Raw genomic sequence first — 275,978 nt, 5'->3', positions numbered from 1 at the left:
ACTGCGGTTTGAAAGATAGATTGTCATACTCACAGTTCCCAAGGGAAGGGGCCATGCCACACAAATGGCAGGAGGCAGAGCTACATGGGAAACACCGGGGTGAGTCAGGAGGCAGCGAAAGCAAGGGGGAAAAGTGGGCTAGAGCCTTTATTGTGGTTTCCACAAGAAGAAGGGAACAGGCAAGGGAGGGTAAGCAAGTTTAGGCCTGGCTAGTTTGAATAATTTCATCAGGCTCTGGGGCACAGGGGCTGTCCCTCGTTATCTGGTATCTGGCACTGGATGATTAGGGCAGATGCATAGCAACCCAGAATATGAGCCCCGCTGGAGGAGGTGGTTGCATGGGCTCTGGATTGGTCGTTTTGCATACGAAAGGCATGCTCACAGGCAAGTAGTTTGCTGTCTCTAAGAATCAGCCAAACCTAGAAGAGATTGTCTGTCCAAGGTCAGCAAGGTTTAAGGTGAAGATGTCAAAGTATCAGAAAATAAAAGGAATGGCTAACACAGCCTCACCCCCATAGACTGAGGTAGATACACCCTAAATACATTTCTATCACCAGATTTATTAAACTCCATTGTAAGAATTGTTTTATTGGTCTTTTGCCTGTTGGACTTAATTCTGCTGGATAGGGATTTTGTCTCCTTCATCTTTGTGCTCTCAGCTCAGGGTACGGTGTCTAGCCCGGAGCTTCTAAGCTCATGTATCATAGCACCCTGGTATGGCATAAACAGGTTACAGGTGTCCCGGGAGATGCTGATGATTGTAAATTTTTTATAGTGATACAGAATCTAAAATTGTGTTTTCATAGGCATTTAGATTTTTACTCCAGTTAAAATTATATTTAAACATTATTTGTGTGGCTCCTTCTGTATACTTCTTAAATTCAGTTCTTATTATCTTGGCAAAAGACTTTAGGCATAACACCCACCATCAGAGGGTGTTGTCTATGGGCTACACCAAAGAGCATGTGCCCTGGAAATACCAGGCAAAGAGTATCCTCCTGTGTGTCCCATGATGCAAAGGCTTGGGAGCTCTAGTCTAGCAGGATTCAAAAAAGGGATGTTAATTAAATCAAATAAGATTGCATAAATGATTGATGAGTGTAATCAAAGTACTTGCTTTGCCTCTTACATACTGCAAAACACTAGCCTCTCTAACCCTTGACTTTCAAGCTACAAAGAGAGAATAATGCTTATCTTATAGGACTATGAAGATAAATAAGGAAAGTTATAAGTGAAAATTTAGATAAAAAGCATTATGCAAATCTAATTATTACCACCTTTGGCATGAACCTACTGATAATTCTTCAGCTTCACCAGTCTGCCATATGTCCTGCTCTCATTAGCAAATTATTCTTCAAATTCTTTTCTCCCTCAAATCCCTCTTCAAATTAAAAAACCTTTGGCAGCCTCCCTTTGCCTACTCAGCCACAAGAACCTTCAACTACCTGGCTGCAACTTCCCTCTGTTCTCTATGACAGGTCCTGGGGAGAATCCAGAGCCAACCTGGCGGGTACACCAACCACAGGGGTGTAAAGTCCCAGGACCAAGCTGTATTAGGCAAAAGTTCACCCAGAAAAGTCGGAAGCAACAGCATAAAGCGGCAACAGATGAGGCAAGGAGCCAAACTGTAGAGCTATAGGAGCATCAATGTCAGGGTTAGAGGCAAAGTAAGGACATAAGCCATGTGTTTTCATCAAGATGGGCTCTGTGCGGCCGGGCGTGATGGCTCACGCCTGTTATCCTAGCACTTTGGGAGGCCGAGGCAAGTGGATCCCTGAGGTTGGGAGTTCGAGACCAGCCTGACCAATATGGAGAAACCCGTCTCATCTAAAAATACAAAATTAGCTGGGCATGGTGGCGCATGCCTGTAATCCTAGCTATTCAGGAGGCTGAGGCAGGAGAATCGCTTGAACCCAGGAGGCAGAGGTTGTGGTGAGGCAAGATTGCACCATTGCACTCCAGCCTGGGCAACAAGAGTGAAACTCAGTCTCAAAAAAAAAAAAAAAATGGGCTCTGTGATGCTGCCCTAGCCAATAACTTCAAAACTCCAGTGGCTTAACATAACAGAGGTTTATTGGTTGCTTATGCAAACTCTGCTGCAGGTCTGAGTGACTCCCAGGGTAACTATCTCCCATGGAGCAGCTCAGTAACTTTACCATCAAACCTTTTTGATTTCAGAAGGAAATAATAGATCCGGAAGATTGTGCAGGCTTTTTTTTTTTTTTTTTTTTGATTCAGCTTGGAAATGAAATATGTCACTTTTGCTCACAGCCCATTGTCCAAAACTAGTGAAAGTCCCCACCTAATTGCAAGAGGAATGGTAAATGTGGATGTAGTAGACAGAATCCAAAGATGTCACCCACAATCTCTCCCCTCCCTATACACACATAACACTCCTCCCTCCCATCAAGAAGAATCCTGGCCAGTGCCCTGGCTCACGTCTGTAATCCCAAGACTTTTGGAGGCTGAGGTGAAAGAATCGATTGAGGACAGGAGTTCAAGACCAACCTGAGCAACACAGTGAGACCCTGACTCTACAAAAAATAAAAATAAACATTAACTGGGCATGGTAGTGCATGCCTGTAGTTCCAGGTACTCAAGAAGCTAAGGCAGGAGGATTGCGTGAGCCCAGGTGGTTGAGGCTATAGCCTGAGTGACAGAGTGAGACCTTGTCTTTAAAAAAAAAAAAAAAAAAATTAAAGAAGTGGAGTCCATGCTGGGTGCAGTGGCTCACGCCTGTAATCCCAGAACTTTGGGAGTCCGAGGCGGGTGGATCACCTGAGGTCAGGAGTTCGAGACCAGCCTGGCCAACATGGCAAAATCCTGTCTCTATTAAAAATACAAAAATTAGCCAGGCGTGGTGACAGGCGCCTGTAATCCCAGCTATTTGGGAGGCTGGGGCAGGAGAATCGCTTGAACCCAGGAGGTGGAGGTTGCAGCGAGCTGCGATCCTGCCATCGCACTCCAGCCTGGGCAACAAGAGTGAGACTCTATCTCAAAAAGGAAAAGAAGTGGAGTCCTTTTCCCTCTCCCTAAATATGGGCTGACATTGTGACCTTCTTTGACCAATAGAATGTCATGGCAATAATGAAGGTACAGTTCAGCCCATAAGAAGTGGTACCTTCCGTTTGGCTTTCTCGGAACCCAGCCTCCATGCTGTAAGGAAGTCCAAGCTATATTGCTGAAAAAAGAGGGGCCATGTAATGAGGCCCTGGAGGATGAAACACCATATGGACAGAGGCATGTGGTGGAGAGCTGAGGAACCCCTGCCCAGTTTCCAGCTGAATGCAGCCACATGAGTGACCCCAGCTGAGAATGTGTGTTACTCAGTCAATATACAGAATCCGGAGAAATAACACACATGTACATCAACAGATACATAAAATACAGCAAATCTACATAATGGAATATTATTTGGAAATTAAGCACGGATACATGCTACAAAACAGACTAAACATTCATGTGAAAGTCCAGAATAGACAAATAGACAAATCATAGAGACAGAAAGTAAGAAGATTAGTAGTTGCCTAGGGCTATGGTGGAGAGAAGAGAAATGGAGCGTGAGAGCTAATGGGGAGGTGGTTTCTGTTTAGGGTGATGAAAATGTTCTAAAATTGATTGTGGTAATGGTCACACAACTCTGTAAATACACTTAAAAGCAATCAATTGTAATTTAAAATGGGTGCTTTATATGGTATGGGAATTATATCCCAATAGTATTTTTTTTTAAATCAAGGTAAATAATATACCCTCAGAACTCTTAGAAAAAATTATCCTAAACTTGGAAAAAAGGCAAAGGAATAAATGAATGTTGTTTCAATGTCACACAGAAGTGTGGTCCCAGAGACGCCCACGGATTATGGAATTCTCTAGTTCTACACTGTCTGATTCTGTAGCCACAAGCCACTTGTGATTATTGAGCACGTGAAATGTGGATAAGGCACCAAATATTTTATTTTAAGAACCAATACTCTGTTCAGTTATTGGAAAAGTTTTAAGTATGTTTTTACTTTTATTTGGAACAACTTTTTCAACTGTAAATTTTATGAAATCTAAATGCAGATCAATTATTGAAGCAGTCTCGTTCATCTGGGGTAATACCTGAAGATTGTTGCCTCATGCCAAGGAGATCAAGGACACGGACACGTGTGGAGTGAGGTTAAGAGTAGAGGTTTAATAGGCGGAAGAAAGAGAAAAGAGAATAGGTCTTGGGGTGCCTGGCTGGGTCTTCTGGTTTCCTTGAGAAATGCACAGGTTTTACAGACGAGCTTGAGGAGGAGGGCCCAAAGATTGGTTGGACCAGGTGTGATGTTTACATAGCCCCGGAAGAAGCTGGCCAAGCCACCCTAATCTTTTTTTTTTTTTTTTTTTGAGACGGAGTTGCCCTCTTGCTGCCCAGGCTGGAGCGCAATGGCGCAATCTTGGCTCACTGCAACCTCTGCCTCCAGAGTTCAAGCAATTCTCCTGCCTCACCCTCCCGAGTAGCTGGGATTACAGGCATGCACCACCACACCCAGCTAATTTTGTATTTTTAGTAGAGACTGGGTTTCTCCATGTTGGTCAGGCTGGTCTCGAACTCCTGACCTCAGGTGATCTGCCCACCTCAGCCTCCCAAAATGCTGGGATTACAGGCGTGAGCCACCGCGCCCAGCCTCACCCTAATCTTTTTATTATGCAAATGGATGTTCTACCTGGCAGGCACCATGTTGTCTGCTCCTTACTGTACACGTTGTTGACAAAGAAAAGGGAAGATGGAGCCTCCATGTTGAACAAGCCTGGCCCCCAGGTAGCCTTTTCTTATTGGCACAGCTACCGATATTCACCCGTGCAAGATTCCAGCTTGCTTATCTGTGTCTGCAGCTCGATTTTACAGGCAGCTCTTTGTTAGTAAAGAAATGATTTAAGGGCTGCTTTTCATTAAAAGGAACCCTTACCCAGGACTTCCTTACCTTCACTATCTGCCTAAATAATTTCTTTTCAACTCCTATATCACTATTTCTGATGGAAGTTTAGGATACAAATTTAGATGAGCTGTGAGTGTTAAATATACACTGGATTTTGAAGACTTAGTAAGAAAAAAATGAATGCTGTGATATAAACATAATATATGTTTATATGTATATTTAAGTATATATATATATATTTTTTTTTTTTTGAGACATGGTCTCGCTCTGTCACTCAGGCTACAGTGCAGCTCTGTCTCAGCTCACTGCAGCCTGGACCTCCCAGGCTCAAGCAATCCTCCCCTCAGCCTCCCAAGTAACTGGGATTACAGGTACTTACCACCACGCCTGGCTAATTTTTGTATTTTTAGTAGAGATGGTGTTTCAGCACGTCGCCCAGGCTGGTCTCAAACTCCTGACCTCAATCGATCCACCCGCCTCAGCCTCCCAAAGTGCTGGGATTACAGGCATGAGCCACCATGCCCAGCCTTAAGGTATATATTTTTTATTTGCTATTTATTATTAAATATGGCCCACACTCTGAAATTGCATATTAACTTGTAAATTTTAACCTAATACAAATACAAATAGTTGGGCCGAGTTTGGCGGCTCACACCTGTAACCCCAGCACTTTGGGAGGCCAAGGCAGGTGGATCGCTTCAGGTCAAGAGTTTGAGACCAGCCTGGGCAACATAGTGAAACCCATCTCTAATAAAAAATATATTAAAAAATAGTTGGGCATGGCAGTGTGTACCTGTGGTTCCAACTACTCGAGAGGCTGAGGTAGAAGAATCACTTCAGCCTGGGAGCAGAGGTTGCAGACAGCTGAGATCACACCACTATACTCTAGCCTGGTGACAGGGCGAGACTCTATCTGAAAAAAAAAAAAAAAAAAAAAAAGGCTGGGCGCAGTGGCTCATGCCTGTAATCCCAGCACTTTGGGAGGCTGAGGTGGGTAGATCACCGAGGTCAGGAGTTCGAGACCAGCCTGGCCAACATGGTGAAACCTCATCTCTACTAAAAATACAAAAATTAGCCAAGCATGGTGGCAGGTACCTGTAATCCCAGCTACTCAGGAGGCTGAGACAGGAGAATCGCTTGAACCCAGGAGGCGGAGGTTGCAGTGAGTGCAGTGAGCCAAGATCGCACCATTGCACTCCAACCTGGGGGACAAGAGGGAGACTTTGTCTCAAAAAAGAAAAAAAAAAAGTGTAAGTTTCCCGTTAAGTAAGAGAAATTTACATTTGAAAAGAAAATTTCCAGCCAGCTGTGGTGGCTCAAGCCTGTAATCCCAGCACTTTGGGAGGCCAAGGCAGGAGGATCGCTTAAGGCCAGGAGTTCAAGAACTAGACCCTGGGCAAGAAAAGAAATGTCCATTAATAAAAGTATCTGTATCAGGAAGAGAGCTAATCTGACACAACTTTAATCACCTGAGAGACTTCTATCTGCATAATCAAGCAACTTTTACTCACCATACATTTCCTCTCCTCACCCTCCTATAATTTGCCTCCACCACCCTATAGAAGCCCCAAGCCGGTATATCTTTCTGTAGCTCAGGGTGGCATGTAAACCTCAATCATCTGGCTAATTTGAATCTCTTTTTATTTATTTATTTTTTTTTTTTGAGAAGGAGCCTCGCTCTCTTGCCCAGGCTGGAGTGCAGTGGCAAGATCTTGGCTCACTGCAACCTCCACCTCCCAGGTTGAAGCAATTCTCCTGCCTCAGCCTCCAGAGTAGCGGGGACTACAGGCATGTGCTGCCATGCTCAGCTAATTTTTTTCTATTTTTAGTACAGACGGGGTTTCCCCATATTGGCCAGGCTGATCTCGAACTCCTGACCTCAAGTGATCCACCCGCCTCAGCCTCCCAAAATGCTGGGATTACACAGGTGTGAGCCACCGTGCCCAGCCTTTCATATTTTTGTCAGACTCCCACTTATATGTATGTAACTGAGAGAGAAGATTATTTTTCCTCCCCTAATATTGTTTTTTTAGGCTGGGTGCCATGGCTCACAGGCACATTTGTTCACACCTGTAATCTCGGCACTTTGGGAGGCTGAGGAGGGAGGATCACTTCAGCTCAGAAGTTCAAGGCCAGTCTGGGCAACATGCCAAAACTCCATCTCTACAAAAATACAAAACTTAGCCAGGCATGGTGGCACACACCTGTAGTCCCAGCTCCCTGGGAGGCTGAGGTGAGAGGATCACCTGAGCCCCGGGGGGGTGAGGCGGCAGTGAGCCGAGATCCCACCACTGCACTCCAGCCTAGGCAAAGAGAGAGATGCTGTCTCGAAAAAAAATAAATAAATAAGATTGTTTTTCTTCTGTTAATCTTATATCAGTTTAATTCTTAGACCAGCTACAGAATCTAGAGGGGTGAAGAAGGCATTTTTCCTTCCCTACACTTAGTAGACATTTGAGCATGCCATTTCTGACTATATAAACCTCTAGTCTTATGAGGAGATGAAAATCTCATGGAGGAGATGAAAACATGCCACCCCAAAATATGACTGTAGGACACCTGAGTATGCCACCCAAAACATGCCTTTTTGGCATAAGGATTATTTTGAGCTGATTATTTTGAGAACTGCAAACATACAAGTTACCCTTTTGTATGTGAAATCTATATCTCAATAAAGGAAATCTTCCTTTGTAAGAATGATTCCTAAAGCAGAACTGCTACATGACTCTCAACTGCATGAGACCAACCTAGTAGAAATGTGAGCTGCAGATTTTGACTTGGAAAAAAAGAACTTTAGGCCGGACAGTGGCTCATGCCTATGATTTCAGCACTTTGGGAGGCCGAGGTGGGAGGATTGCTTGAGCCGAAAAATTCGAGACCAGCCTAGGCAACATAGCTAGCGAGACTCCATCTCTACAAAGAACTAAAAAATTAGCCAGCTGTGGTGGCATGTGCCTGTACTACCAGCTACTCAGGAGGATGAGGTGGGAGGCATGATTGCACCACTGAACTGCAGCCTGGGTAACAAAGCAAGACCCTGTCTCTCAAAAAAAAAAAAAAAAAAAGAACTTTATAGTCCTTGAGAAAAGTACGACCCCAGGCTGGGTGTGGTGGCTCACACCTATAATCCCAACACTTTGGGAGGACGAGGCGGGTGAATTGCTTGAGCCCAGGAGTTCAAGACCAGCCTGGCCAACATGGTAAAACCCGGTCTCTACTGAAAATACAAAAAAAAAAAAAAAATTAGCCAGGCTTGGTGGTGGCCGCCTGTAGTCTCAGCTACTCAGGAGGCTGAGGCAGGAGAATCCCTTGAACCCAGGAGGCTGAGGTTGCAGTGAGCTGAGATAGCACCGCTGCACTCCAGCGTGGGCAACAGAGCGAGACTGTCTCAAAAAAATAAATAAAAGAGAAAAGAAAAGAATGAGACCCAGCAGGTTCTGACTCCAAGACAAGATTCAGAAATCCAAAGGGGCACAAGAGACTGTCAGTAAAGTAATACTGAGTTATGAGTAAAACTGTCAAGGATTAATGGAAATATGGAGTAATGCCTAGATTATATTTCCTATACAAATTAAAAGCATACTCAACCAGATTGGGCACCATGGCTCAGGCCTATAATCCCAGCACTTTGGGAGGCCAAGACAGGCAGATCACCTGAGGTCAGGAGTTCAAGATCAGCCTGGCCAACATAGTGAAAACCATCTCTACTGAAAATACAAAAATTAGGCTGGCATGGTGGCCCATGCCTGTAATCCCAGCTACTTGGGAGGCTGAGGCAGGAGAATCGCTTGAACCCAGGAGTCAGGGGTTGCAGTGAGCGGAGATGGTGCCACTGCACTCCCGCCTGGGAGACAGCAAAATTATGTTTCTAAATCAATTAATTAATTAAAATAAATAAAAGCATACTCAGCCAGGCAGTGGATCACTCCTGTAATCGCAGCACTTTGGGAGGCTGAGGCAGGAGGATTGTTTGAGCCCAGGAATTTGAGACTGGCCTGGACAACATAGTGAGACCCTGTCTCTATTTTTTTGAGAAATAAAAAAAAAAAAATTAAAAGTCTATTCAATATGCATCATCCTTAAGTACAGCTGTATCAATTTGTAACACAGCCACAGACTGAGTGGCTTAAATAACAGAAATTTATTGTCTCACAATTCTGGGGGCTAGAAATCCAAGATCAAGGTGTCAGCATGTTTGGTTTCTTCTGAGGCCTCTCTCCTTGACCTGCAGATAGCCATCCTCCTGCTATTCCTCATGCAGTCGACCCTTGGTCTGTATTAGTGTCTTAATCTCTTATAAGAACACCAGTCACACTGGATTCGAGCCCACCCTAATGACCTCATTTAACCTTAATTACCTCTTTAAAGGCCCCATGTCCAAATACAGTCACACTCTCAAAGGTACTGGAAGGGTAGAACTTGAACCTAAGGGTTTGAGGGGACAAAATTCAGCCCAAAACACCAGTGTTAGTGATAATATTTGTTACAATTTTTGACATTAAAGTGTAAAAGTCTCCTGGAGGGATCCTATTGGAAAAATCACGTTCCAAATAAGCACAAAATAATTAGAGGGGAAAAGCCCTCTTTACACTGCCTCCCAAAAGACATTGAAAGGGGATAAATCCTTAATCTCAGCAATACTTTTTTTTTTTTTTTTTTTTTTTGAGACGGAGTCTCACTCTGTCGCCCAGGCTGGCCGATCTCGGCTCACTGCAAACTCCGCCTCCCAGGTTCACGCCATTCTCCTGCCTCAGCCTCCCGAGTAGCTGGGACTACAGGCGCCCGCCACCTCGCCCGGCTAATTTTTTTGTATTTTTAGTAGAGACGGGGTTTCACTGTGTTAGCCAGGATGGTCTCGATCCCCTGACCTCGTGATCCACCCCGCCTCTGCCTCCCAAAGTGCTAGGATTACAGGCGTGAGCCACCGCGCCCAGCCAGTAATGCTTTTTATAATCCCCTTTCTCTTCTCCCTCATTTTCTCCAATCCCGCTCCCCTAACCCACAGAATCCAATTGCGTACCCTAGTCCCCAGGGCGGGTCCCCAGCCCCCGGCTCTTTGCAATGTAAATTAAGTCAGCTTCCCCGTAAATACCTTGCGCTGGCCTCTCCCAGCCTTTTCAGTTCTGCCCTTTCTATAATTCTGCATCACAAAAGTTCAGAACCGGTCTGGCCGGGATCTACTCTCCCAGAGATGGGAAGTGGGACGCAGTCGCGGCAAGGTATCAGAAATGGGGTCGGGAGCCGAGATAGGGCCACTGCACTCCAACCTGGGTGAAAAAGCGAGACTCCATCTCAAAAAAAAAAAGAAAAAGAAAAAAAAAGAAATGGGGTCGGGAAGGCTAGAGGAGGGGACGCGGCGGCGCCCCCGCACTCACCCACACCTCCAAACCCTGCGCAGGGAACATCCCCGCGCGTCCCCGCTGCCCCGCTTCAAGCCCAGCGCATGGCTCCTCCCGTTGCCTTGAAGATGCCACGGGGCTGAGCCTCCTCGCACAAAGATTTGGAACCCACACCTTCTTAGAATCAAGGCCTGGGGATTAAAGCCCCTCCAGGATTAGGTCTTCCGCCCCGAAGGGAGAGCAAGAAGACGAGCGGCCACTCGGTGTCCCCCTGAGCCGTATCCAGGGCCACGCCGGGCTCAGCCAGACCGCGAGGTCTTGGTGTTCGCTTCTCCCTAACTTGGCCGTGGGGCGGCACAGCAGGCTTCCTGGCCCCAGCGCTTCCCCTTAGGGCCAGATTGGCCTCCGACTGTAGCAGGACGAGCCACAGACAGAACTCCTCAGACACCGAGTTAAAGAAGGAAGGGGTTTATTCAGCGGGGGCTCTTGGCAAGACTCCTGTCTCAAGAGCCGAGCTCCCCAAGTGAGCAATTCCTGTCCTTTTTAAGGGCTCACAACTCTAAAGGGGTGCGTGTGAGAGGGTGGTGATTGATTGAGCAAGCAGGGGGTACGTGACCGGGGGCTGCATGCACCCATAATTAGATCAGAACAAAACAGGATAGGGATTTTCACAATGCATTTCTATACAATGTCTGTAATCTATAGATAACATAACCCATCAGGTCAGGGGTCGATCTTTAACTACCAGGCCCAGGGTGCGGCCTGGGCTGTCTGCCTGTGGATTTCATTTCTGCCTTTTTGTTTTTTATTCTTTTTTTTTGGAGGCAGAAATTGGGCATAAGACGATATGAGGGGTGGCCTCCTCCCTTAGGAGGAAGCGAATTAGCTGACCTAGTCTCCAGCCCGAGGCTCTGCTAGCTCCGTGAGAAGCGATCCCCAAGGGAATTTAAGAACGCCCTGGAGGCCGGGCGTGGTGGCACGCCCCTGTAATCCCAGCACTTTCCGAGGCCGAGGCGGGGGGATCACGAGGTCAGGAGATCGAGATCATCCTGGCTAACATGGTGAAACCCCGTCTCTACTAAAAATACAAAAAATTAGCCGGGCGCAGTGGCACGCCCCTGTAGTCCCAGCTAGGAGGCTGAGGCAAGAGAATGGCGTGAACCCGGGAGGCAGAGGTTTCAGTGAGCCAAGATCGCGCCTCTGCACTTCAGCCTGGGCAACAGAGCGAGACTCCGTCTCAAAATAATAAAGAACGCCCTCGAATGTACTCGCAGGGACCTCAGGTATGGAAGCTTCGTCTGTCTTTTGGCAATCCAGCCAGGTCAGGCCTGAGTCTCTCCCAGATCCCAAAGACACCCACAACCCTGGGGTACCGGGGACAGTCTCAAGCTGAAGTAGAAAAGAATCTGCATTTCAATGCATTCTCTACATCCTTCCGGGTTCCTTCTTTGAGGTACTGCATTTTAAGTCGTAGGTAATTGATAGTAAATTCTGTGACTTACCTAATTTGTATTACTTCCTTTCCCACGCCCCAACGAATTTTTGCCTCCATTTGCAATTCAACATTCTTTTACTCTCCGTATAAATTTGTGTTTTTTCTATTCTCCCTTGAATCGGTTATAACATTTACCTGGCTATCTCATACAAGTAAAATAAGGTCCTTCACCTGCGTTCATTTTTATATCGCTATATCATTTTTATTTATGATTTGACTTTTTTCTGAAAATTAATTTTTTAACAATGATTAGAGGCAGAATACGATTTTTTTCCCTTTTTTTTTTTTTAATGTAGAGTGTCTCGCTCTATCGCCCGGTGGTGCAGTGGCAAAGATCATAACCCACGGCAGGCTCGAACTCCTGGGCTCCAGCGGGTCTCCCACTTCGGCCTACCAAAGTGCTGGGATTACAGTGTGAACCACGGCTCCAGGGACAATAACTGCAATATCAAAGTAACTGAAGCTTCAGGCCCCCGTCCAAGGTCCTGTACCCAATTTTGTATTTTTTCTTAAAGAGATCCTCAATCGGTGCTGGGCTCAGTGACTCATGCCTGTAATCCCAGCACTTGGGGAGGCCGAGGTGAGCAGATCACTTGAGGTCAGGAGTTCGAGACCAGCCTGGCTAACATGATGAAACCCTGTCTCTACTAAAAATACAAAAATTAGCTGGGCGTGGTGGCGCGTGCCTGTAGTTCCAGCTACTCGAGAAGCTGAGACAGGAGAATCACTTGAACCTGGGAGGCAGTTTGCAGTGAGCGGAGATCACACCACTGCACTCCAGCCTGGGCAACACAGCTAGATGCTGTCTATATATATATTATATATTATTTATATATATATAATATATAAATATATAATATATAAAATATATAAAATATATATATTATATATGTAAAATATATATCTAATATATATAAATAAATCCTCAATCGAATGAACTTCAGGCCAGCCAAACCTATCTTCTGCCCTGCTGCTGACTGCTAGTTCTGACAGCTTCCATTAGGTAGTTGAAAGATAATTTAAGGTATATTATTCTCACCACAAAGAAATAATATCTGCTGTGATGTATATGTTAATTAGCTTGATTTGATCATTCCACAATGTATACAAGTATCAACATATCACTTGTACCTCATAAATATATGCAATTAGTATCTGTCAATTAAAAATAAAAGTCGTCTGGGTGCGGTGGCTCACGCCTGTAATCCCAGCACTTTGGGAGGCAGAGGCGGGTAGATCACTTGAGGTCAGGAGTTCAAGACCAGCCTGGCCAACATGGAGAAACCCCATCTCTACTAAAAATACAAAAATTAGCTGGACGTGGCGATGTGCGCCTGTAGTCCCAGCTACTCGGGAGGCTGAGGCAGGAGAATTGTTTGAACCCAGGAGGCAGAGGTTGCAGTGAGCCAAGATCGCACCATTGCACTCCAGCCTAGGCAACAAGAGACTCCATCTCAAACAAATAAAAAAATAAAAAATAAAAGTTTCGGCCAGGCATGGTGGCTCACGCCTGTAATCCAGCATTTTGAGAGGCCAAGGCGGGTGGATCACCTGAGGTCAGGAGTTCGAGACCAGCCTGGCTAACACGGTGAAACCCCGTTCTACTAAAAATACAAAAAATTAGCCAGGCGTGGTGGTGTGCACTTGTAATCCCAGGTACTTGGGAGGCTGATGCAGGAGAATTGCTTGAACCCAGGTGGCAGAGGTTGCAGCAAGCCAAGATCACGCCATTGCACTCCAGCTTGGGCAACAAGAGCAAAACTCTGTCTCTTTTTATTACTTTTTAATAATAATAAAAATAAAAGTGTTATGCGTGTCCATACAAGAGACCACCTGAACAGGCTTAGTGTAAGCAACATGGCTGTTTATTCACTTGGGTGCAAGTGGGCTGAGTCCGAGAAAGGGGTCAGCAAAGGGTGGTGGGATTATCATTGGTTCTTATAGGTTTGGGATAGGCGGTGGAGTCAGGAGCAATTTTTTACAGGCAGGGGATGGATATTACAAAGTACATTCTCAAGGGTGGGGAGGATGTTACAAAGTACATTCACAAGGGCAGGGAGGATGTATTCTCACAAGGGTGGGGAGGAATGTTACAAAGTACATTCACAAGGACAGGAATATCACAAAGTACATTATCACAAGGGTGGGGGAATGTCACCGTGGCTTGACCATAGTGCAGCCAGCTCAGAGGATCTTACAAAAAGTTTCATACTTGCACATGTTTTCTTGTGGCAAAAATATAAAACATTTAATTTCTGGGATTCCTTTTTTTTTTTTTTTTTTGAGATGTAATCTCACTCTGTTGCCCAGGCTGGAATGCAATGGCGTGGTCTCGGCTTACTGCAACCTCCACCTCCCAGATTCAAGCAATTCTCCTGCCTCACCCTCCAGAGTAGCTGGGATTATAGGCGCCCACCACCACGCCTGGCTAATTTTTGTAGTTTTAGTAGAGACAGGGTTTCACCATATTGGCCAGGCTGATCTCGAACTCCTGACCTTGTGATTTGCCTGTCTCAGCCTCCCAAAGTGCTGGAATTGCAGGGTGAGCCACCGCGCCTGGCTGGGATCATCTTTCTTTCTACAGAGAGAAAATCAATTGTATCTCTACCAGACAAACAATTTGCATTTGTATTAGTATGAACAGGGATCGTTTGTATCACTGTCAGGCTTCTACATATTTAACTTTTCTTTCTAGAGTTGCAAAACAGTACAAGACAAGGAAGGATACTGACCTGTAGAGAATCAGAAAACCCCCAGAAGCGTCCTCTCCTCTAGTCTAGACAAATCCTAGTAATCCACTGGAAGGATGCCTGTATTTGTCCATTTCAGAAACTGTCACAATTTTTTCTTAACTAACAGCAGGAATTTTGGTAGCCAAAAGTCATATTGTTTATTATCACTGTGGGAGCCAAGGCCTTTGGCTCCCTGAAGTTTGCTGAAAATCACTGACGCAAGGCAGATTAATAGGAAAAAAGGCATACAAATTTATTTAATATGTATACATAGAAGCCTTCAGAATGAAGACCCAACCTCCCAGCAAGGTGCAAAAGCTTATACGCCATCGTGAGGTTACAGAAAGAATGAGTTTGGATCCTGCAGGAGAAAAGGAATTCTGTTGATGGGCAATAAATGATTACTAAAGAGAATGATTGGATCAGGAAACAAATTAACTTGTAAATAGTTTTCTTTGGAATTTAGATGACCATGAGAAGCAGGCATTAACTCGTGAAAAGGTCTGTTCAGGTGTGGTTACATTTTTGGTCTTACAGGAGGAAAAGAAACCTACTGTTCTCCTTGGAGGGTCTGGCTTTGTTTAGCTTTGACACAGGCTTTATAAGCCCACAAGTAACTTTAGGGCAAAGCCTTATAAATTCATCCGAGGCACTGACATTGAAGAAATGTCTAACATTTCTGTGATATGCTTCAATCTCACTTCCAGCCTGTTCCAAACCTTCTTTTTAGTTTTCTACCTCCAGAGACTTTTTCCTTTGGTTAATCACCTTGTAATTCTTAGGTCTGATTCTCGAGCTAGCACATTTCAGCCCCTACAAATAAATGCCTTCTCCCAAAATGTGCAGCACCTGTGCCATGCTACTTTCTATTTGTCTTTCTAGTACTATTTTAATAAGCATCATAGCTCAAGCATGATCAACCCTCAGCTTCTTTATATGGTTATAGGAGTCTCTGACAAATCTTAGGACAAGCATGTTGTGCATATTTTTTCTTGTCAACTTTTTTTAATGTGCAAAACATTAACATGGTTCCAGAAGTCAAAACTAGACAAAATGGTAAACAAACTCAGAGAAGTAACACTCCATCATGTATCTAAAAAGTGCTGGGATTACAGGTGTGAGCCACCACGCCCACTGCCTCATTTGTTTTTCAAAGCAGACTTATAAAATGCAGATTACTTTGGTCGTGGTCTGTAACATCCCCAGGGAGAAAGGAACGCAGAAGGCAGAGTGGTTAGGAGCAGCCACAAAAGAATGAGGAATGAAGAAAAAGGGGTGAATGAGAAACCAATGAGAAGTGTTGGGAGATGCCATGTAACTGGTGGGGATACCCATACCCATTTTAGAACAACTTTTTTTTTGTTTTTGTTTTTGTTTTTGTTTTTGAGACAGGGTCTCACTCTCTTGCCCAGACTGGAGTGCAGTGGCCAGACCTCGGCTCATCACAACCTCTGCCTCCCAAGCTCAAGCGATTCTCCTGCCTTAACCTCCCGAGTAGCTGGGATTACAGGCACGTGCCACTACTGCCCGGCTAATTTTTGTAATTTTAGTACAGGGTTTCACCATGTTGGCCAGGCTGGTCTCGAACTCCTGGCCTCAGGTGATCCACCTGCCTTGGCCTCCTAAAGTGCTGGGATTACAGGCATGAGTCATTCAGGCCGGCCTTGAATTTTTGAAAGTTGCCACCACCAACACTTTGTTCTTGGTGTGTGGACAGTAGAGCAGGTTGAAGGGCCAAAAAACAAACAAGCAAGCAAACAAACAAACAAACCAACAAAACAGCCTCATTTCCTTGTCTCTGGTATGTTGAGAAAGTGGACCCTAGAGTTCAGCACCACTCCTCTTACCTTTGAGCCCAACTCATGATTTAAGATGTTGAAGTGCCCAATAAGGACCACATGGAAACCTCCCTCAAAGAGTGTGAAAAGGTACTTTTTCTGCAACTAGATATGCTACCACTAGGTGGAGCCAGACTCTCCTGACATGCAACTTTTTTTTTTTTTTTTTTGACACGGAGTCTCGCCCTTGTCGCCCAGGCTGGAGTGCTGTGGCACGATCTAGGCTCACTGCAACTTCCACCTCCCGAGTTCAAACAATTCTTTTGCCTCAGCCTCTCGAGTAGCTGGAATTACAGGCGCCCGCCACCACACCTGGCTAAATTTTTTCGTAGTTTTAGTAGAGACGGGGTTTCACCATGTTGGCCAGGCTGGTTTTGAATTCCTGACCTCAAGTGATCCGCCCGCCTCGGCCTTCCAAAGTGCTAGGATTACAGGCGTGAGCCACCACGCCCAGCCTGACATGGAACTTCTAAATAGTGATGCTAGGTAACAGGCCTGGTTCACTGGAGATAAATAAGAGGGGATAAAAATCGTTAACCTTACCTATCTGATTGGCAAAAATTCAGAAGCTTGATAGGGAGTCTATCTGAGCCTGGGCAGGTTCTGGAAGCTGCCCAATTTAAAAAAAACAATGGCGCCTGGTGCGGCGGCTCACGCCTGTAATCCCAGCACTTTGGGAGGCCGAGGCAGGTGGATCACGAGGTCAGGAGTTCAAGACCAGCCTGACCAACATGGTAAAACCCCGTTTCTACCAAAAATACAAAAATTAGCTGGGCGTGGTGGCGCGCGCCTGTAATCCCAGCTACTCAGGAGGCTGAGGCAGGAGAATCGCGTGAACCCAGGAGGCGGAGGTTTCAGTGAGCTGAGATCACACCACTGCACTCCAGCCTGGGCAACAGAGCAAGTCTCCATCTCAAAAAAAAAAAAAAGGAAAATAAAAGACAAGTGGCTCACACCTATAATCCAAGCACTTTGGAAGGCTGAGGTGGAAGGATTGCTTGGGGCCAAGAGTTTGAGACTAGCCTTGGCAATGAAGTAAGACCCTGTCTCTATGAGAAAATTAAAAAAAAAAAAAAAAAGGCCACCTTTTTTATAAGAAAGGAGGGGAAATAAGAAAGCATACTATATTTGCTTATTTTTGCAGAAACAAACACAGGAAGGAAAATAAACTAAATTAGTTATTTCAAGAGGTAGATAAGGTCTGGATGAAATAGATACATGATCGGCCGGGCGCGGTGGCTCACACCTGTAATCCCAGGACTTTGGGAGGCCAAGGCGGGCGGATCACGAGGTCAGGAGATCGAGACCATACTGGCTAACACGGTGAAACCCCGTCTCTACTGAAAATACAAAAAATTAGCCGGGCGTGGTGGTGGGCGCCTGTAGTCCCAGCAACTCGGGAGGCTGAGGCAGGAGAATGGGGTGAACCCAGACGGCGGAGCTTGCAGTGAGCCGAGATAGCGCCACTGCACTCCACTCCAGCCTGGGTAACAGAGTGAGACTCTGTCTCAAAAAAAAAAAGAAAAGAAAAGAAATAAAAACAAATGAGGCTAGCTACTTTTTTTTTTTTTTTTTTTTTTTTTTGAGAGAGTCAACACAGATTTTCAGGCTGGGCACAGTGGCTCACGCCTGTAATCCCAGCACTTTGGGAGGCTGAGGCGGGTGGATCACCTAAGGTCAGGAGTTCAAGACCAGCCTGACCACATGGAGAAACCCCATCTCTACTAAAAATACAAAACATTAGCTGGGCATTGTGGCGGGCACCTGTAGTCCCAGCTACTTGGGAGGCTGAGGCAGGAGAATGGTGTGAACCCAGGAGGCGGAGCTTGCAGTGAGCCGAGATTCTGTCACTGCACTCCAGCCTGGGCGAGAGCCAGACTCCATTAAAAAAAAAAAAAAAAAAAAAAGATTTTCAATCATGATTAATTGCCAATTACCAACCCATCACCTGTTTTTGCACAGCCTGATATATAAAAATCATTTTTACTTTTTTTTTTTTTGGACTGGAGTCTCACTCTGTCGCCCAGTGGTGCAATCTCGGTTCACTGCAACCTCCGCCTCTCAGGTTCAAGTGACTCCCCTATCTCAGCCTCCCAAGTGGCTGGGATTACAGGCACCTGCCACCGCACCTGGCTAATTTTTTGTATTTTTAGTAGAGACAGGGAGACAGGGTTTCACCATGTTGGCCAGGCTGGTCTTGAACTCCTGACCTCAGGTGATTCACCTGCCTTGGCCTCCCAGAGTGCTAGGATTACAAGCGTGAGCCACCACGCCCAGCTGTTTTTACATTTTTAAATGCTTGAAAAAGATTTCATAATTATGTCACAACACATGAAAATTATATAAAATTCACATTTTAGTGTCCAAAAAAGAAGGTTCATTGGAACACAGCCATGATCATTGTCTATGGATGCTTTCCCAATAGAACTGGAGTGGTATCATTGTATAGAGACCTGCAGAACCTGAAAAATTTATTCTCTAGCCCTTTACAGAAAGTATGCCAACCCTTGAGCCGGGCACAGTGGCTCACACCTGTAATCCCAGCACTTTGAGAGGCTGAGGCAGGTGGATCATGAGGTCAGGAGTTCGAGACCAGCCTGACCAACATAGTGAAACCCCGTCTCTACTAAAAATACAAAAATTAGGCGGGCGTGGTGCTGTGTGCCTGTAATCCCAGCTACTCGAGAGGCTGAGGCAGAATTGTTTGAACCCGGGAGGCGGAGGTTGCAGTGAGCCGAGATTGCGCCACTGCACTCTAGCCTAGGCAACAGAGTGAGACTCTGCCTCAAAAGAAAAGAAAAAGAAAGAAGGAAAGTATGCCAAACCTGACCTAGAATACCCAATTTAAAATCAACCATAGACAGCTCTTAGGTGAGGTGCTGCAAAGTTATTTACAGACCTTTTGCTACATTACGTTTCCAAACTTATGTAACAGGCAGAATACATATTACCACAATTTTTTAAGTGAGAAAACTAAGACTGACATAAAATTTTGCCAAGAGTCTGGAATTAAACAAGGTCTGCCTGACTTGAAAACTAGTACTTTTTCCAGTGCACAACACCCCCTCCTTAAATCTCTGAGGGATACTACATTCTGAATTAATACAAGCAGTATCCATCCACTGGCCCTAATTTTCTCCCTTCAGTCCATTAATACAGTATATCTAGACTATAATTTTGTTTTCCCTGAGTCTTTATTATCTGGGCTTAATGCTGATTCTTTTTTTTTTTTTTTTTAATGCTGATTCTTTCAGAAGTTTCTACATGACAAAATTTTAGGTCCCTTCACCCTCCAGATCACTCCTCTGAATATATTCATTTGCTGACAATGCCCTTAAAGTTTGGCACTTAAGACAGAACTTGATGCAGGGGTAGGGTGCCGTCAACAGAGTGCCTCCCTAGTTCTAAAAATTCTACATCTTTCCTACTTTATCTATGAAGAGTTGACTTTTTGAACCCAAAGGCAGAATCTGACTTATTACTATTGAATTTCAATTCAATAAAATTTAATAAGCTGGAGTTTACCATTCCTATTTGAATCCTCATTCTGCACACTGATGATGTTGCAATTCCTACTAACTCCTTGCCGTCCACAAATATCATATGCATGCCTTCTGTTTTTCATCCCGGTCACTGGCAAAATTGCATTAAGTTTTATCCTTTACTCCAGAAGGTGGCACTCTTAGGCCCTCCATTTCATAAAGAGCCTCATACTTAATATGCCTCACTCTGTCCAGAGTCTGTCTGTTGGGATAGCAGACTCAAGTGAGATTTTGTCACACTTTAGGGGAAACCCTAGGCCAAACATCATCACTTTTTTTTTTTTTTTTTGAGACCAAGTCTCACTGTCACCCAGGCTAGAGTGCAGTGGCACCATTTCGGCTCACTGTGATGTCTGCCTCTCAGGTTCAAGCAATTCTCGTGCCTCAGCCTCCTGAGTAGCTGGGATTATAGGCATGCACCACCATGCCCAGCTAATTTTTGTATTTTTAGTAGAGACAGGGTTTCTCCATGTTGGTCAGGCTGGTCTTGAACTCCCAACTTCAGGTGATCCACCCCCTTCGGCCTCCCAAAGTGCTGGGATTACAAGCGTGAGCCACCACACCTGGCAATTTTTGTATTTTGCATAGAGACAGGGTTTCACCATGTTGGCCAGGCTGGTCTTGAACTCCTGACCTCAAGTGATCTGCCTGCCTCAGACTCCCAAAGTGCTGGGATTATAGGTATGAGCCACCGCGCCTGGCCCCAGCATTACTTTTAATATTCTCTCTCCTCAAACCCAGATACCCACCTCTACAAAAAAAGTTAATTTCTGTTTCCAGCTCCTCCTCCTTCATTCTTTTCCATTCTGGGTCACCGAGCAGGATATAGGTTACCCAACCTCCCCTCCCCAGGATCTTAATCCCAGACCTACCATTTGCCTAGTACTGGTTGTGTGAACTTGGGCAAATTCCTTAGCATTTCTCTGCCTCTCTTCCCCATCTGAGAAACAGAGATAGTAATAGTACCTAGTAAATAAGTTAATGGATGATAGTAGTAAGAAAAAATGGGCTAGGCACGGTGGCTCACACCTGTAATCCCAGCACTTTGGGAGGCCAAGGTGGGTGGATCATGAGATCAGGAGTTTAAGACCAGCCTGGCCAAGCTGGTGAAACCCTTTCTCCACTAAAACTATAAAAAAAAATTATCCGGGTGCAGTGGCAGGCGCCTGTAATCCCAGCTGCTCGGGAGGCTGAGGCAGGAGAATCGCTTGAACTCAGAGGGCGAGGTTGCAGTGAGCTGAGATCGCTCCGCTGCACTCCAGCCTGGGCGACAGAGTAAGACTCAGTCTCAAAAAAAAAAAAAGAAAGAAAAGAAAAAATGTTCCATTTCATATCAGATTTTCATAGCTAGTACCAGAGAAGGGGTAATAAACTGGAAAAGCTAAAGAATTGGATACTTTTTAATGCAAATTGTTGTTTTTCTTCATTTGTCTACTTTATTAAGCTGTCCTCAGGCCCCAAGAAACATACTGTCCCCTCATTTAGAAACAGACTAACTCCATTTTCCTCCACTATCACCTCCCCTGCCCTTGATCTGCTAAGACAGGAAAAACAGTGTTGGTCAAAGGGTACACGCTTTCAGTTACAAGATGAACAAGTTCTGAATACCTAAGATAGAACATGAGGGTGATGTGGCCGGGTGCGGTGACTCATGCCTGCAATCCCAGCACTTTGGGAGGCCGAAGTGGGTGGATCATGATGTCAAGAGATCGAGATCATCCTGGCCAACATGGTGAAAACCCGTCTCTACTAAAAATACAAAAATTAGCTGGGCATGGTGGCACGCGCCTATAGTCCCAGCTACTCAGGAGGCTGAGGCAAGAGAACTGCTTGATCCTAGGAGGTGGAGGTTGCAGTGAGCCAAGGTTGTACCATTGCACTCCAGCCTGGCAACAGAGCAAGACTCCCTCACAAAAAAAAAAAAAAAAAAAAATGGTGATGTGTTAATTGACCATGGCAATCATTATACAAATGTATATGCATATCAAACCATGTTGTATACTTTGAAGAAAATCAAAAAATGACAGGAACAACAAACACATCCTTAAGACTCAATCATTTTATCCCAGATTATGCTGAGTTAATGTCTCAGGGGAAACACCAAAATCCATGGAACTGCTCTCATTTTTTATCCCCTAAATGTCACTTTAACATAGGAAATGTCCATTGTGGGGTTATTCGCATTTAAACACAGGCCAATGAAAAAAGCTAAATTAAAATGTAATTATCAAGGTAATGGAAAGATATCCTAATCTCTTAATTAACAAGACTATCAGGAATATTTTGAATGTCCAATCACTCTAGGAGTCCCAGTTCTCTTAAGGTAAGAACTTCAGGGTTTAAACAAACTCAATGTGAAAAATAAACATTTATTACAAAAATTAGTTTTGACATTTTAAAGTGAATGCAGACAAGGTGTTTTCCAGTTCAAAAGGTCCGTTGTAAGATACAGAAGTAAATTCCAAGGCTGGTAATAACTGACTCATATTCTTCACAAGTGGCCTAGACAATAAGGAACATTCACCTCAAATTCACAGAGTCATGAATCACCTCTGCTTCCCCATGACCTTTTCCATATCCCTCCTACTCTGTCTTCCAACCATGACACAGAACTGAAACATACTTTAAAAATCTCATCCTTGGCTAGGCACGGTGGCTCACACCTGTAATCCCATCACTTTGGGAGGCCAAGGTAGGCGGATCAAGAGGTCAGGAGTTTGAGACCAGCCCGACCAACATGGTAAAACCCTGTCTCTACTAAAAATACAAAAATTAGCCAGGCATGGTGGCACACACCTGTAATCCCAGCTACTCAGGAGACTGAGGCAGGAGAACGGCTTGAACCCGGGAGGCGGAGGTTGCAGTGAGCCAAGATCACACCACTGCACTCCAGCCTGGGTGACAGAGCGAGACTCCGTCTTTAAAAAAACAAAACCAAACCAAAAAAACAAACAACAACAAACTCATCCTTACTGAACCATTTCATAAGCTCTACTTTATTTGTCTAGTTGGATTTCATTTCTTCTGGAAAATTTATTGTTTATTGGCATGTGACCCTTGACTGATGGCTTCATTAGCATTTTGTTTTTCTTTTTGGATCCTTAATAGAAAACTCAATTCTGTTAGGGATTTCCAAATAGGATAGGGCAAAGTCGCACTTAGTATATCCTCCACAGAAAGAAAGAAGCAAAATCAAGCCAAAAGGGCCCTTTATTTGCCCTCTTGCTAAGTAATAAATAGACTGGCGGATGGTGGTAGATGGAGAAACAAAAACGTAAGGGCAGAGAAGGGTCCAAATGGGGAGGAGGAAAGCAATGACAGCCAGGCTGTCCAGCTCATTCTTGTTCATTCACATGCAGACCACCCATGATCTGGTCTTCAAATTTCTTCTGAATTCCACCCTACTAAATATAGTAGCAGTTACTACTTTAAACTACTACTAAAGCACTTGATCTCCAAATGACCTGAGAAATCCCCCTGCCTCAGCTCTGGGACAGTAGTTCCTACAGCTGTAGGGAGGTCTGTTAATGCACCTGGTTGGACAGCAGGTACAAGAGTAAGTACCTTCTCCTCTCACTTGGTGGAGCACGCCAAGGAGATCCCCCAAGTACAGCATCAGCTTCACCCTGTGTACCTTCCTCCAGCAAAGGAAGGCCTGGCCACAAGAGGGCTCTGGAATGAGGGCCTGAAATTCGGAAGCTCTGCCTTGAGATAAGAAGCAGGAAGGGGCAGGACCAGGCACTGGGAACCAGCCCCAGGTTGCTGGGAAGCAAGGCTTTGAGGCATTTTCCTGTTGTACAAAGGAGCCCAGGAACCCTCAAAGACCTTTTCCCCTACTTACTTCCCACAAAAAAGAGCCTTGACAAACCAAGGTTTTATTTCCAGCAACATTCAGCTGATACAAACACATAGAAATACAATCTCACCAAAGAGCTAAGAAGCCCTCCAACACACGCCCAATTTCAGTATACAGCTAAGACCACACAACACACACACAAGCTCAACAAAGAGTTAAGACCACTACACACATCTCCACAGCACCACAGGCACATCTCAAAAGGGTCTGTCCAGTAGTTCCAGCCAAGGGAAGGGTGATGGCCTGAGCCAGCTCCAGCTTTCTTTTCTTTTCTTTCTTTTTTTTTTTGAGATGGAGTTTTGCTCTTGTTGCCAGGCTCCTGAGCAGCTGGGATTACAGGCATGCACCACCATGCCTGGCTAATTTTGTATTTTTAGTAGGATTTCTCCATGTTGGTCAGGCTGATCTTGAACTCCTGACCTCAGGTGATCTGCCTGCCTCAACCTCTGGGATTATAGGCATGAGCCACTGCGCCCAGCCTCCAGTTTTCTTTTCTTTAGACCAGTGGTTTTAAACCTTTTTCGCTTCAAGTTCTCTGAAAATTTACTATGCTCTCCACAAGAGCTCCCATTTTCCACAGACACAGTCAATCTCAGTCAGCTTGTATTCAGGAGGACAGGGAAGAGGGATCCCAGTGGCACTTCCCATCGGAAGACAGAAGAGAGTGGGCCCCAGAGATGGAAGGACCCCAGTGTCATCACCAAACAACCATTTCAGCCGCTCTAGCCTCTAATCCCCGCTCTGAACAGCTGGCCCTGGTCGTCAGTACACAAGGAAAGAGCCCAGAACCAAGCTCAAGATCCCTATTCAAAGATCCCTGCCGGCCAGGTGGGCAGCTGAGTGCAGATTCCTGGGACCCCCGCCATTTTTGCTGTCTACTTAGAAGGGAAGTCAATGGCATACCCAGGATTCCTGCCTGATCCCTCAAAGAAATGGGGAATAAACACTTTAAACAAGTTCCAGGCCACTCAGCAGTGGTAAGAAAGGGAGGGAGGGCATGGAGGAGGATGGGGCACATAGCTGACATTATTAAAAACACATCCTAAGAAGTAGGGGGCCCTGTGGGGTGTAGAAGACAAATAAGGCATCCTGTGAAACTATAGACATCAGGGGCCAGAGTCCGGTAGCACCTGAGTAAGGCAAATGCAGATGACAGGCGGTGAGCCGACCAGGCTCACACCAGGAATGATGAGGTCTGTTTGAATTCTCCCTGCAGCAATAAAACATCCAGTCAACTCTCAATAGTCTTCTTTGGCTGATAATCCCCAAAACACATAAACATGGGCTAGAAATCTCCTCACTCCAGCCCCAGGTGGCCCACCCCTGCCCAGGGGAGGCATACTCACTTCACTTCGAGCACTAGGCTGGCTGTAAATCACCTTCTTACTGGAAGTCCTGTGAACAAGCCAGAAGACGCAGACACTCAGCCACCTAGGTGCTTATTAACCTCTCCTTGCCAACTTTAAAGGCCAGAACCGAGAATGCTACAGAAGCACAGAGTGTGCAGCAGAAAGGTAAAGGTGGGAGTAACAGGACAGGCCCAGGGCCAAGGCCACAGAGAAAGGGCTGGATATCCAAATGCCTTCCCTCCAAACTGGTTGCTTCTGCCTTCAACCCATTCCCCCAGGCCCACTTCAGCTTCAAACCACATGCATCCATGCTCTCAAACGTGGAGAACCTCAGGACAGCACCTCACTCACCCTTTCTTTGTTCCTGAAAGAGAAGAAATGGGATCATGAGTGTCAGCAGGACAGAAGACAGCATGGCTTGGGAAGATGGAGGGGCAGGCCCCCAGCTCTTGGTGTTAGATGGGTGATCAGTGTTCCCCAGGGGACGACACCCACACACATGAGCACAGTATCAGGGTCAGTACTCAGATGACACCCATGCCAGGCCCTGGGATGGGGGCAGTACAAAGGAGAGCCTCTGGGGGCAGATACTTACTGTCAAAGTGGCCTCGGCTATAGGCAAACCAGATGCCAAAAATCAAGATTCCCAGGAGAATCAGGGTTACAAGGACAGCTGCCACAATGACCCCCACATTCCGCTCCACTGCAAGACACAAATGACAAATCAGGCACGGGGATACTCACTCACAGTACCTACAGTATCACCAATGGCAGGATGAAAAGCAGACCCCAATCCCCACCCCAGGTCTGGGCTCAAGCCCTAACTCTCACCAGCTTCCATGCGCACAGCATTTGATGTCATGGGTGTCCCATACCCATTCCGTGCCTCACAGCTGTATTCTCCAGTATCAGAGGCTGACAGGGGATCAAAGACCTGAGGAAGGAAAACAAATTGGCTTCCCGCTTGATGAAGCAAAATAGACATTTTTTAATGTCTCTTGACCCCAGTTCCAAGTTCACCCTGTTGCCTGTTCTTCCTCCCACCTTTTGGGGTTCTATAACTGCATCCCCCACACATGTTTCACCACCACCCCATCCATACCAGCTCTCCTGTTGTGGGATTCAGGACATAGGAAGAGTTGCTGAAGGCACGGGTGCTTTTGGGATTCGTAGGCATCACTATCCCATCTTTGAACCAGGTGTATTCAGAAGGTGGGGAACCATCTCGTTCTGAGCATGTCAGCACTGCCCGGTTCCCAATGGTGGCAGAGGAGGGGATGCTAACTGTAGGCTTGGATGGAGGCACTGTGGAAGAGAAAGACAGAAGGTGCTGAGTATAGGGTGAGGGCTGCTTGAGTCTAAGTAACCAACTAGAATGGTACCCCCATCTACTTGGCTCGAGCCTCCTACACTCACCATGTCCCTGGTTGCCACCTAACCAGGGGCTCATCCCTTCTCCGGCAGCTCCTGGACTCTGAATAGCCCACATGTGGGTATTCTCACCATCAAAGAGCTCCAAAGCGCAGCAGAGCCTGCTATGAGAAGTAACTAACTCCAGGCCCACCCAGAAAACATGGGGCACGTACCAAGCACGATGAGCTTGACCTTGACCTCCCCATAGCTGTTGCCGCCTTCCTCAGAGACCATACAAGTGTATGTCCCGGTGTCTTCCCGTGTCACGGACTTGAAGGTGATACCACTTGGCAAGAAGGTCACCCGGTCCTCATAGGAAGCTACCACAAGAGGAGGCAAGGGCAAGGACAGAGTGAACTGGAGAGCTAAGGGAGGCTGATGAAGGGGGCATCCAAGGTACGCAAGTGCTCTCCTCTTCCCCCACAAAGGGGGGAAGAAGGCCATGAGGACTTGAGCCCCAGGGTGTGCCCTGGGATAAAGGCACAAAGTCTGGATCATAGAATCCAGGCATGATAATCCCTCCACAACCTAGGCAATCAGGAAGGAGGAGAAGCAACTCACCTGTGATCTTGTTATTATAGCAAACGAGTCTGGTGGTGTCTCCTTGGTCAAACTTCCACTCCACACGGGGAGAAGAAAAGCCCGAGTAGGCACAGGACAACTTCACAGCTGCAAAAAGGGTCAAAATGAGCCGAAGGAGGAAGCAGCAGCAAATACACGAGATGGGGAACAGCCCCAAACTGCAGGCTGGGCTGGGTGCTCTCTAGGTCCCCAGGCGGCCGGCAACTGCTCACCCTCACACCCTCCACGGCCCCTCCCAACTCACGATTATTCTCAGGAATTCTGACTTCAGGTTCAGAAGAGTGCACTGTAACACTGCCCAATGCCAGGGAGCCTGAGGAGAAAGAAAGAGGTGGGCCCCGTCAGGAGTGGACAGAGAAATGCCAGGAAGAGGGAGTTACAGACCCAGTGGACAGGGCTTCTCCATTCACAGACCCTAAGAGGAAGGGATTCCAGACTCATGCTCTCTCTGGCTCTCACACTTTGTCACCATGATCCTAAATGTCTTCTTTAAGTGCTTTTTGCTACAATTGCCGGCTAATACTTCTTTTATCAATGGGAATGCAGTTTCTTTTGCTCCTAATTTTTCTCTCTGTGACTCCCAATAATCTAATTAGATTTCTACTAGTCCAAGGGCAGCTTCCAGAATAACATTTCACCATTCAGAGAAAGGTTCTCAACAAATGATTGCAGCCACTTGTCAAGACAATCCTGGAAGGAAGCCAGCAGGGCTGGAGGAAAGGGATGGAAGGGAAGGGCAGAGCCATGATGAGAATAATAATAACACTCGACATTTGTGGAGCATGTGGTGCTTTTTAAAGTGTTTTCGGGTACATTATGACACACTGCATCATTTGACCCTGGAAACAAGCATGACAGATCGGCAAGACATGTATTATTATCCCGAGTTTACATGAGTAACTGAGAGTACAAGAAGTAAATGTGCCTAAGATCACACAGCTGGGGCCGGGTGCGGTGGCTCAGGCCTGTAAACCCAGCACTTTGGGAGGCCGAGGTGGAGAGGTCATGAGGTCAGGAGTTCGAGACCAGCCTGGCCAATATGGTGAAATCCCATCTCTACTAATAATACAAAAATTAGCCGGGCATGGTGGCACACCTGTAGTCCCACCTACTTAGGAGGCTGAGGCAGAAGAGTCGCTTGAACCCAGGAGGCAGAGGTTGCAGTGAGCCGAGATCGCGCCACTGCCCTCCAGCCTGGGCGACAGAGCAAGACTCAATCTCAAAAAAAAAAAAAAAAAAAAAAATCACACAACTGGTTCTGAGGTGAAACTTGCACTAGAAGTGGGTTCAGATCACCTTATTAGAATATTCTACTTGCCAAATAGAGAAAGAAAAGAAAAGGTAGTGTGTGCTGGGTGGAGGGAGGGAGAAGCAACAAGGCTAATTAAATAATATGGGGGAGGTGCATCAGGGTTCATAGGAGGGACCCACAAAGGTCAAATTAAGAACCAGTGACCAGGGATTCTGGGATCACATGATACAGCTACAAACCTGCACTTACACAATTATTCTCATTCATGTTTTCAAAGTCAAATTCATGAAATATCTTTTTATTTATAGCTTCAAGTCAGGACCCTGTCTTAGATAAATGTTTGTAGAATTCAAGCACATCTGTTAAATTCAAGTACATTTTTCCTTTACTTAATTATGCACATAACTGAATATGGTCTCTTGACCTCTGAGACTCCCCTTCCTTTCTGAAATATGAAATAGATGTGCTCTAAAGTCCTTTAGGTTTTTTTTTTTTAAATTTTGGCATTAATGTTTAGACAATATTTGTATATATGTATTTCAATCTGATATAATAACACTATGAATTAGTCCAGATAAGTATTCTCTCTCCCATTTTATAGACAAGAGACTAAAGATATAGGTTACTCCTATATCCCTTTTTTTCCGTTATTATACTTTCTTTTTTTTTTTTTGAGACGGAGTTTCACTCCTGTTGCCCAGGCTGGAGTACAATGGCGCTATCTCAGCTCACTGCAGCCTCTGCCTCCCAGGTTCAAGTGATTCTCTTCAGCCTCCCAAACAGCTGGGATTACAGGCGCTTGCCACCACGCTGGCTAATTTTTGTTTTTTTTTTTTTTTGAGACAGAGTTTCGCTCTTGTTGCCCAGGCTGGAGTGCAATGGTGCAATCTCGGCTCACCGCAACCTCCACCTTCCGGGTTCAAGGGATTCCCCTGCCTCAGCCTCCCAAGTAGCTGGGATTACAGGCATGTGCCACCCTTCCCGGCTAATTTTGTATTTTTAGTAGAGACAGGGTTTCTCCATGTTAATCAGGCTGGTCTCGAACTTTCAACTTCAGGTGATCCGCCCGCCTCAGCCTCCCAAAGTGCTGGGATTATAGGTGTGAGCCACGGTGCCCAGCCTAATTTTCTTTTTTTTTTTTTTTGAGACAGAGTCTCACTCTGTTGCCCTGGCTAGAGTGCAGTGGTGTGATCTCGGCTCACTGCAACCTCTGCCTCCCAGGTTCAAGAGATTCTCCTGCCCCAGCCTCCTGAGTAGCTGGGATTACAGGCGCCCGCCACTACGCCTAGCTAGTTCTAACTAGTTTTTTGTATTATTATTATTTTTTTTAAGGTGGAGTTTCGTTCTAGTTGCCCAGACTGGAGTGCAGTGGCACGATCTAGACTCACCACAACCTCCGCCTCCCAGGTTCAGGAGATTCTCCTGCCTCGGCCTCTCTAGTAGCTAGGATTACAGGCAGGCGCCACCACACCTGGCTAATTTCGTATTTTTAGTAGAGATGGGGTTTCTCCATGTTGGTCAGGCTGGTCTCAAACTCCTGATCTCAGGTGATCCACCTGCCCTGGCCTCCCAAAATGCTGGGATTACAAGCGTGAGCCACCGCGCCCGGCAATTTTTTGTATTTTTAGTAGACAAGGTTTCACCATGTTGTCCAGGCTGGAACTTTTTTTTTTTTTTTTAAGAGCTGGGGGTCTTGCTACATTGCCCAGGCTGGTCTAGAACTCCTGGCCTCAAGCAGTTCTCCTGCCTTGGCCTCCCAAAGTGCTGGGATTACAGATGTGAACCATCATGCCTGGTCATATAGCATGGTTTTCAAAAAAGAAGGGTATAGGCTGGGCACCGTAGGTCACACCTGTCACCCCAGCACTTTGGGAGGCCAAAGAGGGCGGATCACTTGAGGTCAAGAGTTTGAGACCAGCCTGGCCAGCATGGTGAAACCTTATCTCTACTAAAAATACAAAAATTAGCCAGGCGTGGTGGTGCGTGCTACCTGGAAGGCTGAGGAAGGAGAATCACTTGAACCCAGGAGGCAGAGGTTGCAGTGAGCTGAGATTGTGCCACTACATTCCAGCTTGGGCAAGAAAGTGAGACTGTCTCAAAAAAAAAAAAAATTAACCAGGCATGGTGACACATGCCTGTAGCCCAGTTACTTGGGAGACTGAGGCAAAAGGACTACTTAAGCCAAAGAGTGTGAGGTTACAGTGAGCTACAATCACACCAATGCATTCCAGCCTGGGTGCCTGGGTGACAGAGCAAGACCCTGTCTCTAAAAAACATAAGAAAAGAAAACCGAGCTGTTTCTTAGAAAAACCACCGATTTAATGAAAAAAAAACTAATAAAAATATTTCTAATATTATTTTATTTATATATTTGCCATTACATTTTTAATGTCAAATTTATGCTCAAATGTAATAATAGATATGGAGGCTGAGCACGGTAGCTCACACCTGTAATCCCAGCACTTTGGGAGGCCAAGGTGGGGAGATTGCTTGAGGCCAGGAGTTCGAGACCAGCTTGGCCAACGTGGTGAAATCTCGTCTCTAGTAAAAGTACAAAAACTAGCCGGGGGTGGTGGCATGTGCCTGTAATCCCAGCTATTCGGGAGGCTGAGGCAGGAGAATCACTTGAACCCAGGAGGCAGAGGTTGCAGTGAGCCGAGATTGCACCACTGCACTCCAGCCTGGGTGACAGAGCAAGACTCTGTCTCAAAAATAAAATAATAATAATAATAACAATAATAGATATGGAAATTAAACCAAATAGCTTTTATTAAATTGAAAGTTCTTCCTGAGGACACATAAGTCTCCTCCCTTCCTCCCTCCTTCCTCCTTCCCCTCCCTCTCCTATCTCCTCCCCCCTTTCTCACTCTGTTGCCCCGGCTAGAGTTCAGTGGCATCATTATGGCTTACTGCTTAGGACCCAGTGTTGGCCTGCTGGGCTCAAGTGACCCTTCCACCTCAGCCTCCTAAGTAGTTGGGACTACAGGCCTCTGTCTCCCAGGTTCCAGCAATTCTCCTGCCTCAGCCTCCTGAGTAGCTGGGATTACAAGCACGAGCCACCATGCCTGGCTAATTTTTTGTATTTTTAATAGAAACAAGGTTTCATCATGTTGGTCAGGCTGGTCTCGAACTCCTGACCTCAAGTGATCCACCCGCCTCGGCCTCCCAAAGTGCTGGGATTATAGGCCTGAGCCACTGCACCCGGCCTGCCCAGCTAACTTTTACAATTTTTTTGTAGAGACCAGGTCCCACTATGTTACCCAGGCTGGTCTCAAATTCCTAAGCTCAAGCAATTCTCCTGCCTTGGCCTCCCAAAGTGCTAGAATTACAGGCATGAGCCACCATGCCTGTGGAAGTCTCTTACTCAACTCTCATTAAGAATGCTAATAGGCTGGGCGTGGCAGCTCAACAGCCTGTAATTCCAGCACTTTGGGAGGCTGAGGCGGGCAGGTCACCTGAGGTCAGGAGTTTGAAACCAGCCTGGCCAATATGGCGAAACCCCATCTCTACTAAAATACAAAAATTAGCCGGGCATGGTGGCGGGCAACTGTAATCCCAACTACTTGGGAGGCTGAGGCAGGACAATCGCTTGAACCCGGAAGGCGGAGGTTGCCGTGAGCCAAGATCGCACCACTGCACTCCAGCCTGGGTAACACAGCGAGACTCCATCTCAAAAAAAAAAAAAGGGGGGCACTTCTGTTCTAAAGCTGTCTGTGGGATAGGCTGAGGCCTCACCGGGACTATAACGCAAACTTGGCCTCTCCCTCTGTCCAACCTTGCTTTCTTCCCCTCCTTTCCACGGGCGTGGATCCCAAGTGCACTCCCTAATAAATGTCTTGTATGATTGTTGACATCTCAGAGTCAGCTTCCCAAGAACCCAACCTATGGCACCACCCAAATAAACAGCAGCATCTAATTAGACTAAAAACTAGCCTTTGAAATAAACACATATGCACACAAATCACAACATACGAATTTGATGGTTGTTCCTCCACCACTTCTGGGTTTAGCTAAAGTTCTTTGCTGAGTCCTCTCAGATCATCACATTCACACCACATATATACAAACACATTGGGCTACAGGCATATTACCCTTTTCTTCATTAATCTGCACTGCCATCACCTGGTCTGGGCTTCTGTTCTTTTGTTTCAAATACATGAACCTCTGCCTTAGTGTCTTCCCACCCACCTCTGTTGCAGGATTAACTATGTCTGCCTGTGACCTGACTGTGCCAATACTCCCAAGGTCTACTGTGACTGCCTATCACATCATGAGTCAAGGCCAGCCTTATCACCATGCCCTTCCCATTCACCACAGGACACCTCAGCCATCCTGGTCCACATTCCCCTTCTCGTTCTTGAACAGGCCCCTGGAACCAGACTGCCTGCTAGGCTGGGTGCGGTGGCTCACGCTTGTAATCCCAGCACTTTAGGAGGCGAAGCAGGTGGATCACCTGAGACCAGGAGTTCGAGACCAGTCTGGCCAACGTGGCAAAAATCCGTCTCTACTAAAAAATATATATACAAAAATTAGCCGGGTGTGGTGGCACATGCCTGTAATCCCAGCTACTTGGGAGGCTGAGGCAGGAGAATCACTTGAACCCGGGAAGCAGAGGTTGCAGTGAGCTGAGATTGTGCCATTGCACTCCAGCCTGGGCAACAAGAAACTCTGTCTCAAAAAAAAAAAAAAAAAAAAAAAAAAGGCTGTGCGCAGTGGCTCATGCCTGTAATCCCAGCACTTTGGGAGGCCAAGGCGGGCGGATCACCTGAGGTGGGGAGTTCAAGACCAGCTTGACCAACATGGAGAAACCTCGTCTCTACTAAAAATACAAAATTAGCCAGGCGTCGTGGTGCACGCCTGTAATCCCAGCTACTCGGGAGGCTGAGGCAGGAGAATTGCTTGAACCCGGGAGCCAGAGGTTGCAGTGAGCCAAGATCACGCCATTGCACTCCAGCCTGGGCAACAAGGGAGAAACTCTGTCTCAGGAAAGAAAAAAAAAAAAAAAATTCCAGCTCTGTTACTTACTACTCAGATTTGGCCTCTTCAAATCTGAGTTTACCCATCTGTAAAATGGGGATAATAACAGTTTCTACATCAAAGGGCTGTTGTGAGGGCTAAACAAATACTGTACAAATAAAGTGCTTAGAGCAGTGTCTGAACAGGAAGCCCCAAATAAGTATTATATTTTATGATTATCATCATCTGTTAATAGGCCCTTCTGTACACGTACTTCTTTCTGACTTCAATGTTTTCTTCAACAAGACATATAAATAAAGCCTGAAAAGTGCCTACTCCAGCCTACCAAACCATATCTCCCCTGTCATTGCAGCTGCCTTGGAAAGGCGGCCCCTTCTCTAGAACCTTCACAGCTGTACCAGCAGAGCTAGGAGCTTGCTCTCACTGAAGCCAATCTACATCAGGACACTCACAGTTTCCCTGTCCATCCTCCTCATCTATTTTATATTTTCCCTTGCCTCTTCACAGCCCCCCTTTTGCACTTAACCTTGGGCCCATACATACCATACTGTACACACACATACAAATGTCCTACTGATGTACGTGGTAAACCAATAATAGAAGGAAATTCCATCCTTTCCATTGTCAAGTTTAATTTTCTCTAAGTTCACAACAAGAAAAGCCACAAAGTTAAAGGCATCAATAGATTTTTGGCCTGCTCAGGTTTTGGGCCCATGTATAGAAAGTCCATTCTCCGGCCAGGCGCAGGGACTCACGCCTGTAATCCCAGCACTTTGGGAGGCCGAGGCAGGCGGATCACGAGGTCAGGAGATCGAGATCATCTTGGCTAACACGGTGAAACCCCATCTCTACTAAAAATACAAAAAATTAGCCAGGCGTGGTGGCGGGCACCTGTAGTCCCAGCTACTCCGGAGGCTGAGGCAGGAGAATGGCGTGAACCCGGGAGGTGGAGCTTGCAGTAAGCTGAGATGGCACCACTGCACTTCAGCCTGGGCGACAGAGTGAGACCCCATCTCAAAAAAAAAAAAAAAAAAAGAAAGAAAGTCCATTCTCCATTCCACTACTGGATGAAGTGCTAGCATTTATTGAGCACATACTATATTTGAGGCACTGTTGTAAGCATATTATATGTAATATCATTTAATCCCTGCAACAGCCTTTAGAGTTGGGTGATTCTATCGTTATCACCCATATTTACATGGGGAAACTGAGGCCCAGAGTAGTTAAGTAACTTGGCTGAGGCCACACAGTGAGTGGTAGTGCAGATTCACACCAACGAAGTCCAACTGCAGAGACTATACAATGCTACTCTATACTATACAGCCTTCCTAAAAATGCAAATCTGACACCTCCTTTAAGCTTTTGATGATTCTACATTGCTTATATGATAAAATCCAAATTTTTCTGCAAGCTAAGAAAGTTCCAATAATCCCTATACTCTGCCAAACACCCACCTCCCTCTCTCCCCCCTGGAAGTGCTGGAAGAAAGTTCCAGCACTATCTGACCCCTTGATAAGGTTATCATCTTTATCACCCACCCTACTGTTGCAATTTACCCTCTAGCAATACAAAACTACTTAAAATTCCTAGCAAAGACTGGGCTGTTTCACAATCTCTGCCTTTGCTCATGCTATTTCTGCTATGTGGAACACCCTTTTCCCCTCTTTATCTGGGCAGCAGTATTCATCCACATTATTTTCTGGAAAACAACCTCCCATATGCCCAGTCCTCACCATAGCCTCACCTAAGCCTCTTTCCTAGGCTTTAATTATCCCATGCAAAACACTGTCAAAGCAATTCCTACATTATAATGACATCATCTGTGTACAAGCATGTCTCCCATGGTAAACCCCAAGTGAAAAGGGACCATGTGTTATTTAATATTCTGAGTATCCCACACTTAGCATAATAAAACTGGTATAAGTTGACATTCAATAAATGTTTTCTCAGCCTGGGCAACACAGTGAGACCCCCATCTGTACCAAAAAAAAAAAAAAAAAAATTAACCAGCTGCAGTCATGCACGCCCAGGAACGCCTGTAACACTGAGGATGTAATTCCTGGAAATTACTATGTACCTGAATAATAATAATGAAACAACTGTGGCAAATAGTGTTTTCCAAAACAGCCACATCTATCTATATATTTATCTCCTCCCCCGTGCTCTACTTACATTGTGACTGAGGTAGAGTCTAAGTTAAATTTCCTCCCCATGGGCCGGGTGTGGTGGCTCACGCCTATAATCCCAGCACTTTGGGAGGCCGATGTGGGTGGATTGCTTGAGGTCAGGAGTTTAAGACCAGCCGGGCCAACATGATAAAAATTACAAAAATTAGCCAGGCATGGTGCATACCTGTAGTCCCAGCTACTTGGGAGGCTGGAGAACCACTTGAGCCCAGGAGGTGGAGGCTGCAGTGAGCTGAGATCGTGCCACTGTACTCAGTCTGGATGACTGAGCAAGACTCGGTCTCAAAAAAAGTTTCCTCCCCATGAATCTGGCAGGGTCTTATGATTGCCAATGACATAATGGTAGAAGTGGCATATTATTAATGTTAGGCCTTATATGCATTTTCTCACTAAACTCTTAAAAAAAAAAAAAAAACCTATGAGACAAGTACCATTGAAGTACTATCGTTACCATTTCATTTTACAGATGAAAAAACTGAGGCTTAGAACAGTTGACCCAGGCCAGGCATAGTGGCTCACGCATGTAATCCCAGAACTTTGAGAGTCCGAGGCAAGCGGATCACGAGGTCAGGAGTTCGAGACCAGCCTGGCCAACGTGGTGAAACCCCGTCTCTATTAAAAATACGAAAATTAGCTGGGCATGGTGGCAGGCGCCTGTAATCCCAGCTGCTCGGGAGGCTAAGGCGGGAGAATCGCTTGAAGCCGAGAGGCGGAGGTTGCATTGAGCCGAGATTAAGCCACTGCACTCCAGCCTGGGTGACAGAGTGAGACTCTGTCTCAAAAAAAAAAAAAAAAACCACAAAACAGTTGATCCAAACCATATGGCTACAAATAGCAAGGTAGGAATCTTAACTCTGTCTGATTTTGAGGCTCTAAAACTATTATGCTATATGTAACTTTATTGGACAAGCAAGGAAATCCCATGTATCTTTCAAGACTCTGTTCAAATGTCTATTATCTGTTATACCTTTCCTCAGTCAAAATTAATCTCACCCCAATTTCTAGGAATATAGCCTAAGAAAACAATCAAAGGTAAGTTTAAAGATTTTGGCTGGGTGCAGTGGCTCACGCCTGTAATCCCAGCATTTTGGGAGGCTGAGGCAGACGGATCACTTGAGGCCAGGAGTTTGAGACCAACCTGACCAAAATGGTGAAACCCCATCTGTACCAAAAATACAAAAATTAGCTGGGCTTGGTGGCAGGCACCTGAATCCCAGCTACTTGGTAGGCTGAGGCAGGAGAATCGCTTGAACCTGGGAGGTGGAGGTTGCAGTGAGTTGAGATTACGCCACTGCACTCCAGTCTGGGCCACAGAGTGGGACTCCATCTTTAAAAAAAAAAAAAAAAAAAAAAAAAGATTCATGTACAAGAACAATTTAACGGTATTTAGGTTTCATTGTTCTTTTTTTTGGAAACTGAGTCTTGCTCCGTCGCCCAGGCTGGAGTGCAGTGGCGCGATTGCGGCTCACGGCAACTTCCACCTCCCAGGTTCAAGAGATTCTCCTGCCTCAGCCTCCCAAGTAGCTGGGATTACAGGCACACACCACCATGCCCAGCTAATTTTTGTACTTTTGATAGACACGGGGTTTCACTACATTGGCCAGGCTGGTCTCAAACTCCTGGCCTCAAGTGATCCGTCCGCCTCAGCCTCCCAAAGTGCTGGGATTACAGGCATGAACCACCATGCCCAGCCAATTTAATGTTATTTAGTATAGCAAAGAAAAAAAGAAATCTAAATGCCCAACAAAAGGTGAATAAGTAAATTATGATATAGCCATACTTTAGGAATAATATAGAAAGGACCTTAAAGTATATTTTGGGCCAGGCGCGGTGGCTCACACCTGTAATCCCAACACTTTGAGAGGCCGAGGCAGGTGGTCAGGAGTTCAGGACCAGCCTGGCCAAGATGGTGAAACCCCGTCTCTATTAAAAATACAAAAAAATTAGCCAGGCGTGGTGGTGGGCGCCTGTAATCCCAGCTACTTGGGAGGCTGAGGCAGAGAATTGCTGGAGCCCAGGAGGTGGAGGTTGCAGTGAGCCGAGATTGTGCCACTGCACTCCAACCTGGGTGATAGAGCGAGATTCCATCTCAAGAAAAAAAAAAAAAGTACATTTTGTAGGATATATAGAAATATCTCACACATTAATTCATAAAGACTAGAATGAAACAACAGTAATAAGTGTTTATCTCTAGATAATAGAATTACATGTGATTTTATTTTCTCCATAGTCCTTTGCATTTTCCTATTTTTCAATGTAGAAACGTTGAGCATGTATCACTTTTTTTTAATAAAACAAAAAACTTATCTTTTTAAAAAGTTACTCTCTTCTGCTCTATGCTCCTAAAACATTTTGTACTTTGTTGACAGCCCCTGGCACACGCTGCTCTGTACTCTACCTAGTCAATACATGTCTGCAGTTTCTTGAGTTCTGCTTGTATCCTTCCCCAGCTCCCAGCACTACACTTTGCACAGAGGAGGTGCTTGATGAACTGCACCAAAGCACTGCTGGGGTGAGAAGATGGTCACAGAAGGCAGAGGCCTCCAGACTCTTAACAGAACCCACCAACAACCATCCCTTGTACGTGAAGGGTCAGGTCAGACCCATAACAGAAAAGGACCTACTTCCCCCCACCACTTTACTAAGAACCTTTAGTTTTTTCTAGATATCCTGTTAATTATTAGAATTTTCTGGCCAGGTGCAGTGCAGCAGCTTATGCTTATAATCCCAGCATTTTGGAAGGCCATGATGGGAGAATCACTTGAGCCCAGGAGTTCAAGACCAGCCTGGGCAACATAGAAAGATCCCATCTCTATGCCTCAGGGATATCAATAACAAAAAAATAAAAGAAGAAATACAACATAAAAAAGAATATAAGAAATTTTAAAAAGAGAGAGGCTCTGATCTCTATAAAAATAAAAGCAAAAAAGAAATTTCCTTGAGTTGCTTTTGTGTCGAGTTGGAATTAATTAATTATATTTATTTATTTATTTATTTTGAGAGAGAGTTTTTGCTCTCGTCACCCAGGGTGGAAAGCAATGGCATGATCTCAGCTCACTGGAATCTCTGCCTTCTGGGTTCAAGCGATTCTCCTGCCTCAGCCTCCCAAGTAGCTAGAATTATAGGCACCCACCACCACACCCGGCTAATTTTTGTATTTTGGTAAAACGGGGTTTTACCGTGTTGGCCAGGCTGGTCTTGAACTCCTGACCTCAGGTGATCCGGCCGCCTCAGCCTCCCAAAGTGCTGGGATTATAGGAGTGAGCCACTGCACCCGGCCGATTTATTTAACTTTAATTTTAGGCTCAGGGGTACATGTGCAGGTTTGTTATAGATGAATTACATGTCATCGGGGTTTGGTGTAAAGATTATTTCATTACCCTGCTAATAAGCAAAGTACCCAAAAGGTAGTTTTTCTATCCTCACCCTCCTCCCATCCTCTAAACTCAAGTAGGCCCTGGTGTCTGTTGTTCATTTAGAAAAAAAAAAGAAGAAAGAGGAGGAAGGGGAAAAGGAGGGAAAACAGTCAACCAGTCTCTCTCTGGTTTTCTCTAAGAATTCATCCAAACTTCCCTCTGGGCATATGAGACTCACAAGACCCCCCAGTTGCCAGGGAGCTGGAGCCCTGCAATAGGAAGGATAAGTCAGGGCCTCCTCACCCCACCAGCTACAGCATACCCAGTTTAACTTCACGTTTTCCCCATAATCTCTAGCACAGTGCTCAGAACATAGTAAACACCAATGTTTGTTGGATTAACAAGTGAATTTCACATTGCAATATAATTAGAACCTGGACCTAGAGCTTCCACTCTGGTTTTCCCCTTCCTCCCCACCACTCACCCTGTAGAGACTGAAGTAACTCCCATAAGGGAGTTACCTCCCTTGATCCTCATAAAGATCAAGAGGCTCCACTGGGCCAGGGAAGTTCCACAGGGAAGGGCCTTTCCGGGGTTTGGGGTAGAACAGTTTAGAAATGTGTGGGCAAGAGAAAGGCTCTGTGAGGCCAACAACAGGCTGGGCTATGTCTAAATAGCCATCCTTGGCTGCACTTTCAGTGATGTCGATCAGCTGGCTCGGGCCCTCTGAGGATGGCAGAAAGTGGTAATGGCAGCGTAAGACAGGCGCGCTTTCACTCCCTGGCTCCCTCCCGACCTCTCTGCAGAATTTCCGGTTCTACCTGCTCAGCTCCCCCGCCACCCCATCTTCCCAGTGCAAGGGAAGGTCGAGCCTGCCTGCCCAGGACTTACTTCAGGGACCCAGCATCCACTTCCTGCCAGCCAGCTGCTTCCTCCTGTTCCGCCCCTACATTGTGAAACAAATGACACAGCCGGACTTTAGACAGAAACCCTGCTTATCAGGGAGTCCAGGCAGATGAACTCTGGGTTTTCAATGCCAGGAAAACCCTAGTGTGTGTCCACTCTCACAGTATGTGTTCACTCATACTGCTTTCCACAACCCTCACACAATAGTGAAACCTCATCCTCAATTATGTTGGACGAAAGGTCATCCAGGTCTTTCCTGAATCTCTGAAACAGGAACTGGTTTGAGTTTAGAGATCCCCAGGGTATCTAGTCAAACCTAACAGATGTGATAAACAAGTCTCATTATTCCTATCACATAAAATGTGCACGGCATTTAAATCTATTTTTGGGTGTGGTGGAAATGTGTGTTGCCCATTTATGTGTCCACAGAACAAGTGCAAATTGAACTCAGCTGACTTGGAGGGGGGTGGGATGTATCCTAACAGCCAAGGCCACAATCCCTAGAAACCAATATGGGCCAGGTGTAGTGACTCATGCCTGTCATTCAGCATTTTGAAAGGCCGAGGCAAAAGGACCCCTTGAAGCCAAGAATTCAAGACCAGCCTGTACAACAGATGAGACCCTGTCTATACTAAAAAAATTAAAAATTACCCAGGTATGGCTCACCACTCACACTTGCCTATAGCCTCAGCTATTCAGGAGGCTAAGACTGGAGGATTGCTTGAACCCAGGAGGTCAAGGCTGCAGTGAGGCTGGACACGGTGGCTCATGCCTGTAATCCCAGCACTTTGGGAGGCCAAGGCAGGCGGATCACTTGAAGTCAGGAATTCAAGACCAGCTTGGCCAACATGGTGAAACCCTGTCTCTACTAAAAATACAAAAATTAGCCGGGCACGGTGGCTCACGCCTGTAATCCCAGCACTTTGGGAGGCCGATGCAGGCAGATCACAAGGCCAGGAGATCGAGACCATCCTGGCTAACATGGTGAAACCCCATCTCTACTAAAAATACAAAAATAAAAATAAAAAAAATCAGCAGGGCATGGTGGCGGGCACCTGTAGTCCCAGCTACTTGGGAGGCTGAGGCAGGAGAATGGCATGAACCCGGGAGGCGGAGCTTGCCGTGAGCAAAGATCACGCCACTGCACTCCAGCCTGGGTAACAGAGCAAGACTCTGTCTCAAAAAAAAAAAAAAAAAAAAAAAAAAAATTAAAAAAATATATACAAAAGGCTGGGCGCAGTGGCTCACGCCTGTAATCCCAGCACTTTGGGAGGCCGAGGCGGGCGGATCATGAGGTCAGCAGATCGAGACCATCCTGGCGACAGAGCCAGACTCCATCTCAAAAAAAAAAAAAAAATATATATATATATACAAAAATTAGCCAGGAATGGTGGTGCACGCTTGTGTCCCAGCTACTCGGGAGGCTGAGGCAGGAGAATCACTTGAACCTGGGAGGCAGAGCCTGCAGTAAGACAAGATCACACCACTGGACTCCTCCCTGGGCAACACAGCAAGACTTTGTCTCAAAAAAAAAGAAAAAAAGGCTGCAGTGAGCTATGATCATGCCATTGTACTCCAGCCTGGGCAACAGAGTGAGACCCTGTTTCAAAAACAACAACAACAACAACAAAACAAAACTCCATGAGATATATATATATAAGCAAGATGTAGAATATATGTAGTATGCCTCTTTTTGTGTCAGAAAGGGGAGAAAAAACAAGTATTATTTATATATACTTGTATCTGTAAAATGAAACACTGAAGAGACATAAGAAACTATTGGGGTTTGGGGTGAACAGGAGCAACATGGGAATGAGATACCCCACCCCTTTGATATCATTTTAATTATAAAACCATGTCAATTAACCTATTCTAAATAAATATTTTTTAAAAAAATCACAGTAGCTCTATCTTGAATCAGAACTGGGCTGGAGACTCCACAAGCCATGATCACAAAGGAACTGAAGAGCAACATGGTGAGGTAAAAGTGGTCTGGAGTGGCCAGGTGCAGGGGTTCACGCCTGTAATCTCAGCACTTTGGAAGGCCTAGGCAAGAGGATTATTTGAAGTCAGGCGTTCGAGACCAGCCTGGCCAACATGGTGAAACCCCGTCTCTACTAAAAATACAAAAAATTAGGGGCCAGGCGCAGTGGCTCACGCCTGTAATCCCAGCACTTTGGGAGGCCGAGGCGGGCGGATCACGAGGTCAGGAGATCGAGATCATCCTGGCTAACACGGTGAAACCTCGTCTCAACTAAAAATAGAAAAAATTAGCCAGGCATGGTGGCGGGTGCCTGTAGTCCTAGCTACTTGGGAGGGTGAGGCAGGAGAATGGCATGAACCCAGGAGGTGGAGTTTGCAGTGAGCCGAGATCACGCCACTGTACTCCAGCCTGGGTGACAGAGCGAGACTCTGTCTCAAAAATAAATAAATAAATAAAAAATACAAAAAATTAGCCAGGCGTGGTGGCGCGTGCCTGTAGTCCCAGCTGCTGGGGAGGCTAAGGCAGGAGAATCGCTTGAAGCCGGGAGGTGGAGGTTGCAGTGAGCCAAGATCATGCTACAGCACTCCAGCCTGGGTAACAGAATGAGACTCTGTCTCAAAAAAAAAAAAAAAAAAAAAGTGATCTGGAGCCAGAAGGCAAAGACTAAAGGGCACTGGAATTCCACTGCCACTCGTTTCCTAGTTCCAGGTAGAACTAGGAAGTGCCAGTCACCAGTTTCTAGTTTGGAGGGAACAATTCACTCCTGGGAGTAGAGGGAGAGGAAAGGAGGAGTGACTCACCAGTCTACGGTTTTGAGGTATGCCTGCCCCTGAAAGGGCAAAGCTAGAAGGGCTTGAGTCAGAAACATCAGTAGGAAACAGTGGGACTCAGAGAATGACCCAGATGCAGGGCAGCAGTTCTGCCCTGCCCACCCGGAACTCTTCAGTGATGATACCACACTCAAGGAAGGGCAGGGGAGCAAATGCCAGCATTCCAACCCAGGTTTCCCTCTCTCCCCTGTAGTTACAGTGTAAGTTGACCTATCCACACTCACCTCCACTGTGTCTCTCCCTACCTGGTAGACAGCTGAACCTTTTCTAAGGGACAGGTTCCCTAGGGAAAGGGAGGCTAGTACTCTGGGTCATCAGTTTTACTTTTCCCAAGTCCAGCTCTCCCAGTGTCTACCCTCTGGATCTCTGCCCCGCAGGGTCAGGGTTTCCCCTCCATTAGGTTCCCCAAGCTGGGGCCAGGCCTTTGCCTGACTTGTCGGTCCTATCTTGCCTTTTCTACTTCCTCCCTGACAGCAGAGCCCACAATGAGGAACAGGGAGAACATATGGGCAACCTATCCACGCCTCTCAGGGACAGTGGACAAGCTAGACACCCAAGAAAAAGCTCCTGCTTTTTGATTTCTGACTTTGGCCATTTGGGATCTCCCTGCTTCCTTTTTTACCTACTCGGCTAGGGACAGCATTCTGGCATTCTTCCATCCTCACAAAAGCCATAGGGGATAATAGCTGCCCAAAAATAATCCCTTCATGTATATGTAATGTAACTATTATGCTGGTTGATCCTCATGACAAAGGTGGGACAAGTATTAGTCCTATTTTACAGATGAAAAGACTGAGCCTAAGATCACAAACAAGGCAGAGAGAAAGCCAAGCTAGAACGCAGGTGTGGTGGCCCAGCTCCCATTTCCATCCTCATTTGCACTAACCAAATCACTCCCCTCCCCCAACCCAACCCCAGATCTAGCCTGATTTAAAAGTTACAAGGTCAGTTCCTCCATCCCCTGGACATGTCACTTCCCAGGACCCACTGTCCTAACAGGCTAATGCGACATCATCTCAGGTTCCCTCTGCACTACTGTGACTTGGTTCCCTGAAGGAACCTCCAAGCTCAAAATGGTGTTATCATGACCCTTCCAGTGCCAGTATATGATTATTTTAGGATTATCATAAATAATATAGGAAATTAGAAGGAGAAAAAAGAAAGGAAGCAGTGGCAAAGGATAGGGAGGAAGCAGCTCCAGGAAGCTTTTAAGCCTGACAAATACTGTCACAGACAAACACTGTTACAAATACAGTCACTCACCCAGAAGAAACTTCTGGGCTTAGGGGAAAAATACTGGCACAGTACAAAGGTTGGAAAAACCTTTAGCACCAGAACCACATAACCAAAAATTGACTATGGGTGTCACTAGCAGTTCTAAAATACGGGCAGAAGTAAAATAGGCAAGGGGTAGAGAAAAAAGGGAGATTAAAGAAAAGGGAACTCGAAGAGTAGAATAAAAGGGAGACATAGCCAGGCGCAGTGGCTCACACCTGTAATCCCAGCACGTTAGGAGGCCGAGGCGGGTGGATCACCTGAGACCAGGAATTCAAGACCAGCCCGACCAACATGGTGAAACCCCGTCTCTACTAAACACAAAAAATTAGCCGGGCGTGATGGTGCATGCCTGTAATCCCAGCTACTCGGGAGGCTGAGGCAGGAGAATCGCTTAAACCCGGAAGGCGGAGGTTGTGGTGGGCCAAGATGGCGCCATTGCACTCCAGCCTGGGCAACAAGCGAAACTCTGTCTCAAAAAAAAAAAAAAAAAGAGGGAGACATGAATGAAGAAGCTAGTGGGAAAGTAAATTTAAAGGTAAGTAAGACAGTAGATTCTGAAGCAGTATCCCAAACAGTTCTTGTGCTATAGGGTCCCTGAGATGCTGGATCCAAGAATGGAAAAAGGCAAAGCAAGTCAAGAGGGTTTGGTTCCATTCCCAGGTTCCACCCCTAACTCTATTGTCATTGAAGTCATTTCCTCTCTTGGACCTGTTTCCTTATCAGTAAAAGAGAAAGAGGACGAGATATGCCTCTGGTCCAATCTCTCCCAAGGGTTTATGTTGTGATAAGGTAGAAATGAGAAGTCAATCCATCTAAGGGCAGGGAATCTACATACACCAAACTGATTGTAATCATTCATTTATTTAACACTTTCTAAAACAAGAACCTTGGGGGTGGGGGGAGACTCATGTAGAACACATACTGACACAACTACTCACACAACGACACGCACACTCAAGAATCAGACAGGTAAACACACAGGTGCTGCCACAGGTTGACTAACGCACAAACCAACCGACTAAACGCTCAGCCCCACACAAACACATCTAGAGACAGAGGCATGCCCTAGCAAGTGAGCCTCATTGTTCCTCAGGAAACATTGTTTACAAAGGAAACAAAAACTCTCATACACAGCCAGGGGGAGGGCAGAGCTCTGGCTCTGATGTGAATCCAGCCAACCAAAGATACACTCTGCCCCAGGGAACAGTCACTCAGTCAACAACACGTATTAAGTACTCCTGAGGTAGTTATTCCAGAAAGGAACTTCGCTGGGTCCTCTGCTGCGCTTAGAGAAATTTCAGGTTTCTATTGCATTTCCTCTTTAGACTGTGCACCCAGACATTTTCCCAGAGCAACCGCCGCAATTCAAAGACTCAGAGGAGCCAGAGACTCCTTCAGCAAAAGCTAGGGAAAGAGACTTCCACCCCAGACCACCTCCATTTGATTTTCTCCGAGGACCCTTAAAGGAGCCAAGGCTCCCGGCTGCGCAGCGGGGTTTGTGGATGCTGGGTGGGCGTTGGAGGGGCAGGCTGGCCCTTCCCAGGTGCGTGTGGAGCGCGCGCTGGGTAGATGAGTGTGGAAGGGTCCTTGGCCCGACGGCCCTCTCCAGTGAGGACGAGGAGTGTACCTCTGGTGTGTGCAGATGGGTCAGCTCCCTCCTGGTGGCCGTGAGGGGTGCGGTCACAACTCACCAGTGTGGGGGAGGAGAGCCAGCCACTCACCCAGCTGTGAGAGTGGTGAAAGACGGACCAGCCAGGGGTGGAAAAGAGAATTAGGAGAACGATGTAGGAAGGTTTCTGAGCTCCTCCCCTCCCGCGGGCTAGAGGCGTGGGGAGAGCCTTCCTCCAACCTCTGACCCGACCAGCCGATTCCTCCCGAAACTCTGGGAACTTACACAACAGGATCGCCAATATGAAGAGGCGCAACAGTTTCCTCTCGGCTTGCGCCTTTGTCCCCATCGCGATCAAGCTCCCGACACAACAGCCGCCGACGGGCTCTTGGGAACAGACACAGCTCCGCAGACTACAGCGCGGGGACCGAGAGCCAGCCGCCAGGTGGAACCCCGCCCGGCCCCGCCCTCCGCGCCTGATTGGCCAGCTCCCCACCCTTGCACGTTCCGATTGGTGTAAGGAACCGCTACTCTTCAGAATGAGTCACCTCGGCCAGGTGTTACCCCGCCGCCACTCCCCGCCTCGGCGCACTGGCGCCTTTCCCCACACAAGCTGCCTCTGATTGGCCCAGGAGACTGTCGCGTCAGGAGACGATTTCCGCACCTTCAGCAGGTGACGGCCCCCTGATTGGTTGGTGTTCCTGAAGTAGCGACTTCCTGACTGGCTGGGTTCTCAGTTGGAGCTGGAGGGCTGAGAAGTGCCTCTAAGGAGGAAGCAGGAAAGGCAGTCGTGGTGTGGGATTTACGGAGACCGGCTTGGCTTGGGGTTTTGTGTTTGTTTGAATGTAAGCTGCTTGGTGCAACTGCACCTGCAGTTTGGTGCTGCAGAAACTTTGGTCCTGTCTCTTGGCAAGTAAAAACCACATATTAATATGGGAGGGTAGGGGAGAAGACCTGGAGAGAAATGGAATGTTACTTTGACACCACCTCCAAACTGTTCCTCTGTCCACCCCACCGGCTTTGAGAGATTAGCTACGCTGGGAGGAAGAAAGGGGAAAAAAAAAAAAAAGGGAAAGGGAGCACTCAACTGGAAAATGGGAGCCTGGGCAGTATAGTCCCAGCTACTTGGGAGGCTGAGGTGGGAGGATGGCTTGAGCTCGGAGGCAGAGGTTGCAGTGAGCCTAGATCGTGCCACTGAATTACAGCCTGGGCGACAGAGCCAGACCCTGTCTCAAAAAACAAACAACACAAACAAAAAATGTAAAAACCCACCCACAACAACACAACTTGGGAAAAGCAGAATTACGTTATCTCAAGAAAAAAGTTAAACAGATGTACACAAAACACACCCAGATGATACAAACTGAGCTGAACATGCTCTAGAAACATCTCTGGGTGACTGTGGATATGTCCTTTACGCATATTTGATCTGTGAACAGGTCCCTACATTTCAGAATTGTTTGTTTTCTCACTGTGACTAATAGTTGTGTGCTAAGCCACCTTTTTTCTATAGACAATGTTGATACTCAAACTTTCTGTTAATATTTATATTGCTAAATCATTTTTAATTGAAATTCATGCTCAACACCCTTGCTAGTTGTAGTTTCTTTTTTACGATGATTTAATTTTAACTGTACTAAGCATATGCAGACTGTGGGAAAAAAACTTCCTTAGCATTACCTCATTGCAAGGGAAAAGACCACATTTTTATCCAAAAGAATGATATTGTTTGACATTTTGCCTTTTTCACCTTTGCTCTTATTCCTTTGTCCCCATCTCTTTGGCCAAAGTTCTGCTTCTGGTTCCATTCAATGTAAACCACCTACTGGGTGCTTAATAGTCTTGGCCGGGTGCGTGGCACACGCCTGTAATCCCAGCACTTTGGGAGGCCGAGGCTGGTGGATCACCTGAGGTCAGTCTGACTAACATGGTGAAACCCCGTCTCTACTAAATACAAAAAAATTAGCCGGGCGTGGTGGCACATGCCTGTAATCTGAGCTACTTGGGAGGCTGAGACAGGAAAATCGCTTGTACCTGGGAGGAGGTTGCAGTGAGCCGAAATCGCGCCATTGCACTCTAGCCTGCCGGGCATCAAGAGCGAAACTGTCTCTAACAAAAAAAAAAAAAAAAAGAAAAAGAAAGAAAAGAAAGAAATTTAAAGTCTTGGAGAAAGGTATATACACTGAACTGACAGCTGGGCTCTGTGACGTGTGCCTGTAATCCCAACTACTCAGGAGGCTGAGGCAGGAGGGGAGGATCACTTAAGGCCAGGAATTTGAAACCAACCAGGGCAACATAGGGAAAAGACTCTGTGTCTAAGAAATTTTATTTATTTATTTTTGAGACGGAGTCTTGCTCTGTCGCCCAGGCTGGAGTGCAGTGGCGCAATCTCTGCTCACTGCAAGCTCCGCCTCCCGGGTTCACGCCATTCTCCTGCCTCAGCCTCCCGAGTAGCTGGGACTACAGGAGCCCGCCACCATGCCCGGCTATTTTTTTGTTTTTTTTGTATTTTTAGTGAGACGGGATTTCACCGTGTTAGCCAGGATGGTCTCAATCTCCTGACCTCGTGATCCGCCCGCCTCGGCCTCCCAAAGTGCTGGGATTACAGGCATGAGCCACCGCGCCCGGCCTATTTATTTATTTTTATTTTTATTTATTTATTTATTTTTTTGAGACGGAGTTTCACTCTTGTTGCCCAGGCTGGAGTACAATGGCGCAATCTCGGCTCACCGCAACCTCTGCCTCCCGGGTTCAAGCGATTCTCCTGCCTCAGCCTCCTTAGTTGCTGGGATTACAGGCATGAGCCACCACGCCCGCTAATTTTGTATTTTTAGTAGAGACGGGATTTTTCCATATTGGTCAGGCTGGTCTCAAACTCCCGACCTCAGGTGATCCGCCCGCCTCGGCCTCCCAAAGTGCTGGGGTTACAGGCATGAGCCACCGTGCCCGGCCTTTATTTATTTATTTTTGAAACAGGGTCTTGCTCTGTTGCCCAGGCTAGAGTGCAGTGGTGCAATCATGGCTCACTGCAACCTCCACCTCCTGTGCTCAAGCAATCCTCCCACCTCAGTCTCCTGAGTAGATGGGACCACAGGCGTTGCCACATCCTGCTAATTTTTTCTTTCTTTTCCTTCCTTCCTTCCTTCCTTCCTCTCTCTCTCTCTTTTCTTTGTTTTTGTTGTTTTGTTCTGTATACACGATGTCTTGCTATGTAGCCCAGGCTAGTCTTGAACTCCTGAGCTCAAGTGATCCTCCCACCTCAGCCTTCCAAAGTGCTGGGATTATAGGCGTGAACCACCATGCCCCGCCAGAAAATTAAATTTAAATTTTTTAAAAAATAAAAAATTAGCTGGGTATGGTGGCGTAACTTGTAATCGTGTACTCCGGAGGCTGAGACAAGAGAATCACTTGTGCCCAGGAGTTCGAACCTGCAGTAAGCTATGATTGTACCACTGCACTCCTGCCTGGGCAAAGGAACAAGATCCTGCCTCTTAAAAATATAAAAATAAATAAAAATATAAAGCATGCATTCACAAATATAATAATAGCCATGTTACACTATTGAGTTATATTCAATTTACAGCATACTAAAATGGGTAAGCCCTTTATTTTCACTTGAACTACTATTCAGTTGGGTCTCCCACATCCTATACTTATGCATTTTTTTTTTCAGATGGAGTATTACTCTTGTTGCCCAGGCTGGAGTGCAATGGCACGATCTTGGCTCACTGCAACCTCCGCCTCCCAGGTTCAACCGATTCTCCTGCCTCAGCCTCCCAAGTAGCTGGGATTATAGGCCACCACGCCCGACTAATTTTGTATTTTTAGTAGGCGGGGTTTTTCCATGTTGGTCAGGCTGGTCTCGAACTCCCGACCTCAGGTGATCCGCCTGACTTGGCCTCCCAAAGTGTTGGGATTACAGGCGTAAGCAACCGCACCCAGTCACATTTCTTTCTTAACCAAAGTACATTTTGCATTTATCTCTATTCAATTTTATATTTTCTGTTTTGAAAATATTAATAATGGACAAGTATACATGAAATATTGTTAATAACTAAAATGAAAAAAGTAAACACAAATAGTGTGCACCTCAGTTATTACTATATAAAACATCTGCATATAGTTACAAAGCATGAAGGTATTTTAGAGCATGCAAGTAATTTGATGTTCATCAGATTCTTTCTCCCATAAAGTTGCTTAAATGTATAATAAATGTTAAAATTTCATTGTCATTGACATTTGTTTTCTATAGTCCTTCAAAAAAGCAGATTTGCAAACTACAGACTGATGAGTTTGTCTGTAAAGTAGAAAATTATAGAAGGAATTATTCAACAGCCCCACACACTCACAAAAAAATAGACTGTGACTGTAGACAGTTCAATAGAAATTCTGCAGAGAAGGCCAGCAGAGAAAAGGAGTAACAGCTGTAAGGGGTGTTGAATAAACGCAGAGTAGATATTTTGTTTAGACGGAAATACTTGTATGCTAATAGCAATGATCCAGTAAAGAGCAAGAAATTAATCATGTGTGGAAAAGAGAGGCCAGGCGCAGTGGCTCATGCCTACAATCCCAGCGCTTTGGGAGGCCAAAGAGGGAGTATCGCTTGAGCCCAGGAGTTCCAGACCAGCCTGGGGAACAGAGACCCCTGTCTCTACAAAAAAATAAAAATTAAAAAATTAGCCAGGCATGGCAGTGCCTGTGGTCCCAGCTACTCCAGAGGTTGAGGTGGGAGGATCCTTTGAGCCTGGGAGGTGGAGGCTGCAGTGAGCCATGCTCATGCCACTGCATTCCAGCCTGGGTGACAAAGCAAGACCTTCTCTCAAAAAGGGGGTGGGGGAAGAACAGTTGTGGTATCAAGTAATAGAGGAGAGAAGAGATGGCATCCTGAGCTCAAGTTGAGGGTTAAAAGAAAGCAGAGAAAACTAGCCACCACAACAAGAGAAGCATGTGGTACAGCTTGTAGATTTGTTGGTGAGAAGATAATGGCAATTTCTTTGATTTCTTCAGAGGTAAACTCATTAGCTGAGAGTGCAGAGGAAAAAGGAAGTTTAGGAAATCTAGAGAGTAGGGAGAAGTGGAGACTGAAAAGGTACACACTAGTGACTGGGCTCAGTGGCTCACACCTATAATCCCAGCACTTTGGGAGGCCAGGCCAGGCGGATCACTTGAATTCAAGACCAGCCTGACCAACAAGGCGAAACCCCATCTCTACTAAAAATATAAAAATTAGCTGGGCATGGTAGCTCATGCCTGTAATCTCAGCTACTTGGGAGGCTGAGGCACAAGAATCACTTGAACCCAGGAGACAGAGGTTACAGCAAGCAGAGATAGCACCACTACACTCCAGCCTGGGTTACAGAGTGACACTCTGTCTCAAAAAAAAAAGGATACACACTAGAGAAGTGTGTTAGAAGCTGGGCGTGGTGGCTCACATCTGTAATCCCAGCACTTTGGGAGGCCAAGGCAGGCGAATCATGTCAGGAGTTCGAGACCAGCCTGGCCAATATGGTGAAACCCCCGTCTCTACTAAAAATACAAAAATTAGCCAATTGTGGTGGTGGGCGCCTGTAGTCCCAGCTACTTGGGAGGCTGAGGCAGGAGAATCACTTGAACCCAGGAGGCGGAGGTTGCAGTGAGCCAAGATCGCGCCACTGCACTCCAGCCTGGGTGACAGAGGGAGACTCCGTCTCAAAATAAAAAACAGAAAAAAAAAAAAAAACCCAGAAAAAAAAAACAACAAAAAATTGCATATCTCTTATTACAAGTGACCTGAGCATCTCCCTGGATTAAGAGCCAGTTGTGTCCGGGTGCAGTGGCTCACGCCTATAATCCCAGCACTTTGGGAGGCCAAGGCAAGTGGATCACCTGAGGTCAGGAGTTCGAGACCAGCCTGGCCAACATATAGTAAAACCCTGTCTCTACTAAAAAATACAAAAATTAGCTGGGCATGATGGTGCATGCCTGTAGTCCCAGCTACTTGAGAAGCTGAGGCAGGAGAATCACTTGAACCCGGGAGGCGGAGGTTGCAGTGAGCCGAGATCATGCCACTGCACTCCAGCCTGGGTGAAAGAGCAAGACTGTCTCTCCAAAGAAAAAAAAGAGCCAGTGGTATTCTGTGAATTGTCGCTTCATATGCCTTGCTCATTTTTTAATTAGGATAGTTGTTTTTTCCTGATCCATTTGTACATGTTCTTTATATATCCAAGGAATTAGCTATTTGCATATGCTCTGAATTGATTTCCCCAGTTTGCTGTTTCTCTTTTGGCTTGACTTCTGCAGACGTGTGTGTTTCCCATGCAGAAGGCTTTGGCTTGTTTGTTTTGTTCTTTATCAGCCTTTTATGCCTTCTAAATTTTGAGTCATAGTTAGAAATATTTTCACCACTTTAAGGTAATGAAAGAGTTTGTACTAGTTTGTTCTCATGCCGCTAATAAAGACATATCTGAGACTGGGTAATTTATAAAGGAAAGAGATTTAATTGACTCACAGTTCCACATGGCTGGGGATGTCTCACAATCATGGCGGAAGGCAAATGAGGAGCAAAGTCACATCTTACATGGCAGCAGGCAACAGAGCTTGTGTAGGGGAACTCCCCTTTATAAAACCATCAGATCTTGTAAGATGTATTCACTATCATGAGAATAGCATAGGAAAGATCTGTCCCCATGATTCAATTATCTCCCACCGGGTCCGTCCTACAACATGTGGTAATTATGGGAGCTACAATTCAACATGAGATTTTGGTGGCGACATAGCCAAACCATACCAGAGGTCTTCTTAATAGTTTACATTTTTTGCTTGCTTTTTTTTTTTTTTTTTAAGATGGAGTCTCACTCTGTCGCCCAGGCTGGAGTGCAGTGGCGCGATCTCGGCTCACTGCAAGCTCCGCCTCCTGGGTTCATGCCATTCTCCTGCCTCAGCCTCCCAAGTAGCTGGGACTACAGGTGCCTGCCACCATGGCTGGCTAATTTTTTTTTTTTTTTTTTTTTTTTGAGACAGAGTCTCACTCTGTCACCCCGGCTGGAGTGCAGTAGTGGGATCTCGGCTCACTGCAACCTGCACCTCCCGGGTTCCAGCAATTCTCCTGCCTCAGGCTCCCAAGTAGCTAGGATTACAGGCGTGCACCACCACGCTCGGCTAATTTTTGTATTTTTAGTATAGATGGGGTTTCACCATGTTGTCCAGGATAGTCTCGATCTCCTGACCTCGTGATCCCCCTGCCTCAGCCTCCCAAAGTGCAGGGATTACAGGTGTGAGCCACTGCACCTGGCCTTTTTTTTTTTTTTTTTTGAGACGAAGTTTCACTCTTGTTGCCCAGGCTGGAGTGAAATGGCGCAATCTCAGCCCACCCTTCCACCTCCCGGGTTCAAGCAATTCTCCTGCTTCAACTTCCCAAGTAGATGGGATTATAGGCATGCGCCACCATGCCCAGCTAATTTTGTATTTTTTTAGTAGAGACAAAGTTTCTCCATGTTGGTCAGGCTGGTTTCGAACTCCCGACCTCAGGTGATCTGTCCGCCTCATCCTCCCAAAGTGCTGGGATTATAGGCGTGAGCCACCATGCCCAGCCGACATTTTTCACTTTTGATCTTTCACCCATTTGAAATTTATCTTAGTATAGAGTATGGGGTACAAAACCCATCTGTATATCCATTCACGTTGTTTTAATTACTAAGAATTTATTTCATTTCATTTCATTCATTTATTTATTTAGAGGCAGGGGTCTCACTATGTTGTCCAGGCTAGCCTCAAACTCCTGGTCCCAAGCAATCCTCCCACCTCAGCCTTCTGAGTAGCTGGGACTAGAGTTATGTACCACCAAGCCCAGCTAATGAATCATATATTCAGGGGAGTCAAATCTTTTGGCTTCCCTGGGCCACACTGGAAGAACTGTCTTGGGCTACACATAAAATACACTAACACTGGCTGGGTGCAGTGGCTCGCACCTGTAATCCCAGCATGCTGGGAGGCCAAGGCGGGTGGATTATTTGAGGTCAGGAGCTCGAGACCAGTCTGGCCAAAATGGGGAAACCGTGTCCCTACTAAAAATACAAAAATTAGGTGGGCATTGTGGCAAGTGCCTGGAGTCCCAGCTACTCAGGAGGCTGAAGCAGGAGAATCACTCGAACCCAGGAAGCAGAGGTTGCAGTGAGCCAAGATTGTGCCACTGCACTCCAGCCTCACACACACACACACACACACCTCTTATAATGTTTTAAGAAGGTTTATGAATTTGTGTTGGGCTGTATTCAAAGCTGTCCTGGGCCATGTGTGGCCCACAGGCCGTGGGTTGGACAAGCTTGATATATATGAATAGCTGGTGGGGCTTGCTGCCCCTCATTGATGTTCTTTTTCAAGCTTTTCTGGTTATTCTTGTTTTCAACTAAATATCACGATATATTTACAAAGTTAAGTCTTCCTATTCAAGAACCTTTTAAGTCTTTTTTTTTTTTTTTGAGACAGAGTCTCGCTCTGTTGCCCAGGCTGGAGTGTAGTGGCACGATCTCAGCTCACTGCAACCTCCACCTCCTGGGTTCAAGTGATTCTCTTGCCTCAGCCTCCCTAGTAGCTGGGATTACACGCACGCACCACTACGCCTGGCCAATTTTTGTATTTTCAGTAGAGACAGGGTTTCACCATGTTGGCCAGGCTGGTCTTGAACTCCTGACTTCAAGTGATCCACCCACCTCGGCCTCCCAGAGTGCTAGGATTACAGGCATGAGCCACCGCACCCAGCCAAGTCTTTTCATTTTTACAAGTCTAATTTTAGGTATTTTTATTGTATTTTTACCATTGTCTTCATACAGGTCTTGAACTTTCTTAATAAGTACATTCCTAGTTATGCAAAGGAATGATGACAATTACGAATCATGTATAGAATCTATACTCAATTAGGAGGAAAATATGGGCATGAGGAAAGTTGTAAAAATTTGGTAAGGTCAATTAATTGAAGGATTTGATAGGTTCAAGCATATGATTAGGAATGGAAATGCTAGTAGAATGAGCTGGAAGGATTTCTTATTGGGAAATACCATCAGGCCTAGTTTCTTAGGACTTTCCATTTTCTTGGCTTATCTTCACTTTAAAGTCTCTGGCCATGAGCTCAACATGTAGTTTCTTTGAATTTTAAAAATCTGTTTTCCTGTAGTCTACTTGTGTCTAACTGTGCTTAGTGTTTTTTTTTTCCTTTGGTTAATATGAATTTCAGGAGGCATGATCTATTATTTCTCATGTAGCTACTTACCAAAATCGAAGTGGTATAGTTGTACTAATAGCAGATAAAATGGATTTGAAGGTAGGAAGCATCCCCAGGGATAAAGAGGGACACAGTGAGAAAGGGATCAATCCAGGAGGGAAGCATAACAATTCTAAATTTGTATACATCAAATAACATAGCCTCCAAAATATATAAAGTAAAACTGACAGAACTAAAAACAAAAATGGACAAATCCAAATCATAGTGAGATATTTAAATACACCTCTGTAAGTAACTGGTAGAACAAGCAGAAAAAAACAATCAGTAGAGAGATAGATTTGGGCCAGGTGCAGTGGCTCATGCCTGTAATCTCAACACTTTGGGAGGCCGAGGTGGGAGGACTGCTTGAGCCCAGGAGTTCAAGACCAGCCTGGGCAACATAGCAGGACCTTGTCTCAAAAAAAAAAAAAAAAAAAAAAAAAAGAGAGAAAGAAAGAAAGAAAAAGGGAAGGAAAGGGAAGGGGAGGGGAGGGGAGGGAAGGGAGAAGGAAGGCCAAAAAAAGGAGAGATAGATTTGAACAACATCATTTAGTAAATTGGACCTAACTGACATATATAGAACACTGCACCCAAAAGCTGCAGAATACACCTTCTTTTCAAGTGTTCAGTGACCATTTACAAAAACTGGCCATAAAGCAAATCTCAACACATTTTAAATGATTCAAATCATACAGTATATATTTTCCTACTGAGTACCTTTCATATGCCAGGTTATAGTTTTACTGTTGGCCATACAATAATAAAATAAACAGTCCCTCCTCTTAGAGAGCTCAGGCTATTTTGCTACCCCTCGCCCCCACCCACTTCAATAAGCTGGTCTAGAAAGCTCAGTCTAAAGTGGGAAGAGCCATGCAATGTGATAAGTGCTACAATAGAGGTACATACTTTATCCATTTTTCCCATGTCATGTCCTTCATGGAATTCAGCTATATAATTTTATCTGGTTATTTTTCTCCCCTCTCCTTCAGTTTAAAAGCCATCTTGATGAGAACAACAAGTCTCATGCCAAAAGAATTCTGCTAATTCTTGTGAAATTCAGAGTGGTACAAAGGAGACTGGAAACTTCCCAAACAGGGAAAATGGCAAGTAAAGGCCAGGGTCAGGAAGGAGTAGGGCCCACTTAGGACACGAAGAAAACCAGCTTGTGGGGAGCAGCCACTGGAAGATAAATTTGGAAAGGCAAGGTGACACCAGATCTAGACTACAGATTGCTCAAAAGGCCAGGCTGAGACAAGTGCTTGAGCCACTAGACAACAAGGACCTATTATAAATTATCAATTCTGACTAAGATAAAAATGTTATTTTAAGATCAGGCAGGCAGTGATTCTTCAGAAAGGCTGAAATTAGAAGACTCTGAAGGTTGGAAGGTTAGTGAGGCTCAGCAGACACCTACTGAGAAGTCATGTTTGAGGCACTGGAGGTAAGAAAGTGAAAGCCAGTCCCTGCCTTTGAGAAACTCACAATCAATTAGGAGAGACAAACAAATGAACAACAACAATGTGGTGTAATAGAAATGATGACACAGGTTTGTGGTAAATATAAACCTGGGAGAGATACAGGATGAAAGGGCAGAGTTTAATTTAGTATGAAAAGTAAGGTGTAAGGCAAAAGAGGTGCATATAGCTGGTAAACTCCAGGACTTCAACCTCACCTGCTGAAATAGTTGTGAGAAAAGGGAAAGAGAATTTTAAAAGGCAAGGTAATGGCTTGGAACAGCCTACCGGGGTTATGAACCAAACAGCTAATGAAGGAGAAAGAGGAATGTTCTCTTAATGTTGATCAAGCCAGAGGGCATGGTTATGTAATGAGCCAGGTCCATTTACTTCCAGGATTCTCTAAACCTCATCAGTTATAAAACTGAAGAAAGCAGCTGGGCGCAGTGGCTCACGCCTGTAATCCCAGCACTTTGGGAGGCAGGCGGATCACAAGGTCAGGAGCTCGAGACCAGCCTGGCCAATATGGTGAAACCCCATCTCTACTAAAAATACAAAAATTAGCTAGGCATGGTGGCGGGTGCCTGTAGTCCCAGATACTCAGGAGGCTGAGGCAGGAGAATAACTTGAACCCGGGAGGTGGAGCTTGCAGTGAGCCAAGATTGCACCACTGCACTCCAGCCTGGGTGACAGAGCCAGACTCCGTCTCAAAAAAAAAGACAAAAATCCTGAAGAAAGCAAATGGTCTAAGTTGACAGGCCAAGAAGAGGGCTTGAGAGCTACTTTTTTTTTTTTTTTTTTTTTTTTGAGACAGGGTCTCACTCTGTCACACAAGCTGGAGTGCAGTGCATAATCATGGCTCACTGCAGTCTCAACCTCCTGGTCTCAAACAATCTTCCTGCCTCAGCCTCCTAAGTAGCTGGGACTACAGGCGTGCACCACCACATCCAGCTAATTTTTTGTAGAGATGAGGTCACACTATGTTGCCCAGGCTGGTCTTGAACAATTTGCCTCAGGCAATCCTCTTGCATCAGCCTCCCAAAGTGCTGGTATTATAGGCGTGAGCCACCACACCTGGCTAAAAACTACTTTATGGTGATAAAAGATAAAGTAGTTACCTAGAAAGGGCGTAGGGTGGGATTGACTAGAAAAGGCCACCTAGAGATATTCTAGGGATTTCGGTGTTCAAGATTGTGTTTAGGATGGTGGTTACAAGTGAGTATATTCAAAATTCAATGAATTGAATGATTAAGAATTGTGCATTTTGGCCGGGCACGGTGGCTCACGCCTGTAATCCCAGCACTTTGGGAGGCCAAGGCGGGCGGATCACCTGAGGTCGGGAGTTTGAGACCAGCCTGACCAACATGGAGAAAACCCGTCTCTATTAAAAATACAAAATTAGCCGGGCGTGGGGACGCATGCCTATAATCCCATCTACTCAGGAGGCTGAGGCAGGAGAATCACTTGAACCCGGGAGGCGGAGGTGGTGGTGAGCCAAGATCGTGCCCTTGCACTCCAGCCTGGGCAACAAGAGCGAAATTCTGTCTCATAAATTAATTAATTAATTAATTAAAGACTATTCCAGTCGAGTGCGGTGGCTCATGCCTGTAATCCCAGCACTTTGAGAGGCTGAGGTGGGCGGATTACCTGAAGTTGGGAGTTTGAGACAAGCCTGACCAACATGGAGAAATCCCATCTCTACTAAAAATACAAAATTAGCCAGGCATGGTGGCACGTCTGTAATCCCAGCTACTCGGGAGGCTGAGGCAGGAGAATCACTTGAACCCGGGAGGCAGAGGTTGCAGTGAACTGAGATCGCCCCATTGCACTCCAGCCTGTGCAACAAGAGCAAAACTGTGTCTCAAAAAAAAAAAAAAAGACTATTCCAACTGGCCCACTATCCTCAATGGATACCTCAATGGCGAGTTTGTGGGGGGCTGTGACATTCTTATGCATATGTACTAGAATGTATACCTGGTAGAAGAACTGAAAAAGCTGGGGATCTGTTCTGCCCTTTTAGATGAAAAGAAAGACCAAGACTCCAAGTGAGGGCACCTGGGCCTCACTGAACAGAGAGGAGGCCGTTCATGTCAGAGACTCCCTGCCAGAAAAGCCTTACCGATTTTGGTTTTCATTACTGAGACAACAACTGCTTGCACTGATCATTTCAGTTCATGAGCAGTCTAGTGATTTTAGTTTGTCTGGTGTTTGGGTTAGGAATATTTTATTGTGAACTTAATTACAACCACTGCACTGTAATAATTAATGCTATATTATGATATTGTTGCAAACAAAATTCATTCTTATATTGTCATTTATTCTTTGCCTGATTCAGGAGTTAAAGTAGGAGCTTTGAAATCATTATTATTCATGACCCCTCTTGCAGACTGTGTCAGTCTGCAAGGACAGTATCTTCCTCCAAATTTTGTGTAGCTTCTTTTGTTATGGAAAATGGACTAAAAAGAAACTGTGATAAATGGGGTGTTGTTTTCTTAAAATAAACTGCCAACCACAGGATAAAAAAAAAAAAAAAAAAAGAATTGTGCTTTTTTTTTTTTTTTTTTTTGAGACAGAGTCTCGCTCTGTCGCCCAGGCTGGAGTACAATCTCGTGACCTCGGCTCACTGCAACCTCTGCCTCCTGGGTTCAAGCAATTCTCATGCCTATGCCTTAGCCACCAGAGTAGCTGGGACTACAGGTGAGCACCACCAGGCCCAGCTAATTTTTGTATTTTTAGTAGAGACAGGGTTTCGCCATGTTGGCCAGGCTGGTCTTGAACTCCTGGCCTCAAGAGATCCGCCCGCCTCGGCTTCCCAAAGTGCTAGGATTACAGGCATGAACCACCATACTGGGCCAAGAATTGTGCATTTTATTGTTAAGTAAATTATGCCTCAATAATAATAAAATGCTATAACCAAATTATAATAAAGACCTGTGGAGGGGAAAACAGAAGACTAGAAGGGTTAAGACAAAACAAAGAAGGAAACAGGCCCCAGAAGAAACTTCCCAACCTTTCTGAAAACCAAAACGTTTTGGGTATTTGAGGAAAGGTAACTGACACTATTTGCCAGACTCTTGGTTAGACTCTTTCATGTATTTCAACTTTATCTCCAAATTCAACAATGTCTGGCTAAACTCAGACAGTAACGTGGTAAGATGAGCCCAGGGAGAAAGTGGGATAGCTCTGTGACAGGGAAGCTGGAGAGGCCAGAGGAATAGCAGATTTCATTGTGTATGGAGTGCATACTGTGAGATAAAAGATGTAGGAGGGGCCAGGTACGGTGGCTCACTCCTGTAATCTCAGTACTTTGGGAGGCAGAGGCAGGCGGATCACCTGAGGTCGGGAGTTCAAGACCAGCCTGACCAACATGGTGAAACCTCGTCTCTACTAAAAATACAAAATTAGCTGGGTATGGTGACGCATGTGTGTAATCCCAGCTACTCGGGAGGCTGAGGCAGGAGAATTGCTTGAACCCTCGGGAGGCAGAGGCTGCGGTGAGCCGAGATTGCACAATTGCACTCCAGCCTGGGCAACAAGAGCAAAACTCCGTCTCAAAAATAAATAAATGAATGAATGAATGAACGAATGTAGGAGGGCTGGGTGTAGTAGAGAAGGCAGAAGGGAAGAAAAGGAGGTGAGAGACAGGCAAGGAATGCAGGAAATGCCTGAAAGAAGTTCTTCAGAGGCATGAAAAATCAGAAAACCGGATTCATTTCTGACTCAATCTTCTCTTCCACAGATTAAGGCATACATTTTCCAAAAATCAAACTTAAGAAGTGAAAACTCTGCCACGAAAATATTTAAAATGTGTTATGCATCAAACTATACACTATACTAGAGGGAAGTCATATACCTACTGTGTAGTGCTGAATTTTGTTTCAGTAAGCATGTGTAATTTCATCTTTTTAACCAATTAAATTTTGGTTTTTTTGAGACTGAGTCTCTCTCTGTCACCCAGGCTGGAGTGCAGTGGCACGATCTCAGCTCACTGCAACATCTGAGTTCATCTCCTGGGTTCAGGCAATTTTCCTGCCTCAGCCTCCCAAGTAGCTGGGACTACAGGTGTGCACCACCACACCTGGCTAATTTTTTTATTTTTGGTAAAGATAGGGTTTCACCATGCTGGGCAGGCTGGTCTCAAACTCCTGGCCTCAGGTGATCCGCCGCCTCGGCCTCCTAAAGTGCTGGGATTACAGGCGTGAGCCACGGTGCCTGGCCAACCAATTAAATTTGTTAAATCCAGTATAAGAGCTCAGTGTTGATAAACACCGAAACCTGAGGCCGGGCGCAGTGGCTCACGCCTGTAATCCCAGCACTTTGGGAGGCCGAGGCGGGCGGATCACGAGGTCAGGAGATCGAGACCATCCTGGCTAACACAGTGAAACCCCGTCTCTACTAAAAAAAATACAAAAAATTAGCCGGGCGTGGTGGCGGGCGCCTGTAGTCCCAGCTACTCAGGAGCCTGAGGCAGGAGAATGGCGTGAACCCAGGAGACTGAGCTTGCAGTGAGCCAAGATCGTGCCACTGCACTCCAGCCTGGGCAACAGAGCAAGACTCTGTCTCAAAAAAAAAAAAAAAAAAAAAACCGAAACCTGGTTTTGGTGGCACAGGAAAGGCTCCTCACACCTGTAATCTGTGCATGACACATCAGTAGGGATGAAGGGTTCCATCCATTCCCTCACCCAAAGGTCTGGGATTGCCCTTTCACCTCCTCAATCCATGGACAAAGCAGCCATAGACAATAACCAAAGTTCACAGCAGCACAGCCAGTTGGGGCCATAGTTTGCTGACCTCTGGTCTACAGCAGTGGTACCTGCTTCTGGCTGTATATGAGAATCACCCCAGGGGCCCATAAAGCCACTAATGCTCAGGCTCCACCCTCCATATTCTGAATTAAAAAATAAAACAAACAAACAAAAAAACCTACTAGGTGATTCTGATGTGCATTCTGGGCTGAAAACAGCTATTCTAGAAGAACTGTACATTGTAGCCTCTCAGGAAACTACTAGAATGTTGCATGTGGGGAGTGCTAGGGGGAAGCTGATGAATGCTGCGAAATGATGATCCAGGGCTGAATTGAGGTCTAAAGATTAGAACTGTTTTCAGTCCACCTGACACATTAAGCGCTTCCAATACTTTGATCAAATGTTCTTTATTTGATGCTTTTGTGTGCACAACACTATAAGGAGTTGCCCAATTCACCAAGTCAGCCCTTTCACACCCTTAGTTAAGGTGGCCATTAAGGGGCCGGGGGTGGCAATCAGTAAGCTGCCTCCTGCCTAACCCTCTTTCTCCAACCATTCTCTATAGGCCCCAGCGTAGTTGCGAGCCCTGTGGAGACAAAGAAGCGTGAGACAGGAATGACAGGCAGTCCCCAACACCTCCCAGCTAGCAGCCACACCTCCCCGTACCCAGTGTATCCAAGACTCCGGGCCAGCTGCGTGGCCTGCAGGCCCCGCTTGCCCATCTGACAGAAGAAAACGAGATGCTCATCTTCCAGCTTTGGCTTCTCAGCAGAGTATAAAGCCTGGAAGGCAGCTGGCTCCATCTGCAGAGCACTCTCCAACTCGAACACTGGAGGAGTGGAGAGGGTAGAAGGGAAAGCCAGCAATTTGGCACTCGGGTTCGGAAGCTGGGCCTGGAAAGGCTGGGTCCTGGGGGCCCCCAAACAACATATGATAACCATCCCCTACCCCCACCCCAATTTCAAGGACAAGAAACCGACAACTTTTGAATGCAAGCCACTCCCCAAGCTGTGAGGAGGCGGGGCGGGATGCCCCCTCAGGTGTCCAGACCTGGGGAGGTGAAGAGAAGCTGGTCTGCCCCTCTCCTCTCCGCCTGCTGTCTTCTCAAACTGGATGGGCCAGTTCCGATGCCAAGATCCGCCCCCCATCAGTCCTTCCTACGGAAGCTGAGAGCTGGCTTCCGGGAATGCAGGGCCCTCATAATCAGTGCCTTCCCCATTCCACCCTAAATGAGGTCCCATTGGCAAAGAACCTCCTGAACGGTCTCTATTCCACCACCTGGGCGTCCCCTCTCCACCCTATACCCGGGATGTTGAGCGCCCCTGGGATGGTCCCAGCTGCCGCCTCCTCGCGAGAGCGCACGTCGAAGAGCCGGGCCCGGCCAGAGGCTAGGAGTGAACGGAGTTCAGGGAGCGAGACCGTGGGCGCTGAGGAAGGGGCGCGACAGCCTTCAGGAGAGGGGGCCTAGGAGTCACGGCCGCCATGGCATCCCCTCACCTGGCAGCGCCCCTCCCCGCTAGGGTGTGCACAAAGACCCCTCAGCCACGCCCCTTCGCTCCTCCACCCCACTCCCTGCCACGCCTCAACCCAGGGGACCAAGAGGACCGCGGACCCAGGAACCCCCGCAGGTACCTCCAGCCATGGTGCGCGTAGCAACCGCGAGTCTCCGAAATGCGACCCTGGCCCGCCCTCTCGGCGCCTGCAGCATCTCCCGCTCCCTCGCAGAGCTCAGACCGGATCCGGAAGCAAGGGCACCGCCTCCCGCGCCGCCCCCGCAGCACCTGTTCGCGGCGCCTCTAGCACCAACCCACCGCAGAAGCCCTTAACAGTCTCTAGCGTGGGCCAAAAACGACACACCGGTCTGGCCCAGGAACCAGGACTCCGGGTAATAAATGCAGGAGCAGCACCCCACCCTTAACTTGGCACAGCCCTTACTGGTCAAAAAGCAATGTGCCCCTCCCTTCTAGCCCGTGGCCCACAAAAGGAAGAAAAACAGACAACTGTGGCTTTCAACAATTTTATCTTAAAAAAAAAAAAAAAAAAAGAAAGAAAAAAAACGACCCCCACAAGGGGGAAGGCCCCAAGTGGGCCCCTGCCTGTTGTTCTCTCTGGCTCCAGAGATGTCTGCATAGGCCTCAGCTTCTCGCTGGCCAATCTCCTCTTCATGGGCACCAGCCACTGCTAAACATCCTTCCCCCACTTCTTGTGTAAGCTTGCTCCCCTGAGCCGCAGGGTGCACATCTAAACCTCAGCTCCAGGGAAAGGAAGAACCAATGGAAGTGCCAGAGTCCTGGGGCAAGCCAGAGCATCACCTGTCAGCAGACCTCTGCTGGGCACTCTAAGCAAGCACAGGACAAGCCCCCCAGTTTAGTGTGTCCAGTATCCAGCACGGAGACAGCACATGCAGTGTGCAAGAGGAGCACAAGGGCCCAGGGGCTGCATGGTGGGGGTGGGCAAGGCTGTCAGTGCACGTCCACATTGTGTGTTTCACACCACTGCAGGCTGCCATATCACAGGGCCTCAGTTCAAGGACACACCTTCTGAACTTCCCCCTGTCCCATGCCAGAAGTGGGGCAGTGAAGGAAGGGGCACGGGATTAGGCTGTTGCTCCTGGGCTATCTGCAGTTCTTGGGCCCAAAGCCCCTGAATCCCCATAGTTAGTTGCTGTCATTCTTGATGACGACCTCTAATCCGTGGTGCCGCAACTGAGCTCGAAGCAGCAGATTCTTGTTTTTAAGATCTTCCACCTGACATGGGAAGGAGGCAGTAAAGGGAATGGGTAGTAAAGTTGGCACTTCCAAGCCCCTGAATGTATTCAGACATCCACTGGTGAGGGGGAAAAGATGAAGCCCTCTCCATGGAGAACAAAGTAGAGGGTGTCAAACTGGGTCAGTGGCTAGCAGAACTGAGAAGGGCTGCACTGGGGGTAGGAGTCTGACCTGTTGTCGAAGCACGTCATTGTCCAGCTGCAGCTGGTCAAGTCCCTGCAGTTCTTCAGACAAGCGGTGGTTACTCTGCCGAAGCTCCTGGATATAATCACAAGCTTTGGATAGAATCCCACCTTTACTCTGCAAGATAAGGTTAACAAAATGAGGACTAGGATTTCAGATACCCAGCTTGCTTTCCAAAAGTAGGTTCTCACTTTGGACCTCATTTTCCTCTAAGGAAGGTGGTATAATATCTCCCAGGGATACAGGAACCTCAGGGAGAGATAAAACTACTGTCATGTGCGCCCCTCTCTCTACCATTTCTGGAAAAATACCAGGAGACAGAATTCAGGCATCCTGCCCACTACCAGGGTCTTTCCATGACCTGGCCAGACTTGGTGCTCTCCATAGAGCAGTCTGGGATTATCTTGGAGAGCTGCACGATCCAGTTGTTGATCTTATCTCGGCGGCGGCGCTCCACTGTGGGGCAAAGTAGAGGACAAGGTGACTCAGTGAAAACTCGCCACAAGTCCCGGGGTAAAATTACCTAATCCCTCCTCCCGTCAGACATCACTGCTGAGATCACACCAGACAGCTTCTAGCTCCACCCGGATCATACCTACCTTCATTATGCTGAGCCCTGCGTTTCTCATCCCGAGTCGTCCGGGGAGCTTCTGACTTCCTGACAACAGAGCCCAGGGTGGCCAGAGTAAGAAGACAAAATACATGATTGAAGTTTGGGGTTAAGGAATTATACAAGATTTAGCAGGTATTAGGACCACTTATGGTAGCTGGGTGTGGTGTCTCACACCTGTAATCCCAGCACTTTGGGAGGCCGAGGCAGGTGGATCACTTGAGGTCAGGAGTTCGAGACCAGCCTAGCCAACATGGTGAAACCCTGTCTCTACTAAAGATACAAAAATTAGCTAGGGGTGGTGGTACATGTCTGTAGTTCCAGCTACTTGGGAGGCTGAGGCATGAGAAACGCTTGAACCCTGGAGGCAGAGGTTGCAGTGAGCTGAGATCATGCCACTGCACTCCAGCCTGGGTGACAGAGCAAGACTCTGTCTCTAAACAAACAACAAAAAAAAACCACTTACAGAATCTGAGAAGAAACAAGGGTCACTCACGGGGAATAAGGGTGAGTCCTAGGGGCAATTGAGCGCTGGCTTCCTCCCTGCAGTACTTCTTGTGGTGACATCATCACAAAGAATTGACCTGTGCAGATGCAGGGTAGGTTCTGTCAGGACATGGGTAGGAACCTCACCAAGCCCTGAGGTGAAGACCCTGGGCCCCTCCTCTAAAAAGAACATGCTAATAGAAGAGCAGCCCCGGACCCACTGCCTGTCCAGGTCTTAATGATCATTAAGAGTCATGAGTGAAGGCTCACTGCCTACCAGTCATGTCCCACAGCCTATTCTAGCCCTTTCAGCCAGCATCCTTATGCAATATCTCACCAGTGCCAGGAGGGGTCGCCTGCCCCAGCAGTGCCTCTGAGCCCTGGGTAGTAACAACAGCAGCTGTACTCCCTGATGTGGTACCCCCTGCCCCATCTCCCACTGCCGTGCTGGGGAAGTAAGTATAGTGCGTCTCAGCAGCTGTCCCCTCCGTGTCAACTGCATCATCACTGGTGAAAGCACCCTGGATCACCGCCTGGGAAGGGGAGCAAGAAAACTGATTCTGGTAACAGTCAAAAACTTCTTCCCACTACACCACTCTGCAGCTTCTATCCCTTGGGGTGGGAGGTAGGGTGGAGAGAGAGAGAGAGAGAAACATCCAGAAAAGGAGAGCCTAGTGCTTTGGGACAAGGCAGCCTTAGATGCCTCACTGTTCCTAGCTCCACCCCCATCCTACTGATTCCCTTCTTCATCTTACTTCTCAGAACTCTAGTCACCTCCCCAGCCCATATCCTGTACCTGGGTCATGGATTGAGTGGCAGGGTAGCCACTGATGGCGCCAGTTCCCTCAGTTTGGCCATCCAGCTGCCCCTCAGACACCTGGATCACCCTGTACATCACCTAGAAGTGTAGAGGAAGGCAGAGGGAGGGAAGAGAGAAGAAAAGATTAAGTGTTGGGAATCCTAGGGCCCCTCATAAAGCTTCCCTTGGATAAGGCCCCAAAACAAAGTCCTTCAGAGACATGGATTCAGCCATTCTCCCTTCTTTCCCCACACAGAGGTTTCAGCATACATCTAACCTCACACCAGTCTCTACTCCAGTATTAGCACCCCCCTCCCCGGCAACAGTCCACTCTTTCAACTCATCCTCCAAGCCAGGTCTCCCCAAGACATGTTCAATTACCTCCCTCAATCCCAACCCCAAATAACACCTGCAGCCACCTGGCCCCCTCCCTTACCTGGCCCCCATTCTCAGTTCGGAAGACGTACTTGACGTTGGGGTCAGGAAAGGTGGCAGCTGACTGGATGCTGGCAATAGCCACACTGGTTGGGTCTTCCCCAGTAGCCACTGCACCTGAATTAAAAGAACAAAGGAAAAGTCTGTGAGTTAACTGCCTTTCTCCCCCCATTCCATTTGCATGTCACGGAAGGAGGAGGATGCACAGGAGATGGTCTGGTGGGGAAGGAATGGAGGCCATGATGGGTTCTTAGTCTTGGTTCTGTTTCTAGCACTCACCTTCCTGAATCTGCACTGTCCCCTCTTCCGTTTCAGCTGTTTTCTGCTGCCTGTTTGTGGCGAAAGGACAAAAGGAAGAGTATGAGAAGAAGTCAGTGAGAAGCTCACTGACCTAGTAACATATGGCTGCAAACTCATTGGCATTCCCAACAGAAGCTGGGTCAGGTTAGAATAAACAACTAGTGTTTACTGTTTACTATGTAAACAGTAAACACTAAGCTAAGTACATCACATGTACTCTTATTTAATACTAAATAATACTAAAAACAGCACCACCAGATAGATAGCACTACTTCCATTTTACAGATGGAGAAACCAAATCACACAGTAAGTGATAGAGTAGAACCTGAATCCAGGTCTGCCTGACTCCAGAGGCAGTGCTGTTGGCCATTTTGCATTTTTCCAGGCCACCCATCTTTCATCCCAGACCCTACCTCTTCTTCACTCACCCCTTCATCTCTCTGTGAGGGGGCACATCCGAGGAACTGGTCCTTTTTTGGAGGTCTTTGTATCTCCTGATTCACAGGCCTGAGTGCTAAGTCCTGGTAGAAATCATGAAGTTTGCAGTGAGTCTAGGAAACGGAACAGTATCTCTGGTTCTAGAACTTAGGTTCCATGAACACATAGCCAGGAAAATAACCCAGTCATCTGCAGGGGACCATCAGCCTCCACCATACTGATGTTGAGGACTGGCCTACAGTGATTGAAAAAGCAATGCTACAAATAGTGCTCCTCATCCCTCCATTATCACTCCAACTCCTGGTGGAGAGTGGATAATTATACTGGAAGACAGAAACAACACTTTTTTTTTTTTGAGACAGAGTCTCACTCTGTCACCCAGGCTGGAGTGCAGTGGCACGATCTCAGCTCACTGCAACCTCTGCCTCCCGGGTTCAAGTGATTCTCCTGCCTCAGCCTCCAGAGTAGCTGGGATTACAGGTACACACCACCACGCCTGGCTAATTTTTGTATTTTTAGTAGAGATGGGGTTTCACCATGTTGGCCCGGCTGGTCTCGAACGCCTGACCTCGTGATCTGTCCACCTCGGCCTCCCAAAGTGCTGGGATTACAGGTGTGAGCCACCGCACCTGGCCGAAACAACACATTTCTTTTTTTTTTTTTTTTTTTTTTTGAGACAGAATCTTGCTCTGTCACCCAGGCTGGAGTGCAGTGGCACGATCTCGGCTTACAACCTCCATCTCCTGGGTTCAAGTGATTCTCCTGCCTCAGCCTCCTGAATAGCTGGGATTATAGGTGCCCACCACCACGCCCGGCTAATTTTTGTATTTTCAGTAGAGACGAGGTTTTACCATGTTGGCCAGGCTGGTCTGGAACTCCTGACCTCAGGTGATCTGCCTGCCTCTGCCTCCCAAAGTGTTGGGATTACAGGCATGAGCCACCGCACCCAGCCAACAACACATTTCTAAATGGATCATTAAAGCTATTATGACCTGCCATGACGGCAGCTTCATGGGAATCAGGAAGGGCCATGTATTGGCCCCACCATCAAAAAATACAGTGTCATGGACACTGATGCTTCTTCCAGTTTCTCAGCCACATATTGTCCACCAAGACATTTCTGTTTTCAAACCTAGGAAGAGGAAATCTGAAGCCCACTACCACTGGAAGAATGTCCCTGACCACAAAGACTAGACTTGGCATTTGGGCCTCATTCTACTGACAGGACTCTTGTTTTGGGGTATCCAGATTTATATAATCTGTTAGAAACCCTAAAGCCCAAGTGGATGCTCTTCAAGCACCCTCTATTTTATCCATCAAGCCTTCCTGTAGAACAACACTGTTGCTAAAATGTTGCTATGACAAGTCCAAATCAACTAAGCCTGAGCAAGAAGCGGTAAAAAAAAAAAAAACAGGGTTCTAAAGAAGAGACAAAGGGGAAGAATCCACCTACAAGCTCTGCCTTAGGACCCTGACACCCAGCCAGAGGGCACGAAAAACAAAGAGCTGGGCAGACATGCCTCCAGAAAGAAACAGCTACACAGTACAAAGCAGTAAGATAATCCCAACACAAAAGGGGCAAGATTTTTAAAAATTCTCTACCCATAAGGTCCTCCAAACCTTTCCTATCCATGGAAAATTTTCAGTGGATAAGCCTCAGAAAGACCGCGTCCGAGAAAAATATTGAAAAAGGAACTGAAAGTGAAACCGTCCAGAGGAAGTAACGCTGCAAGGAGATCCCAGTCGATAAGGGGAAGTAGCACTAGTGTTTTGGGACCACCTACATTTCCATCTTCAAACCTGAAGAGGAAATGCCCTGCGAAGCTTGCCGCGCTGACTGCAGGGGAAGGCAATGAACTAGAGGGCCCAGCACAGGAGGCATCTCTATTGGCCACAGCTGTCAGCCGGGGCAGTCTCTGAGGTCACCCAGCAACGGGGTCAGGGTACTTATTCAAATCTTAGTTGGACATCCGGAAGCATTTCCTAGGCATTAGGGATCGGTGACACGGAAACAGGGATGGGACGTTGTGGTGTGCACACTCAGGCCAGAAGGGCCCAATAAGAGCCCTTGCTAAGTCTGGACACAAAGGGAAAAAAAAATCAACTCCCGAAAGAAGTCAGGCGCCTAGACCTTGCCTTAGAATGAGGCGTCTCCCTGCAGGCTCACCAACCAGAAGGTGCTTACGGAGCTGAGCGCCCGCCAGGCGCGAGCCCGGGAGCCTGCGCCGTGACCCCGCAGCCCCGCAGTCTAGCCCCGCGCCCCAGCTGCTCCGCGGAGGAGGCAGGAAAGGGCCTCGGGGACTAGGGAGCTCAAGCGCCCGGTGCCGGCGGCTGCGGCGCGCAGCTGGACAGCGCAGGAGGGCTGGGACGCTCGCGCTCTGGGGAAGGGAGAGAGTTTGGCCCACAAAAGCAGGGTAGGAGATAAAGAACCAGCACAGCCCCCTCCCCCAAAACAAAGGCTTCCTCCCGAGCAGTGTTCTCTAACCTGAAAAACGGAAACAAAATCAAAGCTGCCCTGCCTTGCCAGTCCACCCAGTTTCCAGACTTCTGCCTGGTCCTACACTCACCGGCCAAGGCCGTCTCAGCTGCCGATTTTCTCCAACTGTGTTCTCCCTCTCCCGACCTAGGTATCCCCATAGACAGCTGCTCATGCGCACTTCCAGCCAGCGGCCATGTTGGTGAGGGGCGGAAGTGTCGCTCTCGCCCCGCCCATAAACTCAAACTCAGAGCTGCCCCACTTCCGCTCACCCCATCTTTATGAGAGTTGATGTTTGTGGGTTATCTGTGAAGCCGGAAAGAAGCCGTGTCCTGGAGAAGGTAGCTGAAGGCCTGGCCACTTTCGACAAGAACGGGAAAGAGACGACTAACTTGTACTAATATCTTAGTGCTTGGCAGGGCATTTTTTCATTCCAGGAAAAAAGAGAATCCAGCTGAGATCAAGGGAGGGACGTCCGACGGAGGCGCCATCTTTAACAAGGGCTATTTGGGAGGCCATCTTGGCTCAGGGCGTCTTTTTGAAAGGTTACCTGCTAGAGATTACGACCTATCAGGGCATGCATAGAATTGGATATGTTCCTTGTTATTCGTGTCAGCAGTCACTCACCCAAAGACCCCAAAGCTTCTAGTGTTCTAAAGGCTCACACCTTCTGTGACAGGAATCTTGATTCCCATTCTTCTCAATCAAGACCTACCCTGAATGGATTTGTAGTAGTGTGGTATAATGGGAAGAATTCAAGCGTGGGGGCCAGGCAGATCCAGGTTTCAAACCCATCTCTGCCACTTCTTACCTCTGAGACCTTTGGCAAACATTTTGACTTAATTGAGCCTTAGTTTCTTCATCTATGAACTAGAGATGCTAGCACCACCCTTCCAGAATTATGTGGATTAAATAAAATCAAGGACGTAGATTTTATGAGCACAGGATACTTAGTCCAGTTCCTGGCACATAATGAGCATTATGTAAATATAAGTTTCTCTTCCTTATTTCCTGACCACCATGAACCTAGCTCTAGTTTCTAGCCACTAGTCTCCATGACAACAACTGAGGAAGAGCACCCAAACAAGAAGAAAAAGAATGTTTTGCCAAATATGTGAAGATATAATACCTATCACCGAAGACTTTAATAAGAATAATGAGACTCCACACTATGTGTAAAAATACAGCTTTTATTCTGAGACATTGACCTTCACTAGAGTGGGACCTGTGGCCCCAGCCTGTCTGGAGAAGCAGTCCCAGGGCCTGAGTGACACCATTTCCCTTTCCTGAAATAGGAAGAAGTTATTCTAAAGGAAAAAGGAGAGCCCAGAGAGATCTATACAGGACCTCTCTTGCACATGGTGATTGGAGGCAGAGGGTGGGGAGCTGGAGAGGAGTCCAGTCCCTCCAACAAATACTGAGGGCTTCAAAGAGCTCTTCCTGGATGTTTCTCTTAATCTGGATTTAAAAGGGACAGGAGGTATCTAAGGGTCCAAGAACATAACAGGAATGGGCAACTCTAGAAGTGTTTGTATGTGGAAGGCCCTAACCTGGCCCTGTCCTCCCTGTCTCTACCTTTGGCTTTGATGAAGAGAGATTCACAGCTCAGAGGAAGGGAGGAATTCTCCAGTCTTCACTTTAACAAACTCTTTTAAGTTTTCTGCCTACCTTATGTTGCCTTTGGCCAATGACCCACTCCCTGGTAACAAGATCTTGTTGACTTTCTTGGGAATCTCCTAAGAGATAAGTGCTTTGTGTCTGAGACAAGTTCAGGTAAACCAACCAAGGCAGTGCCTCCCACAGTCAAACAGAGAAGCTGGAGAGCCAAAGCCTATAGAGTTGGGCACTACAGCTGCTCATGCTGCAGAAGAGACAGCTAGTCAGGAACCATGGAGATTCAAGACAACTTACTGGTCCCCTTTGCCCAGGGCTGTGGTCCTAATCACAGTCCCTCACCTTTCCCAGGGTTAGCCTGTGTTTCAAATGCATACGATCTGTGCTGAGAGGACAACAGGGGATCAGAAACCTGGGGTTCTCTGGGGGGCAGACTAAGACGACTCCGGGATCCAGACCCTTCTGCACCTTCAGATGGGAGCTCCAGGCAGCTAAGAGGCCGAGGAGAATGGGCAGAGATCATACTACAAGGGGAGGTTCTGGGGATGAGGCAGTAATCCCCACCCTCAGTACAGGTCTGGGTTCGCCGAACTCCTTGAGCCTCAGTCCTTTGGCGGTCCCGGGCTAGGGCCACAGCAGCATCAAAGGAAAGACTACCCCCATTCCTCCAAGAGGATCGAGAAGCTCGGGACCCCCAAGCCCTTTCTCCAGGAGTCCCATCAAGCCGGCCAGGCCTCGGGCTTGGATTTGCAGGTGCCACATGAATCTTGCTACACATTGCACTGGGCATCTTGGCAAACTGTGGCTTTGGGGGCACCACAGGTACAGAGCGGACCTGTTGGACCTGAACCAGAGTGGAAGCTAGACGCATGCCCACGCCACCCAAGCCAAGGGAACAGGGGCATAGACAGCCGTCTGGACTGGGCTGCCCCTCAGGCTCCATCTCCTCTGGCTGGGGTGGCTGTGGGGCTACCTCTTCCATCTCAGAAGAGTGAGGATTGCCCTCTTTGGCACAGTCAACCTCCAGGGACTCTACACCTGAACCTTCAGAGAGGGTGTCCTCTTCTAAATAGTCCCCTCCAGCCCTCTGGTCTCCCTCAGCCTCTCCATCCCCACTCTCCCGTTCCTGGCTGACCTCCCCTGCTCCTCCTTCAGTTGCTGCTTCTGGGCTTCTGCTGTCTTCACCATCTCCTTGGTCTTTTCTTGCATCATGGTACCCCTTCTCCCTCTGTCCTTTGTCCTCATCCTGGCTGACTCCCTCGGCCTCTTGTTTGTGTACAACTTCCCATTTCTCCTCAGCAACTTGATCTTCCTGGGCCCCTTGCTCTAGGTCCCTTCCAGCTACCTGGGCTTCCTCTCTTTGTTCAGCCTCTTCTCTCTCAATTTCTTTTTCCTTCTCGTCTGTATACTCCTCTCCTCCTGATTCCTCCACATCTTTAGCCTCCATACTGTCAGCCTTCTTCTGACCTTTGGACTTCTCTTCCTTGGCCTCTGTCTCTTCCCTACTCCCTTCTCTCAAACTGACTTTTGTCTCTTGGCTTCCCCCAGCCTCCCCTCTATCCTCACTGGCCTTTCCAGCCTCCACCTTGGTCTCCGGACTTCCCTCTCCCTCTTCCCTGATGTCTAGCCTGCCTCCAGGCTCAGCTTGCTTGTCCTCCCCAACTTCCCAGCATGCCTGCTCTTCCCCAGACTGTCCCAGAGCCTGCCTTCCACATCCTGCCGCCTCTCCCTCCAGACTCCCTGAACCCTCCCAGATTGGGGGTTTAGGTCCCAGAAGGGGACTTAGGTCATCATAGGCACTCAGGAAAACTTCCTCCCCATTTTCCTCCTCAACTTCAGGCCTGGGGCCAGCGGAGTCCAGGGAACAGCAGCTGGGGGCCAAGACAAACTGTGCCTCATCCAGAGACAGGTCATCCAGGGGTGGCTCCACAGAGAACTCCTCCACCTGTAGGCACAGCATTGTGACTCAGGACCAGGAGGCCCTGTCCACCCTTGACTCCATGCCACCCCCAAACCCAGCACGGCTCTCCTTACCTGAGGCCCAACTCCCAGGAGCTCTTCCAGGTAGCCCATCCCAGGGTCGTCCTCCCCAGGGGAGAAGGCTGCTCCTGCTGCTTCTGCCTGGGCCACCTCCCCATCCTCTGCCCCCACCCACTCAGGTTCTGAGCTGCTTGAGTCCTCTAGGAAGGAGAAGGAGTCCTGCACCTCCTGGGACAGGGAGTCCTCCAGGGCAGGAGCCAAGTCGTCTGGGCCTGAGTCTGCCAGGGGACTTGAGGCTGGACTTGCTTCCAACTTTTCATCTGTTGGGGGAGAAGTAGTCCCAGGAATACAAAGGTCAAGCCCTGACCCTTTTCAGTGTGAGTCCTCCTAGCATTGATATAGCAGGGGCCCAGGACTCCCAGCATTGCTACTCTGCATGACTGATCCTTTCAGACCAATGTCCCTAGTTATTGGCTTGCTACCTTAATTGAGACCCTACCAGGTGCCAAGCACTGTGCTATACATTTTACAATGCATTGTCATTTTTTCCTCCAAACTATTTTGTGGGGTATTGTCCTCATTTTACATATGAGGAAACTGAGGCTCAGAGAGATTAAGCAATTTGTCTAAGGTCATGTAACAAATAAGCAGTACAGCCAAAATTTGAACCCAAGTCTACTTAACTCTATAGCCCATGTTCTTACCCACTATCCTATCCTGCCTCAGGACTTCTCATGAGTGACACTTCAGGAACTGGAGTCAGAGCAAGGATCAGATCCTAGCTCTGCTACTTCTACCTAAATCAATTGCAAATTGATTAACCTAAGTCTCAGTTTCCACTGCTGTAACATAAGGCTAACAATACCTATGTCATAAGATTATGAGAAAATGAAACAAGCTAATTCCTGCAATCACAGCACTTAGACCTTTTTTTTTTTTTTTTTTTTTGAGACAGAGTCTTGCTATGTCTCCCAGGCTGGAGTGCAGTGGCGCAATCTCAGCTCACTGCAACCTCCACCTCCTGGGTTCAACCAATTCTCCTGCCTCAGCCTCCTGAGTCTCTGGGATTACAAGCATGCCTCACCAGGCACACCTGACTAATTTTTTTTGTATTTTTTTAGTAGAGACGGGGTTTCACCATGTTGACCAGGCTGGTCTGAAACTCCTGACCTCCAGTGATCCACCCTCCTCAGCCTCCCAAAGTGTTGGGATTACAGGTGTGAGCCACCGTGCCTGGCCTAGCACTTGGTACTTTATAAACTCTTTTTTTTTTTTTTAATTTGAGATAGAGTTTTGCTCTTGTCACCCAGGCTGGAGTGCAGTGGCGTGATCTCGGCTCACTACAGCCTCTGCCTCCTGAGTTCAAGCGATTCTCCTGCCTCAGCCTCCCAAGGAGCTGGGACCGCAGGCACCTGCCACCACACCTGGCCAATTTTTGGCATTTTTAGTAGAGATGGGGTTTCGCCATGTTGGGCAGGCTGGTCTTGAACTCCTGACCTCAGGTGATCCGCCCGCCTAGGCCTCCCAAAGTGCTGGGATTATAGGCATGAGCCACGGCACCTAGCCGGTACTTAATAAACTCTTGATAAATGTTAGCTGATAGTATTGATGTTACTATTATTGTTACCCATCCATCTATTATATATTCCCACATTTGTCCTTAGTAATCCCTGCTATATGTTTCTGACACAGGCCCCTATTCTTGGGTACATCAATGTTCTGAAGGCTGCTAGAGATCTCCTCTCCATAGATTTCACATAGCCTGATAATATTACTGGATTTCCCTAATCCTGAATCTAGGGAGGCAGCTGAAGGTAACCACCCCAAAGCCCAAGGGCTGAGGTCTCTGCCCTTCCTAGGGTGGATCTTCCAGCATCAGAGCTTCAGCCTGGAGTTCTAGTCCCTTTTCCCAGTCTTGGTCAATCAATGGGTCCTCACCTGGGGGGCCAGGGCCGAGGCCAGGGCCAGGGCCAGGGCCAGAGGCAGGGCTTGGCCGGTGCTGTAGAGCAGGGCACTCAAGGCCACGGGTGAGCCTGGCCAAGGAAACGTTAGAGATGATGTTCGGGGGCACATTGAGGATAGAGGTGATGTGTAGCGGGAGGTTGACATTGTAGGGGTCTGAGATGTGGACACCAGCACAGCGCTCTGCACGGCTGCTGCCCCCAGCCCGGATGGCTGACCGCCCAGCTCGTGGTGTGCCTGGTTCAGAGTTTGTGCCACCCAATGCTTCTGCCTCAGGCTCCTGTTCACCCTCTGCTGCCTCTATAGAATCGTTCTCCAAGCTCTCAGGCAGCAATGGGCTTGGCCGGGGGCTGCTGGGCCCCACCAGCCCCTCTGGCTCTGTGGAGGAAAAAGAGGGCCAGGTAGGCAATGGCCTAAGCTCCAAGGGGCCTAGACATCTCAAGAAGGCTCTGGAGAATGCTCTCTGCTTTCTCAGGCCTGAAAGCAACGATAGCCTGGAAGGCACCAGGCCCAGCTTCTTTTGATCACTACTGCAAACTTTTCACTCAGCCAGTAGGTCAAAGATCACCTCACCTTCACATACCTAGGGAACTCCCTTCCTTCCCTGCAGATACAGTCACTGGCCATTGTCACCATCACCACCACCACCACCACCACCACCATCACCACATACCCATGCTGTCCCTTCCCATACGAACACTCATCAACAAATTCATAGATTAGACAATGAACTCACCGTAGCATTCAGCTACACTTACAATGTGGCTGGTATATAATAGGCACTCATTAAATATTTTTTGAAATTATTGAACACAGTTGGCTGCACATACACACACACACACAAGCCCATGCTGGTCACATAGCACACACACATACACACAGAAATGCACCCCTATACTCACCATCACTGGCCCCAGCTGCAGCACTCAGTGAGTCCATGCTTTTGGCTGGCCGCAGTGTCCCCTTGTTGGATTTATCCTCTGTAAGAAGGGATGTGGGTAGAGCCAGGGCCTTGTGCACCCTCAGCAGAGCTCCCCCCATCTCCCCAGACTTACCCCTGTCTTCAGCCCCCCGTGGAAGTTTACGCTTAGTCTCATGGCCAGAGCGACCTAAATTGAAGATAGACCTCCACTTCCTGACCTTCAAAGACCCCTTCCGCCTACAAAGAATGGAGGGGCATAATTGGAGGCTGGAACATGATGGTCAGTGCAGGGGAGGAAGGCCCAGGAAGGAGGCCTTACTTGTGCTCGGCAATCTCAATGATAGTATGGTAGGGCCGCATCTGTGGGGGTCCATCGCCAGCCTGAAGTATGCTAGGCAGGTGATAAGGCAGTGGCCTGGGCATAAGGTCCTCGGGGCTGCCTGATGCCCGGGTCCCTGGAAGTGATCGCCATCCACTCTCCACCTCACCACCTGGGAAAAGAAAAGGAATTGGCCAGCCAGGAACAGAGCCAAGAGAGAGACCTCAGGCACCCAATCTTTCATCACCCGATGCCAACTACAAGGTTAGGGATACATTCAGAAGCCCCTGAAGACAGTGCCTCCATGTCCATCACCTCAAAAGAGTGCCCTCATGGACAAAGAGGGCTGGGAGATCCCACGACGCTGGCCTGGTGGGCTGGGGGTGGGTATGAGCCATCACTAGCCTTGGGAGCCAGGATGGTGACTCAGAGGTCAAGCCATGCCCTGGACTGACAGCAGAAGAGGTCTTCTGAAGTCATGACTGCACAATTATTTCCCCAGGGTTCTCTCCATGTGGCCACTACCAACATCCGTGTATGAGACTCAACTGAACTAGGTGATCTTCAAGGCTCTCTGTAACTAACTTGACTCCCCAAACAGTGGGATATGTGGAGGGCAGGAAGGACACTGACCAGAGAGGGCAGCACCCGCAAAGAGCTGGTCCACGTGTGTGAGGATGAACTCCACGACGATGGATTGTACCCGCACCTCCATGAAGGCCGCTGTCCCATTGAAGCCTGAGGCCTCTATGTCCTTAGACCTGTGGAGATGTGGAATTATTCTCCCCCTCAGCCCCACCAAACTTCCCAATCCAGATTCTCCCTGAAAATACCTTATTCTCTCTCTCTCTCTCTCTCGAATGACCTTAACCCCATCTCTACCTCTTAAATTGTATGCATAATTCTTCCAATTCTCAAATGCCACTTGAAGACTTCCAGGAAGGAAGCCTTCTTGGACACCCTCCTCAGGATTAATCTCTATTTCCTTTGCACACCAGGGTGTCTAGTTTATAATGAATTTTATAATGAATTACAGGACTTCTCATAGTCTGTCTTGGACCACAGTGAGTGATATGCACAGTGAGTGCAGCCAACAGACTGCAAGACGTTTTGCTCAACAAACATTTGGCATGAGGCCGGACACAGTGGCTCACACCTGTAATCCTAGCACTTGCACAGGGAGGAGGTGGGTGGATCACCTGAGGTCAAGAGTTCAAGATCAGCCTGACCAACATGGTGAAACCCCTTCTCTCTACTAAAAATACAAAAATTAGCCAGGCATGGTGGCTCATGCCTGTAATCCCAGCTACTCAGGAGGCCGAGGCACGAGAATCACTTGAACCCAGGAAGCGGAGTTTGCAGTGAGTTGAGATCGCGCCGCTGCTCTCCAGCCTGGGCAACAGAGCAAGACTCTGTCTCAAAAACAAACAAAAAAAATTGACATGGAACTATTATGTTCCAGTCCCTGAGCTCAGTGACACACTGTAGGAAAACACAAAAGTCCTGCCTTTTAGGGACTTTATTTGATTGCAGAGAAGGGACTAAAATGGATGGGGCCCATCCGACCCAACATGATGTTGAACCTTCTTTGCTCACTGGGCTTCGTGAGCGCCACACCCTTCTCCAGTGTACCCACACAGTCAAACCTCATCCTGGGAGCAGCCTCCCAGAGGCCAGTGTCTCACAGGATCCCCATACACTGCTCACACAGGCACCTACCTCAGCAGGTTGGGAGCCCACACGATGGCCAGGTTGCGAGCATGCATGTTGGTCTGGGCACTGAACGAGGCCATGTGCACCAGGTGCCTCATGAGGAACTCCAGGGTCCTGCAGAAAGCAGGGGCAGGGATCATGCAGGGAATGCCCGGGGCAGGCATTAGGGCTGGGACCTGGGATCCAATAGGACCCAGTTAAGGCTCCAGGCAGCGAGTGAATGAGTTGTCTCAGGTTGCTGGGCAGATATGGAGTGCCACATACCTGTAGTTTGGGACAGGGAGTTCTCGAAGCACCTCTAGGATCTTGACCAAGCGCTCAGGTTCCAATTGCACTGCTACAGCCTCCTGATTGAGAGGAGTGCAAGAAGCAGGAATCAGTGACCCAGCAATGCCCCTGCTTACTCCCCAGAGCTCCTAACCAAGTTCTCAGGAACAATGTGCACTGGACTCTGTGCTACCCCATCCTACATCGTCTGTGGTGCACTGACTTGGTAGAGAGAGCTCAGAATTTGGGGTCCATGAAGATGGCAGCTGAATTTTGGTTATGCCACTTAATAGCTTTTGTGAAGTTGGCAACTCGCTGTCTTACCATCCTCCATCTGTAGAGCTCTGGTACTGGGATACTTCAGTGGTGCCACCTTGTGGGTGCCCCAGGGACCACAGAATTATTTCAGTGTGTCCAGGAAAGCTGTCCCCCACCCCAACCTAGCCGGTGTGAACTGAGCAGGGTGCTGCTAGGATTTAGGGTCTCTCAGTGCTGTTGTGCTCAATAAAGTGCAACTTATTTTTAAAGTGTTACTCAATTCAAAATAGCATATTTTTCATGTGTTTTCGCGTTTAAAAGATGTTCAGGCTGGGCACAGTGGCTCACACCTGTAACCCTAGCACTTTGGGAGCTGAGTTGGGAGGATTTGTTAAGCTTAGGAGCTTGAGACCAGCCTGGGCAACACAGCAAGACCTTGTCTCTACTAAAAATTTTAAAAATCAGCCAGGCGTGGTGGTGCACGCCTGTAGTCCCATCTACTCAGGAGGCTGAGGTAGGAGGATCACTTGAGCCTGGGAGATTGAGATTGCAGTGAGCTGTGATCACACCACTGCACTCCAGCCTGGGTGACCGAAGGAGACCCTTTCTCAAAAAACAAAAAACAGGCTGGGCGCAGGGGCTCATGCCTGTAATCCCAACACTTTGGGAGGCTGAGGTGGGCGAATCACTTGAGGTCAGGGATTCAAGACCAGCCTGGCCAACATGGTGAAACCCTGTCTCTACCAAAAATACAAAAAATTAGCCAGGCATTGTGGCGGGCTCTCCAGCTACTGGGGAGGCTGAGGCAGGAGAATCACTTGAACCTGGGAGGCGGAGGTTGCAGTGAGCCGAGATTGCACCACTATACTTCAGCCTGGGCGACAGAGTGAGACTCCATCTTAAAATATAAAATAAAATAAAATACCAAAGATGTTCAACACATAATTAGAGTGAATGGAGAGGCATCCTTGAAAAAATTTTACTTCTAAAAAGTATTCTCATTCTCTTAAGTGTAGGGAAGCTCTGGTCTACGTGTGCTTTCCAAGGCCCTTCCAGCTACAACAATCTGACCTCTACCTCCCCAAGTCTCACCACTGTGCTGTGTGCAATCTGCAGGCCTTAGGAGAAAGAAGGACATAGCAGAGGGAGAGTGAAGAGAAAAGGGATGAGGGAGGACAAAGGTAGTAGGGGCTAGGAGATTTGGGGAGGAGGGGTCTTTTCCCCAGTAAGTTTTTCTGTGGTCTCTGTCATTCAGGATCGCTAGGACTCTGGCTGGTATGTGGCACACCTGGGATGTCAAAATCAGACTGTCCACCCCTGAGCCCTGTCTTCCACCCCTCCGCCTCTCAACTCACGGCAAACTTGTCATAGAGCCGGTAAGTGAGCAGGGGATCCGGCAGTTCTCTGAAATAGGCCTTGCACAGGGAGGAGACGCAGTGAATGTCTTGGAGGTAAACATCCCGACGCAGGTCTGGCTTCCGCTCTGACTCAAATTCCTGCCTGGGGAGGCGCAGTGTGGTCAGGAGTGGTAGGGGTTGGGGTGATGTGGGGAGAGGTTAGAGATGGGTCCCGGCATGGTCATGGGTCAACATGTGTGGGACTTGGAAGGAGAATGTTGGGACATGTACACATATAAGCCAGTAAGTATAAGGTATTGCATATGTTGACATGTAGATGTGAATGTGAGGATGGGTACAGGTACAGGTAAGTGGATCTATGCATGAACAGGGATATGTTAGGGATGTAGCTGTAGATATGTGTAGCAATACAAGGGTATGTAAGAGTCAATAGGGTATGGTCCTAAATCTGTGCCACTGGGTACATGTAAAAATGGATGGGTATAACTTTTAGAAAGAAAGGTAAGTGTAAATCTTTATGTTCTAGGATTAGGCAACAGTTTCTTAGATATGATACTAAAAGCACAAGCAAACAAAGAAATGGATACATTGAACATCAAAATTAAAAAGATTTGTAGCCAAAAGTCACCATTAAAAAAGTGAAGACAACCCACAAAATGGCAGTAATGTTTGCAAACAATATATCTGATTGAGGGTCTAGTATTCCAAACATATAAAGAACTCTTGTAATTCAATGACTAGAAAGACAAATAAGCTAATTTTTTTTTTTGAGACAGAGTCTCACTCTGTCGCCCAGACTGGCATGCAGTGGCACGATCTCTGCTCACTGCAGCCTCCGCCTCCCAGGTTCAAGCGATTCTCCTGCCTCAGCCTCCTGAGTAGCTGGGACTACAGGCACCCACCACCATGCCCGGCTAAACAAATAAGCCAAATTTTTAAACAGGCAAAGTCAGCACCATAGGAAAGAGGGAAAAAATGGGCAAAGCATTTGAATAAACATTGGTATTGCTCCAAAGAAGATATGCAAGTAGACAATAAGCACAGGAAAAGATGTTCAACATCATTACCTATTACAGAAATGCAAATATAGGCCAGGGGAGGTGGCTTATGCCTGTAATCCTCACTACTCAGAAGGCTGAGGTAGGAGGATCGCTTGAGCCTAGGAGGTAGAGGATGCAGTGAGCCATGACCATGCCACTGCACTCTAGCTTGGGTGACAGAGTGAGACCCAGTCTCAAAAAAAGAAAAGAAAAAGAACAAAAGTAACTCAAATATAAATCACATTGAAATATCAGTTTACATTTACAGGGATGGCTATAATAAAAAAGGTAGGCCGGGCACAGTGGCTCATGCCTGTAATCCCAACACGTTGGGAGGCTGAGCCAGGTGGATCACCTGAGGTCTGGAGTTCGAGACCAGCCTGACCAACATGGTGAAACCCTGTCTCCACTAAAAATACAAAACTGTGGGCTGGGCGTGGTGGCTCACACCTGTAATCCCAGCACTTCGGGAGGCCAAGGCAGGCAGATCACCTGAGGTCGAGAGTTCAAGACCAGCCTGACTAACATGGAGAAAGCCCATCTCTACTAAAAATACAAAATTAGCCAGGCATGGTGGCACTCGCCTGTAATCCCAGCTACTCAGGAGGCTGAGGCAGAAAAATCGCTTGAACCCGCAAGGTGGAGGTTGTGGTGAGCCAAGATTGTGCCATTGCACTCTAGCCTGGGCAACAAGAGTGAAACTCCATCTCAAAAAAAAAAAAAAATTAACCGGACGTGGTGACATGTGCCTGTAATCCCAGCTACTCTGGAGGCTGAGGCAGGAGAACTGCTTGAACCTAGGAGTCAGAGGCTGCAGTGAGCTGAGATCACGCCACTGCACTACAGCCTGGGCAGCAGAGCAAGACTCCATCCCAAAAAATAAATAAATAAATAAATAAATACACAGGCCAGGGTGCGGTGGCTCATGCCTGTAATCCCAACACTTTGAGAGACTAAGGCAGGCAGATCACTTGAGGTCAGGAGTTCAAGAGCAGCCTGGCTAACATAGTGAAACCCCGTCTCTACTAAAGATACAAAAATTAGCTGGGTGTGATGGTGCATGCCTGTAGTCCCAGCTACTCGGGAGGCTGAGGCAGGAGAATCACTTGAACACAGGAGGCAGAGAGGCTGCAGTCAGCCAAGATCACAACACTGCACTGCAGCCTGGGCAACAGAGGGAGACTCCATCTCAAAAAAAAAAAAAAAATTGAAAAAAAAATATTAAGACCAGCCTGGCCAACATAGTGAAACCCCACTTCTACTAAAAATACAAAAATTAGCCAGGCATGGTGGTGTGCATCTGTAGTCCCAGCTACTCAGGAGGCCGAGGCAGGAGAATCACTTGAACCCAGGAGGCAGAGGTTGCAATGAGCCAAGATTACACCACTGCACTCCAGCCTGGGCAACAGAGTGAGACTCTATCTCAAAAAAAAAAAAAAAAAAAAAAAAAAGAAATGTCCTGGAATTAGATCATGATGATTATTGTACTTCGTCACTATCTAAAGTAAATATACTATGTGAATAGTATGTGAATACACTAAAAACAATGGAATTATACATTTTTTAATGGTGAATTTTTTGACATGTAAATTATATCTAAGTTTTTTGTGTTTTGTTTTGAAACAGAGTCTCACTCTGTCACCCAGGCTGGAGTGCAGTGGCACAATCTTGGCTCACTGCAACCTCTGCCTCCTGAGTTGGAGCAATTCTCCTGCCTCAGCCTCCTAAGTAGCTGGGATTACAGGTGTGTGCCACCACACCCAGCTAATTTTTGTATTTTTATAGAGACGGGGTTTCACCACATTGGCCAGGCTGGTCTTGAACTCCTGACCTCAGGTGATCCACCCACTTCAGCCTCCCAGAGTGCTGAGATTACAGGCATGAGCCACCGCGCCTGGCCCAAGTTTTTTTTTTTTTTTAAGCCGGGTGTGTGTGTGGGAGTGGTGTATGTGAGAGTGGAGTTTGTGTGTGTGTGTGCTAAGTTGGGGGAGGGACCATGGTCTCCACCTTCCCTGAGGAGTTGTTAGAGCACCTCCCTAGGACCTTACCTAGTATCTGTGTTTCCTTCTCCCCACTGCCTCTCACTCTCCATCTCTGCTGTCCTCAGCAACTCTTACTATGACCTTCTGGCTCCCTGGCCTCCTGGTCACAGAGCCCTCCCACTCTGTTTGACTCACCGAAGCTTCTGGATGTTGGAGGAGACCCCTGAGAGGCGGTAGATCCCATCCACCACTCCATACTCCTCCACAAATTCTGCACAGCTCTTTAGCACCTGGGGCACTGGGGACACAGACGGGGCAGAGACACAGAAATCAGAGGATCTGGGTGGTCAGAGACTGCACTGGGTCTGAGAAATGGAATTTCTCAGAGAAGGGAATTTGGGGAGACCACGAGCAAAGCTCATGGAATAAAAACTTGTCAGAAAGATTCTTACAGATCATCTTCAGCTTCAACCTGCCAACCCCTCTACAGTATCTCTGCTTAGTGGGTCCTAAAGGTCCTGGGAGCTCACTGCCTCTCCAAACTACCCAATCAGCTCTTTGTTAGAAAGTTCTGCCTTTGTTAAAGTGAAATTTGTCAGGCTGGGTGCAGTGGCTCACCCCTGTAAGCCAGCGTCTTGGGAGGCCAAGGCGGGTGAATTGCTTGAGCCCAGGAGTTCAAGACCAGACTGAGTAACATGCTGAAACTCTGTCTCTACAAAAAATACAAACACAAATGGGGTGTGGTGGTGCATGCCTGTAGTTTCAGCTACTCAGGAGGCTGAGATGGGAGGATCACCTGAGCCCAGGAGGCAAGGGCTGCAGGAAGCCACACTCTGGCCTGCTAGGTGACAGAGTGAGACCCTGTCTCAAAAAAAAAAAAGAAAGAAAGAAAGAAATTTGTCTCTCTTGGGCCAGGTGCGGTGTCTCATGCCTGTAATCCCAACACTTTGGGAGGCTGAGGTGGGTGAATCCCCTGAGGTCAGGAGTTTGAGACCAGCCTGACCAACATGGTGAAACCCTATCTCTACTAAAAACTACAAAAACTACCTGGGCATGGTGGCAAATGCCTGTAATCCCAGCTACTTGGGAGGCTGAGGCAGGAAAATCACTTGAACCGAGAGGTGGAGGTTTCAGTGAGCTGAGATCACGCCACTGCACTCTAATCTGGGTAACAAGAGGGAAACTCCATCTCAAAAAAAAAAAAAGAAAGAAAGAAAAGAAAAGAAAAGAAAGAAACTTGAAACTTGTCTGAAATTACTAGTTATTTTTAAAGGGGCAACAATCTGGTTGTAGAGGAGGCAGAGTCAAGGACTTTTTTTTTTTTTTTTGAGACGGAGTCTCACTCTGTTGCCCAGGCTGGAGTGCAGTGGTGCAATCTTTGCTTACTGCAACCTCTGCCTCCCGGGGTTCAAGCGAGTCTCCTGCCTCAGCCTCTCGAGTAGCTGGAATTACAGACGCCCGCCACTAAGTCTACAGCTAATTTTTTTGTATTTTTAGTAGAGACGGAGTTTCACCATGTTGGCCAGGCTGGTCTTGAACTCCTGACCTCATATTTCGCCCGCCTCGGCCTCCCAAAGTGCTGGGATTACAGGCGTGAGCCACTGAGCCTGGCCAAGGACTTATCTTAAAAGTGCATTTACTTAACACTCTACATAAGGTGAAGGAACATTAGTTGTCCCAACCCAAATGGAACAGGACTGTTGGGGATTATTTTGAAGTACACCCTCTGGTAAGAAAGCTCATGGCTATTAGTTCTTTGTTGTTGTTGGGTTCTGTTTGTTTGTTTTTTTGTGATGGAGTCTCACTCTGTTTCCCAGACTGGAGTGCAGTGGCACAATCTTGGCTCACTGCAACCTCCACCTCCGGGGTTCAAGCAATTTTCCTGCCTCAGCCTCCCAAGTAGCTGGAATTACAGACACGCGCCACCACGCCCAGCTAATTTTTGTATTTTTAGTAGAGACGGGGTTTCACCATGTTGGCCAGGCTGGTCTCATACTCCTGACCTCAGGTGAGCCTCCCAAAGTGCTGGGATTACAGGTGTGAGCCACCGCGCCTGACCTGCTTTATATATGTTCTATCATTTAATCTTAAAAATTAGATATTCTGAATGACAGACCTTTGGCAATCAAATACAAGAATATCTGAAAAAAAACTTTAACAATGAGATATTCTAGTCCCCATTTTACAGATAAGAAAACTGAGGGTCAAAGAAGTACCGAGTGCCCAGCAGCACCCAGCTAGAGCCAGGACTCAAATCAAGAGTGCAAAAACCTGTACTATCTTTCCCAACCCTGGGCCCCCTCCTGTTACTAGACTGTAGCTTTTTAAGGACAAAATCTAAGTGTGATCCATCTTGGTATTCCTTATATTATCTGACATGGTGTCTCATACACGATAGATCCTCAAAAACGGCCAGGCGCGGTGGCTCACGCCTGTAATCCCAGCACTTTGGGAGGCCAAAGCAGGTGGATCATCTGAGGTCAGGAGTTTGAGACCAGCCTGGCCAACATGGTGAAACCCCGTCTCTACTAAAAATACAAAAATTAGCTGGGCGTGGCAGCGCATGCCTATAATTCCAGCTACTTGGGAGGCTGAGGCAGGAGAATTGCTTGAACCCGGGAGGTGGAGGTTGCAATGAGCCAAGATTGTGCCACTGTACTCCAGCTTTAATGACGGAGCAAGACTCAGTCTTTAAAAACAACAACAACAACAACAACAAAAAACCATGTATTGAAACACATCTCCACAAGGCCATGTAGCTATCTTTCCAAAGCACTTCCCTACTTTAGATCCTTTGCCTCGTATACACCCCACTCTGCCCCACGTTAATCCCCATTGCTTACCTTACAAATACAAAATAAAACATAAACTCCTCAACCTGGTATATAAGACCCTTCACAAACCAGGTCCAGACACCATTTCAGCCACAGCTCCAGAAAATTCTTTGATAAATCCTATGATGCAGCCCTTTGCTAGTCCATTAACAAGCCTTGGTACCATCACTCATATTATTCCCTTGCCTGGAATTACCCTCCCTCTGACTCTGCCTGGTGAACTTCTATGCATTCCTTAAAACACATCTTAGGCCAGGTGCGGTGGCTCATACCTGTAATCCCAGCACTTTGGTAGGCCGAGGTGGGCAGATTTAGAGTTTGAGACCAGCCTGGCCAACATGGCAAAACCCCGTCTCTACTAAAAATACAAAAATTAGTCTGGTGTGGTGGCATGTGTCTGTAGTCCCAGCTACTTGGGTGGCTGAGGCCAAGTAGGTTCAAGAATTGCTTGAACCTGGGAGGTAGTTGTTGCAGTGAGCTGAGATTGCACCACTGCACTCAAGCCTGGGGGACAGAATGAGACTCTATCTCAAAAAAAAAAAAAAAAAAAAAAAAAAAAAAAGCACATCTTAAATATAACCTCCAATTCCAAACCTTTTTCTTATATCTATATTATAATTCACCACAGTCTTTGTTCTTTTTTCTTTTTTCTTTTTTTTTTTTTTGAGATGGAGTTTCGCTCTTGTTGCCCAGGCTGGAGTGCAGTGGCACGATCTCGGCTCACCACAACCTCCGCCTCTCAGGTTCCAGCGATTCTCCTGCCTCAGCCTCCCTAGCAGCTGTGATTACAGGCATGTGCCACAATGCCTGGCTAATTTTGTATTTTTAGTAGAGACGGGGTTTCCCCACGTTGGTCAGGCTGTCTCGAAGTCCAGACCTCAGGTGATCTGCCCACCTCAGCCTCCCAAAGTGCTGGGATTACAGGCGTGAGCCACCGCACCCGGCCATTCATGTTTGTATTATACCACTTCTTGCAGTTTGTTGTGATTATTTTGTATTTATATCTCCTGACATATAATAACATCCTCCCAGCATCTGGCACAATGTTGAAACAGAGCAGGTGCTCAATGAATGTTTGTGAAATGACTCAGTGAATTAATCAATTATGAGAATCAATAACATCCCTTGGAGATTTAACAGAGAATATTGCCAATGACAGAACACTGGGTCCTATTAACTAGGACTCATCAGAGAAATTCGTCTCACATATCAGTGTCAGAAAAAGCTGTGTTTGGCATGGCAGCTCATGCCTGTAATCCCAACAGTTTGGGAGGTCAAGGCAGGTGGATCACTTGAGGTCAGGAGTTCAAGAACAGCCTGGGTAACATAGCAAGACCTCATCTCTACAAAAAATAAAAAATTAGCAGGGCGTGGTGGCTCACACTTCTAGTCCCAGCTAGTTAGGAGGCTAAAGCAGGAGATTGCTTGAGCCCAGGACTTTGAGGCTGCAGTGAGTGATGACGGCACCATTGCACACCAGCCTCAGCAACAGAGTAAGACAAGAAAGAAAGAAAGGAAAAGAAAGAAAGAAAGAAAGAAAGAAAGAAAGAAAGAAAGAAAGAAAGAAAGAAAGAAAGAAAGAAAGAGAAAGAAAGAAAGAAAGAGAAAGAAAGAAAGAAGGAGAGGAAGGAGAGAAAAGAGAAAAGAGAGAGGAAGGAAGGGAGGGAGGGAGGAGAGAGGGAGGGAAGGAAGAGAAAAGGAAAGGAAGGGAAGGGAAGAAGGGAAGGGAAGGGGGAAAAAGCTGTGGTTCTCCTAAACCATCTAACTTTTTTTCCTTATGGGCCCATGAGTCTTGCACTTGATTATGTTTATTTATTTATTTATTTTGAGTTGGGGTGCGTTCAAGCAGTTCTGGTGCCTCAGCCTCCTGAGTAGCCAGAACTACAGGTGCGCGCCACCATGCCCTGCTAATTTTTGTGTTTTTTAGTAGGGATGGGGTCTCACCATGTTGGCCAGGCTGGTCTCGAACTCCTGACCACAAGTGATCCGCCTGCCTCGGCCTCCCAAAGTGCTGGGATTACAGGCGTGAGCCACTGGGCCTGGCCTATGTTTACCTCTTTAACCACTAGGAAGCTCAGAGCCCACCTCTAAGAACCATATAGAACCATGTAATATGCATTTCTGGGTGCTGATCTTTCTCTTCCTCTTGTTTTTCCTTCAACCCAATTCCTTCAATCATTTATTCTAATTTTTTGTAAAGTTTTAGGTTTTGAAAGTCATTCCAAGCTCTTTGTTGAATAAAGTATGACAGAAATATGGAATGAAGAAAATAATCAATAAATTCATCAACCCCAATCTTTCCTTTTTCTTTTTTCTTTTTTGTTTCTTTTTCTTTTTTTTTTTTTTTTTTTTTTTTTTGAGACGGAGTTTCACTCTTGTTGCCCAGGCTGGAGAGTGCAATGGCGCGATCTCGGTTCACTGCAACCTCTGCCTCCCGGATTCAAGAGATTCTCCTGCCTGAGCCTCCCAAGTAGCTGGGATTACAGGCACCCACCACTCTCTCTGGCTAATTTTTATATTTCTAGTAGAGACAGAGTTTCTCCATGTTGGTCAGGCTGGTCTCAAACTCCCGACCTCAGGTGATCTGCCCACCTCGGCTTCCCAAAGTGTTGGGATTACAGGCGTGAGCCACTGCACCCGGCCCCTTATTTATTTATTTATTTATTTATCTGAGACAGAGTCTCACTTTGTTGCCCAGGCTGGAGTGCAGTGGTGCAGTCTTGGCTCACTGCAGCCTCAGCCTCCTGAGTAGCTGGGATTACAGGTGCACACCACCATGCCCAGCTAATTTTTGTATTTTTAGTAGAGATGGAATCTCACCATGTTGGACAGGCTGGCCTCGAACTCCTGACCTTAAGTGATCCACCCGCCTTGGCCTCCCAAAGTGCTGGGATTACAGGCGTGAACCACCATGCCCAGCCAACCACAATCTTTCAACTCTTCTCATACAACCTGGCTTCCAGACCCTTCATCCTCCTGCACACCACAGCCAGGAGTTGGGTGGGATTAGGGAAGCATCTAGTGTGCAAAATTTAAGGAAGCACTTATTCTCAGGGCCATGCAGATGCCAACCATGCCCATGCATGGTCTTGAGTACCTCCTTGAGAATGAGGCACCTAGGGGCCTGGCGTGGTGGCTCACACCTGTAATCCCAGCACTGTGGGAGGCCAAGGCGAGTGGATCACCTGAGCTCAGGAGTTCAAGACTAGCCTGGCCAACATGGCAAAACCCCGTCTCCACTAAAAAGTACAAAAATTAGCCAGGCGTGGTGGTGCGTGCTTGTAGTCCCAGCTACTCGGGAGGCTGAGGCAGGGAGAATTGCTTGAACCCTGAAGGTTGAGGTTGCAATGAGCCAAGATGGTTGTGCTGCACTCCAGCCTGGGTGACAGAGCAAGACTGCATCTCAAAAAAAAAAAAAAAAAAAAAAGGCACCTAGGGCAATTGTACAACACTGAAAGTGAGCGCTTCCTTAAATTTTGCACCCTAGTCATGTCTCTTGCCTCGTCTTAGTCTCAGTCCTACAGTTCACCATCCATCCTTTCAGTACCTACTCCCATTTTCTAGGATCCTACTGACCTCAGGTTCCCAGCATTGAATGCAGAGATAGGCCCCTCCTTGTTGGAGCTGCTGCTGTACTCTTGGGTGCCTAATGCTAAGCCAACTCTTTTGACTCATAAATAGTCTGCTGTCACCTAAACCACCAGGTTTTTGTCACATGAGCAGCATCCAAACCAGGTCTTCTCTATCCTATCCTTCTCTGCTGATTTAGAACCTCTAGAGTCCTTTAAAGAGGACACTCAAAAGCCTAAGGAGTCACAGCCATAGAAGAACTGGGTCAAGGAGATAGGGGAAGAGAAAACAGGGTCACAGAGATGGGGAGTTAGGGAGATAGAGATCAGAGAGATGAGGTCAGAGATAAAAGCTACAGACAGGATTGGAGGGACGAAGTCAAAGGGATGGAGACATCGAGGAAATGAGAGTAGGGTCAGGGAGGAAGACCCAAAGCTTAGGGACCTGAGAATTAGAAACCTGAACAATTGGCCAGGCGCAGTGGCTCACGCCTGTAATCCCAGCACTTTGGGAGGCCGAAGCGGGTGGATCATGAGGTCAGTGTTCGAGACCAGCCTGGCCAACATGGTGAAACCCTGTCTCTACTAAAAATACAAAAATTAGCTGGGTGTGGTGGTGCCTGCCTGTAATCCCAGCTACTCTGGAGGCTGAGGCAGGAGAACTGCTTGAACCTGGGAGGCAGAGGTTGCAGTGAGCCGAGATCACGCCACTACACTCCAGCCTAGGACAGAGCAAGACTCCATCTCAAAAAAAAAAAGAAAGAAAGAAAGAAGGAAATCTGAACAATCTATCAAAGATTAAGAAAAGAAAGAATTCAGTACATACAGGGCTTAGGGAAGGAAGAGACCCATGTGGGGGCAAAGAGCTGGAGACAGGGCTGAGATGGAGCAAGGTTGTGAGGTTGGGGGAGACCAACGTGATCAGGGAGGATAAATTAACCAAAAACACAGATCTCTCTGCTTTCATTTTTTTTGGTGGATGTTGGATTAAAGAGAGGAACCATCACCAGCCTCTCTCGGTCCTTCCTTCCACTTTCCACCTCTCTGTACCAGGAAGACCTGAGGGATAGGGAAGGAGCCACCACTGCTACTCTGGTGCCCAAGATCAACCCACCCTTGGGTTCAGGAGAGGTTTTGGTCTCCTGCTCTGGGATTCACCTAGGATCAGGATTCAGCAATCAGATGTCTGTCCCCTCTAGAGAGCGTGCCCCTTCCCTGCTAGGAATGCAGGAAGAGGCCGGGAGGGTTCTAGGAGCAGGGTCTGGGCTGGCTATGGGTTCAATGTTTCAAGATAGGGTTGGTTGGTTGACCACAGGAAAGGGCAGTACCAGGAAAGGCTGAACTGAGGGTTTGCATTGAGCTGGGAGGAGAACATCATCCCCAATTAAATCTCATGGTCATTGGCTAAGAATCATAGCTTTTGAGAGGAGTCCTTTAGAAAGGAGTAAGCCCTGCACTGATAGCTGTGCCACCTCCACTCTGCCCAGTGAGAAGAGGAAGGCTCAAATAAGCTCGCTTCAACTGTTTAACACTCTTCCTTGGGGTCTGGGCTTTCCCTTAACAAAGGGCAATGGAGATAGGGGTCGTCTCACTGGAGGAGAAAAGGGGAAGGAGGTGTCTGGGGATGCAGGGGCGGGGCTAAGAGCAGGAAATGATCTGGGAACCACCATCACCCTCCCTCCGCTGCAAGCACCACAGCCCAGAGCAGAGGAGGGGACAAAGAGGAAATGACAGATTGGGGTGGGGTGGAATGGGGTGGAGTGGGGAAAGAATTATGCCCTTCTCTAGGAGGAGCTTGAAGTGCCAAAAACAAGCTGGGCTGGGCAGCCAGGATACCTGGGTTCAATTTCAAATTGAATCAAGAAATTATTTTGAGTGGCTGCTCCATGCCAGGCCCTGTTGTGAACCAGATATTGTCCCTGGTCCTTCTGGCTTCAAAGCCCACTCTAAGGTAACCCAGGGAGGGAGCTGGGTGAGCTCCACAGACAGCTCCACACCCACCCTCCTTTGCACCCTCCACCTCCAGCTTCAAGCCAGGCCTCACACCCTCTCTTTCATTCTTCCCCATTTCAGCCACTTCTCCCCTTGCCCCCGACTTTGAACCTGTTTCTCTTTTGCACAGGGAGAACAAGAGAATCACAAAGACTGGGGGCAGAGGCTGTTTCCAGCCCCACATCCTCCCTTGCGGCCCAGCAAGGCTGCAGTGGGAACAGAGCCCATGACCTTGTCCTTGGGTGTTCTCCAGCCAGGAAACCACCCGCCTCAAGGGCCATCTTGAGACCCTTCTGGGGCCATTTCCCTGTCTCCTTTCATTCAGACCTAAGGATAATCATTTCCCCTTCAGCCACTCCTCTCCTGACCCTGTCGCCTCACCCTCCCTCTCCTGTTCCCAGTCACCTGCCCGCTGTTTCATCCACTCCTCCTCGGTTTCCAGTCTCTCCATCCTCCCCCTCACTGCTACCTGGGTACTCACATTCTCATCCCCTCAGCCACCCCATCCCCAGAAAGTTACACAAGGGAGCCGCCCTGCCTTCTTCACTGAGCCACATTTCCTGTCTTGCCCACTTACAGTTCTCTTGAATGGTGACCCCAGGCCACTGCCCCTTCCCCAGGAGCACTGGAAACTGCTTTTGCCCTTCAGGCTGGATCGGGCTGCAGATGCCCAGTGCCTCCCCACCCACCCCGCAGAAGCTGAGCCGGCCTCCTTACCCTCCTGGCCTGAGTGCTGCAGGTGCTCCTGCAAGTCGCACCCAAAAACCCGCTCCTTCGCACCGCCCTTCTTCTTTCCTTTCTGCCGAGACTTCATGGCCAGAGCCCCAGGGCACTGGCCCGGTCACCTCTGTCCCCCAAGACCTGTGCCCTACCAGTCCCCCATGGGATCCCAGCCAGCTGCTGGGCTTGGCCCGGCCCCAGGGGGGCAGGGCTCCCAATTGGGGGTGGAGGGTGGCCTGGGCAACGGGCAGCAGCTCCTGCCCCTGGGGCCCCGGCCACACGGAAGTGGCTGTTGAAGAGGAAGCTACCAGGACCCTGGCAAGAAATTGTGTCCTGTGTCTCGTGGCCCAGCCTGGCACTCGCCCTCCTCGCCCCGCGCAGCTTTAGGGGGCAGGAAGCAGTGCAGCTCCTTAACCCACTTCCTGTTAGAGCATCTTTGCAACCACAGGGCCTAGGGTGGGGGAGGTAGCTGACATTCACATCCTCACCCATTGCTTGGACTTCGTTCATTGGTCAGGGGAGGTGATGTCAGAGCCCTGGGGTGGGGTGATGGTGTCTGGGGTGTGAGCAGGTGACTGACTCCCTTAGAGACCAGAATTCTTGGGTCCAAGGTAGAGACCTGGGGCTTGCCTGGGAGCAAGTTGACACAGGGCTGTAAAAAGCACACTCACAAGGGAGGATGCCTGGGTTCTGCCTCTGATGGATCTAGCACCTCAGTCAAATCACATTACTTCACTGAGCCTCAGTTTCCACACCTAGGAAAATGAAGGGAGCAGACTAGAGGACCTTTAAATCCTCCCACCTCTAAGAGTCTGTAAAACTCATTTAACTTGAGTTTCAGTTTCTTTACCTGTAAAAAAGGGTACACTGCTGCCTATTTCACATAGCTGTTGAGTTTCCAGTACAATAAGGAATTCAGGCTGGGCGCAGTGGCTCACGCCTATAATCCCAGCACTTTGGGAGGCTGAGGCGGGTGAATCACCTGAGGTCAGGAGTTCGAGACCAGCTTGGCCAACATGGTGAAACCCTGTCTCTACTAAAAATACAAAAACTAACTGAGCATGGTGGCCGGTGCCTGTAATCCCAGCTACTTGGGAGGCTGAGGTGAGAGAATCGCTTGAACCTGGGAGTCAGAAGTTGCAGTGAGCCGAGATAGTGCCACTGCACTCCAGCCTGGGCGACAAAGCAAGACTTCATCTCAAAAAAAAAAAAAAAAAAAAAGGAATTTAAAACACTTTGCAAACTAAGGCATTGGCCATCCTCGAAAGGGTTCTTAGCTCCACTTTCCTACCAGGGGACTCTCAGAGATGGCCAAAGGCCTTGTGGAGGCCAATTCTTTCCCTTTCCCTCCCAGCTACAGGCATCCTAAGTCTTCCCCTACTTGGGACTACAGGAAGGATGGTACCGAGACAGAGAGTATGTGACTCAGAGTTTACACAGTTTAAGGGGCAAGACAGGAACCAGACAGAACAAGTTTTGTCTGTTTATTTAAAAACAGAGTATCATTTTATGTACAAATATGCACATATTTACATAAAATGTACATATTAGGATCTTAGATCTTCAGGCTCCACATTCAAAGTCCTCGGCTGGCTGGGGAACGAAGGATGGGAGCCTCTCCCTTAGGCCAGAAATCCAGCAGATTTCAGACTAAGAAGAGTTCGGGTACTAAATCTAGGTATTCTGGCTGAGTGTATCTGGGTGGGCCAGCTAAAAATAAACCTCATTGAACTCCAGCCCCAACCCAGAGAAACATCCAGAAGAGCCTTGAATTAGTGATCCAAAACCCAGGGGGAAAGGCGACATTCTCACCCCTAGCACCTCCTTCACCTCACCTGAACTCCTACTCTCTTGGTCTATAATCACTGCTCTCTCTCTCCCCAACACCACCATTGAACAGGAGCCCTTGTCACCAGGTCCAAGCAACTCCCCAAGGTATCACAAACAACGGTGGATGCAACTTTACCTTACCCAGTAACCACGAGGCTCACATCCCTAATTCCAGACTCCACCAGCTCTCAGGTGCCCTCCCAAGGGGCCGCTTGCTTGAAGATGCCTTGGAAGGAGCCCCTTTCACAATCACAGGAATTAACCCCCTGGTGTTGGAGGGGCCTCACTTTAAGTAATCCCAGTAGTAAACATTGGATAAATCTAAAGGCTTTCTTTAATTTTTTTTTCTCTTAGTAAAGGATTCAAAGCAGACACAGTGGTGTACACCTAAAGTCCCAGCTACTAGGGAGGCTGAGGCAGGAGGATTGCTTGAGCCCAGGAGTTCAAGGCCAGCCTGAGCAAAATAGTGAGACTCCATCTCTAAAAAAAATAAAAATAAAAATAAAAATAAATAAAAAATACAACTAATGGAAAGGGCAAGAAAAAAAAAGAAAAAAATTAAAAGTGATTTGGAGCAGTATTCCTGCAAGAAGCTCTCGGCGCATGTATATTTACAGAAAATATGTACATGCAGCAGGCCCAGAGGCCACCAGAGGGCAGAGGGCTTCTGTAACAGTTCGAGCCTCTGGCTGACCCGGGGCCTGGCTGCTTCACACTTGCCCCCACGGCTCCGACGTGGTAGGAGACAGGTTCCCTCACACCGGAGGCAGATTCCAGCTCCAGCTATGCCCGCACACCTGGGTCTGACCCACAGTCTCCACCTCTCACCTCCAACCTCTGCATCATTAATACTGCTCTGGGGTCTGAGAAAATACCTGCTTTTTCAGGCAGAGGTCACACACAGCCACATGACACACACGCCAAACCCTGACAGTGTTGCCCACGCAACCACTCAAATCCTGTGGCACATACCCCACAGTTCACTTGACTCTGATATGACAGCATAATACACACCACGGACACAGTCACCCCTCCAAGGACACAGTCACCCCTCCACACACACAGTCAGTCAACACTCACACAGGCACACATGCACACACACAGTGACCTGCATGCATGGTGGGAGAGACTCAATCGGTGGAGCCCTCCCGATGAACAGAAGGGTTGGAGGTAAAGGTCAAGCAGTCAGTGGGATGGGGAGCGTCTTCCGCAAGAAATGGGGGTGTTTAAGGAGGCCCCCAAGATGAGCTAAAATCTCCCATGTCAACAGAAGGAGCCAGGCCTAGGGAAGGGAGGCAGGCCTGGGTCAGACCAGGTGTCCCCGCCCATTGATATAGATGCCATTGCCTGTGGGCTTGGCCCGTAGGGTCCCATTCTCCTGAACAAAATGGTTCATGGCCTGTTTGATGCCTTCATCCTGATCCTCCTCCTCGGCCCGCCCAGAGCCTGGAGACAGCAGTTCAGTCTGCGTTTCTATCTCCCTCACCGTGGTCAGCGTGGAGTAACTGCGGCCCTCAGGCTCTTCACTCTGGAGACCAAGGGCAAAGGGCAAGTCAGGAACAAAGGCAGGGCAGCTGGACGTGGTGGGGCACGGCTGGGTCATGGTGGGATGAGAGGCCAGGCATAAGCAGGGGTAACGGTTGCCTCAGAAGCGTAGGGGCCCAGAGGTCGGGGACCAGGAACAAGTGTTAGGCATGGGGAGAGGGAGGCGGGAGAACAAAGATGTAGCAGAGATGCGGTGCTGGGCTGCATGAGCCAGGGCTAAGGCAAGAAGGACTGGTAAGGGGGCTGCTGACGCACCATATCTGGGACCAGGACAGGGGCCCGAGGAGAGTGGTGGGGACACCGGTGGGGCCGGGGGCCTCACCATCACAGAGCAGCTACTGTTGTCCTTGAGACTATCAGGGTGGCCCTCGGCTCTCAGCCCTACACTCTCCTCCGGCTGCAGGGCCCAGACACGGGGCAGTTAGAACAGGGCTCAGCCTCCTCCCCTCAGCCTCTTCCCCTCTTGTCCTCCACCAGCCTCCTCCCTACTTGCCTGTCCCCCAACCCAGCAGATCCATTCGCTCATGGAAACAAACATCCTCATTTCCCCACTGTGACCACAGACCCACCCTGGAAGCAGAACTGATGGTGGCTTCCCAGAGAAGGCCCTAGGCCAATGCTGAAGGGGGCCTTCTGGAGCAGCCCTAGCAGACCCAAAGCAGCTACACCCTCTCAACTCTACCCCGGCCAACCCCAGCTGTGAGTCAGTGGCTGACCCAGCAGAGAGCTGTGCTCCTGGTCTGCAGAGGGGCCCAGGCACAAGCAGACCCCAATGCGACCACACCCCTGCATGCATACACCCAACCTTGGCACACACCTGGCTCCTGGGGTCCGTGTGATGGGAATGCAGCCGCCGGATGGAGTTCTCCCTGGTCAGCGTCAGCTCCTCCTCACTGGGAAAGACACACCCTTGTCAGGAGCTGAGGGTAGTTGCAGCCTCCCAAGGTGAGCCTATCCTGGCTGAGCCTAGTGAGACAGGCCTGGAGGGTGTGGGTGCCGTGCTGGCCCTGCAAGTGTGAGTGTGTGGCTGCTGGTGGCAGTGCGGCTGGAGAGCGTGTGTGCTGTGTGCATGTGCATACTTGGCAACATCCAGGCACAGGGATCTGACCCTCACTAGGGTGGAAGGATTGAGTGCTCCATCTGTGCTCCAGACCCTTAGCTCCTCCTCAGCCCTAGAAAGACGCTGCCCACCTCTAGTCTGAAACTCCTCAGTTTTCAGCCCACCCAGCCTCCTCGGTCCCAGCCCACCTCCTGCTATCCTCTTCTTTGTTCTCAGCTTAGTTCTACCCACCCAGGAGTGCCCAGTACTCACTATTTCTGGGTCATCTGCTGGGCCTTGCGCCGATGGTATCGGGACATGAGCACCACCACCACCACCAGAAGGCAGAACAAGAGTGCGGCGATCACACCCACCACCACCACTGAGGCTGACACTAGGTCCACCTGCTTCCCAGAGTCTTCCTGGGGGTCTGCTGGAGACAGGCCACTGTCTGAGGTGGAAGCCTGCAGCCACAACCCACCCCAGACCTCACAGCTCCCCCGCAAAACATCTAAAACCACACCTCAGTTTGATTCTCTGCAAGACACACAGCGCAGCCCCCTCTGAATAAACACTTTCCCAATTCACTGTCTCTGTCTTGCTTCCTGCTGCCCCCACCAAGCCCTTGGCCCAGGTCCCTTGTCCCTTCTGCCCCAGTGCTTACCAAGAACATCCACAGTGACCTGAGAATCCCTCGAGGAGAACTCATTGCTGACATGGCAGACGTAGATGCCGCTGTGCTCAGTGGTCAGTGGGGGAAAGCCCAAAGTGTCCCCATCCACTTGTACCCCACTGGGCAGAGGCCCATCCAGCCTGGAAGACAGGGAAGCTGAAGGGTGCCAGCCAGGAAGGACTGAAGCCACCACCACCCAACGTGTCCAGACAGCTCTCCACCCTCCACCCCCATGACGTCACCCAGAGCCGCCGGCTGTTCCCACGGTGCCCCTCCCTCCACCAGGCAGGTCTAGGCAGAGGTCCTTTCTCCCTGCTGCCCAGCCTGACCTGGGCACTCCACACACACACCCGGGGAAGATCCAAACGTGTGCCATCCCACATGCTTCCACAGGCATCACGTCATCCAACACTGGGTACCAGGTACACATGTTATAAAGTCCACACAACAGGACAAATCCACTCCTAGCTGGGTGTAGAGATAATTGGAAGATGTGACTGCCTGCTCCAACACCCGTGATGTTGCATGGCAGGATACATGAACATAGCCCCAGGCACAAGACCACAGGCATCGCTCATATACTCACATGTGAGAACATGCCCGTCATGGGCTCACATACATGTGTACCCAACCTCTCCCTGACTCTCTAGATATTTCAGACCTTGGAAAAAGGCCAAGGATGCCTTGAAGGAACTGGAGGTAGTGGGTGTTTTTGAGGTGCTAGCAATATCGTGGTGGTTATAGGAGTGTTGGCTTAACAACAATTAGAAAAAGACACAGCTGTCTTGTGCATTTTATGCACTCACATAAATATATAAAATATTAATATCGAAATATTGTGTTATATTTCACAATTTAAAAGTCAGACAAGGCCAGGCACAGTGGCTCACACCTATAATTCCAGCACTTTGGGAGGCCAAGGCGGGCGGATCACCTGAGGTCAGCAGTTCGAGACCAGCGTGGTCAACATGGTGAAAGCCCATCGCTACTAAAAATACAAAAAACTAGCTGAGCATGCTGGCACACACCTGTCATCCCAGCTACTTGGGAGGCTGAGGCAGGAGAATCTCTTGAACCTGGCAGGTAGAGGTTGCAGTGAGCCAAGATCGCACCACTGTACTCCAGCCTGGGCAACAGAGTGAAACTCCATCTCAAAAAAATAAAAATAAAAGACAAGGGCCGGGCGTGGTGGCTCACACCTGTAATCCCAGAACTTTGGGAGGCCAAGGTGGGAAGATCACGAGGTCTAGAGATCAAGACCAGCCTGGCCAACATGGTGAAACCCTGTCTCTACTAAAAATACAAAAATTAGCTGGGGGTGGTGGCGCGCACCTATAATCCCAGCTACTCGGGAGGCTGACGCAGAAGAACTGCTTGAACCCAGGAGGCGGAGGTTTCAGTGAGCTGAGATCATGCCACTGCACTCCAGCCTGGCGACAGAGCAAGACTCTGTCTCAAAACTAAAATAAATAAAATAAAAGACAAAAAATTTAAGGGCTTATCAATTTATTCCCTATTAATGACCATGTATCTTAGATTCCCTGGGCAAGCCAATAATATTTGGTGACCATACATATTCTTGTATGATGAGTGTAATAATACAAGAGATCTGAACACATACCCCAATTTATTTGGGGGCTCAGAATATATTGTCCCATTCCATAGTGGTATATCCTGGCCCTGCGAGGGGAGGAACCTAGTCTCAAGTTAGGCCTTCCCCAGGCTCGGGCCCTTACCGTGTCCAGTTGTATGAGGGAGGGGGCTGCCCTTCACTCAGGCACTTGAGCATAGCTCCTTCTCTGCCAACGTGCCACAGATTTTGGTCTTCAAGGCCCCTCACAGAGGCCTCAGCAAGGACTGGAATGGGAAGTGGGAGGAGAAAGAATGGGAATGATGCCTTTGATCATGTGGTACCTCAAAGGGCCCTACCCCCACCCCACCCTGCCTGAAATACCCTCCCCTTGCCCTTCTCCATCCTACTCCTGCTGCCAAACCTAGCTCAGCCCCACCCTGCTGACAGCTCCTGGCCACACTGTTCCCTCCCGTCTCTAAGCTCAGAGAGTCTACATTGGTTTACCTGTACAATGAGACCATAACTCCCTCAAGGTAGTGATCCATCACACATTTTCTGGATGTCCTGTGTTGCCTAGCATAGTGCTAGTTATAGAACAGGTGCTGAATAAATGTTGCCTGATTCTTCAAAGGTGTAACAATCCTACTAGTTCATTCATTTCTTCAACAAACATTTGTTGAGGTCCTACTTTGAGCCAAATGCTGAAAACAGTCTTATCCCCTCCAGAGGCTTGAAATCTAACACTGGGAAAACAATATCTACCATTTACCAAGAGCCTTCAATGCGCTAAGCACTGTGTGAGTTGCTCTGTGTTCATAGTTTCTAATTCCCATCAAAACCCTCTAAAGTTGGTATGAGTTATAAATAATTATACCCATTTTGCTGATGAAGAAAATGAAGCCTAACAAGATTGAATAACAGCTGGTAAGTAGAACTAGGTCTTGTCTAAGTTTATCTATTTCCAAATCCTAAACTAATATTTTAGAAAGTGCTTTCAATTCCGTGTTTATAATTGATTCTCCCAACAACCCTGTGAAACAAGGCAATCTCTTTTGTAAAGATAAGAACACAGAAGCTCAGAGAGGTCTATCCTCTGGGATCGGGCTCCAGGTCTTCCACATTTGGACTAGTGCTCTGTCATACTATAGCCTCCAGGACCCAGGCTGGCCAGCCTGGCATGGCTTAGGGACCTATGGCATCTTACCAATCTGCTGAGAACCCCTTGGGCCTCCCTACCCAAGCATCCAAGCACTTACAGGACACGTGGAGGATGTGGGTGATCCTTTGGTCCTGGAGCAGGCCAGGATGAGACACCACACAAGTCAGTGGCTGGCCATTCATGCTGCGGCTAGGCACCAGGTGGAACTCTGAGGTGACAGCAGCAGAGCGGGAGTGCTTGAAGGAACGGCTGGACGTTGTGCCTTTGACCTCCGTGTCCCAGGTCACGCTGGGGGCTGGGCTGCCCTCAGCTGTGCAGGAGGCTGCCAGGGTCAGGCCCTGGCCCTCTTCTAGTGCTGGACCAGGATTCAGTGAGGGCAGGGGAGGCACTGCAAATGGGGAAAGGCAGGGGTCACAGGTCTGTACAATCCCTGTCAGGAGGCTCACACTCATCGCATTTCAGTCTTGCGCAAGTACAAACTTTCAGGCCTGCTTTCCTTCTCTTATTTCGTGGAGATGCAGATGAATGGTAGAAATTCAGGTGACTTTGTATCCTTCTCTACTGTGTGAATTTTTTACAATGAACATAAGTTATTTTAAAAAATAAAATAATGAAGTAATTAAAAAACTAACCAGATATCATCTACCTAATAATAATAACCACCATCTAGTAAGAATTTACTATGTGTCAACTATTATGCTAAATACCGTATAAATGTTATCTCAAATTCTGTCAACAAACAGGGAGTTAGGTATTATTACCTCTATTTTCCAGATGAGGAGACCAAAGCACAAGGAAGTTAAGTGACTGTTCCAAGTCATCAGCTATTAGGTGACAAAGCCTAGATTTACACTTGGGTTTTTATTTTTACTCCAGGGCTGATATTATTAACTTGTATGTGAGTAAAGGGAAACTATAAAAACCTTTATTTATTTATTTATTTATTTATTTACTTTTGAGACTGAGTCTCCCTCTATCACCCAGGCTGGAGTGCAGTGGCACAATCTTGGCTCACTGCAATCTCCGCCTCCTGGGTTCAAGCAATTCTCCTGCCTCAGCCTCCTGAGTAGCTGGGATTACAGGTGCGCACCACCACACCCAGCTGATTTTTGTATTTTTAGTAGAGATGGGGTTTCACCATGTTGGCCAGGCTGGTCTCAAACTCCTGACCTCAGGTGATCTGCCCACCTCAGCCTCCCAAAGTGCTGGGATTACAGGGTGTGAGCCACCTCACCCAGCCAAAAACCTTTATTTTTACCTTCAAAATATTAACACAGAATGGAAAAGACTTAACTTGACCATAAGTCCAGAGTTCACCACAAGTGCCCACAATATAAAGTGATGGTTTAAAAAGTGATTGTGGCTGGGCGCGGTGGCTCACGCCTGTAATCCCAGCACTTTGGGAGGCCAAGACGAGCGGATCACGGGGTCAGGAGATCGAGACCATCCTGGCTAACACGGTGAAACCTTGTCTCTACTAAAAATACAAAAAAATTAACTGGGCGTGGTGGTGGGCGCCTGTAGACCCAGCTACTCGGGATGCTGAGGCAGGAGGATGGCATGAACCGGGAGGCGGAGCTTGCAGTGAGCCCAGATCGCGCCACTGCACTCCAGCCTGGGCGACAGAGCGAGACTCTGCCTCAAAAAATAAAAAAAGCGATTGTGATCTCAGACCACATTCACTGAAGGTCCATATCAAGGAAGGTATTAGCTCCATTGATCGTGTATGGCCACACCATAGCTGGGCCTGTGTTCACATTCAGGACCCACATTGTAAAAAATACCACGGAGCACAGGATGGTGAGAGAGGCTTTGAAATTGTCCTTGGTGGAACTGTGTCAAGAACCAGTAAGTTTAGCTTGGAGAAGAGTAGATTTGGGTGGGGCATGACAAAGGGCCTCTGCTTTTGGAAAGGTTGTTGTGCAGAAAAGAGAATAAGCCAGTGCCACATTGCCACAGGGCAAAAGTAACTGAGGGAGTTTCATGTCGTCGGAAGGAAGAACTTCCCAATAAATGGATTCTTCCCCAGCTTTTGGGGTTACTTGGAGAGAATTTCTGGATTGGGTGCGAGGATAGCTAGCTGGATGAAGCTCCCTCACCTGAACATGACCCCACTTTTTATTCCTGTTCTACTTCTGCCCCATCCATCTCTGCAGTCCCCATCTCTGCTTCCCCCTGCATCCACAGCGGCTCAGACCATACCCAGAGATCCCCTCTTACCCAGCACTCGGAGCCGCAGCCGCGCCTGGAAGCTGCCGGCGGGGAAGGTGCTGACCCGGCACTCGTACTCGCCCTCGTCCGCCTGCACTGCGTTGCGCAGGAGCACTGAGCCGTCCAGGGGGTTGCGTGGGGGCGGCGGCTGCTCCACGCGGCCCTCGTAAGCCGGGCTCACATGAAGCCCGTATTTGGAGTGCAGTAGCGCTAGTTCCTGGGCGCCTTCGCCTGCGTCCACCCGAGCCCATGCCACTTGACCCACTTGCTCGCCGGAGTCCCCTCGGTAGAAGCAGGGCAGTTTTGCGTCCTGGCCCAGCACCACAGTTACCACGTCTGAGGTCTCCAACTCACCCGCGCGGCATCGGCCTGCAGGGGGCAGAGAGGGACAGCCACCATTAGGGGTGCTGCCAGAGCTGGGGGAGCACAGTCATAATGATAATGACAGCAAAGGTGGCGGGAACTCCTGGAGCATTTTGTGCTTGCAAAGCACATTCAGTTCATTACCTTATTAAATCTACAAAACATTCCCAAGAGGTAGGCGTTATTATCACCATTTAACAGATGAGGACACTGAGACCCAGAGAGAGGAAGTGGCTTGCCTAAGGCCACACAGACGATTTATGGAAGACTCACACCCTCTTGCAGCCTAGGATTGTATCCTGAGTAGTTGCAAGCTAGGAAGCTGTAACAGAACAGGAGACCCAGCCTCTGCACTCAGGGAGCTCACAGTCATCAGGGAAATGGAATTTATGCACAAAGAAACAGGGAAAGCCGTGAACAAACTTTCAGAGGAGGTTCAACCCACCAACCGGGAAAAAGTGGATAGTTTCAGAAAGTGTAGCCGGGAGCCACGGCAAGAATCCAAAACTGCTGGTATCTGGAATGGGGCACATAGGGTAGGAAGGGTCTATTCAGTAGGCCCTTTGGAACATTCTTTTCATGGCTTGAAGATGAGAGACCTGGATTCCCATAGCGCAGGAAGTGTTCCATGTGGGAGGAAAGGCATGAACCAAGGCTCAGAGGCAGGAATGAGCAAGCCACTAAAGACAGAAAGGGCCCAGGTCAGAGGCCCAGAGAGATGAGATCAGGGCAGACACACAACAACCGGGTCAGAATTGTAAGCCAGAATCGGAGGACAAGGGACAAAGGGCTAGTACAAAGGGCTAGTATTTAGCATATTAATGAAGCCCTCAGGGATTCTGGAATCAGAGCTATCCATCGTGTTACTTTATCTGCAAATAAGGATCCACTCCCTTCTCTCATGGGACTTGAGTTCTGCTCAGGAGCAAGAGATACATATGGAGACACATATGGAAACATGTGATGATGGTTTCTGATTTAGTACTCAGGGGTGTGTTACAGGCCAACTGCGGGATGGGGCAATCACTACGGGACTGAATCATTTGGGAGGGCCCCATGCATGAGTTGGGTAGGATTAGGAGGGAGAGAGAGGCCTAGAAAGGCATTCTAAGTCAGGGACCACGGTGAGCAAACACCAAGGAGATGGAGAAGGTGGCTTGTTTAGGAAGCAAAGAGGAGAGGACCCAGCCTAAGACAGGGTGTGTGCGTTGAGCAGGAGTGGAAAATATGGTTGGGGCAGGGTGGGGCCAAATCACCAGGGAACTTCCATACCAGCAACGGAATTCAGACTTGGTCAAGAGGAAATGGGGAGTCACTGAAGGTTCCTTAGCCAGGGAGTGCCATGAGCAAGTGGTGAGGGGCAGTCACTGAAGGCTGCAGCTGCAGCCTGGGTGCAGTAGTGCTAGGGTGGAGAGGAGGGGACAGTTCTGGGGGGAGATTTGACAGGGATTTAGTCACTGACCAGAAAGAGAGATGAAGGAGAGGAAAGACTCAAAGGCAGCTCCTACATTTCTAGGATGAGTAACTTATGAGGGAGACAGGGCCTGAGGATGTTCATTGCTGGGAATAAATAAATCTGGAGTCATGGAATCAAAAGTGAAATATGGGGATTGGGGCCTGGGGGCAGAGCAAAGGAACATGCTGGGATGGCAGGAGCTCCTTGCCTTGGAACGCGTGCCCCAGCAACCCCCAACAGTGTGTTGTCCGTGCCTCTGCCCAGCAAGCCACACACCTTGTTGTTCCTCACCTCTGCTCACACCGTACCCCCTGCCTGGAATGCCCTCCTCCCTATGTCTGGTAGCGCCTACTCATCATTTAAGACTCTGCTTAGACATCATTTCCAGCAGGAGTCCTCCCTCCTCCCACCCCCACCCCAGGCAGCATTAGGTGCCCTTCCTCTGTGCTCCCCAGCACCCTGCTTTCACTCCTGTCACAGCACTTTATCCCTGTTTTCTGGGCCTGACATCACATATGGAACCATTGTTTCTGATCTAGTGCTCAGTGGTATGTGGGTTCCGTCAACACTTATTGACCAAGTGAATGAATGAACCGGTGAATTAATAAATGAGAGAGACAGAAGGAAAGTGTAGAATGAGGAGGAACAGGCTGGGCACAGTGGCTCACACCCTAATCCCAGCACTTTGGGAAGCTGAGGCAGGCAGATCACCTGAGGTCAGGAGTTTGAGACCAGCCTGGCCAAAATGGTGAAACCCTGTCTCTACCAAAAATAAAAAAATTAGATGGGCTTGGTGGCGGGCGCCTGTAGTCCCAGCTACTCGGGAGGCTGAGGCAGGAGAACTGGTGAACCCAGGAGGTGGAGGCTGCAGTGAGCTAAGACCATGCCACTGATCTCCAGCTTGGGCAACAAAGCGAGACGCTGTCCCCAGCCAAAAAAAAAAAAAAAAAAAGGAGGAGGAACAAGCATTGGGCTGGCCAGGGAGGAACATTACATGGTAACCTTGGGGTGGAGGCAGGATAGGCTGGGCTAGCTAATTGGGTTCACTGCCAAAGGGAGCACCTCCAGACTGGACAGAGGAAAAAAATAGGGATGGAAGGAGGCAGGCATGGAGGGAGGAAATGAAGCCCCACGAGAATGGATCAGAGTTTTAGTGAGGCAGCACATAGAGCACAGGAAGGGGTTCCTGTGGCCCTGCTACCAGAAGGAGAGGGAAGAAGGATGCTGTTGGGTGCTGAGAGGGCCCAGATGGGACAGGATAGACCTGCAGGGCCAGATACCAGGGCCCTGACCTGCCTAAGCTAATGTTGGTCCCACCCAGCCCAGCCTGGGAGTCCAGCTAACCACCCGCACCCCTCCCAGGCTTCTTCTCCTCCTGGCACTGGAAAGAACAGGGCTGCCAAGGAAGGGCTGTGAGTGAGCTTGGGTAGGGGATCTCCAGCACAACATATCCTCTGCTTCAAACGCTGATGTCTGTGAAGGTCACAGGGATCCGAAGACCTGCCCCATTAGGACACTCAAACCTTTCTAAAGACTATTTCTGAGACAATATCAGATGGCATATTTTCCATCCCTATTCCTATACTAGCCAACCACCTGCTGCCTCCCCACCACTAATCACCTATATTTCCCTTGGAAAATACCTTCTTAGGGTACAGCAGGCATTAGATACCCAGCACATGCCTGAATCTCAATCCTCCGTGTTCTCACCTGTAAGTCCACGATCCCCACCCCTAGGGGACAAACTGAAGCTTCACAGACCGAGGAACCCAGTAAAACAGGAAATTCCCTTCTGGATATCTCCCACAGATCCTCATTGTTCTAAATCCACTATTTAGTAGGAACATCTCAGCCTGAGGCAACACCCTCCTCCAGCTGCGTACCCCCCTACCACCCTAGGGTACAAGAGAAGAGAAAATAGAATTTGGGCCCTAGAATCCCTGTCCTTGTCTAAACAGACCCAGAAGTCCAAGTTTCCAGGCCAGGGCAGGCCAGGACTGCCTCCTCCTTCTCTCCTCCACCCAGTGTCAGCCTGGCGTCAGCATGATGATGTCATCAGACCAAAGGAGACACATTGCCTGCCAGGTGAGGTCACCTTGAGGGCATGTGGTGGCCAGGCCAGGCCAAGCCCACGGACCCTTCTATTGCAAATTGTTTACTGAGGCTGGTGGACTCCGGCTGGTTGGACACTCCTCCCTCTGACCCTCCCACCCCTCCTCCCTGGAGCACCAGGACGCTGGTCAGGAGCCTTGGTGACTCAGAAGCTGCCTCACAGCAGCAAGCCTAGCCACAGCCACCACCACCTTGCGCAAGGGAGAGAACAGGCCCAACTGGCCAGACGGGATCCCTGCCCTTGGCCTCCCCCACCCTGGCTAGGCCCCCACGGGCCTCTTTGGAGCCCGGCCCTTTGTGTACCCCGCCCGCTCCCAGACAGGCCCTCCATTCCAGGTTTGGGCTGGCTGGCTGTTCCCCACCCTATGCCTGGGTCTCAACTTCCTTTCTATGTGAGCCTGGCCTCTGATCTCAGGAGGCGAAACTGAGGCTGTCACTTGCTGACACCCAGCCATCAAGAACATCTTTAAGGAAGTATCTTTTCTTTATGAGGGGCCTTTCTCCATCAGTATCCCCTGCTGGGACTTACAGGTGTGAATGGAGGGGATCCTAGAGGTGGGTCTGTGAGAAGGAGGAAGGGAGTAAGTATGAGTTTTTTGTGTATGGGGAGCTGCGGCTGAGGGCCTGGCCAATCTTAGTGCTGGTTCAAACGCATGTGAGGCTATCTCCTTGCATAAAATGGTGGGTGTTTGGCACATATATGTGTTCATGTCTTATCTTAGGGGCATATACGTACTTACTTGTCTGTGTCCAGAGGGAAGAGCTGTGTATCAGTATGTGTGAATGCGTGTGCACACTTGATTCCGTGTGCGTGTCACACCCTCTGTATGCATGGAGTGCATTCTTGTCTCGCGGAACTCTGCACACATAGTAAATATTTTGCTGTCAGTTTATCTTGGCTTCCACATGTCTCTCTGTCTCAGCTGCCCTTGGTCAGTGGTATGTGGCTGTGAGCCTTTGCCTCTGCATCCTGCCGGGAATGTCACCCCCAGCATCCTTCCCCACCTTACCCCAAGACTTGAGGACATATTCATCTCAGGCTCAAGGTGAAGTCACTGTCCCTCCAGGTGATGGGAACTTGCCATTAAGGACTCCCCAGAAGAACAAAACAAATGTTCCCTCTCCCCTTGCTCCTCAGGTTCCTACTAAAAGGACTCTCAACCTTCTCACCACTACCCCCAGCCACTCCCCTGGGCCCCTCAGCAGCTCTGGCCCCCCAAGGAGGCCTCTCCCTGGGAATCTCTGTCAGGGCTCTGCTGCTGCCACCACCAGAAAAACCAGCTCTGGCTCCAGGCCTGGGTAAGGGTTGTCTGGTGTGGGTTTGGGGGGGGTGAGGGGAATCCTGCCTGGGGCTAGGGGGAGGGGTCCAGGCTGTCTAGGGTCTCATGCTCCTTTGTTAACTCCTGCCTCCCCTTACCTGACAGCAACAATCTCCACCCGAGAGCTGGAGTATGCGGGTGAGTCTGGGGTGAGAAAGGACCTAGGAGGGACGCACTGAAGCTCCCCATCCAGGACAGGTGACACAAACAACCCAGCAAACCCCTTTCCATCCACTCTTTCCCCCGTAACCTTGGCCTTGGAGTGCTAAGGAACTTTAAAATCCAGAAGATTCCCTCTCCGCCTTCATCCACCTCCCTCACTTACCCCCCATTGTCCTAAGCCCCCCAGCTTAGTGAGAGCTTCCCAGCCTGGGCAAAACGCCCACCCACAGATTAGTGTCTGGGGAGGGGGGCCACACAATCACAAAGGGAGATGAGAACAATGGGGAGGACAGGCCTTGAGGCAGCCCCACTCTGGCCCAGACACAGCTCCCAGCACAGATAAGTCCCCTAAACCCCCCGGAGCCAGAGTCTGAGCCTGGCTGAGTCACCACAACAGCCACACTGTGGGTGGGAGAACCGGGATTCAGCTTCTCCCAAACTCCTGAGATCCTAACCCCTGCTCCACACTGCCTCTCCACCCACCATGGTCAGCTGTGCCCCATCCCAAATCACAGCCTCAACTCCAGCTCTCAAGACACACCAGATTTAGAGGGAAGGGGGTGGGGGTGGCCAGAAAACTATGAGAAAATCTCCTGAGGCCAGAGGCTGCCTGTTCCAGTGAAAGAGTGACCTCAGCCGCCTTCTCCACAGCCTTCCTTCAGGAGGCATGGCAGATGCCTCCCCAGTTCTGAACTTCACCTCCTCTTTTTTTTTTTTTTTTGACACAGAGTCTCACTCTGTCACCCAGGCTAGAGTGTAGTGGCGCGATCACGGCTCACTGCAACTTCAGTCTCCTTGGATTCAGGCAATCCTCCCAAGTAGCTGGGACCACAGGTATGCCACCATGCCTGGCTAACTTTTGTATTTTTTGTAGAGACGGGGTTTTGCCATGTTGCCCAGGCTGGTCTCAAACCCCTGGCCTCAAGGGATTCACCTGCCTTGGCCTCCCAAAACGCTGGGATTATAGGCATGAGCCACCATGCCTGGCCCCCTCCTCATTTAGATTCTCTTCCCAAATTAAGACCCTAGGCTTCTCTACTCCCTTCCCTTCTGACTTCGTTCCCCACATCACCTCCATCCCTTCTCTCTGCCTAGACTTCGGTCAGAGCAAGGGCAAGTTTTTGGAGGCTAGAACATCCAATCATTCTCTCCTCACTGGGCTTCTGCCCCAAAGTAGCTAATCCCCATTCACTTTGCCTAGAGGACCCCCAGATCCTGAGGCTGTGGTCCGGCTGATGGAATCATGAACTCTAACCTCCTCATCTCTGTAGCTAGGGTCTCCTTGGCCCGGCCTCCTTAAACACTAGGGTGGGAACAACGTCACTGGGGTCACAGGGCTTCCCTGGGATTCTCCCAGTTCTCACCACCTCCCTTGCTGGCTTCCCTGGGTTTGGGTAGGTCCTACAGGAAAGGGCCTGCCCCCCTCTGTAAACAGGAGTAGAAAAGTAAGGATGGGCCCCTCCCTTTTGAGGAAACTAACTTCAGACAGAAAGCTGATCCTAACCCCCAGAAGGCAGACCTCAGAATGCAGAGCACCACTTGCCCTCTGGTCCTGCAGGGCTCCTGAACCCGACAAAGAGCTAGGGACTAGGATCCTAAAGGGGGGAGGGGTGTCTTGTGGATTTGGGTCCCTCAGCCCCAGGGCAAGAGATGGGGGAGGGAGAAGGGAGGAGACCTCACCCGGAAACTCAACCCATTAAGGAGAGACAAAGAGCTGTGGTGCTGAGGCGCCTCCCAAGCCTGGGCTCCTTTCCCTGTCAGGGGTGGGGCAGGGCCCTGGGGCTCAGAGCTCTAATGGCCCAGGATTTGGGTGGGGGGTGAATTTGCAGTAGGGCCAGGAAGTCAGTATCCTGGGGAAAGGTACTCTGGTACCCTCTGAGAGATGGGACCAGAACCCTTTCCTCCTCCTATCTCCACAGCCAGACCCACTGATCCTTCCAACACCCCAGCACCCCACTTCAGCCAGCGCTGGACCATCACAGAGTCATTGTATTTCAGAGCTGGAAGGTCAATAGAGATCATCTGGTCCTAGCTCTCGGTCTACTGAAGTCTGGTTTCATCGCTGCCCAAGGTTACTAAATAGATTAATAGCAGAAACGGGATCTGGACCCAAGACTCCTGACTTCCCAGTCCAAGGATTTTTTCAGAGACATGAAACATTCCAGGTTCCTGGGAGCCATTAAGGAGAGTCTACACACAGAAGAGCCAGAATGCAGGTGGTAGTGGAGGTAGGACCATCTGATCCTCAGGCTAGGAGTCTCCAGCCCCCAGAGCAACCTCAGCTCTGTGCAGGTTGTAGCTGCAGCAGCGGCAGAGTGGCCTCCTACCAGGTGCCAGCTTCCTGGGGCAATCTGGAGCCAGGCTTCCTCCCTTACTGCCAGGCATTGCACGAGGTCTAACTAGAAGGGGGTCTCCTTTCCCCTTCCCTGGGCCTCTCTTAGTAAGAACAGTTTTGCCATCATGGAAAAGGAAGGCAAGAACCATGTGATGCAGTCACCATTGCATCCCCAGCATCTAGTATCCAGGTTGTACCCAGTGTGCACTCAAATGTACTATTCTTCAATGAACTTAGAGTGAGAACACCAAGACACTAACCCTGGTTATGCTCCTAACACTGAGCAGAGGTAATCAGGGATTCCAGACATAGTGACCTGGCCTGGGGGCTGGGAGGGAACATGAAAGGGAAGGGCTACACTGGCTCTTCTGAGGGTACTGCTGGAAGCTGGGGGTGGGAGAGAGAGATTGGCTCCTCAGTTCAGAGTCAAAGGAAAGAGATGTTTGTGTGTGTGCGTGTGTGTCTACTCCTAATATTGAGTAATCTTGCAGATCTCACTTGCTTATCTCTCTCAGTTTTTTCATCTGTAAAATGAGAGAGTTGGAGTAGTGATCTCTTTGATCTCTTCCAAGTCCTGAGATGGCATGACTCCACTCTTTAGGTGTGGGTAGATCCCACAGGAAAGTGACTGCTGCTTCCCCAACTCCAGCAACTAGGCTCCACCTTTTTGGCCTAAACAAGTGAGAAGGATTATCTGGAAGATGGGAATTAAAACACAGGTGGTAGGGGACTGTGAGGGGATGGCAGGGGTAGGAGCTCAGTATCCTATGACTGGAGGCTGGGCCCATGACCTATAATAAAATCAGAGTTGGAGCAGCCCATACCTCCACCAATCCACACATCTAGGCCTTATTCTCCTCCTCAAAGCTTTGGCTGGAGACAGAAGTAAGGGAATCACTGCCAGATCTTGCTGGGGAACAGAGGCTCCCTTGCTACTGCTCCTGGGCCTGAGAATCAAACTGTCCTGTCCAGATCAGGCCCTATCTTTTGAAGGAGAAATATTTCTGTTACTCATTACCCTAGGAACAGCCTATGGAATCCCACTGAGGTCTCACTGTGCACACACACGCACACACACTCTCCTCCACTCTGAAGATGATACATTCCTATAATTCATATTTGCTCTATATGCATTAGACAGATAGGAGGTAAGGAGTAATACAAGGCATCTAGTTAAGAAAATGGGGGAACAGGAGATGAACAAATGGGGACCACACCCTATCTAGAAGGTTCCCTTCCTTAGACCCCCACCCATCTAAACCCCCTTATTACCACCCTGGCACCTAATACTGTGCCCAGGGAAAGGGAGGGGTCAGAGTGACAGGCATTCTCAGCTCTCCTATAGTCCCCAACAGGTGCCCCAGTCCTGGTGCTCTAGAACGTCATGGAGAGATGAGAAGGAAATAAAAATCCCCCATCCACTCTCTGGGCATCAGGCTTCCTGCACTGTGATGACTGCAGAAACCAGCTGAGCCCTGAGTCAGCCCCAGTTCCAGGCAGCCGTTCCAGAGCCCAGGGGGTAGGCCAAGGCACCTCCAGGAAACCCTGGGGTGAACAGGATCCTCACAAGTCCCACCTGCCTGCCCACCTGCACTGGGTCACCATGTCTATTCCCCCAAGACAGCTCAGGCCTAGGCAAGGCTTTGGCAGAGGCATGAGGGATCCCAGACATAGTGACCTGGCCTGGGGGCTGGGAGGAAACAAGAAGGGGAAGGGCTATACTGGCTTTTCTGGGGGCACTGCTGGAAGCTGGGGGTAGGAGAGAGAGACTGTCTCCTCAGTTCAGAGTCAAAGAAAGGAGAATATGTGTGTGCGTGCGTGTGTGTCTATGTGTTTGTGCATGTGTGTCAGTGCCAGGTTGGTCTCAGAAGCAAGTGTCCTGATGGTTCAGGCAAGTCCTACCTGTAAATGATGCCAGCAGTAGCAGCAGCAGCAGCCAGGCCTCAGGCCCCCACATCTCGGCTCCCAGGGACAGGGGCATGGTTGAAAGGCAGACTGCCCAGCGTTTCTGAAGTTCCACAGAGATCTCCCTGGGAGCCGGCTGCAGACTTGAATAAGGAACTGACCCAGAAGGCAGGAAGCTTCAGAGTTCTTGCCTCTCGCACTTGGATCTCCACTAGGGGACCCAGCCCCGGCCCCGTTCTACCCACCCAGCCGTAGCTACCCCCAAGAAGCCGTGATCGGGAGCTCCGAGCTCCCCCAGAGCTGCTTCCCACGCTGTGGCCAACAACGACGGCAGAAACCTGGGAACCTGCTCAGCAGGTCAGAACAGGTGCGTCTCTGGGGGCTGGGCCTGGCACGGAGACTCAGCAGCCACCGCCCCCATGGCCTGGGCTAGCTAATGGGCGCCAGCGAGGGAGGGAAGGAGGGAAGGACCTGGGTGCGGGCGGTGGGGTCCCATCCTCAGCTCCAGGCTTTACCTGCGAGTATGTGGAAGGGGCTATGAAGGGAGAGGCAAGGGTGGGGGCTAAGGGAGGCCCAGGGCACCAGGCCAGGCCAGGATGAACAGGGGCAAGGCCCTTGTGGGTAGAAAGGAACCCAAGCGTCCCACACCCCAGCTAGCCTTGGTACCTCCTGGGGGCCTTGACAAGTTCCCAGATCTCCTGGAGGGTCTCAGCTTTGGAGCCACAGAATCGGAGAAGGCCAGAACTGAGGAGGAAGGAGTCTGTTAGTGCTGCGCTGTATACTTCATTCTTCAGAAGAGAAAACCAAGGCCCAGAGAAGGGGAGGGACTTGCCAGAGGACACACAACTTAGTCTCATGGTTTGCTCAGACACTTCTATCCCTGAGGTAGGGAAGTAGTTCAAAGACCCCTGAGAAAGAACTTACGTAACTCCTCTAACTCCAACTCCATATAGAAGAGGCCAAGGAAGTAGCCAAGGAATTAGCCCTAGGGGTTCCTGGCTTCCCTATCCGGGCCCTCTCTCAGCTTCAACACCTTGTTACCTGGCCAGGAGTCCCAAAAGCACGGCAGCACAACTTGAATGGAGAGAGGTTCCTCTCTACCCTCTCCATGGTCATTTTACCCAGTTTACTCCAAGGGCATTGGACAAGACCACATGTCTGGACTTTGCAAGGACAATCTTAATTTCAAGTACTCTGGCCCTGTATTCCTATAAGTACATCCTTGTCAGACCATGTGTTTCCATTCTGAATGCATAAAAAGTGACCGCCAAGTTACACAAAACCTTCCTGGCCTCCCTGGGATAGCCAGAGGAAGAGGGCATATTCTGAGCCCACTGAATATTTAGTGAAGGGGAGGGGCAACATCACTTGCAGACTAGGGCTAAAACAAAAACCAGGTAAATATAGAGATAGACATGGGAGAAGAAAAAAATCAAGGTTAAAGTTTTGCAATAGGACCCTTCCATCTGGAGAAGGCAGAAAGGAGGAATAAAGAAGCCATAAGGAAGAGTTGTTCTATGTAGATTTTCTACCACCACCATCCCCACCAACTCTACCTGTCAAACTCTTATTCATCTTTCAAAGCTGACCTCAAATGCCACATCTTCGTGAAGCCTTCTCTGCTCCTCCCAACCCAAATTAATCTTTCTTCTATTCTTCCTCAGCCTTTGCTAGTCCTTTTATTATAGCTTATGTGCTCATAATTTGTGCACATCTTATCTCCTAAACTAAATTGTAAGCTTCAAGTCAAAAAAACATTGATTGAGGCCTGCTGTGTGCCAGGGATTCAGTAAATGTATTAAATTGCGGGACAGGGCAAGAGTTGTAGCCTGTGAACTCCTTGAAAGTTGGGCTTGTTTTATGATCTTGTCTCAGTCTTCCATGCTAGGACAGGCCACAGCATTTCATGGGAACTGACTACATTTTGGTGAAGGCATGAATTTCTGAATAAATGAGTTGTCCGGATGGAAAGGGTGGTGAAGTAGGATCAGTAAAGCAGAGATCCTGACTGGCCATGAGTTACTATCCTGAACTGGGCTTGTGACCTGGACTTTACTCCTGTCGCTGGACTATGACCCCAGCTCTGGCTCTAGATGCCAACTGTCAGCAATGACCACGGCAGTGACCTCTTCTTCAGGGGCTATTTCCTGCAGGTCAGAGGCCCTTAAAGGCCAGGCCGGATGCCAGAATTCCCCAGTTTCTCTCCACCTCCAACCCCTTCCCTTCTTCAGGTCCCCACCTGTGCCAGGGGAACAGCCCCACCCAGATGCTGCTTTGAGATCCACTGTGGCAGGGGTGGAGTAGGGCCAGCGGGAATGGGAGGGGGAGCATCCTGTGTTATAATTATAATTATCACACCTTGGATCCTATCGCATGCTTTCGGAGGAGCTGCTTTCCTTCCCACGGATTCACCCCTCCAGGTCCTGGAAGCCACAGGAGAAACTGAGGCACAGGAGTGGAAAAGCAGTTAGTTCTCAAGATGGATATCCAATCTCCTTCAGCCTATCCATTCACAGTATACCCCTGTGAAAGTACTACCAGTCAGGATGTCTCTGAACCCCTGGTTGGGCCCCTTAATCACTCACCCTGAACTCTAGCCATATGGAGCATGGAAGGGGGGCAGAACTGTCCAGAGGTGGAGTTAGGGTATGGCTATACTCATTTTTTCATGGGTATGATGCAGCCTTGAAGTAGGCTAAGGGCACCACAGTGCCTGAGAGGGAGCACTAGAGTCCAGTAGCCCACTCCAGGCCTTTGACGGAGGTAGGGATCTCTCTCCTCATTTCACAAATACCTATCTCAAGTCCCTCTCTCCCCTCCTTCCCCTCAGCCCTGTATGTCTCACAAGGGCCATGCTCTTGGAGAATATGCCCTCAAACTTAGGCCTTTTCTACCCTCTCCTAGGATGAAGGCTGGGGAAGGCATATTCTAGGATTGAGGCTGGAAGGAAATATTGGATGAGGAAGATTTTCAAGACCAATGCCTGGTATCCTGGTTCGGTTCTCCCTTCCATATTGAATTCCCATTCCCCACATGCTCACTCCTACCCTCCTCCTACCCACATTGTGGTCCCTAAGAATGAGAACAATTCAAGCCATGATAGTGTCTTTATCATGTGTGTTTGTCTGAGTGACATTGCTGCGTGCGCGCCTGCACCCATGCATTCCTTCAACAGACATAAAGTGAGTGCCACTATGTGTCAGGCTCAAGGGAGGAGACCGAGACACATAACACATAACACATAGTCCCTGCCCTCAAGGAGCCCTCAATCAGGAGAGGCAGACACAGAAACAACTGTAACATGCTATATCCCACCATCATGTGTTCTCTACGTATCTCTGTACACATACATGCTATGCACATATGTGGGACTGTCTCTGTGTGCACAGCAGCGGATGTTCTTCATGATCTGCATGCATCCAAGCATCCGCTTATACCTGTCTCTGTCCCCATGACAGGCTGCACGCCTCAGCCAAACCGGTTGGAGTGGGTTGTGCTGAAATTTTTGTTTGTGTCAATGGGACTTGAGGTGAGTCAGAGAGGGACAAGGATGGGTGGGGTGGTGTGGGGGAGAAGAAGAGTGAGAGTGAGGGTCAGATTGAGTGGGGGAGGGAAGGAGTGGGCCCATGTTGGAAGGGGTGGGAGTGAGAGTGGGGTGCAGGAGGATGAGTTGGGGGTAGGAGTAGATGAGAGAGCTCCTTGGTGAGTAATATCCTGTCTGTCTGCAGTGAGGTCCCAGGTCAGAGAAGAGTCAGAGGCTGGGGGAGAGTCCCTTGTGCTTAGGGAGAGAGGAGGGTGAAAGATAAATCAGAGTAGAACTAGTTGGAAGCATGAGTGTGGATAAAATATTTGTGATCCATTTCTGTACAGCTTTGTCTCTGTGATAAGCTATTCCTAATCTGCTCATTGCAAACTTTCTGCAGTTTGTACAGAAAGGTGTTGGGGAGCTGATGACGTGGTGAAAGATTACCAATATGGGCCTTGATCTCACCCCCCAGGACCAAGGCTTCAAAGTCACTCCTCCTGCTCCTCCCTAGGATCACCCCTGCTCCATCCATGGAGGTATGGGCATACCCCCATACAGAACACAGGGGCTCCAGCAGCTTTTCTTCCCCTAGAAAACACCTTTACTCCCCTCCAGATGGAACTTCACTATGCTCAATATTAGGATGGTGGCCTCCTGTTTTCTAGGAAATTACATCGAAACATTGCCATGTGCTATGTTGTTCTTTGCCTATCCTGCAGGCCCACTGATTCCCCAATACCCAGCCCCCAGCCACATCCTTTAATGATAACCACATTTCTTGGTTGCCTAACAACCCTTGGAGCTCAGGGGGCTGAATTTGCTTGTTCCTTGAGGGCCCTAAAGCTGGAGTGTGCCATCCAGGGGAGGAGGCAGCTAAATGCAAGGCATATTCAGATCCTATTTCTCAGTAGGTCCAGTTGTGTGCAGAGCCCCATCCTCCTTGCTCTCACCCCATGAACTTCCCAAGTTTCCATGAACACACTACCACGAAATCCAGGACCAGAGTATGGGTTAAGGGACAAATGTCTTTATTTTGACACTAAGACCCCACTGTGGGGAAATTCTACTCCCTGAAAAGGCCCTACGTATTGAAGCTCACTCAGGTCCTCATCAAAAATTGAGACTGTGCCCGGGGACCCCAAACTGGTGCTATAGTTCTAGAAAGCAGCCAAAGGGAAGAAGTCTGGCCACTTCTGGAAAGTTCTAAAGCTCCTTGCAGGAAAGTCAGATGGCTGGCTCTGGTCAGCAGGAAGAAAAGGGCAGTAACCCAGAGAGAAAAACACAGAAGTCGAAACAGTGAGAGACAGATCTCAAGGCGCAGTGAGAAAAATGGAAACTTAGAGACAGAAAAATATACAAATGCTCCTTGACTTTTATGATGGGGTTATGTCTTGATAAGCTCATTGCAAACTGAACATATAAGTTGAAAATGCATTTAATATGCCAGTCGCTAGCCCTAGAAAATATCAAAATTCAAAATTCAAGTATTGGTCCTACCGAACACGCTATCATTTTTGCATCACTGTAGTTAAAAAATTATAAGTTGGGTCGGGCATGGTGGCTCACACCTGTAATCCCAGCACTTTGGGAGGCTGAGGCGGGCGGATCATGAGGTCAAGAGATCGAGACCATCCTGGCCAACATGGTGAAACCTCACCTCTACTAAAAACTCAAAAAATTAGCTGGGCTTGGTGGTACGTGCCTATAGTCCCAGCTACTCAGGAGGCTGAGGCAGGAGAATCGCTTGAACCCAGGAGGCGGAGGTTGTGGTGAGCCAAGATTGTGCCACTGCACTCCAGCCTGGTGACAGAGCAGGACTCCGTCTCAAAAAAAAAGAAAAGAAAAAGAAAAAGAAAAATTGTAGGTTGAACAATCGTAAGTCAGGGATTGTATTGGAGACACACACACACACACGCACACACACGAGTTATTGAAGGGGGAGAATTCAAAGAGACAAAGTGGCTGAAGTGGCCAAGATAAAATCTGAAACAGAGACAGAAGGACTCGAAGAGAAATTTCTGGATGCCATGATTATCAAGTCTTTCCCTCTTCTGCCCTCAATTCCCACCACTCAGCAATGACCCAATGATACTTTCCTACTCAACATTGCCTACTCTCTCAACAACATGAGCTCCTCCCCATCCCTATCCCACCTCTCCATCATTCTCTAACTTGGCTGATTACCACTCCCCTCCACCCTAAAGCCTGCTTACAATTTCACCTTTCTCTCAATCTCCTTCTAGCTCACATCCAGTCAAAGGAGCTCTCAAGATCTGACCTCATGCAGTCTCTTTGCCTGGTCATTTCTCTGTCCTTTTGTCCCTGTCTTTATTCTAGCTGAGCTGAAAGCAAAGAGTCAGAATTGAGGACAGGATGGCATAGGGCCAGGAAGTCAAGCAGCCAGAATGAGCTGTGTGAGAAATAGAGAAGGGTCAGCGTACAGCAGAAGAAGAGTCAAAGAAAGGGCCTGAAGGATGGGGACAGCCTGGGAGACATGGGCAGAGGGAACTGTGGGAGTCTTGAGTGCGACTAAGACCCTTTGGTGCAATTGTTGGTCTCTTTCTTTCTTTTCTTTCTTTCTTTTTCTTTCTTTCTTTCCTTTCTTCCTTCCTTCCTTCCTTCTTTCTTTCCTTCCTTCCTTCTTTCTGTCTTTTTCTTTCTCTCTCTTTTTCTTTCTCACTCTCTCTTTTCTTTCTCTCTCTCTTTTCTTTCTCGCTGTCTCTTTTTCTCTCTCTCTCTCTTTTCTTTCTTTCTCTCTCTCTCAGTCACCCAGGCTGGAGTGCAATGGCACAATCAAGGCTCACTGCAACCTCAGCCTCCCAGGTTCAAGCGATTCTCTTGCCTCAGCCTCCAGAGTAGCTGGGACTACAGGCATGCACCACCACGGCTGGTGAATTTTTTAATTTTTTTTTTAGTAGAAATGGGGTTTCACCATGTTGGCCAGGCTGGTCTTGAACTCCTGGCCTCCTCAAGTGATCCACCAACCTTGGCTTCCCAAAGCGTTGGGATTACAGGCGTGAGCCACCACACCCAGCCCAATTGTTGGTTTTCTGTATGTACTGAATAATGCTAAGAACCAGAGATGGTTCCAGGGTCAGAAAATGGGGTTAAGGAAGGGAGAAGATAGAGTAAGAGCTTTGTGAAAGTTTGAGGCAAGGGGGCGTAGATTTGGGGCTGGGACAGACATCTAAGGCTAGGTAGGAAGCTGAGTGCTTGCTTGCTAGAGATCACATAGACTCTTGGCCAACTGAGACAGAGCCAACGTCAGAGGATCACATCAAGATTACGAGACTTTCAGGATATCCAGTCCCTGCTCTCATTTGTGGACAGAGGTTGTCCCTGGGTATTATTAGCAGGTGAAAGCAGGTTCACAGCCCTGGCTGCCCTTTTCCCTGTCTCTCACAATTTTCTCTCAGTTCCCCCTTTCACTTATCTTAATGCCCTTTCAGTTTGTATATCATTGACAAGGACATTATAGACCACTGCAGATGCTGTCCTGTGGTGTGAAGCATGTGTCATACAAGTCCAGGTTGGCTGGTTTGCTTTCTTCCTCTCTCTGTTTCTCTCTTTCTGGCTTCTTTTCTCCCTCCTCCAAAATATAGATTTGGTTCAAACTAACCTAAGAAGGTAGGAGTCCTAGGCAGTTCCTCTCCCAGGGTCTTGGGATGGCAAAGCAATGGACAGATGCTTCCAGCTCTTAGGAGGAACTGGAAGCATCTAGGTACAGAACTGGAGAGGGCACAGCCAAGGAGTATGTGAGGTTCAAGCTCTATGTCTAACGAAGATGCCTACTGCTAAGGACTCAGAGTCAGAGAGGAAGCTGGGAGAGAGGAGCTGGAAAGGCCCGTGGGGTGGGGAGTTCCCATTTCTATCCAGGAGAGGCAGAAAGTAAGTCTAACAGAACAGCCAAGACTTAGGCAAAAGCAAGAGCCTAAAATGGACATATAGGCCAATAAGGTTTAAGCAAAATTGCCCCACCCCTGAGGCAAGCCCTTGCCTAATCCTAGGAGTATGACAGATCTGAATCCAGCTGTTGGGAGGTTAGCCAGTGAGAAGCTTGAGGGGAAAGACTGACTTTTAAATTTCAGCCAAGGACAGTAAAAGTTAGTGATTTTTTAGAGATTCTTACCATGATTTTGGAAAACTGAGAATACTGCCTGTCATACTCAGGGAAAGCTATAGGTGGGAGGGCAGAGACTTTCAAAGCTATTGTTGAATCTTGGCTTTAAGGTACAGGTGGGGAACAGGTCCTGGTAATCTTCCAGTCTCTATAACTGTGGCTTTCCTGCCCATGCCATCCCCATGCTGTGTTCTCTGAGGACCAAGAGTTGGGAAGAGGAGGGGAAAGCCCTGCTGTGCTATCAGACCCTGCATTACATGCCCATCCTCACTGCAGCCCTGGCCACTGTCTCCTTTCTTCCTTTCTTTATTTCTTTTCTATTTTTCTTTCTTTCTTTCGACAGGGTCTCACTATGTTACCCAGGCTGGTCTTGAACTCCTGAACTCCCGGCCTCAAGTGATTCTCCTGCCTGGCCACTTTCTATGATCTCAGTATCTCAGGTATGATGGGGAGCAAGGTGATGTGTAGAAACCAAAGGCCACAAGTGGCAGTCATCATTCCCACTTACAGCCCAGTCCCAGAGGACACAGATCCTGTTTTTGCCCCACCCCAGCTGTGTTGGGAGGAAAATTCTGTCTGTATTTCCTCCTTCAGCTGAAACCAGAAAGCTTGCATCTGGGCCTCTTCAGTTATCACTTGGTCCTGGCGGACAGAGTTAATATCTGGAAACTGGCTTAAATAAAAGATATCAGGGAAGGGTAGGAGTCTGTTTTTCTCATTTTCTCACTTTTCCCCCACTTTACCCTTCTAAGGCTGAGTGGGTTCTCTCTCTCTTTCTCTCTCTCTCTCTGTGTCTCTGTCTGTCTCTCTCTCTCTTTCTCTCTCTCTCTCTCTCTCTCTCTGTGTGTGTGTGTGTGTGTGTGTGTGTGTGTGTGTGTGTGTGTGTGTGTGTGTGTGTGTGTGTGTGTGTGTGTGTGTGTGTGTGTGTGTCCCCTGAGAGACTGGGTTCTGCTACCCTCTAGTGGCCAGAGCTGAAAGGACTCTCCCACCCAATCAATCGGGACCTTCAAGCCTTTGGGAATAAACCAACAGCCTATTTGATGAATGACAAAGCTGAGAAGGCCTAGAGAGAAACAATGCCTTTGAGGGTCAGGGTCATAGTTGGGACTAGAACCCAGGTCTCCTGTCTCTCGGGCCAGTGCTCAGTCCACTTTCACTTCCCCACCCTCTGACTTTTGCTTCTCCTTCCTTGCTCATCCCTGAGGTGGTTAGCCCGAGTAAGACACCCTGAAGCCAAATGATCCCTCCCGGCCCTAGTGGAGCAGCACCTGCACCTCAAATGTCAAAATCGCAAATCAGTTCACAGCTGAGATCACAGGGGTTTATTCTGAGGACCCGACTGTCCTCCGACTTTCTGAGGTTAACAATCTTGCAGGATTTTTATTGACCTGATACAGCTCCCGTAGCCTTGGTGGCACCACCATACGGTTCCCGATAGTCACCCAGGTGTCCTGTCTCCACGGTAACTGCTGCTTTGCGACCTTCGGTTTGCAGCGGTCGCGCCGCAGCCGCTGCAGTGGTTGCTGGGCGACCACGGAGAGAAAGCCGGGACTTGAGGTGGGAACCCTGGCTGGCGTCCGGTAGGGGGAGGTTCCCGGGGAAGCCCGCGGAAGGCGAGGTGCCTGGCCCGCCATGTAGGGGCTCGTTCCAAGCCGCAGACCCCACCGCCCTCCCTCTCCCCGGGGCCCATGGCGGTGGCCGTGCCCCCGGGTCGGGCCGCAGGTTCAGGCTGGGCCTGGAGGCCAGTGGCGCGGGACGCGCTTTTGGCTAGGGCTTTCCATTCATGCACCGAACTGCGGGGACGGTTCTATCTCGTAGGTGGTCTCCTAGCAGGAAGCGCGAGAGAGCCCAGCAGCGATACGGTGGTTTTCGACCCGGCTAGGGGCCAGGCCGTACGATTGGGAGCCCGGGGCAGCCCTCCGCGCAGTCACCACGACGCGGCACCCGTGGGCGGGCGTTGGCTTTGCGTGGTGGGCGGCTGGGACGGGTCTCGCCGCTTGGCCACAGTGACCGCACTGGACACAGAGCGCGGTGTGTGGGAGGCGTGGACAGCGACCCCTGGTGACTGCCCCCCCGCCGGCCTCAGTAGTCACACCTGCACCCGCATCTCTGACCGAGAGCTGCAGGTGGCTGGCCGGGAGGGCGGTATCCACACTCAGCGACGCTATGGAAGCATCTACACATTAAGGCTGGACCCCAGCGCCCGCACCTATTGGTATGGCCACCCCCTGCCCAAAACCTTTCACTCTCATCTACACTCTGGAAAAACAAAAGCCTAAGCAGATTTCTCAGGCAATTTATCCACGTCCTCACTCTAGCACCCTCCTCCCAGGGGAACCTACCATGTTTAAGCTAGCTGAGCTCTCTACAGTATTACCCTCCCTCTTATCCCACCTACCGCACTGCCCTATGCCTCTTCTCCATCCATCCTTGGCAAGGGCGGTGGCATTTACATTTTCCAGAAAACCCACTCAGCCCTGAATTTCTGCATGTCCACAGCTACAAGCAAGAAGGCTGCCACATAGCCTCACGCTCAGGTCACTGTGCGGCCCTGCTCCAAACTCCTGGACCCCATCCAGGTCATCAGCTATTGCTCTTTGGAGGTTGCAACTTAGCTGAACCAGAAGTAGCTGGGCATTGGAGTCATGGGAAAATTAAGGTATTAGCTCCTCACACATCTTGTTTAGGATGGGAAGAGGCTAAAATTGTGATGCCCAGGTCTCTTTGGACAGTCCTTTCTTTCTCCCCAAGGAGGAACCACCTGTTGCTCCTCATTTGATGGAACAGCTTGCAAGGCTTGTGAACAGTGGGCAGGGGTCCCAGAAGGGGCCCCATGGACTACGGCATCACTCATGTTCTGTGGTCGGGCCCTTTGCTGTGCTGTTTGGTGGAGAAACTCTGACCAGAGCTAGAGACACCATCTGCAATGATCTCTACATCTATGATACCCGTGAGAGCCAGACTAATGGCTGAAGGGGGGAAAGGTGGGAAGATGGGGGAATCTGAAGATTACAGAAAGAGGATGGAGTGATGGGGTAGGGAGGAGGAAAAATTAGTTGACAGGAGTTAGAGTACACAGAATATTAAGCATTTGAAGAGGCCTACAAATCAAGTGAGAAAAACAATGGGCAAGCCCTTGTGTTGAGTTCTGTGAATGACAAAGTGCTACTGCCTCAATAACCACCCTCTGCCCGTATCCAACAGGCACATCTCCTCCTCTGTGGTTCCACTTCCCCTGTGCAGATCGCAGGATGAAACGCGTGGGCCATCGCACCTGCCTTTGGAATGATCAGCTTTACCTGGTTGGGGGTTTTGGTGAGGATGGCAGGACAGCCAGTCCACAGGTTTGCATCCTGGACTTTATCTAAATAATGCCAAGACACATCACTAAGCCTCGTTTTGTTTTGCTTTGTTGCAAACCTATAAAGCGTTATCACCAGAGCTATCTGCTTCACTTCAAATGCTTATTAAATTTCAATCTGAGACTCAAGATTTGTCTCTGAAATTTTTTGGGGGAGGGGGAAGGGCAGTAAATAAGTGGACATACCTTTATTTGCAAGGAAAGGATAAAATAAATATGGGTCCTACTCTCATGAGTCATTAACCTGATGGAAACAAAAACCACACATCATATGCTGTTCCGTGTCTCAAAACAATTTCCACCCCCAAGTAGGAGAAAACTTCAGGCTACAGCTAAGATTCTGACCAAAACATTTAATTAACAAAAAATATTACAATAGCAGAGAAAATAATAATAATAACAATAAAGAGAAATTAGAAGTGGGAGTCAGGGTAGAAAAAAATGCAAAGGCCTTGGTCCCTAGGAGACCAACACTCCAGCTGAGCTGGCCTTAGCCCCAGCCCCTTCTGAGTTTTCCTTGGCTGCTGGCTTCTCATCTTCTCCCATGAGACGAATGTTGTGCTTTTCCCGGAATTCATTTAGTTCTTTTCCCTTTGCCTGAAGCTGCTGTGTCAGTGTCTCAATGATCTTCTGTATCTAGAGGACAAGTAACAGGGATTATATAAGGAATTCAGGAATCCTTTCCCCCACCTGGAATGGACTATGGTTGGAGGAAGTGTTAACACGTTTAATCTTACCTTTAACCAAGTAGAGGAGCCCAGACATTAAAATTATTCCTTTCTTGAACACAGTGGTTTATACACTTTAATGTACTTAGAATCACCTGGGCTGCTTATTTTTTATTTTTTACAGAGACAAGTTCCTACTATGTTACCCAGGCTGGTCTCAAACTCCTGCCTCAAGCAATCCTCCTGCCTCGGTCTCCCAAAGTGCTGGGAATACAGGCATGAGCTTATTTTTATTTTTTCATTTATTATTATTTTTTTTTGAGATGCAGTCTCGCTCTGTTGTCCAGGCTGGAGTGCAGTGGTGCGCTCTCGGCTCACTGCAAGCTCCGCCTCGCGGGTTCACGCCATTCTCCTGCCTCGCCCTCCCAAGTAGCTAGGACCACAGGCGCCCACCACCATGCCCAGCCAATTTTTCATATTCTTAGTAGAGACGGGGTTTCACCATGCTAGCCAGGATGGTCTTGACCTCCTGACCTTGTGATCCGCCCGCCTTGGCCTCCCAAAGTGCTGGGATTACAGGTGTGAGCCACTGCAACCTGCCTAGCTTATTTTTAAAATGTCACTTCATGGCACTCCCAAAGGTTCTAATCCAGTGGGTCTGGGAAGCTGCATTTATAAATTAGTCCTTCAGATGATTTTGATTCATGTATCCGTGAAACACACACTATGAGAAACACTACTCTAATCCCACCCAATCCTCCCACCCCAATTCAGCCAGGTCACAGAGCCCACAGCAGTCAGCAATTCCTCTTGTCTAAGAGTTGGACTTAGCATAGCATAATGAGCATAGGCTATTTTATGCTGCCCTCTTTTTTTTTGAGACAGGGCCTCACTCTGTCACCCAGGCTGGAGTGCAGTGAGGTGATCACAGCTCACTGAAGCCTCGACATTTTAGGCTCAGGTGAGTAGTTGGGACTACAGGCACATACCACCATACCCAGCTAATTTTTTGTATTTTTTGTAGTGATGTGGTTTCACCATGTTGCCCAGGCTGGTCTCGAACTCCTGGACTCAGGGAGTCCACCTGCCTTGGCCTCCCAAAGTGCTGGGTTTACAGCCACTGTACCCGATCCTATTCAATGATTCTTGCTCACCTGCTCCTTGTTGTTCTCCAAAGCAGGCAGCACCTCTTTGACAGTTCGCTCCACCAGCACTCCTCCAACCATGCGGTAGCACTTACGAGTTTCATCTACCTCCTTCAGTGTATCGATCACTAGGCTGGGATAGGAGAACAAGGCAGGACCTGAGGATTCAGCCCCACTCTACTACAAATCCCCCTCACGGAGTAGCCCATACAGCTGTCCTACTGTTTGCCTCTCCCTGACTTTCTCACCTGTGCTCATTCAACTCCATCTCCAACTCAGCTGCTTTGGATGCCAGGCCTCGCTGTTCCTGCCGAAGGCGGTTGAAGCCAGCAATTACCTAACAAGGTGAGAGAAGAGGTGAAAGAGGGGATAGTGGAAATGGCAGAGGGTCCAGACAGCACATAGGGTGGCAGGCTTTACAAAGGTGCAGTAGTGGGCACCTACCTGGAAAAGGAGTAGAACCACAAGTTTGCGATTTCTACCTAAAATTTTTCTGGAATTCCATTCACCAAACATGGAGGGCCTACTATTTTTGAGATATTTGAGGGCCTACTGAGGGACATCACAGAATAGATTTGGCCTCTGACTTCTCGTAGCTTATAGTTTGGTGGGAAATAGGCATTTAATATAAGAATGGGGGCCAGGCGCGGTGGCTCACGCCTGTAATCCCAGCACTTTGGGAGGCCGAGGCGGGTGGATCACGAGGTCAAGAGATTGAGACCATCCTGGCCAACATGGTGAAACCCTGTCGCTACTAAAAATAGAAAAATTAGTTGGGTGTGGTGGTATGCGCCTGTAGTCCCAGCTACTTGGGAGGCTGAGGCAGGAGAATCATTTGAACCCGGGAGGCGGAGGTTGCAGTGAGCCGAGATTGCACCACTGCACTCCAGCCTGGCGACAGAGCAAGACTCCGTCTCAAAAAAAAAAAAAGAATGGGGTTGGAAAGCTACTGGAGTACCTACAGGGGAGCCTAGACTTGCAGTGAGGGCTGTCAGGAAGGGCTTTGTAATGAGTAACTTTTGTTTGGGTCCGCTCAGTATCCCATCCATTGGGGAACTGCCCCTCCTTAACTTGGTGTGGTTCTTTTGGGGCTACTAACCACATGACCCCTGACCCAGGGGCAGTGACCTACAGAGTCTCTCTACAGGAACTGGAATTTTGCAGACAAATGGGTATAGAAGACAGCTGGAGTTAAGATTCCTATTGGTTCTGTAGAGATGACCTTCCATTCCTATTCCTAGATTCCCTAAAGCTGCCCCAGTTCTTGAACTTTGTTCAGTCTAGTTATTTAGCCTTTTTTTTCATTCTGTTCAATTCTGTGAAATACCCACTATTATTCAAAAATAGCCCTTAAAAAAAAAAAAAAAAAGGGCCAGGCATGGTGGCTTACGCCTGTAATCCCAGCACTTGGGAGGCCGAGGTGGGCGGATCACCAGGTCAGGAGATCAAGATCATCCTGGCCAACATGGTGAAACCCCATCTCTACTAAAATACAAAAAAATTAGCCGGGCATGGTGGCATGTGCCTGTAGTCCCAGCTACTCAGCAGAGGCAGGGGAATTGCTTGAACCCAGGAGGCGGAGGTTGCAGTGAGCCAAGATCACGCTACCGCACTCCAGCCTGGCAACAGAGCAAGACTCCGTCTCAAAAAAAAAAAAAAAAAAAAAAAAGAGAAAGTTGGTCAGAGTTGGTTTCTGTAGCCTATAAACCCTAACTGATACAGAACTGATACAGGCTTCCTGAGGGATAATGTAATGGTCTTAAATGAAACCTGAAAAATCAGAGTGTGGGGGGAAAAAAATGAAAAATATGAGGCTCAGAGACAAAAGCCAGGTTTCAGGTTCTGCCTCTGCTACTTTATTGGCTCTATGGCCTGGGACAGACATTTAACCCTGTGGTTCTTAACCATGGCTATATGTTAGAATCACCTGAATCATTTTAAAAACATGAATACTGGAGCCTCAGAACAACTACACAACCACTGGGGGTAGGGCCCAGGCCTCAGTATTTTTAAAAAGATCTCCCACATAATTCTAACGTGTAGTGTGAACTGAGAACCACTGGATTAACCCCTTTAAGCCTTAGTTTTCTTACCTGCAAAATGCAGATAATGATTCCTACTGCATAAGGTTGTTGTATCATGTGAACCAATGAGTGTGAAACATCTTTGTGAACAGTGAAGTACATTAATACTATCATGGACTTCTCTCCAAGTCCAGAATTGTCCCTTTAGACTCTCTCCTGGTCATCTGACAACAGTGGACTCAATCCATTCAAACCATTACCAAATACGAGTGTATTTGCAAATATCATCTCCAGTCACACAGCCAGAAATTTTGCCCTAATAAAGATGATTAACCACTTCATCTTTACTAGGGCCCCATCTCTTTTTTTCCTTTTCTTTTTTTTTTTTTTTTTTAATAAAGGTCGCACTCTGTCACCCAGGCTGGAGTGCAGTGGCACAATCACAGCTCACTGCAGCCTCAATCTCCCTGGGCTCTGGTGATCTTCTTGCCTCAGCCTCCCAAACAGCTGGGACTACAGGTGCACACCACCTGATATTTTTGTAGAGACAGGATCTTACTATGTTGCTCAGGCTGGTCTCAAACTCCTGGGCTCAAGTGCTCTGCCTGCCTCAGCCTCCCAAAGTGCTGGGATTACAGGCATGAGCCAACATGCCTGGCCTGGCCCCTTAGCTCTAGTGTGCCCTCTGCAAGGATCACATACAGCAAATATTATCCAAATGGCCGACCTGCACCACCCTTATATCCCTTCTACTGCTAATAAACCAAGGAATAATACTTCACCAAAAACTTGTCATTCCAGCAACCTCCTCCTTTCTCCCATCTATCACCCCTTCATCTCAATCTACTTTAGCCACTCATTTCAACAAATGCCTTGGAAATCTAACTTATCTACAGGCTGTTTTTCCTTAACCTTCATTGCCTATCTCAAAACCATCCCATTTATATTAGCTTTTTCTCCACTGTTAATATTCTAGATCAAAATAATTCCATCTAAAAAAAAATTATGACTAAAGCAGAGTCTAGATGTTCCCTTAGCACCCAAATGATCCACTTTTCTGGATGTATGTTGTTAAATACATCAAAGAAATCAGCTTAAGTGTCTAAAATTTCTGATGCCCCAACTTTTAACTCCTGGGCTCAAGTGATCCTTCTGCCTCAGCCTCCCAAGTAGCTGGGACTACAGACATGTGCCACCACAGCAATTATTTTTATTTATTTTTATTTTTTGTAGAGACAGGGTCTCACCATGTTGCTCAGGCTGATCTTGAACTCCTGGCTTCAAGCAATCCTCCCACCTTGGCCTCCCAAAGAGCTGGGATTACAGGCAGGAGCTACCATGCCCAGCAGAATTTATTTTCCTTAGTAATTAATAGGAGTCTACTTTTCTTTTCTTTTCTTTTTTTTTGAGAGGAGTCTTGCTCTGTTGCCCAGGCTGGAGTGCAATGGCATGATCTCAGCTCATTGCAACCTCTGCCTCCCGGGTTCAAGCGATTCTCCTGCCTCAACCTCCCAAGTAGCTGGGACTACATGTGCACACCACCACACCAAACTAATTTTTGTAATTTTAGTAGAGATGGGGGTTCCACCATATTGGTCAGGCTGGTCTTGAACTCCTGACCTCAGGTGATCCACCCACCTCAGCCTCCCAAAGTGCTGGGATTACAGGCGTGAGCCACTGCACCCGCCTGAGATTTTTTTTTAATTCCAACTTTTCTTCAACATTCTTGCTAATAACTAATTTCCTCTTGTTCCATTTTATGAACTTTTAATCAAATACCAAACTAAAATCTACTTAAACATGTTGAGTTATCCACAGTTATTATGGAAAATTTCAGCCATAAGTGCACTTAAAGGAAATGAAATCTCTTAGCAGCTGATATAGTTTAGGTGTCCCCTCTAAGTTTCATATTGAAATATAATCCCCAACCTTGGAGGTGGGGCCTGGTGGGAGGTGTTTGGATCATGGGGGTAGATCTCTCATGAATGACTTGGTTGCCATCCCCTTGATGATAAGTGAGTTACTGGTCTGAGTTCACACAAGATCTGGTTCTTTAAAAGTATGACACCTACCCCTCTTTATTCCTCCTGCTCCCACCATGCATAAGACACCTGTCCCCCCTTTGCCTTTCATCATGATTGGAAGCTTCCTGAGGCCACCCCAGAAGCACATGCCATGCTTCCTGTACAGCCTACAGAACCATGAGCCAATTAAACCACTTTTCTTATAAATTACCCAGTCTCAGGTAATTATAGCAACACAAGAACAGCCTAATACAGCAGCTAACTGCAACTTAACTGTAGACTATATGAAAATAAGCCAATATTAAGCCATTTCTGGGGTCTGCCAGGTAATGAAAACAGAGAAGCTATCCTCTATTCCCACATTTTTCCTTTTAAAACAAAACTTTTCTAATAGTCTTCTCCCCTATGGCTAGGACCTAATTATCCTTCTCTTTCCTTATTCCTTATTCTCTTTAAGTTGTCTGCTGTAAGCACAGATTGACACGTCAGTGTTGCGTCTCTCAACCCTATTAAATCATCATCTATGTACAAACAATTTTTTTCTTTTCTTCTTGAGACAGGGTCTTACTTGAACTCCTGATTCATCTGTTGCCCAGATGGAGTACAGTGGTGCAATCATGGCTCATTGCAGCCTTGAACTCCTGGGCTCAAGTGATCCTCCTGCCTCCACTTCTAGAGTAGTTGGGGACTATAGGCACCCATCACCACTCCTGGCTAGTTTTTTTAACTTTTTGTAGTGATGGGGTCTCACTCTGTTCCCTAGGCTGGAGTGCAGTGACACAATCATGGCTCAATGCAGCCTTGAATTCCTGAGCTGAATGAAGCGATCCTCCCACCTCAGCCTCTTGAATGATGGGACCATTGGCATGTGCCACTATGCCCGGCTAATTTTTGTATTTTTTTGTAGAGACAGGGTTTTGCCATATTGCCCAGGCTGGTCTCGAACTCCTGGGCTCAAGTGATCCTCCCATCCTAGCCTCCCAAAGTGCTGGGATTACAGGCATGAGCCACCAGGCCCATACCCTATTGATATATTTTTTAAAACTGCTTAACTAGGGCCAGGCATGATGGCTCAAGCCTGTAATCCCAGCACTTTGGGAGGCTGAGGTAGGTGGATCATGAGGTCAGGAGATCCAGACCATCCTGGCTAATATGGTGAAACCTGGTCTTTACTAATAATACAAAAAATTGGCCGGGTGTGGTGGCACATGCCTGTAGTCCCAGCTACTTGGGAGGCTGAGGCAGGAGAATTGCTTGAACCCAGGAGGCGGAGGTTGCAGTGAGCCGAGATCATGCCACTGCACTCCATCCTGGGTGACAGAGCGAGACTCTGTCTCAAAAAAAAAAAAAAAAAAAAAAAAAAGCTTAACTAATCCTCTGCTGTTAGAACATTTAGGTTGTTTCCAATTTTTCTGTAATAAATAGTAACAATATAAAATCTCTTTGGACAGGCCTGGCACGGTGGCTTATGCCTGTAATTCCAGCAGTTTGGTAGGCCAAGGCGGGCAGATCACTTGACGTCAGGAGTTCACAACCAGCCTGGCCAACATGGTGAAACCCCATCTCTACTAAAAATACAAAAATTAGCCGGGCGTGGTGGTGCACACCTGTAGTCCCAGCAACTCGGGAGGCTGAGGCAGGAGAATCGCTTGAACCCGGGAGGTGAAGGTAGCAGTGAGCCTAAGATCATGCCACTGCACTCCAATCTGGGTTACAGAGTGAGATTCTGTCTCAAAAAAACAAAACAAAGGCCAGGCGTGCTGGCTCAAGCCTGTAATCCCAGTACTTTGGGAGGCCAAAGCGGGTGGATCACCTGAGGTCAGGAGTTCGAGACCAGCCTGGCCAACATGGTGAAACCCCATCTCTACTAAAAATACAAAAAATTAGCTGGACGTGGTGGCGTGTGCCTGTAGTCCCAGCTACTTGGGAGGCTGAGGCAGAAGAATCGCTTGAACCCAGGAGGCAGACGTTGCAGTGAGCTGAGATCACACCACTGCACTCCAGCCGAGGCAACAGAGCGAGACTCTGTCTCAACAAAAAACAAAAATTAAAATTAAAAAAAAAAAAAAAAGGCTGGGTGCGGTGGCTCACCCCTATAATCCCACCACTTTGGGAGGCCAAGGCCAGCAGATCATTTGAGGTCAGGAGTTCAAGACCAGCGTGGCCGACATGGTGCAACCCTGTCTCTACTAAAAATAATACCAAAAAAATTAGCTGGGTATGGTGGTACATGCCTGTAATCCCAGCTACTCAGAAGGCTGAGGCAGGAGAATCGCTTGAACCCAGGAGACGGAGGTTGCAGTGAGCCAAGATCGCGCCATTGCACTCCAGCCTGGGCACAAGACCGAAACTCCGTCTCAAAAAAAAAAAAAAAAGGAGAATCACTTGAACCCAGGACATAGAGGTTGCAGTGAGCTGAGACTGCGCCACTGCACTCCAGCCTGGGCAATAGAGTGAGACTCCACCTAAAAAAAAAAAAAAAAACCTCTTTGGTCTTTGGACAAATAATGCACAATTTACAGCCACTTTTCTTGAATTTCTTGAATCGTATTCAAAAGTAAGATCAATGAGTCAAAAAGGCATTAGCATTATTATAGCTTCCATTGCATGTCGCTAGAAAGCTCTCCAAGATGACCAGATTAATTTATACTGCTACCAGCAATATCATGATTATATCTCTTTCCCCAGAGCCCTAATGGTAGCTTTTATTATTTTTGTTACTTTAATAAATTTTAGAGTTGGAATGTAACTCCAGAAACCCCGGAATCATCCTTGATTCACTATCCACATCAAATTAATTACATCTGTACTACTTATTATACCCTCCTGATTTCTATACTGCCTCCTGATTTGCCCCCTTTAATCTACTCCCCACACTGCAGCATAAGTGACCAAAAATATAAATCTAACCAATTATTCCTATGCCTAAAACCTTCTCGATGCTCACAGGATAAAATCTGAACTCCTCAAAAAGTCCTATAAAGACTGGGTTCCAGCTTACCTCTCCCAATCAGTCGTTCCCTCCACATCTTAACTCAGCACTCAGTGTCCTAAGTCACTGGTAGTTTCCCTTAACAGCTGTCTTCAGGCATCTGCATAGAATCTTCACCCTACCTTTGGTATACTTTCCCAAACCTCTCTCATTCAGTTTTTCTCTGCTTAAGTCTAATTCTTTCTTCAGGTTTCAACTTAGATTCTTCTGGGAAGCAGAAGAATCTGGCCATCTTCCACTCCCATATGTTAACCCTTCATATGTGCTCACATAAAAATGCATATTAGTTACTTAAATAATTTGACAAAATCTTTTCTATTTATATTGTGTTATTTTCCACCATGCAGACTGCCTTCTATTCTTTATCTTCTTTTAAAATGTTAAATATGCAAATGCAACCTATTTTAAAATATCTATTTCTTTCATAGTCCTACTATAATCTGCCTTCCACAGTCTCAAGAGTAAAGGAACACCTACTATATGCCACGCACTGTGCTAGACTATCTCATTTAATTCTAAAAAACAAAAAAGACTGTAAGACCTGTACCTTCAATTTGTAAATGAGGAGACCAAGGCTGGTGGAGTGTTGTGTGGTGGTCAAAATAACATAGTGTGGGTCCAGGCACGGTGGCTCATGCCTGTAATCCCAACACTTTGGGAGGCAGAGGCGGGCTGACCACTTCAGGCCAGGAGTTCCAGACCAGACTGGCCAACATGGTGAAACCCTGTCCCTAATAAAAATACAAAAGTTAGCTGGGCGTGGTGGGGGGGTGCCTGTAATCCCAGTTACTCGGGAGGCTGAGGCAGGAGAATCGCTTGAACCTGGGAGGCGGAAGTTGCAGTGAACCCAGATTGTGCCATTACACTCCAGCCTGGGTGACAGAGCAAGACTGTGTCTCACAAACACAAAACAAAATAGTGTGGGATGGGCGCAGTAGCTCACGCCCGTAATCCCATTACCTTGGGAGGCTGAGGCAGGCAGATCACTTGAGCTCAGGAGTTCGAGACCAGCCTGGCCAACATGGTGAAACCCCATCTCTACTAAAAATACAAAAAATTAGTCGGGTAGGGTGGCTTATGCCTGTAGTCCCAGCTACTCGGGAGGCTGAGGCAAAAGAATTGCTTGAACCTGGGAGGTGGGGGTTGCAATGAGCCAACACCACACCACTACACTCCAGCCTGGGTGACAAAGCAAGGCTCGTCTCGAAAAATGAAAAATAAAATAACCTAGTGAACTGCAGAAATCATACCTGTACCCAGGTTTGTCTAACTCTAAAAATCTATCTCTGTTAATATATTATTCCTGGCTTGTCAAATATTAATTTCTTATAAAAGTAAATTTATATTCCTGTTTTCTTTTTTGTTTACCATATAGTTTTAATAATTTTAGGAAAAAATCTATAATCATTACCTTTCTCTCCAAAATGTCCTAGGGTCTTCTTACATGACATTTACTCTTACTGGTTTCAATAGAAGAATAGAAGAGGTAGAGAATTATGATCGGATGAACCTGGAAAAACATGATCTGGGATACTGCTCCACTAATTACTTTCTTTTCAGTTCAGTGCCCCCTTTTCTGAAGAACATACTCAACTCTCTGTCAAAGAAAACTTCTTTGACCTTATTCTCCATCAAATAATAGTACTCATCCCTTCTCTTCATGAAATTTTTATTTATTTTTTTTTTTTTTGTAGAGACATTTTTTTTTTTTTTGAGACGGAGTCTCACTCTGTCACCCAGGCTGGAGTGCAGTGGCATGATATCGGCTCACTGCAACCTGCACCTCCCAGGTTCAAGCAATTCTCCTGCCTCAGCCTCCCAGGTAGCTGGGACTACAGGTGCCCGCCAACACGCCCGGCTAATTTTTTTGTATTTTTTAGTAGAGACGGGGTTTCACCATGTTAGCCAGGATGGTCTCGATCTCCTGACCTTGTGATCCGCCCGCCTCAGCCTCCCAAAGTGCTGAGATTACAGGTGTTAGCCACTGCGCCCAGCCTGAGATGGGGGTCTTACTATGTTGCCCAGGCTGGTTTCAAACTCGTGGCTTCAAGAGATCCTCCTGCCTCAGCCTCCCCAAGTACTGGGATCCAAGTAGCAACATAGTAAAGTGGAAAGAACCCAAACTTCTTATTCTGACCTGGGTTGAAATCCCAGTTTTGCCATTTACTTGCTATATGACTGAGTCACTTAACTTTCCTTGTTTCCTCATTTATGAAATGGACTTAATATAATATACCACAGGGCAGGGTTTCTCAACATTGTCACTACTGACATGTTAGGCCAAATCATTCTTTGCTAGGAGGGCTGTCTCAGGCATTAGAGGATGTTTAACAAATCCCTGGACTATACCCACTAAAAGCCAGTAGCAACCCCTTTTACTTGTGACAACCAAAAATGTCTCCAGACACTGCCAGATGTCTCCTGGGAAAAGATAATGCCAGTTGAGAATCACTGCTATAGGGTAACAATGAGAACTAACTGAGATAATAGGTCAAGTGCCCGATACAATGTAGATCTTCGACTCCCCTTTGGTTTCCAGGTCCCTTCAGTTCTCCTTCCTATCTCAAGCCTCCTTCTTTCTCCTTTCTGAAAGTTCTTCCTCTTTCACTCCCACAATGGCCACAGGATCTAAGATTCTATTCATAGCACTTCTTCATTACCTATATTATTTTTGAAACTATATTTTATTGATTCATAATCATTCATATTTTCATGGTATATGTGATAATTTGATACATTCATATAATCAAATCAGGGTAACCTATACTATTTCAAGTGGCATTCTTAGCTACTTCTATAGTTCCAGCAATTGCCTTTATTCTACTTGCCTGCAAAACCAGGCCTTTTCAGAAATTCTAGTCCCACATTTACAAGTTAGAGGAAAGAGCTTTTTTGTGCCTGACAGAAATGGCTTAACGTCAGACCATGACAAGTTACTTCTTTTCTGAATGTTTCTTCACCAATAAAATACAGATTAATACCTGCCTCACAGAATGTATAAGGATTAATTACTTCTTTTCTGATGTTTCTTCACCAATAAAATACAGATAATACCTGCCTCACAGAATGTTGTAAGGATTAAGTAATTACATCAAGAACTTAGGACAATATCTATCATATAACAAGTTTTCAATAAATAGCTGCTATTATTACAGATCATCTCCACCTAAATGTCCCATGGATATCTTAAACTCATGTTGTTCAAAGCTGAAGTGATCTTATCTCTTCTATTTCTGCTACTGACATCACTCTAGCCCTCCTGGTAGGAAACCTTAGTTTCATCTTTTGTTTTGTTTTTAAAGATGGGGTCTCCCTATGCTGCTCAGACTGGTGAAAAGTGGTTATTCACAGGCACAATTACAGCACACTATAGCTTCAAACTCCCAGACTCAAGTGATCCTCCTGTCTCAGCTTCCTGAGTAGCTGGGACTACAGGCACTTGCCACCATACCCAGGTTCATCTTTGAACATACCATAATCCCATGAACTGCCAAATGTACTGCACTTAGTATAGCAATTTCTCTCAGGCTCACTGACATAACCCTAGTTCAGATGTTCATTACCTTCTTGTCTGAATTACTACAATAGTCTTCTAAATGATCCTATTTTTAGACTCCCCAAACCTACACTACACACTGCTAATTTAATCTTCCTAACACTTAGATGACATAGAAAAATGTTCAACATATACTATTAGGCTTAAAAAAACAGATTACAAACCAGTACATACTGTAGTATAATCCTAATTTTATAAAATATGTAAAAAAAAAAAAAAAAGGCTCCCCCTTCCATCCACACATATATACACAAAAAGACAAAGGAGGGGGGAAAAATCTCTCAAAGGATATACTCCAAAATGGCAAGAAAAGTTATCTCTGGATAGTTGGATTATGGGCAATTTATTTCCTGGTTTGAACTTTTTCCTTTGTTTTCTACAGTTCTGACAATAAATGTATTATTTTATATAAGAGTTAAATATTTAATAATATAACATATATCCTTCTGTGACTTCCTCACTGCTTATGTTAAAAAGTTATAAATTCTTTGCCATGCACTCAAAGACCTCTATGGCCTTATTCAACTACTCTCCTCTTATCATATTCCCTACTTTCTATTCCCACTGCTACCTGTTCAAATCCATCCACTCCTTCAGGGTTCTGCTCAAATATCTCTAATATAATCATGGCATAAGTGGAAAAAATAGGTCTGCCTGATTCTTAAGTCCCTTATTTAAAAATCCTGCTCTTCCAGTTACTGACCTTGGGCAAGTTAACTAAAGCCTCTGAAATTAAGATGTCCTCACCTATAAATGGAGGACAATACAACCTGCTTCAAATGGCAGTAATTAAATAACAGAAGGTAGGCCTGAGCGGTGGCTCAGCTCATGCCTGTAATCCTAGCACTTTGGGAGGCCAAGGCAGGTGGACTGCTTGAGCCCAGGAGTTCAAGACCAGCCTGGGCAACATGGCAAAACTCCATCTCTACAAGAAATACAAAAATTAGCTGGGCAGGGTGGCACACGCATGTAGTCGCAGTAACTTGGGAGGCTGAGGTAGAAGGATCACCTGAGCCTTGGGAGGTTGAGGCTGCAGTGAGCCGTGATCACACCACTGCACTCCAGCCTGGGCAACAGAATGAGACCCTGTCTCAATCAGTAACAGAAGGTAAAACAAGTGTCTAACACAATGTGTTATTTGCTTCCATCTTGTTTGTAAGGGACATATGTGGCTCAAATTTGCAGCAGTGATAAATCTTGTAATGTTTTACCCAGTGTTCTCTCCAGAATAAACAAAGGCAAGAGAATGTTAATCAAGGAACAGCCTCAAAACTCAATTATCACACTTCCTCAGTTTCCTGAGGGAAGTTTGAGGGCTTCTCTTTAGCTCCCCTAAAACAGTGGTTCCACTCTTGTTCTACTTCTTTTTTCACTTTCTGTACAAACTATGGAAAGCGATCATTTTTATCCATAACCATGGCTTTATCATCCATAAACTCAATTCTCAAATCTGTATCTCCAACTCATTTCTTACTGTATCTCAAGATTTAAAAATCAAAGTGTCTACTGAATGTTTAACCTGGGTGTCCCACAAGAAACCTAAACTCAAAATTCTAAAATAAACTTATATTTCCCCCAAAATTGTCTGTGTCTTCCTACATTCCCTATGGCACCATTATCCACCGAAGACAGAAACCTGAGAGACATCTTATATTCCTCTTTTACCCCCTTTTCTCCATATTCAAGTTCTGTAATCCACCTCAAACATTAAGTCCCACCTGCATCCCAAACATGCCAGGCAGTTTCATGCCTTAGTGTTTTGGAACACATTATTCCCTCTACCTAGAAAATCTTCCACTTCCTTCTTTGCTTGACTAACTTCTCTCATCCTTTAGAATTGAGCTGAAGGATTTTTCTCCTCTAGAAAACAAAAGCTAACTAGCATTTACTAAACACACACTATATTCTCATCACTGTGCAAAACACTTTGCATGCATTGTCTTGCCTAATACTCTAAATTCAGTGATGAGGTAGGTACTGTTATGTTTCTACAGATGGGGGAGGCCAAGATGTAACTCATGGGAGGTCATATATAAATAGTAAATAGTAGAAATGAAATTCAAACTTAGGTCTGACCCTAGTGCGTAAGAATGCTCTTAGCCAGCCTACTATACCACAGCTTCCTTTTTCCAGCCCCTACCCCCACAATCCTACAACCTCGTGATTAGTTAGGGGTCTCTCCTCTGCTGCCATAATGAAGGGATTGTGCAGCACACTATAAATCTTTATTGTTTGGTTTGTTTTTTCTCAAATGAGTCTGTGAGTAAAGCAATTTGAAGACAAAGTCTGTTTCATTTACAATAGTCTCTCATTATCCAGAGTTATCCAATGTCTGAAAATAAATGGAAAATTCCAGAAATAAACAATTCATACTTTTTGTGTGTTTGTTTTTTGAGACAAGAGTCTCGCTCTGTTGCCCAGGCTGGAGTGCAATGGCACAATCTTGGCTCACTGCAACCTCTGCCTCCTGGATTCAAGCGATTCTCCCTGCCTCAGCCTCTTGGGTAGCTAGGATTACAGATGCCCGCCACCACACATGGCTAATTTTTTTATTTTTAGTAGCGATGGCGTTTCGCCATGTTGGCCAAGCTGGTCTCGAACTCCTGACCTCAGATGATCCACCCACCTCAGTATCCCAAAGTGCTGGGATTACAGGCGTGAGCCACGGCACCTGGCCAACAATTCATCAGTTTTAAGTTGCACACTGTTGTGAATAACGTAATGAAATCTCGAGCCATCCTGCTCAGGATGTGAATCATCCTTTTGCCCAGCCTATCCATGCTGTATATGCTACCTGCCCTTTAGTCATCAACATCTCCTGCTCAACATTGTCATGGCTCAATGATCTGAGATCACCTAAAGCAGATGATTCTCTTTCTGACTTATCATCAATAGTGGCCTAAGGCTATATCACAATGCTGTCATTCACCTTACCTCATCAGGAAGGCAGTTTATCATCTCACATCATCACAAGAAGGGTGAGTACAGTACAATAAGATATTTTGAAAAAGAGAGACCACATTCATGTAACCTTTATTATATTGTCATAACTGTTCTATTAGTTATTGCATCTATTATATAAATTAGACTTTATCACAGGTATGAGAAAAAACATAGAGTTCAATACTATCCCAGGTTTCAGGCATCTACTGGGGTCTTGGAATATGTCCCCCTCAGATAAGGGGGAGCTACTGTATCTGTATCGCTGTACCCAGCAGAGTGCTTGGCCCATGGTAGCCTTAAAAATTATTAGGGGGAGCCAGGCAAGGTGGCTCACACCTGCAATCCCAACACTTTGGGAGACCAAGGCAGGTGGATCACCTGAGGCCAGGAGTTCAAGACCAGCCAGAGCAACAAAGTGAGACTCCCATCTCTACCAAAAAAAATTTTTTTAATTAGCCATTCAAAATGGCTTATGCCTATAGTCCCAGCTACTCAGGAGGCTGAGTCAGGAGGATGGCTTGATCACCCAGGGATTTCAAGGCTGCATCAGGCTATCATCACGCCACTGCACTCAGCCTGAGCAACGAAGTGAAACTCTGTCTCTAAAAAAAAAAGTATTGTGGCTCATGCCTGTAATCCCACCAGTCTGGGAGGCCAAGGCAGGCGGATCACTTGAGGTCAGGAGTTCGAGACCAGCCTGGCCAACATGGTGAAACCCCGTCTCTACCAAAAAGACAACAATTAGCCAGGTGTGGTGGTGCACCTGTAATCCCAGCTACTCGGGAGGCTGAGGCACCAGAATCGCTTGAACCTGGGAGGCAGAGGTTGCAGTGAGCCGAGATCACGCCACTGCACTCCAGCCTCGGCAACAGAGACTCCGTCTCAACAACAACAACAAAGTATTAAAAAGTATTAGGTTCCTTTTCCATTCCCCAACCCCAAGTCAGAAACCATATTCCATAGCACTTTATACTTCTCTTAGGACACTTATCTTCTGCCTCATATAAGCATTTTGCTTCTCTTATTTACCCCACTAGACTATGCTCTTCGAGACCAGCATGGGCAACATGGTGAAATCCTGCCTCTACAAAAATTAACTGGGCGTGGTGGTGCGGGCATGTAATCCCAGCTACTCGGGAGGCTAAGGCAGAAATGCTTGAACCCGGGAGGTGGAGGCTGTGGTGAGCCCACATCCCGCAACTGTACTCCAGCCTGGATGACAGAGTGAGACTCTGTCTCAAAAAACAATAAAAATAAAAATCTTTATGCTGATACATCTGCTTGTATTAATTGTTCAACAAAAACTGAACCTATAATTAAGACAGCTGTAGGCCGGGCGCGGCGGCTCACGCCTGTAATCCCAGTACTTTGGGAGGCCGAGGCATGCGGATCACTAGGTCAGGAGTTGGAGACCAGCCTGGCCAATATGATGAAACCCCGTCTCTACTAAAAATACAAAAATTAGCCGGGTGTGGTGGCGGGCGCCTGTAGTCCCAGCTACGCGGGAGGCTGAGGCAGAAGAATAGCTTGAATGAACCAGGAGGCGGATTGCAGTAAGGCGAGATCGCGCCACTGCATGCACTCCAGCCTGGGCGACAGAGCGAGACTCCGTCTCAAAAAGTAATAATAACAATAAAATAGCTGTTAACTGTTTTCATTTCTATTGTGTAGCTTTCCTCCCACTCCTATTTTTCCACTTAGCAAAACACGGTTCCCAAGCCACAAAGGGTTTTCTAACTAACTTAGCAAACGCTTCCTGATGCTAGGCACTGGGGAAAATGCAAACTCGGATCAGAAAGGGGTTTCTGGTCTCTAAAGAAATTCGATCTAGTAATGAACTCCCGAATTAAAATAGTATATAGAACACTAGGCTGTTCGAGTATGAGAGTCACGTGGCTCTGCAGCGTGACGGCGATTGTCAACGTGGGTTCAGGATCACGTAACAGACTACACAGCCAGCCCGTTAACTAATTCTCTAGGGTTAGTTTCGAGCTGTCTTGCCCAGCCATAACCTGTTTGGAGGGGCTGAGGAGAGAGAGAGAAAGCAGCAAACCATCTCCCCTCAGACCTGTGCATCTTCCCAGACCCTGCATGTCAGGGCTTTCCCCTTGCTCAGGCTCACCCACCACCCCACGGAGGCGTGGCTCTCACCTACCCACCCGTCTACCTCTCCGAAGGGGCTCGGCTAGCTTTTCCGGGGACCCTTCCCTCTCTAGCTGCCACGCACATGTGGTACTGGAGTAAAGGCCTGCACAAGCCACAGGCTCCCCCTTCTCGCTAGTATTCCAGACCCAGGTGGGTGCCCTCCTTCGCGTTAGCCACTCCTCACCTGCTCTGCGGACACCGCCCCCTTCCCCGCGCCGCTCCCGCTGCTCTTGCCGGCGCGACCGCTGTTCTCCGCCATCTTCGCCTCCTGCTGGGTTTCCGGCCGGCGCAGCTCAGCCCCCGCCTTGCGTCACGTCCGGCCTGCGAGTTACCGCCCACTGGCTGCGGCGCTGCTGGCTCCAGGCCGCCCTCCGGATCCGATCCTGCGAATGGTTTTGGCCACATCTTCATGTAGGACCTACTGCCTATCCCGTCGGCCGCGGTGAATCCCACCTGCGGTGCTTTAACTTGTGCAACAGAGATGCTGCCCCTGGGAGAGGCGGGGAGGGACGGGCCAACTGGAGCGGGCGGCTGGAGGGTGGAGGGCGGGGCGCGGCTTGGGGCCTGGGTTCCTTTGCCCCTTGCCCACCAGGGAGGGGTGGGAGACGAGGGAGGGTGAACTTTCCCCTGAGAGATTCTTGTGAAAGGGGAAATATGCTTCGAGTCAGTAAAGCTGCGCAAGTGCACAGTCAAGGAGAGAGTCTTGGGAAAACCAAGGATAGTTCCCGGAGATGACTTTTGGACTGCGGAAACGTTTGTCAGAGGAAAGAGGCTTCAGTTTAATGTGAGATCATTGGAAGTTGAACTATTCAGGCGGCGAGCAGAGCCCCTTCCTCCATCTTCCCACTGTATGATCTTGTCCCTTAGCCTATAATTTCTTATATAGTAAAGAGCGTTTTGAAGACTAGGTTTTTACTGGCAGGGCCCTGATTCAGGCTCACAGTATAAAGACAGAAGTCAGAGAATCCTAGAAATTTATTGAAGAAGGGGTTGGTGTCCTCATGTCTCACCTTCCTCAGGCTGGGCTTCATCACCAGGCCTCCTCACAGATTCCTGTCCCTTCTGTGTCCCGGACTCCGGATACCTCGACTGTCAGTACTTTGTGCTCAGCCCAGGTAACACGTTTTGTTGTGCCCTCAGTGCCTGGCAGTTAGATGCTCAGTTTGTTAAATGGATAGTAGGAGACACAGGAGTGTCAACTATCCACACATTTGATTGGTGAGCCCTACTAGCCCTGGGTCAACGTGCCCTGTAAGAGCATGATCAAAAGGAAGTCCAGCTTTCCTGCCTCTCCACTTGCACCCCTTAGCATTAAATTTCTTTCCCCGTGCTGTGAAATCTGAGAATCCTGCCTATGCTATTCACAGGCCCAGAGCCATGGCTATCTCCTCTTCCTCCTGCGAACTGCCCCTGGTGGCTGTGTGCCAGGTAACATCGACGCCAGACAAGCAACAGAACTTTAAAACATGTGCTGAGCTGGTTCGAGAGGCTGCCAGACTGGGTGCCTGCCTGGCTTTCCTGCCTGAGGCATTTGACTTCATTGCACGGGACCCTGCAGAAACGCTACGCCTGTCTGAACCACTGGGTGGGAAACTTTTGGAAGAATACAGCCAGCTTGCCAGGTATCAGGGAAAGAGCGAGGGAGAGGTAGAATCTCTGTTGGACGGTGTCCCTGGGTTGCCAGATACGAGGGTAGAGCCTTGAGAAGTCAGTGAAGAGTTGTCAGTGTCCCTTCCCCCCAGGGAATGTGGACTCTGGCTGTCCTTGGGTGGTTTCCATGAGCGTGGCCAAGACTGGGAGCAGACTCAGAAAATCTACAATTGTCACGTGCTGCTGAACAGCAAAGGTGAGACTTTATAACCCTTTAGCCTGCCTCTTCCCATGCTCTTCTACTTAAACTTAGATTCTCCAGAATTGTTTCTCAACTCATTTCCTTGACCCAAGGATTTAGGGGTGTTCCTACTTCAGTTCGTAGCCTATAATCTCCTCCTTGGGAGGAGTAAGCAAGGCTTCTAGAACACCAGCACTGATATTCCTTCTTTCTTACTGTAGGGGCAGTAGTGGCCACTTACAGGAAGACACATCTGTGTGATGTAGAGATTCCAGGGCAGGGGCCTATGTGTGAAAGCAACTCTACCATGCCTGGGCCCAGTCTTGAGTCACCTGTCAGCACACCAGCAGGCAAGGTGGGAGTTGTGAAAGGATGAGGGAGGGGAACAGGAATACTTTGAACTGGCAGTAGAGGATAGAAAGCCCTAAGAAAGGGGGTAATGGAAATATGACTAGATGCTGTGACAAACAGAGCAGGAAGACTACTAAGTAGGCTGTTTTTCATTCCAGATTGGTCTAGCTGTCTGCTATGACATACGGTTCCCTGAACTCTCTCTGGCGTTGGCTCAAGCTGGAGCAGAGATACTTACCTATCCTTCAGCTTTTGGATCCGTTACAGGCCCAGCCCACTGGGAGGTAAGACGATGCCTTTTTAAAACATAAGAGCCTTTTCTTAACCTCATCTTCCCCCCTTGGCCCTACCAGTTAAATTCTTTCCCCTTTCCACCTAATGGGAAAACTCATTCCCCAGATATTTCTCTCATGTTACAGAACAGTTAAAATAGTAAATCATTCCTAGGCAATTATCAAAATAGTCACAATGGGTAGATTGGTCTGTAATGTCCCTCACCTGTCACTTCCCCACTATTTCCTACATGTACTTAAGTGAACACACATCTCATGCCCAGGTGTTGCTGCGGGCCCGTGCTATCGAAACCCAGTGCTATATAGTGGCAGCGGCACAGTGTGGACGCCACCATGAGAAGAGAGCAAGTTATGGCCACAGCATGGTGGTAGACCCCTGGGGAACAGTGGTGGCCCGCTGCTCTGAGGGGCCAGGCCTCTGCCTTGCCCGAATAGATCTCAACTATCTGCGACAGTTGCGCCAACACCTGCCTGTGTTCCAGCACCGCAGGCCTGACCTCTATGGCAATCTGGGTCACCCACTGTCTTAAGACTTGACTTCTGTGAGTTTAGACCTGCCCCTCCCACCCCCACCCTGCCATTGTGAGCTGGTGCTCATGTGACTTGGAGGCAGGACCCAGGCACAGCTCCCCTCACTTGGAGAACCTTGACTCTCTTGATGGAACAAGATGGGCTTCTTGGGAAAGAAACTTTCACCTGAGCTTCACCTAAGGTCAGACTGCAGTTTCAGAAAGGTGGAATTTTATATAGTCATTGTTTATTTCATGGAAACTGAAGTTCTGCTGAGGGCTGAGCAGCACTGGCATTGAAAAATATAATAATCATAAAGTCTGTGTCTGGACATTGCCTTTGGGAACTAGAAAGGGAGTTGGTATTGTACCAGCTGGATTAAGCTCCAGTTCTAGACCACCTGGCTCATTCAACATGCCTCCCTACCTAAATAAAAGTGCAACACTCAGTGCATGTCCCAGCCCCATTCTCCCAAGCATGGGAGTGGGCGTAGGAGTGGAGGAGGGGGAAGGAAAAAGGAATTACTTCACTTTCACCTATGATGCCCTTTGCGCAAGCCAGAAGAAAGCAAAGGGGAAAAGGGCTGCAGGGTACATTATTTATTTTCACTTGAACATGGAAAGAAAGTGTCACACTCCCCCTTCCCCTTTATAGGGGGAGTGTATTTTAATCAGCAACCTCTTCTCCATCCACCCTGTGTATGTGTGTACACATATACCACCACAGTTGGGAGGCATGACTAGGCTGACCCAGTCTTCTTATCTGTTCCTCCTTTGAAGAGGGTTTGACAAATGGGGAAAAGGAAGGAGCCACACATCAGGCAGAGGTTTCAAGCCATGGAATGGAGGAAAGGCGGCAGAGAGGAGCAGCACCAGAGGCCAGGAGAGAGTGGAAAGGGCCACAGCTTCTTTGTTTTTAAAAAATTCTATAATTTGGAAGAGGGTGGTGATTAATTTTCAAAATACACTTCAGAGTCCCACTTTCCACATAGCTCCCTTACTCACAGCCCTTTGGTTTTTTAGACAAAATTTAAGAGCTCTCATAAAGCCAGAAGTATTGATAACTCCTTAGTGCATCCAAAAAAAGTGTTCACATCAATCCCTTAACAAAGACTATGTGCTGTAGACTTTGCTTCTCCCTATACATTTGTCTTACGGCTCAGTGGTAAGGTAGCTGTTGAGACACACAATAGGGGGTAAATGGAAAAGGGAAACAAAGGGGAAGCCCAGGCACATGGGTGCAGGGAGGGGTGGGGAATACCACTTCCACTTTCTTTTGTCTTTTTCTTTAAAAAAAAAAAAAAAAAAAAAAGGCAGGGGTGTGATTGTTTGGAAGGGTAGAGAACAAACCCCAGAACAGTGTAAGCTCCAGAGGTGGGTGATGGGAACAGTCCCCAAAGTGAGAAGAGGGAATAGGTCAGGGCAATGCTTGCAGCATCAAGTTCCTCAGGAGTTTCTGTCGGCCCAGCTCATAGTCCTCCTCGTCTACATTTACCAGCAGCTTGATGGCTTCATGGCCCACAGCTTGCTTGAGGGAGTCTGTGATGAAGACACCTTTAAGTGCCTCTAATAAAGAGCCATTGATGTAGTCGCGCCAGAATGCGTCGAGGTAGGTGAGCTCAGAGAACTTGATGTCACAGATGATGGAGCCCAGGTCCCGGGACTTGAGGATGGTGTTGGCCTGGTTAAAGCGCTCAAACTGGCGCTCAAGTGGGTCCTGCTTGTTAGAGAAGACATTGCCCTGCAGAGCAGTCTCATGCTGGCAGTATTCAGCCCGAACCCGCAGTCTGATGTCTGTTGGAAACAGAAGATACAGAGCAGAAGAGGTTACAGTAAGGGATGAGTTTACAACCCAAGCTTGAAAAGTGAAAAGCACAACAGAATAAAAAAGTAGGGAATATCACCTGACAGCTTCTCTACTTCTTCCCCAGGACTATTTCTATGTATCTCTGAAATCCTTGCCTGAATGCAGGAGGTTCCCTTAAACGGGACATGCCGAGGTCAGCACTGTTCCCATTACTCACAGGTAGCAACTTGTTTATAGGAGATATTTTCCTAATTACCAGGCATAGAAGTTCATTTTAATACTCGACTTGGCTCATCCTACAATAAGGATGTCATAACAACATCCCTGTGATGTAGTATTAACTAAGAAGAGTTGAAATGTACCCTGCCACAATTATAAAGAGCAGTTCTTCCACCAGACACCAACCATTCAGCCTCACTTTGCAATGGCAATCAAAGTGAATCTCACACTGAATAGCATAAACTGCCCAGTGTCCCAGCAGTTCTTTATATTCTCCTCCAAGTCTGCTCCATCTCTGGAACCCTTGAACTTCCTCACCACATGTCTGCTTTTCCTTGGGATCTGGTGTCACTGACTTCCGGCGTTTTCGCTGGCTCCCAAGTGTGGCTCTCCCTCGGGCTGGCCGCTTGCTACACATCTGAGGACCCGAAGTGGGGCAGCACACCACAGGATAGTGGGGAGGCACTGACCAGAAAGTAAAAGGGAAGAAAACACAGTAGGGTAAAGGCAGAAATTCAAATACTTCTCTTGGAATGAGGAAGGAATCATTTAGACTTAGCACTAAAAGCAGTGGAAATAATGTGACTTGAAAAGACATGTGAGAGCAAATACGGGACCTAGGAGAAATGTCACCTCACCTGATTTTTTTTTTTTATGGGGCACGATGTGGGGGCACAGCATCCTTTAAGCTGGCAAGGCCCAGAATGTGATGGGATCAGTGTCCTTTTACTTGATGATGGAAAGTAGGGGGAGTTAATATCTTCTCACCTGTTTTAGAGGGCTGGGGAGGCCTTGGTTCTGGATCACTGAGGGCTCTGGGGGTCACATAGCGAACTGATGTCTCCTCCAGATACTTGTCTACAAGATCAGGGCACACTGTAGGAGGAGAAGTAATCATTCAGGAAAATATACACCCTTCCCTTCTGTCAGTCCAAACCCCCAGTGGGCCTCACAAGTTACTCTAAGTACTCCCCAGGATCAATGTGTCCTCCCCTTTGGACGCCTATGTTGCTGCTTCCTGGCCTCCCACAACTCTTCCCTGATTCCAGCCCCTAATACTTCCTCACCAGCCCGTCTCCTCTTGAGGGTGACGTAGGGCAGCAGGTCGTGGCGAGTGATGATGCGCAGCAGCTGCAGCACCTGGCGAAAGTTACTTTCATCACAGCGGCCCTGGCGCTCCAGTGCCAATAAGAAGTCACGTCCATTTCGGATGAGTCCACGCTCGTGGTCATCAATGACATCAACAAAGAGGAAAGAAAGCACGCGCACATCTCTGTGTGTCAGATGAGTGCCCACGATGTCAAACATGCGGTGCAGGCTGTACAGCCCATGTTCCTGCTCACCATGCTCTTCTGGCCACACCTGGCTTGCCCGCCGCTTTAGGCCCGCCATGCTGGGGGCTCAGGTACGCAATGCTTTCCAGAATCCCTGCTCAGCAGCTGCAATCCCCACCGTACTGAAAGGGCAGGGAAAGAACCGATGAGACACTCAAGGGCAGGAACTAGTCTTATGCATTCCCATATTCCCAGTCACTAACAATGCCTGGCACAGTATAGTGCTTTATACATGTTTATTAAATTTTTAAAGTGTTTGTTTAAAAATAAACACTGGCTGGGCACAGGGGCTCACACCTGTAATCCCAGCATTTTGGGAGGCCAAGGCAGGAGGATCACTTGAGCCCAGGCGTTCAAGACCAGCCTGGGCAACATAGGGAGACCCCTCTTTCTACAAAAAAAGAAAAAATTAGCTGGGCTTGGTGATACACGCCTGTAGTCCCAGCTGCGCAGGAGGCTGAGGTGGGAGGAAGGCTTGAGGCCAGGACTTCAAGATCAGCCTGGTCAACATAGCAAGACCCCATCTCTACAAAAAAGAAAAAAATTAGCAAGGCATGGTGGCATGCGACTGTAGTCCCAGCTACTCAGGAGGTTGAGGCAGGAGGATCACTTGAGCCCAGGAGTTCAAGGCTGCAGTGAGCTATAATCCTGCACTGTAGCCTGGGTGACAGAGTGAGTCCCCCATCTTGAAAAAAAAGAAAAGAACTAGTTTACACTGAAAGGCTGTGTAGCTGTGTGACCGTAAGCAAGTCACTTAACTCCAAATTCTCAGTGCTGTCATCTATAAACAGGGATGAATGAAGCTGCACCTCAGAGTTGTTAAGAATCCAATGAGAAAATCACTGGGTAACCCTTATATAAATGGTTGTGAAACAGATTTCAAAGATACAAGCATCCTTGGCCTTTGCAGCCCAGAATCATCCCTCCACATTTTTCCTACAATCCAACCACATCGAGAAACAATAACTGCTCAGAAAGTTTATCAATATTTACCAAAACTCATGGATTTAAAATAAACATTAAGTTTCTACAATAAGCATTCTTGTAATTCTATGCCATTTGTACTCCCTTGATCTTCACACTAATTGGCAATACCAACTTTTATTTATTTATTTATTTTGAGATGGAGTCTCACTTTGTCACCCAGGCTGGAGTGCAGTGGTGCAATCTCAGCTCACTGCAACCTCCGCCTCCTGGGTTCAAGCAATTCTCGTGCCTCAGCCTCCCAAGTAGCTGGGATTACAGGCACGCGCCACCACGTCTTGCTAATTTTTGTATTTTTAGTAGAGACGGGGTTTTACCATGATGGTCAGGCTGGTCTTGAACTCCTGACCTCAGGTGATCCACCCGCCTCAGCCTCCCAAAGTGCTGGGATTACAGGCGTGAGCCACCGTACCTGGCCTTGGCAATACCACCTTCTAAGCTTTCCTCATGGATGTCATTTACCAATCCCCTATCAATGACCAATCACAGCCCCACATTCATTATATAGCTTGGCTCTTGATTCACAAAGTTCCTCCATCATTATGGGCTATGGGTAATACTAATGACGCAGCCATTAATCAATTCTCAAATTCAACAATTTTGACTCCACTCAAGTCACTCATACTTACTACTCCACCAGATAGTACCATCCTATACTGTGCACTCTCTGGTCACAATCTCCAATCACACAATCAATCCTAAATTCCTGTTAATGCTACTTCTAGATATTTCTTAAATCTATCCTACCTTTCCACCTCCACTGCCATGGTTCAGATTACAATAATCTCTCACCTGGACTACTGTAACTTTAAAAGTTCTCTGCAACACCAATCTTAACCTACCTAAATCCATCCACTGCCACATCTAGTTCAGTTAGCTGTCTAAAGTCCACAACTGACCAAGTCACTTTCCTGCTTCAGACCCATTGATAGCCCCATCATTATCTATAAGAACACTCCAAACTAATTTTTTTTTTTTTTTTTTTTTTTGAGACAGAGTCACTCTGTCGCCCAGGCTGGAGTGCAGTGGCGCGATCTTGGCTCACTGCAACCTCCGCCTCCCGGGTTCAAGCAATTCTCCTGCCTCAGCTTCCCGAGTAGCTGGGACTACAGGCACCCACCACCACGCCCAGATACTTTTTGTATTTTTAGTAGAGACAAGGTTTCACCATATTGTCCAGGCTGGTCTTGAACTCCTGACCTTGTGATCCGCCTGCCTCGGCCTCCCAAAGTGCTGAGATTACAGGCGTGAGCCACCACACTTGGCCGAACACTCCAAATTCTTTATACACACATCAAGCCTTCTGAGATCAGGCCTACCTTCCCAACCTCATCTCCCATCACATCCGCTTTTTATTCTCTAATATTATCAGTTTGTTTATGGTTCACATACATCATGCAATTTGTTTCTCTATACCTTCTTCAGGCTCTTCTCTTTGCCTGAATGCCCCTCTCCCTTCTCTATTCCACACCCCCATCATCACTCTTTTTCAGATGGCTAACTCCTACTCATTCTTTAAGAGTCAGCTCAGATGCCATCTTCAAAATGCATTTTCTACACCCCCATGCTGAGATAAGTAGTCCTCTTCTGTGCTCTTATGGAACACTATGCATATCTCCTTTACACCGTTTATCACCATGTACTAACATTATTTGTGTATTTATTATCCCATTAGATCCTACTCAACTCATAGAGAGGGACTATGTCATATTCATCTTTATATCCCTAGTGCCTAGTAACGGACAGAGCCTCAAATATAGTAGGAGCAACCCACTGTTGAACTGAACTTAATCTCCAAGAGATCACCTCAAGCAATTCCAATTAAGAAACAAATTCACAAAAGTCCAAGAGAGGACCCCATTAAAAACAGATACAGGTAATTCAGTTACCATGCATATATTCTAACTAGCCATAGCCTCCTCTGCAATGTCCAGAACTACCCACACCATACCACACCACTCTACCCTACTCAACAATAAGACAGGTTGCTCTGTCCATTTTATACAAAAAGGAACTGAGGCTAGACTAGGAAACAGAATAAAATAATAAGCTTCTTTGGAAAAACAAAGCTGATAGAGAAAGTTGAAGAGTAAGTAGGAACTGGTCCTTTCTTCCTCAGATGAAAAACTAAAATGAAAGCACAGAGGAACTCATTCCCTTAAGAAAAGGTGAGGTACACTCTGGGATCACTTAACCCTATACCATGGGTTCTTATATGTAGACAGGAAATGTAATCCATATATAGTTTTGAGAGCCCAGATGCCCCCACTCAAAGCATGGGAAATAGCTATTCAACTATAGACTGGTATTCCTTGTCTCTTCCTCTCGATTCACCTGTTGCTGTCACTGGGTACAAATGAAGGTGCTAAAGGAAAATAAGTTCTTACTCATAGCAGGCAACATGAGAAAACTGAGCCTCCTCAGAGCCCCTGCAACTTCTCTTTGTTCCCTATCCCACCTGTTCCCTTGGGCCAGCTGTTGATTATGAGGCTCTCAGATAAAGCAGATGGGTAGGTTTCATATTAAACCAACCAGAAGAGCCGGTTGCTCCACAGTTCCCTAATTTAAAGTGTGCTTAAACCCCAGGAAATGAAGAAACACTGTCTCCACATACCCTCACAATGGAAAATAAGGCAAAATACAGGAAAGCACTGTGGTCCTAATTATGTATCAATGGATGTAATTCTATAAGCTTCAATCCCTTGAAGTTAACTCCCTACATTTGAGAGGAAACAAACACACTAGCCACCTTTAAGTCCTAGATCCCAGGCTGGATCATCAATGTACTAGGAATTATAATAGCTTTTAGGTCAGTGGTTCTCAACCAGGGGCAAATTTAACCCCTGGGGAATATGTGGCAATGTCTGGAGACATTTCTGATTATTATGCCTGGTGGGGAAGGGGACTGCAATCAGCATGTAATGAGTAGAAGCCAGGGATATTTAGAAACATCCTACAGGACAGGTGCAGTGGCTCACGTCTGTAATCCCTGCACTTTGAGAGGCCAAGGTGGGAGGAACACTTGAGCCCAGGAGTTTGAGATCAGCTTGGACAACATGGTGAAACCCCATCTCTACACAAAATATAAAAATTAGCCTGGCATGGTGGCATGCACCTGTGATCCCAGCTACTTGGGAGGCTAAGGTAGGAGAATTGCTTGAGCCTGGGAGGTCAAAGCTGCAGTGGGATGTGATAGCGCCACTGCAGTCCAGCCCAGGTGACAGAGTGAAACCCTGTCTCAAAAAAAAAAGAAACATCCTATAATGCACAGAACAGTCTGCCACAACAAAGAATCATCCAGCACAAAATGTCAATAATGCCAAGGATGAGAAACCCTATTCTAGGTGGAGCATGGTGAAGGGTCAAAAGAATGCATGTCACTTTCCACACTAGATCTAGAAAAAGCCATTTGGTCCCTCCAATCCAAACCCATCAAACAACATTCCAGAAGAAAAGAAAAGCCTGTCAGACATACACGTTCATTTAACTCCCAAGTCCAACTGCACTAAGGTGTTTCATGCCACTCCAACCTTGGGTCCTCTGTCACCTGCTGTTGCCATTCAGCTAAGGAACAGGTGGTAGTTCTACATCCACTTCTGCCCCATCCCAGGAGGTCTACTTTGACCTAGTTCAATCTGGAGTTCTGTGGGGATATTAGAAATGTAATCCTCTGCAAGACAGACACAAAGGATCCTGCTCGTAAGCCTCAGGGTCATCTTTAAAGTCTTGGAACTGGATGAGCAGCAAACTCTCCTTGTTAGGTCACTAATCAGACTTTTATTGCTTATTCAATGAAGCAAAACATAGAAATATGTAAGTTCCTCAAGGCCATGTCCTTGGGAGAAATATGAGGATACTGTCATGCAGGTTAAGAGGCAGCCCTCTCCACTTAATGCAACGCAGATAAGGGTTCCAAGAATCTATCTAACTTTAACATTAAAAGAATGTGATGAGGCCTGGCATGGTGGCTCACACTTGTAATCTCAACACTTTGGGAGACCAAGGCAGGAGGACTGCTTGAGCCCAGGAGTTTGAGACCAGCCTGAGCAACATGACACAACTCCATCTCTACAAACAATAAACAAAAATTAGCTGGGCATAGTGGGACATACCTGTGGTCCCAGCTACTCTGATCGCGCCACTGCACTCCAGCCTGGGGTACAGAGTGAGACCTTGCCTCAAAAAAAAAAAAAAAAAAAGTGATGAAAGTTCAGCTGATTAGTAAAATTAGAAAAGAAAACATGACCAATTTCCTCTAAAACCAAAATATACTCATATTTCTGTGGCAGCGAAGCAAGGGAGCTCAACTTAAAACATACAGAGATTCTAGATGACAGGTATCAGAATGGTGAGGAGAATGTAACCCTCTGAACAGAAGATTAGAACTAACTCAAGTCTTGGTATCTGAAACACTGCCAAATACCAAGAGACAGAACTCCAGCACACAGAAAGTCCTGATCTCACTGACTGGTCTGGTTGTATTTGAGATAGTAACACATGAATTCTCCCCTACAGTTTCCCAAGAATAATTGATTCTGAGGAATTGTATTTCCTGGAGTTTTGCTTTTTTCTTTAGAGAAGTCCAAGTCAGCCAAGGGCCAACAGTCTATAGGTATCTTCAGGATTTCCTCCTGATTGGTCCTTCTCTACTGTTTCTCCTTCCAAGCAAAGTCTGGTCTCATCCCAACCAGGAATATCTGTAGTTTTTGAGGTACTTGGCTCTCTCAGAAGCCCTTAGGGGAAAGCGACGTGAAAGAAATAAAAAAGAGTGCTGTCTTGAAATGAAAATGACAGTCATCTTTTCTGAACAGGGATGATATTTGTAATTTCATAGAATCAGAGATATCTGACTCTCTCAGAAGTCCTCAGAGGAAAAGTCATGCAGAAGAACTACAAAAAAAGTGGTATCTTGAAACTTGAAATGAAAACTACATAGAAAATCTTAAAGATGGTTAAGAGAACATTCTTGCTGGTGGGACTAGGAAATGTAATCAAATATCTGGAAGTCAGAATTACATAGTATGTTTTCAAAAGAAAGATGCCAGGAACCCCCCAACAGCTGGAAGAGAAAGTTAGAGGAAAAGTTTCCCATGGAAGGAAGGTGTCCCAGCAACCCTCCAAGGGCAACATTTAGTAGACAATGTACTAGAATACAGCCTTCCATATGTTAAAAAAAAAAAAGTTTCAGAGCTGACCAAGAAGACTAGACAATAACAAACCAAAGCTGGGGGATTGTCCCAAGACATCTAAATCTCCTTCTCTTTCACCTCCTATCTCCAATTAACTAAAGACAGTGATTACAAGAGATCTCATGCACTCGGATGAATGATAACTCATTTTCCCTGGCATTCTCCTCCTCATTAATGGACCCAACCTCAAAATAACTCCCATGCTATTTCCATTCCCTTCCATTGTTTTAAAACAATAAACAAGTTCCAGACTTACCTCCGCAAGAAACTTAATTTCCCAGGTCTCTTCCTAGCACAAGTTTCACAGCCAGCAGCAAAACAAAAACAAATAAGGAGGGGAAAATAATTAATTTTCAAGTTTTACTTTGAAACCTCAAAGGCCCATAGAATTAGACAATCTCGTTGCAAAAGTACACAGACAAGCCTAAAGCCATTTAGAGAACTCACCCCCAACAAGTCTCCAGGCTTCCCTAACTCTCTATTAGTCAATTTACAAAAACAATACCAACTCCAAGAATTTCCAGTCTCAATGGCTTGCGGCAAGACAGCTCCCAAATTTAAGAACTTCTGGGAAAACCAGTTACCCTCTGGCAGCTTCTCATCTTCCTCCACAATTCCTTATTCCTATTTTGTTACAATATTAATGTTAACTTTCATCTTTAGAAAAAACTGGGAGGAAAGTGGCTACAGCAGACCAGCACTATCCTCCAAATTCTACCTTTGGCCCTTTCCCGTAACTAGCACACAATGAGAACAAAGTATCTAATGGCGCAGCATCCACTCATACATCTATGTTTCACCAGGGAAAGTTTTTCTATATACAGTATCCATGTTACCCCCTCCCTTCTAGACTTAAACAGCAAAAGGGTCTGGAAACTACAGCACTCATTTAATTAACCTGTCTAGATGCCACTCTATCTTTTCTGTTTCCCTCCTCAGACTTCCAGAGCCTCCACCTTAGCATATAGGGTTCCAATATAGCCATGTCTGCTCCCCGACTCTTGTATTGCTAATGCTAAAAACTAGAAAAGTCCTTTGCTCCTCCACACTTGGGCAACACCGGCTTCCCCATTTTCCCAAGCAGGAAAAACAAGGGAACAGTAAGCTAGGGAGTCTTTTGGAAAACAAACCCAGTTGAATTCTCATCCAACCCCAATTCTGCAAACCCACATGACCATTCCCTTCTGCCCTTCCCACCCTCTTAAAAGCTAAGGGCCTGGCAATTAGAATTGGCTGCAACTGATGCTGCTTAACTCTGTTCTCTCCTCCTCTCCACCGGGGAAAGGGAAACCCCCGAACCTCTATCACCCGTGCAGCTCCACTGTCCTATCTCCCATTCCACTCCCCTTCCTCCCAAACTTTCTTCCTCCCAGTCTCTCACTTTCTCCATTACCTCCTCCCACCGACACTCTCTCCATTCCCCAAGCCTCCGTTCTCTCCTTTTCCACCCAAATTCTCCCCTAGGCCCTTCCCCCTCCCACCTTGAATTTAACACTTTCGAAGTCCCCCAGAAACGTCTTAACTCCAATTCTGACCTTTCCCCACCTCCTCGCAACACCCCTCATCAGAGTCCAGTCCTCCCTCCAACCACATGCCACAGCCCCCTTCCCCTTCACACCCTCAGCCTCTCCCTCCTGCTCCTACCCCCTTCAATACGAGCGGATCGCAGCCCCACTCCCCACCTCGGCCTCTCTAATACCCCTGGCTGGGCCCAGTCTCAGCCCTTGTTTACGCCCCTCCCCATGCCCTCACTCCTCCGTCTCGACCCCTGCCCTCTCCCGCAGTTGCCATCTCCCCTGCACGCCCCCCTCGGCAGCTCCCCTCCCCCACCTCTCAGCGTCCCGTCACCTCCCTCTCTTGAGGTTCTCAGGCTGGACGTCGCCACCGCCTCCCCCTCCACTTTCCTTCCCCAAGCCCTTTGCGGCCCCGCCCGGCCCCGCCCCGTCCCGCTCGACTCCCTCTCCCCACTCCGGCCGCCCCTCCGCCTCACTCTCGGCTCAGGCTCGGCGCCGCCATGTTGGATCCATCCGCGCCGCTCTCCCGGGCCTGCCTCACGGCGCCGCATCCGGGCTCCAGCAGCAGCCGCCGCCGCCGCCGCCGCCGCCGCGGGCGTGGGGGAGGGGATAGGCGGGCGGGGGTGGCTGCATCCTGAACGGCGCCTCCCGGAACCCGGCCGGTTAGTGGCGGCTTCGAGGCCATAGTGAGACATGAGCCGGAGTAGCCATAGTAAGTGAGGGCAGCCTGGCAGCGGCATTAAGTGGGGAGTGGATAGCTTCACTTCGGGAGGAGAGCTAGAGATTGGCAGCCATCTTGCTTTGGGGCAAGCTGGCAACGCCGGTTTTTCTTGACGGCTGCTTAGGGCGGTAATAAGGAATCGGAGAGGATAGCATTCTTGAATGGGAAACATTGGTGGCGCCACAGCTGGCTGGTGGCGACTTCAAGACCCACTGAAAGGCTGGGATTAGCAGCCATGACTCATAAGGGCGGAATACCACAGGGATCGGTTTGTCTGGCGAACTTGAGTGAAGGGTCAAGATCTGGATTTCACCTTTCCTCTGAGCTTCCTGATAACCCGGACGTTCCGTAAACCCGGATCCGGAGCCGAAAGCGCTGCCCAGATCCCGTCTCGGAATTCATTCGTTCAGCATTTACCTTTTGAACGCCGGTTTCCTGTAGGAAGTGTCGCCTAGCTGATCCGCGTAGGGCTGTTGGGAATTGGGGGTGGGGAGGATGGTGCGGGTACATTCTGGAGCTGCCAACAGCCTGGTGTGGCTAAAGAAAGAGGTAATAGATAGGGGAAGACCAGATTATGCGAAGCCTTGTAAATTAATTGAATTTTATCCTTAAGGCAATGAAAAGTCTTTGAAGAATCTCAGCAGAGGTGTGAACAATTTTATTTGCATTTTAGATCGCTGCGTGCAGTGTGAAGGATGAATTGAGGGGACAAAGTGAGAATCAAGGAGAGCAGTTGTGAGGCTCTTTTCCAGGCAAGGATGATGATGGTCTGCCTGTGGAAGGGAGAGTGCGGATGGGGAGATACAGATTGGTTTAAGAGGTACGAATGTTGTGACTTGGACAACTGGGGAATAATGATACCATTTTCTTTCTCGTTTAGTGGGGAGATAATGAGTTTTAGGTGCCCCTGGGATATTAGCTAATGTGGGTTGGGAACCCAAAAGAAAGGTTTGAGGTGTGTGTGCGTGTGCATATAGATAGCTGTTGAAGCCATGAAGTGGGCTAGAGAGGATACCTGCATTTGCGGGATAGGATGAGGGAAGCCGAAAAGAGAACACTGAGAAGGGGCAAACCGAAAGGAAAGAAGAAAACCATAGAGAACTATCAAGGAAACTGGTTAAAGCGTTTAGTGTAACAGAGATAAAGTAAAATGCTAACTAAAATATACCCATCAGGGCCGGGCATGGTGGCTCACACCTGTAATCTTAGCTTTGGGAGGCCGAGGCGGGTGGATCACTTGAGGCCAGGAGTTCAAGACCAGCCTGACCAACATGGTGAAACCCTGTCTCTACTAAAAATACAAAAAAAAAAATTAGATGGGTGTGGTTGCACATGCCTGTAATCCCAGCTACTTGGGAGGCTGAAGCATGAGAATTGCTTGAACCCAGGAGGCAGAGGTTGCAGTGAGCCGAGATCGCGCCACTGCATTCCAGCCTGGGCACCAGAGCAAGACCCTGTCTCAAAAAAAATAAAATAAATAGGCCGGGTGCTGTGGCTCATGCCTGTAATCCCAGCACTTTGGGAGGCCATGGCGGGCAGATCACTTGAGGTCAAGAGCTGGAGACCAGCCTGGTCAACATGGTAAAACCCTGTCTCTACTAAAAATACAAAAATCAGCCAGGCATGGCAGTGCGCGCCTGTAGTCCCAGCTACTGGGGAGGCTGAGGCACAAGAATCGCTTGAACCCAGGAGGCAGAGGTTGCAGTGAGCTGAGATCGTGCCCCTGCACTCCAGCCTGGGTGACAGAGTGAGACTGTCTCCAAAAAAATAAAATAAAATAAATAAAATGTATCTATCAGGTATTGCAACAAGGGCCAGGCACAGTGGCTCACACCTGTAATCCCAGCACTTTGGGAAGCCTAGGCAGGTGAATCAGTTGAGACCAGGAGTTGGAGACCAGTGTGGCCAACGTGGCAAGACCCCATCTTTACAAAAAATACAAAAATTAGCTGGGCATGGTGGTGCGCACCTGTGATCCCAGGTACTCCGGAGGCTGAAACAGGAGAATCACTTGAACCCAGGAGGCGGAGGTACAGTGAGCCGAAATTGCACAACTGCACTCCAGCGAGACTTTGTCCCCCCAAAAAAGATACTGCAACAAGGAGGTCATTTAGGAAATTTGGAGAAAGCTGTTTTGTAGTTATGGTGGATAGAAACCAGATTGCATTGAGAGGGCACAACGTATAAAGACGGTTTTTTCATGGTGTTGATGTAAAAAGGAGACTAGTGGTAGGGTGTTGCAGGAGGGAGAATTCCAAAGAAAAGGAAGAAGTTTTAGGTACCTGTGAGATAGCTAGATAGATATGTCCTAGTGGCATGTTTAATATACAGATCTAAAACTTAACAGAAAAATATAAGTGGAGAAAAAAAGCAAGCACAGAATAAATATGACACATTTACACATGCATTAAAAAATTATGAAGAGTGGGCCTAGGAGGGATAAGACTTACTCTTTTCATTTTACATCTATCTTTATTGCTTGAAATTATTTTATTATGCACATATTATTTTATAGAAAGCTACTTTTTTTTTTCTTTTTTGAGACAGAGTCTTGCTCTGTCACCCAGGCTGGAGTGCAGTGGCACATCTCAGCTCACTGCAACCTCTGATTCCCAGGTTCAAGCAATTCTCCTGCCTCAGCCTCTCGAGTAGCTGGGACTACTACAGGTGCACGCCACCATGCCTGGCTAATTTTTTGTATTTTTAGTAGAGACGAGGTTTCGTTATGTTGGCCAGGCTGGTCTCAAACTCCTGACCTCGTGATCCACTCGCCTCGGCCTCCTAAAGTGCTGGGATTACAGGCGTGAGCCATGGTGCCTGGCCAGAAAACTACTTTTTAGAAAGTCCTGTGATATATAGGCCAGAAATTCTGAAACATCAACATTTCAGTGGTAGTTGAAGCCATAGATTTGGATAAGCTCCCCAGAAAAGGGCAGAGGGCTAAGAAGAGTGCTCTCAGAAATTCCAACATTTAAGGCACAAGTAGAAAAAGAGCTTTTGGAGAATCTATGAAAAGGAACAGCGAGTGAAGAAGAAGAAAACCTGGGAGATAATTGTCACAGAATCAAAGGGAAGAGTATTTCAAGGGGGTGGATGTTGAAAGTGTCAGATGTCCCCAGAGAGGCAGCTAATAGGAAAGGTGCTCTTACCTCTGAACCTAGGTTTCTTGGAAGCTTGGCACAAGAGTCAAATCCAGATCTTGAACCTTTCCCCAAGTATCACTGGGCAGTACAACCCCCAGGCTATTCTGCCCTTATGCATCATGGCTGCCAGTCCCAGTCTTTCGGTGAGTCTTCAAGTCAACACCAGCCAGTGCTGGCACCATCAATCTTACTACACTCAATAATGCTACCCTGGCTGTGTGTGGTGGCTCACACCTGTAATCCCAATACTTTGGCCAGGAGTTCAAGATCAGCCTGGGCAACATAGTGAGAGACCCCATCTCTACAAATTTTTTTGTTTTAATTAGCTAGGTATGCACTTGCCTGTAGTCCCAGCTATTTGGGAGGCTGAGGTGGGAGGATCACCTGAGACTGAGGAGTTTGAGGTTGCAGTGAGCCCTGATGGCACCATTGCACTCCAACCTGAGTGACATAGCGAGACCCTGTTTCAAAAAAAAAAAAAAGAAGAAGAAGAATGCTACCCTCTCCCAGTCCTTACTATGGCCCTGAAGCTGCCATCAACAAAAACCTGTTTTTCTAGAAATGGTAAAATTAAGGAATTGAAAGTGGGAGTATTCGTTGGAGTTGGAGGTCAGGAACTAACTGTATTTTTCATAGGTTTTTCTGAAACCTCCCAGGATGATAGTAAGGGTTGGCACAAAAAGAGGTTAATAGGTGCTGAAGGCTGGGTTTGGAGGATCACTTGAGCCCAGGAGTTTGAGGCTGCAGTGAGCTATGATTATGCCACTGCACTCCAAAAAGAAAAAGAAAAAAAAAGGTGCTAAAGGGCAGTAAAGCCAGATGGCATAAGCTTCAAAGGGAGAAGAATTTTTGCAAGAGGATGGAAGCACAGTGGTCTAAAAGTAGCAGTGGGTAGCAAAGAGAAAGCTGATACCTTGCCACCCCTTCCTACAGGAGCAAGAATAAACGGCCTGTAGAAGGTTGAAGGGAAAAGGTGTTCATTAATTGGGAAAAGTAAAAAATTTCTACCTCACCTCTGACCATTTTTTCCTCTATACCCACTGGAACACTTTTCTTTTGTAAACAGTCTCCCTTATGTATTCATTGTCTTCGCAGATTGCTCCTTAGCTTTTCCTAGAGGAATAGCCATCAGGACAGAGGTAGCTGTGATGTGTGGAATGCAGATGTAATCCACATAAGCCCGCAAAAAAGGCAGACACAGGCACTACTTCTTAAAGGAGAATAATATTCTCCCTCCGTATCCATATTCTGAAGTGGTTTGACACCTAGTAGTCTTGGCACCATGATGGTAATTCCTTTGCATGAACCCACCTCTCCTCTCCAAACCTAACCCAATTCCATTCAGAGGATTAGAGAAAGCTGAGGATTGCCTTTTCTAGTTATAGTATGATGTCCAGTCTGCTCATTGCAGCCAATGGGGAAAAGAACAGATCACTTTCTTCACTGAGAATGGAAAGCTTAGCCAGGCACGGTGGCTTTTGCCTGTAATCCCAGCACTTTGGGAGGCCGAGGCAGGAGGATCACTTGAGGTCAGGAGTTCGAGACCAGCCTGGCCAACATCTACTAAAAAATACACAAATTAGCTGGGTGTGGTGGCATGCACTTGTAATCCCAGCTACTCGGGAGGCTGAGGCAGGAGAATTGCTTGAACCTGAGAGGTGGAGGTTGCAGTAAGCCGAGATCACGCCACTGTACTCCAGCCTGGGCAACAGAATTGAACTCTGTCTCCAAAAAAAAGAATGGAAAGGTGAAGGAAGGGCTGAGATTTGCCTTCATTAGGCCTTCTGAAGTAATCTCTCTTCCCCTGCAGGACTCACAGAACTCAGTTCTTTTCCCTGGGGCCAGACTTCAATGACCAAATTTTCCAAATTCCAAACATTGGGACAGTTGCCTGGCCAGCTGTTCCTAAACTAGTCAGTTTATTTGGAGGGATATTTTCTGCTTGGGGAGCCCTGGAAGTTCACTCTTTCAACATGAAGTCCTAAGATCATAATGCCAACAAAGAGAGCTGTGCAGATTTCCTGAGCTAAGCCAAAGGGACCTCCTGTGTAGAGATGGGCACCCTCATGTCCATCACTGAGAAAAAAATATTTCAAACAATTTAGAGTTTTTTGTTAGCTATAGCTAGACTGCTGTTCCTCCTTAGCTTAAACTATACATCATCTGTACAGTTAAAACAAAAACTTCATCTCTTGCCTTATGAACCACCCTCCCCTTGATTCAACTAAAAACTTGGGGGAACTTCCTCTGAGAAGATTGAGAACCCTGTGTAGAACTCTCTTCCTTTACATTAGTTCCTATCCCTTCCTCGGCTGAGAAAACATCCCTCCAGCTTTCAAAGACTGGCCCCTTCAGCTCTATCCTGATGACCATCCTTTTCTACTTATCAAAACACTACTCCCACAGTTACCTCTTCCTTCACTGGAATCTGTAACCTGGAACCCTTCAGCTATCTCTCCACAGGCTCACATTTCCACTGTGTCCTTAACTGTAGTTTTCAACTCCCTGTAATTCACAGTAATTAGAAAGGCCTTTTTACTATCCTTAGATAAATCTCTTTGTAACTTCCATTTATTGGTTCTGTTTTTTCTCTCTGGGTCAATACATCATAGCCACATGTCCCTACTAAATATTTTTTTACAAGTCAGTGGTAGTACCAGTTTAGAGTAAAGCAGATCTGTTCTCTTTCTTGATGTGAATACTCTATTAAGGCTGCTTGTCCTAGTCCATGTTCCTTCCCAGGTCTGCCAGATTAATCTTTTCAAACCAGATATTCCCTTAAGAAGTCTATATCTTGCTAGCACTAGCCCCTTGTCACAAGTATCCTCTTGACTCTTCCAGGGCCACTCGGATCCCTGTGTCCCTACCAGGGCTTTACTCTTCTGCTTTACCCTGCAGGGCCTTGCTGACCTGATGATCTGCTCTATTCTTGGTTTCCTATTAACTCTAAGCTGCCCCAGTTACTCATTTTCATCCAGGCATTATACTACTGGCTCCTCCTAATTTCAGTTCAGCTTGGAACCTAGCTCTAAGTCCTTAACTAGAATTCTGGCTTCTATGGCTCCTGAATAAAAGAGTAGGGACCTCGGCCACGCATGGTGGCTCATGCCTGCTGTCTCAGCACTTTAAGAGGCTGAGGCGGGTGGATTGCTTGAGTCCAGGAGTTCAAGACCATCCTAGGTAACGTGGCCAAACCCTGTCTCTACAGAAAAAAATACAAAAATTAGGCATGGTAGCATGTGCTTGTAGTTCCAGCTACTCAGGAGGCTGAGGTGGAAGGATCACTTGAGCCTGGAAAGCGAGGTTGCAGTGAGCCAAGATCGCACCACTGCACTCCAGCCTGGGTGACAGAGCCAGACCCTGCTGCCTCAAAAAAAAGAAAAAGAAAAAGAAAAAAGGAGTAGGGACCACAATCAGTTGCTGAATCCTAATGATCTGCTGTTCAAGTCGCCTCAACCTGTTCCCTTTTCTTCATTCCCCAGCTCTGACCCTCACTAATATGACAGGCAAGTTCCTTAACTTCTCTAAACTTGTTTTTTTATCTGTGAAAGAAATATAACATCCACCTTACAGATCATTGTTTTAATGATTATATTAAATGATGTATAGAAAGTGTTGCACAGGGCCTAGTGCTCGATAAATGTTACCTAATATTTATTATTGTATTATATATAACAAGTTTCACCAGGTTTCAGAAATTCAGCAGGCTCTTTATCAATGACTCTCTGCTGCCCCCATGGGGATGACTTTTTCCAAGTCATTGGTTATTCCAAAGACCGTAACATAAAACAACCCTGTCTCACCAATCCCACCAGTTAATTAGAGAATTAACCAATTTTTCTTTGGGTGGTTGTTCAATTAAGTAAAAATGCTCTTATATTCCAGACCATTCTTTTTCAAATAACATAACAGGCTGGGCGTGGTGGTTCATGCCTATAATTGCAGCACTTTGGGAGGCCAAGGCAGGTGGATCTCTTGAGGTCAGGAGTTCGAGACCAGCCTGGCCAACGTGGTGAAACCCTGTCTCTACTAAAAACACAAAAATTAGCTGGGCATGGTGGCAGGCGCCTGTAATCCCAGCTACTCCAGAGGCTGAGGTGGGAGAATCACTTGAACCCGGGAGGCAGAAGTTGCAGTGAGCCGAGATCATGACACTTGCACTCCAGCCTGGGCGACAGAGTGAGACACTGTCTCCAGAAAAAAAAAAAAAAGATACACCGCATCTATGATCTTCTCCTGATCTGTTAATCTAGTAACACTGACAAGAAAGGAAACTTATTCAGTCATTTATTTTTATTTTATTTTATTTTATTTTTTTATTATTTTTTTTCCAAGACAGAGTCTCACTGTGTCGCCCAGGCTGGAGTGCAGTGGCGCAATCTCGGCTCACTGCAAGCTCCACCTCCTGGGTTCACGCCATTCTCCTGCCTCAGCCTCCCGAGTAGCTGGGACTACAGGTGCCCACCACCACGCCCGGCTAATTTTTTTGTATTTTTAGTAGAGATGGGGTTTCACCGTGTTAGCCAGGATGATCTCAATCTCCTGACCTCGTGATCGTCCCGCCTCGGCTTCCCAAAGTGCTGGGATTACAAGCTTGAGCCACTGTGCCCAGCCATCAGTCATTTATTTAATAGATATATATTAAGCATTTACTAATGTTAGGTATTGTGATAGACATGTAGGATAGGATACACAGTGGAGAACAAAGCAGAGGGTGCATGTCTTCATGGAGCTTACCATTTACATGAGTAGACAGATATTAAGGAATAAAATAACAAATACATAATTCTAAATTGAAATAGGTGCTATGAAGGAAAATAACTGAATGCTATGTCAAAAACCAGGGAAAGCCTCCCTTTGAGGAGGTAACATATAATAGAAGCCAAAAGACATGAAGGAAGGGCCTGGTGCAATGGCTCACACCTGTAATACCAGCATATTGGGAGGCTGAGGCAAATTTGATACCAGCCTAGGCAAGATGGTGAGACCCCTGTCTCTACAAAAATAATTAAAAATTGGCTGGGCTCACGTGGTGGCTCATGCCTGTAATCCCAGCACTTTGGGAGGCCGAGGCTTGTGGATTACGAGGTCAGGTGTTCAAGACCAGCCTGACCAACATGGTGAAACTCCATCTCTACTAAAAATACAAAAATTAGCCAGGCATGGTGGCGCACGCCTGTAATCCTAGCTACTCCGGAGGCTAAGGCAGGAGAATTGCTTGAACCTGGGAGGCGGAGGTTGCAGTGAGCAGAGATCGTGCCACTGCACTCCAGCCTGGGCGACAGAGGGAGACTGTCTCAAAAAAAAAATTAAAAATTAAAAATTAGCTGAGTGTGATGTCATGTGCCTGTAGCCCCAGCTACTCGGCAGGCTGAGGTAGGAGGATTGTTTGAGCCCAGGAGTTCAAGGCTGTAAAGAGCCGTGATTACACTACTGCACTGCCCTCCAGTCTGAGTAACAGAGCAAGACCATGTCTGTCTTTAAAAAAAGAAGAAGAGGAGGAGGAGGAGAAGGAAGAAGAAAGAAGAAGAAGACGAAGACATGAAGGAGACATCCGTTTTGTGGAGAATGGGGAGGAATGTCCTAGGCTGAGAAAGGATACCTGCAAAAGACCTGGAAGAAGAGCTGACAACTGGGACTGAATCATATCCTGATGAAACATTGCAGGCTTCTGGTGATCACTGCTTTTTCATCTCACTGTTCATAAATTACTCCTTTTAAAAAATAATAATAATAATGTGGCCAGGTGTGGTGGCTCACGCCTGTAATCCCAGCCTTTGGGAGGCCAAGGCGGGTGGATCACAAGGTCAGGAGTTCGAGACCAGCCTGACCAACATTGTGAAACCCCGTCTCTACTAAAAATACAAGAATTAGCCGGGTGTGGTGGCACGTGCCTGTAATCCTAGCTACTCAGGAGGCTGAGGCAGGAGAATCGTTTGAACTCGGGAGGCGGAGGTTGCAGTGAGCTGAGATTGTGCCACCGCACTACAGCCTGGGTGATAGAGGGAGACTCCGTCTCAAAAAAAAATTTTTTTTTTAATAAATAACAATAGGCTGGGCGTGGTGGCTAACGCCTGTAACCCCAGCACTTTGGGAGGCCGAGGCAGGCAGATCACGAGGTCAGGAGATCGAGACCATCCTGGCTAACAAGGTGAAACCCCATCTCTACTAAAAACACAAAAATTAGCGGGGTGTGGTGGCGAGTGCCTGTAGTCCCAGCTACTCAGGAGGCTGAGGCAGGAGAATGGTATGAACCCAGGAGGCAGAGCTTGCAGTGAGCCGAGATCGCGCAACTGCACTCCAGCCTGGGCAACAGAGCAAGACTCTGTCTCAAAAATAAATAAATTAAATAAATAAATAAATAAACAATAATAAGGTTATCAAAAGGTTGAAAGTAAAAGTATAGGAAAAGATAAGCTATGCAACATAAACCAAAAGAAGCTTATATTAAAATCAGACACAGTTGACTTGAAGGCAAAAAGCATTACTAGAAATAAGGACATTTTATACCAATAAGTTTAATTCACCAGGAAGTTAAATTATTTATTTATTTATTTGTTTATTTATATTAGACAAACAGCTTTTTTTGAAAGACGGGGGACAGCCGAGTCCCCCTGACCCTGCGGTCCTGGCAACGTCGGTCTCAGGCGTGGGAGGACCAGTGTCCTGTGGTGAGAAAAATAGGGTTGGGGTCTGCAGCCGGGGTCTGGAGTCAGGGGTCAGACCACGCGAGCGGCCGCACCCTGGGGGAGGCCGCGGCGCCTGTCGGGGCCTGGGTTTCACTGCCACACATGGGGCAGCGCGGTGAGCTGAGGCCCGCGGAGGCTCTGGGCGCCAAATCTCACCCGCAACCACGGCCAAAACCGGGGGTGATTTTCAACCAACGCCAGAAAACATTTCTAAATTTGTATGTACTTAACAAAACCTCAAATAATATACAGCACCGAGCTACAAGTTCACAATCATTGTAGGAGATTTAGCACACCTCTCTCAATTAATAGAGTATACTTCTTTCAGAACTGATAGAAAAAGTCAGTAAGGGCCAGGTGCAGTAGCTGATGCCTGTAATCTCAGCACTTTGGGAGGCTGAGATGGGAGGATTGCATGAGACCGGAGTTCAAGACCAGCCTGGGCAGCATAGGGAAACCCCCATTTCTACAAAAAAAAAAAAAAAAAAAAAAAAAAATTAGGGCCGGGCGCGGTGGCTCACGCCTGTAATTCCCAACACTTTGGGAGGCCGGGGCTGGCAGATCACCTGAGTTCAGGAGTTCGAGACCAGCCTGGCCAACATGGTGAAACCCCGTCTCTACTAAAAGTACAAAAATTAGCTGGGCGTGGTGGCAGGCACCTGTAATCCCAGCTACTCAGGAGGCTGAGGCAGGAGAATAGCTTAAACCCAAGAGGCGGAGGTTGCAGTAAGCCAAGATCACGCCACTGCTCTCTAGCATGGGTGACAAGAGCAAGACTCCGTCTCAAAAAAAAAAAAAAAAAAAAATGCTGAGCGTGGCGGTGCATGCCTGTAGTCCCAGCTACCCAGGAGGCTGAGGTGGGACAATTACATGACCCCAGGAGGTTGAGGCTGCAGTGAACTATGATGGCACCACTGTACTTCAACCTGAGAGACAAAATGAGACCATCTCTTTCTCTAAAAAAAAAAAAAAAAAAAAAAAAGACAGAGAAAGAATAAGAAAAAATCAGCAAGGATATAGAAAATTTAAATAACACGAGCAGCAAATTTGATTCAACAAGCGTATAGAGTCCACTATACCCAACGACTTCAAATTACAAATTATTTTCAAGCACATTTGGAACATTTAAGAAACTGACCAGATTGTTCTATAAAGCAAGTTTCAACAAATTTCAAAGGCTTCAAATGATACAAAGTATGTTTCTTGCCTACATTACAGTGAGGCTAGAATCAGTAACAAAAAGGTAACTGGGAAGTCCCTATGTTTACAAGTTAAATACAGCCGGGCACAATGACATATGCCTGCAGTCCCAGCTACTTGGAGGCCAGAGGATCCCTTGATTCCAGGAGTTTAAGACTGTAGTGTGCTGAATACATTTTTAAATGACCCACAAAATAAATCACAATTGGAGTTAGAAAATATTTTGACCTGAGTGATAATTTAAAATGTCACAAAGCAGGCCGGGCACCATGGCTCAAACCTTTAATCCCAGCACTTTGGGAGACTGAGGCAGGTGGATTGCTTGAGGTCAGGAGTTGGAGACTAGCCTGCCCAAATGGTGAAACCCTGTCTCTACTAAAAATACAAAAACTTAGCCGGGAGTGGTGGTGGGCACCTGTAGTCCCAGCTACTCGGGAGGCTGAGGCGAGATAGTCGCTTGAACCTGGGAGGTGGAAGTTTCAGTGAGCCGAGCTTGCTCCACTGCACTCTAGCCTGGGTGACAGAGCGAGATTCTGTCTTAAAAAAAAAAGAAAGAAAGAAAGAAAAAAGGGCTGGGCGCGGTGGCTCATGCCTGTTAATCCCAGCACTTTGGGAGGCCAAGGTGGGCAGATCACAAGGTCAGGAGTTTGAGACCAGCCTGACCAACATGGTGAAACGCTGTCTCTGCTAAAAATACAAAAATTAGCCGGGTATGTTGGCGCGTGCCTGTAATCCCAGCTGCTCGGGAGGCTGGGGCAGGAGAATCGCTTGAACCCAGGAGGCAGAGGTTGCAGTGAGCGAAGGTCACGCCACTGCACTCCAGCTTGGGTGACAGAGTGCGACTCTGTCTCAAAAAAAAAAAAAAGAAAAAAGAAAAAAATGTGCTCAGAGGAAAATATATAGTCTTAAGAGCACATAAGAAAAAAGAGCCTAGATGTGGTAGCTTACACTTGTAATCTCAGTGCTTTGGAAGGCCAAGGAAGAAGGATTGCTTGAGGCCAGGAGTTTGAGACCAGCCTGGCCCACATAGGGAGACCCCTGTCTCTTTTAAAATAAGTAAGTAAATAAATAAAAAAAAATTTTAGGATGAAAGAAAAGCTGAGAATTTGTGAGTTCTGCATCCATCTCAAGAACCTAGAACAGTAAATTAAACTGAAAGGATTTAGAAGATTGGAAATGTATACATACAGATATCTGGAAGAATATATACCTAAAATGATAGTGGCTTTTTAAAATCTCTTGGGGTGGTATTTTTGGGTTAATTTTATTTTTCTCTATTGTTCAAATAAGCTAAAACAAATAATAAAGCCATTGTAATTTTTGGGGGTAAAAACACAGAATTTTTTTTTTTTCTAGACTGAGTCTCACTGTGTCACCCACGCTGGAGTACAGTGGCACAATCTCAGCTCACTGCAACCTCTGCCTCCCAGATTCAAATGATTCTCCTGCCTCAGCCTCCCGAGTAGCTGGGACTACTGGCACCTGCCACCACACCCGGCTAATTTTTGTATTTTCAGTAGAGACCGGGTTTTACCATGTTGGCCAGGCTGGTCTCGAACTCCAGACCTCAAGTGATCTGTCTGCCTTGGCCTCCCAATGTGCTGGGATTACAGGCATAAGCCACCGCACCAGGCCTGAGGAAAATTTTTAAAAAATAATCGAGATTGTTATGGTGACACCACCACCAGAAGCTACAAGCAAAATACTGATAACCTCATATGTGAAAATTTTTCACATTGTTTAAAATAGTATGAACAAAAGAAAAGACAAATAACAAACTGGGAAAAATATTTACAACTCATCACAAATGGCTAATCTTTTTAATATTAATATTTAAAAAAATACAAATCAGGTCAGGCACAATGGCTCATGCCTGTAATCCCAGTACTTTGGGAGGCTGAGGTGAGAGGATCACCTGAAGTCAGGAATTTAAAACCAGCCTGGCCAACATGGAGAAACCTGTCTACATTAAAAATACAAAAAGTAGCCGGACGTGGTGTGGGCACCTGTAATCCCAACTACTCGGGAGGCTGAGGCAGGAGAATCGCTTGAACCCGGGAGATGGAGGTTGCAGTGAGCTGAGATCGCACCACTGCACTCCAGCCTGGGCGACAGAGCAAGAATCTGTCTAAAAAAAAAAAAGGCTGGGCATGGTGGCTCACACCTGTGATCCCAGCACTTTGGGAGGCCGAGGCAGGTGGATCACGAGGTCAAGAGATGGAGACCATCCTGGCCAACATAGTGAAACCCTGTCTCTACTGAAAATACAAAAATTAGCTGGGTGTGGTGGCAGGCACCTGTAGTCCCAGCTACTCAGGAGGCTGAGGCAGGAGAATCGCTTGAACCCGGGAGGTGGAGGTTGCAGTAAGCTGAGATTGTGCCACTGTACTCCAGCCTGGGCAACAGAGCGAGACTCCATCTCAAAAAAAAGAAAAAGAAAAAAACATGGCATGGTGGCTTACGCCTGTAACACGCCCAAATCCCAGCACTTTGGAGGCCAAGGCGGGTGGATCACCTGAGGTTGGGAATTCGAGACCAGCCTGACCAACATGGAGAAACCCTGTCACTGCTAAAAATACAAAATTAACTGGGCGTGGTGGTGCATGCCTGTAATCCCAGCTACTCAGTAGGTTGAGGCAGGAGAATCGCTTGAACCCGGGAGGCGGAGGTTGCGGTGAGCTGAGATCGCGCCATTGCACTCCAGCCTGGGCAACGAGTGAAACTCCGTCTCAAAAAAAAAAAAAAAAAAAAAAGCAAATCAGTAAGAAAAATGAATAATAGGCTGGACGCAGCGACTCACGCCTGTAATCCCAGCACTTTGGGAGGTGGAGGCGGGCGGATCACAAGGTCAGGAGATCAAGACTATCCTGGTTAACATGGTGAAACCCTGTCACTACTAAAAGTACAAAAAATTAGCCGGGCATGGTGGTGGGCGCCTGTAGTCCCAGCTACTCAGGAGGCTGAGGCAGGAGAATGGCGTGAACCCAGGAGGTGGAGCTTGCTGTGAGCCGAGATCGCGCCACTGCACTCCAGCCTGGGCAACAGTGCAAGACTCTGTCTCAAAAAAAAAAAAAAAGAAAAAGAAAAAGAAAAGAAAAGAAATTTTGAATAATAATTTAAAAGGGGGAAAGGAGGTAAGACTTTACAGAACAGAGCTGGGTGTAGCATGCACTTGTATGTAGCTGCTTGAGAGGCTGGGTCCCTTTGTGCCAAGGAGTTCGAGACCAGCCTGGGCAACATAAGGAGATTCCATCTCTAAAATAAATGAATAATAATGAAATATTGTACAGAACAGGAAATACGGATGGATACTAAACATCTGAAAAGATAGTAGGCCAGGTGCAGTGGCTCATGCCTATAATCTCAGCACTTTGGGAGGCTGAGGTGGGCAGATTGCTTGAGCTCAGGAGTTCGAGACCAGCCTGGGCAACATGGCATGAAACTCCATCTCTACAAAAATATACAAAAATTAGGCCAGGCGCGGTGGCTCACGCCTGTAATCCCAGCACTTTGGGAGGCCGAGGCAGGTATGAGGTCAGGAGATCGAGACCATCCTGGCGAACACAGTGAAACCCCGTCTCTACTAAAAATACAAAAAATTAGTTGGGCGTGGTGGCGGGCGCCTGTAGTCCCAGCTACTCGGGAGGCTGAGGCAGGAGAATGGCGTGAACCTGGGAGGCGGAGCTTGCAGTGAGCCGAGATCGCGCCACTGCACTCCAGCCTGGGCCACAGACTGAGACTCTGTCTCCAAAAAAAAAATATATATATATATACAAAAATTAGCTGAGCATGGTGGCATGTGCCTGCTGTAGTCCCAGCTACTCGGGAGGCCGAGGTGAAAGGATCACTTGAGCCCAGGAGGCAGAGGTTTCAGTGAACTGAGATTGCACCACTGCACTCCATCCTGGGTGACAAGAGCAAAACTCTGAAACATAGGTTTCACTGTATATTCTTTTGTCCTTTTTAAATTTGGGGCAGGTGCATGTATTATCTATTCAGAAGTAAATATTTTAAAACCAAATATATGTAAAAGTTTGTTCTCATTTTATCATATTTGTGCTTTCCCTGCTCTCTCCTTGCCTGCATGTTTAATGTATTTATCCTAAGAGTTCCAGTTCAAAGGCCATCAGCCATATCTGATTCTCTCAGGCATAGTTACTCAGACAGTACTTTGTTTATCTCCAGAATAGGGATTTCTTATTTTATGGTAATTGTCACCATATTAGTTTCTCCTACCCAAAGGGGAGGTAGAGATGAAGTCCCATTAATGGTTAAACGCAAAGTCTGTAGTTCCAAAATCCCTAAGGGTGATACCAATACCACAGAAGGTGCTGCGCATACCGCAGCCCATTCAAGGGAGGGGGTGGTTTAGAGTCCCTGCAGTTCTACTGTGCTTAATGCAGAACCACGAGGCTCTCCTTGTGTTTTCAGAAACAGGTTCATTATTGATCACTGTCTGCCATTTAGGGCCATCAATAGCCCCCTGCTACTGCTCCTAATCCCTCAGATCCCTGCTGCTAATTTTATATTGGCCTAGAGATGGTAGAAAGGTATATCAATTGGTTAAGTGTGTGACTTCTAGAGCCAGGCTGTGCTTGGATTGAATTCCAGGTCTACCATTTAATTGCTGTGTGATAGGGCTTTCTTTCATTCAACTTGTGCTTCAATTTCTTCACGTGTAAATGAGGATAATGAGAGAACCCACCCCAGGGTTATAACCAGAAATAAAGGAGCTGATGTTTGTAAAATGTTTAGGACAGTGCCAAACACATAATAAGCACCGTATAAACGTTAGCTTAACATTATAATTCTTTTTACCAAGTGATTCTAAGTGTGAACCCAGTTTCTCATAGCATAAGAGACCAAGCTATAATTTACCATAATTCTTTGTTGAAGTCTCCAGGATAATTAAAGGTAATAACAAAAGAGAATAACTTCCAAAACTGGCTATCCATCTACACTAATCTTCTATAACGTGGCTTCCTCCGTATAGCAGAGCCATCATTTCTTTCACCGTTCTGAGTTATTTTCCAGCATATTGGAGTCCAGACCAATGCCTTAAAGAACAGAGGAGCTGGGTGCGGTGGCTCACACCTGTAATCCCAGCACTTTGGGAGGCCGAGGCAGGCAGATCACGAGGTCAGGAAATCGAGACCATCCTGGCTAACACAGTGAAACCCCGTCTCTACTAAAAATACAAAAAATTAGCCGGGCGTGGTGGCAGGTGCCTGTAGTCCCAGCTACTCGGGAGGCTGAGGCAGGAGAATGGCGTGAACCCGGGAGGCAGAGGTTGCAGTGAGCCGAGATCATGCCACTGCACTCCAGCCTGGGCGACAGAGCGAGACTCCGTCTCACAAAAAAAAAAAAAAAAAAAAGAGAACAGAGGAAAAGCTTCCTCTTTTTTCCCTAATCCAAGATTTATTTCTCTAATCCAGTATTCACTTCTCTTTCTGTCCCAGGAGCTGCCTTTTCCCATGATGACAGACAGTGGGGCTTTCAACTACCTTCAGGGGTTCTCCGATGCACCCAACTGTCCTATTGCATTGCCTACATTTCCTAGAATTGAGCTATTTAATCAATCCTTTTCTATTCCTTTTTTTTTTTTTTTTTTGAGATAGAATGTTGCTCTGTTGCTGAGGCTGGAGTGCAGTAGTGCGATCTCACCTCACTAAAACCTCTGCCTCCTGGGTTCAAGCAATTCACCTGCCTCAGCCTCCAGAGTAGCCGGGACTACAGGCACACACCACCACACCCTGCTAATTTTTTGTATTTTAGTAGAGATGGGGTTTCACCATGTTGCCCAGGCTGATCTCAAACTCCTGAGCTCAGGCAATCCACCCGCCTCGGTCTCCCAAAGTGCTAGGATCACAGGCGTGAGCCACCACGCCTGGCTGAATTCCTTTTTATAACTATTTAAGGATAATTTCCATGAAGACAGGGAGTCCACCTGCCTATGCACTACTGTATTTCCAATGCCTGGAACATATTAGGAACTCCATAAACATTTGCTCATGAATGAGTTCTTCCTCTGAAAAACAGTGAGGCTCAGGCCTGCATACTCTTCCTTCATTTTTTTTTTTTTTTTTTTTTTGAGACGGAGTCTCGCTCTGTCGCCCAGGCTGGAGTGCAGTGGCGCTATCTCGGCTCACTGCAGGCTCCGCCCCCCGGGGTTCACGCCATTCTCCTGCCTCAGCCTCCCGAGTAGCTAGGACTACACACTTTTTTTTTTTTTTTTATTTAAGAGATGTAGTCTCTCTCTGTCGCCCAGCCTGGAGTGCAGTGGCGCGATCTCGGCTCACTGCAAGCTCCGCCTCCCGGGTTCACGTCATTCTCCTGCCTCAGCCTCCCAAGTAGCTGGGACTACAGGCGCCCACCACCACGCCCGGCTAATTTTTTTGTATTTTTAGTAGAGACAGAGTTTCACTATGTTAGCCAGGATGGTCTCGATCAGCTGACCTCGTGATCTGCCAGCCTTGGCCTCCCAAAGTGCTGGGATTACAGGCATGAGCCACCGCGCCCAGCCCCAGTCTTCTCAATTTTAGTTTCTTGTCTCATGTGAGCATTACTTAATAGTAAGTTAAATCCATAGTTTAAACCTTTCTCTAAAAGAGGCATGTCCTACTGAGATGCAACTATGCCTATAATAGAGGCAGGCCTATGTTTATAACAGAGACAGTGCTTTGTATTATCATACATTATTATGTGCTATGCTTTACTGAATGGTTTAATAAGGTGGTTTTCCGGCCCGGTGCAGTGGCTCAAGCCAGTAATCCCAGCACTTTGGGAGGCCGAGGCAGGCGAATCACCTGAGGTCAGGAGTTCGAGACCAGCCTGGACAATATGGTAAAACCCATCTCTACTAAAAATACAAAAATTAACTGAGTGTGGTGGCGGGCGACTGTAATCCCAGCTACCGGGTAGGCTGAGGCAGGAGAATTGCTTAAACGCAGGAGGCGGAGGTTGCAGTGAGCCGAGATTGAGCCATTGCACTCCAGGCTGGGCATCAAGAGTGAAACTCTGTCTCAAGGAAAAAAAATAAAAATTAAAAATAAGGTGGTTTTCCAAAACTATGAAACAAAAACAACATGCAGCTTTATAAAGACAGCTTTTCTGGTGCTTACTTTATGTATCAAGATACTCATTGATGTTAAAAATATTGATTGAACATTTAATCTGTGGCAGACGCTATATTAGGTTTTAGAAGCACAGCGTTGAACAAGATAGATACACAATCCCTACCCTGATTGAGCTTCCAGGCTATCAAGACAATTATACAATTAATAAAGTGTGATGAGTAGTTACCATAGAAGTATTCTCAGGGATAGATGTCTTCTGCCTGCACTTGAACAAGAGCAGCGCTATATTGATTATTTTTATAATTTGGTACTCCCGGTAAGATTTTGTTTGTAAACCTGGCTTCACTACCATGTAAAAGTTTGAATACTGCCATTTATTTATCTGAATTTCATCCTGACAGCCTATTATGTAAATGAATGGCCATTGCGTATATAGTTATAACTATATAAGCTTTTTTTTTTTTAAACTGAGACAGAGTCTCACTCTGTCACCCAGGCCGGAATGCAGTGGTTCAATCACGGCTCATTGCAGCCTTGACCTCCCAGGCTCAAGTCATCCTCCCATCTCAACTTCCCAAGTAGATGGGGACACAGGTGCACGCCACCACATCCAGCTAATTTTTAAACTTTTTGTGGAGATGGGGTCTCTCTGTTTTGCCCAAGCTGGTCTCGAACTTCTGCGCGCTCAAGAAATCCTCCTCCCTTAGTCTCCCAAAGTGCTGGGATTATAGGTGTGAGCCACCATGCCCAGCCTTATAAGCCTTATTATCCTCATTTTATAGTTGAGAAAATACAGTTACCAGAGTTAAAGAACAGAGTTAAAGTAACTCTTTTTTTTTTTTTTTGAGATGGAGTCTCGCTCTATCGCCCAGGCTGGAGTGCAGTGGCCTGATCTCGGCTCACTGCAAGCTCCGCCTCCTGGGTTCATGCCATTCTCCTGGCTCAGCCTCCCGGTAGCTGGGACTACAGGAGCCCGCCACCACACCCGGCTAATTTTTTGTATTTTTAGTAGAGACGGGGTTTCACCGTGTTAGCCAGGATGGTCTCGATCTCCTGACCTCATGATCCACCCGCCTCGGCCTCCCAAAGTGCTAGGATTACAGGCGTGAGCCACCGCGCCTCGCCGGCTAAAGTCTTACAACAATTAAATTGCAAAGCCTCATTCCAAAGCTCTGCTCTCTATATCACACCACAGTGCCCACACCCAAAGTGGAATAAATCTTATTTCCCCTAGAAGAGAGATCTCTAGTTAAGAAGTACAAAGCTTTGCCTTAGCCTTATCCAATATCCAATTTTTTTTTTATGAAAGAGATATATAGCATGCTAATAAAAAACAAAAAACACACCATCATCTCAAATCAACATGGAAAAAGCATTTGAAAAACTCCTTTATAAGGCTGGGCGCTGTGGCTCATGTCTGTAATCCTAGCACTTTGGGAGGCCGAGGCAGGCAGATCACCTGAGGTCAGGAGTTCAAGACCAGCCTGGCAGACAGGGTGAAACCCCGTCTCTACAAAAAACGCAAAAATTAGCTGAGCATGGTGGCCTGCGTCTGTGGTCCCAGTTACTGGGTGGCTGAGGCAGGAGAATCACTTGAACCCAGGAGGGGAGGCAGAGATTGCAGTGAGCCGAGATCACACCACTGCCCTCCAGCCTGGGTGACAGAGGGAGACTCCGTCTCAGAACAAAAATCAAAAAACAACTCCCTTTTGAGAAAAACCGTCAACGCCAGAAGGGAACTTCCTCAACCTGACAAGGGCATCTGTGAAAAATCTGCAGCTTAACCTCATATTTAATGGAGAAAGACAGCTGGGCGCGGTGGCTCACGCCTGTAATCCCAGCACTTTGGGAGGCCGAGGCGTGTGGATCACGAGGTCAGGAGTTCAAGACCAGCCTGGCCAACATGGTGAAAGCCCGTCTCTACTAAAAATACAAAAAATTAGCTGGGCGTGGTGGCGGGCGCCTGTAATCCCAGCTACTCCAGAGGCTGAGGCAGAGAATTGCTTAAAACCTGGAGGGGCGGAGCTTGCAGTGAGCTGAGATCGCGCCATTGCACTCCAGCCTGGGCGACAGAGCAACACTGTCGCAAAAAAAAAAAAAAAAAAAAAAGGAGAAAGACATTGATTTTCCCCCTAAAGGCAGAACGAGACAAGGATGACTGCTGGTAACACTCTCTTTTTTTTATTTTGAGACGGAGTCTCGCTCTGTCGCCCAGGCCGGAGTGCAGTGGCGCGATCTCGGCTCACTGCAAGCCCCGCCTCCTGGGTTCACGCCATTCTCCTGCCTCAGCCTCCTGAGTAGCTGGGACTACAGGCACCCGCCACCACACCCGACTAATTTTTTTGTATTTTTAGTAGAGACGGGGTTTCACCATGTTAGCCAGGATGGTCTCGATCTCCTGACCTTGTGATCTGCCTGCCTCGGCCTCCCAAAGTGCTGGGATTACAGGCGTGAGCCACCGCGCCCCGCCAACACTCTTACTCAGTATTGTACTGGAGGCTGAGCACGGTGGCTCACGCCTGTAATCTTAGCACTTTGGGAGGCCGAGCAGGGTGGATCACCTGAGGTCAGGAGCTCGAAGTCAGCCTGGCCAACATGGTGAAACTCCATCTCTACTAAAAGTACAAAATTAGCCGGGCGTGGTGCTGCGTGCCTGTAATCCCAGCTACCCGGATGGCTGAGGTAGGAGAATCGCTTGAACCCAGGAGGTGGAGGTTGCAGTGAGCCGAAATCATGTCACTGCACTCTAGTCTGGGTGACAGAGTGAGACTCTGTCTCAAAAACAAAACAAAACAAAACAAACAAACAAACAAAAAACTTACTGCCACAGGCTGGAATGATTCACTGAATAAACAGTGAAATAAACATAAATAAAATAATATATTTTTTAAAATTTTGGTCTTACTTTGACCCCCAGGCTGGAGTGAAGTGGTATAATCTTGGCTCATTTGCAATCTCGACCTCTGGGGTTCAAGAGATCCTCCTGCTTCAGCCCCCAAAATAGTTGGGACTATAGGTGCACACCACCACTCCGGCTAATTTTTGTATTTTTTGTACAGCTGGGGTTTTACGACGTTGCCTAAGCTTTTTCGAACTCCTGGGCTCAAGCCATCTGCCCACCCCGGCCTCCGAAAGTGCTGGGATTACCTGCGTGAGTCACCGCACCCGGCCAAACAAGATATTTAAATCTATAATTAACGTGTTTAGGTTTTATTTATTTTTTGAGACGGAGTCTTGTTCTTGTTGCCCAGGCTGGAGTGCAAAGGCAGGATCTCGGCTCATTGTAACCTCCGCCTCCCGGGTTCAAGCGATTCTCTCCTGCCTCAGCCTCCAAGTAGCCGGGACTACAAGCGTGCGCCACCATGCCTAGCTAATTTTGTATTGTTAGTAGAGACGGGTTTCACCAGTCAGGCTGGTCTGGAGCTCCTGACCTCAAGTGATCCACCTCCCTTGGCCTCCCAAGGTGCTGGGATTACAGGCTTGAGCCACCACGCCAGCCAAACAGGATATTTAAATTAAAGCCAAAAATTGCCGGCGTGGTGGCTCACGCCTGTAATCCCAGCACCTTGGGAGGCTGAGGCAGGCGGATCACCTGAGGTCGGGAGTTCAAGACCAACCTGGCCAACATGGCGAAACCCGGTCTCTACTAAAAATACAAAATCAGCCGGGCGTGGTAGCACATGCCTGTAATCCCAGCTACTCCGGACGCTGAGGCAGGAGAATCAATTGAACCCGGGAGGCGGAGGTTGCGGTGAGCCGAGATCATGCCATTGCACTCCAGCCTGGGCAACAAGAGTGAAACTCCATCTCAAAAAAAAAAAAAAAAAGCAAAAATTAATGTGTTTAGATTTTAAGACCAACTGGAGTTTATTTATTGTTTCTCCACAAGTAATCCCAGCACTTTGGGAGGCTGGGGCAGGAGGATCGCTTGAGCCTGGGAGATGGAAGATGCAGTAAGCTATGATCGTACCACTGTACTCCAGCCTGGGCAACAGAGCGAGACACTGTCTCAAAAAAAAAAAAGTCTAGGACTCAGTGAATGGCTAGACTAAGACACAAATCTTGCAGGGATTTGTCTTTTGATTCTGCATGGTTTCTAATCTTTATCAGGAGTTAAACATCCTTCTACAGGATAACTGCGTCTAGAGGCAGGACTATATATAAGCAAAGGAAAAATTCTTCGAAGAGGAAACACGAATCGCTTGTTTTAGGAAGGCAGTGCCTTGAAAAGCGCCTTGGGGTTGGGGGCTTGGGGCTGGGGGAGGGATAGCATTAGGAGAAATACCTAATGTAAATGACGAGTTGATGGGTGCAGCAAACCAACGTGGCACAAGTATACCTATGTATCAAACCTGCACGTTGTGCACACGTACTCTAGAACTTAAAGTATAATAAAAATAAATAAATAAGTAAAAATGCCTTCAGCAGCCTTAAGTTCTAAGAGCTTTCCAAGTTTGGGAAGGTGTCCGGGTTTTCTGCGATTACTTCTCTGAGCATGAACGGAAGTCACCCTTTGTGCCTTATGCGGTGATTTTAATGACAGGTGTCATATATAGGACGGAGTAATCTGTTTATATTCTGTTCTTCTCGATGCACTCACGAGCGGGTAACTAGGTGACAAGAAAACAAAGATCTTATTCAAAAGAGAAGTCTTACAGCAACCCAACGTCTTATCTTCCCACAGTGAAGATGACGGCGCCTTGAGGTAAGCTACAGGCAACACCACTTCCGCGTTTCTCTTGCGCCCTGGTCCAAGATGGCGGATGAGGCCACGCGACGTGTTGTGTCTGAGATCCCGGTGCTGAAGACTAACGCCGGACCCCGAGATCGTGAGTTGTGGGTGCAGCGACTGAAGGAGGAATATCAGTCCCTTATCCGGGTTAGTTGTGTTTCTGCAGTCTAACGCGTAGAATAAGGGTTGGGAGAAATCAGGTGTCCTCAATAATAGGCTCCGTGTGGAAGCCGCTTCCGGTTTTTAAGTTTAACGCCCAAATTCATAGAAATGGGACTGTTGTGGGGCTCGGGGACTAAGGAGGGATGGTGGGGAGAGGGCAAAAAAGACTCAGGTGAGGTGCACAGTGGGGCCAGACCTTGCGGCTAAAAGCAGCAGTTATTTTAGGGATCCGCTTCCCCGGAAGGTGACGTGTCTCCCTGGCTCCAGGTGTTTGTTCACCTGGATGTGAACAAAAATCCTCAGGGCGCCAACTCCCAGTCCGCATCTGTCTGCCCCCTCCTTCACTCTTCACTCTTTTGTTTGTTTGTTTGACGGAGTCTCGCTCTGTTGCTAGTCTGGAGTGCAGTGGCGCGATCTCGGCTCACTGCAACCTCCGACTCCTGGGTTCAAGCGAGTCTCCTGGCTCAGCCTCCTGAGTAGTTGGGACTACAGGTGCGCGCCACCACACCCAGCTAATTTTTGTATTTTCAGTAGAGACGGGGTTTCGCCGTGTTGGCCAGGATGGTCTCGATCTCCTGACCTCGTGATCCTGATCCACCCGCCTCGACCTCCCAAAGTGCTGAGATTACAGGCGTGAGCCACCGCGCCTGGCCTCACTCTTCACTCTTTCAAACCACATTAGGGCTGAAAATTCAAGTAGGTGTTAACTACAGAGATTTGGGGAGTTTAGCTCATAGTTAGAAACGGGCTGTCTTCTCAGCTATCTCTCTACTGTGGAAGGTGAAAAAAGTTTGTCTTCCTTATAGTTTCTGCCTGCTTCAAAGACCAGCAGTTCTAGTTCTCCTACCTCATGTATTCATTCACCAAAGAAAAAAAAAAAAAAAAATTACTGTGCATATAGAACCTAGGGAGGAGATACCAAGCCGAATAAGGAGGAACTTACTCAGGTAGACAAAACCAGATCATTATAATACAGTGTTTAAGTGGAGAGAGACTGAGACAGATATGGACAGATATAAAGCGAGAAATGGCTAGGATGTTTTGAGAGCATAAGGGGAGACATCCAGTTTGCATTTGGTCACGGAAGGTTTCCTGGAAGAGGTAATGCTTGAGCTGAAACTTAAAGAATAAACATAAGTTAGCCTGATAAAACATAAGAGTAGAAGGACATTCAAGCCAAAAGGGACAGCATGAGCAAAGGCATAGAATCTAGAAAGGGCACAGGCACCGGCATGATGTGTTTGAAGAAACAAAGTAGCTCGGAGTTGTTAGAGCATCAAATGTGAGGCAGGGAATGGTAGACAAAGCTAGGAGACATATTTGAGCACTTGAATTTTCTCTTGGAGGCTTTGGGATGCCGTTAAAGGTTTTTAAGCTGAGGAGTAACATGGCCAGATTTGGGTTTAGATCAGTCACATTGGCAATAAGGGGAAAATACAATTGACAGGGACAAGACTGAAGGTAAGAGACAAGTTAGGAGGCTGTCATTAATCTCAGCGAGACAAAAGGCAATCTAAACTAGGCAGTTGTGAGGATAAAGAGGAGAGGTAGATTTGTAGAATATTCAGAAGGTAAAATTAGCATGACATCATGGATTAGTGTAGTAAGGGATAGGGAGGGTCAAGGATGATTCCCAGGTTTTTGCCTTGGGTGAATGCTCATACTGCCACCTGAAATTGATAATTCAGGAGGATAATTCAGGAAGTGTATCCAAAGGAATATTATAAATTCCAGATGGAAATGCTGAGTTTGAAGTACCTGTGAAATGAAGGTCAAAATGTCAACATACAGTTGGATACTAAAGGCTGAAGTTCTGAGGAAAGATCTGGACCAAAGATAAAAATCTGGGAGTCATTAGCCTGTGGGTGCTAGTTGAAACCAGGACTATATGAGGCTAGAAGGAAGGGAGTTACCCAGGGAAGGAGTCTACCATTAAATGAGTTGTGGGCTGAGGGCAGACACTATCAGAGAAGTGAGAGGAGAATCCAGATGATATCTTCAGGTCTTTTGTGCTTGCTAAATTGAGTGGAGCTCAAACATTCTATTCTCTGTTCTGGGCAGACCCCCACTGACGAGTATAGCCTTGTCTTCAGCTTTGCTAATGTTAGAAAAATTAGGTAAACATATTAAGAAAAAGTAGGCTGGGCGCGGTGGCTCACGCCTGTAATCCCAGCACTTTGGGAGGCCAAGGTGGGCGGATCACGAGGTCAGGAGATCGAGACCATCCTGGCTAACATGGTGAAACCCCATCTCTACTAAAAAAAAAAAATACAAAAAATTAGCCAGGCATGGTGGCGGGCACCTGTAGTTCCAGCTACTTGGGAGGCTGAGGCAGGAGAATGGCGTGTACCCAGGCAGTGGAGCTTGCCGTGAGCCGAGATCGCGCCACTGCACTCCAGTCTGGGTGACAGAGTGAGACTCTATCTCAAAAAAAAAAAAAAAAAAAGTAACCGGCTGGGTGCAGTGGCTCATGCCTGTAATCCTAGCACTTTGGGAGGCCAAGGCAGGTTGATCATCTGGGGTCAGGAGTTCGAGACCAGCCTGGCCAACATGGCGAAAACCCGTCTCTACTAAAAATACAAAAATTATCCGGGCATGGTGGTGCACACCTGTAATCCCAGCTACTCAGGAGACTGAGGAAGGAGAATCGCTTGAACCTAGGAGGTGGAAGTTGCAGTGAACCCAGATCGCGCCACTGCACTCCAGCCTGTGTGACGGGAGCGAAGAAACTCCATCTCAAAAAAAAAAAATATATATATATATATATATATATATATATAACCACATACTTTTCTTTCGAGGAGAGAGGGACTGCCCTTGGCCCCAACTACTCTCTCAAAGACCTCATTCTCTGCTTTCAGTATGTGGAGAACAACAAGAATGCTGACAACGATTGGTTCCGACTGGAGTCCAACAAGGAAGGGACTCGGTAGGTAGACCCTCTTGGGAGGTGTGGGGTGGGAGTCTTATATGAGTTAGGTAATTTGGTATCCTAGCGCCCACTACCAAAGCTGCCCTGTCTCATGTTAGCTGTCTCCACTCCCACAGCTCCAGAGTTCCCCAGTTCTCATCCTATGAGTTTCCCAGGTTGGTGGCCTAAGCCAAGATGTCATTTGAGTATTGGAAGAATAGGCAAATTGGGCTAAGGTTTGGTCTTTGTTACAGGTGGTTTGGAAAATGCTGGTATATCCATGACCTCCTGAAATATGAGTTTGACATCGAGTTTGACGTGAGTGTGATAGAGTGGGAAATATGAAGGTTAGTAGAAGGGGAGGGATTAGATGATTGGTAACAAGCTATCCTTTCTTGAAGGGACCAAAGAAAACTTTAAAAATGGGAGAGAAAAGCTGAGGTTTGAGGCAAGCATAAGTTATATTTACTCATCTCCACATCCAGAATCCTGGTATGGATGTGCTGCTTGGGGAGTTTTACTTAACATTTCAGTTTAACCAAGAAATATGTATGTATGATTATATTAGTTCCTTTCTATCCTGATTCTGTTTTATTAAGGTTTTATAATTTCTCCAGATTCCTATCACATATCCTACTACTGCCCCAGAAATTGCAGTTCCTGAGCTGGATGGAAAGACAGCAAAGATGTACAGGTAGGACTGAATAGGAGATGGCAAAGAGTCAAAGAAGGCCTTAAGGAAGAACTTCATGGCGGGAGGGAGAGCATCAGGAAGAATAGCTAATGGATGCTTGGCTTGATGTCTGGGTGATGGGATGATCTATGCATAAATCACCATGGCACGTTTACCTATGTAACAAACCTATACATCCTACATGTGTACCTCTGAACTTAAAAGTTGTAAGGAAAAAAAAAAAAGGAAGAACTTTGGAGGCAGAGATTTTCCCAGGGTCTGCTGGCCTAGTGGGGTGTCAGGCCCTCCTCTGCTGAGCCTAAGCAAAGTACTTAGCTGAACTTGTTCTCAATTCTGATCACTAGTAGTCTTCCTATGCCCCCAAGAGGCTGCTGTGCTTTATGGTAAACTTTGCATGTCAACACTTTCTTCATGTCCCTCTCATAGGGGTGGCAAAATATGCCTGACGGATCATTTCAAACCTTTGTGGGCCAGGAATGTGCCCAAATTTGGACTAGCTCATCTCATGGCTCTAGGGGTAAGTTTTGTATATTTGGCATAAAAGGAGAAAGAGGGACTCAGGCCCTGAGCAGTACAAGAAAAGCAGCTAAGAATAAAAGGAATAACAGTGATGTCCCTTAAGCATGTTCCCCCAGAATCTGTCTCCAGGAGGGAGCTTCTAATGGAACAAGAAGCATTGACTGGTAATAATCTCACAGGATTTTCCTTGTATTGCAGCTGGGTCCATGGCTGGCAGTGGAAATCCCTGATCTGATTCAGAAGGGCGTCATCCAACACAAAGAGAAATGCAACGAATCAAGCCATTGAGGCAGGGCAGAGGGACCTTTGATAGGCTACAATACTATTTTCCTGTGCATCACACTTAACTCATCTAACTGCTTCCCCGGACACCCTCCACCTCTAGTTGTTACTAAGTAGCTGCAGCAGGCATTGCTGGGGGAGAAACAAACAAACACCAAACAGTATTGCTACTTAGGTTCTAAGGCTGCACAGGGAAGGGAAAGACTGGGCTTTGAACAATCTAGAGGTAATTTATATCCGCCCCCAGGTGGAGCAACATGCGATCCTGGAGGCATAGAGGGTAACTGAAAGTGAGTACATATAGTCTTTCTGGTTTCTGGAGAAAACCCATCAATAAAAGCTGCTTCCTCTGGTAGCCTGTGGTTCTCATTGGGAGCTGTTAACAGAGGGCAAGTGGCCTAAAACCTGAGGCACATGAACAGCTACGCCGGGTCGGGTTGGGAAGGAGTCGGAAATAGAGGATGCTGTGGTCAGGAGTGGGAATGAAATGTTGACTGTTCCACCTGCTGCTCAGATCTGCCTTTGTCCTTTAGTGGTGAGCCATGCTTCGCCCTACCGTGTTAGCCTGCAAGAAGTGGTTTTGCCGGACCAGCACTTCCCGCCCTCCAGGGATCTTCCCAGCCCTCTGTGAAGTGCTAGATGCTTCTCCACTGGTCTGCGGGCTGGACCCAGGCCTGCAGCTTGCCATACTTGCACCCCTGCTGTTTGGGAAGGATCTGTGCTGTAAGCCTCGCGACTGTACTATGATTGTCAGATCTCCATCCCTATGGGCTATAGGATGGGGCGACGGCACCCTATACCTCAGTGACTTGCTGTGGAGTCATGGATTAAAGACCACTCTGGGCAGCGTTGAGAACCAGCGACCCTAAACTTGGCTGCGTTTCCATGGTGTCGATCGCGGAGCCGTGGGGGCGGGCTCACGCAAGCGCCAAGGGACCGAGTGGGAGGAGTTCGGGTGTGGCTGCGCAGGCGCTTTGAGAGACGGTGAAGCCGGTGGCCGGTGGCCGGGCGGGACCAACAAAGATGGCGGCGGCCCCTGCGGCGGGAGCGATCTGGGCAACGGCTGCGGCCAAAGCTGCAGCCGGGCCCACGGGGGGGCTGCACGGGGGTAGTAGGGGGTGGCCCTGAACTGGGGCCTGGCCCCGGCTGGCCTCTCCCGCCGCCTCACCGGGGGACAGGTACGGGCCGGGGCGTTATGGCATGGCGGGGTGTGGGGGGGCGCAGAGGGAAGACTGCTCCAGACCCGAGAGGACACTCTCCACAAAGGCGCGTGGGGCCCGGCGGGGCCTGGGAGAACTGGGCTGGAGGGACAGCATCCCTGGACCGCGGGGAATACGCCGCCGGATTCCGTAGCCAATCAGCGGTCTCGGCCTTTCTGCCCTCGAGGGGGGCGGACCCGGCTAAAGCCCTGCTGTGGTGGGAGAAGTGCAGAGATTAAGGGTCAAGGAGTTGTTCGTTCTCCATCCCCGACCACTGCTTCCTGAACCTCGACACCATGTCGGAGGTCGGAGGTGGGGGAGGGAATGGATCGTAAGTCACCCATATAGTCTGCTGCATTTGCAGCCCAGAGAGGCAGGGATTTGAGGATGGAGGGCTGTCTTTTGGGCTGTTATTCTTGCATCTACACTACCATTTGGCTAGAGGTCTTAAGTGACCCGAGGCACATCCTACTTTACTAGCCGGGTATGGGGTCTCATGTTACGTTAGAGCCGAGATAGGAGTTATCACTGGCTTTTCAATAAAGCTGTATTCTGCAGGGAGGGGACGGGAGTATAGAAAGGGTCAAAGCCATGGGCTGTTATCTTTCATTCATTTGTTTACCCAATAGATACTAAGTATTTACTTTGTACCAAACACGATGCCAGGTACTGGGGATACGATGGCTGATTCGATAGATCTGGTTCCTGCCCTCAGTGCATATACTGCTCCCCACTTTCGTTGATGTGGTAGTGGTGATGACTGAGCCAACCATCTAATGTGGAAATGAGAGGACAGCAAGATTGTGGGTATGGAATGGGGCAAAGCAATAAGGGAAAATTAGTGTGGCAGGGTTCAGTACAGCAACCTGGCTTCCCATTTCCCCCCATATTCAAATGCTGACACTCTCTTCTCCTCCCAGGTCCAGCCTGTGGTGTCCACAATGCCCCAGGCCTCTGAGCACCGCCTGGGCCGGACCCGAGAGCCACCTGTTAATATCCAGCCCCGAGTGGGATCCAAGCTACCATTTGCACCCAGGGCCCGCAGCAAGGAGCGCAGAAACCCAGCCTCTGGGCCAAACCCCATGTTACGACCTCTGCCTCCCCGGCCAGGTCCCCCTGATGAACGGCTCAAGAAACTGGAGCTGGGACGGGGACGGACCTCAGGCCCTCGTCCCAGAGGCCCCCTTCGAGCAGATCATGGGGTTCCCCTGCCTGGCTCACCACCCCCAACAGTGGCTTTGCCTCTCCCATCTCGGACCAACTTAGCCCGTTCCAAGTCTGTGAGCAGTGGGGACTTGCGTCCAATGGGGATTGCCTTGGGAGGGCACCGTGGCACCGGAGAGCTTGGGGCTGCACTGAGCCGCTTGGCCCTCCGGCCTGAGCCACCCACTTTGAGACGTAGCACTTCTCTCCGCCGCCTAGGGGGCTTTCCTGGACCCCCTACCCTGTTCAGCATACGGACAGAGCCCCCTGCTTCCCATGGCTCCTTCCACATGATATCCACCCGGTCCTCTGAGCCTTTCTACTCTGATGACAAGATGGTGAGGACTTGCCACACACATGGCCTTCATGCCCATGGTCCTCTATGCTTTCCTGCCATCCTCTGCCTTTTCTGTCCCCCATTTCCCTGAAGTTCCTTTCTCAGCCCTACATTACAGCAGTTTGGACACGCCTCTCCCTTACTTAAATACCCTTGAGCCTCCTAGACCCTTTTTTGGGTTGTTGGTGACTCTTCAGCCTGGTGTGCCATTTCGGTCCCCAGGGAATTAGCCCAACTATTTAGAATTCTTCTTTGGGTCCCCAGGCCCTTCCTTTCCCTTGCTTGCACCTTCTCTACTGGGACTCTGCCTAGGCCGAATTAATCTCTGGAGCTAAAGAGAGGCAGGCACAGAACATCTTAGCAAACGTGTTTGCACATTTTCTGAGCTAAGTAAGCTAGGCTGATTGCAATTGGAGCCAGCAGGAGAAGGGCAAGAAGGGGCCACGGGGGCAGGAGGGGGTTTTGGGGGCAGAAAGGTGGGAGTGGTGAGCACCTGGGCAACCATGCCAGTGCTGGGGGAGTTGCCCCAGCAGCTGCAACGTCAGCTAGCTGAGCAGAGGAGTAAGTGGGCAACAGGTGGGACAGCCATGGCTGAGTCCGTGGTACATTCAGCTGTGATGGGCTTACTGCTCATGACCAGTGAGGTAGGGAGACGAGAATACCTAGTGAGGGGAATAGGGTAGAGTTTGGGGATGAAACATGCATGGGATGGGGGAGGCAGTGGGCAGCATGCTGTTGAAAGGTTAAAGTGCCAGGTAGGATATATAGGAACTTGCCAATTGTACTCTGACCTTCCAGGCTCATCACACACTGCTTCTGGGCTCTGGTCATGTTGGCCTTCGAAACCTGGGAAACACGGTGAGAGCCATTCTCCTATCTTTCCTCTCTAAAAGGAATGTGAAATGGTGCTGGGGGTGGGGAAAACCCACGAGCTTGGGGAAGGCATGTGGAAGGAGAGCTCTGAAGCTCTTCTAAGGCTTCCTGAGCAGTGGTCTGGAGAGATAACAGCAGTGTCCCTACTGCTCCCCAGTGCTTCCTGAATGCTGTGCTGCAGTGTCTGAGCAGCACTCGACCTCTTCGGGACTTCTGTCTGAGAAGGGACTTCCGGCAAGAGGTGCCTGGAGGAGGCCGAGCCCAAGAGCTCACTGAAGGTGAGGCAACAACTCCTGCTCCCTCTGTTCAAGTCCCTTTTTCCCCAACCACTTGCAGGTCCATCTGCCAGTGCTGGTGGCCCCCAACCCTTAAATCTGGCAGTTGTATCTACTTTTCCCAGTGCCTACTTTCCTAAAGGTTATTTTCTACCCTCTGAGCCACCTCTTGCTTGCCTCTTCCAGACATTAACCTTTGTTTCCCTTCCCCACTCCCATCCCAACAGCCTTTGCAGATGTGATTGGTGCCCTCTGGCACCCTGACTCCTGCGAAGCTGTGAATCCTACTCGATTCCGAGCTGTCTTCCAGAAATATGTTCCCTCCTTCTCTGGATACAGGTGGGAGAGCTGGAAGCTATGGGATTTCTCTCTGGCCGTGTCTGGGGGTAGGGCCAAGCAAGGGCCCTGGCAGCATTGTTCTGAACCTTGAGATGTTCTTCATCCAGGAAGTGGGCACCAATATCTGGGCAGGGAATGGTGTCTGTGGACTAGGAGAGGAGTCAGTTGCCCATACTCTTTGTCTGGCTGTAGCCAGCAGGATGCCCAAGAGTTCCTGAAGCTCCTCATGGAGCGGCTACACCTGGAAATCAACCGCCGAGGCCGCCGGGCTCCACCAATACTTGCCAATGGTCCAGTTCCCTCTCCACCCCGCCGAGGAGGGGCTCTGCTAGAAGAACCTGAGTTAAGGTAAGGGTCGTTCCCTCTACCACCTCTCCCCAGTAGTTTATCAGCATCATTCACACTTCATAGAACTGAACTAGTAAAGATTGAAAATGTAGGGTCCAGGGAAACCCTTTAGTATAGAAAATAGTGTGAGAAGCAACATAGAAGTAGAAGGAGGGAAGGAAGAGGGGGAGTCTAAGGGAGCAGATGGAGGCAGAAGATCATGCTAGGGATGTCACCAAATTGAAGAAGGGGATAATTCATTTATAGGTAGAGGAAGACAGCATATTCTTCCCTTGTGTACATTCCTTTCTTTTCCTCTCACCTCGGATTTCCCTAGAAAGTTCATTGAGGCATTATTCCTTTGACTTTTCTTGAAATTTAGGGAAGGAGCAGGGGTGTGGGTGGGGAGTAGGGTTCTGTGGGTTGTTTCAGTGGGTGTTGGGGGAGCCCAGTGTTCCTGCTGTCTCATGGGTGCTCCCCACTTCGTTTGATCTGTGGTAGTGATGATGACCGAGCCAACCTAATGTGGAAACGTTACCTGGAACGAGAGGACAGCAAGATTGTGGGTATGGAATGGGACAAAGCAATGAGGGAAAATTAGTGTGTGAGGGGGGTACAGGCTTGGGGGGGGAAATCGATACTATCAAGGGGTATGGGAACAAGACTGGATGATGCAAATGTGAAGTTGTGTGAAGAGTTGATTAGGAGTGTTGGTAGTGGGAAAGGAAGGGTCAGGCAAAGGGGCAGGAAGAGATGGAAATCCAAGAAATCATCTCATAACATCCAACAATGACCTTTTCTCCTGTCCCTGTGCTTCTGTCTAGACCTGTTTGTGGGCCAGTTGAAAAGTTGTCTCAAGTGCCAGGCCTGTGGGTATCGCTCCACGACCTTCGAGGTTTTTTGTGACCTGTCCCTGCCCATCCCCAAGGTGGGATTCCAGAGGATTCCGGGGTGGACAGGACAGGGGCTCTGTGACCCAAGCCTACCCACCCCCAGAGTGTGGGCGGGAACCCTGTGGATTTCTGGAGCAGAACTGAAGCCTGGATTGATTGAGAAGAGTTGGGAAAAGGAAATTCAGAACATGTTGACCTTTCTTCCCTTTTTCCCCCAGAAAGGATTTGCTGGGGGCAAGGTGTCTCTGCGGGATTGTTTCAACCTTTTCACTAAGGAAGAAGAGCTAGAGTCGGAGAATGCCCCAGTATGTGGAGGTTCACAAGGGATACAGTAAGGGTGGGAGACCTGGGGGGACTCCATGTGGATAAAAGGGATTGCATGATGCCTTAATATGGGGAATAATATTTAATGTATCTGGGTTTGTGTTGGAGTCTCAGATATGTTCTAGTACTCCTAGAGCAAAGGGGAGAAGCCGAGAGGATCCAGCCGTAATGAAGAGCATACCAAATTTGTGGATCGGGGTGTCAGAAAAGCCAATTGAGGTTAGGAGCATATTAACCTGACACTGTTTGCCATTTATTCAGGTGTGTGACCGATGTCGGCAGAAAACTCGAAGTACCAAAAAGTTGACAGTACAAAGATTCCCTCGAATCCTCGTGCTCCATATCCTAATCTTCAGATTCTTACTTCTCTTAGGATACCTCCCATACATTCTCTTTCCTCACCCTCCATGTTTCCAGAGAATTGAATTTTCCTTAGGAAAAGTCTGCCACCCACTTTTCCACAAGCTGCTCCCAGTGTGTCGGGAGTGGGGAGAGGACAGCTTTCAGGATAGAAGAAGTCCCCCTCAGAGGCCCACTGCCTCCCAAATGCTCCTTAACCAGGGCTTAGATCTGAATCGATTTTCTGCCTCCCGAGGCTCCATCAAAAAAAGTTCAGTAGGTGTAGACTTTCCACTGCAGCGACTGAGCCTAGGGGACTTTGCCAGTGACAAAGCCGGTGAGTCTGGTGGGGAAAGCCCTAAGGAGCCAAAGGAGTGGGGGCACAGCTCTGATTATAGAACTTGATCATCTCCAACCCCGCAGGAAGTCCTGTATACCAGCTGTATGCCCTTTGCAACCACTCAGGCAGCGTCCACTATGGCCACTACACAGCCCTGTGCCGGTGCCAGACTGGTTGGCATGTCTACAATGACTCTCGGTGAGAATAGCCTCCTATTTACATCCTGCCCCATTCCCACTCAGCCCTGACACCCTCCCCTTCTATGAAGCTCCAGGAGAGCAGAGTGCCAGGTGAAAGGAGAGGTGGAGGTCTTGCCTGATCATTTCCTGGATACTCTGAGGTTCGGTCTTGTAGGGAGAAGGGAGTAAACAGGAATGACCACAACCCTTTCCCGATCTCCCTTTTTCCTAGTGTCTCCCCTGTCAGTGAAAACCAGGTGGCATCCAGCGAGGGCTACGTGCTGTTCTACCAACTGATGCAGGAGCCACCCCGGTGCCTGTGACACCTCTAAGCTCTGGCACCTGTGAAGCCCTTTAAACACCCTTAAGCCCCAGGCTCCCCGTTTACCTCAGAGACGTCTATTTTTGTGTCTTTTTAATCGGGGAGGGGGGAGGGGGTGGTTGTAGCTCCATTATTTTTTTTATTAAAAAATACCCTTCCACCTGGAGGCTCCCTTGTCTCCCAGCCCCATGTACAGAGCTCACCAAGCCCCTGCCCATGTACAGCCCCCAGACCCTCTGCAATATCACTTTTTGTGAATAAATTTATTAAGAAAAAATGGTGTGCTTATTTGTATTTTTGCTTAGGGGGTGATAGAGAACTGGGCCAAATTGGAGTCTTCTTGGGACCCAAGTTCCCTCTCTAACAGGTGGGGGCGCTCTCAGAGCCGAGGGGGAAGGTTTCGGGGATGTGCCGGATCCGGACCTGTGTCCCCCAGCAGTGAAGGTTAAGTACTGGGAGGAAAAGAGGAAAGGCATACTTGAGTGAGGCTGCGTGCAGGCTCTGGGGCAACTGGTTTGGTCGGCGATGGGGGGGTGCCGCTGTTGACAAACACTGGGTACGTTGCCGGGCGGCTCTAGCTCCCGTAAGCCTGGTCTGTTGCTAACATCAAGGAGCTGTTTATGGAGCCGCCTCCCCGTGGACTGGCCTCCAGTGTCCCTATCTATTCTCCCTACGACCAAAGCTCCTGGGGCCTTCCCTCTAGGGTTATCACCCTAGCTGGACCTGGGAAGCTTGTGCTGGGGAACGCTAACTCCAGCATTAAGCGCTCGCCGCCTCAGTCCTGACGAGGGCAGTGCCGGGCACGGCCTCTCACTCCCAGCTCGGCGCTGACACGGTTAAACTCCAGCTCTTACAGCGCCGTCGCTCCGCCTCTGCCAGTTCAATGTTTTCATTGGTGAACGTGATCCGGAGCCTTCCAGGGCCCGCCAATCCAGATGTAGGAGAGATAGGGTCAGGCGCGTGCCGCGAGAATAGAGTGGACGGAGAGTAGGAGAGACCGAAAAGTCTGGGGGTGGGAGTAGCGGATTTGAGGCGCTTGTTGGCCTACAGCGGTGTGGCAAGCAGAGCGCCTCAGAACTCAGGCGTACTGCCCGCCGCCCGAGCCCTGCGAGGGCCGATAGCGAGGGTGTGGCCCTTATCTGCACCCAGCAGAGCGCCGGCGGGGTACGGTCTTAGGACCTCGACCTCCTTCTCCCTCATTTTCTCTCATCCCTACCTCTTGTGGGTGAGTCCTGGCCCCTGGACGGGGACCTCACTTTCCACCAGCCCATCCGTGCACACTTAGTTTCCCCTAAAGCAGTGAGTGGCCGGGACAGAAGGCAAAACAGGCGGGGCTTCTGGAGCGCAGGGTGTCCCCGGTCTGCCTGTCCATATCGCCCCCTTTCCCCCAGGTTTCCCCATGGGCCGGACCGTGGTCGTGCTGGGCGGAGGCATCAGCGGCTTGGCCGCCAGTTACCACCTGAGCCGGGCCCCCTGCCCCCCTAAGGTGAGTGCTCCACCTGTGCCAGAGGGAGCTTCATTTAATGCTCTTCCCATTTCCATCAAAAGCTAGATGGATCCTGGCCCTCTGAATGTGCCTCTTCCCCTCCCCTCCTGACCTCTCGCCGGCGGCTACAGGCGGTGCTGCAGTGTCTCTCCCTCTTGTCGCCAGGTGGTCCTGGTGGAGAGCAGTGAGCGTCTGGGAGGCTGGATTCGCTCCGTTCGAGGCCCGAATGGTGCTATCTTTGAGCTTGGACCTCGGGGAATTAGGCCAGCGGGAGCCCTAGGGGCCCAGACCTTGCTCCTGGTGAGAGGCTTGTGGGATGTCTAGGAGAGGTTGTGGAGGGGGCTTCCATTGGGGTATAGAGTTTAGGGGAGGAAGTATGTTTGGTGGGTCAGAACTTCCCTTAGTTTCTCCTCTTCTGACGGCATGTGGAGAGCAGGTTTCTGAGCTTGGCTTGGATTCAGAAGTGCTGCCTGTCCGGGGAGACCACCCAGCTGCCCAGAACAGGTTCCTCTACGTGGGCGGTGCCCTGCATGCCCTACCCACTGGCCTCAGGTAACACCAGGACCTCTGCTCCTTTTACTGTGCCCTCATCCTCATATGCCTTCCATTTCTTTCTTTTTTTTTTTTTGAGACGGAGTATCGCTCTCGCCCAGGATGGAGTGCAATGGCGCGATCTTGGCTCACTGCAACTTCCGCCTTTCGGGTTCAAGCGATTCTCCTGCCTCAGCCTCCCGAGTGGCTGGGACTACAGGTGCCCACCACCACGTCTGGCTAGTTTTTGTATTTTTAGTAGAGATGGGGTTTCACCATATTGGCCAGGCTGGTCTTGAACTCCTGACCTTGTGATCCGCCCACCTCGGCCTCCCAAAGTGCTGGGATTACAGGCGTGAGCCACCACGCCCGACCTACCTTCATTTCTTCATGTCCCTGTCAGCCTTCCCAGCAAAAGGAAGCCAAATGAGTGGAAATTACCCCAGCGCCTGGAGCTGGGGAGGTATGTCAGGAGCTTCCCCCTCACTATGCCTTTCTCCATGCAGGGGGCTACTCCGCCCTTCACCCCCCTTCTCCAAACCTCTGTTTTGGGCTGGGCTGAGGGAGCTGACCACGCCCCGGGGCAAAGATCCTGATGAGACTGTGCACAGTTTTGCCCAGCGCCGCCTTGGACCTGAGGTGACACTTGCCCAGAGGCCCCAAACCTCTTCCCTCCTAAACCAGCTGCAGAGCTCCCTGTTCAAATCTACCACCTAGGGGCTCTTCTGTATCATTTGGGGATGCCCTCTTTCTCTTCATACCCCACCCCCTCATAATTCCCAAAACTCATTATTGGGAGTGAAGGCCTTCACTTCCATCCTTCTGTCATAGTGGGAATGTCCCCCAACCCAAACCCTATCCCACCCTCATTCCCTACCAAATAGGGGCTGTGGAAATCAGTCAGTGTAGATTATTTTTTGGCTCCTTAGTCCTAGTCTCACCCTTAAGGTGGCGTCTCTAGCCATGGACAGTCTCTGCCGTGGAGTGTTTGCAGGCAACAGCCGTGAGCTCAGCATCAGGTCCTGCTTTCCCAGTCTCTTCCAAGCTGAGCAAACCCATCGTTCCATATTACTGGGCCTGCTGCTGGGGTCAGGTGAGGGGGGATTGATTCAAAGGGTGAAGATATTAAGGACTGCCAAAGTGAGGGAGTGGGGACAAGGGATGCTATTCAATTATTCTTTTTTTCTTTTTTGAGATGGAGTCTTGCTCTGCCGCCTAGGCTGGAGTGCAGTGGCGCAATCTCAGATCGGCTCGCTGCAACCTCCGCCTCCCAGATTCAAGCAATTCTCCTGCTTCAGCCTCTTAAGTAGCTGGGATTACAAACATGTGCCACCACTCCCAGCTAATCTGTGTATTTTTTTGTAGAGATGGAGTTTCACTATTTTGGCCAGGCTGGTCTCAAACTCCTGACCTCAAGTGATCCACCCGCCTCGGCCTCCTAAAGTGCTGGGATTACAGGTGTGAGCCACTGCATCCAGCCTCAATGATTCTTGTTTGCTTCCTCTGCAGGGCGGACCCCACAGCCAGACTCAGCACTCATTCGCCAGGCCTTGGCTGAGCGCTGGAGCCAGTGGTCACTTCGTGGAGGTCTAGAGATGTTGCCTCAGGCCCTTGAAACCCACCTGACTAGTAGGGGGGTCAGTGTTCTCAGAGGCCAGCCGGTCTGTGGGCTCAGCCTCCAGGCAGAAGGGCGCTGGAAGGTAGGGGAACCCCTGGAGTGTAATGAACCTGTCAGTGTTTCCATCTTTATCCAAGTAGTTTAGGCCAGGGCTGATAGGACTGGAGTTCCTCATTGTTTTTGTGCCTTAGAAGCTACTTAGACATGGGCTACCCCAGAATCCTAGGCCCTATTTGTGAACCTTCCTCAAAGAGCCTATGCAAGTCTGTGGATAGAAGTAGTACTTATAAGTGGCTTAGAGGTAGGGGAAAGAACCCAGCTTCACTGAACATTTCAGAACAGCCACACTGGCCTGTCTGGTCCACTTCCTGGAGTACACAGACGAATGATTTTTTGTGACGTCTACATAGTCACCCAATCTCTTCATCCGGGGTCAGTACACAGTCTCCCTGGCCACATGGGTGCCTGGGAAACTGAGAGTGAAGTCTATTTTCACTCATCAAATTCTCACTTTCTGGGTCTCTCAAATGTTTTCATGCTCTCAGGTATCTCTAAGGGACAGCAGTCTGGAGGCTGACCACGTTATTAGTGCCATTCCAGCTTCAGGTAATGGGATAGCCACCTTCCCCTTCCCCAACCCCTACCAGTGAGAGGCAAAAGCTGTACCTTCCTGGGTCAGCAGGACCACACCATGCCCCTGAACTGGTCATCTCTATGGGAGTCTAATCCCAAAGAGGACTGACAACTGTAATGGGAATGCCTTCTGAGTCAGGCCTCTGCCTGATCTCTAGTGCTCAGTGAGCTGCTCCCTGCTGAGGCTGCCCCTCTGGCTCGTGCCCTGAGTGCCATCACTGCAGTGTCTGTAGCTGTGGTGAATCTGCAGTACCGAGGAGCCCATCTGCCTGTCCAGGTATGATAAAGGGACGGAGAGGCTGCGCATGGTGGCTCACACCTGTAATCCCAGCATTTTGGGAGGCCAAGGTGGGCAGATAACAAGGTCAGGAGTTCGAGACCAGCCTGGCCAACATGGTGAAACCCCATCTCTACGAAAAATACAAAAATTAGCCAGGTGTGGTGGCTTGCACCTGTAATCCCAGCTACTCGGGAGGCTAAGGCGGGAGAATCGCTTGAACCCAGGAGGTGGAGGTTGCAGTGAGCTGAGATCTCGCCATTACACTCCAGCCTGGGTGACAGAGTGAGACTCTGTCCCCCCCCCAAAAAAAAAACGGGAAGGAGACAGGCTCAGCTAGAGCCCTTTCCTTCTGACGCATGAATGTCCTTCTCTCCAGGGATTTGGACATTTGGTGCCATCTTCAGAAGATCCAGCTGTCCTGGGAATCGTGTATGACTCAGTTGCTTTCCCTGAGCAGGATGGGAGCCCCCCTGGCCTCAGAGTGACTGTGAGGAGGAGGAAACTTTGCCTAGTGGCATTTCCAGAGGGCTCCTCTGTGCTCCAGTGTAGGCAAGGCCAGACTGATCAGTGCTATATTCCCTCCTTAGGTGATGCTGGGAGGTTCCTGGTTACAGACACTGGAGGCGAGCGGCTGTGTCTTATCTCAGGAGCTGTTTCAACAGCGGGCCCAGGAAGCAGCTGCTACACAATTAGGACTGAAGGAGATGCCGAGCCACTGCTTGGTCCATCTACACAAGGTAAGTTGGGATAAACTTCCCTCAGCTCTCCACTGAAGGCCTTGAAGACAGGGACTGGAACATTTGTCACTGTATGTCAGCCAAGGCCTAGGACATCAATAATAAACTTTTCCCTGCATCCTCTCCTCTCTTCTCAGAACTGCATCCCCCAGTATACACTAGGTCACTGGCAAAAACTAGGTAAGTTGGGAAAACAGCTGGGCTGAGGAGGGCCAAGGGCATCAGACCCCCAGCTAAAACATACCTTTCATCCTTTCCTTCCAGAGTCAGCTAGGCAATTCCTGACTGCTCACAGGTTGCCCCTGACTCTGGCTGGAGCCTCCTATGAGGGGGTTGCTGTTAATGACTGTATAGAGAGTGGCCGCCAGGCAGCAGTCAGTGTCCTGGGCACAGAACCTAAGAGCTGATCCCCAACTCCCACTCATGAAAATAAAAACTGCTGGAGCTTGGCTTGGTCTGGCTGTTCTATCACCTATAGGCATAAGAATGCACGGCAGCAAAGAGGCAAAGTGTGCCTGGGATGCAGAAAGCAGGAGCAGATGCGAGACAAAGTCCTTTATTAGAAAATATATCAAAATCCCAGCCCCCTGAGCCAGGACCAGAAGAGGGAGCTATTCCAGCATGGGCAGAAAATGCCCAGGGAGGGGCTTCCTTCACCAAACAACTTCCCGGGAACCATAAATAGAATAAATATTCACAGAGGTCCCAGGAGAAGCCAGATCACTCTTCTCTCCATGGAAGAGGGAGGGGCTTGGGGTCCAGCTGTGCTCCTACTCTAGGGGCAGGGACTCCCAGGAATCGTCACATAAAATCATGACATCAAGGATTCACAGTCATAAGCCCTACAGGAGACCCTAGAGAGAGGGACCCCTCAGGTCTACAGGAGCCCAGCTCCAGTCCAGCAGTGAGGGAGAGGCCCCTGCCCCCTAGCACGGCACCACAGTTCAGTTCCCCCACATCCGTCTGAGAACAGTGAGGAGCTGAGGGTGGGGAGAATGCAACCCCATGAATTCAGTTTCATGATTAAGGTAGACAGGAAGGAGGAGTTAATGTGAACCTCGGAGGGCTGTGTGGTTGGCAGTAGGTGGAGGCCCAGGCCTGGCTGGGGGCCGGCGTTGCAGCATTTCTTGACGGAAGGCTTGGGAGGAACCAGGTGGGTAACGGGGCCCAGAAGGAGCCCGAGGACCCCGAGGGTCAGTCCCAATGTCTGCTGTGATGTTGGTATAAAGAGGCCCCAACTCTCGAGCCAGCAATTGGTATGTCAGTGAGTTCATCCCATCTTGCGTCCAGGAATTCTGGGTACGGACCAGGAGGTCAAATCTGAGGGTTAGAGGTTGGAGACTAAGACCCAGAAAGGAACAGCCAGAAATCTAGGGACCTTTAGGATTTTCCTGGCTAGGGGTACAGAACCCTGAGGATCCAGTAACAATTCCCAGGCAGTCCTTCCTTCTTCCTACCTGTGGGGATTTTCCTCGTTGCCCTTATCTCCTCGGTGCTTCACCATCTTATAGTGTCCTACAGATGTGGGGGGCCGAGAGATCTTCATCCCAGCCAGGCGCACCCTATGGGAAAAGTGAGGGGATCATGGGGGATCCAGAGTAGAGAAAAGCAAGGAAGGGATTAAATGTTTCTGTACACACAAAAAAAACAACTATTACTTAGTAGGCAAAAGAAAAAAAAAAGCCCAGGATGGAAGTCAAACAGAAAGAAAGAAATGGCTGAAGAGAACATAAAAGCTGGATGTATCCAAATCCTCAGGGCCCAGTGCCAGTCACCCTAGGGCCTTTAAACAGTTGGCAACCTACTCCCTTGGCTTCCTAAAGGGCTCCTAGGAGCTGCCCTTGCAGTCTAGGAAAGACGCAGAGAGAGGCCATTCTGTCAAAAGAATAAGAAAAGACTGGGAGTTGCTGAGAATCTTAGTTAGAATAGTGACTGAGCTACCCCAGCTTCTCTCCCACATCCCCCATGTTAAGAAAAAGGTAGGCCAGGTGCAGTGGCTCACACCTGGAATCCTAGCACTTTTGGATGCCAAGGCAGAAGGATCACTTGAGGCCAGGAGTTCAAGACCAGCCTGGGAAAATAATGAGACCTTGTCTCTAGAGAAAAAGAAAAAAAAAAAAAAAAAAAACGAAAGAAAGAAAAGAAAAGGGTAGAACCAGGTAATCAGGACCCTAAAAGAAACAAACTCCACCTCTGACACACAGAAGCATGGAATGCAGATGGCCTGGGAAGGAACTAGAAGAATACTTATGTATATTTACAATTCACTGGGTATTTCACACACATACAGAGGATGAGAATTCACAGAGATGTCATCACAGAGGACACAGGGGGAACGGAAGCAATTGGTCCCGCATACCAAGCCCAAACATTCATACCACAGACATGAAATTGGGTCAGCTGAGGCTGAAGGTCAGAATGTTTCACATGCCAAAAATGAGTTGGCCCTGTGCCAATGGCACAGGCCTTTTACAAAGTGATTCTGGGAACATGGAGCAGAGCCCCTCTCTCCTAACCCCATAGGAAGTGGCCTGACTGGAACCCCAGCAGAAGGCAAGACTAAGCTGTCTCTGGGCCCCTTTCCAGTTCTGGAATCCAACGATAGTATTTCCTATTGGATCTTATGTCCTCTCCCAAGAACAAACTAACCAGGAGACTGAAGGATGACACAATGGGCAATAGCATGCAAGCCTGACCTGGGTATCCTAAAAAGACTAAGGGAAAGGAATGGGCTCAGTGCAGGACCAGGGAGCTAAAGGTTAGTGTTGAAGGGCTATGGCCAAAGGTGGTCTTAGAGGACAGGGATCCAGACTGGGGTCAGGAGGGAGGAAGTGGCAGGAAGTCTGACCTGGTAGCAATGTCATCATCCTCACCACCCCAGCCCCAGTATTCATTGGGGAAGCCATTCATCTTCAGGTACTGGTCAGGAGTAAGCGCCGAGACTCCTCCGAAGTACTGGGGGTACGGGAGGCTAGGGAGAGAAAGATCCTTGCATACCCCAAGTCTTCTGGGGAGACATCCCCAACCACAATCCCCTTGGCTCTCCTCCTTCCACAGGATAGTAGGCTTCCCTGTCTCCCAGTACCCTTCCATGCCCTCTACCTGTATCCAAACTTGTTCATAGCAACGGCAACATGGCGGGGTCCCCGGGGGTCACACACATACAGATTGTGGTCATTTTCTGGCAAGAGGTCCACATCATGCAAGAACAGGCAATCCCACTCTTCATCACGCAGGGCCTCTCGCACCCCAACGTTCAACAGTTTTGCCCTGTTAAATGTTCCATTTCCAGCCTGGAAGATAATGGAGGGGGACCAGACTATGTCTGTAGGTGGCATGGAGAAAAGGGGGCTAAAGAATAAAAGTGAAGGCCGGGCGCGGTGGCTCACGCCTGTAATCCCAGTACTTTGGGAGGCCAAGGCGGGCAGATCACAAGGTCAGGAGATTAAGACCACCCTGGCTAACACGGTGAAACCCCATCTCTACTAAAAATACAAAAAATTAGCTGGGTGTGGTGGTGCATGCCTGTAGTCCCTGCTACTCAGGAGGCTGAGGCAGGAGAATGGCGTAAAACCCAGGAGGCGGAGCTTGCAGTCCGCCGAGATCGTGCCACTGCACTCCAGCCTGGGGGACAGAGTGAGATCCCAAAAAAAAAAAAAAAAAAAAAAAGAATAAAAGTGAAAAGAGGGAGAGAATGAAAAATAAAGACTATCTTTTTCATTTTTCCACTTAGTCATTTGACAAATCTTGCTTGTGTATTGGTATGGGCCTGATACTTAGATGCTGCTGTCTAACATTTAATCCTGACAATTGGCAACCAACAATGGTGTGGTGTGGAACAGGTGGTATATTAGTTATCTTTTGCTCTTTCCTCACGTTAGATGTTTAAGTATCTTGCTCAGAGTCATAAATGTAACAAGTGACGGAACTAGAATTTTAGCCCTATTGTGTCCAATTCCAACTCAGCACAAGCCATTCAATAAAGAAAAAATCACAGAAGAGTGTAGGACAGTGGGAATAACCTAAGCAGATTAAGGAGAAGTATGGGACTAACAAAGTTGGAAGAGCAGTGCCAGGTGCTTCTCCACACTCTAGCAGTCTGGCCTTCTTAAAATTATTCTAGGGACCCATTAGATGAAAGTGGAGTGGCATGTGCTTGAGGCTTCCTTAGAAGAAAGTAAGTCAAAATGAGGTGGAGATTGGGGGTACCTGGTGGATGACATAGATGCCATAAGCAAGCTGCTGGCGCTGCAAGAAGGGGTGCAGGTGGTAGAGCAGCAGGCGCAGGTGGTGCTCCCGGGCACGATGAGGCACAATGATGGCTGTTCGGGAGCGGGGCTCACAACCTGCAGGGCGGTACCGGCCCCCTGGTTCTACCCGGGGATTCCGCTCCACAATCTCTGCCAGTGATGGCACTGGGCTAAAGGACACCGACACAGGACCCACTGTTGGGAAGGAATGGCAAGTAAAGGGATCAGAGGGGCAAAGAGAAAAGAATCAAACTAGGGTCTGGGAATACCTCTGGCACTGGCAGTCTGATTCTGGGGCTTAGTTCTCAGGGCTCACTCAGAAATCTCACATGCCTTGGATTACCTATCACTGGGACAGCTCTACAAAGGCTGGAAGGTGCAGGATCCTTACCTAGCCTTCTCTTCTTATTTTAGGGTTGCATAACTTTCTCCTCTCTTACAGGGTTGGAAGCTATAGTTGAAGGCTGGAGAGACTTGCAACTAATTAAACCAGGGCTCATCTACAAGGAAAACAATTCCTAGCCTGGGGCAGGAAGAGCCCATAAAGGGGCAAGCAGTAGAAAGTGGAAACCCAATAGTCTAGTCTAAACTCCAAATTCAGAGTCTACTCTATCTCAACCTCAGCCCTCTATCTCAACCTCAGCCTACCTGCAGAGTCCATTATCCTCTTCTAAGTTCCACTTCTGCCACTCCATGCCTCCCTATCCCCAAGCCTCCCTGTCCCTGCACCTTGTCCTTCCTTTCACCACCTCCTTCCTCCTGCACTTACCTAAGAGAGGAGATCGTTCTGGACAGTAGGGCAGACCTTGAGGAGCTGGAGGACCCCCTGGGGCCCCAGGCAGGTGACTGAGGTTACTGTAGACATCACGAGGGTGAGAATAGTCAAATGTCGGCCCCTGATCTCGGCCAAATAGGGCACTGAGACTTCGGAAGCCCCCCAGTGACAGGTACATCATGACAGCCAGCTGGGAGCCCACAAGCAGGGCGAGCGTGCAAGGCCGCTCCAGCAGCCTCCGCAACATCCTGGGGGTGAGATCTAGGGAGGGAGAGGGGAATTCTGGGGGTAGGCAGGAAGAGAGCAAGCCAGGAGAGAGGTCAGTAGGTAGGGTTGAAGGTGGTGCCAGGGGTAAAGAGGAAAAAGCAGAAAACAAAGTCACAGAAGGGAGCACACAGGTGCACAGTCACGCAAGGAAACAAAATAGAATGTAACCACCAGTAACCCTACCACCTGTCACTTCAGCCCAAGTTTCGCTCTCCTCTACCTCCCCCCAAACCACTCCCACCATCTACTGTCAGTCCTCACCCCCAAAAATGTTTACATCATTCAAATCTCATGTTCATTTCAGAAGAGTCTCTAGAGAACCCCTCTTCCAATTTTAGAAGGGAAGAGATAGACTCACCTAGGTTCAAGCTGTCTTCTTAGGGATCATGGGGGCTCCAGGGGGTCCCGGGGGGACAGAGATGTGAGGCATTATCTAAAATTGGAAATGTCACAGAGGGCAGAGAAAGGCTCCATCCAGCACTCCAGCAGCGAATCTGGGACCAGCTGGAACAGAAGTGGTAAAGGATAACTAGCTACCTGCACCGCCAGAGATCAGGATCAGGGTGAAGCCGGTTTCCTAGCAGGCGAAGTGAAGGAAAGTGGTTGGAAAGGAAGAGGAGGAGCAGGAGATGGTAGGTCCCTCGCCTGTCTCCCGCGCTACCCTGGAATGATAAGTGTCAGGTTCATACTTAACCACCCCCGTACCCCCACCCCAACAGGACAGATTGGGGAGTGGGGACAGGACAGCTAATGGAAACACTGTTTTCCCCCAGACCAAGAACCAGTTGAAGTGGCGACAGAGTCATGACAGGACCGTGGAGTGGCCTAAGGAGTACCCAGGGCGAAGTAGGAAACAGGCTCCTTCTATTCTTCATGTGCCTGGGTGCCAGCTCCTCAGGTGCAGGGACCGTGACCACCTGGGGGCTGTAAGCGAACAGCCCCGGAGCTCGGCGGAGAGTAGGGTGGGGGTGGCGTCCTCTACCTTTTCTACCTTTCCCCTCTTCTAGCGGGGGTGGGGACGAGGGTTACTGCTGAAGAGAAAGGGAAAGGGAGAGCAGGGGCAGAGACAGTCAGGGGTGGCTGGAAGGGCTCACCTGGAGAGGCGTGGTCCGCGCTGTGGAGGGGGTTAAAACCCAGCTCTTTCGGAGCACGCCCATCCTATCCCAGTCTCTTGCTTTTGCCCTACCTAGCAACGTGAGCCCGCCCGGCCCCGGTCCATACTTCCACCTAGGCCCCCGTCCCTGCTCAGGCTTGTCTCCAGGCGTTACCCAAAACTTCTCACTCTCTCGAATGCCCAAACCTTTATCCCAGGCCTCCGTGCCGACGCGTCCCCAGCGCACATACCTGGTCTTTTGCTGCCTGTCGTCACCGCCACCCCAACAGCCGGGCAGGCATCGCTGCCGCCATCTTGGAAGCGGGCACTGCGGGGGCGGGGTCCGCGTCATGGGGCGGGGCCTCGGGGCGGAGCCACCCGGGCTGACTAGGCACCGGGTCCGAGACACCGCGTGGCCGGGGGCTTGTGAGGGAGCTGCGCCTGAGCCTGCCCGCCTGGAACGCGTTGTAGGCGACCCCTTGGGGAGCGGGTGCGAGTGCTCAACTCCACTACGCAGACTGCTAGTGGGATTTAATTTCCTGCCCCTCAGATTTGTAAAAGCAGAAGCTCAAGCCCTTCATTTTCCTCTGGGCCGAGACTGATCAGGAGGCTAGTGAGCCGGTTTCTGGTGCTCCGCTGACCTCGTTATCACCTTGTGGTTGGCTGAGCCCTCTCCTAGTGTGTCGGTGGCACCCCCTGCAGCCTAGTGCCACTTAGTATCAATTGTTCCTTACGCAGGCTACAGCGTTGCGGATCGCTCTAGCGCATTTTTGTATTCCCGTGGTATCCCGCAGGCCTGGAAATAAAAAGCGATTAGTTAATAAAACAATGAAACATTGAATGTGGAGGGAAAGACAGCGTCTTCTTTAAAGTCAAATGGTGTTTCCCCAGATATTAGAGTAAAATGGATGCTCCGTTAACATGCAATATGTTTACCTTACGACAAACACTACCCCCTAGCATACTGTGTTCCTTAGAAGCAGATGTTCACGCTGAAGAAACAATCAGAGACTTGAATAACTCACAGAATCTGCCCCAAAAAGCCCATGGTCTTGTGTATCTTGTATGGAGGGAGGGATGTAAACAATATAACGTGATAAATATGCTGGCCTAGAAGTGGCAACTCATTCATACGTGGGGATTCTAGAAAGGCTTCCCAGAAGTGACGGCTAATGGGAAACCTGAAGGACTTGTCTATAGCATATCCTTCTGCTTTAAAGATTCTGTTTTCATGGGAGTTATTTTACAATTCATGTAGGTAACTGATCTGTATGCAAATTCTGTCCTGTCTGGTAGAGGTTCAATTAACCTGCTATTCCCCACACTGTGGGGGAAAAAGCAGTTTTGGCGTCCATTTTCATCTTCATTTCTGTTTTCCTGATCCATAAACATGTCCGTTCTCTAGATTTTCTCTTGTATTAATTATAACATCTGCTAGTTTCTTCATGAGTTAAGTAAAATCAACACGTGTTCATTTTTTTCTTAATTTTTTTTCTTTACTTTTTTTTTTTTTGAGAGGGAGTTTCCCTCTTGTTGCCCAGGCTGGAGTGCAATGGCGCGATCTCGGCTCACCGCGACCTCTGCCTCAGCCTTCCTCGGTAGCTGGGATTACAGGCATGCGCCACCACACCCGGCTAATTTTGTATGTTTAGTAGAGACAGAGTTTCTCCATGTTGGTCAGGCTGGTCTGGAACTCCCGACCTCAGGTGATCCACCCACCTCGGCCTCCCAAAGTGCTGGGATTACAAGTGTGAGCCACCACGCCCGGCCTTTTTCTTTACTTTTTTTTTTTTTAATTTAAAAATTTGTGACAGGGTCTCACTCTGTCACCCAGGCTGGAGTGCAGTGGCAAGATCACAGCTCACTGCAGCCTCAACCTCCTAGGCTCAAGGTATCCTCCCACCTCAGACCCGCAAGTAGCTGGGACAACAGCACATCCAGCTAATTGTATTTTTTGAAGACACAGAGTTTCGCCATGTTGTCCAGGTTGGTCTCCAACTCCTGGGCTCAAACTGTCTGCCCACCTTTGCTTCCCAAAGCGCTGGGATTTACAGACGTCAGCCACAGCATCAGGCCTCTTAATTTTATTTCTCTTTTTCCTTCCTTCCGTCCTCCCTCCCTCCCTTCCTCCCTTCCATTCCCTTCCTTCTTTTTTTCCTTTCCTTTCCTTTTTTTTTTTTTTCCCAAATACCCAGTCTTCAAGGATAATTTTTTTTTTTTTGAGTCGGAGTCTTGCTCTGTCACCCAGGCTAGAGTGCAGTGGCATGATCTCAGCTCACTGCAACCTCCGCCTCCCGGGTTCTAGTGATTCTTCTGCCTCAGCCTCCCGAGTCGTTGGGATTACAGGCTCCCGCCACCAAACCCGGCTAATTTTTGTATTTTTAGTGGAGACGAGATTTCACCATCTTGGCCAGGCTGGTCTTGAATCCCTGACCTCATGATCCACCTACCTTGGCCTCCCAAAGTGCTGGGATTATAGGCATGAGCCACTGCACCTGGCCTATGTGTTCATTTTTATGTTGGTATTGACAAAGACCATCTCCTTAACCAAACTTTCAACAGGCTCCTCTAAGACCTCTTTTTGGCTAGGTCTTGTCCTTATGCCCTGTCTTGGGCCTGCCTAGCCAGTTATAGCAAGAATCTTGCCAAGTCAGTTTAGGGATAATTCCCTGCCCACTTCTCCACCCTTTATAGCTGATCTATCTGATCACCCTCATCTGCCTTCAGGAAAGATCCTGTTAGGTCAGTTTAGCAAGAATCCTCCTAGCCTTAATGTAATTTTCCTTCCATCCACTGACTCTGATTCTGCTTATTGACTATTGCAATAGTCTTCCTTACTGTTTTAACAAGTGTCAGAATAATTTTTTCTTCAACAGTTTAAGGGTCATAATTTTACCTTCTTCTGAAAATTACCTTTTTTTTTTTTGAGACAGAGTTTTGCTCTTGTTGCCCAGGCTGGAGTGCAATGGCATCATCTTGGCTCACCGCAATCTCCACCTCCCGGTTTCAGCCAATTCTGCCTCAGCCTCCCGAGTAGCTGGGATTACAGGCATGTGCCACCACACCCAGCTAGAAAATTAACTTTTAACAGATGAATAGTGTTCCAGGCAGAGGAAACCATAAGTGCAAAATTCTGGAAATGAGGAAGAAATTAGGGAGTTTGGGAAATTAAAACTGGGCCCGCAAGGCTGGACAGTAGAGTGAAGGGAATGTTGAGATATGAGACTGGAGAGGTAAGCAAATGCCAAATAATGAAGGACTCCACAAACCACATTAAAAGAGTTTGGGTCTTATCCAGAGGGCAAGAAGAAGGCATTAAAGTGCTGTAAATAGAGAGTGCTATGATCAGAACTTTAGGAAATGTGGAGCACTAATTGAAGTAGTCAAGACCGGAGGCAGGGAGACTATTTAGAAAGTTACTGCAGAAATCCAGGAATAAGATGAAGCTCATGCAGAATAGGTAATACCCGTGGGACTGGAGGGAAGAAAGTAACTTTGAGAACTTTCAGGAGGCAAACAGGACTTGAAGATTGACTGAATGTGCCAAGTTAGGGAATTGGACTCCAAGAGGACACCCAGATTTCTAATTTGGACCACTGGGTGGTGCCATTTAATGAGAAACAAAACTTAGGAAGAAGCACATTTTGGGGAAAGGGTAGAGATGACAAACTTTAGACATAATGAGTTTGAGGTGCCTGTGAAGGCTCAAAATGAGATAATGCTGGGTTTAAATACAATACCAACTTTGAAACCCTTTGGCTGTGTACTGAGCAATACGTTCTCTGGATTTCATCTGTAAAATGAACTCTAGTCTTAAGGAGTTTTGTGATCATTAGTGAGAACTATGGAAAACTTTTGAGCACAAATAGAAGCCAAGACAAAGCCTTGATTTTTTTTTATTATAATTTTTTTTTTTAAAGAGACAGTCTCACTATGTTGCCCAGGCTGGTCTCAAACTCCTTGGTTGAAGTGATCCTCCCGCTGTGGCCTCCCAAACTTGATTTTTTGTTTGTTTGTTTTACTTTTATTTTTTATTATTATTATTTTTAGCTTCTGATATAGTATAACTCAAAAAGCCTTGATTTTTTAAGAATCTCACTGTGTAGTGGAAAAGACAGACTTAAACAGATCATTGAAATGTGGTTCTTGGCCTGGCATTATGGCTCACGCCTGTAATCCCAACACTTTGGGAGGCCCAGTTAGGTAGATCAGTTGAGTTCAGGAGTTTGAGATCAGCCTGGGCAATATGGCAAAATTCCCTTCCAAGAAAAATACAAAAATTAGCTGGGCATGGTGGCTCATGGCTGTAGTTCCAACTACTCACGGGGCTGAGGTGGGAGGATCACTTGAACCCAGGAGTTCAAGGCTGCAGTGAGCTGTGATTGCACCACTGCACTATTCCAGCCTGAGTGATAGAGCCAGATCCTGTCTCAAAGAAGAAAGAAAGAGAGAAAATGTGGTTCTCCCAGAGGACCTTTCCTTTAAGCCTCTGCTCCTCCATCGCCTTCTGTTTTACAGCACTGACCCTCACTTTCTTTTTCTTTCTTTTTTTTTTTTTTTTTTTTTTGAGATGGAGTTTCTCTCTTGTTGCCCAGGCTGGAGTGCAACGGCATGATCTGCAGCTCACCGCAATCTCCGCCTCCCGGGTTCAAGTGACTCTCCTGCCTCAGCCTCCCAAGTAGCTGGGATTACAGGCATGCGCTACCACGCCCGGCTAATTTTATGTTTTTAGTAGAGACGGGGTTTCTCCATGTTGGTCAGGGTGGTCTCAAACTCCTAACCTCAGGTGATCTGCCCACCTCAGCCTCCCAAAGTGGTGGGATTACAGGCTTGAGCCACCGCGCCCAGTCTTCACTTTCTATTTCCTTCTGTATCTAACCATCTTCTTTTTTTTAGAGTCAGAGGCTCACTCTGTCACCCAGGCTGGAGTGCAATGGCATGATTATAGCCCACTGCAGCCTTGAACTCCTGGGTTAAGGTGATCCTCCTGCCTCAACCTCTCAAGTAGCTAGGACTACAGGTGTGTACCCAGCTAATTTAGTTTATTGTGGAGATGGAGTCTCACTCTGTTGCCCAGGCTGGTCTTGAACTCCTGGCCTCAAGTGAGCCTCCTGTGAGCCACCACAAAGCCCTATCTACTATCTTCTGACCATTCCCTTACATTAATTTGTAAGCTCCCTGTTTTCAAGAACCTTCCCTTCTGCTCTGTCTCACCCTGGCCACACCCTGGACTTAGTCATCACCTAGAACTGTTATGTTTCTGAAAACTTAAATTTTAATATGCTGGTTTCCACCACAACATCCTGTCTTTCTATATTCTGAATAAATCCTGGGGCCCACACTGGCCCAGTCATGACACATAACACAATAGAAGAAACCCAGTTTAGTAATCAAAAACTAATTTAAATCTCTACTTAATTTCTCAAGGAAATATCAGAGACAGGGGAAAGGGGCAGTGGATTAGGAGCACATTTTAATGGACAGCCCAATGTCTTTAAAATCCTCTGTCTCGGCCGAGCGCAGAGGCTCATGCCTGTAATCCCAGTGCTTTGGGAGGCCGAGGCAGGTGGATCACCTGAGGTCAGGGGTTCGAGACCAGCCTGACCAACATGGTGAAACCCTGTCTCTACTAAAAATACAAAAATTAGCCAGGTGTGGCAGCACATGCTTGTAATTCCAGCTACTCGGGAGGCTGAGACAGGAGAATTGCTTAAACCCGGGAGGTGGAGATGGCGCCACTGCACTCCAGCCTGGAAAACAGAGTGAGAGTCTGTTGCAAAAAAATATATATATATATTCCTCTCCCTCTTCCATTCAACATTTTCTACTTGGATGTTATTTCTCCCCAAAACTATCCCTTCCAACTCCCTTCAGCCCACACTGTTGTTCCAGATCTCTCTCCCACTGAGCTCTTTCTGTTGCCATATTATCCTCCAGTTTCTGGTTTTCTGGTCTGTTCTCTTTACCTCTTTACCTCACTTTGGTTTTGTATAACATAGAAGAACCTGAACCTGACCTAGCAAACAGAAATCATGCCCCCCTGACACCCTTCCACCATCCATGGGTTCCCTGCAGTCTTCCAGCTTTTTTTTTTTTTTTTTTTGGAAACAAGTTCTCATTGTGTCACCCAGGCTGGAGTGCAGTGGCACAATCACAGCTCACTGCAGCCTCCACCTCCTGAGTTCAAGTGATCCTCCCACCTCAGCCCCCGCCCCATTCCCTGAGTAGCTGGGACTACAGGCGTGCACAAGCACACCTGGCTAATTTTTTTTTTTTTTTTTTTTGAGATGGAGTCTTGCTCTGTCGCCCAGGCTAGAGTGCAGTGGCGTGATCTTGGCTCATTGCCACCTCTGCCTCCCAGGTTCAAGCAATTCTTCTGCCTCAGCCTCCCAAGTAGCTGGGATTACAGGTGCCCACCACCGTGCTGGCTAAATTTTGTATTTTTAGTAGATATGGGGTTTCATCATCTATCTACTAGTAAGGCTGGTCTCGAACTCCTGGTCTGATCTCGAACCAGAGACCAGATTCTCAAACCAGGCTGGTCTTGAACTCTGACCTCGTGATCCACCCGCCTCACCCTCCCAAAGTGCTGGGATTACAGGTATGAGCCACTGCACCCTGCCTTTTTTTGTATTTTTTGTAGAGACCAGGTTTCATCATGTCCCCCAGGCTGGTCTTGAACTCCTGCCCTCAAGTGATCCTCCCACCTTGGCCTCCCAAAGTGCTGGGACTACAGGTATGGGTCACTGTGCCCAGCCTTACTGCTCACTTCTAGAAGGAGAGACAGGTACCTCCTCCAGAAACACTTCTGTGGCCTCATATTCGTGCTAGGTGCCCTTCCTTGATCATGGCACCTATCACAGAAGTCTGAAATTTTTGTCCTACTTGACTGTCTCAGCCACCAGATTGTGAACTCTCTGAGGACAAGGACCATGTCTTTCCTTTTATCATCCCTTCAATGTAAGCCAGAATTTTTGCACAAATTTACAAAATGGCCCTTAGATCTCACCTAGACAGTTCCTTGATATAACTGTTTTCTCACGCTAATGCAGGGGTTAGAAGTCAGGGAGCAGACAAAGGAAGAGATATAAGGAAAGGAGAATTGGCCTTTATTGACCACTTACTAAAAACCAGACACAGTGCCAAACATTTACATCATCATATTCTTAAGTCTGGACCTCTCTATAAGGCAGGTAATAGTACAAACCTTTTGTAGGTAAGGAAACTGAGGTTTACAGAGATCAAGTAATTAAGGTTGCATCATTACATGTAAGTAAGTAGCAAGGCTTAGATTCAATTTGACTCCAAAAATCCATGTCCTTTCCACACGCTGTGGAATGTTTACAATGTTTACAACCCATTGGCTTATTTATTGAACAAATAAATGGTATAAACAGTCAATTCTCAATGCATGATTAGGTCAATTAATATCTTTTAATCTTCAGATCGATTTTCAGGTGAAAATTCTTATATTTTCAGCTCCCTACTACTTATTTGCATCTATATTATCAACAGAATGTGTTGGCCAGGCACCCTGGCTCACACCTGTAATCCCAGCACTTTGGGAGGCTGAGGCAGGCAGATCACTTGAGCCCGGGAGTTCAAGAACAGCCTGGGCAACATGGAAAACCCCGTCTCTACTAAAAATACAAAAAATTAGCTGGGCATGGTGGTGCATACCTGTAATCCCAGCTACTTGGCAGGCTGAGGCAGGAGAATCACTTGAACCTGGGAGGTGGAGGTTGCAGTGAGCCGAGATCGCGCCATTGCACTCTAGCCTGGGTGACAGAACGAGAATCTGTCTCAAAAAAAGAAAAAGAAGAAGAAAAAAAAAGAGAGAGAGAATGTGGTAGTGTGTCTCTGTGAAGTTGGATGTGTGTATGTCAATGTGTCACTGTTGGTATGGGTGTATGGTGCCTGTTTGTTGTCCCAAGACTGTGAGGGATACTTAATCTACTTCCTCCCCTCCCTTTCCTTCCTAATGCTACTTAAGTACCCTGGGTCTGTCCCCATGTAAGATCCTGCCTGGGGAAGTTGTTCAGTGTTGTTGCTCCCCCGCCTTCCCTGACCCCCCTCTTTCTGAGCATTTTTAGCACTGGTGGTTTCCTCCAGCTGTCATCTGGTTTCTCGTGGTGCCAATGATTTTAGCTTGGCCTCAGCAACAGTCAATGGGGAAGGTACTCAATTGGTTCAGAAACATCCTCTCAGCCAATAAAATGTTAATACATTGAAATCCACTTTCTTCTCCCTTCCTCCCCCACAAGCCCTGACCAATCAAATGCCAGTTTTGTCACTTACTGCCAATCTGGTATTTTAGAAAACAAAATACTGTAATACTGTATGAAGATGACAGAAATGGGACTAGAGATGGAATAGAAGTGTAAATGCCCATTCCACAGCACCCTCCAGGAACCCTGGCTATCCCACCTCCATTACAAAAATAGTGGCTGGACAAATGTCCAGATTTCCTCTGTTCGAACCACAGAAGCAGAGAATCTCAGGGGCAGAAGGGGCTTTAGGAAATTGGCCCAACTTATTGCTTCAACTTCCTCCCCCACCTCAAACACATACTCATGCACAACACTTGCCATCTCATAAAATGGTTGTCCAAACTCTTCTTGAACTTCTCTAGGGACAGGGCTCTAATCCCTTGTCATTCAATGCCTTTTCTTTTTCCATTTCCTCTTTTCACCTCCAGAACCAGATACTTGAATTGTTTCAGTGCCTCCTTACTTCCTGTTATTACTGTTTCTGTTCCTCCTTATATATCTACACCCCAGCTCAGGCCCATGAGGGCAATAAGTAGGCAGTTGGGAAACAGAGCTCACTGTAGCTCTTACAGGGAGATATGTGCCCCCCCACAACCCCATCCCTAGCAAGAACTTGTTGGACTCCTATTAGGTAAAGCCTACCTACAGCCTGGGTCTTGGAGGTGTGGTAAGGCAGAGACCGTTCCAGAAAGGGGTCAGGCCTTGCCTGGGATTGAGGGCTGAGATGCCCATCACTTCTCTTTGATGAGCTAGCTCTCTCTGCCCCTCTTTCACTCTAGCTCCTGCTCACTTACCCAATCACAGAGGTGGCCCCTAAGCTCAGTCTCATTCTCAGAAAAACTTACTTATGCCAGTGAGAACCCTACTTGGTGAGCGAAGGGCTTTCTCTTAAAATAACAGGCAGAAAAGTGATTTAAAAGTGAATCTACACCTGTAGTCCAAGCTACTCAGGAGGCTGAGGTGGGAGGATTACTCAAGCCCAGGAGTTCAAGGCTGTAGTAAGTTATGATGGTGCCACTGCACGCCAACCTGGGCCACAGAGTGAGACTGTCTCAAAAGAAAAGCCCAGGCATGGTGGTTCACACTGGTCATCCCAACACTTTGGGAGATCGAGGTGGGAAGATCCCTTGAGGCCAGGAGTTCAAGACCAGCCTGGGCAATATGATAAGACCTCGTCTCAACCAAAAAAAAAAAAAAAGTAAATTAGCTGGGTGTGGTAGCTCATGCCTGTAGTCCTAGGTACACAGGAGGTTGAGGTGGGAGGGTTGCTTGAGCCTGAGAGTTCAAGGCTGCAGTGAGCCAAGATCACACCACTGTACCCCCGCCTGGTCAACAAAGGGAGACCCTGTCTCAAAAAAAAAGTGTGTCTCCATGAACATTAAAGGAAGGTGAGAAGGGCTATCATGATGACCTGTTCTCCAGGGCCCAGCCCAAGGTAGCCCTCCATAACCCTCATAGTCCATTCAGTTCGGGGCTCATTAGGCTCTTATCTTCTAGTCCCTTTTACTGTCCCATTGTTTCTCTTTGCAGGGAAGGTGGAGTGGGAGCCGTATACAACCTCCCCTGACCAGAATGCAGTGTGAACCCCTTTAGGACAGTCATATATATTGTTTGTATTTGTACCTTACATCTACTTATCACAGAACTCTGCTCATTGTACCATCAACTCATAGTATCAAGGTCCATAAACATACTATCTGTGGTCTCATTTTGCTAACTAGATGAAACGAGTAAAGATCACTCTTGTCTTGTCTCCATCTTCTTCAGCCTGGTTAGTAGGAGGACCACAGGAAGGGCCAGGGGGCCAAGCCTAGCAGTGGGAACCGTGTTTACTGGAGAGAAGAGAGTGTGGGCAGTCTTTTCTCGCTGCAGAGGAAGCAGGCACTGTGCTGGCTGGTGTAGAGTACAGGGTGCTGTATAAGGCACTGCCTGGTACAGAACTTGATTAGCAAAGCCCAGATCCAGTGAGCATAGCACATATAACCACTACAACCTCTGCAGCCTGCCTCAACCCCATAGTCCCAGCTTCACATTCCAAGCAGTGTTTGGCATCCCAGCTAGGGGCTGCTATGGCAGAGTGAAGTGCCTTTGGCTCCCCCATTCTTCACTCTTCCACCTCAACCTCAGGGTCTTCTTTACCTATAGTTTCTCCCTCAACCCCACATCCAGTACCTTCCCCAATCCTTAGCAGTCCTGCTTCTGCCTCTCAAAACTCCAAATTCTTGCAGGGTCTACCTACCACCCTTGCCCATCCCTGTTCCATCCATGACACATGCAGGACTGCCCAAGTTCTTTTTTTTCTGAGATGCAGTCTCACTCTATCGCCCAGACTGGAGTTCAGTGGTGCAATTTCGGCTCACTGCAACCTCCACCTCCCAGGTTCAAGCGATCCTCCTGCCTCAGCCTCATGAGTACCTGGGACTACAGGCACTTGCCACCACACCTAGCTATTTTTTTGTATTTTTTTTAGTAGAGATGGGGTTTCACCATGTTGGTCTGGCTGGTCTTGAACCTCAGCCTCCCGAAGTGCTGAGATTACAGGTGTGAGCCACCATGCCTGGCCTTTTTTTTTTTTTTTTTTTTTTTTTGAGTTGGTGTTTTGGTCTCTCACCCAGGCTGGAGTATAGTGGCATGATCATAGCTCACCATAGCCTCGAAATCGTGGGCTCAAGCAGTCCTATTTTAGCCTCCCAAGTAGCTGGGACTACAGGTGCCACCACACCCGGCTAATTTTTCAATCTTTTTTTTTTTTTTTTTTGGTAGAGATAGAATCTTTCTGTGTTGCCCAGGTTGGTCCCAACCTCCTGGCCTCAAGCAATCCTCTTGCCAAAGTACTGGGATTACAGGCATGAGCCATCTCATCCAGCCCAAAATTCTTTCTCAAGCAAAGGCACCTTGCCCAGAGGGGAAAATGCAGATGTTTTAGTCCCTCCCTCTCCTCAGGCATCAGGTATTCTGCCATTTTGGGGCACCTGGCTCCCTCACCTCAGATCCTTTTACGGGTTATTCTTTTTGCCTTCTTGCCTATTTCCTGCCAAACCATATCCTGTTTTTGTTTTTGTTTTTGTTTCGAGACGAGTCTCGCTCTGTCTCCCAGGCTGGAGTGCAGCGGCGCAATCTCGGCTCACTGCAAGCTCTGCCTCCCGTGTTCATGCCATTCTCCTGCCTCAGTCTCCCAAGTAGCTGGGACTATAGGCACTTGTCACCATGCCTGGCTAATTTTTTTTTTTTTTTTTTTTTGTATTTTTAGTAGACACGGGGTTTCACTGTGGTAGCCAGGATGGTCGGTCTCAATCTCCTGACCTCATGATCCACCTACCTCGGCCTCCCAAAGTGCTGGGATTACAGGTGTGAGCCACCATGCCCAGCTGTTTTTGTTTTATGAAATTTTATTCTAATCTCACATCTTCTAGGCATTCTGCTGGGTTTACACTGGCAGATTCTGGAGACTCTGTTCCATCTTCAGGTAGTCACAGGGGTAACCTCTCACATGGCCATGACTATAACCTTTACTATTTTGAAAATATTCTAGCATTTGTTCCCAGAACAACTCTGTGGGAGTAGATACTGTTAGTCCCATATGAGCAATCTAAGGCTTAGCATCAGTGACTTACCCAACACCACCCAGCTAATAAGACGCCGAGCCCCAAATCGAATCCAGACCCGCTGGCTCCCACTCCAGTGCTCTTTCTACTGTTGTGAAACCCAGACCCCTCAACTATCAACCTTATTACTAAGCACTCATTTGTGTTGATGCAGTTGTTCTTGTTATTTGTTCTTGTTATCCTGCACCTTCATGTTCTTGTCAATTGTATTTGTAGCCACGTGCTTACTATGTCTCCTTCCTGTGATTGGGAACCTCCAGAGGTGAGGGGTGGAATTTTCCTTTCTCTGTTGGTCCCTCAGAACCCAGGATAGGGGTCTGCCAACCAAAGGAACGGACCCTGAGGATAAAGGCAGGCACCATGGATGTGGATCTTTGCCACCTTCAAGTGCATATGGAGAGTGGATGTGGACAGAAATTTGATAATAGTAAGTAACAGCAGCTGCCATTTGTTGAGCACTTACTAGATGCTGAGCGTTATGCTAGTTCTTTATTTACATTATTTAATCCTCACAACAAACTTCTAAGGGAGGTATTATTATTGGCAAATGAGAAATCTAATGCTCGGAGACATGGAGTTAGGATGCAACCACATCTGTCTGACTCCAAAAGGATCACATAAATAGCAGAATTCAATTTAGAAAATATGTACCGGGCGTGGTGGCTCACACCTGTAATCCCAGCACTTTGGGAGGCCGAGGCAGGTGGATTACCTGAGGTCAGGAGTTCAAGAGCAGCCTGGCCAACATGGTGAAACCCTGTCTCTACTAAAAATACAAAAATTAGTTGGGCGTGGCCAGGCGCGGTGGCTCACGCCTGTAATCCCAACACTTTGAGAGATGAAGGTGGGTGGATCACCTGAGGTCAGGAGTTCAAGACCAGCCTGGCCAACATGGTGAAACTCCATCTCTACTAAAAATACAAGAATTAGCCAGGCGTGGTGGTAGGTGCCTGTAATCTCAGCTACTCGGGAGGCTGAGGCAGGAGAATTGCTGGAACCCAGGTGGTGAAGGTTGCAGTGAGCTGAAATCATTCCAGCCCTGGTGACAACAGCGAGACTCTGTCTCCAGACAAAACAAAACAAAACAAAAATTAGCCGGGCGTGGTGGCAGGAGCCTGTAATCCCAGCTACTCAGGAGGCTGAGGCATGAGAATCACTTGAACCCGGGAGGCGGAGGATGCAGTGGGCCGAGATTGTGCCATCACACTCCAGCCTGGGCGACAGAGCGAGATTCTGTCTCAAAAAAAAAAAAAAAAAAAGAAAGAAAGAAAGAAAAAAAAAAAGATAATCCTTCACTCCCTGAAGGCCCACCCTACCCTTGACTTTTCTTTTCCCAAAAAATAAAATTCAGGAAGAGGAAAGCAGAACAGGTTGTACCTCATACATAAGCACACACACATTTTCACACACACACACACACACATACACACACCACTTACACCTATCACCACCACCCTGGATTTTCTAGCCCCAGGGTGAGGGCTATGAGGGGTCAGGGGTCAGGTTCCCCAGGACCCTAGTCCTTGTCCCCTTCCCTGGTGCTAAATAAAAGTGAATAAATACTAAATAAATACAACTGGGGCCCAGGCCCACCCTGCCTTCCCCCTCCCTCCTGTGACCCGCAGGGCAGAGGGGGCAGTTTAGATGGAGGGCTGTCTGTCAGCCCCTTCCATCCACTAACCCTTCACTGCCTCCCAGGGCAGGAAACCAGGGCAGGGCCAGCCTGCGCATTAGGGCAGAGAGGAGGGGCAGGTCTCACGCCCACAGCCCCTCCCCACTGAGTCTTAGCATGAGGCAGCAACAGAAGCTCTCTCTTTATCCCAGCTAAGTCCGAGGCCCCGGTGCCCAGAAAGGGCAGCCGGGATAGTGAGGTTATTTCCTGCCCACCCAGGGGCGCCGCCGAAGGATCTCCAGAATCTGTGCTCTTCGGTGCAGCCAGTCCTGGGGAGTGGGGTGTGGCGTTGAAGGGGTCGGCCGGGGCACGAAGAAGCTGTATCGGAGGCGTGCGTCCTGGGGGTTGCCAGCCACTAGGACTTGCAGTGTCAAAGGCTGGGCCAGTGGCCCGTGGCCTGACAGTGTCTCTGAGGCCGCAGTGGCCCCGCTGTAGCGCAAGCTGACTGCCCCAGGCAGTACCACATCTGTGGGGGAGGGCATCAGCGTGTATTCACCATTGAGGGCATAGGAGCCATCTGGCAGCTTCAGGGCCAAGTAGATGCTCCGGTGGCCAGGGTTTCCCTGCTGCCGGACAAGAATGTGGGTGGCCCCCGTGGGGATAGTGACCACATTGTTGTATCCGTACCTGTGTGGAAGGAGTAGACGGGGAGCTCAGGATCACCTGAATCCCCTCAGTCTTCTGAGCTGTGTTTATGTGACTGTATGTGTGTACATGTGTGTAGATGGTTGTCACCCAATCCTATGTGAGCTGTTCAGTCTGGATCAGAGCTACATGCACATGTGCCCTACTGCCTCTTATCTCTGGACCTTTACACCCACTGCCCCCTTACTGAGGTGCCCTTCCAAGCCCCACTTCCTTGGTACCTGTCTAATTCCTACCCTCCTTCTGAGACTCAGCTCAGAGGTCACCTCCAAGGAAGCCTTCCCTGATGCCCACAAGGGCACTCACAACACCCTGTTCCGACCTCGGATGAATACACGGGACACCGCACTGTAGCTGCCTACTCGTCTGTCTCCCGCTAGACTGTGAGCTCTTCGAGAGTGGAAACAGTGCTGACTTCCCCTCTGCATCACCAGGACCCAGAATGTCCAGGAAGGTAGAGGGAGGAATGATGGTGAAAGAACCTGAATTTCCTGAAGGAGCCTGACTGCTTGCTGCAGCCAGAACCGTCCCCTCCGCACACCATGCACTTGTCAAACTTCTTCTTGGAGCCAATGATGCGGTCACAGCCAGCATGGATGCACCGGCCCTGGACACAGACCAAGGAGCTGTCCGGGGAACAGGGGGTCCCATCTACCACCTGAGGAAAAGAGAAAGAACAATGCCAAAGGTTCCTCCTAAGTCAAAAGGGGTTGGTAAATCAAACAAGACCCATGTCTCATCAGGGAAGCAATGTCGGAAAAGTTGGATGAAGTAGGGGATGTAGATGGGTGAGTGCCAGCCACCATGTGGGTGATAATCATAACAATAATAATTATTATCACATATAACATCTAGCCAGCATTTTCAGAGCACTGAGTATGAATCAGGCAGCATGCTAAGTGTTTTACAAACACAAACGTAAATCTCACCACCACTATTTGAGGTTTTTAGGGATGGAACGTTGAGGTTTAGAAAAGTTAAAGAACCTGTCCAAAAGCCACACAAATGGCAAGCAGAGGAGCCAAGATGGGAAGTGCAGTCTGTCTGGTCCCAGCACCAAGCCCTAAACCTTGATGGCACTGTCCCTAAATGGACGCTAGAGGGCAGCCAGCCTGTAGAAATTCTCAGGCTGGGGAGAATGGAGCAAAATGCTGCTAGGGCTTGTTTTTCTTCGTGCAGCCTTCAACCCACCACCCTATCACAGAGAGGGAGTGTAGGGACTTCAGTCATCTCCAGGAGGCCTGTCCATTGAGGGACTGGCTGTCCAGGAGCTGAATGAGGCCACCACTATAATTTGACAGAGGAGCCCATGGAAGAGGGGTCAAGGACTTGCCCCAAAGGCCACACATTCGATTCTCACCAAATGCAGCACTAGAAGATGGGGAGTCAGAGGAAAAGAAACCACGGGAAATAGGATAGGCTAGAGGGACCTATTGGCCACATATCTGGAGTCTGGGGCTCGTTTTCCTGATACCCATGTACAGATAAGTCTGAGTGGGATCCTGGACTGGGCTGGCGTGGCTGTGGGAACAGGGTTACTTTGGGGGATCTTTGTCATCAGAAAGCAGAGGAAGCACTGGGGGTGTGTGTGACCATAGACAGGGCCTGGGGGTGTCCTGACCCTCACCCGTGGCTCCAGTACATAGTAGTAGCCCAGTGCCCGGGCCTGGCAGGTGAGTTTGCACTGGTCCTGGGGGGCCACGCCTGTGTAGCGAGGAACCCAGTCCATGGGCCCTGGGAAGCTCTTGAAGAGGTCGGTGCGGTGGTTGTAGGCAGCACACTGCTCCTCACGGAAGGTCAGGGCTGGAGGGGTAAAACAGTCAGAGCCCCTCCTTCCTCACATCACCCCACATCCCTCCACCCAACCCCTGAGAGCTCTAGAGAGCACAGCTCTGTTCTTCCCTGCAGACGGCCATGGACAATTCCCAGAGGTTAAAGGCACTCCCCACAACAGCAGGGGAATCAACACCCCCTTGGTCTTGCACTTAAGGGACAGTCCTTCCTGCTCTACTGTCCCCTCCCAAGGGCTCCCATCCCCCCTACTCCTCACCTGAGCCAGTTGGGCAGTCCTCAGTGTTGCAGGAGCGGAAGCGGGTACGGCGGCCTTCACAGTACTTGCCACCATTCCGGGGGACAGGCCTCGTGCAGTCTCGGGAGGAGAACTGGACACCACCCCCACAGGTCCGAGAGCAGTCGCCCCATGGTCCCCAGGGACCCCAGCCACCAGCCTGTGGAATCTGCAAAGGCACAGAATGGAAGTGGGGCATAAGTGAACTCTCTCCCAGGCTTAGGGCCAGTCCCCACACCCCCGGGCCCTTTACCCCACCCCTGCCCTAGGATCTCACATTGAAGTCCTGGAGCTGGTCCATGTGGAGGCAGCGACCACCCATGCAGGCCTGTGCGGGCCCGCAGGGCGTGCCATCGGCCCAGGGCGAGTGTTTGGTCTGGCACATGGCATGGCCATTGAGGTGGCCAGAGCACCAGAGGGCAGCACAGGGCGGCGGCAGCTGTGGACAATGGCGTGAGTCAGGCCCGAAGGTCAGCTGGCACTGGCGGTCAGCATCATAGTCCTTGCCAGGGAAAGTCACAGGCAGATGCAATGGAGCCTCTGGTTTGTCTAAGAGACAGTGCCCTGGGAAGGGGGTTGGGGCACAAAGTCAGCAACGGGCTGAGGGGAGCATTCAGGATTGCCAGCAGAAAGCTTAGGCTCCCTGGGGCCTGATGGAGCCTAGAAAAACAATCCTAGGACTATAAGAGGATTTAAATTTTTTTATTTATAATTTTTATTTTAATTACTTTTTTTTTTTTTTTTCTGAGACAGAGTCTTGCTCTGTCACTCAGGCTGCAGTACAGTGGCATGATCATGGCTCACTATAGCCTCAAACTTCTGGGCTCAAGCAAACTTCCTGCCTTGGGCTCCTGAGTAGCTGGGATTACAGGCATGTGCCATGTCCAGCTAATTTTTTGGAATTTTTTATAGTGATAAGGTCTTGCCATGTTGTCCAGGCTAATCTCAAACTCCTGGTCTCAAGCAATCCTCCCACCTTAGCCTCCCAAAGCATTGGGATTACAGGTGTAAGCCACTGTGCCTAGCTCTGTAAGAGGCTTTAATGGGCAGCTATAGTTTATTGGATGCTTATTATGAGATGAGCATTAGCTAAATGCTTGACCAGCACGTATTTAATCATGGCAAATACCTATGAGATAGGTACCGCTATTATACTTATCTGACATATCCACTACAAACACAGAGAGGTGAAGTAACTTACAGTCACACGTCTACACCTGCTTAAAGAACAGAATAAGAGGCCAGGCATGGTGGCTCAATGTCTGTAATCCCAGCATTTTGGAAGGCTGAGGTGGGAGGACTGCTTGAGCCTGGGAGTTTGAGACCAGCCTAGGCAACACAGTGAGACCTCATCTGTATTTAAAAAAAAATTAAAAACACAGAATAAGGATAGGAACTCAGTTCTGCCTATTCTAACCAACTATAGAATATTTGAGTTTGCTTCTCATCAACATCTCTGCCTAGTGGCAGTCATCCTGCTATTCTTGCATACCTCACTGCGTGACAAGGTAATCACCTCCTTCACAGCCAGCCCATTCCAGTGGTGGACAGTTCTGGCCCTCAGAAAGTCAGTTCTAATTCTACTGAGCCAAAATTCGCCTCCTCTAGCTATGCTATTTATTCTGGGAGGAAGTGAGAACTACACAAAGACAGCAGCATTTCTCACCCCTTCCCACACTGCAGAGGAAGCACACTTGGGGGAGGCAATTTGGTCCATGCAGAATGCAGCGGAAGTGAGAGTGCCCTGGAGGACAGGAATTGAGTGCTACTCAGGGAAAGGTAAGTGCCATCTGCTTACCATAGCCATTGTCCAGGAAGTCAGTGATGAAGCGGGCACTGCAGGGGGACCAGGGCTCCTCAGGATCCACATGAGCCATCACAGGGGCCATGACATGGCGAGAGGTGCTCAAAGGCCCATTCAAACTGATGCATGGCTTGGAGTTGTCATGGAGCATGTTGAAGACATGACCTGTGGGAGCAAAGGCCCTGATAGGATCTGAGGGTCCCTTCCCCATGCCCTGAGGGACTCCATCATAAATCTGCTGCAGCTGTGGGTGATCAGATCCATTACCCACCTCACTCTGCCCCCAGTCCCTTCCTTTATGGTACTCTCAGGGCTCCCAGTATGTAGCCCTGTCTCTTTCTCTGTCTCCTCTTCCCCAAAATATACTCAGGGTCCCTCCCTACCCACTTTTCCTTATAGCCAACATTCCCAACTGTGACCCCACCCATTGTCTCTCTGACTCCCCCTCCAAATACACACACACACACACACAGAGAGAGAGAGAGAGAGAGTTCACAGTAGTTTCAACCAACTAATTTATTTAATAGAAAAATGTAAACGTATGTCTACACCTGGAGCAGAGAGGAGTAATAGCCCTATACCTAGGCCTGGGGGAAGAATACCTTGGGACCCCCATTGACACTGTGGTGAACTTGCTACCCCCTCCCCCACCTTCTCCTCCCTAATACCCTTCTCATCTACCCCCACTTTACCCAGTTCATGAGCAGCAGTGAAGGCTGACTGGAGCCCATCATCCTCCACAATAGCACAGCTCCGAGCTGGGTCACACACAGTGCCCACATCAGCCATACCCAGCGTGTCGCAAGTGGAGACTCCACACAGGTCCTGTGGAGAGGGATCATAGAAGGTGCATAGAGAGCCAAGACACCTGGGTCCATTGGGTTGAGATCCAGATTCCCGGGGACCTGGGCACTGAGGACCCAGCACTGTCAGGGCCTAGGTAGCCACACATGGTAGTGTGGCTGGGGCAAGGCACCATGTCACACAACTCCAGGAACATCATTTGCATCATAGTCTATGTAGTGGTGCTTCTTAGAATTGTGCAGTGCATAGCCTGCGGTGCTGACTGGGGCCTCACCTGACGGGTGAACAGAATGGCTGTGTCAAAGTGGTCAGGGTCCGAGTCCTCAGGGGTGTTGAGGCCCCGCTGCCAGGCACAGAAGCTGCGCAGGGTCTGGGCAGCACTGGGCCCCACTTGGGGCCCCTCCTCGCCTGACCCCAGGATCACTAGCCGAGTCACCACCAAGCTGACAGGATTGCGGATGCTTGGGTGCTTAAAGGCCTTGGCCGCTGCTGCCATCACTGTTAGCAGGTAGCGCTTTAGCCCTGCACCATGGAATGCGGCCATCTTGTCATCTGCCACCACCAGTGTCTCCACAAATCTACTCAGTGAAGCAAAGCGCTGGAGAGAAAAAGGGAGAAGAAGATCCTGAAATAGCCTCTCAGACCCATGGGTCGGTCGATTCTCCAATCCCTCACTTTCTGGGTCTGGAACTCAGCATAGTCAGCTGGGCCCCACACACCCCACAGGATTCCTGACTCCTGGCAGGTCTTGGTTGGGCCCTTCCCCCAACGCCAAATCTCAGGGCTTTTGTGGTAACTCTGAGGAGTCAGCAGCTGGTTCTAAGAAGGGGAGGAGAAGGGGACGCCACATCCCAGGGCTGCGGGAGCCCCAGAGGTGAAGGCAGCCTGGACTGCCGTCAGGAGGGACTTTGGGGTTCTCCAGGCCTGAGTGTGGCTGGGGCCTATGGGACCAGGGCTAGAGGGCTGGGCTGCAACGTGTCTGCCCTGTGTGGTTGGAGGAACGATTCAGTCAGCAGCTAGGGCCAGGGCCAGAGCTCAGCGTGGCGGGTGTGGAGGGAGCGTCTGGTCTGGATTAAAGCTAGAGAGGGAGGAGGGAGGAGGGAAGGGAAGAAGGGGGAGACCAGAGTGGGAGGGAGGAAAGGATGGAGCCTCAGGCAGCCTCGCAGTCCGGCCACAGTGTGGGAAGGGGATTGACCAGAAAGAGGTATGGGACACCCTCCCTCTCTTGCCACTCCTGCCCTAGTTTGCGGTTTGCCACAGTGATTTAAAGGCAGCATCAGAAGCCAGACACCAAGCCCTAGGGCCTCAAACCTCACTCCTTTAGCTGGGAGTGGGGGGTGAAAATCAAATTTGGAGCAGAGAAAAGAGCCAAGGCCAAGGGACTGTTAGGAGACCTTTACTGCTGGGGACTGTGTCAGTAGGAGATGCCATGGCCAGGAAGGGGTGGGGTGGGGAGGGGGAGCAGTTATTCCCAGCCCAGAGTCTGTGACCCACCTCTGAGAACCCTCGGTGGGTCTGGCTAGGAGAAGGGTGAAGGGGAGAGGTCTGAGCCTTACCAAGAAAGGAGGCTCATGGAGAGAGGAAAGGCAGGCAGAAGGGAGGGAAGCAGAATGGCCAGAAGTGGAAGTGGGTGGAGAGAGGGTGAATAGGGGTCAGTAGGACAGACATGGTGGGAGGACACCGCAGGACACAGACTCCAGAGATGCCTACCTTGGCTCTTCGGGGTCTGGGGCTGGGGCTTCCAAGAGGAGCCTTGACGTTGCACATGGGACCTTGACCGCTGGCAGGACTCTTCCGGCGTAGGATGTGAGCCCCAGGTCCCCCAGCGGAGTTAGGGGTGCCTCCCTCCAGGGGCTGGAGGTGGAGTTCAGCCCCCCGATATTGTAACACGCCTAACAGGGCTCCCCCATCCCAGTGCAGAGATGCCACCGACTCCGGATCTCCATTGATGGTGCCAGTCAGGTAGGTGCCAGGCTCTGCTCCACCCAGCAGCTCAGGTGCCTGGCCCAGGTACTGCACTGTCAGCCCCTCGACCTGCACACCGGAGTCCTGCTCCAGCTCTAGTAGCAGCGTCTCCCCAAAGGCCTGCAAGCGGCACAACAGCCTGGCAGGGGCGCCCGAGCCAGGCAGGACGCTGCCGTTGAGCTTCTCTGGAAACACGATCTCCTCCTCCCGGGGGAGGGGGCTGGCCAGCCGGGCTGAGGGCAGGAGAGAGGCCAGCAGTAGCAGAAGCAGCCACACCAGCCAGGAGAGCGGCACAATGGGGAGCAGGAGGCAGGGTTGGGCTCCCCACAGCCAGCGCCCCGCCAAGCCCCTCCCGGGATGCGAGCCTGTCTGGGACATGGCACTGGTACTGCAGCTGGGAGGGACTGAGGCCGTCTGGGGCACCAAGTCCTCCACACCCTAGCTTTGGAAAGCTCCTCTCTGTAGCCTGGGGGCTTGGACTCCTGCCAAGGTCAGAGGCAAAGTTTTCAGAAGGGCTGGGGACCGTTAAAGGAAATGGAGAAAACTTAGTCCTTGGGCTTGGGAGAGGTGCCCAGGGGTCTGGCTTCTCCAAACTCTCCTCCTGAACCCTCCTTTCCTGGATCTTTGTCTCTCCCTGCCTGTGTCTTCTGCAGCTTCTCTGGCCTCTCCCTCTGTAGGACTCTGTCTGGGCCGCTTCTGTGCCTGCCCTGTCTCTGCCTTCTTCCGCTGTGCCTTTGTCTCTGTCTCTTTCCTCCTCTGTCTCTCTCGTGCATATGTGTCTGTGGGTCTCCCTGTGGGTTCTCCCCAGCCTCTCTCCGCGCCAGCTCTTTTAAGCATGGTGAGCCTCTGCGATTGATTGGCTGATCTCTAAGCCACTCAGCTGAGCTCTGCCGGTGGGACTCAGATGGGTGTATCATCACTTCCCAAAAAAATGGGACTTGCCCAGGGGAGGGGAATCTCTAGCAGCCGAATGGATAACAGGCACTGGGCCAGCTGATGACATAGCCTTTTCCCAAACCCCACAATCAGCCCTCAGCTGTCTCTTTCCCTTTTTGGTGGGACAGAGCCCCAGGAGAGGCAGAGAGTGAGGGAAAGGGCCTGGCCGGCATGCACAGATAGGATCACGGTCCTGGGAGAATTCCTGCTCTTATAGTCTAACCTACCATGGCTTCTCTTTTCTCAAGGCTCCCTCATGCTGCCCTTTGGCCCTAGTGGCTGGTTTCCAGGGCTGAGGGGACTGAGTGAGCTGCCTGAGAAAAGAGGGTAGGGAACAGGTAAGGAGGCATCAAGAGGGAAGAACAAAGAAAAGAGGTAGCTTGACATGGCTCAGGATAGAACTGAGCAGCTGGGAAGAGTAAAAAAGGCAGAACAATGGGGGAGGCAAGGAGACAGTGATCAGGGAGTTGACTGCCCAAAGGTAGGATGATACTGCTTGGAATGAACATACGGAGGCGGCAGATGACAAGGCAGGAGGGGTTAACGACTTTTCCTTTTATAGAAGGCGGATCCAGGGTGGCACCTCCTCTTTTCTAACGTCCCTTCTCTCCCTCAGGATCCCCCTTCCTGAGTTACCACTACCCACCCCCTCCAAAGCCCAGAACAGCCATTCCGCCTCCATTTCCCCCCAGGGTTCCCCCTCCCCACTTCCTGACTCCCCATTTCCCTGGCCCAGCTCCCAGTAGCTTCCCCCAGGCTTTTGGCCCTGCTCCTACCCACTCCCAACTGCCCTAAACCCTCCCCCAGCCTCAAGTCAGCCAGCCCCCAGCATAGGTAAGACTTGCTCTCAGGAACCCAGATTCACTCAGTATCAATCTGGGAGAATCCCCACCTGGCTCCCACCATCCACCCCACCTTGCTCTGAGAACCCAGTGGTTCCTGGAATATCTAGTAATCTTTTCTTTTTAATTCTCCCTGGGGCAGGGAGAGGGTGGAGACAGCATTGTGCATATAGGGAAATTAGGGTACTGGGAGAAATCCATTGCCTGGGGTGGGGAAAGTGGCTGGGGAGGAAGAGGTGGTGTTAGGGAAAGGAAGCAAATTATTCCTTTGGCTTTGGATAGGAGGGAACTGGTATGAACTCTCAAGGCAAGGAAGCGTTCAGAAGTAGGGGCAATTTCTGCTCACCCCATCCTCTGGCTGCTTGTTTCCCCAGGAAATCCCCAGGAAGGAGAGTGCAGTCAGCAGTCTCTTTCCTTTCCCAGAAGTGGACCACCTCCTCCTGCCTCTATTCCCCTATTCACTCTGCTTTGTCACCTCCTGTCCCCCGCATATCATATCTGTCAGAATACTTCCTTTCCCCCTCCCTTCCTGCTCAGGTCGGTAATACCTGCCCTGGTGCCTATCACTTCCTGGATCACCCACCCCCTTGTGACTGCCAGACCCACCTCTTGACCCACCACTGGTTCTAAGCCAACGGGGCTGGGACTAGAGGAGTCAGACAAGGGGTGGGAGACCAGAAGGGGCAGGGGCAAGAGGAGCTATCACCAGAGAACTCTACTGCCCCTTTCCACTCCCCTATTTGAGATGAGGACAAAGGGGGTGACTAAGCAGTGAAAGACAAAGGGCTTTAGAGTGGCTGCAGCAGTGTGTGTGGGGGTGTTGGCAGTAAGGAGAAGGCACAAAAGCTGCAGTGTCCTAGGCAGCCCCTCAGGAGCCCCCCACCCCAGTCCCAGCTCAAGCTGCCTCCAGGGCCAAGCAGCCCAGAGTCTATCCTGACTTCTCCCAGGCTGGATCAAGGCAAATAAATGCAGTCCTTCCCATCCCCCACCACCATGGCCACATTTGCTGTGTTTCAACAATAGACAGAAACAAGGCCCAGGGAAAGAGCAAGGAATGAGGACAACAGAGGGATCAAACCTCTGCCCTGGCTCTGTGGCAGCTGCCTTGTCTAGCCCAGATCCTGGTCAGTTCCCACAGCTAAGGATCTGGCCCCACCCTTTGGTACAGTTCCCATTAGGTCAATTCCCAGGCCAGAAGTCTGGCTTTCCCCTCTTTCTCTGCAGTGAAGAATTCCTCCGTCTCTGCTTCCTGGTCTGTCTGCCTCACCCTGCTGCACTGCTGGTGGGCTGTGTCCCAGGGATCCTGTCTAGGGGATATCTGGGGAAGGCCTCTTTCCAGGCTCAGAGTTGGAGAGTTGTACAAACTCTACAGGTGGGTGGCCCAGCTGGAGTTGGGCTTAGAGGCAGAGGGAGAAAACAGGAACTAGCCTCTAAGGCTGGAAAAATCTTTGTCCATACAGAATTGTGATCAGACTCCTGGTGCTACTACATTTCCATGCTGTTGGCCATTACCCAGGAGGGCTATAGCAGGGTCAGAAAGACGTTAGGGAAAAGAAGCTGACGCAAGACGGAAGTGGGGTGTGAGGCATCTCTAAGGGCGCTTCCTGGGTCTGTGATCCTGTAGGTTCGGGAAGCCTGGCGGATGTCAGGGTCACCCACAGAGGACCTCCACTCCCCCATCTGGGATGAGGTGGCTCCTACACACCCCGACACTCCCCTCCGCACCACCAATGCCGGCGGCCTTGGCATCCTATTCTTTTTTGTTTTGGTTTGGCGGGAGCTCTCAGACCCGCCCAGCCCCACTTAGGCTCCTTTCTCCAATCTCAATTTATGACATCTGGAAATTAGCTGGCTTTCCCAACTCCTGTCTTTTGGATTCAGTGATGGGAAGGTAATTGGCAAAGCCTGGGGCTACCCTGTAAGGGCAGGGCTCAGATACAATCCGAGAGCAGGACTAAAGCAGGAGGGCGGCCAAGGCGGAAGGGAGTAGGGAAGCAAGCGCCGCGCGTTTCCAAGATACGCAGGCGGGCTCGGCGAGAGAGCACGAAGTATTTGCCCCACGCAGGAACGGCAATTTTCCCTTGCTCGCTCCTAGAGAAGCCAGCCAGGAGCTGTGGGAGGAACCGCCCTCAGTAAAGATGACCGCAATCACTGTTATCTAAACGCAAGTGAAGCCGAGTCACAGGACCCGGATGTTGTCGGTTCGACGGTAAACGACCCTGCCAGCTTCCAAGAGGGCGGCTTCACTGTGCGAATAGGTGAGAAGCCAACAAGGAGGCGCGCTGGAGTTACTTCCGCCCGGTTCTCCTTCCCGCAGTCTGCAGCCGGAGTAAGATGGCGGCGCTGAGGGCTTTGGGCGGCCTCCGGGGCGTCGCGGCCCAGGTGCTGCGGCCTGGGGCTGGAGTCCGATTGCCGATTCAGCCCAGCAGGTGAGATCGAGGGCAGCCCTCGACACACTTTCTCCAAGGCTAGAGTTTCTCAGGTTGGGGACGCTTTACTCCCCCAGAAAATAATAACCCAAGCCTGTGACCCCATTGTCCATCCCTGATTTCTTGGGCTACGGGATGCAGTGGCTCCCACTCTGGCGAGGGAGGGGAGAGGGTCTAGAGTTCGTTCGTGCAGAGGTGAAATCAGCGGAGTGGGAGACTCTGCTTTTTAGCTTCATAATTTGAATGCATCTCTCCTGTCATACCTGAGTAGAGCTCAGCTAAAGAGCCATAGAATGCTCGCTGTCTCTGTCGTTGACCTTGAACACTTTTCTCACGATCATATTCACCTGGTTGATAATATCAATATGATGAAAATATGAAGAAGCTAGGATCCCAACCTTGCATGCCCGGGGTGATGGGTGGAGTTATTCCAGGAATAATTTGTTAGTAGGAATGGAACCTCTAGAGTTCCAGTTTATTTTGCCGAAGCTACATTAACTTCAGATCAGTGACTTGGCATTAAAAAATCCAGGACGTTGGCCGGGCGCGGTGGCTCACACCTGTAATCCTAGCACTTTGGGAGGCCTAGGCGGGCAGATCATCTGAGGTCGGGAGTTCGAGACCATCCTGACCAAAATGGAGCACCTCCCGTCTTTACTAAAAATACAAAATTAGCTGGGCTTGGTGGCGCATGCCTGTAATCTCAGCTACTTGGGAGGCTGAAGCAGGAGAATCGCTTGAACCCGGGAGGCGGAGGTTTCAGTGAGCCGAAATCACACCATTGCCCTCCAGTATGGGCAACAAGAGTGAAACCCAGTATCAAAAAAAAAAACAAAAAAAAAAACCCAGGACATCCTTCCTGGGTCCCCTTGAGAGTGAATGGGAACACAGGAACCAAACACTGTTCAGGCCCTTTGTCTAGGATCTGTCTTTAACTCCCCAGAGGTGTTCGGCAGTGGCAGCCAGATGTGGAATGGGCACAGCAGTTTGGGGGAGCTGTTATGTACCCAAGCAAAGAAACAGCCCACTGGAAGCCTCCACCTTGGAATGGTGAGTGACCAGAGTTGCTGTCCCAACCCACACCCATCCCTGCCCGCAGCTGATTTCCTTTTCTTTTTTTGAGACAGGGTTTCCCTCTGTCTCCCTAGCTGGAGTGCAGTGGTGTGAAAGTGGCTCACTGTAGCCTTGAACTTCTGGGCTCAAGGCAACCTTCTGTCTCAGCCTCCCCAGAAAGCCGCAACAACAGGCCTGTGCCACCACAACTGGCTAATTTTGAAAGTTTTCCTTTTGTAGAGACAGAGTCTTGCTATGTTGACCAGGCTGTTTTCAAACTCCTGGCCTCAGGTAATCCTCCCGACTCAGCCTCCCAAAGTGCTGAGATACAGGCTTGAGCCACCATGCCTGGCCTCCAGCTGATTTCTAAGTGCTCTTGAGCTCTCTGTCTTAGGCAAATTTTAGCCCCTATCCTGTTTGCTTCTTTCACCACGAAATTCAACAGACATAACAGTGATAACAACAGGTATTTGTGAAGTAGAGAAGGAAAGGAAGGATGTTGCAGAAGAAAATAAAGAATGGGTCCCAGTAAATACCCAAAAGTCCCTACCAATTTAAATCTTAATGCCAGCTTTTCCCATGTTCAATACATTTCAGGTTCACTACATTATCTCCCTCTCCAGACAAGGTGGTGGTTTTCCCATTGGTAACCAAATGAAACCTACATGAATACAAACCATTTTTTTTCCTATCAAAACTAGCTCTTCCTTTTGACTTTTGATTTTGATCAGTGGCACCCTCATTCTCCTAATCCCTCAGGATTGAAACTTTTTAGTCATCTTTGGCTGTTTTATCTTGCCCTCCATGTCTATGTCCAGTAAGTTATCAAACCACGTAGGTACTTTCATAATGTCTCATATCTGGTTATCTCTCCCTTTTAATTTTCATTGCCATCATTCTTATTCAGATTTATCTTGTATTAGACCCTGATTATTTTAGGAGTCTATTCACTGAGTTTTTGCCACTGAGTTTTCCCCAAAGGGGAAAGTTGTTGTCCCCTTTCCATCTATCCTATACAGTGTCATCACCTTCATCTTCCCCAAACATTATTTTACCATGTTATTCATACTCTTGCTCAAAAACCTTCAAAGACGCTTCCAGTTACTTTCCACAAACTTACAGTAACAATAGCTGAGTGCTTACCATTTGCCAAACATTTTCGTATGCATTATTTTGTTTAATCTTTACAACAGCTTTATGAGAGTATTACCCCAGTTGTGAGGAAATTATGGTCTAGGGAGATTAAAACTTGATTAAAGGCCGGGTGCGGTGGCTCACACCGGTAATCCTAGCACTTTGGGAGGCCGAGGTGGGCGGATCACCTTAGGTCAGGAGTTCAAGACCAGCCTGGCCAACATGGTGAAACCCCGCCTCTACTAAAAATACAGAAATTAGCCAGGCGTGGTGGCACGCACCTGTACTTCTAGCTACTCAGGAGGCTGAGGCAGGAGAATCGCTTGAACCTGGGAGGCGGAGGTTGCAGTGAACCGAGATCGCGCCATTGCACTCCAGCCTGGGTGACAGTGCAAGACTGTCTCAAAAAAAAAAAAAAAAAAAGTTAAGGACACACAGGCAGATTTGTACTCGGGTCTGTCAGACTCCAAAGCCCATCATGAAGAATTTTGGTGGTAAAGATGGGCTCTGGTTTCAAATCTCCACTCTCAATTTACCAGTGAATAAAGCATCTATTTATAGCATTATTTTAAGGATTAAATGAGATAACATGTGCCTGGCACATGTAAGTCCCCTATAAGTGTTCATTGTTATTAATGATATGTACAGATAATTGAACCACTACCCCCTACTTTGTCCCAATACTTATCCCTCTCTTGGGAAGTCCCAATAAGAATTCCACGGATGTTTCCTTCCTTGTTTTTAAGATTTGGCCCATGTTGATTTCATAGCCTGGAATGCCTCTTCTCCCTTCTAGCTATCTAAATCATTTCCTATATTTAAGCTCAGATCCCACCTACATGAAGTCTTTGCAGTGTTCTTTCCTTCTTTTAAAAATGTAATGGCTAAGCTACTTTCTTGGTTACTTATAAATGTGACCTCTGTTCCTAGTTTTTCACATGTACTTCTTTCCCAAATTAAATTGTAAGCTTCAGATTAGGTGGGCATGGTGGTGTGCACCTGTAGTCCCAGCTACTCTGAAGGCTGATGCAGGAGAATTGCTTGAACCTGGCAGGCAGAGGTTGCAGTGAGCCGAGATGGTGCCGCTGCACTCCAGCCTGGGTGTAGAGTGAGACTCTGTCTCAAAAAAAAAAAAAAAAAAAAGGTAATCTTCTTGAGGGTAAAAGTTCATTTAGTGGGAGTAAGCGTTAGGTGTACATTTCCTGACTGGTTGGCCATTCATTGGATACATTTGGAGGGCAGTATATCATAGTAGTTAAGATGTTTGGATCCTGGAGCTAAACAGGCTGGGTTAAAATCCTGGTTCTGCCACTTACTAGTTTTATGATCCTGGAAAAGTCATTTAAGCTCCATGGCCTCAGTTTATCCAATGAAATGGGGATAATGATAGTACCTATTACTCATAACAGTTGTTGTAAGAATTAAATCAATTAAAGTGCCTAAGGTAGTGCCTGGCACATAATAAAGCTATATAAGTGTTGTCTATTATTAAAAAGATATTCTATGCACACTGACTATGAACCATGAAAAAAAAAAAGGTATTCTAGGAGACATAGAGTGAGATTCATAGTGTCTGTCATCAGAAAGTTTAGATCTTCCTTTTCCCTATCTAAGGGTCCTCTTCCTGGTTATAGTGGAGATTAGGAAATTAACAAAGTATGGAATGGTGAGTTAGAAAATCTATAGGGAGAGGCTAACTCCTTGCTGTCTTTTGGGGGATCCCAAGGGAATAACCATGTGGCTCTGAACTATTTCTTTTCAGATGTGGAACCTCCAAAGGACACAATTGTGAAGAACATGACCCTGAACTTTGGGCCCCAACACCCAGCAGCGCATGGTGTCCTGCGACTAGTGATGGAATTGAGTGGGGAGATGGTGCGGAAGTGTGATCCTCACATCGGGCTCCTTCACCGAGGCACTGAGAAGCTCATTGAATACAAGACCTATCTTCAGGTGTGGGGGGTGAACAGGGGCCTTTTGGCGGGATCTGGGGTTGCTTTAGCCTGGGGCTTTGCCAGTTTGCTGCCCTTAAAACGTGAGGAGAGGAAGGTATTGAGAGGAGTAACCCATTGAGGTTACTCTTGGTTGGGTGGATGGAGGGAAGTGGCAGGGGATGCTTGAGTCATTAGGATTTGGTTTATTCAGCAGCAGTGCTTTGAAGCTGGAGCTATACTCAGCTTTTCTCTGGCTGACTTTTTGGCTGGCCCCTTTGCCATTACTTGAGTGCCTCAGTTTCCCTGCTCTTACGTTAGACTAGTGCGTCAAAGCCAGTGTCCCTAGGGGCAGGGAAAGAGAAAAGACATTAGTTTGCTAAGTTTAACAGCTGATTCTTGTATCTTCCAGCTGTCGACGTTTGTTTTCAAAACATTCAATGAGTCAGAGCAACTGAGAGGGGGTTTATGACAGAGTTTGCCATTTTTAGGAGAACTGTATAACCCAAATGATGAAGGTCAGATTTGAAGGAGTTGGATCTCTAATAGGAATCTGAAGTTTTTTTCTTACTGTCATGAAGAAAGGTCCTGATAACAGGATGGTAGGATTAGGATTTAGATCCCAGCCCAGTGTTGGGGTGAACAGTGACTAGAATGTGATTCCCCAAGAGAGCTTCGGCGATGACAGTTTCTGGTCCCAGAGTCTATGGGTTAACCCCTGTAGCATTAGCCCCCGTCACAGTGACATCAGAATAAGAACAGGCTGTCCCAGCTAGTAGCGTCTTAGCTCCACCCTCTTCCTGGAAGCTGAAGCTGGTTCAGCAGACAGCTAGGACTTGGCTTTTTAGCATTCAGGAGGAAGGACCATTTCTACCTGATGCTCTGTCTTCCTTAAATAACTCACTCTGGCCAGGCGTGGTGGCTCACGCCTGTAATCCCAGCACTGTGGGAGGTCGAAGCAGGTGGATTACTTGAGGTCAGGAGTTCGAGACCAGCCTGGCCAACAAGGCAAAACCCCATCTCTACTAAAAATACAAAAATTAGCCAGACGTGGTGGTGTGCGCCTGTAGGAGAATCACTTGAACCTGGGAGGCAAAGGTTGCAGTGAGCCAAGATGGTGCTGCTGCACTCCAGCGCCTGGGCAACAGAGCAAGACTCTGTCTCAAAAAAAAAAAAAAAAAAAAAAAAAAAAGATTAAAAAAAACCCCTCCCAGATCCTCTTAAGACTGATTGCCTTTCTCCTTCAGTATCTGAGGTTTTTTGTTTGTTTTGTTTTTTCCCTTGAAACGGAGTCTCACTCTGTCGCCCAGGTTGGAGTGCAGTGGCGTGATCTTGGCTCACTGCAACCTCTGCCTCCCGAGTTTAAGCAATTCTGTTTCAGCCCCTGGAGTAGCTGGGATTATAGGCATGCACCACCATGCCTGGCGAATTTTTTTTTTTTTTTTTGAGACGGAGTTTCGCTCTTGTTGCCCAGGCTGGAGTGCAATAGTGCGATCTTGGCTCACTGCAAACTCCACCTCCCAGGTTCAAGCCAGTCTCGTTCCTCAGCCTCCCAAATAGCTGGGATTACAGGTACCCACCACCACGCCCAGCTAATTTCTATATTTTTAGTAGAGATGGGGTTTCACCATGTTGGCCAGGCTGGCCTCAAACTCCTGACCTCATGAGCCACCCCGACTTGGCCTCCCAAAGTGCTGGGATTACAGGTGTGAGCTACTGCGCCTGGCCAGTATGTCAGTTTTTAAAATTTTTATTATTTTTTGAGATGGAGTTTTGCTCTTGTTGCCTAGGCTAGAATGCAGTGGCATAATCTTGTCTCACTGCAACCTCTGCCTCCTGGGTTCAAGTGATTTTCCTGCCTCAGCCTCCCAAGTAGCTGGGATTACAGGCATGCGCCACCACGCCCTGCTAATTTTGTATTTTTAGTAGAGATGGGGTTTCTCCATGTTGGTCAGGCTGGTCTCAAACTCCCGACCTCAGGTGATCCACCCGCCTCGGCCTCCCAAAGTGTTGGGATTACAGGCGTGAGCCATGTGCCCGGCCAAGGACTCTTGACAGTGATATCCTGGAGCTAGCTCATACTGGCTTGCAAGAGTGCAGTTGTTACATTTTCAGGAGTTTTGTGAGCCAGTTGTTGAACATAGCCATTGTTAGAAATTAATTTATATAAGCTTATGATTTAATACATTATACTAAAAGCAAAGGTAAGATTAAATATTCAAAGCTCATCACTTCATTATTTTACATTTTACTATGCTCTGCCTTTGAGGTATTTGCTTTGAATGTGTCTGTATGGTGGAAATACCGTATAATGGTGTGGTATTCTTCCCAATGCTGCGGTATTCTTCCCAATGCTGCATTCAGTTACATGATATTGGTAACTTAAAATTGGCCATTGTGGGAGTATTTTTACCATGGAAATTGGCAAACATGACAAATCAAAGTCCTCCCTCACTTTGGAGAGCCAGTTTTTAAACATTTACCAGAATACTACTGGTTTTTGGGATATTTTACCTGCCTTTTTGGAGCTCCTGAGACGAGAAAGGCTTATACAGCACCAACTTCTGGTGCCCACTGAGAGCAAGGCTTCAGGCAGCCAGACTGTGGGCTCCTGAGCCTGTTAGATGTGACCCACGTTCCTCCCTCCTCCCAGGCCCTTCCATACTTTGACCGGCTAGACTATGTGTCCATGATGTGTAACGAACAGGCCTATTCTCTAGCTGTGGAGAAGCTGCTAAACATCCGGCCTCCTCCTCGGGCACAGTGGATCCGAGGTATGTCCCCCCGGCTTTTTCTGCGGCCCACTGTGAGCATAGCATAGTGTCTTTTCCACCACTTCCCCCTTGAACCCAAGCTTAGTGTTCAGACCCCAGGCTCTGCCCAGACCTTTCTGTCCGCCTCAGTGCTTGGCTCCTATATCCTTTCTTCTCCTTGTCTTCACAGTGCTGTTTGGAGAAATCACACGGCTGTTGAACCACATCATGGCTGTGACCACACATGCCCTGGACCTTGGGGCCATGACCCCTTTCTTCTGGCTGTTTGAAGAAAGGGAGAAGGTAAGAGCGAGAGGAAAGGATAGGAATAGGGAATGAAGTGCAGGAAGTAGAGAAGGTATAAAGGAGACAGGAGATTAAAAGAAGAGAGAGAACATGGGAGAACATTTAGAGGGAGAAGGTATGTTTAACTTGGGTTATATTTGTGGAAACTGTATCATGAGGGGTTGGTTGGGCACAAGAAGGCAGAAGGTGGGGGAGTAGGCCATCATAGGACCTGGGGGCCTGGGACTTTGACACTAATTCCCAGCACGTTCTATGAAGATGTTTGAGTTCTACGAGCGAGTGTCTGGAGCCCGGATGCATGCTGCTTATATCCGGCCAGGAGGAGTGCACCAGGTGAGCAGGTCCCCGGCTTCCCCAAATGTCCAGCCCAGGCCTATTTTCCCTGTGGCCACTGGAGGGCAGTGCTGGATGATGGAAACTCCAAACCTGTATCCCTGGGGGAGGGGGTGCTGAGAGGGCTCTCCTTAGTGGAGGCTATGCCACATTCAATAGCACCTCCGTTTGACTTCTAGGACCTACCCCTTGGGCTTATGGATGACATTTATCAGTTTTCTAAGAACTTCTCTCTTCGGCTTGATGAGTTGGAGGAGGTAAGCTAGGAGTCAATGGGAAAAATCTCTCCCGCACAAGAAGGGCTTGTGGGATTTTATTCCCCAGTTGTAAAGAAATACAGAGATATTTGAAGAGTGTGAGGAAGAGTATTAACACACCAGTTTTCTTGATCAATAGTTGCTGACCAACAATAGGATCTGGCGAAATCGGACAATTGACATTGGGGTTGTAACAGCAGAAGAAGCACTTAACTATGGTTTTAGGTGAGGGGAATATGACTTCTCTCCTTAGGAGTGGGGATGGGAGTGGGGGAGTTCCAGCCTAATATCTTGTCTTTGAAGACTTGTTGGCATCCTCCTAGTCATACCCTGAATGTGAAGGATCAACAAGGGAGGCTAAGGAAGAATGAGCCTCCTCACTTAGTTTGTGGAGAGTGGCCCTTATTCCCATTATGCTCTCTACAGTGGAGTGATGCTTCGGGGCTCAGGCATCCAGTGGGACCTGCGGAAGACCCAGCCCTATGATGTTTACGACCAGGTTGAGTTTGATGTTCCTGTTGGTTCTCGAGGGGACTGCTATGATAGGTAAGGCCCCAATCCTTTCTTGGCTGATATTCCAGCTAGTTTCCCCTGCCTCATTCTTCTCTTTGCCACTTCCTTCTTTTTCTCTTTGCCACTTCCTTCTTTACCCTACTTCTCAGTGTCTGTGGGAGCTCTTGTGTGTGTTAGACGAGGTTGCTCTCAAAACACTTTCACATATATGGAATCTTACTTATTTTTTTCTTTTTTGAGACGGAGTTTTGCTCTTGTTGCCCAGGTTGGAGTGCAATGGCGCAATCTCGGCTCACTGCAACCTCCGCCTCCTGGGTTCAAGTGATTCTCCTGCCTCAGCCTCATGAGTAGCTGGGATTACAGGCATGAGCCACCACGCTCAGCAAATTTATGTATTTTTAGTAGAGACGGGGTTCCTCCACGTTGGTCAGGCTGGTCTCAAGCTCCTGACCTCAGGTGATCTACCCGCCTCGGCCTCCCAAATTGTTGGGATTATAGGCGTGAGCCACCACACCTGGCCTGTGGAATTCTTTTTATCTTTACATTATCCTTGTCTTAGATGGAGCTAGCTTTGGCTGCATTTTATAGCTGAGAAAGCTGAGGCATAAAAGTTAGGGATTAGCTGGGATTATTCTTCAGGAGTGGTTGAGACTAGAATCCTCCTGATCCAGTGTTCTTTCTAGTAGATCCTAAGCTTCAGATTCTCCTCCTGGGCCAGGCACAGTGGCTTATGTGTGTAATCCCAGCACTTTGGGAGTCCAAGGTGGGTGGATCACTTGAGGTCAGGAATTCAAGACCAGCCTGGCCAACATGGTGAAACCCCGTCTCTACTAAAAATACAAAAAATTAGCTGGGTGTGGTGGTACATGCCTGTAAGTCCAGCTACTTGGGAGGCTGAGGCAGGAGAATTGCTTGAACCTGGGAGGTGAAGGATGCAGTGAGCTGAGATGGAGCCACTGCATTCCAGCCTGGGCGACAGAGCGAGACTCTGTCTCAAAAAAACAAAAAGCAAAAACCAAAAACAAATTCTCCTCCTGTTTTCTCACCCTGAGTCAGATTTGTTACTGTGTATTTTTTGTCTGTTTTATTTTTTGAACGTGGTAGCTACTGTATATTTTTGTTTGTCCATTTGACTCTCACCCATTCTGTGGTCCAAAAAGTGCTTAAGGAGGTAATTAAAGAAATAAATACTACAGGCCATGTTCTGAGAAAATAAGGAGAGGGTTTGGGGAAGCACCCAAGAGTAGAAGCAAAAGATTACAGGGGGCTGGGCTTGGTGGCTCATGCCTATAATCCTAGCACTTTGGGAGACCAAAGCGGGCAGTCGCTTGAGCTCAGGAGTTGGAGATCAGCCTGGGCAGCAAAGTGAAACCTCGTCTCTACAAAAAATATTCGGATGTGGTGGTGCACGCCTGTAATCCAAGCTACTCTGGAGACTGAGATGGGAGGATCATTTGAGCCCAGGAGTTCGAGGCTGCGGTGAGCTGTGAAACCCTGTTTCAAAAAAAAAAAAAAAGACTACAGGGTTTATATGGGTGGCCAAGCCAAGCAGAGATGCTGTACTTGGAGAAAAGAGTGGGGAGAGTTGACCTAACCCTTCTGAGGTTGGCCAAAGAGCATCCTTCCTAGCCCCATACCTGCTCCTCTGACTGTTCTTCTCTTGCTGTGTCTCATCTTCTTGAGGTACCTGTGCCGGGTGGAGGAGATGCGCCAGTCCCTGAGAATTATCGCACAGTGTCTAAACAAGATGCCTCCTGGGGAGATCAAGGTTGATGATGCCAAAGTGTCTCCACCTAAGCGAGCAGAGATGAAGGTTGGCTGCAGGGAGGGGGAAAGTGTGGGGTGTTGGAAAGGGGCCAGTGGCTGGGGAGGAGTATCCTTGGATTAAATCCTATCTTTCGGTTTTCTTTCTTTTTTTTTTTTTGAGACAGAGTTTCACTCTTATTTCCCAGACTGGAGTGCAATCTCGGCTCACTGCAACCTCCACCTCCCAGGTTCAAGCAATTCTTCTGCCTCAGCCGCCCAAGTAGTTGGAATTACAGGCATGTGCCACTACGCCCAGCTAATTTTTTGTATTCAGTAGAGACAGGGTTTCACCATGTTGGTCAGGGTGGTCTCGAACTCCTGACCTCAGGTGATCCTTGGCCTCCCAAAGTGCTGGGATTACAGGCGTGAGCTACTACGCCCAACTCAGTTTTCTTTTTATAGAGAATTCACTGTATAATAAGAGATTCGGGTTTTTTTAAATTTTTTTAAATTTTTTTATTTTTTTGAGACGGCGTCTCACTCTTTCACCAGGCTGGAGTACAGTGGCATGATCTCGGCTCACTGCAACCACTGTCTCCTGGGTTCAAGCGATTCTCCTGCCTTAGCCTCCCGAGTAACTGGGATTACAGGCACCCACCACCACGTCCAGCTAATTTTTGTATTTTCAGTAGAGATGGTGTTTCACTGTGTTGGCCAGGCTGGTCTCAAACTCCTGACCTCTTGATCCGCCCACCTCAGCCTCCCAAAGTGCTGGAATTACAAGCGTGAGTCACCGCACCCAGCCATATAAGAGATTCTTAATCTCCCATAGCTCTCCTGTTTTATTCTGTATCCTCTCTGCTTACTGACTGACATGTGGCTTCAGTCTCCCTGAGGGTAGAGATTATTTTCTATGCTGGGGGAAGGCCTAGGAGACAGAGTTTGGATATGGTTTATTGATGCTCCCTGTTTCCTCTCGTCAGACTTCTATGGAGTCGCTGATTCATCACTTTAAGTTGTATACTGAGGGCTACCAAGTTCCTCCAGGAGCCACATATACTGCCATTGAGGCTCCCAAGGTGAGGAGAGGAGGGGAAGGAAAAGACCATATGTAGAGTAGGTAGCTAAAGATAGATGTTTAACAAAACGCTCATTCATCAATGAGAGAGAAAACAGGAGAATTAATAGAGGTTTTGTTGGCAGAGAAAAATACTCTTCATGTTAATACAGACACCCAACCTTCTTCCTTGAACAGGGAGAGTTTGGGGTGTACCTGGTGTCTGATGGCAGCAGCCGCCCTTATCGATGCAAGATCAAGGCTCCTGGTTTTGCCCATCTGGTAAGAATCAATCCCAGTAACTATAACTCCAATGAATTAAACCTGACCTTGGTTGAGGTTTTTATGAACTCTTCTTTCTCCTCCCACCTCGGAAGTCTTACCTAACATTGTTGCCATCTCAATCTCTCTAGGCTAGTTTGGACAAGATGTCTAAGGGACACATGTTGGCAGATGTCGTTGCCATCATAGGTACGAGGCCTATTGTGTAGTAGAGGTATCCTAGACAAAGGAGTTCGGGACGCCCACTGGGGACAGAAAGAGAACACTTCCTGTTCACCATAGGCCATGGCATGGACTCGGGTCCTCAATCTTTTGAGCACAGTAATGGGTTCTGGATCTTGGGTAACACCACTTTTTTTGTTTGTTTGTTTTGCCTCACAACAGGAAGATAAAGTAACACCACTTTTTTCCTCCATCCTCTCACCTAGGTACCCAAGATATTGTATTTGGAGAAGTAGATCGGTGAGCAGGGGAGCAGCGTTTGATCCCCCCTGCCTATCAGCTTCTTCTGTGGAGCCTGTCCCTCACTGGAAATTGGCCTCTGTGTGTGTGTGTGTGTGTGTGTGTGTGTGTGTACACGTTCATGTACACTTGGCTGTCAGGCTTTCTGTGCATGTACTAAAAAAGGAGAAATTACAATAAATTAGCCGCTTTGCGGCCCCTAGGCCTAAACTTATGGTATCTTAGTGTCTCAGTATCTTAGTGTCCTTCACTCGGACTGTAAACCTAAGAGTGTTCATTAACCCTCCATTCCTGTTAGATTCAGTCAGGTCTTTGCAATTTTTCCTGCTCATCTCCACCCCCTTCTCTGACTCTTGTCCTTTCCACTTCTCTATTCCCTGTTTCCTCTTTCCCCTCAGTTCCCTCCTTGCCCAAACCTTCTCGGTGCCCACATAACTTGGTAAACCACTCAAATCAAGACGTGGGGTAAAGTTGGGAGGGAAAGGGCTATAGTGGGGTCTGAGGGAATGTTGATGGGCAGTTTAGCACAGATAAATCTCTGAACCAGCCGGGCGCAGTGGCTCACGCCTGTAATCCCAGCACTTTGGGAGGCTGAGGCGGATGGATCACCTGAGATCAGGAGTTCAAGACCAGCCTGATCAACATGGCGAAACCCCATCTCTACTAAAAATACAAAATTAGCCAGGCATGGTGGCGCATGCCTGTAATCCCAGCTACTCAGGAGGCTGAGAGAGGAGAATCGCTTGAACCCGGGAGGCAGAGGTTGCGGTGAGCTGAGATGGTGGCATTGCACTCCAGCCTGGGCAACAGAGCAAGACTCCGTCTCAAAAAAAAAAAAAAAAAATCTGAACCAGGTGGAGTGGAAAATAGCAGATATAGACAGCCTTTCCTGAGCGTGAGAGTCTCATTCTGTGGGTTAGGAGTTGGTCATTGAAGGGCTGACGCTTAAGAGCCCAGATCTCCCAACTCCCTTAGTTAGCCCTTCCGGGAGCCGCCCGGTCTCTTGTGCAGGAAGGGGAAGGGGCCAAAGCGTGGGGGAAGGCGTGGCAGGAAGGGGGGGACTCTGTGGTCAGGGAACTGCTCGCTGAGCACAGCTGCACAGTGCTGTCAGAACGGCCGATCTCCAGCCCAAGATGATTCCAGCAGTGGTCTTGCTCTTACTCCTTTTGGTTGAACAAACAGGTAAGAGGGTTTGGTGAGGGATAGCATGAGCTGGCTCCAGGGTGGAAGTCCAGAGCTTGGGTCTGAGGACCAAGTCAAACACAGATGAAGGAAGGCTGACAGTGGGTAGGTGGGCATAGGGAGACCCTGAGGCTAGTCCTATCCAGCCCCGACCCAGGGCACTAGTCTCAGTTCCCTTCTTTCTTGTTGCCTTCTTACTTCATTCCAGACTTTTCTCCGTATTATTATTATTATTATTTTGGAGATGGAGTCTTACTCTGTCACCCAGGCTGGAGTGCAGTGGCGCAATCTCTACTCACTGCAACTTCTGCCTCCTGGGTTCAAGCGATTCTTCTGCCTCAGGCTCCCGAGTAGCTGGGACTACAGGTGCCCGCCACCACGCCCAGCTAAGTTTAGTATTTTTAGTAGAAACTGGGTTTCATCATGTTGACCAGGGTAGTCTCGAACTCCTGACTCAAGTGATCCACCCACCTCGACCTCCCAAAGTGCTGGGATTACTGGTGTGAGCCACTGCACCATTAAAAAAAGACAGGGTCTTGCTATGTTGGCCACATTGGTCTTGAACTCCTGGCCTCAAGCAATTCTCCCACCTCGGCCTCCCAAAGTGCTACTGTGCCTGGCTGACTTTTCTCTTTTCAGGGTTGATAGAAAGTGGCAGGGGAAGGGTCTGGTTGTATGGCATGAAGAGCTGGTCTGGTGAAAAGCTTCATTTCTCATGATGAGCATTTCCCATGGGTGCCTTTGGTCTTGTCTGCTGGGAGCTGATCTCTAGCTGGTTTAATATACAAAGCACCCTTGGCGCCTGTAATCCCAGCTACTCAGGAGGCTGAGGCAGGAGAATCACTTGAACCCAGGAGGTGGAGGTTGCAGTGAGCCAAGATCGCACCACTGCACTCTAGCCTGGGGGACAGAGTGAGACTCTGTCTCAAAAAAAAAAAAAAAAAAAGATTTATATATATATATTCAGAGACAGAGAGAGAGAAAGATAACCCTTTAGGAAGGTAGGGCTCTGTTCTTGTGCTTGGGAGTAAGGCAAGGATATAGCCAAGACAAACAGATGGGATTGCTGTTTCTATGGGTCATTGCTAATGCTCCATTCTGTCAGCAGTTGATATGAGGGTGGGCAGCATGAGATGCCCAGTTCCAGAGACCTGAGCATCAGCTGAGAAATAGAGGCAGAAATGGGAAGGTCTCTGAAGCTCTACAGCTCCAGTCACTGTCTAAGAATTCTCACTCCTCGTTCACTCTGGGTTGTCTGTGCTGGATTGGTGTGTGTGTGTTGGTAGCAGCTGGGTGTCGGGGAGGAGGAGGTCAGTAAACTTCAGGGAAACTGTGGAAATTGAAAGAGAATGACTGGGGAGGAATTCCAGCAGCCTAGCTGAGAAGGTGGCAGCAAGTATTAAGTTAGCCACTGGTCTGCTGCCGTGGGATGAGGAGGGAGGAGGCCCGCTGAGGCACAAAGGAAAGCATGGGCTTCAGAGGCAGAAAACCTGCATTTGAGTTCCAGCTCTGTCACTTAACTCTGTGGCTCTGAGTGAGTTACTTAGCTTTTCCGAGCCTTGGTTTCGTCGCCCATAAAATGGCGATGATGATGTTTCCCTCACAGGGTAGTTTTAAGATTTGTGCAATATCGTGTGTGTGAAAGAGTGTTGCAGAATAAAAAGTACTTGACCGATGTCAGCAATTGACTGACGTTAGTCACATGTTCCCTACTGGTCCTCTGATACGGGGTGAGAGCAGTCTCTGGAGCCCAGACTTGATTTGATTTTTTAAATTGCACAAAACTTCCCCTCTCAGAGGCCCAGAGAGTGAGTAATAGGGCAGAGTAACAGGAGCTGGAATCCATATAGCTGTGGTCATTCCCCCAGCCTTGTGTTCAGGGCCAAAGGTATCTGTAAGGTCTGGGAAAAACAGACACACTTTTTTTTTTTTTTTTTTTTTTTTTTTTTTTACATATTTAAGTGTCTTGTGGTGGGACAGAAAGCAACAAGGCTGAGGCTAGGAGATGACCAATGATAGAGTAATTGCCTTCTCTCCCTTCCCCAGCTCACATCCTTCCTGTCCAGCCCTCAGCCACAGGTCATAGGACTTAGTAGAGACACTTCTGTGGTTTCTTCACTGAAATTTGCCACTACCTTCCCCCGCTACTACCCATCTTGGCTGAGGTTTTGGTTTCAGTCCAGTGGACTCAGATGGGTCCCTTGAGGTGGATAAAGTGCTCAATGGTGCCTGAAGAACCCACAGTGCTAAAAAGAAAAGGTTGGGGGCTGAGGGGGAAGGCCTCAATTATTAGTCCGTGTAAGTCCCATTTCAATAGAACCCTCACGCTTCCTATCCTAGCCCAACCCTATGGTGTGGGAGAAGAGGGAAAGGTAAGTGCAGTGGAAGGCCAGAGAGAAACAGAATTTCTTCCCTTAGACGGCTCCCCTCCAGGCCCTGTCCTACCTTCCAGAGCCCCTTCCCTTCTCTCCTCTGAGTACCAGATCCTCCCTGATGCCCCTGACCCCATGGGCATCCTCTATCCCCTCAGTGGCCCTGGGAGAGCCTCAGCTCTGCTATATCCTGGATGCCATCCTGTTTCTGTATGGAATTGTCCTCACCCTCCTCTACTGTCGACTGAAGGTAGCGCTGGGCAGGGTGGGGTAAGGGCTGGAAGGGGAAGTGGGAGGTGGGCAGCAGCAAGGATTCGAAGAGAAGGAATAAAAGGGGATCCCCCGCAAAGTTTGGAGGGAAGGGGGATGGGCCACTAACTTACCCTTTACTGATAACCTTTCCCCCATTCCAGATCCAAGTGCGAAAAGCAGCTATAGCCAGCTATGAGGTATGGACCCTCCTACACCTGGTGTCGACAACTTTTCAGACCCTCAGCCCTCCTGGGGCTCTAGCCTGGGTTTCCAGGCCTCTGGGAGGGCATGCCTCTCAGGTGCTGATCTGCATACACCTCAGAGGCCTCCCTCCCACCTTACCTAGCCAAGCCACAAGTAAAATATTCAGCAGGTGACAGGGAAGAATCAAGCATAGAGTGACAAAGAATATGTGAGAGACTTGGATGTAGTATGTCGGGTTTATATGTGTGCCTGTAGCCATGTAGGCAAACAGGTATCCATGGCCCAGAGTGTCCATGTGAGTGTCCTCTAGCCCAAGGTGGCTGGCTGTGCACCCCCCATGCCTCCCTGGGTGGGGCAGATGCTGAGGGGCCCTGGAGAAGGTGTGGGTCTTTAATGTTTTGCTTCTTTTGTCTCTGCAGAAATCAGATGGTGTTTACACGGTAAGTGTGCCTGCCTCCCCCACCCAGGAAGTCAGCAGAAGAGGGTGGGATTTTGAGCGATCTTTGGAAGTGGGGGGGGCGGCCTGTGGAGGTGGGAGGGGCCTCTGATGGACTCCAGCTCCTGATCACCCTTTGACTCCCACCTCCAGGGCCTGAGCACCAGGAACCAGGAGACTTACGAGACTCTGAAGCATGAGAAACCACCACAGTAGCTTTAGAATAGATGCGGTCATATTCTTCTTTGGCTTCTGGTTCTTCCAGCCCTTGGGGTTGGCATCACATATGCCTGCATGCCATTAACACCAGCTGGCCCTACCCCTATAATGATCCTGTGTCCTAAATTAATATATACACCAGTGGTTCCTCCTCCCTGTTAAAGACTAATGCTCAGATGCTATTTACGGATGTTTATATTCTAGTTTCACTCTCTTGTCCCACCCTTCTTCTCTTCCCCATTCCCAACTCCAGCTAAAATGTGGGAAGGGAGAACCCCCAATAAAGCTGCCATGGACTGGACTCTATTCATTCATTCATTCATTCATTTATCATATATTTATTCAGTCTCTACTAAGCTCTAGATACAGTTTTTCAGTTCCAGAACTCACAGTCTAATGGACTTCAGAGCTATTTTGCTCGACTGAGGGATAAATGCTGACTATGGCTGGGGGAGGGATAAAAACCTTTGACCTGTAGGTGCTCTGAGGATGGAGCTGGAGCAGGGACTAGTGTGTTGGGAGTCTAGGCATATTTGGAAACGTAAGAAATGACTTCTGTATCAGCATGGCCTTCTGTGTTCGACAATTAAACCAAGGTTGGGTTGTAGGGGAGCCTGGGTGTCCCCAGATGGCCACCAATCCAGACAGCATCAATCCAGTACATGCATATGGGAATTAGCATAGCTGAAAAGCCAAATATGCAGAACGGATGGTGTAACTAGGGCTGTGTGAAGCTCCTAATGGAAGGTTTTATAGGAACAGTGAATTTTCAGGGCATCTGGGGCAAGTGGGACCTTAGAGGGCCAGATGGGTTAGTGGTAGGTAAGGCAAAGGGAAATAAGTTGGGTCCAAATGGGGGGTCATCTCCCTCAAGTGCATGGGTGGTGGTCAAGGCCCTGTCAATGCCTGTCCTGTTTCCAGAGCTACGAGGAATATTTGCCTGGAAGAATTTAAACCTCAGGAGATGCTGCCAGTCCTACTCATGACCCGCAGTCTTTTCAGAATGGGTCTAGAGACTCCAAGCTTACCCCTGGCATAACCCCCAACCTCCACAGTGCTGCACAACACTTCACACTGCATAGTGGCTTACACTTTTTGAAGTATTTTCCAGCTCATTGTACCATTTGATCTGCTAATTAACCCTGTGAGGAAATTCGGGCTCTTTAAAGTTAATTAACTCGTCCAAGGTCACCTTGCAACGAACCGACTGAGATCACTTTCGTCTCTGCACATTTTGCCACATGAGAAGAAGCAGATATTGGGAAAGAGAAGAGGTAGTGAGTAATCATGAATGGCGAGGGTCTTGAAGGCCAGATGAAGGAGGTTGATCAATATCTGGAAGGAATTGGAGCCATCTCCGGTGTCTGGCGGGGGAAAGGTGATTTCAGATGAGATAAGAGAAATGAGCCAGGGTAGGAAAGTAACTTTTTTTTTTTTTTTTTGAGATGGAGTCTCCCTCTGTCACCAGGCTGGAGTGCAGTGGCATGATCTCGGCTCACTGCAACCTCTGCCTCCTGGGTTCAAGAGATTCTCGTGCTTCAGCCTCCCGAGTAGCTAAGACTACAGGCACCACCATGCCCAGCTAATTTTTTTTGTATTTTTAGTAGAGACAGGGTTTCACTATGTTGGCCAGGATGGTCTTGATCTCTTGACCTCGTGATCTGCCCGCCTCAGCCTTCTAAAGTGCTGGGATTACAGGTGTGAGCCACCGAGCCTGACCTGGAAGTAACTCTTTTAAAGATAAAGTGGGAATAAACTTTTATTGGAAAATGTTTCATTTTCCTTTGCTCTGCCTTTTGGGATTGTAAGTCTCTCCCCATCAACCCGGACTGATTTCCATTCCATTTTCATTTAATCCAGGTATCACAGCTCCCAAAGTTTTTCTAGTCCCACATGTCCACCAAATTGGATACTTGTACTACTTCCAGGCTCCAAGATGGCTACCAGGCCAGTTCTATGAATAGTGCCTGGAGAGCAGTGGAGGAGAGGTTTGGAATGGGTCTTCCACAGACAGTGTCTAGATAAGAGGTTTTTTTTGTTGTTGTTGTTGGGATGGAGATTCACTCTTGGTGCCCAGGCTGGAGTGCAAAGGCGTGATCTCGACTCACTGCAGCCTCCACCTCCCAGGTTCAAGTGATTCTCCTGCCTCAGTCTCTTGAGTAGCTGGGATTACAGGCATGTGCCACCACTCCCGGCTAATTTTTGTATTTTTAGTAGAGACAGGGTTTCACCATGTTACCCAGGCTGATCTCGAACTCCTGACCTCAGGTGATCTGCCCGCCTTGGCCTCCCAAAGTGCTGGGATTACAGAGGTGAGCCACTGCACCCAGCTGGTCTTTTGTTTTCAATTAAAATATATATATATATTGGGGGGGTCTCACTGTGTTTCTCAGTCTGGTCTGGAACTCCTGGCCTCAAGTGATTCTCCCACCTCAGCCTTCCAAAGTGCTGGGATTACAGGTGTAAGCCTCGGTACCTGGTCTAGATAAGAGGTTTTAAATGGAGAAATTAGAGCACTTCTAGGGAGAGGAGCAAACTCAAGTCTTTTATTGTGGGAAGGGGGAAACACAGTGTTCCCCTGGCTCATAAAGGAAAGGAGGGCCTCAGGTGACACCTTGGGAAGCTTTCTTTTCTTCATAGAATGACTAACAGGAAATTCTGAGGGGTACCCTCATTTTCTTTTTTTCTTTACTTTCTTTTTTTTTTTTTTTTTTTTGAGACGGAGTCTTGCTCTGTCACCCAGGCTGGAGTGCAGTGGCACAATGTTAGCTCACTGCAACCTCTGCCTCCGGGGTTCAAGCGATTCTCCTGCCTCAGTCTCCCGAGTAGCTGGGATTACAGGCACGTGCCACAACACCTGGCTAATTTTTGTACTTTTAGTAGAGCCGGGGTTTTACCATGTTGGCCAGGCTGGTCTGGAACTCCTGATCTCAAGTGATCCACCTGCCTCGGCCTCCCAAAGTGCAGGGATTACAGGTGTGAGCCACTGCGCCCCACCAGGGTACCCTCATTTTGCCTATGACCTCCAGAAATCGAGGGATTCAGTTTGTGAATCCAGCCTTCCTCTCCTAGTTCCGTGTGCAACGCAAAGCCTCTTTAGTGTTCACCTGCAGAGTCGTGCCCAGCCTGTAGGAGACTCTTTGGGTTTGAAGAAGAATCATGGCACCCTCATCCTGTCATTTTCATCAGTTGTGTCTTCAATCCTTTCTTTACCCCTCCACACCCAAACTTCTCTCCTTCTAGAAGCAGATTTTTCCTTTTCCTTCTTCTTCTCCTCCCTTACTCCCCTACTTTTCCCAGTCCCCCAAACATACCAGGCTCAGAGCTGGATTCATTCAGCATTTATTGTAGCAAAGAGTGGGTAGGGAGAGGAGCTCTAGGCCTGGCCAGTGGGTGTTCTAGAGGCCAGCTGGGGTTGGAAGACAATGGTCTGGACACTTCACTGGGTGGCAGGCTGTGTTCAGAGTTCCAAGAAATAGTTCAAGAAGTTAACCAATTCTGTTCCAGCCTTCTTGATCAGGGGTGTTAGCTGCTCCTTTGACTTTTCAAAGTAAGACCTGGATAGGTGAAGGAATTAGAGTTTAATCTGAGGGACCCTAGGCACTGGCAGGGGCCTTGGTGGTGATGGGAGGTCAGAGCAGGCTGACTCAGGTCCCCAAACTCTAGTGCCTGGTCCATTGCATGGCAAAGCCCCTAGGTAGGAGTAGAGTCAAGACCTTTGCTAGGTAGAGGAACAGACCCTAGAGACTGAAATTCAAGGCCCAGTTCTTGCTGTTCCTCTCTATCTAAGAGACGTGTGGGAACTTTGGGTGATGAAGGACTTTTTCTCTGCAATTTAAGCCTAATCTGCCCTAATCCCCACCCCTGGGTTCAGTCTTCTGTGGGACCTCTCATCTTCCCTTCTTTCTCTCCACAGTTCCACAGCCCCTGAACTCCTTGAGACTTACTTGGCCTGGGCCTGAAGCTCTGGGCTCTTGACCTTCTCCATCAGGTCCTTGCCATAGTCAGTCACGGTCTGGAAGTACTGAGAAACCGGGCTCTCCACACATGGCTCCTTTGCCTGTCTCCGAACCAAAGCTCCTGCACACACACACACACACACACACACACACACACACACACACTCTTCAGCTGGGTCCACAGCAATGAATCCCGGCCTCCTGCCATACCTCTGCCAGTACCCACCCCAGCTGTCTGCCCCCTCCCCAAAAAGGTATCCAGCCAGATCTTTGGATGGGCTTTCTGGGCTTTAGAGAGAGAATGATCTTCCTTTTGAGCCCTCTGGTTGACAGACCTGGATATAAGAGCACAGCCAGATAGGTAGCTATAACCGCCAGCACATTCTCCCTTTTGGCCCCCTCTCCATATCACACCCACCTTCAAGGCTGCAGATGGTGAGGAGCAGCACAGTTGCTGCGAGCAGCTTCATGTTGGTAACAGTGGGGAAGGCAGCCTAGGAAGAGGGTGGTGGGGGTGGGGGGACACTGAAGCCAAATGGGCTTCAGCTCCTCCCCAGGGATCTCCCTACCTGCTGCCCATTCCAACCTGGCTCTCTCCCTCTCCACAACTGAAGCCCAGGCCTCTTTGGATGCTGCTCACACCTCTTGCCTCCTTATCTTACCTAGTCAGCGTCTCTGTCCTTGGCGTCTGTGCCTGCCCTGGCTGGAGAGGTAGGGGCTATATACCTGTCTGTTTACCCACCCCTGTCAGGTGACAGGGACTATGGATGGGCCCAGTGGGGCAGGGATTATGTGAGGATAAACAAGTTGGAGAAATGGGGGAGGAGAGGACAAGCACATGGAAGACTTATGGTGATGGGGTGAGAGGCAGGGGGTACAGCTCTTAGTGGAGGCTAAGGGGGTATACTTCAGGTATATTTGAGGTTCATTCTTTTGAGATCTGAGGTCCTTGGACTTGAATGCAACAGGAAGCAGGATTCCAAGTTATTTCTCTGGAAAGCTCTGACATATCAACCCATGGAATACCATCAACTCATCATACCATGGAAAGCTCATGGTGTCTTTATTCCATTATGGGTAGATCTCATCTCTCAACCTTATTCCACTTTACTGAAACTTGGCAGAGAGATATTGGGGAGCAGAAGAAAGGAGAAAGGAATTGAAATCAGGGACAGGGTTGAGGGCTATGGGGGTTAGGGGAATGAGGGTCGGGTAAGAGGGCAAGTATAAATGATTTTGTCCGTTTTTGAGTTAATGTGTAATGAGACGGGGAGAAAACAGGAGAGCCCAGAATGACCTGGATGCTGATCAGTGAACATACCCTACCCCCAGTAAAACAAATTCAGAAAACAACTTCTGCCCGTCCCCTCCCAACGGAGGGCTCTGGCAGGAAAAGAGGTGAATAAGAGGCTTCTGCCAGGGTAAAGGTTGAAGGCGTCTGGTCATTTGATCACCTTATCAGTTCTAGGCAGTGATCAGCCAATATTGAGTCAGCAGGGGCAATAGCCCTGGCCCTTGTCTCACTCCTGTTGGGGGTGGGGGAGGGGGAGAGGTACATTCCCAGGTTCAAAGCATTTGGGTGAAATCAGTTAAATAGATATCAGAAGCTTTTGTATCTTTCACCCTTTTGCCCCCCAGGAATGTGGAACATTCCTGAGAGGTGAGAGTGGAGGCGCAGAGCTAATGAGGGAGGTAGTGACCAGAGACCAAGAAATCTTTGTTTTTTAACTTTTGTTTTAAATTCAGAAGTATATGTGCAGGTTTTTTTGTTTGTTTGTTTTCCTGAGACAGAGTTTTGCTCTTGTTGCTCAGGCTGGAGCGTAATGGCATGATCTCGGCTCACTGCAACCTCCACCTCCCGGGTTCAAGCGATTCTCCTGCCTCAGCCTCCCAAGTAGCTGGGATTACAGGCATGTGCCACCACGTCTGGGTAATTTTGTATTTTTAGTAGAGATGGGGTTTCTCCATGTTGGTCAGGCTGGTCTTGAACTCCCGACCTCAGGTGATCTGCCTGCCTCGGCCTCCCAAACTGCTAGGATTACAGGCATGAGCCACCGCGCCAGGCCTATATGTGCAAGTTTGTTACATACGTAAACTTGTGTCATGGGGATTTGTTGTACAGATTATTTCATCACCCAGGTATTAAGCCTAATATCCATTAGTTATTTTCCCTGATCTTCTCCCTCCTCCCACCCTTCACCCTCCAAGACCAAGAACTCTTACTCCATTTTCAATTATTCCCCTGTGGAGCGCTTGGTGCTTGAGGTCAGCCCTTTGGCTTGTCCCTGGTCCTGGGATGGAGTGCCTTTGGGGGCCAGGCTCCATATTCCTAGATTTTATTTGCCAACTCTGCCTTGGGACTCAGGGAAGGAAGGGTTAAACACAGAGAGCAGCTGTTTCAGCGAATAGTTCTGCTAGAACTTAACTCCTCTGCGCCAAACTCTCACACCTGTTTCCATTCCACCAAGTGGTCAAGAGCGGGGACTTCGAGAGATGTAGACCTCCAGAAGAGAAGGGTGGGTCCCTGTTCTAGGGAGTGCTGCGCTTAATGAGTAGTACTCATTTAGAGGTGTGCTGTGGAGGGCTGTGAGGAGGATTTCCCATGGGCTCTTTGGGGAGAGGGGAGAAATAGAAATGAACCAGGGTTCCAAAGAAGTCTTCATAATCGTTCTTTCTGCCACCCTTCACACCATGCCAGTCTACAAGCTGTAGTTTCACTTTTTTCATGGGTGAAACTACATGGGTGGAAGGAGCTTCAGTGGCCCAAGCTACAAGATGCTCCCTCTAGTGTCTTGCACGCTCACAAGTTTTTTTCCGACCTTGGAAAGGCCTAGTGATCTAAAGCCTTCCACTGAAGTCTAAGGGGCCACCAATCAAGTCCTGCCCGCCTCTGCAGCTCCGGGGTTGAAGCTCTTGGGCCGTCAGACCTGCCACTCATTTTCTTCCTCCCTTCCCATTGGCCTATGGTAGATAGCGAGGCTTTTTTTTTTTTTTTTTATTGATTGGGCGGGGCCCAATCAGGGGTGGGTTAGGTCTTTGACAGCTTTCTTTGCCAGATTCAAAGATGGCGCTTACGGCCACGCTAAGAATACAGCGTGAAGCTGCAGTTCTGCCATCACTCAAGATGGCTGCCCCCATCAAGATGACCGGGGTGTGCCGGGGGGAAAGGGGCAGCATGATTGTCTGAGATGGTAAGGGATACTGCACCATTGCGGGCCTGGTCTTGGGGCCTGGGAATGAAGAATAGAGAGACTAGGGAGCTAGGTGAGGGCTGTGGTGGGGGCTAGGATCAGAGAAAGGGAGAGAGGACAAGGGTGACAGGTGGGGGTGAGAGATCAAAGATGGGGCGGGAGTGTGCCTAGGGTTGTCTCTCCATGAGTGCTCTCCTTCCCTACTCTTCCTGTTCCAGGTGTAGCGTCGGACCATGTGGAAGTTTCTGAGACTGGGGAGCCGGATAATGGGGGGTGGGGACCGTTGGGGGGTAAAGGGGCAATAGCGTCCTTTCACAGGCTAACCTCGGCCCTTCCCAGTCCTCTGGACTAAAATGGGGAACACATTGGGCCTGGCACCAATGGGGACTTTGCCCCGCCGGAGCCCCCGCCGAGAGGAACCCCTGCCCAACCCTGGGAGCTTCGATGAGCTGCACCGGCTATGCAAAGGTGAGAACTTGGCATTTGGGTGTCTCAGGATGAAGGGGCAGAGTAGTGGAGGGTCTTGAATGCCGGATGTCCGGCGATGGGAGCAGGAAAGGGGAGATCATAGCTGGGGCATGCAGCCTCAGGATGAGGTGCCCAAATGAAGTGGAGCATTTCATTGCAGGACTTGAAAGGAGGTTAATTCCTCCAAAGTGTTCCCTATGGGATTGAAAGGGGAGACTACCTTTTGGGGTAGAGGTTCTTTGTGCTTATTCCTTCCCTTCCCCTACCCCCTTCAGATGTATTCCCAGCACAGATGGAGGGCGTGAAGCTCGTTGTCAACAAGGTTCTGAGCAGCCATTTCCAGGTGCTCCCACTTGTCTGGCCCCTCCTTACTATTCCCCCTTTCCTGTCCCTGGATCATCTTTTCCTTTCCTTTGTACTCCAGCCCTAGCCAGTCTATGTGGGACAAATGAGGGAGGATGTGGGGTTCTCTTTACCTCCGTGCCTGTGGGACTTGTTGCTTTTAATCCGATGACCTTCTCTGTATATGTTGGAATATTTGGGATTCTTAAGAGGCCCTCTGGATGGGGAAAAGACTAAGGATGGGATGAGGGATTGAAGTGGAGCAGGAATGCTCTTTTCTCCACTGAATCCTCTTTCCTCAGGTGGCTCACACTATACACATGAGTGCCCTGGGCTTGCCGGGATATCACCTCCATGCGGCCTATGCAGGGGATTGGCAGCTCAGTCCCACTGAGGTGAGGGCTCCACACACCTGGGTCATCTCCCTAAAAACCAATCTGGGACCCAGGTCTGGAGGAAGAGGAATTGTGTGTGTTATGGGGAGGAATCGGCCGTAACCTGATTCTCTGTGTCTCTTCTGAATGGGAGAGGGTAGAGAAACATTTTCTGTGAAGAGCCCAGAGTGTGTCTTTGTGACTCCACCAGGAGTCGCTGTGCACTCTTAATGAAGTTCTATATTTGGGTTTAGGCTGAGTGGTGCCATCCGGCTCAGCCTTACTACTGTGTACACCCTTCCACAGGTGTTCCCCACTGTGGTAGGGGATATGGACAGCAGTGGCAGCCTGAACGCCCAGGTCTTGCTCCTCTTGGCAGAGCGGCTCCGAGCTAAGGCTGTCTTCCAGGTGACCACAGTTCTGCCTCCATCCCCTGAGGCACTTCCTCTTTCTCCTCCACGGGTTTCCTGCTCTGAGGGCTTGGAAGGAGGAGCAGAGTCTATAATGATCATAAAGAGGGAGGGAGATTTTACTTCTTGCTCTTGCCACCCAGACGCAGCAGGCCAAGTTCTTGACATGGCAGTTTGATGGCGAGTATCGGGGAGATGACTACACAGCCACTCTGACCCTAGGAAATCCTGACCTGATTGGGGAGTCGGGTGAGGAAATGGGACAGGGTTCTTTTTATTTTGGCTGCCCATTTGCTAATGTTACTGTGCCTCTTCATCTTCTGTACAGTTTGGAGTTTAGAAAAGGAACTTCTTGGGCAGGGTGGCGGTTACTGGGGGTGAGGGAGCAGGTCTGGATATTGTTTCTATGACTGACTCCATGTCTCCCCATTCCCCCACAGTGATCATGGTTGCTCACTTCCTGCAGAGCCTCACTCATCGGCTGGTGCTGGGAGGAGAGCTAGTTTATCACCGGCGGCCAGGCGAAGAGGGGGCCATCTTGACACTGGCTGGGAAGTACTCGGGTATGGGGCGAAGTGAAGTAGTGGTGGGTGGGGGGGGGGCAATTCTGGACTTTTCTGGGGTTCCTGGCCTGTGTCATACTACAGTTAACACTGCTTCCCCTCTGTATTTTGGATTTTACAGCTGTACACTGGGTAGCTACATTGAATGTGGGATCAGGCGGGGCCCATGCAAGTTACTACCACAGGGCAAATGAACAGGTGAGACCTCTGAGCTCATTCCCCTCCTTGTCAGCAAGTCAGTCATGAACTTCTGTTCATCTGGACCTCTATCGCCCTGCTGACCTATTTTTCTTCCTACCACTCTGTGTATATATTTCCATGTATGTCTCCATTCTGCTGATCCCCCATCAGCACCCTTCTGGTCTTCACTGATACTGATCTCTCTCTCATCCTTGCCCATGGTTCTCAGGTTCAGGTTGGAGTGGAGTTTGAGGCAAACACAAGGCTACAAGACACAACATTCTCCTTTGGTTACCACCTGACTCTGCCCCAGGCCAACATGGTATTTAGAGGTGAGGGTTATTGGGAGACATTTGGCTATGCTGAGGAATGGGGGATGCAGAGGGAGGGAAGCTCGACCTTACTTCTGGTGACTATTTCCTCCAATCCCTGTTAAATAATCTAGTGGGTATTCTCTCCCCCAACAGGCTTGGTGGATAGTAACTGGTGTGTAGGTGCTGTGCTGGAGAAGAAGATGCCCCCTCTGCCTGTCACCCTAGCCCTGGGAGCCTTCCTCAATCACTGGCGCAACAGATTCCATTGTGGCTTCAGCATCACTGTGGGCTGAGGTTGTCCAGAGCCAGCCCCCACAGCAGCTGGAACCTCTGAGTCAGGTGCCCTAGGGCCAGAGACTAGGCCCCTCTCCAGAGCCCACCTTGCTGGGTGATCTCTAGGACCCAGAAGCAGAGTGGCGGACAGGACCATGCCCTCCTCAGAACTGGAGCTGCCACAGGGGCAGTTGATGAGGCAGAGGTTTGAGGATCCCTCCCTCTGCTACCAGCCCCAATATCACCTTCCCCATGCTCTTGTGGCTGTGGACTAAGGGAGAACGATTAAGGGGTATGGCTGAATTCCCCCGGCACCCCTCGCCCTCAGGCTTCCTTCTTCCTTTCCCTTTGGTTAATCCTGCATGGGATTAGCTGACCATCCTGTTTTCCATCCCAGAGCCTCCCAAGGCTGGGAAAGTAGGGCTGAAGGGCTAGATGTTTGGTCTCAAAAAGTGGGGCCCACCCATTCCCAGAAGGAGCTTCTTTACCTCTTAGCCCTGAGGTTTCCTCCTTCCCATCTTCTGTGCTTCCAGAGAACAACTTTGTTCCTGTGGTCACCCCCACTATCCCATCACCACATGAAGAGGCAGTTATCGCTTTAGTCTTTCATTGCAACCACTGGGCTCCCTTTGAACCTGGCCCAATCTTTGGTCCCAGCATTTTCCCACTCCAGTGTATCCAGGGTGTCCCAGGTGAGCTGGGGAAGGAAGTGAGCCTGGCCTCAGCTGCAGATCTCCTGGAGCAGCGGCATCATGGCAGACAGGCCCTGGATGTGCTGGATTTGGTACCCGTAGGCCTCATTAATGCTCCGGAGCTCAGCCAGCAGGCCCAGCAACTTCGCATACAGAAACCTTTGGAGGAAGTAGTGGGGTTGCCAGGAAAACAGGAGGGAAATAAGGCAGTTGGGAGTCTTGTCTTTAGGCCCTGATCCCCTGAACTATTCCTCAGCAAAGCCAGGTCTGAACATTAGAGAAAATCATGCTCTGGTATGACAGACTATCAGAGGTTCCAAAGGTCCTCCAGGGGGCCTCGGTCTGACACTGTCTTCTCTCACCATGCTCAGTTTTTTCTGAACCCAGAGCTCTGAGGGCTGAGTGTGAAGAAAGCTCCAGACTTGGCCAGAACTCCAACTGTGTGGAATCTGAGGGCCTGGCCTTCTAGAGCAGGTTCTAGAAGGTGGATGTGTTCTATGGTATAAAGCATCCCCTTTCTGGCCAAACTAGCTCTTGGAGGAATGAGCAAAACAGAAGCGGTGCATACCTCAGAGCCTGGATAAATCACAGACTATTGAACCTGGAACTGGCTTTGACCATGAAACTGTGAATGGCCCTAACTTCAAGGGAAACGAAAAATCGAAGGAATTGGCCCAATGGCGAGGAGAGGAAAGGCCAAGGGAAGAGAAAAGTCTGCGTTAGTCTGGAGAAGTTGGACTAGTGAGGTAATGGATGTCATCAATCTCAGGAATGCTATTACCCAGAGCCTCTGAGCTACTACTTTGCATCTGTACTGAATAAAAAAAAAAATCTGGAAAAAGTGAGATGAAACAGCAGTATCCAAATACAGCAATTTGGATGCTGAAACGATGTGAGACAGGGATGGCCAGGGGGAAGGACTAGACCCCAAGATACCTGAATTCCCTAAGGAAAGGACAGTAAAAAACATTCCTCCCAAGCTCAATGTTTCGCCAACCCCTTCCTGCCCTGGTGTGGCCTCCAAGCCCTCAGTGTCCCACCGTACCGATCCCGGGGCCTTCGCTGCTGACCCTTGATGTAGCTTTGCAGAGTCAGTGCCATCTCCTCTTGCAGCTGATCAATCTCATCCCTCTGGGTAACTCCAGGTCGGTCTGTAAGATAGGGAGCTGGGAAGGACAAGGTGGGTGGCAGGGGTGGGCCTGCATGGTGCCCCGGGGACTGAGGCTGGGATAGACCTAGTCTGCAGGTTTGACGGCTAGGCTAGAAGGCCTGGGTGGATGGACTCAAGGAGCTGAGTGTTTGGGCAGAGATGGTGCAAAAGGCTCTGGGCTTTGGGGGATGCTCACCAGGAGAGAAGAGGGCCATGGCAGCCAAGAGCACATACTCAGGCTCTTGGAGCTGCAGTTTTCGTAGTGTTCCATGGAAGTGAAAGAGCAACTCCAAAAACTCTACCTGGAACCCCACTGCGGGAGATACTAGGATTAGGAGCCTCTAGGTCACCTGACCACATACTGTACCATGAGGACACATGCCCCCTACTGCTCTAGCACCATCTCACCACGGGCTCCGTCTTCAATTGTGTAGCGAAGAGGCCCGCAGAGAAAGTTTTGTGTTTGGAGACAGAAAGTGGTATTGAGTACGATGTGACAGATTTCCACAGCTGCTCCCTTGAGAAGGGAGATCTGGTCTTCAATGGGCAGGGAACTGTGGAAAGCAGGAAACAAGGGCACTTTTCAATTTTTTTTTTTTTTTTTTTTTTCTGAGACAGAGTCTCGCTGTCACCCTGGCTGGAGTGCAGTGGCACGATCTCTGCTCACTGCAACCTCTGCCTCCCGGGTTCAAGCAATTCTCCTGCCTCAGTCTCCCAAGTAGCTTGGATTACAGGCGTGTGCCACCATGCCTGGCTGATTTTTTGTATTTTTAGTAGAGACAGGTTTTCACTATGTTGGCCAGACTGGTCTCCAACTACTGACCTCAGGTGATCCACCTGCCTTGGCCTCTCAAAGTGCTGGGATTACAGGCATGAGCTACCGCGCCTGGCCCATTTTTTAATTTTTTGTTTGTTTATATATTTTTATTTTTTGTAAAGATGGGGTCTTACTGTGTTGCCCAGGCTGGTCTCGAACTCCTGGGCTCAAGCAGTCCTCCTGCCTTGGCCTTCCAAAGTGCTGGGATTATAGATGTGAGCCACTGTGCTCAGCCGACAAGGGCACCTTATTATTATTCTTATTAATTAATTTATTTTTGAGACAGAGTGTTGCTCTGTCACCCAGGCTGGAGTGTAGTGGCCTGATCTCGGCTACAGCAAACCTCCGCCTCCTGGGTTCAAGTGATTCTTCTGCCTCAGCCTCCTGAGAAGCTGGGATTATAGGCGCCCACCACCACACCCAGCTAAGTTTTGTATTTTTAGTAGAGACGGATTTCACCATGTTGGCCAGGCTGGTCTCAAATTCCTGAGCTCAACTGATCCACCTGCCTTGGCCTCTCAAAGTGCTGGGATTACAGGCATGAGCCACCGTGCGTGGCCTATTATTATTATTTTTAGCTTTCATTTTTTGAGACAGAGTCCCACTCTGTCACCCAGGCTGGAATGCAGCAGTGCTATCTCAGCTCACTGCAGCCTCAACCTCCTGGGCTCAAGTGATCCTCCCACTTCAGCCTCCTGAGTAGCTGGGACTACAGGCACCCACCATCATGCCCAGCTAATTTTTGTATTTTTTGTAGAGTTGGGGTTTTGTCATGTTGCTGAGGCTGGTCTCAAACTTCTGGACTCAAGCGATCTGCCGGCCTCCACCTCCCAAAGTGCTGGGATTACTAGTGTGAGCCACTGTGCGGCACCTCAAGGGCACTTTAGATGCAAGCCTGTACTTCAGAGATGGAGAAGAACTCCCAGTTCTGATGGGCACATTTAAAACCAAAGCTGGGAATTCAAGACCTAATGCTTGGAAAGGCTGAGGCATGTGTTAATTTGTAGTCAGTGACTTTTCGGGGTGGATATACAACTTACTGAAGTGTTTGCCTCCTGAAAGATGAGGGGAGGTCACTCACCGGAAGACGGGCAGGTCCTTAGTAAACTTAATGACTTGCAGTACCATGAAAGTGTTGATGTCTGCGAAGTGTGTGACCAGAGGCATCACAGGGGCCAGGGTGGGCAAGGGCTGGTGATGGATGAAGAGATGAGCTGGAGGCTGCAATGATCAGAAAATTAGCTAAAGGCCCTGGCCCTAGGGCCCTCCTTTAGACCTCGCCAGCCTTATCTTGGAAGAGTTCCTTGCTGAGAAGCCTGCTCAGGCTGGGGTTCTGGAGATCTGTTCTCAGTATCGGTGCATGGCATACACCCCTCTCCTTCAGACCAGCATTTTTGAGTGCCCTTTTAGTTGTATTCCAACCCAAATCCTGTCGGTGCTCACCCTAAACTGCACAAACTGTTCAAACATGGTGCCCATGTGGCGGGTGTGGGCCCCCAGGAGTGTCCGGATCAGCTCTTCTTGCTCCTTACTCAGTTGCATAGGTGTTTGCTGTGCCCGCCGCTGGGCCTGCTTTGCTCGCCGCAATGCCAGGGCTTCTGCTGACAGTATCACTGTGCCAGGCAAGAGATCATGACAAAGCTGTTGAGACCAGCAGAGCACTTCTCTCTGCTGGTCCCTGATCTGGGGCCCCTCAGCCGCCCTGCACAATGAAGGATGGGGGCAGTGGGGGGAATTCCTGAGACTTTCTTGGGCTTGGCTAAAGTCCTAGAGGCTCCAGGAGGCAGGGGGTTCCTATACACTTCCACCAACCTGTGAAGAACTGCAGCAGAAAACTGCACTGTAGGGGAGAAGGGAAGGGTGGCGAGGAAAGTAGGAAAGATGTGAGGAAAGGTGCGAGGGCTTTTGGGGAAACAGTGTAGAGGGAGGGGTCTTGATATCTAGAGCATCACTTTATGTGATGTTTTCAAATAATCCTTTCAAATAAACCTTTATCTGATGTTTTAGCAAAATTTCAAAACTTCTGAGGTTAAATCCCACTGAATGAAACAACCCCAGAATAGGCAGGGCTGGTATTCATCATATATATATATATATATGACATATATATATATATATACACACACATATATATTGCTTGTTTTGTTTTGTTTTGAGATGGAGTCTCTCACTCTGTCGCCCAGGCTGGAGTGCAATGGAGTAATCTCGGCTCACTGCAACCTCCACCCCCTGGGTTCAAGCAATTCTCCCTGCCTCAGCCTCCTGAGTAGCTGGGATTACAGGCACCCACCACCACGCCCGGCTAATTTTTTTTTTTTTTTTTTGTATTTTTAGTAGAGACGGGGTTTCACCATGTTGGCCAGGCTGGTCTCGAACTCTTGACCTCAAGTGATCCACTCACTTCGGCCTCCCAAAGTGCTGGGATTACAGGCGTGAGCCACTGCGCCCAGCCCAATCACATTTTTTAGAAATGTAGACAGGCTTAGATTCTGGTGACAGGACCAAGGTCACAAAATAAGTAATATAGATTGAATTCAAACCAAAATCTTTTGACTTCTACAAAAAATCCAAGATCGAACCAAGATCTTGAATTCATACCAAGATCCTTTGACTTCTACAGTTTCCTTTCATTCTTCCATAGTGAGAATCGTGTGATATCGAAAAAGCAAGAGTTTGGGGGTCAGGTAAACTTGAGTTTGAATACTGACTGTACAACTTCTTCTTCCTTCTTCTTCTTTTTCTAGAGAGGGCATCTCACTCTGTTGACCAGGCTGGTCTTGAATTCTTGGCCTCAAACAATCCTCTTGTCTCAGCCTTCCAAAGTGTTGGGATTAGAGGCATGAGCCACTGCGCTCGGCCTGCACAAGTTTTTAGTTGAATTAACTTGGGCAAATTAATTCTGTGAGCCCTAGTTATATCCTCCTTTGGGAGCATAGCACAGTTACCTGGCACAGAGAAAGCATTAACTAATTAAATTATTGAGCACCTACTAGGTGACAGGCACTATATTCAAGAGATAGAAAATAAAAAACACACCTGTAATCCGAGCACTTTGGGAGGCAGAGGTGGGCAGATTGCCTGAGGCCAGGAGTTTGAGACCAGCGTGGCCAACATGGTGAAAGCTCATCTCTACTAAAAATACAAAAAATTAGCTGGGTGTGGTGGCACATGCCTGTAATCCCAGCTATGCAGGAGGCTGAGGCAGGAGAATCACTTGAACGCAGGAGATGGAGGTTGCAGTGAGCCGAGATGGCGCCACTGCACTCCAGCCTAGGCAACAGAGTATGAGACTCTATCAAAAAAAAAAAAAAAAAAAAAAGAGAAAGAAAAGAAAAGACAAGACTAGCCATGTGGATATCTAGGAGAAAAGCATTTCAGGTAGAGGGAATGGCAAGTGGAAAAGCCTTGGAGAAGAGTGTGCTTGGTGTTTCTTTTTTTTTTTTTTTTTTTTTTTGAGTCGGATTCTGGCTCTGTCGCCCAGGCTGGAGTGCAGTGGCACGATCTCGGCTCGCTGCAAGCTCCGCCTCCCGGGTTTACACCATTCTTCTGCCTCAGCCTCTTGAGTAGCTGGGACTACAGGCGCCCTCCACTACGGCCGGCTAATTTTTTTTGTATTTTTTTAGTAGAGACGGGGTTTCACCGTGTTGGCCAGGATGGTCTCGATCTCCTGACCTCGTGATCCGCCTGCCTCAGCCTCCCAAAGTGCTGGGATTACAGGCGAGAGCCACCGCGCCCGGCCTGGTGTTTCTAAGAATGACAGTGAAGTCAGTGTGGCTAGAATTGATTGAGTAAGGGGGGAAGAGTATGAAATAAAGTCTGAAAGATGTTGTGGGAGAGCTAGATCATGAGATCATGTACTTTGAGATGGGGAGCCATTGGATGTCTTGAGTGAATAGTGACATAATCCAACTAGTTTCAAAAAGAGTACTGTGCCTGCTATGTAGAGAATGCACTGTTGGGAACAAGGACGAAGCAGACAGACACAGTCAATGGATTCTTGGGATGTAGGGGGCCAACTCACTGTCTTTCCTCATGCCAGCATCTAAGCACTTCTGCAACCTGCAGGCTGGGCAGTGGCGCCTCTGAGTCTTGCTGACTTCACAGCTTCCAGCAAAGGGGCAGGTGGGACCAATGCTTTTGCTGACCGTCCTCCTGTGAGACACAGAGATGTTGTTAGAGTCTGGGATGCAATGGATAGGTGAGGGGCTGAGATGACATGGTCTAAAAGACCTGGGAATCTGGTGAAATGGACTAATCTGAGCTGTGCCCAAAGGTCCCCGGGGGTGGATAGCATCCAACACATCTCAAGCATTTCCATGGCAACACAGGATCACTCCGGAAAGCCTAGTTGATGTAGTACTAGCTAGGTGCTTCACAGGCAGTGGGTATATAAGAAGTGCTCTTGACTAATGGGCTGTGTCCATCAGACAAACATTCAGCTTTCCCTCTGTTATGCCACCAGTTTATACAGTGATGTGTTTGGCAAGATGTAGGATGCCAGCCACAGGGTAGTTAGACTCTAAGATAAAGGAGTAATGTAGGTGGACAGGCTTGGGCACCAGTGAGGGTGTAAAGGCTGACTAATAGGGAGTTTGATTTGGAGGGCTATTTCCATTGGGGAGGAGACTCTCACCTGAAGAAACCCTTGCAGCCCTCACAAGTCAGCGCATTAAAGTGGTAGCCTGTGGCTTGGTCCCCACATACCACACAGTTCCTCAGCTCATCTTCCCTACTGGCCATGACGTCAGGTGTTGGGGTGGCTGTCACAGACTCCTGAATGTAGGAGGGGTCAGCAGTCAGTTTTGGGCCACCCTTGACCCTTTTCTGTCCCTTCTAGAGAGTCTCTTTCCAAACCAAACCAAACATGCCCTTGACTTGATCCCTGGCATTAACTTTTGTGGTTTTTTTTCTTTTTCTTTTCTTTTTTTTTTTTTTTCTGAGACAAGTTCTTGCTCTGTCACCTAGGCTAGATCTCCGCTCATTGCAACCTTCGCCTCCTGGGCTCAAGCAATCCTTCACCTCAACCTCCTGAGTAGCAGGGACTACAGGTCTGGACCACCATGTCCAGCTAATTTTTGTTTATTTATTAATTTTTTTTTGTAGAGATGGGGTTTTGCCATGTTGCCCAGGTTGGTTATTTTGTTTGTTTGTTTTGTTTATTTGTTTGTTCTGTTTTTTGAGATAGAGTCTTACTCTGTTGCCTAGTGTTGCCTAGGCTGGAGTGCATCATAGTTCAATATAACCTCACACTCCTGGGCTCAAGGGATCCTCCTGCCTCAACCTCCTGAGTAGCTGGAACTATAAGTACACACCACCACACCAGGATATTTTTTTCTTTTCCTTCCTTCCTTCCTCCCTCCCTCTCTTATTCCTTTCTTTCCTTTTTTTTTTTTTTCCTGAGACTGAGTCTTGCTCTGTCACCCAGGCTGGAGTGCAGTGGCGCAATCTTGGCTCGCTACAACCTCCACCTCCCAGGTTCAAGTGGTTCTCATGCCTCTGCCTCCTGAGTAGCTGGGATTAAGGTGCTCGCCACCATGCCCAGCTAATTTTTTATTTTTAGTAGAGATAGGGTGTCACCATATTGGCCAGGCTGGTTTCAAATTCCTGACTTAGGCCGGGCGCGGTGTCTCACGCCTGTAATTCCAGCACTTTGGGAAGCCGAGGTGGGCGGATCACCAGGTCATGAGATCGAGACCATCCTGGCCATCATGGTGAAACCCTGTCTCTACTAAAAATACAAAAATTAGCTGGGTGTGGTGGCGTGTGCCTGTAGTCCCAGCTATTCGGGAGGCTGAGGCAGGACAATCACTTCAACCTGGGAGGCAGAGGTTGCAGTGAGCCGAGATCGCGCCACTGCACTCCAGCTTGGGCGACAGAATGAGACTCCGTCTCAAAAAAAAGACAAAAAAAAAAACCAAAAACCAAAAACCAAAAAAACAAATTCCTGACTTCAAGTGATCAATCCTCCCACCTCGGCTTCCCAAGGTGCTGGGATTACAGGCATGAGCTCCTGCGCCTGGCCTCTTTTCTTGCTTTTTTGTAGAGATGGGGTCTGTTATGTAACCCAGGTTGGTCTTGAACTCCTGGGCTCAAGCGATCCCCCCATCTTGGCCTCCCAAAGTGCTGGAATTACACACGTGAGCCACTATGCCTAGCCCCCAGCATTATCTGTACTTTATTGCATTTAGTCTTTGGCCCCCAACAGATTTCCTACCTGCTTCTCTTAGGCAGCATGTCACCTGCAGGCCACAGAATCTGGTATGGAATGCCTCTCCCCAAACTCCCACGCTGTTGCTGGTTTTCCTCTGATGTCAGGAGTTGCCAGTGATTGGAGTTAGGGATTATGACCCTTAGTATCTGGAAAACAAGAGATGTCTGTTTTATGTGGCCTCCAGTTGCTCTCAGTGACTGTGGGGTTAGGGCACAGACCCTGGACTCAGGGCAAAAGGCCTGGGTGGGAGGTTTTCCCAGCATGACAAAAGTGCTGGTTGGTGGCACATGGGGAGGGACTCCGGTGGGTGGGAACCTTGTGACTCATTGGAAGCTGCTGCTTATTAGACTCATCGAGATTTTCCCTGTTGATGAGTTTAAGGCTACATCTGCAGCCTTCTGTGTACAGAGATCCTGAACAAGCTGGGAAGAGAGAGAGAGAGAGAGAGACAGGCAGACAGACAGAGCAAGCTTTTTCACACGCAGTATGTCAGTACTAAAATAAAAGGTGTAACAGTTCCACAAGGCTCCCCCAAAAAAAGTTTTTAAGAGACTAGGGGCCGGGCACGGTGGCTCACGCCTGTAACCCCAGAACTTTGGGAGGCTGAGGCAGGCGGGTCACTTGAGGTCAGTAGTTCGAGACCAGCTTGGATAACATGGTGAAACCCTGTCTTTACAAAAAATACAAAAATTAGCCAGGCATGGTGGCACATACTTGTAATCCCAGCTACTTGAGAGGCTGAGGTGGGAGGATTGCTTGAACTCAGGAGGCAGAGGTTGCAGTGAACTGAGATCATGCCACTGCACTCCAGCCTGGGCACAGAACAAGTGAGACTCTGTCTAAAAAAAAAAAAAAAAAAAAAAAGTGAGAGAGAGAGACTAGGATCTAAGTAAGAGCTTACGGAAAGAGCTCTCTCACTTCCTAACTAGGGAGGGCTGAGAATTAAATCAGAGTGACCACAGGGCACAGTGACATGCCCTGTACATCCCCCCTACTCTGGAGACAGGTAGAGAATGGTTTGAGCCCAGGAGTTTGAATCCAACCTGGGCAACATAGCAAGACCCTATCTCTAATAATAATAATAATAATAATAATAAAGAGTGCTATTTTTAAAAAATATATATATTTTTTTGGCTGGGTGGGGTGGCTCATGCCTGTAATCCCAGCACTTTGGGAGGCTGAGCTGGGCAGATCATGAGATCAAGAGATCTGGCCAACGTGGTGAAACCCTGTCTTTACTAAAAATACAAAAATTAGCCAGGCATGGTGGCGCGCACCAGTATTCCCAGCTACGTGGAAGGCTGAGGTAGGAGAATTACTTGAACCTGGGAAGCAGAGGTTGCAGTGAGCCGAGATCGCAGCACTGCACTCCAGCCTGGGTGACAGAGTGACCACGCCCGGCTAATTTTTGTATTTTTAGTAGAGCTGGGGTTTATGTTGGCCAGGCTGGTCTCGGACTCCTGACCTCGTGATCCGCCTTGGCCTCCCAAAGTGCTGGGATTATAGGTGTGCGCCTGTAATAATAGCCACTGTGCCCGGCCTATTTTTCTTTGTTTTGCTATTATGTCTTCTGCTTCTTCAGTTGCATTAAATTATAATTAATGTTCTCTAAAGATGAGTTAAAACCCCAAGTGCAGGCTGGAGTCATACACACACACACACACACACACACACACACACACACACACACACACACAGAGAGAGAGAGAGAGACTGAGTTAAAAAGATCCTTGTTTAGGTTACCAGAATGAGTTGGTAGAATCCCTAATCTCAAGTGGTATAGCATCTAACTATGCATAACTTTGTATTTTGAAATAAACTGAGTTCCAGAGAGCACAGATGCTTGGATCTGTTCCTTGGGAGATGGTAAGAATATTTATGTGTATGTATCTGTTGGTGTCTCTGTGACTCTGACAATTCATACTAATTCATTCAACCAACAAATATTGACCAAGAATCCACCTATGTCTTAGATACTAGAGTTAAAAGATGAGTAAGATGCTCTCCTACCCTCATGAATTTTAATCGCTAATGGGGGAGACAGACCTTTACACAGATATAAAGAAATACGGTCAGATCAGTGATGGTACCATGCACAGAGCATTATGGCACTGAAAAAGTGGGGCACCTAATTCTGCTTTGGCAAAGGGGTGTTGAGGAAGAGGCAGGAGAGGCTTTCTGGAGGTGTGGCAACTGAGTTGACTTTTAAAGGGTAATGATGAGTTAGCTAGGGGGAATATAAAAGGCAGTTCAGGCAGAGGGTGCAACCTGAGATGGTCAAGAAGCCAGATACAAAAAGGTAGATATGGTAGAACCACAGATTGGCCTCTCTTGCTGGAGCATAACATTTCAAGCTGGAGTGGGAAGAGATAAGGCTGGAGAGGTGGGATATAAGGCTGAGATGTAGGCAGACCACAGGAGACCTCATGTGTCAGGCTAAACACTTTGAGTCCATCAGGAAACTTTGAAAGAGAAAGCTGTGAAATGACATTGTCATATCTATATTCTAGATAGTTTACTCTGCTGGCTGTTGGATTTGAGGGGGCAGGACTGAAGGCAAAGAGACCAGTTAGTAAGCTATTGCCTGCCGGGTGTGGTGGCTCACACCTGTAATCCCAGCACTTTGGGAGGCCGAGGTGGGCGGATCATGAGGTCAGGAGATCAAGACCATCCTGGCTAGCGCGATGAAACCCCATCTCTACTAGAAATGCAAAGAATTGGCCGGGTGTGGTGGCGGGTGCCTCCCAGCTACTTGGGAGGCTGAGGCCGGAGAATGGCATGAACCTGGGAGGCGGAGGTTGCAGTGAGCCGAGATTGTGCCACTGCACTCCAGCCTGGGCAACAGAGCAAGACTCCATCCCCCCCCGCCCCCCGCAAAAAAAAGAAGAAGAAAGCTATTGCCATAATGTAGGTGAGAGAAGATGAAGCCGGAGCTAGGATAATGGAAGGATGTAGGAGAGGAGAGGGTTTTGGGAAATACATGGAAAGTGGTATTATTGGAATTTGGTGACTACTAGAGTGCCTGGATTAAGAAAGAGGACGAGGAATTAAAGATGACTCCAGGTTTCCGGCATGGGTGACTGAGTGGATGGTAGTATCACCAATTGGGAGACAAACTACAGGAGGAGGACAAGGGCCCTCCATACTTGGGTGCCAATCCATTTTCACAGTTGACAATTTACTCCAGCAATAAGTTATCAAGTGTCCACTCATGATTAGGCACCAGAAGGAGAGACAAAAGAAGAGTCCCTATTACAGAGACACTTCCACATTAATTATAAAGACTGAATACATAAATTGAATTCGTAGGTCTTAAAAGAAAATATATAATCAAACCTTAAATATTTGATTTAAGGTTGTGGTAAAGACTATGTATAATATTATAGGTATTAATTGCTCCCTTAATTTATTCTTCTTGTGTACCCAGTATGAGCAGAGTACTATGTAAAAATCCTTGCCTGTGTTAACACTGTAAGATAGGTAATATCATCATTTTACAGATGAGAAAACTGAGGCTCAGAGTGTTTAGATAACTTATACAAGGGCCAATATACCCAACAGTTTATTAGATGACTCACTTGGATGTCACATAGACGCCTCAAATTCAATATGTCTCAAATTGAATTATCAACCCCCCACAAACTAACTTCTCCTATATTACCTAACTTAGTGACTAGTCCAACATGAGAAAGTGGAAAGAACATGGGCTTTGGGGTCATATAGACTTAGGTTCAAATTCTGACTGGCTCTTGCTAGTTGAATTACTTATTTTTTGCCACTTCTCTAATTGTTTGACATGACTGAGACCCAGCTCCATGGGGCCCTGGGAATCAGATATCATCAGGCTGAGCCAATACTGGACCAGGGAAGGGAGGCATACTTCCTCTTCCTACATCAGCTTTGAACGCTTAGGGAGAGGCTAGGCCTAGAAAGATGTTCTGGTCCAGGGCTGCCCTTCACCTGGGGCCAGGGATTACACCGAGCCTTGTTCTTCTTGGAGAAGTCCACCTTGAAGTTCTTTGAGATGGGGTTGCCTTGGGAACAGACTGCTTTGAGTTTACTCTTCTGTGTATGGAAACCCTCCCCTGGCTTCAGGGTCTCTGCTGTAAAGCAGATGGAGAGTGGAATCTGCTGCAGGATGCCCCTGGCATCCATGGTGAACAGGCTTTCAGGGTTAACTGATACGCTCACCCTCTTCCAACATGCCTCTTCCAGGCCAGGGTCTGAAAAACACCTGTGAGGATTGTGACCTGATGGGTTAAGCTCTCTGAATTTCAGTTTTCTTACCTGGAAAAAAAAAGGGTTAAAACACTCATTATCCAGGTTTGCTGTGAAGATTAAACAAAGTAATAAAATAGTAAAATATAAAATTCTTTACACGGTGCTTGAAACATGGAAGGAAATCAACACATATTCATTCTCTTACCTCCTTCTTTTCCTTCCCCTTTTACTGCTGTCTTCTCCCAGATGCCAAACCAGAAACTGGTGAGTCACCTAGTCTCCTTTCTCTCCCTCACTCCCTATAAATGACCAAATGCCATGACCTGTCATTCCTGTCTTCTGACCTCTACATGCCCACTACCTCTTAGCTGAGTTTAGGCCCTCATCATCTTTCACTTACTGCTGCAGTAGACTATTCAATTATTCTCCCTGCTCCCAGCCTCATCTCCTTCCAACCCATCCTCCATGCTGTTGCTATTTCTAAAATGCAAATTTGATCATGTCTCTCCCCTGCTTAAAATTCTTCGTTTGCTTTCCATCACCTTCACGATAAAATCCAATCTCTTTAGCATGTCACACAAAGTCCTTTGTGATATGGCCCCTATTTAATCACTCTGGCCTCGTCTGTTCTGTCCCCACTTCCCTCCCCTGACCTAGCACATCACACTTTGGCTCTAGATGTGCTTAGGCATTTAGAGTTCCCTGAACAAGCTGTGCTCACTCACCCCTGAACATCTGCCCTTGTTGTTCCCTCTGGTTGGAATCACCTCACACACCCTTACTTTCAAACCCTCCTTCCCTGATCCTTCTGATCCTCTTGGTCCTTCAGGCCTAGGTAGAGCAGATCACCTCTGTGAGCCTAATAGATCTACACCTCTGTACACAAATTTGTCACAGCACTTATCACATTGCAGAACAACTGTCTGTTTCTTTTTGACTCTGTCAATCAACTGTGAGTTGATGAAGTCAAGGGCTGCACCTGTCATTTGGGGATCCTTAGGGTCTTATGTACTCCAAGCATATATAATAAATATTTATGGAATGAATAAATGGGCTAGGATACAAATTAAGATCTGATTTCAAACCCATGCTCTTTTCATGTGACATCATGTGCTACTGTTTGTGAATGAGCACACTCATTCATTCAATAAATATGTAATGGGTATCTACTTTGTGCCAGGCATTTTGCTAGCACTATCATCTGAATACATTTCTATTTCCCTTTTAGCTGCTTTCTTTTTTAATTTTTTAATTTTTTTTTTTTTGAGATGGAGTTTTGCTCTTGTTGCCCAGGCTGGGAGTGCTGTGCAGTGGCGTGATCTCGGCTCACTGCAACCTCTGCCTCTTGGGTTCAAGCAATTCTCCTGCCTCAGCCTCCCAAGTAGCTGGGATTACAGGCATGCACCACCACACCTGGCTAATTTTTGTATTTTTAGTAGAGACTGGGTTTTACCATGTTGGTCAGGCTGGTCTCGAACTCCTGACCTCAGGTGGTCCACCTGCCTCTGCCTCCCAAAGTGCTGGAGTTACAGGCGTGAGCCACTGCACTTGGCCTAGCTGCTGTCTTTCACAGCTCTGTCACCCAGGAGAGAGTGCAGTGGCTTGATCTCGGCTCACTGCAACTTTTGCCTTCTGGGTTCAAGCGATTCTTCTGCCTCAGCCTCCTGAGTAGCTGGGACTACAGGCGCACGCCACCATGCCTGGCTACTTTTTGTATTTTTAGTAGAGACTGGGTTTCACCATATTGGCCAGGCTGGTCTTGAATTCCTGACCTTGTGATCCACCCACCTCAGCCTCCCAAAATGCTGGGATTACAGGCATGAGCCACCGTGCCCGGCCTTTCATAGCTTTTTTTAAAAAAAATTCTGAGACATGATGGGCGTGGTGGCTCATGCCCACTCCGGGAGGCAAGACAGGTGGATCACTTGAGTTTGAGAACAGCCTGGCCAACATGGTGAAACCCCGTCTCTACTGAAAATACAAAAAATAGCCAGGTGTGGTGGTGGTGCCTATAATCCCGGCTACTCAGGAGGCTGAGGCTTGGAAATGCCTTGAACCTGGGAGGCGGAGGTTGCAGTGAACTGAGATCGTGCCATTGCACTCCAGCCTGGGTGACAGAGGGAGACTTTGTCTCAAAATATATAATTAATTAATTAAAAAATAAAACAAAATAAAATAAAATAAACTCGGAGACAGGTCTTGTTCTGTTGCCCATACAGGAGTGCAGTGGTGTGACCACCGCTCACTGCGGCCTCCACTTCCTGGGCTCAAGTGAATGAATTTCCTGCCTTGTCCTCCCAGGTAGCTAGGACTACAGGTGCATGCCACCACACCTGGCTAATTTTGTTTATTTTTTGAAGAAACAGGGTCTCACTATATTGCCCAGAGTGGTCTCGAACTCCTGGGCTCCAGCAATCCTCCTGCCTGGCCAGACTTCCGTTAGTCTTCTAGTCCTATTCGTGAGTCCTTTCATAATTCTGAACTGTTCCTACCTGCTGTTCCTACTTGCCATGTTTGCATTTGCTATCTGGCTGACCTCATTCAGGTATCTATTGAGCCAAATATCCAGTCTGGGCCTGTTGTGTCCTGTTTGGCCTCCCAGATTCTGGCACAAACACTTCTTTGAACAGGAAGAGTTCCTTTCTTTTGAGCCTTATAATCTGGTTTTAATCTTCTTTCTTTAAATTTACCACCAATCTCCTGTGGTCTTTTGAATTCAATGGGCTTTCTTTCATGTTTCTCCCAATCAACCAACCTCCCTTCTGCTTTTGACCTCCTAACAACTATTTTCTTTTCTGAGAAACTTAATCTCCCTAACCTCTATGATGTTATGTATTCTTGGTTCTCCATTTGTATTTCTAATAGGTCTTTTTTTCTTTCTTCTCTAATTGATCCTCCTTTTTTCTAGGCCCATGGGTTAGGAAAAACTATGGAAACTATGGGGCTTTTTTGTTCCCAAATGCTCTTTTTTTTTTTCTTCTTTGAGACGGAGTCTTGCTCTGTCAGTGAGGCTTGAGTGCCGTGTGCGATCTCAGCTCACTGCAACCTCCACTTCCTGGGCTCAAACAATCCTTGTGCCTCAACCTCCAGAGTAGCTTGGATTACAGGCACCTGCCACCACACCTGGCTAATTTTTGTATTTTTAGTAGAGACAGGGTTTTGCCCTCTTGGTCAGGCTGGTCTCAAATTCCTGGCCTCAAATGATCCGGCTGCCTTGGCCTCCCAAAGTGTCAGGATTACAGGTGTGAGCCGCCACGCCTGTGACCTAAAGCTTGATCTTAACCTTCCTACCCTTCTTTCATATTCTTCCCTAAGGCTTAATTTCTACACGATGCTCTGGTAAAAGGTAAAAATGTCTAATATTTTAACATCACAGTTTACAGAGTTTATATGCTTCATTTTGTTCACCCTCATCTCAGTATGTGAATGTCTCTAAAATCTACAACTCGTTCCAGGAAATCTTGCTGTTCTTTTTATTTTTATTTTATTTTTATCTTTTATTTTTTGTACAGACGGGGTCTCACTATGTTGCCCAGGCTGGTCTTGAACTACTGAGCTCAAAGGATCCTCCTGCCTCGGCTTCCCAAAGCGCTGGGATTACAGGCATGAGCCACTGTGCCTGGCCAAATCTTGCTGTTCTTAGTAGTCACTCTTTTTTATTTTTATTTTTTTGAGACAGGGTCTCACTCTGTCACCCAGACTGGAATGCAGTGGTGTGATCATGGCTCAATGCAGCTTCAACCTCCTGAGCTCAAACGATCCTCCCGCCTCAGCCTCCTAAGTAGCTGGGACTATAGGTGCACACTACCACACTCAGCTAATTTTTATTTTTATTTTTTTGTAGAGATGGAGTCTCACTGTGTGGCTCAGGTTGAGTAGTCACTTCTAATGCCTCTGCAGATTGCATTTCATTCTGTTCCTTTCTCTGGACTCCCACTGCACTTGTCCAGACTTCTATCAGATAACCTATAACAATATCATGCCTTTGCATTCACATGACTGTCTCTCCCCTACTACACCATAAGCTCTATGTTGTGTAGGTTTTTCTATCCAAACACTCAGCATCTGTCCTGGCCATAATGTGTGCTTAATAGCCAATGAAAGTTTGAAGAATTTTCCCAATTTCCCGATCTTGAATTCCAAAATCACTGTGAATCCTCCTCTAAATCTTTCTAGTCACCAAGTCTTGTAGATTTCTTATGTCATGTGTTTCTTGATGCTTTCTCTTCTCTTCTGTTACTGTCACTACACTCACCCAAGATCCTACACTTTGTACAACTGCACCGTCCCCATCTTGGCCTTCCTGCTCTTAGTCTTTCTCTTGTCAAATCAGTCCTATGTTTCTTCTGCAAGAATAAACTAAAGGTGCTATTTGTATGAAGGCTAAATTTAAATTCCTTACTCTGATATTCAGGACCCTGCCATATCTCCTGCAATTTCTCCATTTAAAACCTGAGTTTTCTTTCACCATTTTTTTTCTTATTGTCACTCAGATACTGGAGAGACACATCTTTTCCTCTTTCTTCTCTCCCGTTCTCCATTTGTTTATATTCTACTCTTCATTTAAGGCCTAACCCAAATTTCACTTTCCCCAGGAAGTTTTTGATTCTTTTGGTCCCGGCTGATGTCTGTCTTCTTTGACTTATTTATTATTTATTCATTTATTGAGACAGAGTCTTGCTCTGTCGCCCAGGCTGAAGTGCAGTGGCATGATCTTGGCTCACTGCAACCTCCATCTCCTGGGTTCAAGGGATTCTCATGCCTCAGCCAACTGAGTAGCTAGGACTATAGGCGTACGCCACCATGCCTGGCCAATTTTTGTATTTTCAGTAGAGGCAGGGTTTCATCATGTCGGCCAGGCTGGTCTTGAACTTCTGGCCTCAAGTGATCTGCCTGTCTTGGCCTTCCAAAGTGCTAGGATTACAGGAGTGAGCCACTGCACCCCACCTGTCTTCTTTGACTTATTACATTTTTTTTTTTGGAGACAGTCTCTCTCTATCCCCTAGGCTGGAGCGTGGTGGCACGATCTCGGCTCACTACAACCTCTGCCTCCTGGGTTCAAGCGATTCCCATGCCTCGGCCTCCTGAGTAGCTGGGATTACAGGCACCTACCACCACCCAGCTAATTTTTGTATTTTTAATAGAGACGGTGTTTCACCATGTTGGCCAGGCTGGTCTTGAACTCCTGACCTCAGGTGATCCACCCACCTTGGCCTCCCAAAGTGCTGGGATTACAGGTGTGAGACACCACGCCTGGCCTGACTTATTACTATGTATTATTATACAATTTACTGTTGGAGCATACTTGGGCATTTAGTCGTCTCAGGCAGATATTGACAATTTATGGCCTATGAGCCAAATCTGGCCTGCTGCCTGTGAGCTAAGAATGGTTTTACATTAATATTAAACATTTTTTAAAGTAGGATATTTTGTAACACATAAAAATTATGTGAAATTTGAACTTTAGTGTCCACAAATAAAGTTTTACTAGAACATAGCCACAGCTATTTGTTTACATATTGTCTATGTCCTCTTTCTTTTTTTTTGAGATGGAGTCTCACTCTGTTGCCAGGCTGGAATGCAGTGGCAGGATCTCAGCTCACTGTGACCTCTGCCTCCCTGGTTCAAGCGATTCTCCTGCCTCAGCCTCCCAACTAGCTGGGACTATAGGCATGTGCCACCACACCCGGCTAATTTTTGTATTTTTAGTAGAGACAGGGTTTCACCAGGATGGTCTCGATCTCCTGACCTTGTGATCCACCCCCCTTGGCCTCCCAAAGTGTTGGGATTACAGGCGTGAGCCACCTCGCCTGGCCGTCTGTGTCCTCCTTCAAGCTATAATGGGAGACTTAAGTAGTCTTGACAGAGAGCATAGGTGGCCTGCAAAGCCTAAAATATTTATCATCTGGTTGATACAGAAAAAGCTTACTGATCCCTGATCTCAGATCTTGAATTCTCTTTATAATCTTTTCATAGCTGTTTAAGAACTTTGGAAAGGTCTGCTTCACTAAAGATAATCTTTTGACGCTAATTAGTGGTTCATTAGAACAGTGGGGGAAGCTGGAGGAGTAGGCTTTATAGAGTGTGTAGGAGCTATCCTAGTTAGAAACTTAGTAACTTAGGCAACTGGATTTCCATTGGAAAGTGAGAGTCAGAGGATCTCAGGTGGATGAGGGAAAAGATGTGCTCTTTTTTCCATCTTCTCTTTTTTTTTTTCTTTTTTCTTTTTTTTGAGATGGAGTCTCACTCTGTCACCCAGGCTGGAGTGCAATGGCGTGATCTCTGCTCACTGCAACCTCCGCCTCCCAGGTTCAAGCAATTCTTCTGCCTTAGCCTCCTGAGTAGCTGGGATTATAGATGTGCACCACCATGCCCAGCTAATTTTTGCATTTTTTAGTAGAAACAGGGTTTCACCATGTTGTTCAAGCTGCCTCATGATCCGCCCGCCTCGGCCTCCCAAAGTGCTGGGATTACAGGCATGAGCCACCACACTCGGCCTCCATCTTCTCTTTTTCTGACTTAGCAGAGGAAATGTAAAAGCAAATGGGATCTAGCTACAGAAACGACTATCTGAGGTCTTACCTGAATCTGGTTGTTGAGAAGAGATCAATGGTTGCTGGCTGAGAGAAGCTCAACTATTAATGATACAGTTATAACAGGCAATGAAAGAAATCATCAAAAGGGTATACTGCTAAAGCTGAAAGTGGCCTTGGCTGACTGAAGCTCTAAGTAGGCTAAGAGGTTTTACAATGCCTAGGAGTATTATAGGCATGATAATTTCAAGGATTTCTTTAAAGAAGAAAAGAAAGCTAGATATTTAGATAAACAAGAATAGCAACTGAAGTTATCAGAAAGTTCATGCCTTTTACCAGGTGTTCTATTTCTTCTCATCTTCCCCTAATCATATTTTTTCCTTAAAATTATTCAGCACCGTAACTTTTTTTTTTTTTTTTTTGATACGGAGCTTCACTCTTGTTGCCCAGGCTAGAATGCAATGGCATGATCTTGGCTCACCACAACCTCTGCCTCCCGGGTTCAAGCAATTCTCCTGCCTCAGCCTCCCTAGTAGCTGGGATTACAGGCATGCACCACCACGCCTGGCTAATTTTGTATTTTTAGTAGAGAGGGGGTTTCTCCATGTTGGCTTGGCTGGTCTCAAACTCCCAACCTCAGGTGATCCGCCCGCCTCATCCTCCCAAACTGCTGGGATTATAGGCATAAGCCACCATGCCTGGCCCACAGCATAGTAACTATTTAGTAATAAATTATAGAGATTGGATTGTGGGGCCCATCTTTCACATCTGCCCCATACACCCTGACAGAATCCACTTGGCTAGTTTGGGTACTCAAATATGGACCACCAGATGGTGAATTGCTGCCTGAAATGTGTGAAGAAACAAGCTAGACTCTAGGAGACAGGACTTGCATATTTTAATGGAAACAATAGATGCAAGGTCATAGGAAGTGTCTTTTTAAAAACAGCTTCACAGCCTTGGCACAGTGGAGAGCACATTGTCAGACTGAGATTGAATGAATAAACAGTTGGAAATTAACTTTTGTGGGGCATCATTTACCTATTCAAGTGGACACTGGAGACCATCATTTTGTTGGAGTGAGTTTTTTGTTTTTTTGCATTGTGTGGGAGGTAGTGAGAAGTGAAGCCAGCTGGACTTCTGGGTTGGGTGGGGACTTGGAGAACTTTTCTGTCTTACAAGAGGATTGTAAAATGCGCCAATCAGCACTCTGTAGCTAGGATTGTAAAATGCACCAATCAGCAGTCTGTAGCTAGCTAGAGGTTTGTAAAATGGACCAATCAGCATTCTGTAAAATGGACCAATCAGCACTCTGTAAAATGGACCAATCAGCATTCTGTAAAATGAACCAATCAGCAGGACATGGGCAGGGACAAATAAGGGAATAAAAGCTGGCCACCCCAGCCAGCAGCAGCAACCTGCTCGGGTCCCCTTCCATGCTGTGGAAGCTTTGTTCTTTCACTCCTCACAATAAATCTTGCTGCTGCTCACTCTTTGGGTCTGTGCCACCTTTAAGAGCTGTAACACCGTGAAGGTCTGTGGCTTTGTTCTTGAAGTCAGCGAGACCAAGAGTGCACCAGAAGAAACCAACTCTGGACACATCTTGGCAACCCAGATGGGACTATTGCCAAGTGGTGAGTACCATTGGACCCCTTTTGCTTGCTAGTCTGTTCTATTTTTCCTTAGAATTCAGGGACTAAACACTGGGCACCTGTCAGCCAGTTAAAAGCGACTAGAGTGGCAGCCAGACTAAAGACTTGGGTGTCAGGCTTTCTGGGAAAGGGCTCTCTAACAACCCCCGACTCTTTGGAGTTTGGAGTGTTGATTTGCCTGGAACCAGCTTCCACTTTTCCTGTACTTCTGGGCTGAGCCAAGGGTTGACAGAGAGGAAAGCCATTCAGCTCCAGGGTCCCGACAAAAAGTTAGTTGACCCTGTAGCCATGAGCAGAACTCTCGAAGTCATGTTGCCCAAGCGAGACTTGCCCATCTATCCTGTCTATCCTGACCTTTGCCTCCTGGGTCCTAACACCTGTCAGACAAACTTCCTTCCGCCTCTCTTCTCTGAGGCTAGTCCCGCTTCTAAAAACCACTCCCTGCCTCTGGTGCTTTTCTAGTTTCTCCTATAAGAATGACTTCTAGTATAAATTTTGGGACTCTATTCCTTTCTTTGGGCACCCAGGCTCACCAATTAAACATACTTTTTGCCCAAAGCCCTGTCAGGTGGGGAGACCAACTATCCTTTTAGGATCCCTCCTCAAACAAGCAGGCCTAACAAAGGCTATTCCTGAAGCTAGGATATGGGGAGCCTCAGAAATGATATTCTTCCTATTCGTATGATGAGAAGTGAGGACAAAAGGCATCACTCTTCCAAACTTGGAGATCCCTTCCCTCCCTCAGGGTACGGCCCTCCACTCCATTTCTGGGGCATATCATCTTTATAGGACAGAGGTAAGGTCCCAATACTACCAGGAGATAACACTTAGGACTGTAACAGGTTTTCGAGAATGTGTTGGTAAAGGCCACTAAATCTGATTTTTCTTGGTCCTCTTTGTGGTCTAAGAGGAAAGACAAGGGTGCAGGTTTTCAAGAATGCGTCGGTAAGGGCCACTAAATCCGATCTTCCTCAGTCCTCTTTGTGGTCTAGGAGGAAAACTAGTGTTTCTATTGCTGTGTCAGTGAGCACAACTATTCCAATCAGCAGGGTCCAGGGAACGTTGCGGGTTCTTGGGCAAGAGGGGGATCTGCTGCTGCATCGGTGAGCGCAACTATTCCAATCAGCAGGGTCCAAGGGCCATTGCGGGTTCTTGGGTGGGGGTGAAAAACAAACCAAAACTGTGGGTGGTTTTATCTTTCACATGGGAAACACTCAGGCATCAACAGGCTCACTCTTGAAATGCATCCTAAGCCAATGGGACCAATTTGACTCTCAAACCCTGAGAAAGAGGTGGCTCATTTTTTTTCTGCACTATAGCCTGGCCCCAATATTCTCTCTCTGTTGGGGAAAAATGGCCACCTGAGGGAAGTATAAATTATAATACTATCCTGCAGCTTGACCTTTTCTGTAAGAGGGAAGGCAAATGGAGTGAAACACCTTACGTCCAAGCTTTCTTTTCATTGAAGGAGGATCCACAACTATGCAAAGCTTGCAATTTATATCCCACAAGAGGACCTCCCAGCTTACCCCCATATCCTAGCCTTCCTATAGCTACCCTTCGTACTAATGATAAGCCTCCTCTAATCTCCCCTACCCAGAAGGAAACAAATAAATCTCCAAGGGATCACAAAACCCCCCGGGCTACCGGTTATCTCCCCCTTCAAGCTGTAGGGGGAGGGGAATTTGGCCCAACCCAGGTACATGTCCCCTTCTCCCTCTCTGATTTAAAGCAGATCAAGGGCTGGGTGTGGTGGCTCATGCTTGTAATCCCAGCACTTTGGGAGGCTGAGGTGGGTGGATCACCTAAGGTCGAGAGTTTGAGACCAACCAAGCCAACATGGAGAAACCCTGTCTCTAATAAAAATACAAAAAAATTAGCTGGATTTGGTGGTGCATGCCTGTAATCCCAGCTACTCGGGAGGCTGTGGCAGGAGAATCGCTTGAAGCTGGGAGGCAGAGGTTGCGGTGAGCTGAGATCGTGCCATTGCACTCCAGACTGGGCAACAAGAGTGAAACTCCACCTCAAAAAAAAAAAAAAAAGCAGATCAAGGTAGATCTGGGGAAGTTTCCAGATGATCCTGATCCTGATAGGTACATAGATGTCCTACAGGGTCTAGGGCAAGTCTTTTGACCTCACTTGGAGAGATGTCATGCTATTGTTAGGTCAAACCCTGGCCTTTAATAAAAATAATGCGGCTTTAGCTGCAGCCTGAGAGTTTGGAGATACCTGGAAGGGGACAA

The 275,978-nt window shown here is 48.2% G+C and overlaps 19 protein-coding genes, 2 long non-coding RNA genes and 1 other non-coding gene across 62 annotated transcripts; 10 read left to right on the top strand and 12 right to left on the bottom strand.

The window, feature by feature from the left end:
• Positions 1-19,498: 19,498 nt before the first annotated feature.
• F11R (F11 receptor) lies at positions 19,499-46,468 on the bottom strand. Of its 2 annotated transcripts, XM_002809906.5 has the most exons (10): positions 45,714-46,468; positions 27,295-27,363; positions 27,030-27,137; positions 26,642-26,788; positions 26,158-26,360; positions 25,887-25,989; positions 25,651-25,758; positions 25,407-25,419; positions 25,053-25,101; positions 19,499-24,916 (listed from the first exon to the last, which is right to left on the bottom strand). In XM_002809906.5, the coding sequence occupies exons 1-10, from the start codon at positions 45,775-45,777 to the stop codon at positions 24,881-24,883; spliced, it is 900 nt and encodes a 299-aa protein (XP_002809952.2). In that variant the 5' UTR covers positions 45,778-46,468; the 3' UTR covers positions 19,499-24,880. The 2 variants fall into 2 exon arrangements, with proteins under 2 accessions (XP_002809952.2, XP_054382838.1); XM_054526863.2 differs by lacking the exon at positions 25,407-25,419.
• Positions 46,469-61,250: 14,782 nt separating this feature from the next.
• On the bottom strand, positions 61,251-62,767 carry TSTD1 (thiosulfate sulfurtransferase like domain containing 1). Of its 4 annotated transcripts, XM_024244909.2 has the most exons (4): positions 62,495-62,767; positions 62,167-62,289; positions 61,529-61,691; positions 61,251-61,448 (listed from the first exon to the last, which is right to left on the bottom strand). In XM_024244909.2, the coding sequence occupies exons 1-4, from the start codon at positions 62,568-62,570 to the stop codon at positions 61,397-61,399; spliced, it is 414 nt and encodes a 137-aa protein (XP_024100677.2). In that variant the 5' UTR covers positions 62,571-62,767; the 3' UTR covers positions 61,251-61,396. The 4 variants fall into 4 exon arrangements, with proteins under 4 accessions (XP_024100677.2, XP_003780801.3, XP_024100682.2 ...); XM_003780753.4 differs by having other exon boundaries at positions 61,251-61,691; XM_024244914.2 differs by lacking the exon at positions 62,167-62,289.
• Positions 62,768-62,865: 98 nt separating this feature from the next.
• Positions 62,866-69,490, bottom strand: USF1 (upstream transcription factor 1). Of its 3 annotated transcripts, none has more exon segments than NM_001131808.1 (11): positions 62,866-63,609; positions 63,802-63,930; positions 64,175-64,269; positions 64,413-64,471; positions 64,920-65,007; positions 65,247-65,442; positions 65,706-65,807; positions 66,145-66,260; positions 66,423-66,472; positions 66,872-66,964; positions 69,449-69,490. In NM_001131808.1, coding segments are annotated over 10 exon segments (933 nt in total). In that variant the 5' UTR covers positions 66,880-66,964; positions 69,449-69,490; the 3' UTR covers positions 62,866-63,519.
• Positions 69,491-70,531: 1,041 nt separating this feature from the next.
• ARHGAP30 (Rho GTPase activating protein 30) lies at positions 70,532-92,327 on the bottom strand. The gene is made up of 12 exons (XM_002809903.5): positions 91,885-92,327; positions 82,968-83,070; positions 79,748-79,892; positions 78,132-78,214; positions 77,874-77,981; positions 76,788-76,915; positions 76,155-76,326; positions 75,969-76,072; positions 75,816-75,893; positions 74,890-75,291; positions 73,006-73,271; positions 70,532-72,916 (listed from the first exon to the last, which is right to left on the bottom strand). Exons 1-12 carry the CDS (start codon positions 91,979-91,981, stop codon positions 71,300-71,302), a joined length of 3,303 nt encoding a protein of 1,100 aa, XP_002809949.3. The 5' UTR covers positions 91,982-92,327; the 3' UTR covers positions 70,532-71,299.
• On the top strand, positions 76,253-96,888 carry LOC129049059 (uncharacterized). Its single transcript, XR_008511828.2, has 5 exons — positions 76,253-76,711; positions 79,648-79,768; positions 93,788-94,887; positions 95,740-96,207; positions 96,539-96,888. It is a non-coding gene; the product is annotated as an uncharacterized LOC129049059 (long non-coding RNA).
• On the bottom strand, positions 93,359-111,901 carry NECTIN4 (nectin cell adhesion molecule 4). The gene is made up of 9 exons (XM_002809905.5): positions 111,567-111,901; positions 101,927-102,286; positions 99,804-100,094; positions 98,711-98,831; positions 96,966-97,114; positions 96,575-96,731; positions 96,080-96,155; positions 95,585-95,659; positions 93,359-95,245 (listed from the first exon to the last, which is right to left on the bottom strand). Exons 1-9 carry the CDS (start codon positions 111,643-111,645, stop codon positions 95,024-95,026), a joined length of 1,530 nt encoding a protein of 509 aa, XP_002809951.1. The 5' UTR covers positions 111,646-111,901; the 3' UTR covers positions 93,359-95,023.
• LOC129049061 (uncharacterized) lies at positions 106,198-114,667 on the top strand. The gene is made up of 7 exons (XR_008511829.1): positions 106,198-106,403; positions 106,772-106,894; positions 106,987-107,147; positions 108,058-108,163; positions 109,249-109,557; positions 111,516-111,936; positions 114,474-114,667. It is a non-coding gene; the product is annotated as an uncharacterized LOC129049061 (long non-coding RNA).
• A 4,890-nt stretch (positions 114,668-119,557) lies between these two features.
• KLHDC9 (kelch domain containing 9) lies at positions 119,558-122,705 on the top strand. Of its 3 annotated transcripts, XM_054526755.1 has the most exons (5): positions 120,768-120,849; positions 121,034-121,430; positions 121,715-121,874; positions 121,967-122,165; positions 122,420-122,705. In XM_054526755.1, the coding sequence occupies exons 4-5, from the start codon at positions 121,994-121,996 to the stop codon at positions 122,581-122,583; spliced, it is 336 nt and encodes a 111-aa protein (XP_054382730.1). In that variant the 5' UTR covers positions 120,768-120,849; positions 121,034-121,430; positions 121,715-121,874; positions 121,967-121,993; the 3' UTR covers positions 122,584-122,705. The 3 variants fall into 3 exon arrangements, with proteins under 3 accessions (XP_002809946.2, XP_054382734.1, XP_054382730.1); XM_002809900.5 differs by having other exon boundaries at positions 119,558-121,430; XM_054526759.1 differs by lacking the exon at positions 122,420-122,705 and having other exon boundaries at positions 120,729-121,430; positions 121,948-122,127.
• A 204-nt stretch (positions 122,706-122,909) lies between these two features.
• Positions 122,910-140,360, bottom strand: PFDN2 (prefoldin subunit 2). The gene is made up of 4 exons (XM_002809899.4): positions 140,258-140,360; positions 124,638-124,726; positions 124,399-124,522; positions 122,910-123,212 (listed from the first exon to the last, which is right to left on the bottom strand). The coding sequence occupies exons 1-4, from the start codon at positions 140,330-140,332 to the stop codon at positions 123,036-123,038; spliced, it is 465 nt and encodes a 154-aa protein (XP_002809945.1). The 5' UTR covers positions 140,333-140,360; the 3' UTR covers positions 122,910-123,035.
• Position 140,361: 1 nt separating this feature from the next.
• On the top strand, positions 140,362-146,351 carry NIT1 (nitrilase 1). Of its 6 annotated transcripts, none has more exons than XM_054526783.1 (7): positions 140,372-140,484; positions 141,093-141,188; positions 141,441-141,695; positions 141,816-141,919; positions 142,126-142,259; positions 142,414-142,539; positions 146,154-146,351. In XM_054526783.1, coding segments are annotated over exons 1-7 (732 nt in total). In that variant the 5' UTR covers positions 140,372-140,482; the 3' UTR covers positions 146,169-146,351. The 6 variants fall into 6 exon arrangements, with proteins under 6 accessions (XP_054382743.1, XP_054382758.1, XP_002809947.1 ...); XM_002809901.6 differs by lacking the exon at positions 146,154-146,351 and adding an exon at positions 142,812-143,965; XM_054526777.2 differs by having other exon boundaries at positions 140,389-140,515.
• On the bottom strand, positions 143,643-154,643 carry DEDD (death effector domain containing). Its single transcript, NM_001132575.1, is given in 6 exon segments — positions 143,643-144,851; positions 145,402-145,548; positions 145,852-145,959; positions 146,151-146,539; positions 152,847-152,879; positions 154,581-154,643. Coding segments are annotated over 4 exon segments (957 nt in total). The 5' UTR covers positions 146,476-146,539; positions 152,847-152,879; positions 154,581-154,643; the 3' UTR covers positions 143,643-144,474.
• Positions 154,644-154,686: 43 nt separating this feature from the next.
• On the top strand, positions 154,687-182,588 carry UFC1 (ubiquitin-fold modifier conjugating enzyme 1). 4 transcript variants are annotated; one of them, XM_054526797.1, is made up of 8 exons: positions 154,687-154,816; positions 155,499-155,645; positions 177,618-177,812; positions 180,689-180,756; positions 180,993-181,056; positions 181,356-181,432; positions 181,859-181,949; positions 182,150-182,588. In XM_054526797.1, exons 3-8 carry the CDS (start codon positions 177,690-177,692, stop codon positions 182,237-182,239), a joined length of 513 nt encoding a protein of 170 aa, XP_054382772.1. In that variant the 5' UTR covers positions 154,687-154,816; positions 155,499-155,645; positions 177,618-177,689; the 3' UTR covers positions 182,240-182,588. The 4 variants fall into 4 exon arrangements, with proteins under 4 accessions (XP_054382772.1, XP_054382769.1, XP_063583105.1 ...); XM_054526794.1 differs by lacking the exon at positions 155,499-155,645; XM_063727035.1 differs by lacking the exon at positions 154,687-154,816 and having other exon boundaries at positions 155,451-155,645.
• Positions 164,729-164,853, bottom strand: LOC112131630 (small nucleolar RNA ACA64). The gene has a single exon (XR_002913632.1). It is a non-coding gene; the product is annotated as a small nucleolar RNA ACA64 (small nucleolar RNA).
• Positions 182,589-183,327: 739 nt separating the features above from the next.
• USP21 (ubiquitin specific peptidase 21) lies at positions 183,328-189,455 on the top strand. Of its 3 annotated transcripts, XM_009241947.4 has the most exons (13): positions 183,328-183,411; positions 184,099-184,239; positions 184,353-184,973; positions 185,771-185,830; positions 186,003-186,123; positions 186,348-186,459; positions 186,652-186,807; positions 187,288-187,352; positions 187,611-187,714; positions 187,898-187,984; positions 188,265-188,679; positions 188,766-188,880; positions 189,094-189,455. In XM_009241947.4, exons 3-13 carry the CDS (start codon positions 184,374-184,376, stop codon positions 189,182-189,184), a joined length of 1,926 nt encoding a protein of 641 aa, XP_009240222.1. In that variant the 5' UTR covers positions 183,328-183,411; positions 184,099-184,239; positions 184,353-184,373; the 3' UTR covers positions 189,185-189,455. The 3 variants fall into 3 exon arrangements, with proteins under 3 accessions (XP_009240222.1, XP_054382622.1, XP_063583059.1); XM_054526647.2 differs by lacking the exons at positions 183,328-183,411; positions 184,099-184,239 and adding an exon at positions 183,434-183,499; XM_063726989.1 differs by lacking the exon at positions 183,328-183,411 and having other exon boundaries at positions 183,456-184,239.
• An 83-nt stretch (positions 189,456-189,538) lies between these two features.
• Positions 189,539-210,859, top strand: PPOX (protoporphyrinogen oxidase). 10 transcript variants are annotated; one of them, XM_063726998.1, is made up of 13 exons: positions 189,539-189,627; positions 190,575-190,669; positions 190,835-190,969; positions 191,106-191,221; positions 191,707-191,839; positions 192,149-192,293; positions 192,710-192,900; positions 193,364-193,424; positions 193,610-193,728; positions 194,108-194,218; positions 194,319-194,468; positions 194,606-194,648; positions 194,733-194,917. In XM_063726998.1, exons 2-13 carry the CDS (start codon positions 190,583-190,585, stop codon positions 194,873-194,875), a joined length of 1,434 nt encoding a protein of 477 aa, XP_063583068.1. In that variant the 5' UTR covers positions 189,539-189,627; positions 190,575-190,582; the 3' UTR covers positions 194,876-194,917. The 10 variants fall into 10 exon arrangements, with proteins under 10 accessions (XP_063583068.1, XP_054382638.1, XP_054382660.1 ...); XM_002809892.6 differs by lacking the exon at positions 189,539-189,627 and adding an exon at positions 190,087-190,408; XM_054526663.2 differs by lacking the exons at positions 194,606-194,648; positions 194,733-194,917 and adding an exon at positions 200,534-200,767.
• Positions 195,009-201,176, bottom strand: B4GALT3 (beta-1,4-galactosyltransferase 3; the record flags this gene model as incomplete). Its single annotated transcript, NM_001134209.1, is given in 8 exon segments — positions 195,009-195,788; positions 195,926-196,030; positions 197,317-197,439; positions 197,571-197,761; positions 198,678-198,913; positions 199,488-199,775; positions 200,119-200,264; positions 201,105-201,176. Coding segments are annotated over 6 exon segments (1,182 nt in total). The 3' UTR covers positions 195,009-195,514.
• Positions 210,860-213,175: 2,316 nt separating the features above from the next.
• Positions 213,176-222,584, bottom strand: ADAMTS4 (ADAM metallopeptidase with thrombospondin type 1 motif 4). Of its 2 annotated transcripts, none has more exons than XM_002809889.5 (9): positions 221,432-222,578; positions 219,996-220,319; positions 219,610-219,742; positions 218,912-219,082; positions 217,391-217,677; positions 217,096-217,282; positions 216,673-216,848; positions 215,528-215,703; positions 213,176-215,027 (listed from the first exon to the last, which is right to left on the bottom strand). In XM_002809889.5, the coding sequence occupies exons 1-9, from the start codon at positions 222,062-222,064 to the stop codon at positions 214,601-214,603; spliced, it is 2,514 nt and encodes an 837-aa protein (XP_002809935.2). In that variant the 5' UTR covers positions 222,065-222,578; the 3' UTR covers positions 213,176-214,600. The 2 variants fall into 2 exon arrangements, with proteins under 2 accessions (XP_002809935.2, XP_024102685.2); XM_024246917.3 differs by having other exon boundaries at positions 214,413-214,866; positions 221,432-222,584.
• On the top strand, positions 220,538-237,930 carry NDUFS2 (NADH:ubiquinone oxidoreductase core subunit S2). 9 transcript variants are annotated; one of them, XM_063727003.1, is made up of 16 exons: positions 220,538-220,595; positions 221,621-221,683; positions 225,560-225,893; positions 226,837-226,943; positions 229,843-230,033; positions 232,665-232,785; positions 232,955-233,067; positions 233,329-233,403; positions 233,583-233,660; positions 233,800-233,885; positions 234,087-234,206; positions 235,857-235,986; positions 236,903-236,998; positions 237,175-237,258; positions 237,390-237,447; positions 237,687-237,930. In XM_063727003.1, the coding sequence occupies exons 3-16, from the start codon at positions 225,799-225,801 to the stop codon at positions 237,722-237,724; spliced, it is 1,392 nt and encodes a 463-aa protein (XP_063583073.1). In that variant the 5' UTR covers positions 220,538-220,595; positions 221,621-221,683; positions 225,560-225,798; the 3' UTR covers positions 237,725-237,930. The 9 variants fall into 9 exon arrangements, with proteins under 9 accessions (XP_063583073.1, XP_063583072.1, XP_009240200.1 ...); XM_063727002.1 differs by having other exon boundaries at positions 220,548-220,595; positions 221,637-221,683; XM_009241925.4 differs by lacking the exons at positions 220,538-220,595; positions 221,621-221,683 and adding an exon at positions 220,845-220,925.
• An 840-nt stretch (positions 237,931-238,770) lies between these two features.
• FCER1G (Fc epsilon receptor Ig) lies at positions 238,771-242,686 on the top strand. Its single transcript, XM_024253223.3, has 5 exons — positions 238,771-238,902; positions 241,433-241,524; positions 241,688-241,723; positions 242,150-242,170; positions 242,320-242,686. The coding sequence occupies exons 1-5, from the start codon at positions 238,854-238,856 to the stop codon at positions 242,380-242,382; spliced, it is 261 nt and encodes an 86-aa protein (XP_024108991.1). The 5' UTR covers positions 238,771-238,853; the 3' UTR covers positions 242,383-242,686.
• A 3,159-nt stretch (positions 242,687-245,845) lies between these two features.
• APOA2 (apolipoprotein A2) lies at positions 245,846-246,814 on the bottom strand. The gene is made up of 3 exons (NM_001164651.1): positions 246,763-246,814; positions 246,333-246,465; positions 245,846-245,942 (listed from the first exon to the last, which is right to left on the bottom strand). Exons 1-3 carry the CDS (start codon positions 246,812-246,814, stop codon positions 245,846-245,848), a joined length of 282 nt encoding a protein of 93 aa, NP_001158123.1.
• A 2,584-nt stretch (positions 246,815-249,398) lies between these two features.
• TOMM40L (translocase of outer mitochondrial membrane 40 like) lies at positions 249,399-254,128 on the top strand. 5 transcript variants are annotated; one of them, XM_009241789.3, is made up of 10 exons: positions 249,399-249,535; positions 249,754-250,003; positions 250,279-250,346; positions 250,648-250,740; positions 251,026-251,127; positions 251,273-251,378; positions 251,570-251,692; positions 251,814-251,890; positions 252,102-252,204; positions 252,340-253,992. In XM_009241789.3, exons 2-10 carry the CDS (start codon positions 249,889-249,891, stop codon positions 252,477-252,479), a joined length of 927 nt encoding a protein of 308 aa, XP_009240064.1. In that variant the 5' UTR covers positions 249,399-249,535; positions 249,754-249,888; the 3' UTR covers positions 252,480-253,992.
• NR1I3 (nuclear receptor subfamily 1 group I member 3) lies at positions 253,135-261,473 on the bottom strand. Its single transcript, XM_024257322.3, has 9 exons — positions 261,333-261,473; positions 259,752-259,891; positions 259,140-259,270; positions 256,562-256,731; positions 256,200-256,339; positions 254,710-254,855; positions 254,498-254,614; positions 254,197-254,302; positions 253,135-253,310 (listed from the first exon to the last, which is right to left on the bottom strand). The coding sequence occupies exons 2-9, from the start codon at positions 259,856-259,858 to the stop codon at positions 253,181-253,183; spliced, it is 1,047 nt and encodes a 348-aa protein (XP_024113090.1). The 5' UTR covers positions 259,859-259,891; positions 261,333-261,473; the 3' UTR covers positions 253,135-253,180.
• Positions 261,474-275,978: the final 14,505 nt, after the last annotated feature.

Source organism: Pongo abelii, chromosome 1 (genome assembly GCF_028885655.2).
Source record: "Pongo abelii isolate AG06213 chromosome 1, NHGRI_mPonAbe1-v2.0_pri, whole genome shotgun sequence".
NCBI classification, from domain to species: domain Eukaryota; kingdom Metazoa; phylum Chordata; class Mammalia; order Primates; family Hominidae; genus Pongo; species Pongo abelii.
This window is presented reverse-complemented; position numbering and strand designations above follow the sequence as displayed.

Coding starts and splice junctions, on each gene's coding strand:
- F11R (XM_002809906.5), bottom strand. CDS start 45,777: ATGGGGACAAAGGCGCAAGCCGAGAGGAAACTGTTGCGCCTCTTCATA. Junction 27,364..45,713: donor CATATTGGCGATCCTGTTGT/GTAAGTTCCCAG, acceptor CTTTCTCCTCAG/GCTCCCTGGCATTGGGCAGT. Junction 25,759..25,886: donor TGCTGTGCGCATGGAAGCTG/GTGAGAGTTAGG, acceptor TGTGTCTTGCAG/TGGAGCGGAATGTGGGGGTC.
- TSTD1 (XM_003780753.4), bottom strand. CDS start 62,570: ATGCTGCAGGCGCCGAGAGGGCGGGCCAGGGTCGCATTTCGGAGACTC. Junction 62,290..62,494: donor TACGCGCACCATGGCTGGAG/GTACCTGCGGGG, acceptor CCCCTTCCTCAG/CGCCCACGGTCTCGCTCCCT. Junction 61,692..62,166: donor AGGGGCGCTCAACATCCCGG/GTATAGGGTGGA, acceptor CCACTCCTCCAG/TGTTCGAGTTGGAGAGTGCT.
- USF1 (XM_054555119.2), bottom strand. Junction 66,261..66,422: donor GACAGTGCAGATTCAGGAAG/GTGAGTGCTAGA, acceptor CTTTTAATTCAG/GTGCAGTGGCTACTGGGGAA. Junction 63,610..63,801: donor ATGACGTGCTTCGACAACAG/GTCAGACTCCTA, acceptor TTCCCATGTCAG/GTGGAAGATCTTAAAAACAA.
- ARHGAP30 (XM_002809903.5), bottom strand. CDS start 91,981: ATGAAGTCTCGGCAGAAAGGAAAGAAGAAGGGCGGTGCGAAGGAGCGG. Junction 75,894..75,968: donor ACGGGGGGCTGAAGACAGGG/GTAAGTCTGGGG, acceptor CCCTTCTTACAG/AGGATAAATCCAACAAGGGG. Junction 75,292..75,815: donor TGCAGCTGGGGCCAGTGATG/GTGAGTATAGGG, acceptor TTTCCTCCACAG/AGCCAGAGGGGCTGGTGGGG.
- NECTIN4 (XM_002809905.5), bottom strand. CDS start 111,645: ATGCCCCTGTCCCTGGGAGCCGAGATGTGGGGGCCTGAGGCCTGGCTG. Junction 100,095..101,926: donor GCTGCGGCTCCGAGTGCTGG/GTAAGAGGGGAT, acceptor CCCCATTTGCAG/TGCCTCCCCTGCCCTCACTG. Junction 96,156..96,574: donor CAGCAGATGACCCAGAAATA/GTGAGTACTGGG, acceptor TGTCTTTCCCAG/TGAGGAGGAGCTGACGCTGA.
- KLHDC9 (XM_002809900.5), top strand. CDS start 120,904: ATGGCGGTGGCCGTGCCCCCGGGTCGGGCCGCAGGTTCAGGCTGGGCC. Junction 121,431..121,714: donor CCCAGCGCCCGCACCTATTG/GTATGGCCACCC, acceptor GCATGTCCACAG/CTACAAGCAAGAAGGCTGCC. Junction 121,875..121,966: donor GGAGTCATGGGAAAATTAAG/GTATTAGCTCCT, acceptor TTTCTCCCCAAG/GAGGAACCACCTGTTGCTCC.
- PFDN2 (XM_002809899.4), bottom strand. CDS start 140,332: ATGGCGGAGAACAGCGGTCGCGCCGGCAAGAGCAGCGGGAGCGGCGCG. Junction 124,727..140,257: donor GGGCGGTGTCCGCAGAGCAG/GTGAGGAGTGGC, acceptor TCACCTTGTTAG/GTAATTGCTGGCTTCAACCG. Junction 123,213..124,398: donor TGGAGAACAACAAGGAGCAG/GTGAGCAAGAAT, acceptor CTTGTCCTCTAG/ATACAGAAGATCATTGAGAC.
- NIT1 (XM_009241955.4), top strand. CDS start 140,463: ATGGTTTTGGCCACATCTTCATGTAGGACCTACTGCCTATCCCGTCGG. Junction 140,516..141,092: donor TGCCTATCCCGTCGGCCGCG/GTGAATCCCACC, acceptor CACCTTCCTCAG/GCTGGGCTTCATCACCAGGC. Junction 142,260..142,413: donor TCAGCACACCAGCAGGCAAG/GTGGGAGTTGTG, acceptor TTTTCATTCCAG/ATTGGTCTAGCTGTCTGCTA.
- UFC1 (XM_054526794.1), top strand. CDS start 177,690: ATGGCGGATGAGGCCACGCGACGTGTTGTGTCTGAGATCCCGGTGCTG. Junction 181,433..181,858: donor AAGACAGCAAAGATGTACAG/GTAGGACTGAAT, acceptor TCCCTCTCATAG/GGGTGGCAAAATATGCCTGA. Junction 181,950..182,149: donor CTCATCTCATGGCTCTAGGG/GTAAGTTTTGTA, acceptor CTTGTATTGCAG/CTGGGTCCATGGCTGGCAGT.
- USP21 (XM_054526647.2), top strand. CDS start 183,434: ATGGCGGGGTGTGGGGGGGCGCAGAGGGAAGACTGCTCCAGACCCGAG. Junction 188,680..188,765: donor CTTTGCCAGTGACAAAGCCG/GTGAGTCTGGTG, acceptor CCAACCCCGCAG/GAAGTCCTGTATACCAGCTG. Junction 188,881..189,093: donor CATGTCTACAATGACTCTCG/GTGAGAATAGCC, acceptor CCTTTTTCCTAG/TGTCTCCCCTGTCAGTGAAA.
- PPOX (XM_054526663.2), top strand. CDS start 190,583: ATGGGCCGGACCGTGGTCGTGCTGGGCGGAGGCATCAGCGGCTTGGCC. Junction 192,901..193,363: donor AGGCAGAAGGGCGCTGGAAG/GTAGGGGAACCC, acceptor TCATGCTCTCAG/GTATCTCTAAGGGACAGCAG. Junction 193,425..193,609: donor TAGTGCCATTCCAGCTTCAG/GTAATGGGATAG, acceptor CCTGATCTCTAG/TGCTCAGTGAGCTGCTCCCT.
- ADAMTS4 (XM_024246917.3), bottom strand. CDS start 222,064: ATGTCCCAGACAGGCTCGCATCCCGGGAGGGGCTTGGCGGGGCGCTGG. Junction 219,083..219,609: donor CACTGCTGCTCATGAACTGG/GTAAAGTGGGGG, acceptor TTGCTCCCACAG/GTCATGTCTTCAACATGCTC. Junction 217,283..217,390: donor ACCAGCTCCAGGACTTCAAT/GTGAGATCCTAG, acceptor GTGCCTTTGCAG/ATTCCACAGGCTGGTGGCTG.
- NDUFS2 (XM_063727003.1), top strand. CDS start 225,799: ATGGCGGCGCTGAGGGCTTTGGGCGGCCTCCGGGGCGTCGCGGCCCAG. Junction 225,894..226,836: donor TTGCCGATTCAGCCCAGCAG/GTGAGATCGAGG, acceptor TTAACTCCCCAG/AGGTGTTCGGCAGTGGCAGC. Junction 236,999..237,174: donor CTGCCATTGAGGCTCCCAAG/GTGAGGAGAGGA, acceptor TTCCTTGAACAG/GGAGAGTTTGGGGTGTACCT.
- FCER1G (XM_024253223.3), top strand. CDS start 238,854: ATGATTCCAGCAGTGGTCTTGCTCTTACTCCTTTTGGTTGAACAAACA. Junction 241,724..242,149: donor CAGCTATAGCCAGCTATGAG/GTATGGACCCTC, acceptor TTGTCTCTGCAG/AAATCAGATGGTGTTTACAC. Junction 242,171..242,319: donor AATCAGATGGTGTTTACACG/GTAAGTGTGCCT, acceptor TCCCACCTCCAG/GGCCTGAGCACCAGGAACCA.
- APOA2 (NM_001164651.1), bottom strand. CDS start 246,814: ATGAAGCTGCTCGCAGCAACTGTGCTGCTCCTCACCATCTGCAGCCTT. Junction 246,466..246,762: donor CACCATCTGCAGCCTTGAAG/GTGGGTGTGATA, acceptor GTGTGTGTGCAG/GAGCTTTGGTTCGGAGACAG. Junction 245,943..246,332: donor GAGCTTCAGGCCCAGGCCAA/GTAAGTCTCAAG, acceptor TCACCTATCCAG/GTCTTACTTTGAAAAGTCAA.
- TOMM40L (XM_009241789.3), top strand. CDS start 249,889: ATGGGGAACACATTGGGCCTGGCACCAATGGGGACTTTGCCCCGCCGG. Junction 250,347..250,647: donor TTCTGAGCAGCCATTTCCAG/GTGCTCCCACTT, acceptor CTCTTTCCTCAG/GTGGCTCACACTATACACAT. Junction 251,693..251,813: donor ACTGGCTGGGAAGTACTCGG/GTATGGGGCGAA, acceptor TGGATTTTACAG/CTGTACACTGGGTAGCTACA.
- NR1I3 (XM_024257322.3), bottom strand. CDS start 259,858: ATGGCCAGTAGGGAAGATGAGCTGAGGAACTGTGTGGTATGTGGGGAC. Junction 259,271..259,751: donor GGCTGCAAGGGTTTCTTCAG/GTGAGAGTCTCC, acceptor TGTGTCTCACAG/GAGGACGGTCAGCAAAAGCA. Junction 256,340..256,561: donor AACAGTTTGTGCAGTTTAGG/GTGAGCACCGAC, acceptor TGATCATTGCAG/CCTCCAGCTCATCTCTTCAT.